The sequence below is a fragment of the Oreochromis aureus genome, linkage group 13 (genome assembly GCF_013358895.1).
Source record: "Oreochromis aureus strain Israel breed Guangdong linkage group 13, ZZ_aureus, whole genome shotgun sequence".
NCBI lineage: Eukaryota > Metazoa > Chordata > Actinopteri > Cichliformes > Cichlidae > Oreochromis > Oreochromis aureus.
The window spans coordinates 18,447,818-18,736,175 of record NC_052954.1 but is presented as its reverse complement, the minus strand read 5'-3'; the positions used below and the strand labels follow the sequence as shown (position 1 = coordinate 18,736,175).

The 288,358-nt window shown below is 39.7% G+C and overlaps 16 protein-coding genes across 31 annotated transcripts in view; 8 read left to right on the top strand and 8 right to left on the bottom strand.

The window, feature by feature from the left end:
• Nucleotides 1-67,319: 67,319 nt before the first annotated feature.
• On the bottom strand, nt 67,320-75,536 carry chst3a (carbohydrate (chondroitin 6) sulfotransferase 3a). 4 transcript variants are annotated; one of them, XM_031735239.2, is made up of 5 exons: nt 74,757-75,016; nt 74,383-74,544; nt 72,232-72,388; nt 69,835-70,371; nt 67,320-69,578 (listed from the first exon to the last, which is right to left on the bottom strand). In XM_031735239.2, the coding sequence occupies exons 3-5, from the start codon at nt 72,372-72,374 to the stop codon at nt 68,882-68,884; spliced, it is 1,377 nt and encodes a 458-aa protein (XP_031591099.2). In that variant the 5' UTR covers nt 72,375-72,388; nt 74,383-74,544; nt 74,757-75,016; the 3' UTR covers nt 67,320-68,881. The 4 variants fall into 4 exon arrangements, with proteins under 4 accessions (XP_031591099.2, XP_039477986.1, XP_039477987.1 ...); XM_039622052.1 differs by lacking the exons at nt 74,383-74,544; nt 74,757-75,016 and adding an exon at nt 75,114-75,536; XM_039622053.1 differs by lacking the exon at nt 74,383-74,544 and having other exon boundaries at nt 74,757-75,017.
• A 5,212-nt stretch (nt 75,537-80,748) lies between these two features.
• cdhr1a (cadherin-related family member 1a) lies at nt 80,749-92,145 on the top strand. Its single transcript, XM_039622059.1, has 17 exons — nt 80,749-80,867; nt 81,522-81,617; nt 82,050-82,195; nt 82,285-82,335; nt 82,427-82,516; nt 82,615-82,701; nt 83,351-83,467; nt 83,610-83,753; nt 84,274-84,352; nt 84,445-84,545; nt 84,936-85,139; nt 85,843-85,995; nt 86,099-86,263; nt 87,604-87,671; nt 89,690-89,918; nt 89,990-90,247; nt 91,397-92,145. The coding sequence occupies exons 1-17, from the start codon at nt 80,789-80,791 to the stop codon at nt 91,940-91,942; spliced, it is 2,613 nt and encodes an 870-aa protein (XP_039477993.1). The 5' UTR covers nt 80,749-80,788; the 3' UTR covers nt 91,943-92,145.
• Nucleotides 92,146-98,394: 6,249 nt separating this feature from the next.
• lrit2 (leucine-rich repeat, immunoglobulin-like and transmembrane domains 2) lies at nt 98,395-101,270 on the bottom strand. The gene is made up of 3 exons (XM_031735197.2): nt 101,136-101,270; nt 100,124-100,914; nt 98,395-99,209 (listed from the first exon to the last, which is right to left on the bottom strand). The coding sequence occupies exons 1-3, from the start codon at nt 101,243-101,245 to the stop codon at nt 98,395-98,397; spliced, it is 1,716 nt and encodes a 571-aa protein (XP_031591057.2). The 5' UTR covers nt 101,246-101,270.
• A 391-nt stretch (nt 101,271-101,661) lies between these two features.
• Nucleotides 101,662-106,256, bottom strand: lrit1a (leucine-rich repeat, immunoglobulin-like and transmembrane domains 1a). The gene is made up of 4 exons (XM_031735153.2): nt 106,135-106,256; nt 105,237-105,697; nt 104,069-104,374; nt 101,662-103,749 (listed from the first exon to the last, which is right to left on the bottom strand). The coding sequence occupies exons 1-4, from the start codon at nt 106,254-106,256 to the stop codon at nt 102,683-102,685; spliced, it is 1,956 nt and encodes a 651-aa protein (XP_031591013.1). The 3' UTR covers nt 101,662-102,682.
• A 2,874-nt stretch (nt 106,257-109,130) lies between these two features.
• On the top strand, nt 109,131-114,782 carry rgra (retinal G protein coupled receptor a). Its single transcript, XM_031735253.2, has 7 exons — nt 109,131-109,209; nt 109,503-109,659; nt 110,024-110,145; nt 110,666-110,819; nt 110,917-111,034; nt 114,218-114,331; nt 114,620-114,782. Exons 1-7 carry the CDS (start codon nt 109,131-109,133, stop codon nt 114,761-114,763), a joined length of 888 nt encoding a protein of 295 aa, XP_031591113.1. The 3' UTR covers nt 114,764-114,782.
• A 10,364-nt stretch (nt 114,783-125,146) lies between these two features.
• slc18a3a (solute carrier family 18 member 3a) lies at nt 125,147-127,277 on the top strand. Its single transcript, XM_031735196.2, has one exon. The coding sequence runs from the start codon at nt 125,419-125,421 to the stop codon at nt 126,967-126,969; it is 1,551 nt and encodes a 516-aa protein (XP_031591056.2). The 5' UTR covers nt 125,147-125,418; the 3' UTR covers nt 126,970-127,277.
• Nucleotides 127,278-128,294: 1,017 nt separating this feature from the next.
• Nucleotides 128,295-136,327, top strand: chata (choline O-acetyltransferase a). The gene is made up of 15 exons (XM_039622106.1): nt 128,295-128,420; nt 128,753-128,851; nt 129,235-129,426; nt 129,700-129,818; nt 130,338-130,391; nt 130,493-130,673; nt 131,912-132,089; nt 132,180-132,349; nt 133,173-133,273; nt 133,381-133,509; nt 133,599-133,721; nt 133,814-133,955; nt 134,188-134,250; nt 134,330-134,467; nt 134,976-136,327. Exons 2-15 carry the CDS (start codon nt 128,804-128,806, stop codon nt 135,405-135,407), a joined length of 2,070 nt encoding a protein of 689 aa, XP_039478040.1. The 5' UTR covers nt 128,295-128,420; nt 128,753-128,803; the 3' UTR covers nt 135,408-136,327.
• Nucleotides 136,328-139,240: 2,913 nt separating this feature from the next.
• Nucleotides 139,241-140,195, top strand: c13h10orf53 (chromosome 13 C10orf53 homolog). 2 transcript variants are annotated; one of them, XM_039621339.1, is made up of 4 exons: nt 139,241-139,334; nt 139,536-139,690; nt 139,806-139,925; nt 140,055-140,195. In XM_039621339.1, exons 2-4 carry the CDS (start codon nt 139,597-139,599, stop codon nt 140,117-140,119), a joined length of 279 nt encoding a protein of 92 aa, XP_039477273.1. In that variant the 5' UTR covers nt 139,241-139,334; nt 139,536-139,596; the 3' UTR covers nt 140,120-140,195. The 2 variants fall into 2 exon arrangements, with proteins under 2 accessions (XP_039477273.1, XP_031591029.2); XM_031735169.2 differs by having other exon boundaries at nt 139,249-139,690.
• Nucleotides 140,196-142,481: 2,286 nt separating this feature from the next.
• Nucleotides 142,482-159,075, bottom strand: ogdhl (oxoglutarate dehydrogenase L). Its single transcript, XM_031735258.2, has 23 exons — nt 158,549-159,075; nt 157,749-157,961; nt 157,196-157,366; nt 156,256-156,358; nt 153,369-153,484; nt 153,120-153,274; nt 152,487-152,633; nt 152,302-152,392; nt 152,038-152,217; nt 151,581-151,709; nt 151,248-151,427; nt 151,012-151,164; nt 150,295-150,397; nt 150,033-150,161; nt 148,806-148,956; nt 145,192-145,319; nt 144,942-145,120; nt 144,774-144,845; nt 144,126-144,251; nt 143,225-143,297; nt 142,965-143,128; nt 142,721-142,875; nt 142,482-142,623 (listed from the first exon to the last, which is right to left on the bottom strand). Exons 2-23 carry the CDS (start codon nt 157,959-157,961, stop codon nt 142,509-142,511), a joined length of 3,033 nt encoding a protein of 1,010 aa, XP_031591118.2. The 5' UTR covers nt 158,549-159,075; the 3' UTR covers nt 142,482-142,508.
• Nucleotides 159,076-160,533: 1,458 nt separating this feature from the next.
• parga (poly (ADP-ribose) glycohydrolase a) lies at nt 160,534-188,409 on the bottom strand. 2 transcript variants are annotated; one of them, XM_031735211.2, is made up of 18 exons: nt 188,214-188,409; nt 187,022-187,084; nt 186,209-186,880; nt 185,957-186,089; nt 183,563-183,685; nt 183,359-183,439; nt 182,922-182,996; nt 178,339-178,431; nt 176,935-177,089; nt 171,603-171,682; nt 171,447-171,507; nt 170,840-170,915; nt 168,394-168,541; nt 164,449-164,527; nt 164,245-164,353; nt 163,602-163,707; nt 162,334-162,462; nt 160,534-161,732 (listed from the first exon to the last, which is right to left on the bottom strand). In XM_031735211.2, the coding sequence occupies exons 2-18, from the start codon at nt 187,036-187,038 to the stop codon at nt 161,551-161,553; spliced, it is 2,319 nt and encodes a 772-aa protein (XP_031591071.2). In that variant the 5' UTR covers nt 187,039-187,084; nt 188,214-188,409; the 3' UTR covers nt 160,534-161,550. The 2 variants fall into 2 exon arrangements, with proteins under 2 accessions (XP_031591071.2, XP_039477729.1); XM_039621795.1 differs by having other exon boundaries at nt 186,209-186,877.
• A 1,234-nt stretch (nt 188,410-189,643) lies between these two features.
• Nucleotides 189,644-213,948, bottom strand: myofl (myoferlin like). Its single transcript, XM_039621651.1, has 54 exons — nt 213,720-213,948; nt 213,229-213,284; nt 213,057-213,148; nt 210,087-210,195; nt 209,869-209,965; nt 205,879-206,042; nt 205,423-205,551; nt 204,938-205,000; nt 204,746-204,796; nt 204,613-204,643; nt 203,758-203,873; nt 203,531-203,657; nt 203,338-203,441; nt 203,181-203,249; nt 203,050-203,093; nt 202,889-202,971; nt 202,751-202,786; nt 202,455-202,579; nt 202,248-202,361; nt 201,846-202,023; nt 201,483-201,607; nt 201,288-201,397; nt 200,938-201,130; nt 200,658-200,813; nt 200,432-200,563; nt 200,143-200,306; nt 198,353-198,467; nt 197,729-197,831; nt 196,576-196,715; nt 196,322-196,486; nt 196,055-196,142; nt 195,766-195,843; nt 195,462-195,643; nt 195,167-195,325; nt 194,977-195,078; nt 194,721-194,882; nt 194,457-194,622; nt 194,287-194,357; nt 194,181-194,195; nt 193,987-194,085; nt 193,603-193,731; nt 192,952-193,107; nt 192,727-192,818; nt 192,461-192,631; nt 192,177-192,325; nt 191,873-192,015; nt 191,703-191,791; nt 191,527-191,622; nt 191,283-191,424; nt 191,079-191,178; nt 190,784-190,959; nt 190,578-190,687; nt 190,338-190,485; nt 189,644-190,207 (listed from the first exon to the last, which is right to left on the bottom strand). The coding sequence occupies exons 1-54, from the start codon at nt 213,805-213,807 to the stop codon at nt 190,169-190,171; spliced, it is 6,141 nt and encodes a 2,046-aa protein (XP_039477585.1). The 5' UTR covers nt 213,808-213,948; the 3' UTR covers nt 189,644-190,168.
• Nucleotides 213,949-214,103: 155 nt separating this feature from the next.
• LOC116316640 (centrosomal protein of 55 kDa-like) lies at nt 214,104-220,307 on the top strand. Of its 8 annotated transcripts, none has more exons than XM_031735257.2 (10): nt 214,104-214,319; nt 215,057-215,218; nt 215,319-215,438; nt 216,864-216,935; nt 217,152-217,302; nt 217,535-217,661; nt 218,069-218,255; nt 218,336-218,410; nt 218,697-218,819; nt 219,597-220,307. In XM_031735257.2, exons 2-10 carry the CDS (start codon nt 215,066-215,068, stop codon nt 219,786-219,788), a joined length of 1,200 nt encoding a protein of 399 aa, XP_031591117.2. In that variant the 5' UTR covers nt 214,104-214,319; nt 215,057-215,065; the 3' UTR covers nt 219,789-220,307. The 8 variants fall into 8 exon arrangements, with proteins under 8 accessions (XP_031591117.2, XP_031591116.2, XP_031591115.2 ...); XM_031735256.2 differs by having other exon boundaries at nt 215,319-215,546; nt 218,351-218,410; XM_031735255.2 differs by having other exon boundaries at nt 215,319-215,546.
• Nucleotides 220,308-221,314: 1,007 nt separating this feature from the next.
• LOC116316598 (free fatty acid receptor 4) lies at nt 221,315-222,953 on the top strand. Its single transcript, XM_031735193.2, has 3 exons — nt 221,315-221,752; nt 221,833-221,964; nt 222,591-222,953. Exons 1-3 carry the CDS (start codon nt 221,315-221,317, stop codon nt 222,951-222,953), a joined length of 933 nt encoding a protein of 310 aa, XP_031591053.2.
• A 9,035-nt stretch (nt 222,954-231,988) lies between these two features.
• On the top strand, nt 231,989-237,552 carry LOC116316570 (leucine-rich glioma-inactivated protein 1-like). Its single transcript, XM_031735150.2, has 8 exons — nt 231,989-232,900; nt 233,115-233,186; nt 233,731-233,802; nt 233,919-233,990; nt 234,758-234,829; nt 235,265-235,434; nt 235,529-235,693; nt 235,824-237,552. Exons 1-8 carry the CDS (start codon nt 232,704-232,706, stop codon nt 236,639-236,641), a joined length of 1,638 nt encoding a protein of 545 aa, XP_031591010.1. The 5' UTR covers nt 231,989-232,703; the 3' UTR covers nt 236,642-237,552.
• A 771-nt stretch (nt 237,553-238,323) lies between these two features.
• Nucleotides 238,324-273,817, bottom strand: mark1 (MAP/microtubule affinity-regulating kinase 1). 4 transcript variants are annotated; one of them, XM_031735249.2, is made up of 18 exons: nt 273,379-273,817; nt 270,631-270,831; nt 262,207-262,260; nt 252,732-252,780; nt 251,700-251,765; nt 251,381-251,451; nt 249,694-249,750; nt 249,351-249,587; nt 248,070-248,189; nt 247,432-247,531; nt 247,230-247,342; nt 246,940-247,144; nt 246,060-246,241; nt 245,836-245,927; nt 244,623-244,763; nt 242,701-242,952; nt 240,174-240,218; nt 238,324-240,070 (listed from the first exon to the last, which is right to left on the bottom strand). In XM_031735249.2, exons 1-18 carry the CDS (start codon nt 273,427-273,429, stop codon nt 239,725-239,727), a joined length of 2,382 nt encoding a protein of 793 aa, XP_031591109.1. In that variant the 5' UTR covers nt 273,430-273,817; the 3' UTR covers nt 238,324-239,724. The 4 variants fall into 4 exon arrangements, with proteins under 4 accessions (XP_031591109.1, XP_031591110.1, XP_039477972.1 ...); XM_031735250.2 differs by having other exon boundaries at nt 246,991-247,144; nt 273,379-273,816; XM_039622038.1 differs by lacking the exons at nt 251,381-251,451; nt 251,700-251,765; nt 252,732-252,780; ... (1 more) ...; nt 270,631-270,831; nt 273,379-273,817 and adding an exon at nt 251,057-251,365.
• A 9,124-nt stretch (nt 273,818-282,941) lies between these two features.
• Nucleotides 282,942-288,358, bottom strand: part of efemp1 (EGF containing fibulin extracellular matrix protein 1) — a 20,050-nt gene continuing 14,633 nt past the window's right edge. The window contains exons 7-11 of the mRNA XM_031735187.2: nt 287,809-287,928; nt 287,557-287,676; nt 286,652-286,778; nt 286,368-286,560; nt 282,942-284,832 (exon numbers count right to left, since the gene is read on the bottom strand). Of these exons, the coding sequence (XP_031591047.2) occupies nt 284,671-284,832; nt 286,368-286,560; nt 286,652-286,778; nt 287,557-287,676; nt 287,809-287,928 (722 nt within the window). The 3' untranslated portion in view covers nt 282,942-284,670. The remainder of the gene's footprint in view (nt 284,833-286,367; nt 286,561-286,651; nt 286,779-287,556; nt 287,677-287,808; nt 287,929-288,358) is intronic.

The following is a 288,358-nucleotide window of genomic DNA, read 5'->3' as shown; positions in this document are numbered from 1 at the left end:
ATGGCTGAAGCTCGGTGCTGCAGGAAAACTCCATGTGTCCCCCCACTCTTTAGTCTCCTTTTGATCAAGAGCCCATAGCTTGCTTTAGATGAGGGACACTTGATACTCCATATAGGAGGTAACCTAAAACACTGCTCCCTCCATGGAAGCATGGATGGCAGTCCTATGGTACAGGCCACCCTGGTCAGGGATGAGATTAGGAACAGAAGCAGTGAATGACAGTACTAATAATCAAGAGAGGGGAGTGAAGACAGTTTTTTATTTGTTACTGTCAAAGATTTCTTCAAGGAATAAAAGATCATCTTTAATTTGCCCACAGCTTTGTTGCATTACTCAAAGCAACCTGCCAAGTCTTTGAAGGGTTCACGTCTTCCCAAAGTCACATTCTTATTATCGTCTCGATCAATCCAGGTGGCGCCTTGATGCATTATTTAGTGACCAAGGTTTTTAAAGGGTTTGATGCCATAACTCAGAATTTTGCTTATTAATTTAGAAATTAATTACAAACACAAAGTGACATTTTACAAGAAATGTTTAGCATAGCATGAATTATCGCTGCTGTAAATTGGATGCAAGCGACGGAGTGCAAAGCCTTGACTTGAGCTCTTTGTGATTAATAAAAGAAGCTTTCACTTCAGTTCTAAAGTCAGTCATGATGAACGATATGAAAGGATGAAACAAAACTCCTCCTCCTGCTGAAGGACAAGCTATTTTAAGCGTGGATGTACATTTAAAAGATGTATTAGATTAAGAGGAATCAGGGCTATCATTTATTGTATTTGTTGTTCCGTCAGACAGTTCAGTGACTAATAGCCATTGAAGGACATAACTTAAGATGGAGGTCACATATTTTCAGCAGATTGTGATTTCTCCCTTTTAATATGCTAAACAAGTCAATGTATGTCAGTAAGTTTTCTTTTCTTTTGCTGATGATCACATTATTGCGTGACATTTTGTCATAGATGAAATGCCTGCATTAGCAACTGCACAGGCAGGCAATGACTTGGACACCCTCACTCTGTTCTGTGGAACACAAACAGGAGGTCCAGCTTCACCTCCCGTGGAGCAGAGGATCTGGATTCTACATGAGTGACTGAGACACAGCATCCTCCATCCTGCCTCTCATAGCCCCCTCATAGAGCCCCACAAGGCCCACCACGTGGCTCTCAGCACTGAGGTCCAGATTGTGCCACTGGGCTGGTACCGGACTGGAGGTGGGCGATGGAGCCCCAATCCATCTCCCGCAGGAGCCCAGTGACGGGAGCATCGGTTGCCCACTCCTCTGCTCTGAGCACAGTCACTAAGATGGATTGGTTGGCCAACTCACCAAAGGAGGCAAAGCATGCCGTTAAGAGCTTGTGCATCACTTGGCTGCTCATATGCAAAGTTTGATGAAAGAGGTTTTTCTGGGAGCGATGAATTAGGGCTCCACTGTGAAATTAGATTTCTGGTGAAAACCTTGCAAGGTTTACAAGTAGCATTGTTTCTTTACCACCACACAGCCCAATGGTAGATTGAAAGTGGGTATTCAGTGATGAATGGTAAAGATTAATGTCAGAATAGCTTCATGGATATTTTAATGATTCATGTAAAATGTGATATAAAGATGATGCGGAAAAATAAGCTATATCTGTGTAGCATGTAGTTGTGACATCAAAGAAGGCAGCAGCGCACTATTAATGACTTTTTATTTACTATCTACTTTATATATCCATCTCAATTAATGAGGTGAAATAAATGACTTACAACTGTCCATTACTTTTGAGCTACACTGTGCCAACCTTGTGCAGTATATAAGAGGGAAAACAATAGCAAACACAAACAAGTGGAGGGAATATGAAATATTCTCCTCTGATGAAGTAAATCTTGTGGAAAAATTGTCTCATCTTCAGAAAGAGTCCAAATTGGTCGGCACTTTAACCCGATACACTAAGGATCCCGCCTCCTCCTCTCGGTGACCCAAACCCACAACGGCAGCATGAACACTGACAAATTTGACAAAGGGAATTTGCTCAAAAAACATAGCCTCTATTTGATCAGCCAAGCGGCAAATATGTTGGATGATATGGTTTATTAGGCAATCCATTTCTCCACAATAGTGGGGCCATCTGCAAAGGTTAGCGTGCATAAGGTTCGTATGGCAAATTCTATCTAATCTGCCTTCGAAGGGCCGCCGCAAAAACTCAGTGGCAGATTTTTCATGTACGTACGATTTGGAATGCAAATAGAATAGCTGATGAAAGAGGTGACCTTCTAAGTGCAGAGCAGCAGGGGCTTTGCGGAATATGCAGAGACAGAATAGAATAGAAAAGAATGAGTTACTGCCACTGCCACCTCAGCTGCATTGTAATATACGACTGTGGCTCGGATACAAGTGAACCTGGCCTCAAGAACATCTAGGTTAATCTCAGGGGATGGCACATCATGTACTCAGTACAAAAAAAATAGCTGGCTCGGAGAACTGTGTGCCTTTATGCATTCCATAAGGCTTCCAATGTCAAATAAAATACCTCAAAAAGAGTGTATTGCATAATGTGTATTCAAGTATTACATATGAAAATTTCCACATATTATTTTGTAAGTTTTTGCACAGCTCAACTGATGGCAAATATTGCATGCACTTCTCACTAGATTTATTGTTTGACTTTTGAGAAAAAGTTGACTGACATTAAGTTAGATTTATGTCCTCGTAGCACATTTTGCGTAATAAATAGCGGCCTGTAAGGAACATTAAGTGGCCAATCCAGTTGATGGATGCTCTAACATGTTCAGAATCTAACTCAAAATGAAAGTTGTTACAGGATATTCCAAGATATAAAGGTGAGACTATATGTCAATAGTGTAGTGTACGGACTCCTTTGTCATAGGTAGTGCAAAGCTTGAACACATAGACAAATGGGTGAGGTGTACCATGTTCATTCAGCCGTGCATGTCTCATCTGTAGCCAGCTTTGGCAGAGTAGTCATCTTCATTCCCTTTGTCCTTACCGCAGTAGGTAATCTATCAGTCTCGAGACATGCTGGAGAGTCCGGCTGGCCTACTCGCTCTCCCATTTGAATTGAGAACCCAGTTTCTGTTATACCCATGGTCCCAGTTAGACTGTGCTGCAATTGAGAGTGAGTGAGCTGTCCTTGATTCATATTACTGTCCCAATATGATTGAGCTTCTTTGGTATTGCCAAAGAATGGAGGGAAAATTGAGCACTTGACTTTGCAGGGTTGAAATCCCAGTACTGCATGTATGCATTTTCTCAGGGTTTTTCATGGGACACGCATGAGGTGCATTCTTTAAGTTGTGCTCAATGAGACAGAAGCAGGGCGAGTTTAGGCTTTCGTTTTTGAACACAGCATAAAGCAGCTTTTAAAAAACATTTAACTAAGAAATATGAAAAGGTAAGGAAACCAATTTTACCTCAAACTTAAAGCTAACATTAGTCCAGAAAACAGAAGAAAGAGAGAAAGAAAACAGAAAAGTGTGTGAGTTTCTCATGTTTTCACTCATTTCTTTCATCTTTATGCTGATTCATACCGAAAGCTAAGCATCCTAAAAAATATATGATGTGTGATTTAAAGAAAACATTTTACTGAAAGAACCCAGCGTAAAGTTGTGATTAACTCTAACCTTTGCTATGCATGGATATTAAAGTCGTTGATAAAAACATAAAAAAGTTATGCAGTGATTATCTTTAAATCAGATAAAATCAGATAAAAACTGCCCTTTTCTGAAATGAATGCATGCCATTCGGCATGTGGATTATCAGTACAAATGATCTGATTGTAGATGCACGTGTGACTTGGTTGTCATGTAGCAAGAAAACAACAATCCAGAGGTCTCAAGGTTAAAATGTTAGCCATTGCAGTGCATCAGGTGACTCAACCTTTCTGTTGATGAATAAATCAATACAAGTTTAAAGCAGACTTGTGGGAACACGGCTGTCTTATTTCCAGCAGCACCTCTTTCTGCGGCTGGCTGTTGGATGCGTCTCTGTCACCTGATGGAGAAGGGCCTTCGTACGGGTTTAGACTGAGCGAGTCGATTATGATGCATGTCGATAGCTCCAGCAAATATTGACATGGAAACAGTGAAAGAACAACCCCACGGCTCATAGCCTTTCTTCCAATATTGGCTTCTTCACTGGCCAAGTATCATACAGATGTACGCTCTCAAAACACGAGGCACCAGCACATACACCTTACAGATATTTTCACAATTATACAGTTGCTTACACTGTGTGCACACAAACCTATCATTCCAGTCAGTGGTGTTAGCCTTATTACCCTGGTGTTTGTGTGGGAGGCTTATTGTTTATTTATGTTTATTTACTTAGAGGGAGGAGGAAGAGACCATTTCCTCTGCCACACTGCGCTAATACTGTCTCTTAACCACCTTGCTGTCTCTCTTTTATCTCCACAGAATCACAGTGCTTCTGCACCTGTCCCTGGGATCCAAGAGGGTTAATGATGAAACACAAACAGTGTTTGCTGTGGGAAAAAAAGCAAAGGCGGTCTGTCAGGACTGTGAAGACAGTGCAGAGAAAGACTGGAGGAGTGAGAATGAAAAGACAGGATGGAGGCTGTGTGGAGGAAAGGAGGGGGGGGGTGCTAATGATAGGTGTGTCTGTAAATTCTTCATCCTGCATAGACTGCTAGGGAAACTGCTTGGCAGGGCACTCAACCTTGACTTTACAACTAATCCTGTTTGTAAGTTATTATTTATCTTCGGCAAAGTTTGTCAAACTCAGGCTTTGATTTCTCCCCCTGAGTTCCCTCTTGTGGCCCGCTCCTGCACATGCTCCCCACATAATTTATGACTGCCTCTGGTCCTGATGACAGATTATTAAAAGTAGAATTAGTTTTTTGCTGGGGATTTTTCCTGTGGGAATTGGGAAGGCAGGGCTCTCGGAGGAAGGTCTCTGACGAGGTCTCCATTACTAATAGGCGGATTTTTTTCTTTCCCTGTGTGATGGCAGAGTGAGAAGACTAATGATTTGAATTTACTGTGGCAGCAATCACGTGGTCTGGAAGCCAGCATCGGAGGAGTGGAGAGGTTAAGTTCTTCCCTGTGGAGAGGTTTATTGGATTGTTTAGCACCAGAAGGATAATGTTTTTGTCATAGACTGCTGGTGCTTCTGCTGTCAGACTAGAGGGAGGCCCGGAGCAAATCTTCTATTTGTGTGGATGCTTGTGTGTGAACTGAGATCAAAAGTATGACTAGATCAGAGAAAAGAAAGGCGGATGCACCGGGTTTTTTTTTCTTTTAACTTAGAGACATAAGAGAAAGGAGGAGGGCGCATTTTATGATTATCACTGCAGTAGTTACTACGTGTTGACAGAATTGCAGATATTCACTTTGACTACATCCAGCAAACTGATACAAAAACCACTTCATTCTTTTTCTCTGAAGTTGCTGCCAACTCTCTGATCCTCCCCTATCAGCATCTCTTTTGCACCAACTGCACACTTTTCCTCCTCTGCTGACACACAAAGAGGATGCAGGCTTTCCCTTTTCCCCTGTTCACCTGATGGCCGTTTGGAGCCTGTTCCCCCAGCGTGTGTCTGCAGCCTGGGAAGCAGAGGGGAGTCTCAGCACAGCTGAGAGGCTCGGCTTAATCTTATGCATCATTAAGCACTCAGCGGCACGCCGCAGCTCCTCATATACATCATCCACGCTTAATAAACATAATGATGACATAAGATGTAATTCCAGATGAATTTTCATTTTATAGGGAAATGGAGAATTCCTGTAGAAAGGAAAGTAAAAAGAAAAGAGGCACGAAAGAGGGAGAGAAAAAGTAAATTATCTGGGAAGTACAGAATAAATGATGTTTTTTCTCCACAAGATGGATTGTGGGGTTCTGGGGGCAGTTGAAGTGGGAGAGGAGCGTTGGAAGAAGGGAGGGTTAGAAAGGTGAGGGGCCAGAGGGCTGCAGTGGTGGTGGCCTGAGAGTAAAGGGGTGGCATGGGGGACAAGGGGATGTGGAGTGGGGTAAGGGTGAGGAGAGGGGAATGTTGGTCATTCCAAGTGTTTTAATCGCAGGGCTTGATGGACAGGCTGAGAGGACCTGAGGAGCGGCCATCCATCATATACAGGCGAGAATGGAAGAGTGAGGGGTAGAGTTTCAGAGGGGGGGGGGGGCTTCTGGGCTGTGGGGGGAAATGGGATTCTGATGAAAGTGTAAGAGAAAGGCGGCTGTACACAGTAAAGGCCAATGAGGGCAAGAGGACCGAAGATTAGCGCTGTTCTTCTGCAGTATGTCGGGAAAGGCAGGCAGGAGGGAGATTTTAATAGCACTGCACACATGTGAAAGTATCCCCGTCCATGTTTTTGTGTTCATTTAGGTTCTGAACAGATTTTTACTGATGATGGCTCATGAACCAAACCTCATTCACACTTTCAAAAATGTCTGTGCCAATATAAATATACCAAAAGAATTAACAAACGAAAGGAAAGGGAGGCACACGTTGTGTTTGCTGCACAAACATCTGTGTTTGTCTATAATTACTGCAGTTTTTCATCTTTATCATTCATGTTTATTCTAGTTCTGTATTACATGTGACCCGAAACAGTCATGGCAAAGTTGGCTGTCTGCCAAGTTAAACTTTAACATAACCCCGACCTTATCCTAAACTTAAAACACATATTCCCCTTAAAATTCAGTGGGGAAGACACATTCCCATAATGCGCCTGTCTAAACAGATTTAGGTCCCCGCAACATGAATAATACCTTGACCACACACTCACACACACCCTCTGATGCACTTTTCCTGAACTCAGCCCTCACCCAGACATTTACTCCTGCAGACAACACAGGCCAGACACCCATCCAACAAACTAACCAGCCAACCAGGCTGAAAAAAAAACTCAGGAGGGAGGAGAAGATGAATAGTGAAGAATAGTGAGGTAAGATTGGGAAGTGATCATGCCTCTTACATTCCAGTGAGATATACTCCTCCCATCTTATCAGTGACTTCTGGCACAGGTGAGATAAGATGTTAAAAAGCCAGTCTACAAATCACAGCATAAATATGAACATTTGAGTCGGAGGTTATGGTTTGATTTTGCCCCCCTCCCCTTTTTTTTTCCAGTGATTTGGAAATGAGGAACTATTTAGCTATTGCCTGTGAAGCCAGTTTTGTCACGGGAAAGCAACATCCCATGCATGCTTCCAGCTGGACCCTGTCCCAGGCTGCCATGCCTGGTTAATGTGGCCACTCTGGGCTGCCAGAATTAGAATTCATGGATTATATTAAACAAACAAATGCACAAACAAGAAAACAATGACACAAATTGACCTTGTATGACCTGAAATACAGTAAGTGATTCTCTAAATTGCTAAAATTACAAATAAATTGAACATTAAGCAAAATATGGATGTTTAACATTATGTCCTCGTACTTCCAGATGATAAATCACATTGTCAGATATAAGCTTTTATATATGTTTGTAGATATACTAGACATTTGATCTGTGGGTTTAGCTGGGGAGTCATGACGGATGTGATACAGTTCGGGATATTAATGGGGCCTCCCACCTCTCCACTGTTGGCCTATGCTGCACAAAGGCATTTCTAGATTCAAACCTCAGCATGTTCAGAACCAGTGGAGCATACCCAGCTGTGTGCCAAGGTTAGATGAGTGCCAAGGGTGCCACTAAACGGAATCTCATCTTCTGTTCTCTCCTCTCATCTCTCCCAGCACAAAACGCTACAATATAACACAATGCCATTTAAAAACTAAAACTATGCAGCAGACACAGTGGAAGCACAAAGCACCCAAACAAAAAGAACTGCACAATGTATCGATTCTGCTTTTTTATTAATCTAACTCAAAGAATTAGTGCTATTGAAAGACTGATAATGCACACATCAGTGGCTAGCCTTGGTAACAGCAAATGCCCACTTCATCTGTCACTTTGTCTTGTGGTTCCTATGCACTCCTCACTTCCATTTTCTGAGCGAATATAACTCATGTGTAATGTCTTCATCAGTGATGTACTTGCAGTGCTATGTTTGCATTGACTTACAGGCCGCACTCCCTCTCTCTCCCACATGCATGCAGCCTCAGTCCGCTCCTGGCACCAAAAGCAGATTACATCTTGTTTCCCAAACTACTAAAAGTGTCAGATGCTGTCTGGCTTATCTTTTATATAGTGTTATTAATGGCAATGAGCACCCACCGCCCCAGTCTTTGTATATGAATGCTTGTGTCTAATTAAAGGACCCCTGCTTACAGAAGCAGAGAATGGGTTTGCAAGATAGGAAATAATAATTGCAAATATTATCATTATTATTTTCATGGCTTATAGAGAACTGACACGAGATCAGAAGGCTGTATTTAAACTGAATTGTGAACTTGCGCAGCAATCATAATAGGTTGCCAAGGTTAGGTTGTAATAGCTGACCAAAGCCTTATGTGTGAAAAAGAAGAAAAGGGCAGTTCATTTCCTTGGTAAGACTTTTTGCACTGGGTGCTTTAGTATTGTGGCAGTTCTTATGAAATTGGTCAACAGAACTTCTCCGATAGGTGAAAACAAAGGCTAGTTATTTCTACCACTTTAATATATCAACTGATTTGTCTGGGATGTTTGGAGCTGAAACTAAGACACAGTTTATGACACCAAGACCAACAACTTATTTGTAGTGTTTTGTGTTTCACTGAACATGATATATCAGACAGTTTGGTGCACGCAGATGAATTCCTACCCATTTTAGCTAAGCCGAGTTGCATTCATATGTGTTTCTATTTGGAATTATTCTTGACCAGGGTCTGCGACCTTAGGCCAGTTGTATACCGGAGCTTTTTCTCAGACAGCTGTGGCTTGGCTGGCTTTCAGCTCCCCCTGTCTTAACCTGAAGAATTATGTGCTCAGATAATTAGCTCTTATAGGTACACTCTCCATTTCTCCACTCCACTGGGCACATCATCTTCCTCGCCTCTTTATTGTTTGGTTTGCTTTGTCAGATCGATGTCTTGCTACTGCGTAACCAGCACTCATATCTCAGGCTGCATAAATCACAACAAGGTTTCTGTCGCTCGGGAGAGTGGTGTGGCTTTGCTGCACACATGCACGCTCATAAACACACACACATAAACAAGTGGGTGGACCACTTTATGCTTCCCATCCAGCAAATCCTCTCCTCTCCTCTCCTCTCCTCTCCTTGTTTCCTCCTTCTATCCTTACTACTGCTGAGCGACCACTGAAGAGGAACCCATCAGATTATCCTTTACCCGGTAGCGATGGGTAGGGTGGGTGTAGCAGAATGGAGGGAGGGTAGGGGTCTGTATTACGGCTTATGATTGCAGCACCACCCATGTAATGAATTCAAAAAATGCAAATGGCTCTCCCCATGTAAAAGTTGACATTGTCTCCTGTGATAAATTTTCTGCTGAGGTAAGAGACAATTTAGATGCGAATTACAAACAGGCTCTTTGTCACTCTTCAGTTCCATTTACATCCTTAATTAGCCAATTCTCTCCCGCTTTCAGTAGAGGATGGACAAAAAAACAGACAATAAGACAGAGTGACACTGACATATACTGATAATACTGGCATCTGTGCTGAGCTCATGTTGCACAAAAGGAATTTTTCATGTCTAAACACTCACACGTCTATCCAACTTCACATAAAGGTGCATAAGCCTTGATTATGGTGCAGGAAATGAGCCAGAAACACCATCACATGTGTTAGGACCTCAGGGTTGATCACCATCCTTGGGTCTGTGCCTCTGTTAATGCCATCCTTAACAGCAAAATAAACATTGCAGGTTTGTAGACACTGGCTACGACTGTTAAAATATTCATTTACGAAGCCTACTTATCACACAACGCTCCTTTGCTGTGAATGACAGGCCTAAACATGGCATTCTATTAGGTTTGCTCAACAGAGAAATGTTCAGTCATTCGTGTCCCTCCCAAGTGCATGGTATGTCTGCAAGACCCCACAAAGAATGTATGCAACGCGAGGTCATATATTACAGTTTACAATAAGTGCTTGGTCTCCATAACAGTGGAGATTCACTCAAAGCATGACATCAAAGCGCAGATTGGCACGCATGCTACGGCTCCTAACGATGTAAACCGAAGCATGGGGTGAATGCGCATGTTTAGACCAAAGGGTGATGATGTCCTGATTTCATGGCGCAGAGTAGGCCTTGCTGTCTGATTTTGTTCTGCTAACTTTAATGTATACATTTGAACAGTGGGGACTAATAGAGCATGTGGCAGCTTTACAATGCAAGGGATCTGTGGGTGGCCAATTCATTCTGCAAGCTGACTATCTCTAAATATAGTCTGCCAAACACAGTCTGGTTTGTGTGAATAAAGTGACAGTGTAACTTATACTTAGTTCATTCATATATGCACTTTGCTACTGTAAAAAAAGGGGTTTTTTTTAAAGGTTTTGAAATGTGAAAACAGTCTCTGACCTTTTGAATGTTAAAATCTAACAACAGGTTTTTCTGGTAGTTGCAGTGACCGATGGATCATAAATACCCAATCACAGGTGTGTCCAGAAGGGGTGCATGGGGTGGCAATCCCCCCCCCCCCAAAAAAACCCCACCTCCCCTGGTGCTCTCCCCACCATTGGACTAGAATAAATGAGGTCATGGCTAGAGTACATGGAGTACATTTACTCAAGTTTTTTACTGAAGTTTAATGTAACTGTATGTACTTCGCTATATATTCAATGTAGCTGCTGTACTTCGGTTTTCAACACAGATTTTATTTTTGTTTAAATAACCTGATTTCCTGCTGTGTTCTTGGTCCTGCCCACTCCCATCCCACCCCATTCATAAAATTCTGGAAACACCCCTGGACCCAGGAGAGTAAGCTATATCTTCTCTTGGAAAGTGAAAGCTGGTTAGTCTTCATTATGAAACCACTGATTTTCTTTCTAAATTTTTGTTTTTGTGTTTTAATCAACTCAGTTCAGTTTTATTTAAATAGTGCCAAATCACAACAACAGTCACCTGAAGGTACTTTATACCATGAGGTAAAGACCCAGGAATAGAGATAAACCCAACAATCATGAGCGAGCTTATGAGCGAGCGTTAGGCAAGGCAATAGTGGGAACGAAATACTCTGTTTTCCTTTTAATAGGAAAAAACCTCCAGCAGAACCAGGCCACCCATATGTATATATAAAAACCCCACCCCACAGGTCGTTTCTTTGAGTAGTTTATTATAACCAATAGCTATGTTTCATTGTGACAGCACCCTTTCATGGCTTTATTTATTATAGTGGGAACTAAGGAAAGTGAGTGTCATATAGAAGGAGGAGGTCAGGGTAGAGGAAGGGTTTACACTGAGATCACTATTCTTTTTATCTATTTTAAACTAAAATAGAAACATGCCTTTGTCTACTCATTCATTATTGTCACCATAATGACAAAATGCTTCTATTTTAACCCAAACCCATTCCTCACACCCAACCAAGTTTTGTCTTTTTAATTAATTTTTTTAACCTCGACCTAACCAAACAAAGTTAGCACATACCTGTGTTATAATTTTGTATAATTATAACAATTATAATGTTATATAAAAAAACTTTTGTACTTCTGTTGAACATCCACCTGGACATTTAAAGCAATGAACTTTCCTTAGCGTGTTATCATGATGAGAAATTAGATGAAATGTAATATATTACAATGGCAACCATGGTGAACATACAAATTATAGCAAACAATACAGATATATAGTATACCGACTTCTTAAAATAACTACAGTTACCCAGTTTTTGAATAAAAACTGAACTTCTCTGTTCTTCCTGATTGTTTGCCTCTGCCACTCTTTGCAAGACTCCTTCCAAAGTAAAGTACCATAACTGGAGGAGAAAATATGGCTACGTGAGCCACTTTCAGATCCATAGCTTGCCAAAGTTTTAGTCAGAGTTCATTGGTTTTGTCTGGAATGCAGCTTCCCCCTGTAAGCTGCTAAATGAAAAGCAACTTGTTTGCTATTTACTGTACACACAATCGACCAGAGAGACAATGCCATAATTGACCACCCACTTGACCTGGCTTCATAGATGTAGCAAATCAAGTGGGCCTATTTTTTGAGACTCATATGTAAGTGGTTTATAATTGTGGTTTTCTCACTAATAGGGCTGGGGATGCTTTTGGAGCAAAGACTTTGTTTATGCTAGTGCCTCATTGTGTGGTGCTCCTAATTGATTCGGAAGACCAGCACGTCAAAATAATTAATATGATTCATTGTCTCTGATAGCTTGTCTCCCATCAAGATGTTCTGAGAATTTAACTACATGTTTCAAATACTTCACAGCTGACATCATTGTTATCCCTCTGTTTTGTTTCTTTGTCATCTTTTGTTCATGTTAGGGATCTGATATTTTCTTTTCTCGGGGGCTTTAAATGTGGAGAAAAACCACATAGACAACTAACATGGTGAAAAAACACTGTCATTACCAACATCAATCATCTGTAATATTTTCAGACATATTGCTTTAATGTACCATTTTAAATGCAAAGTCTGAGGGGCATGCCGCTGCTGTCCTATCATGGTGTAGGTATATGTTTTTTAGCCAATGTAAAATGTGTATGAACAGAGAGAAGCACGGAAGAGAAAGGATGCATTGTCTGTCTTTTGCTGTCATTAGGCGGCGTCTGGAGGATGATGTGGAAGCAGCATGGGGTCTGGGGGAAGTATTTATGACCCCGCAGGAAACTCGTTGGACTGCGGTGATCGCGGAGAGATAATGGGAGGGAATGGGATGCAGCGAGGTGTTCTGAAGGCACCAACCAGACAAGAGAACAGCCAGGATAAATCAATGTTGGTCATTTTCTCTCCTCCGCCCCCTGGCTCAGTGCACCCACCCAGAGTCATTTACACAATTTATCATTAAGGTCCATCCAGGAATTTTTAATGAAACTGCAAAACAACAAGGAAAAAAAGGGGGGAAAAAAGCAAATTTTAAGTAAAATTGACTGAATCAAACTGTTTTTACTTGAACGGTTTGATGTAAAATGGCAGCATAATAAAGTATAATAATGTTAATTTGATTTAATTCTGACACAGACGCATGAATGACTTTTCCAGTGACATTGGGAGGCATACAAACAAGACTTCACCTCATTAAACAGGAACAAACTGAGGGGAAATTGCACTTAGTTATGGAAATGGATTTTAAGCATGCAAAGCATTACTTGCATTGACTTTAAGCTGAAATATGAAAAACATCAGTGTTGATGCGAGCTTGGCTGTTATGCCAGCACCATTAAAGGGAGTCAGGATCAAGGTGCAATCTAACCTTTGATGATCAAAAGAGACAACTCATTACAGAAGTATATTGACCTTAAAGATGGCTTAATTTAATAAAGTACTACCTCCAAAGGTAGGAGTGCATTTATGGTTGCTCGAGTACAATGCACACACTGTCATACAAGCGCAGCTAAAACAGATAGATGAACTACTGTAGTGAATTTAGAGAGGTGCTTTTTTATCAGTGGAGCTGAGATAGTTTGCCGTCTAAATACAGCCTAGAGAACATGAGTGTGGGCTATCAGAATAAAAAATAAATAAATGTGGCATACAGTACATTAACTTTATGGCCAAGTGACAACATTAAATGCTGATGTCTGCTGTACTGCTGAATTGTTTAAATTGGGTAAACAAACTGTAATGTACTACCAAAATACATATCAAACAATGGTATACAATTTAGGTTCTAGAAATGGCTTAATGGGTGACTGTGTCAAATTATAAAGCAAAAAGAGCTAATTCTTTTTACACTGATAAGACCAGAAGATAGATCTCATTATTAAACTTAAGATAAATGTACTACGTAGCGTCACTGTGTTTGTTCTCTAACCTTGTGGCTCTTCTTTACTTCTGCTGTTGCCTAGTGGGAGGCAACCTGTCTCCAAACAATAGCAGTAAAACTCAGACTGAGTGCAATCACTCTCAGATTGCACAGACTGGCAAAGATTTGCAAATAACTGCTGTCTTATTTATAAACACAGACAGCTTGCCAACACTTTGCAATCAATCTGAGTCAGTCTGGGCCAATGAGTGCAGCTCATCTGTGACACGTCTTTGTGAGAGGGGATACGACTTAACCAGTTGCCATCCTGCAGCCACTACATGCTGCAAGTTGTAGTTGTAGTTGAAGATAGCAAATGATTGTGGGTCTGGGCTGTTCTCCGTCTTCAAAGTGAATTTGAATTGTAATTTGACCGTTCTGTGGTCTCCAACCATTGTTTTCCCAAGTGTGACCGCAGTACTAAAATCACAAAGTCAAACCATCACCAAAAGTCAGTGCAGAGTATTGATATCTGATTTCACTGCCTTCTTTTATGACTTTCCTTTATCTGATTTATATGCGTAGGCTTTGTAGAACAAGATAATTTGCATTCGCAAAGAACCAAAATTATTATTTTGATTTTATTTAGGTCAAAAATATTAGAGTGACAGTATACCTTTAAAACGCCTATTGCCATGAAGACAAGCTGTGTTTTTCTCTTTTTGTCCTTGAGCTTGCTTTTGTTTTCCAAGGTACTTAAAGGTGACATTGAACAGGACGGGTGTTTATCTGTTGTCTTCAAACTAATCTGTTTGCATTACCGCTTGTATTCCAATGGCCCCATTATGTATTAGAAAAGCAATTAGCAGTTCATTAAACTTCGAAGGTGTTAATACAAGTCATAAGACTAAGCCATCTGTTGGATTCTCTCCCAAGCCCGACTTTGATACCATCCACTAAACAACGTTTCAGACCAATTAAGGTTAGACTTGGTAATTTAAATTTGAAAACAGAACATCTTCTGCTGGTTGTCTAATAATAGGGATACATATGGTGTGGGTTTGGAGAGTGATAATGAGAGAAATAGCCTCCTTAATTTGTCTGATAAATATTAGGGATGGAGGCAGATTGAGGCCTCAGGACATAACATATGTCTGCCTTCAACCTCCATCCTACGTTTCAAGTAAGACAAGGAGGATAAAAGAGAGTAAATCAGTGCTATAGTATCCTCAATTTAATATGATATTTTAAAAAAAAACAGACAATGCATGAACAATGAGGGATCCACCTACTCATTTGCTATTTGTTGACTAGATAAATGTTGCATTTTGTCTAATCTGTGAACACGACAAATGAACAGGGTGAACATGATTCAATTCATCACGTTTCTTGAGGATTTTGTGAGATTTGCTCTCATTAGCGGCTCATCTGTCAGGGAGACACTCTGATCCTGGGGAGGAAAAAAAACTGCCTCTCCTCACTTAATTGGAAGCCACACACACAGTGAAAGAGACACAGCAGCTATGTCAACCTTTTACATCCCAAATTTATCTTCCAAAATCAATCCGTCAACATCCTAATTGGCCCTCATTTTATGATTGCTGTGTTGGCTCACTCTCTGAGGATCTAAAACTAAATGGAGTCATAAGCTCAAAGATAAAATGTTGAAATATGCGATGCTTAGCCATCATCTGTTTATATAAATCTTAAACTGAAAGATCGGGCTTAGATGAGTGTGTCTGTTGATGTTCAAGGAAGAGGAGGAGGAGGAGGCAGCTTTAAAGCCCTTCAGAGTTTATCAAATGTTGCCGCTGAGCTTCTACATTACAGGAATTTTGAATTATTATTGCAATATTAGTTTCCTGGACAGTTTGTCAACTGCTGGAAATATGCCTCAAAGAAAGAATCTGTAACACATCAAATGACAGTAAAGCAGGTAGCGTTCAACATAGCCTGAACGAGTATTGACATATTATTCTTGGTGCTGGAAAAAGAATGAGTCTCATTAGTCTTCTGTGAGTCAGTAATGGCAGATCACCTTTTAGGGTCACGGGATTGACAGGCTGTGGTCTCCCTCTGTAGATATCTGAGAGCTTTTTATTGGCTTCCCCTCCTAACTCGCTCCCACTAATGCTGCCCGATGGCCTGGTTAACCTTGGTGATGGCTCGGAAGCTGGAAAGGTTTCACACAAAGTTCACTCAGTCATTAGTAAAGCAGAGGGGTTCAATTCTGCATGCTCTGAAGTTTATTGATATTTGAATCTGGATTAACGTGGAGCTAGAAAGTTTTTTGGAAGCCTGCAATTCTTTACTGTAGGATAAATTCATACTGTTTGTCTTGTGAGTGCAGGAAAGCCATTGAATCTGCTATTTTGTATAAAATACACTGCAGTGAGAAAAGTTTCTTTCTCCTACTTAATGAACAGGTGTCTACATAACACAGCCCACCCCACAGATGGCAGCATAATTAGCAGTCATTATGGTGGTCTTCAAGAAGGCTGGGATCTGTGCGGCCGCACAGAGCGCCTAACCTCTTCACCCCCTGACAGGGCCCACAGGAGGCCGCTGACACGTGTTCTTCTCCAAGTGAAGCCAAAGGTGGAGTTCCCTTTTTATGAGGTGTCATCCTGATGTGCTGGAAACTCGGAGACATGCGTTAAAGGATCAGAATGTCAAGGGCCTCTGTCTGGTCACGGCACCATAGGAACAATGAGCAGAAAAGTCCAGGGCCTTCAATAAAAGGCATTAGCGTTGTCTGGAAGGCTGCTTTATGGAGAGGTCTTCATTCTGAATGATTTAACGTTTACATGTGTATTGTCCTCTGGTTTGATGTTTTGGCATTAAGCAAATCAGAAATGCTTTTCTTTTTTTTAAAAAGTCCATTATTTTAATTCAGCTGCAGTGTGGCGGTGTATCCAAGCAGCAGACATATGCTTCTGCACCTCACACCGATCTGACCTTTAAAACAACACAGCCTTCTCCTGCCGTACTGAAGGTGGCTACAGATGTGGTTTGCGGGGTCATTCCCTGTTCATGTCACTGTTCATGCCCGACTACCCCTCTGTTGTTGGGCCACTAGTGGGGTTGAGCAGAGGCTGCTGTCATGAGGGTTTGGGGGGAGGCATGGTTGCCAATAGGCTTGTAATTTCCCCTCACTTAGAAATGAATTCCATCTAATCTCATTCCACCATGTCAAATAGTAGCGCGACATGCTGTTTTATACTGTAACATTTGGTTAAACTGAAGCAGCTGAGTGCTTCTCGCTTCAGCCCGACACCCTCTGGATATTAAAACTCTGTATAATATTTCACAGAGATCTGATGTGGCTTAAACACTGTATTTAGCGTGCCCCTGATAAATACCTCCAAATTTGCTGCCTTACATCTCATCTCTCCAATAAACTTGTCTGACTCTGCCTCGATTTACAGCTATCTCCAGACATTACGAATCAAGGATGAACTTATAGAAGACATGACCTCTTGCTTTATTTATTTATTTATTTTTGCTTTTTCCAAAGCAATCTTATTTTAATTAATAAAATTATTCATATTAGTAAATATGGCGGGAAAAAAATCTTAGGAAAAAGAATATAAAAAATAACTATAAAGATATACTCAAGTCCACTAAATCTAATCGTCTGCTAGTATTCTTTGAAAAGAATAGTAAACATTTACAGCATTTAGTGCAGATGCACATTTGCAAAAGCATAGGTGCATATATGTATGTCCTTTATATCAGTCATCCCAATCATCAGTAAATTAAGATTACAAAATAAGCTAAATATTATGTTTGCAGTTACTGCATTACTTTTTCCCTTACCTTGAAAAGAGATCTATTTTTTTTTCTTTTGAGCAAAATGAAGCCCTGCAGGGATTTAAGATTCTGAGGTTGTTTGCAGCAATAATTTATTCCTTTAAAGTCATAATCAGGCAGCATCAGAGGAATGTAAGAAGTTCAGCTCCATTGCTACCCTCCCATCAGTGAGTCATTATTACAATATTGCTGCTCTTAAGTAGCTCACTGACTGGCTGACCAGCTTTGAAATACACACTAAACCACTTGCAAGTCTGAACAAAATGGCCAGTCGGCTCATTGCTTTCAGGAATAAAATGAAGAAACTCACAACAAGGAGAACACTGACACCTGCTAACACAAAGTTGTTTGTAAGCTCAGACCCGAGGCATTTTGAAATAAACCCTTTAAAATGTGCTACTATGTAAATTGCAGAACAGTAGAGCTTGTATTTTGTTTGGACAGTAGTGCAGGGTGGTATGCATATTCACATATTTGTATGTAGAAAGGGTTATTTAGTATTAGTCATCATAGTATTAACACATCAGCACAGTTCACATCTTGGGTGAAGATCCTAATTTTCTCCAAACAAAACTGTTGGGACAATATTGCTCAGTTAAATTCAATTTGTGCACAATAAAGACTTCTTTTAGTTAGCATAATTGCTGCAGGATCTTATTTTGTAAATTTACACGCTTTTTTACCAACAGTAAAATTGTTAATAAACCGGAGCAGCATTTGTTGATATAATTCTTCTATTTACACAGCACAGATCACCAAAAGTAAAGGAAGCAACTAAAATGAATTCATTTGTCCTACGTTAAGCTTATTTCCACAAGATGAGGAAACGGAGTGGATTTTTCTTTTTCTTCCTTTTAATCTTTCGATAGGATTTAGGAACCATGTAAGTGAGGTTTTTCTTTGTTATTTATACCAGGGCCAGGGCCCCTAAGTTTATCCTGCCTCATATGGAGACAGCTTAAAGGAGGCGGTGAGCCCTGGGAACAATGGTTCTTAGTGGAAGCAAAATGACTCCTGTGTTTCATCTGTTGTTATGGTAAAAAGTGGTGGCTCTAAATGACCACTTCTATGCATATGTGGATTGGTGTTTGCCTTTGCTCTGGCAGGGAGCCAGTGGCTGATCCTTCTGTTCCCCATATGGCAGCATTGTGGTGAAAATGCTGGACAATCGTCCCCTTCCTGGGGGAAGCCTCTGGGTCTCGCTGCTGGAAAAGAAACTGTTGGTTTCACTTTCTATCAAAACCCCCATAGTGTTGAGACAGCCTGCAGGCATACACACACACACACACACACACACACATAATCATGCTCACAATCGCAAACAATCATTGGCAGATATGCATTCGTCATAAAGACAAATAATTTGCATTAAAGGAGAGAAAAGTTATGAAGGTGACAGAACAGTGCCGCGAACGTGAGCGTTAAATGTTTTCACTCCATATTAAAAGAATTAAAAGAAATCAAATATACATACGAATGGTGTTTCCTAAAAGAAATCAAATCTATTTCTATTTGTAGTAATCCAATAAGGAGATATTCGAGCTTAATTCAATCAGTTCATAGGCTTACAAATTTGATCTGAGACTTTCCCTTCCTCTGATGAACATCTAAATAAACATCATTACACCACTTCTGTCTTCATGTAATAAATCACTTTGTTTCATTTGCTCCATAGTTGATTAAAAAGGGGGAAAAAAGAAAAAACAAAAGGGAAAAACAGAAACTGTAAAACTTACAAGTGAGTGAGGCCCCTGGTGGAAATACCCACAGGCTCTAATAGCTCACTTGACTAATTTGGAATGAATTTTAAAAAGTTCATTACTATATGTAAATGCATAGCCACGATGAAATCTGCCAGATCTGCAAATATGCTGATGACGCCGCGACAGACAATGTAGCCCGTGTTGTTTTCTTTTAATGAACAATGCTTTCCCTGCAGACGGATAATGTGATTACCCGTTGCTCCTCCTCGGCAGTTGGGTTGTCTCAGTTTGTTGAAGTTATTGTGTCCTCCCTGTCACTGCGCTCTGTTTGCATGGCTGTCACATCGGCCACCCTTAATGGAGAAATTAATTACCACTGGTGTCATCTCTCATGACACAGGAGTCAATTTGATCATGTTAACCAAATGAAAGGACCACTTGATAAACCCGTCCGTTGTAATCATGATTTGATGGAAAGGATTAAAATGCATTTAGGCTATTTAACAATATTCATTAGATACAACTGCCATTATGTGATGTGAACTATTAATTGATTAAAGAGGTCACATTCTCACTCTTTAACCTTGATAAAGGTGCAGGATTGAGACATCAGAATCAAAAAGAGACCAATTTGGAAGGCGTCAACATTGGAATACAACTTCAATTAAAACACTCAAAGTTTAGAAAATCTTTTAAAAGTTGTTGCTAAACTGATGCCTTATGGCAGATAAGATTTACTAAAAAACCCTATGTAGTTCAATTTTAAATTACTTTAGTACTTGCTGTACCTACTGCATATTACATTATGCAACCTCCCTGCAATGTACTTGAAAGCTATAATTAATAGTTGCTTTACAAAATAAGATCTATATAAGCAATAGGTTTATAAAACACCACACAATTTTAATATTATCAGTAGTGCTCATTCCTTAGGGTTTGCGATAACTAAAAAAGCAGAGCAAATCTTTTTCACCTTGGACAAACAAAAGTCTAATATTTCTTAAAGAATAATGTTAATAATCAATAAAGTTTAATAAAAACATTAAAAATAAGCCATCTTTAATTTTTTCTCTTTTTCCACTAAATTATGACCACCAAGACTTACCTGATGAACCCATAGTGAAGGTTTGACAGCTGGATCATATACGGCTTTAAAATGCTGCTTATATAAATACTTATGCAATTATAATGTAAATCTAGTAAGGATATAATATGTAACAAAATATCAGCAATGGGAGAGATTTAAAAATGTAAGTTGTTGCTTTAAGTTCATTTTTCCTACAATAATTTTGTACTTTTATTTGAGTGGTTGTTTTAATGCAGGACTTTTACTTTGCTTTTGTTGTATTTTTACTTGAGTAAAGCATCTGAATACTTCTTTCCAGACTGTTTGCAGTCCTAATGTATCTTGTTAACCTACTTCTCACTTAAATGGGAATCCCCTGCCTGCTTCATGAAAACAACCAGTACACACACATGGGAAAGGCACACACACACACATTAAACCTGTCAAAGGACTCCTTTGTTTATCATTCATTTCTTTTTCTGCCAAAGTTCACCTCTAAGCCTACGCTGGACTTCTCTGACTAGAGCCATCTGAATGTTGCTTTGTCGCTCCTCACAGGATCTTCATAGAACTCAGGCGAAGCTTAACTAATCACTCATAAATGTCGCTGAGCGGACGGCCGCTGCACACGGCAAAACAAATCACTCGCCAGGAACACGCTAATTGGCCTCAAGGTCAGAGGCGAGTTTAAAGAGAAAAACACATTACTGTTTCTGGAGAAAGAGATGTATCATTTTCCTTTCTTTATTCCAAACAACCCCAAATGCTAATGCAAACCAACTTGCAGTATGTGCACACTTCTAACCAACTCTCTCCACAGCCGTACAGCCGTGTGAATTGTTAAAGAGTAACAAAGCTGTTTTGTGGCCGGCAGATAAAAGACCTGTGTACCAGCGAGGTCGGCCACTCCATAAATATGTTGGCTCTTCTTATTACAAGCTGTGTCCATGACAAAGGACAAACAGCTGGGGAAAGAAATGCTACATGGCAGGAATGGACAAGGGCCATTTTCAGCCTGGCTGGTCAGACACCAACCCCTGAGCTGTCCCCGCAAAGGCTGTTTACTTGACCCACAGGAGAGAGAGAAAGAGAGAGGGAGAGCGAGAGAAAGTTGACACGGTAAGCCTTTAGCTCTCCTTCCTCCATCTCACATGCACAATCTCTCTGTCTTTCTCTGATGACAAAGATTAAGCCTTGGAACGATATTCCCAGTGCTGAAGATGGGTCATCAATTACCCTATGATACTCTTCATTACCTTCCACCTGTTTCATCCACCACATCCTCTCAATGATTCACCTGGCTATGCAATGTTAGCCACACCATGAAGAAATGTTTAAAACAACATGCAGCATCAGGGAATTACAATTTATATTAAAATAGTTTACACTGTGTTTGGGAATTTGGATCTGTAAAAGAGTTTAGAGTCTACACTGATACATATGTCGTACATGGCCTTTGAAATTAGGTAGGAATTTTTGAAACTTTACATGTAACTGAGTAGTTAAATAGATTAATACTTGGCCACCAGCTAGCATTTTTTTATTGTTAAAAATCATTTCTCCGGGGCTTTCTTTTGATAGGATGTGTCTAAGATCAGAATTGTCTTAAATCCTAAATAAGGCCTCAAAGCTCCATGGATGAACACATTAGTGACTTCCTTTTCATTAATAGTTATATGTTTTTATTTGTAATATGATAGCAGTTAAGCAAAAATGATGAAGTGGCACAAATAAAAAAATGCGAGCATGTAGGAAACATTATTATTTTTGATGAACTGTTTTGATCTGTTTATGCTGCAAATCAAATCAGATTATTTATTTTCCCCGAGTGGTTTTTCATTTTACTGTGAGATTCTTGCTGTGATTTATTTATATACTTGTTTGTCTTCTGAGTTAGAGTCTAATTTTAACGCGCACGTAAGTAATAGTTGAGGAACCCCTTTAATAAAAAGAAATTATTTCTGCAAGAAAACAAACTAATTGGGGGAGCGTGAGGTATGGATTCAGAAAATGTCAAATGCTAAGCAACTTGTACATAATGTAAGGCTTGAAAACAGAGAGATTGGTGAAACTAGTCAATAAATATACCTCGAAAAATCCACGTTTAACCAGTTTATTAACACACTGCTTTTCATCTGCTATACTTTCCTTGAGAAAATCCAAAGGATTAGCTAGAGCGAAGATTATTTATTGTCTCCTTGCTACAATTTTTTAAAACTTTCTCGTCATATTTATTTGTTGTGGTTTGCATAAATTGAACAACCAACAGATGAACTTACCATAAGCAGATTTTTGGTTTTAGCAGCTGTCAGAAAGTCAAGAAGAAATTCTGTTTTTTGGCATAAGGCATCCTGCACAAGGGAGAACCCCTGCTGGAGACTGCCAAATCTTCCCCTATTATATATTCATGTAAAGTATGATCTTCCTTATCTGCGCTGACCCTCTGTGCTTGCTCTGTCTCATTCTGGGTATGACAGCGGGGATTTGTTTATTCAGTTGATTTTGGCTGCAGTGTTTCTCATTTTGTTTCGGATGATGTTCATCAGTGCGGTGCTCTCTTGGGAACTGTGCTCCTGCTTCTCTCTCTCTGAGATAAATAATATTTAAAAAGAGTTTGAAACCCATACTTATAAATGCTAATTAGCTGTTCAGATACTGCTTTTAAATCACATGAAGTAGCACTCTCTCAGATACGCAAACGTCAGAATTACATATATGTCTCAATTTATGGTGGATATTTCAAATATTTCTCCTTTTTGTCAGCTGGCGGATTAATGGCAACCCAGCTTATATTATTTTCAAGTGATTTTTTATTGCATATGTCAGTTATTAAATAGCTTACATGAGCTAATGGCTGCTCATACTTTTTTTTAAATTTTTGCAGCCTCAATGCTATCTGTTATCTTCAAAGGCCGAATGCAAAATAAGGGGTATGGAGGACACTTAGTTCCTAAGGGAGGGGGATTTGTCAAGGAGTATTTAAAAAGCAATTCTTGTAATTTATTAGGTTATGTTTTTTTTGTAATTAAATACCACCTGAATAGTTGTGGCTCTGCAGCAAAATGAGTGCAATGCTGTTTGGACTAAGTGTCTCACAAAATGAGATATTAACTGAATTGAAAACCATCCCCTGTCGCATTTGATAATTTATTTGCATAATTAGGTCTTAATTTTAATTCACTATGCAAATATATGCCCCTTTTAAATTGCATTTAAATGTGAACTGGATCCACTGTCAGGCCTAATGTGAATGTATTTAATTTTATTATCTGGAAAGCATGAGAAATGGTTCAAGGCATAATAATGGAAAAAAGAAGACTACTGATGATTTACCAGTATTTGAAATGAAATAGAAAAATGTTTCAGAACATTTGAGTATTTTAATTGTTATGCCTCAGAAACAAATAATGTTTTCTCCTGCAATAATCTTGTTTTCACATGTCCCACAAGAAGTCTGTGTTTGAAACTGGAGAGAATTATACTGTATCTGTTTCTGTTTGGATGTCCTTTCCTTTCAAGGGAGTGTTATCTCTTGTTTCACGTTTTAAAAAGGAGTTGTGCTTAGGAAGCATGTATTGCCATCTATTATTCTGTGAATCAAATGAGGGCAGCAACAGGGCAGCTGAGAGAGAGTGAGCCTCCGGTTCAGTCCAATGGTGGCCTTTGTGGACTGAGGGAATACAAACTCTAAGACAGGACAAAGTCAGAGGAAATTGACCTGCTTGATCCTTTCCTTGAGAGGGAGGCGGCTCTCCTCCTTTCATCTTTTCCCAAGGGCCCAGATCTTTGTGCTACACTTAACAAACAAAATACTGTCTGGACCTAACTCTTGGTTGTGGATGTCTTTGGAGCTGGGAGATGCTGATACCCAGGGTGGCAGTGGGCTGGTAAGGAGGAGGAGGGGGTAACTTGAGACAGACAGGCCTCTGGGGTAGGGAAGTAGCCAAAAGGGACAAATTAGCTTTAGACAATAGGGGACCTTTTCCATCACAGGATAATCAAACGTTTCTTCATCAAAGCTGAGACAATTTGCAAGCTGCTCATTTTGTAATTCTATCATGTTTGCCCCTGAGATATTCTTTCTGTATTTTGTCTACCCCCACCACTTAAACCCCATTTTTCAATTCATCACCATTAATTCAGATTCTGTTTGATTACACTGTTGGGCTTGTTAATTATACAGAGTTAACAGTGGTCTAATTGAGCTCAGAGGAAACAGAGGGTCTATTGGAGTGGCAACATATATGCTCCCTCTTAGCATACTGCAAAAAAGACCTTTGTTAGAACAGCTCCTCAGCCCATACTTGTGATGTTGTATTTTCCTGTTGTTACAGGGCATGCTCAGAAGGTAAATGGTCAATGGTAATGGGCCACTGAAGATAAGTCAGATTCAAGTAAGTTACAGTAGATTGAATAAACACTGTGAGTTAATTTATCACATATCATTAGAAAAAAAAGAGAAATACACCAAAGTTATAAAACAGAAACCTACTTTTTCTTTAGTATGTGTGCATCTGTGCTGTGTAGTACATGCCCGAACGGGGGTGATGCATAATGTGCGTGCCTCTGAATGTGCATATGGGTAAAAGACAATGTGTGACGGGTCTTTTTCCTTGGCCACTGAGCTGTGGACCACAGGGTTTGTTGTGTGCCTTGAATCACACGAAGGAAGCTGAATGATGTTGCCCCAGCTCTCTGAAGGAAGGCCATGCTTGGCTGGCTCCAGAACAGCCTTAACAGGATATCACAGAAGAAATTGTGGCTTTTGTCCAGCTCTCCTTTAAAAAAGGCTGTGTCAAAGGGACTTGGGAGGGTGTTTCTTTTTCAGCAGATGCTAGAACAGTGTGTAGTGGTTCTCTGGAAGCCCATATCTACAATAGCGCCTATCTAACCCTGTGACATCATCAAAGAGCGTGCTGCGTGGGGCTGCCGGGCTGCAGTGTAGGATTCATGCATTACAACAGCAGCAACATGTCTCTTAAGGCACCAGTGAACAAAGTTGAGCCCCAGTGCTTTTAGCCCCACTGGAGGCTTTTCTTACATAGTCCTACAACAAGGTAACACAGAGTTCGGATTATGACTCAGACTCTAAAACAGCTGCTTTTTATGTGCGGCTGCGGAAAAATATTATTTTGCATAATCACCCCCCACAATATTTATTCAATCACCATATACAGCAAAAACCAACATGGTTTTATGTGCCTGCGTGTACAGTAAAGTACAGTGTGCTAACAATATACATGCATTTACATGGGGAGCATTACAGTTTCAGACAGAGTGTTTGTCAGGGAATAGCCATGCTGTGAGCAGCCCATCCCTATGAAAGCCTTAGCCTCGGGGCTATAGACAGACCCCTGGGACCAGCCGGCACTCAAGGGTCTATTTGTTCAACAGAATATGTTATTCTATCACAGCAAGCCTGTCACAGCAGCAATCATTCAAATACCCATTCATTTCTGGAATTCCAAATCCTCAGGCTTCTAAAGACCATCAAGGCGCTATTTATTTGTTTAGTTTCTGTGCAGCCTTGTGTTTTTGATTCTTAGACACGAAGGGCAATATCAGAAGTTCACACCTTAAGCAAGTTTTTAAGGGTTTAAATGCAATTTCTTTTCAGAAAACAATATTAGTTAGGATTAAAATTACTATTTTTGCTTGCAAAAAACCCAGACTAGCAGCCTGGCGGACCTACTGTTAGTTGCTGCCGTCACTTCAAAATTGCCCGCATCCCTGTCCTTGAATGTTTCTCTAATTGAAAGTGATATCTTGGTGCGAATTGTTGGTCACAGCTTTTGAAGGGTGCTGGTACAATAGACCTGTCAGGGTTGATAGATCTCCAACACAGCTGGGACATAGATCCCCACACCGAAACCAATAAGAGCAGCACCGGTATGTAAAAACACCAGCTTGGAGCTGTCCGTCTGCAACTCACAGTGTTATATACACACATGTGTGTCTAATCTGTGACATACACACACACAGAGGCCGGATCAATAGCATATTTTTGTGAGGGAGGGCAGGGTGTGCTGTAATTCATAACGAGGATTAGAGAGAATGACAATGGATAGAAGTGAAGGAGGCTGAGAGGATAGTTTCTGATAATCAGTATTTTGTGTTGGACCCCTGGAATTATTTTTTCTGTTTGAGTATAATCAATGAAACAGCCCATTTTAGCTCGGCCGGTTGATGATAGCCAGTCATTACAGATTAGCCCCAGTGAGTAATGGGAGTCCCACAGAGCAATATAATGCAATTCAATAACTGCACTTGTGGGAGGGGGTGTGGTTGGTACAGCAGTGATGATGTTTTTGATCCGGGGAAAACATGTTAACCTGGACAGAATTCAAAGAAACATAACAAAAGCTTAATTTTATAGGGTGGGGTTTTTTTTGTTTGTTTGTTTGTTTTGGTTTGGTTTTTGTTTTCATCCATGCTTATCTGTAAAATCCCAAATAGAAATGAATATATAAAGATGTTTATTTCTATTCTATAACTTCATTTAAAAATCCCATCACCTGCTGCTTATTTTTCTGTTGTACTACTTGAAAAACAAAACAAGGCACCCCTCTGATGCCAATTAATTAGGAGGATATGAATATTTCAGTGCTCTATGATACACTGGTGGCTGCACCGAGATAGAATTCACAACAGCTCCTAATGGAATATTAATAATGTGGTGACGTTATGCTCTTCTTTTTCTCAGCTTTCAGTGAAGGTGCGTGAGTGGAAAGGGTTCATACACTGGTCACTCCTTGGTAGAGAGTCATCAGCCAAATACAGAAAAAGACTTCAAGTGCAGAAAAAGTTAAAACAGTTAAAACCACTGAACATTTTCTGCATGAGCAGGAATAATGTTTAAACAAACAAAAGAAGCTTTTATTTTTAAGCAAATTTGGCAGCAGTATAGTTGACTTTAGTAAGTTGATAAGTCAGTGTCATAAACTGTGTATAAAAGATAGATGTAGCCACTATACTGTAACTTTTGTTTTTCATCTGAGCCACATATGACCACATTTTATCAGCTAGCAGTAGATATTTATGCATCATTCGCCATTTTCCTTACTTTTCGATGTTCATTGTAAATTGCAATCTATCCCAATACAAGACCATGGTGTATCATTAATAACAATGGCAACTTGTACAGGGTGATATGCTCCATCATTCCTGCAACATTTAAAAAGAAGAGAATACATGGATGGATGTATATACTAGCACATGCCCATGCTACATTACTGTTTGGTCATTTAGTCTGTTGTTGGGTGGTTGCTAGGAAACATGATGGTTTTGTAATATGCAAAACTGAACTTTTTGGGATATAAATGTGATTTTTGTGAAATGAAAATGACGCAATGATTTTATAAAGTATTATAGGCACATAAATACTGTAAATGCCTCATTTTAGCCAGTTGATACCAGAACCTGATGACAGCATAAGATCTGATTTAGATAACCTTTAAATTGTAACGCATCACTTTGAAGCTTGCTGTACTAATTTAGGTTGCTCAACTCTTCATGCAGGAGGCAAACAAACAGACAGAGGTTTGTGTATTATAGAATAGCTATTACTATTATTACAAATAATAAATATAGAACTATATTTAACTGAATGCTTTGAATGTTCTGTCATACTGATGATGATCCTTTTTTAGTTCTTTAATTTCTCTCTTTTTAATCTTTTCTCTTTTTGCCATGTGTTGTATCATGTGATTCTACAGGGAACAGTTTACATAGCTGGCTGCTAGGACATTTCTTAAGTTTTTAAGGTGCAAATAAGTTTAGATAATCACTAGTTTAAAACAAGCTCATGGGTGCTCATAATTTATAAAAGATGGCCGCTTTTCCCTAAGCCTGGTTCTGCTGGAAGTTTTTTCCTGTTAAAAGGGAGTTTTTCCTTCCCACTATCGCCAAAGCCCTTGATCATGGGTTTTCTCTGTTTTTTATTGATTATTGTATTTACATTACCTTACAATATAAAGAGCCTTGAGGCAACTGCCGTAAATAAAATTGAATTGAACTCAATTTAATTAAATACCAATGCTACAGAAGTGTACAAAAATTACTGAGATGAATCCCATAGTACTTTAAGTATCATTAAGTAAAAACTACTTTAGCAATATTTTCATCTGTAGTCATCTCAGATACCTTTTATGTAGTTCAACTTAATTTTCTTAATACTGACTAAGATTCGCATGAAGGTGTTCACAGATACCACAGGGGAAATTTTTGGGACACAAAAATCGTTTCTGTGCCAACAAAACATTTCAAAGCTGTTGTTTTACATTTATTCATTTAATTATTCCTCACTTTCTTGCCAAACCCCTAATTATTTTCACATTAACACCTGCTGCATTGCCCATGTGTGTATGCTCTATCTCTTTAATCTTCATCATTAGGTGGGTTAGCTTTGGCTATGCACTGATATTTAATAAGCTAGAAAGTCAGATACATATACTTTATGCTGGAAACTGCTCTGCAAAGGATAAACTTGTACTTATGATATGAAAGAGATGCAGATTATATTTCCCTTACTCCTCTCTGGAAAAGAAGACACTGCCAGAGCTTGTGTTATTCATGGACAGACTCATTTCCTGCAGCAGCAGCAGCACGGTTCAATAGTAAAGCTGTAAAACAGTTTCAGCTAGCCATAAACACATTTGATGAAAACAAATTAGGAGCGAGAAATATAACTGACGGAAAACATAACAGCCGGCAATGGAATCACATTAGAGGGGACTCTAGATGCCGCTGCAAATAAATGTACATTTAATAAATGGATAAATACAACACATAAAGCCCTATGTTGCCAAAACTCATTCATCATTTAAATATCTCCTTCTTTTTCCATTAAATCCTATATTAAAACACCTTGCAAATAAATGTGAGGCTTTAACAACTTGACATTTCACCAGTAAAGTAACCTGTTGACACTCAGGTCCTGAAATATCGCTTGAGGAGAATTTAACGCCTTTCAGATGAAATCACTAATGGCAATAATCTTTTGACAACATGAGATGAAAGTCTCACTGATTTGTTGCTGTGACGCAGTACTATTCTTGTTAATGAATTTTTAATATCCTTAATGACAGGAGAGGAACGATGTAATTAAAAGAGCAAGTTAGGAAAAACGCTGACTCCAACTCTGTATGGGGACCATTTTAATGTTAGTTTAATTGGAACTAACACATTATCTTAATGAACAGATTGCCTTCAAGGAGACCATTTCCCCTCCCCTATAGCAAGCTCAAACTAGCCCCTACGCATATAAAGACATTTCTTTTGCAATCTATGACACAAGGAAGAAGAGGATTTTGGGGAAAAAATACAGAGAAACTTTTCCCTCCCTCTAGCATAATTTACCTTTTGAAAACCTAAACCTTCACAAATTCTTCATGCAGAGCCTGGAATAAATGGATTGGGGTGGTGGTGCAGGGATTGTGGGCAGGCCCGGCTGCAGGAGAAACTTTGTGGCATGAAATAAATGCATAAAGCAAGCCAACAAGCAGACAAATTGACCATTCCACAACCTTGACACTGTTGACACCTGGACACCTATCGGGGCTCTGTCTGTCCATTTACACCCCGTGGAGCTGAGAGGAAGACATGGGGAGGTGGGATTGAGGTAAGGGTGTTTTTATGCTGTGAAGCTTTGGGCAGTTGAGTTTAATTTGGGATTTACAAGTGACATTGTGCCCCCATGGCTGTCTTCTTACTGGGCCTGGTTTATGGAGTGAGACAGCTGGGTCTTTTCCTTGTGATTAGCAGGCCTGCGACCAGCCATGCACAAAGTATTATAGCTCACAGCATTATGTATCAGAGTTTACAGACCCCCTCCATCTCTACAGACCCCCTTCATCAACCAGTGATCAAACCCCCACCTTCACTCACACCTTTGGAAGGTCAAGGCTTTCAAACAAGTCAATAACTAATGAAGATGTGCAATGTCTATAATACATGGCGAGAAATGGCAAAAAAAGAAAAAAAAATTGAAACAAAAAAATTACAGGCACATGGGAAAGGCACGCACAAGCCCTCACATAGACACGCACACACACACACACACACACACACACACACACACATACATATTAAAAAACAGATTAATATTATTAAATGATTTGGAGTTTCCAACTAAGGGGGGAAAGTGGAGTATGAACTGTGAACAGCCACATGACGACCCGGAGGCTTATCTCACAGAGGCTGTTTGGCTTAAGCCATGGCATTAATACACTGATAGCCTACGGAATAGCCAAGCATAAAATGAATGTGAAAGGATGAAGAAACAACAAGAAAAGGCAGGAAGAAAGAGGATGAAAGTGGTTAGGCCTCCAGCTTAACAGACCAGAAATATAGAACTACCAGAAGCATTACAGGGAGGCCCTTATTGATATGAGTGTTATTTCTGAGACATGCTTTTGTCGCTGCTTTACAAACAATACCAAGAAACACTAATAGAAATAACTTTTTGGGAAAGTTCTCCAGGGGCCAAAAGATTTAGAAATATGTAATATTGAAAAGGAAAAAGAGATAATGAACTTAGAAACATTCATCAACAAGATGGAACAGTAAAGTGTGCTAAGACTGGTAATTCAATTTAAACAAATATAAAGATCTTTTAAAACACAAGCGATTGAAACAAGTCCTCTACACAGCCTTTGTAACCTAGCTCAGTGCTGAGGCTCTTATTCCTTTATTTTATTGATTAAAAAAAATCCCAGAGGCACTAAAACGTACAGTCAATGATTAATGTCCCTCTCAGAAAAAGAAATTATATGGAATAAATTAAACTACTGCAGCAGCAAATTGAAAAATAAGAATGTAAATGAGCTTTGAATACTTAATATCATAGAGAAAAATAGGCAATGAGGCCCAAAAATGATGAGGGATTAGCACAGAAACATGACATTAGCTCTAATGGCAAAGAGTAGATTTTCTCTACTGTCAAAATTTAACTGTCGCATCTGATTTTCTGCCAGGTAAATGAAAAATGGGAGACAGTGTGTCACAATCAAAAGCTGTAACCTTGTTCACTAGGTGAAAAATTTGGACTCAGAGCTCCATATCACTACTTCGAGTCTGAAATAAGATAATAGAAAAATAATATGATTTGAAATACAATTATAGGGACTAAGTGGCACTTACCCATTCTACAATATTGCTGTGTAGTGTACTGTGTGTTTTACAGCTGTAGCATTTGCAGGAATACCAGGAAAAAACTAACTAATAAATAAGAACAGATCGCATTTAGAAACTAAGTGATATTAACCTCTTGCAGCTTTATCCTTTTTTTTCCTTTCAATGTTATATTCATATTGGCACAGGAAGAAACAACCTCTGCTTCAATCCTGCATTTCACATTACTCGTTTAGTTATCCTGCAGAAGAGAGGAAAGGTGTGAACTGCATCAAGCCAGGGTCTCTCAGTTGGAACCTTTAATTATAACCTCACAGTATCAGTTACAGCAACTTGCGCAGATGCTAAAACCGTCAGAGGCTTGGCTACTCTACCTCACTTAATCTGAGCGAGACGCAACGAGACAGTGCTGTACCATCAGCCAGTTCAATCAGAAGCTAGGAGTGCATCAGGGACCAATCATAGCACAAAGCATTTCAAGTCACGTGACCTATAGCTACTTAGCATCCTCCACGAGCACCCATTTTCTTTTTTTGCACTGGCAATATTGTTATTTGCCTCTTTCACCCTGCCTCTTGCAGCCTCTCTCTTTCCGGAGAATATAGTGAGGTCTGTGCGTGCAGAGCTAAAGATGCTATAAAAATTGCTGAGGTATAAAATCGAAAGTGCTCAAGCTGTCTGCGACTGGAATTGCTGGCTGGCTAAGGCCTGTTGGAGGTGGTAAAGGATTCCCAGCCAAGACCCGCTAATGTTGTAAATCAGAGAAAGTTTGGGCTTGTTTGTTTACATATTTCAGGCTTTACAGTGGGCCCACTACAGTACACAAGGAGCTATGCTTGGCCCAGGCTATTGTATGGGCCATAAAACTAAAGAACATAATGGCAGTTTAAACCACCCACTCCTGCACTTGTTCACTTGTGTTTTGTTCAGATTGGGAAAAACTTGTGTTACAAGAATAAACAACAAAAAATAGTAACAAGGGATTCTATTAGCTGCCTGGGTAGGATTTTTTCTTCCACAAATGCTCAGATTGATTAGTTGCAAATTGGAACAAAACAACACAACTATTCCAAAAACACATAAATGAACTAAACATAGCTGATATTTTGCTAACAAGTCATCTTTGTTTTTTTAGTGCTGCTAATAATTAATCATTATTTAAATAATAACAACAAAATCCTTCTTTTTTCTAATTTTGGCTACACAAAAATGCATAATTTGTCAAAACTTTTCAAGCACTTTCTTTAGACAATTTCTTAGAAGTCAGGAAAAATCTCTCAAAAACCATACAGAGCAGGGGAAAGTATTATAAATGTGTGTGTGAAAGGGGGTGTAATCCCTAGTTGGTTCACTGATATATATACGGCTGTACCATGGTATACAGTACGTTTTAAAAACATCCACTCAGGTGTTACCATGTCTTTCCAGGTGCACTGTGAGCCAAAGCACTTATCCTTAAGAGAGATCAAGCTTGCACGCTATCTTATCAGTGCTTACAGTGGTACAAGTACAGTAGAAGTACACTCAGCTGCTCATGCAGACCCTGCTTACAGAAGATCAAACGCAGGTCAGAGACTCCCAACATACTCCTGCTTATAATCCACACTGGTGTGTCGTCTTATGTATGTGTATAATTGTATGTGTTTGTGTGACAGAGGAAGAGAAAGCGAGAGAAGAGGAAAAAAAAGGGAGTAAGAGAGCTCGAGCACTTTTTTTTCGTGTGTGTCAACAGCAGCGGTCTGGTTGTTTTGTGACAGTCATAGGCAGAGCACAGGAAATGTACCACGATGTGGCCAGTCACAGTTGAATTTCTTCAGTGATAAGGACAGATTTTTTTTTTCCCCTCAGAGGCCTGACAGTTCATCCTTACAGTACCATAATGCATTTTTCTGAGGTTTGATCAGCAAAGCAAAATACACCAGAAAATGTTACACATATTCTAAAGTTACTAAAGTCAGGAGTGGCTTCTTTTTTTGTTACAAATTTAAATTTTTATTTTTATTTCATCTGGTCTAATTTAAGAGAATGTCAAGCCTGACCTCACTCAAAGTCATACACACACAAAAATGTGTGTGGGGGGGGGGGGATGAAGGATGGAGGAAGGTGACAGGTAAACAAATTCAATGTCATATTCTCCTGCTGTCTTCACTGTGCCACTTGGCATTTTAATGGAAGGGAATCTGATGTAACATATAGTGGTAACTACAACAGCAGCCTCGTACCAGAGGGGAAAACTTAACTCTTCAGACCTATGCATTAAACATATTGTAGAATAGAGTGTAACATTTATCACTGTCATTCCTAGAGAGTTTGTGTAAATTTAAATGCGCTCAAGCGTGCTGATTCCCCCCCCCGCCACAATGTATGCGTACAATGCCACCCCAAAGCCCATTTTCCTGAAATCCCTCTCATTGTTCTGCACGACCATACCACCAAACAGCTATTCATCTTTGGGGAATATGCTGTACAGAAATGTCTTTGTATGTGGGCTTTTTTTCTGTTTCTCCGTTCCATGTTTTATAATGCAGAATCTGTCCACCTAGATTTCATGGTTTAATATAACAAAAAAAACTTAAATAAGAAACAAAATAAAATATATCTAACAAGATTATACTTTTATTTCTCCGCAAAGCACATTTGAGAGGTGATTTCAGCAAGATAAGTATAAATGACTACCTGAAAATGAGTTTCTGTTATAAGAAATATTTTATAGAGGTTATGCATTTAGCCATTTTATAAAAATATATATTATATTGATTTAGTATATCACTGGATTTCAGTTTTTAAAAAATGCCTATAGACAATTAAATGAGGCTGAGGTTTATTCATGACAAGTACTTTTCCAGGATTGTGAGCTGGAGTAAAATGGAACAATAATGCTTTTAAGTGTGGAATATATCGGGACAGCAGTGCATGGAAACACCAGATGACACATTAAACATTAAAATAAATTACCTAACCTTTACAATTTGCAGTGCCAATAACAGGAAAAATGACAGATCATGGGTTATTATTCACTGAGAGATCTTATACATAGTAATGATGTCATCAATAATGGCCACGATATCATGGCTCTTGCAGCTTTTAAAAAACATTTAAGGGAATTACTTTATTTAAAATCATCGGCCCAAGCCCAGGCCTCAACCAGTCAGCTGGAAAAAAAGGACAGAGTCTTTAAAGGTTGCAAGAGAGACAGAAAGAGAGCCACAAAGAGCGAATAAAGAGTGCTGAGAGAGGACAAAAGAAAGAAAAATGTGTCACGTTAACTTTCTGGTACCAAAAGGAAGGCATGAGTCAATTGCCCACATCATACATCTAGAACGTTACCTTAACACGTAAGGTTGTGAGAGATCAGCAAACTACAAGCATATTTCATCAGACTAACAGAATTAAAAGAGTTTACAGTCATTTGTGGCCTTTCAGTTTGGGCTAAATGGAATACAGAGCCTGTTAATGTGTATATATGTCTACATTATTATGCTTGTTACAGTTTACTCTCCTTTTCTGAACACAACACATGCAGTTATTCATGTGCTGCATAGCTGACTGCATGTATATACTTAACAAAGGATTGTTGGAATAGATGTGTGAGGTTGCAGTCACAAAATAAAAGCATAAATAAGCCAAAAAAGGTGCCTAAAATGTTTGCATTAAATCTTAAATCAAGGTCTACTCATTACCTTTTTTCAAACTTTAAACCACATTAATAGTTAATAGTTTGCTTTCACAGAAATTAGATAGCAATGTACATTTATCTCTCTTGTCCTTTTTTTTAAAATGGACTTTTTCTTTTATTCCATCATTTAAAAAGCTAAAATTTCTTCTCTACTTTCCAATGACGCCCTACTGATTGATGCCTTCTGTTCACACTGATCACACATTATAGAACACATTACAGCATATTGTGCATTTCAGGAAGGGTCATTTTCAGAAAGCCGTTTACTCTGCCTCTGCAGAAAATCTTTAAATAAATTTAATTGTCTGCATCCACCATCAGAAATGGCTTTATGCATTTTGCTTCATAATTAAGAGCTTTCACATCCATAAACTTAAATCACTGTGCACAGCTGTTGAGGTGTAATTAAAGCATTAAATATGTGAACGATCGACTCCCACTAAACAAGATGACACCCCCGACACAGAACTTAGAGGTGAACCATAAGCTAGCTGGGCTTTTTCTAAAACTAAGACCCAAGCTCCCGGAGTGTTTATCCTGTTTTCCAATTCTCAGATGTCATTCCCATAAATCTTAGTGGTTCGCCTCAGCATTAGTAGCTGAACTGATGCTAACACCATTAGCTGATGATTTAATGACACTGTAGATGAGGACAGTCATCCTCTTTCTATCATTCTTTTTTTCCACCCCTGCCTGCTGGCTGAAGATACAGTGAATCTGTGTGTTTTTGAGGATGTGGGTGGTGGCAGTCGTATGTCATCTACCTCCATAACGCCAAGGTCACTCCGTTGCATTTCTTAATGTGATCAAGGAAAGTGTCACTTTTGCAGTTCTGTGGCAGTAAATAAGATCTGGCTCTAATTTGAATGTAGTGTACCAGAGGCCCTTTATGGGTTGTTAATTTAGTGTTTAAATACATTTAACAGTTGAGAGAAAGTACTGATTAGACTGGCTCTCCAAAGTGAAGGCTATTTTTCTCTCTGACTTGCTGTAGATTATTATTGTTATGATGTGACAGATGAATGCCAAGACTATTTTGAATTAAGAGGAACTCCAAAGGCAAAGAGAACATTGAAACCTGTCCTTTTATTAGGTAATTTTCATTAATTTCACCTTTAAATTCCTTATTTATTTTTGTTTTAACTAAAAGGTACAAGCTTTTTGCATATACTATTGCTGGGTGTCTCGGTGACCTGTCATAATGTCAATTGATAAAAAAAAAAAAACATAATAGCTCTGGTTCATTTCATTATTGTGTTAATGTATGTATTAATTTATGCACACACATGTATTTTTTTTACTATGTAACTGCCCATATCAAATATTGTATGATAAACTTTAGTAATGTTCAAGCACTCGAAACAATTAATAAATAAAATTTAGGAAAAGTGGTAGTTGTGCTTAAACACCGAAAAAGTTAATGACTTTTAAATGTAATCTTTTTTTTTTTCTAAGCCTAAAAGCCCAGTGATTGATGTTATAGTATTAAACCTTTGTGACCCCGGGTCAATTGAACCAAAATAATTTAAAGCAAATCTACAGTGTTGGATTTGGTAAAACCACCGAATGTATTGGATACACCCCTAATATCTCATAGGGTTGCCACGATACTAGAATTTTAAACTAGACACCAATACCCAGAAAAATACTCAACAGTAAAACATTAGGAGGCTTTTTAAAAAAATGAAAAACATCAATCACAATCGTCTGATGAAGTGCAAAAAATAGAGCGACATACAGTTACTGTAAGAGTGCAAAAACACAAAAAATACAACAAGAATTTTAAACCATTTGAAGTAGCGCCATGTCTCTGTTGACTTGGTACCGTCTTTTCATTGCTAATCAAACAGAGTTGCTTAAATAGGTAGCCACTGTTTGTGTCTAGTTGCTAGCAGACTTTTCTCTCTGTGTCAGTATGGGACTTTAGCAAAAACATGACAAGTTTTAGACACAAATAATTTTGTTATCCTGTTAAAGTTACACTCTCTATTAATGTTACAGAAGGGAATGAGTGCTAACGTTAGCTGTTTAGCTCTCACATGACATTGTTTCATTATTAGCCATAGCTACTAACTTAATAATATAAGCCAGCTATTGGGTAATTACTAATAGTTAAATGGCTAATGTTAATGGCCAGGTTAACATTTTTGAAAACTGCATAATATCTAAAAATTGCTGAAATGGGAGCTTTACTGACCTTTAGAAAGTCCTCCTAAAGTGTTGTTTAGGGTTGTGAACATCAACTACTTTGGCTGCAAATGAGGGGAGGGACTGTGTAAAGTCACAGATGGCACTGTCGGTACTGATTCTGTTGTATATAGCGTTGTTTATCGGGAGTATTAGTTTTTCTGACAGTCCTAAAGTCTTCTAATTTTACATTAGTAATGATCAATAATGAATTTGTAGATATTTCTCAACAGACTCATCAACACACTAACATGGCAAAATATACATTTTATATACAATATATATATGTCTATAGAGAGATAGATAATTGACAAGCTATAAGCCGAAAGAACAGTCAGCACTGTTTGTTGCTCCCTAAGAACCAACCAGCAGCAGCATGATGAAGTCCTTGAGATTCCATTGTCTTTTATTATTTTTCTGTAACACTCCACTTTCAACCACTTCTTCCACCAGCTGACAACACACATTGGCCATGAAAGCCAATAAGGCCCGGCCAGCCACCTCCACAACACAGATTTCTCCTGACACCTAATGCCAGTTATGAAATTGGGGGATAAGTTAATGTGTCACAGTACCATTGATTTTTCATTTACTACTCGCTGCCCTCAGTCCCAGAGCCAACCCGGGCCTTTCCTCCCAGCTTCAGAATGGATTACTGTGGCCCCCATCAAAACAGAGGATCGTGGGGTGACACAAGAGCCAGTGTGGGTGTTCATGAAAGGTGCCATACCTGATTACAGATGACATCATACCATTGTCATGTGGCATACCAGGACTTCAGATACCATGATCAGTTTACCCTGTATCAGCATAGACCAACAAAATGGTCTGCAAAATGATGAATATAGTATATGATACAATATATAATGCACACTTTAAACTTTTAAAATTTAAACTTTGATGTAAGTTATTTTCCCTGTCCAATCTATAAAGTGTGAGAAATTTGAATACTGTCTATGATATATAGAATAATAAAGGGGGCTGCTACAGTAGGGATAAAATGAGTGGTAGAAAAAAATCTGTGGCTGGTCCCTATGAAAGGAAAAATACGCTCACGTAACAACAACATGGTGCTCAATGAGCTATGTCCTCAGTTCCATATGAGATTGGTTAATACAAAAGCTTGGTGGTGAAAAACATTGTCCTGCTCCCAGTGACAAAGACAAAGTGCCTGTGTTTGGCGTATGCGAGTCAAAGGGACAGGTGACGACAAGAAGGGAGACCAGGGAGGGAATTTGAATTTCACATCTAGGAGGAGGCAGCATGTCATTAAAAACCCTAATTTCAGTGTCAGGTAGACTTACAGGTGATCCATCATCTTGTCAGTATAATTTTATTTTATTTCAAAGGAGTTCAAAGCAGGCTTTCCAGACTTTTTAGTTCAGTTTCAATTAGATTTAAACCCAATTAACAGAAAAGTCCCATGTGTACATTCGACAGATACCTGTTTACTCAAGCAGATCCGGGGGGAAACAACTTATAGTACAACTGAGTGCCAAACATTCAGCATAAACAAGAACAAAAAAAACAAACATTTTAAATAAATTATCCACCAGCACAATGAAACTATAATATAATTAATAGATTATTACTACCTTCAAGTTAGATCTGACAGTTTTGCACAGGAAGCTACTGCACTACTCTTCATGTACTACCAGCAAACTGCATATCAGCACCCATGAATGCCATTTATTGGTACATTTCTAAATGTTAACGCCTGTCAACTCCAATCTCTCCGAAGGAGGCACTCGGGGAAATAAAATGCATCGGAGGGGACCTGAGAGTAGGACACACGTTAACCCAGATAAGCTGTGACAAAACACCATTAGCCTCTCCTGTTCACACAGCAACATACAGGACAGCTAGTAGTCCCCTGTCCCTGAGAGGAATCCATCTAAATGAGAGACAACACACACAATCACACACACATGTCCATGTATATCTTACCATATTCTAAAAAAAAGATCCATCCTGTGTATATATATGTAAAGTTTCCTGTTTCTCTAAAGAATAAATCACTAAAGAACATATACAATAGTATCTGTAACTACTTCTCAATATCTTTTCAGTTGGGTTTTTGTTTCTTTTTGTATTGTTTTTAATTTGGGATTTCCACTCATATGTAAGCCTCATGCTGTGTAGGCTGTGGTGGAAGTACAGTAGTATTCAGATTTTGCACCAAAACTAAAATGGGAAAAGTGCCATTAAAAAGTACTGAAGATATATTAAAAAAAAGTACATGCAATAGAGAAATTGTGTTGTGTTGCGTATTTATATGCACTTTTATAATTTGCCACTTTAGATTTTGAACTTTCAGAAGAGGTTTTGGGTAATTTACTTGAGCGGAATACACTACCATAGCAACAAGACATTACAGATATAGTTTTAAATTCCAAAGTTTCTCTAAACAGATTTATTAGAATTAAAATGTTCTTAAAGTAAACACACTTATGCAGAATGGGCTCAGTTGATGCACATTATTGTAGCTTGTTAGGGTGAAGCTAATTTATATGTTGTGTGAAGTTTGAAGAGATGTGATAAAATGCAAGGTGTTAAAATTGTATAAACGTATAGGTGTGGACTAATATCACCCACCGGGCTTATTCCAATGCATTATGTTTTCGAACTTTATTTTTGGCTTTAAATGTAAAAAATTATTCAGAATAAATGCTATATGCTAAAGACTACAAATTTCAAATGTAATGTAGAGGAGTAGATGCAAAATTAATAGAGTACAAGAGACAAACAGGTTCTTAGTTGTAATACTTAGTTTTTAAATTTAAGTAAGTAAGTAGTAATATTAAGTTATTTTATCTGGAATGTGCAAAAAGAGCTTATTCACTCTGTAGTTTCTTTGTTAAAAAGAAGAAGCACAGTTTAATATACAGTCTCAGATCCCCTGAGTGCTGAATGGTGACAGACCTCAGATGGATGTGACACCAGCAGTCCAACCACACTGTGCTACTGCTAGTGTCGTAACACTGGATATATAACCACTCCCGTCCGTACATCAGGCTGGCTAAATGGACAAAAATGCCAGGGCAGCAAAAAATGGCGAACAAACGCGAGGCTTCATTAGCAGAACCTTCCCGGCATGCTTTGCGATGACAAATGATTGACTTGGAACAATATCTAAGGCGATCAGGATAAAGTACCAGCCATTTCAAGGCTCAGCAAAATTCAAATTCTAATTAGACCTTGCACCACATTCCAAATAAAAATGGGTCCCTAGGTGGTTTACCCAATCAGGTGTCTCTCCCAGACCACTGAAACAAAACGAATAAAGAAAATGATTAAAGCGATAACAAAGGCATAAAATTCAAATTATGGCAGCATCACATCTGGGATCTGTATGTCACTGCACTACCATTTCTGCTCTCTACTTCTTTTTCTCGGACTCTCTTTAACCTGTTCACACACACACATACACAGTGCATTCCTTTCTTTCTGCATGAGGGCAACCAAAGAACAGAAAAAAGACAGAGGGTGTGAAAAAGCAGGGAAATTAAAAGGTAGAGAGCGAGATCGCAAATAGGCTCTCAGCTTTAAGGTTATTAATGACTCCTCAAAAATGTGCGACTTTTCCAATCTCTCTGAGAAGCGCTTGAAGGAGCCTGCAGATGAAGCTGACCTTCACAATGTTCTTTGGTCTTTAGTTAAGAAATTCACTCACCATTATGGCATCATTAGGGAAACAAGGATAAAATTACTCCATGGTTAATGACCTATAGGATCCCCACCAAAATTTGTTTCAGATCTAATAAAACTGAGCTTAACACACTTGAATGAATTATGAGGAGTGCTACGCGGGGGTATTAAAATGTGGGGAAATAGATTTTCTGAAGCTAGGAGGACTGGACTTTTCAAATCAGATAGTAGAATGGAATTTTCTGGGCAATAAATTCTACCATGTCTCAATTTCATTTTTTTTTTTACCTCACAGAATTTTTCAGGCTGTGATGGAATCTGTGAGTGGGATGGCCGCTAAAAATTCATTGCCAATTGCCGTCTCCTCCTCTATCCCCTTAAGGTAGATAGATTGATGGATGAATGGCTAAATGGGCAAATAAGTGGAGAAAAGTATAACCGAATGAAAACTCAATGTATGATGGAAATAAATGATTAGATACACATATAGATACTTAAAAAAATCCCAGAAGGTGCAAAAAAGAAGATGCGATAAGCTAAAGAAAAATCTCTCTAAAATGGTATCAAAATCTGCATTGGTGCTTATTATTTTATGTGTTTACATTTTCTCTAGCTTGCCGCTATATTTAGTACATGCCAGGCTAGTCATTAACATAACGCAGGGGCAGTTGAGAGGACACACGGAAACTCATTAAAGAGGACAACATAAAGCTTCAGGCGACTTTGCCTGTGCAACACGCAGCACATACATGCTTTAAAGAGCACACGCTACTACACCCACGAAACTTTGCATGTAATATGGTGAATACTTTTTTTTTTTTAATAAAAAGGCCATTTTAAAATCAGAATTGGTTTAGCATGGTTTGGTTGCAGCCCCGGAGAAGGGGTTTGTGAGCTAATGGCATTTGCTCTCTTTAAACTTTAATCTTTCCTATTAATTCCCTGCAACTGGAGAATGTGCGAGAGTTAATGTTCCATGAACGTGTTTCTCACTCTGCAATCTCTTCAAGCTAATTACCTTCAGGTGCTAAATGGGGGGAAATTGCAATCCATTTGGAAGGGAGAAATTTCACCTCCCCTTTGCCTATGTAACACTGTGGGTGCAGTTAAAAAGAAAGAAAATCAAACATAAGAAGCCAGGTCTAGAGCACATTTAATCAAAAAATGGACACTCAGGCAGAGCCCTGATTGGCTCTGCCATTCCAAGGTAGCTTTGGGAGAGTAAATTGCTTCCTGTAGCTTCCCGCCTCACTGCTTATTTTGCAGGTCACCTAGAGGTCAGCAGGTGCAGCAGTGGACAAAACACTGAACAGATGTTTGATTGACAAAGATCACACAGATTGGCAATCAAAGTTTTCAGATGAGAAAGGAGAGGCTCACTGAATGGCCATTTCATGAAGGAGATACACAAGAAGTCAAAATCCAAATTAAAAGCAGAGTAAGTCAGTGTGACAGAGTCACAGATGCATGTGCAAAACAGTAAATCTCACAGAGCGACATGGTATTTGTTAACGACAGAATCAAATACATACTAATGGCTCCGGAGTCAATCACTAATCAGTAACGCAGGATGAACAGGCTCGTTGCAGACAAATAGCTTTGATAAGTTTTATCTTTTCAGGTCTAGCTTGGAGAGAAGTGAAGAGGAAGTGGAGAGAGATATGGTCAGGCTGAGTGAACAGTGGGGGCTCTTCAGTCTACCCAGAGGAGTCTAGAGCGTGGAGGGTCTCTTTGTCCCCCGTTTGATCTTTGTCTTCTGATGACACAGCAGGAAACTGAAGAAGAAAGGAGGTTTGGACTACTGTCTAATAAACACACAGACAGAATACCCTTATTTTCTGCCACATATCCGGTCTTTATAACTGGATCCATGGGTGATTCAACCATAGACCTGTATTAGCCAAGCTGTCCTGAACACAGTGTTCTCAAGAGAGCAAACTCTTTCCACAGTATCAACTTTAAAAATGTAACCTTATCATTACCACTTTGTTTTTGCATTCAGTAAAAAGTTACAAATGAAAACTGTCCATGCCAACATTTATTGTTTTTCTGACTCATTGCGACAGTCTTTTCATAGCAAGGCACACTAAATGGTCTTTTTCAGTCATTAGATACAGTGGCTGTGTTTAATTCATCACTGAAAATATTTTATGAGCATATTTAAGAGATACAATGATTTGTATCAAAAACGGTCACATCTAATTTATGTTACTGACTCCAATAGTTAAAGGGAGGTGATGCCCTGATGTATAACAAAAACAGAAACACATATATATTTTTTTACCCTGCCATATCTCTTGTGTGTAATAATAAATGAATTAGTTGTGGGGAGTACTACAAATAGTCCGTGTCTTAGACAAACAGTCATACTGACGGCCCTGAGCTCCCACTGTGTTGAGGAATCTCCCACTAACAGCACTCCCTCCCATTTATCTCAGTGGCTGAGAGAAGGAAAAAAGAGCGTGGGCTGGGAGCTGAGGAAACATCAAAAGAAGAGCATCCCTGATAACTGTAGCTCTGTTTTTCTAGCACCTAATGAAAAACACTTCCATGCTGGTAACTAAAACCCAAGAAGCTAGATAGCTTATTCGTTTGCACTCTGTGTGGCCTTTTGCTTGATGATTTCATGCAGATTGCTCGAAGGCAAAAGTAAACCCTGAACGGCCGCAGATGTTTTCTTGCGTTTTTATTATATTTTTTTTTTCTGAATCTCTGTTACTGTTCATTTTATCTACCTAAAATGCCAAAGCTATTTGGTAAAATCATTAGAGGTGTTATGGTCGCAGAATGGCTCAGTCGAGCAGCATCCTTGTGTAGTGCTGAAAGGTTATTTTCTTCATGAACACTTGAGGGTCCACTGATCCCTTGTAAGTGTCTGTTGGAAAATGCATTGACATTTTACATGAATGGAAAAACCCTCCTCAATAGACTCTCTTTCATTGCTCTTCAGGTTTCAGGTCATTATACCCGCAATAGGGGACCACTCAACCTAGTTTGGTATTACCTCTGAGAAAACCCTTATGCTACTTCACTTACTCTATTCACAAATTTAGTTTGGAAGTGAGAGATGTAAACCTTTGACCCGAACATGTAAAGGTGTTTGTTTAGTGTAAGCATCAGTGGATATTTCGCAAGATGATAAAAGATGGCCATCACCTACTGTAAAACAAAAAAGAAAAAAAACTTTCCATCATATTTTTCAGTGGCTTTAGGCAACTATATATGTGCAAATACTGGGAAAGAATTCATGTGTTAAGAAGAGTGGGGAAAACAGCAAAAATAATAAAAGACAGACACTTTTAAATAAGGTTGGAAAACAACAAAAATATAAAAAAATATATGTATAAAAATAATAAAAATTATAAATGTCAAAATATATTTGATTATTAGTAGATTAAAGTAGATTAAAATTTTACTGGAGGCTGAGTGACAAGTAATAATGTAAATGTAAAAGTGCATGTTATGTGGACAGACCTCCTAGAACAGGCTTTATATTAATATATTAGTAATACTGGTAATGACTAAGAAGCAATATACTACTACTAAATACATTAATATTACAGTAATAAATCTTGATAAACCATATCATGCTGTATCAAATTTGGGGAACCCATCATATGCTTTATGCAAAATCTTACTGTCCTGCTAATTTATTGTACCTGCTCAATATATGTAGTGGTGCAAAAGTTAGAATAGTTACATCTAAAGATAACGAGAAATGGGCTTAGCTGTACCAGAATATTAAATCTAGTTTTTTTTTTATCTTGTATTTATTCAGCATCATAACGTATTGATTTGACAAATTTATCATAAAAAGTAAAAATTAGAAACAGCTACACAAGTCTTTTTTAAAAATGTAGTTACTGTGTTATAGTACATTTTATAGGTGTCAATGTCCTCACCCTTTATAGCTGAATTTGGCAGGTGTGTAAAAAAGAAAAGTTAAGGCAAAGTTTAATCAAGCAGGGTTTAGATATAGTCACAGGCACCAATCTGAATAGACAAGTCCATTCAATGCAAATGCTGCACCTGCCATGAGTTGGTAAAGCTTTTGCGATTTCAGTGAAAACAGGGTTCTCATCATTTGGAAAGGTAGACTTGCCATTTCACGCACCAGTATCCCAGAAATCCGTAAATACCTGGAGACATTCCTCGACAGGATTAAAATTTTACGATCGCCAGGAAAATGACTTCAGAGCCAAAAAGTCATCCTTTCCCTATCTGCTTTTCTTACTTTGTCCTCCAAATTTTGATTTTAACTGCCTATATGCTATTTCTAGCACATAATGCTTTATCAGTATATACCATACTCAGGAGTGTGAGCATCCTTTCTCCTTTACCGAACTCCTTTCAGTAAAAATGCCACGTATCTTCTGCAAATCCAGTAAATAACTACCAGCTCAATTAAGCAAACTATACTTCAGCAGTGAAGAGAGCTACAATACTGAGATGGTCAGAAAGTGTATGGATAGCAGTTGGCCAAGCTTCCCAGTCCAGTCAGGCTGAGTCGGCTCACACTGATAACGTAGGTAATGGTGTTTCTGGAAGAGTGAGGCCAGATGAAACACACCACACGGACAGATACCACAGGCATACTGGCCCCTTCTGTTGTAAAATTTCATTTTTTCCGGCAGGAAGCCATGAATGCTGAGGCTGAATCCAAATCCGGTTTTCCGCACTTTATCAGCGTGTGGCCCACCAAGTGGTGAGATGGCGGGGGAAGTGAAGGACTGAGGGGGGAGCGAGTGAGGTGCGGGGGTGATCCGCTCAGCCGAGACCCTCCACTTTAATCCAATTTACAGCCTCCCCCAGCAAAAGATAATTACAACCCTTAAACCAGCTAGGAGAGGGGTAGAAGAAAAGGCCTCACTCACCAAAACTGTGCCTCTGGCCCCTGAAGTCTCCACCTAGAGACAGAGAAGAGGGGGGGCACTGTTAGCAGGACTCAAGCAAAGGCATTGTGACAAACTAAGAGTGTGTGTAGCTAATGAGGCAAAGTGATTTTTGTTGCAGCAAATGGATGCCTGCTGGGCAGCAGTAGAATGTACCCCAGGACTTCTTTGCTAGCTGATGTTCACCATAGACATAGGGGAGGTATATTTTAGGTTGTTATTTCAGTAAGTGGGCGTGTATCAGTGTATTTCAATAATGCATATTAGTAAATCTCTCTGAAGTCTGTGGTTATCTATGTTTTTAAGTCATGCTTGTCTATTTACATGTTATTTTTATGTGTACTTTGCCAAAAGATTCAGTTATTCTCCTTTATTTTGCCGTTGCTTTCAGTGAACATCATTACTTTGGAATGAAATAGTTTTTTAAATGCTTTCAAATTTAATCATTAATTTCCTGCTTTTTTCTGGACTTTGTATTTGCCACCGGTCTTTGAAGTGAGATGAAGGAATGGGGTTAATTTTTGCAAAAGAATGCGAAGAAAAAATAATGGAGGGGCACACAGGGGAGCGGAAACGCTGGCCAGTCCTAATTAACAGAAGGAGAGACACTCCCAAAGTCTCCCATTCACAGACTCACAATGGACTTCTCCACCAAGCAGAACCTGGAATGAAATATGGGAGGAGTGAATCGAAACAGGGCAGAAAAAAAGAGAAAGAGACTAAAGCACTCGTCTCTCTTATTGTATTTCTATTTTATAGCATTAGCCCCAGGCCTAAGGTCCTATAGTCCAAGTTCTATTCACTGAAACTGTGTCCAGAGATTCCCACTGGTCAGTTTTGTAAATATGGGTCCTGGCAGTGTGTACAAAAAGATGGCACATATGCAGAACCAATCCAGTGTAGGCCTCTTCCCCTGCTCTTTCAAATACTGCTCCATCCCCTCCTCACCCTTTCTCACCCTCTCTCTGTCAGGTGCATTAACCGCGGTTACAGTTAAGAGCAACGTAGCCTATGCAGAGGACAGGCTTATTTTACCACAAGTCAAGAGGGGAGGGGAGGAAAATAGGAGAAGTGTGGACCCACCTGCCACTGATTATCCTCCGAGTTAGAGGGTTTAGTCTTGACCTCTGAACTTCAGAGCTGCCCCACACCACTAATCTGTTAATTAACCGAGAAATACCCTGGAAAAACTTTGAACAGCCATTGTGCATATGCGCGCATGTGTGTATTTAAGTGTGTAAAAAAGGAAGAGAGAACAACAGAGAAGGAGCCGAGCACAGTGTGGCATGTGCTAACTGTGGGCATAGCTGGCAAATTCTCTCATTGCTGTTTTACTGGATAAGTAGGACACATCAGTCTTTTTTCTTTCTTTCTTTCTTTCTTTCTTTCTTTCTTTCTTTCTTTCTTTCTTTCTTTCTTTCTTTCTTTCTTTCTTTCTTTTTGTTGTCTGTATCTGTGTGTGTTGCCAGGTTATGGACACCTCCATCCCTTCAGCTTGAAAGCACTTCATTTGATTGTACGCAATACCTCAAGAAGTATGTAGAGGGCATTTATAGACTGCATTTTTTTCTGTGACTTACTTACAACTATACAACTGTTATCTTTACATTTTGTAATACATTTGTTACTATGTTTTTTATGCATATATACCAAGCTTGAATTTATGTAGGTTGGGATCACATGAAGGTCTTAATGATAAATCTGAGCAGCTACAAGACAAAACGAAAAAAAAAAAAAAAATCACCATGTGATATTTTCTAATGTTTGATATAATATTGTGATAATCTCTTTGGGTGCTTAAATTATTCAAACTACACACAACATAAGATTAAGTGTTCATTGAGCAATTGAGCATAAACTGACAGGTAGTGTACTGACTTGCATAAAACAGTGATAAACCCAGAAAAGTGAAAAGGTTAGTTTATCCTTCATCCCTCCAAATAGGATGAAGGGTAAACTAGCCTTTTCACTTTTCTGGGTTTATACATATATATACACATATATGTTGTATGTTACAAGGTAAGGTCTGACACATTTTCCAACACTGCAACAGCATATTTCTTATGAGTCCCAGTGGGTCTGTCATTCGACTGTGCATGACACAATAAAAAACATCACTAACTAGCTATAAAGTGCAGCAGGACCTAAATAAAACAGCATCTATTAATTCATTTGCATATCTGAACCAAAATCTGAACCTTCCAGCTGTGTTCCTTTTCACCTGTCCTCATAAAAAAGCCAATATTTAACTGAATTTTACACAATAATGCATTTTATTTATATATATATCTATATATATAGATATATATATATATAATGCAATAAACCTAGTAGTCCTGCTGTAAACAGTCAAAGGTGGCTTTGACTGGTGTGGATGTTTATAAGTAGGGCAACAAAGTCAATTAGTTCTGTGTTTATTAGTATGTGACAGGTGCTGGGTCATGCAGATTAACTCACAACCCTTGGAGGGATGGGACAACAATAATGGTGAAACATGCCCGTCCGACCAGAAAGTAAAGGTAGCAAAAGGAACATAGCAAAGCCTGCTCAATTAATTATGGGGATTAATGAAGTTCTGCTTGATTAAATGTCAATGGCATAAAAAACGCCTATTTTGTCTCCCCAATGTGACATAATGGACACTCTTACATAAATAATGGAATCCTTCATGGTTATGGAAACTAACCCATTATATGTTATAAACCACTCCTCCTCCTGAACACTCAATCGATTAATTAAAGCTATTGCCCTTGATTATCCAATCACAGGATTCATAAAGGTTTGACCTCTAACCTTCAACCTTCCCTGACTGGAAGACTATTGATTGAGGCGAATGGTTTATTTTCAGCTACTGGAACTAGAATGACTTTAAAAAGAATAGCTGACAGAGTTTCTTTTCATTGACTCCAGAGAACTGTTGTGGCTATTGTTTTTGTACTAAGGTTGAATGAATGGCCGAAACATCAACTACACCCATTTAGACAACTATTACATTAAATTATTGTCAAAACGAAGTGAGGGATCAATAACAGGCACTCTTTTTTAAAAGTCACTGATGCAAAAAGTCCCAATCCTGTGTTTCCAACAAAATAATACCTGGTGTATTAATTTAATAAATAAGTTTGGTTTATTTTACTCTGTGTTTTGCATTGCTTTTATAGTATGTCCACTGTATTGCTTTGTGCACATCTGATGTTTGCAACTGCAATTACAATTTTATACACATAAAAAAAATCTGTTCTTCACATCATCCTGACATGAGGCCGCTCGCAACTCAGTGAGGCATAATAAGCTTGGTCAAGATATGGTCAGCCTCAGATTGTCAGTTTCATGGAAACACTGAGATTGAATCAGTAACCTGATCTGGGTTTGTTCACACATCCTTTAAATCAAAATGTGATACACAAGCATTAAACGAGCTCAGCAGGAGTGTATAATTCAAATAAACCTCATATGTGATGAACTTCCATTTATATTAGTCACATGCATGTTTCTCTGAACTAAGTATCCTGTGTAATTATTCATTATCATCACCATGAGATCCAACTGTAAACAGCACGAACATGTTAATATTTAAACAACCAAAGTCATGACACAAACTCAAAACGTAACTAGATTTGGCCGTCCAAACATCAACTGTTGGGTAGATGGTTAACTAAAGGTCACATGTATCTGCTTTTTTAAAATTTTATTTTAGATCATATCCACCAGGGTGACTAAAATATTAGTTCTACTGCACCAACCCCAAATGGTTTAGAACAGCACGGATTTGTGTGAACAGAAATCCCCCTGGCAGAATTCGAAACACCACTGATGTGTCAACATATCAAATAACCATTGTGAAATGCCATGGCTGTATTCATTCCTTGTTTTGGTGCTTGTTGAACAAGGTGGCGTGGGATTGCTCTCCCTCACCCTGTGGTCTGTCCTCTAGGGCGCAAGGAATATAAGTCACTCACTGCACATCAGGCTTTTCCCCCAGGGGCCCTAGCACTGGCAGAGGCAGGTTAACAAACTGTAAAAGCTTCAACTGAGCAGCACACAAACTGTTTTCTCTCCACAAAGGGATTGGCTCCAACAAATGTCATAAGCCTATAATGAGATAGCTGATCTCGGTAGTAAAGAAGAAAAGAAAAGAAAAATGTTTCCCCTCTCCAGTCAGTGGCTATTAGAGTCAGTGAGAGTAAAAAAGGGGAAGCTTCCCCATTTTCTTGGAAGCCCTTGGAGGTTGGCCAACATGACAATGCTGGTCAATTAATTGGTGAAAAAGTGAAAATCCAATTAATGTGTATCAAGCTGGCAGTTTTGCATGATGATGGCTCATTAGGAGTCCAAGCTGAGGGTGGAGGAGCAGAGGGGTGGAGGGGCTTAAACCCCACTCATTAAAGCTCTGTCTTTCTCAGTGGGGTTTTAGGGACTGACTTATTTATGCAACAGGTTCTAAACAAAACCCCAATGTAACGCTCATTTACTAGATTTGAAAGTGATGAATTCCTAAATGGCATGGGTGGGGATTCTTTGCTTGTTGACATAGCTTCTGTACTTACACGGCCTATATTCATACAGGTGGCAACCCACAATAAACAATTTAAATGCACACACAACGTAATGGTTTAAACAACAACAACAAAAATTGCAAATATTGCATAATTTTTTCAATTCATCCACTTTTCCCATGCAGTAGTTATACAGAAACCAGTGTATATAGCAAATGTACTAAACACACTTTAGACTCTCATTATAATTGGTGTTTTTTCTGAGCCTGTTTTTTAGTTTTTGTTTGTTTAGCAATATCTATCCTAAATTTAGAAGCCGTTTACACTGTGGCCTGAAGCCGTTCATATATTTTCTATGCCAGCCCAGCTTTCAGCTCTCTCTAAAATCTGTCCTGTGTTAACAAGAATAGTAAATTAAATATGTAACATCAGTAACATCCACTGCAATTCAATTCCATAACATTTACACACAAGGGGTGGTGCTGAAATACTCTAAAGTAGGTTTTGGCCTCATCAGTGCATCGTAAAATAAGATGATGGTGCTCTCACTGCTACTTCTGAACTTCACTATATACTGACAAAATAAAGAATGTGCTCCCATACCGCTGCAGCCAACCCGTGTTTGTCTAGCCTCGGCCTCTATGTGTAAGATTAATACTCTTGCCACACTCTCATAGAATAATGTCACTTTAATCTTGTTTGGGGCGAAATTCGAAGTGGAGTGTGTCTACTTGTTTCCTGAGATTACTTCATCTTTCTTTCGGCAGCGGTGTGTGACTCTGCCGCCTGCTGTCCCCTGGCGTTGGATGTCCCATTACCCTTCACACGCTGCAACTTTCTGCTGTTTGCACAACACTGGCCACAGGACCCAACAGGAGGCCAGTATACTATTGATGTTTTTAGTTTTTCTTTACTAGTGCCAAGCTCTTTTTTTAGTTGGGCTGCTATAGAGGACGATCGCCAGTAGCTGAGACACTGTAAAAATTTCAGCTGCTTTAAAGTGTTTCACATGTCAAATAATATTATGTACCTGCCGTTTCTCCTAAAAATTGCATTCCCATCCAAATAAACTGCACTTCTAATAATAGTTAAAGGGATATGATTTCAATTTCTATTTAATGTCAATTTTCTAATCAAGCTTCTAACATGCAGAAGATTGGGAAAGAGTGTAATTTAGACGCAAGTCCTCTTTTTCTAAACCTAACCAAACAACAACTAAAAAATTTAAATAGTGAATAAAAAAAAAAAATCTTTCACTTTTCGAGGTCAAGGTTGGGAGAGGGATTGGAGCCTATCCCAGTGGTCAAAGGGCAAAAGGCAAAATACAAAATGGCCCTTCGATACAGGCCAGTGAATCGAAGGGCCAAAACCAAAAAGTATGTGGAAAAATTCAGGAAAGTCAAAGTCTAGTCTTCTGAGTTAAAGTGTTGTAGCATTTGCCTTTCCTGCCACAGCAACCACCTTAGGTGAAGCACGTCTGTGTTTTTAATCAGAATGTCTTTGTGTGTTGAAAAAATAAGTAAGCTACCCTCAAAACTTAATGGAGAATGGAATTTAGTTGGGATGTATTTTCATGGGGACAGGGCTGCATGTGCTGCTCTTGTTGTCTGTAACAGGAAACATGTTTACCAGGCACAATAGTGAAGCTGTTAAGCGGTGATTAAACTCTGTTGCAGACACGGACAGCTAGAGACACCACGGCCAAGTAGTCATTCCTGTTATACGTCTTTGAAGCACACCTGAAGGGCTCGTGTGTAGCTGGTGCATTGTAATATAGAGCCTCTGTGGATGAGTCTGCACAGTCCCACACACACACACACACAACAAAGGGTAGGCATGCAAATGTCTGCTCAGTGCCCTGCACCCGCCGTCTGATGATGAACTTTACGTCACTTAGACTCGAGTGGACCCAGCTGATCACAGAACTACAACACTGGCGTTACTGTTTTCATTTTGTGAGTGTATATGTTTGTTATCATGGCAGAAAGTGAGAGACATCCACCATAGAGGGAAGTTTGGCAGGTTTATATTTTTGGATTATACCAACATAGGTTATAGAAACACTGTGGACTACAGACTTTACACAGATTTTACAAGTAACTACATCGGTACAAAATCACACAAATGGCACTTTTTTATTTTTAAAGTAAATACAGGTGTATGGTTGCAGCTGGTGTGACGGCATTGCAAGATGGTCGTGACTCTACTTGCTTTCTGTTTCATACACTAGTAACATTAAACTGAAATTGTCCTAAATATAAAGAAAAGTCTTGTGTAACTTTCAGACTGTACACTTTAAATAACATTTTCTAAACTTATTTTTCCAGTGACTGAAGAACAAACATCTTTGAAACTTATACCTTTAATTTTTTAAGGCAACCCAGGAAAACAGTGAAAAAGCGAGTGTACAGGTATTAGGAGCCACAAGGTTTCTTTTTCTGATTCTGAGCCCATTTGCCATTCAGTAACATGTATTTGTGTACTCTTCATCAGTAACTTACAATAAATATGTTCATTCCTTCCTATTATGTTGACCCCGCATTCTGAATGAATGAGCTACACTGAGTCAGCTATAAATCTCTAATGAGACTCAATGTAAACAAGACAATACAAACCCCATAAATTCTTTACGCTACAATCGAGCATTTCCACCTTTTACAAACAGACACAAAACAACCTCTGGTCCAATGGTTACAATTAAGATGTTTATTGAATGTTTATGGTCTCCCATGTAATTACCGTGTTTTCAACCTGCTCTTTAAAAACTGTAAATAATTAATTTGTCTTGACTAATACACAGTAGGTCCAAATGTATTTAGATAATTAAACGTTTAATATTCTTGTTAGTGAATATGAGTTACGATTTATGCCAGCAAATGGACAATGCTGGTATCGCCACAGCTTCTTTATGTCTGAGGCAAAGAAACACACTTTGTATGGTAAGCATTGTGCTGTTTGGAGAAGCAGTGTGTTTTTCCCCTCACTTCCTAATAATCTATTCTGTTCAGCCAGCTGCATACATTGACAAATGTTTCCAGCATTAGGTATTTACCCGGTGAAAGGTAATAGATGCAAGGGTTTAAAAATGCCTGATGCAAGAAACAGCAGGCACAATGGCAAAAAATATAACAACAGGAAGCATTCGTCTTTTCTTTGCAACAGTCTATTTGCAAAAGACGACTTTAAAAAAAATATATTACAAAAGCAAAGAAGAACATCATATAAAATACTTGCACAAAGCTTTGTTTTGCTTTCCCCCCCTCTAATTTCAATCGATTTAAATTTTTTCGCATTTTATGGCAAGGTAACTGTAAAAGTGTGCACTGTTTTATTTAAATTCTGTATCTGACAACTATTGTGTCCTATAAGAGAAAAAAAAAACTCTACATAGAGAAATGGTCAGTGCTTTTTTTTTATCACAAGCTGCTCTGTGGTTCGATTTGAGAAACAAGCTAATACACTGCCACTCGTAAAGTGAAACACACCATCTTAGTAGCTAAGTTTTTCCTAATCTGTTGATTGTGATTTGGTTGGTTTGTTGTAATTTTTTTTTCTTTTACATCTCTTTCTTTCTGGTTTATATTTGTGCACCTTGTTCCTGGGAGTTAATGAAAGCTGTGACGGTGCATTAATGAGGCTGCTTATTTCAACTGTATTCCACTTCCTCCATTTACCTCCTTCACCTCATTCTCCCAGTCCACATTTCCTTTGCAGCTCATGCATACTCTGTGTCATGCTGTTGCCACTCCTTTACATTTTTATTTCATATCTTCCTGAATAATCTCCACATTTACTGCCTCTGACTCATGTTGCATTCTATAACATGAAACAATCTCACTAATAGTGTTAGCAACATAAATAAATATGATGTCGAATAATGTAATGAAAATAGCTGTCAGTGTTTAAGATGCTCACAATGAGATCTCTGATCATCTATGTGTCTTCTGGCTTACCGTTTATATAATGTGCACTATGTGCTATATTAATATATCATTGACCATTACAAAGGGAGGATTGCCATTGTTCCATCTTTCTCAGTATACTGTGTACACACACTAGTGGAGAAACAAAAGGTGTGTATCATACATTTTTGTTAACATTATATTTAGAGTGTTTGATTAGATGTTGTCTAAATGCTGCCTTAAAACACTTGAAACAACTACATTTAGTTTCACATGCTTTTACTATCTATCAATGTCAATGTCATATGTTTTAAAGGTTGTAATAACCAAGAAGTTAAAAGTAAAAAACATTCAAAATAAATATCTGAACAATAGGGATTTCTTTAAATGCACAAACTCTGCTAACAAGGATAAACACAGTTACTGAATTAAGAATGAAAGAATCTGTTGGTGTCGTGTGCTCGTACTCTCAGCCTGCTGGGATTAATGAATAACCTCAGTAAGAAACGCCTCTGTTCTTAGGCAAGGCAAAATGACCACAGGCAGCCAAAGAATTTGGCGGTCAGTAACTGTAGCTGTTTCCCATACATATATTATTATAGCAATAGCAGCAGTGGTGATTGAATTTCTGACCTTTTGTTGAAATGGAAAGGGGGAGAGAGGGAGCGCATTTCAATTTTTGTTGTGTCATTCATGTCTTAAAATAACTACAGGGATGAAAGATCGTGGCTTGATTCAATTACAGTGCTTTGTAAAGGCTAAAGATTACTGTATTCTACATGGAACCTCACTTGTATCTGAGATAAATATAGATGCCGATTTCACACACATGCAGTGGAGTAAAATAGGTTAAGTGAACACTCTTGCTCTTTGGAGCTACTTTGAAGTCTAGAAGTTTTAAATTACAGTATATAGTCCCACTCCACAGCTAGGGGGGAAAAAAAATGAAACAAGACAGTTTTTTCACCCATAAATAAATCCAACACATGGCTCAGCCACTGCTATTAAAGCGTGATGATACAATGGGCCATAAGTCCGAACATTTTGACGATGACAAACCTGACACTCTTCATACCATACAATCCACCCAACACTGGAGAAAACAGAAGCCCCAAACCAGAAAAGTTTGGTATTAGAACCTGGCTGGACAACTTTGCCAATCAATAGCAAAGTTCACATTAAAAACTGCTGACAGCTGTGGGAGAGAGTTCCCACTTTCATCTAGCGCTGGCCCTCTAGCTAACCTCACCGTCACCCTCTCCCTTTGCAGACCTCTTTATTAATCTTTGTCGCATCCCACAGCCTGACCCAAAATACTGCCACATTCTGTTTATCAACAAAGCTTTGTATATATAGAGAGAGACTATATATATATATATATATAGACTATATATAGTCTATAAAACAAAAGACTTCACAGAGATGCTTAATTTGATAGCCTTGAACCGAGGACCCTCCAGTTCTACAGGAGAGAGCCCACCCAGCAGCTGTGTCACCATATCAACCCGTTTACTGAAAGGACAACGAGCCCTCTGAATGAAGCTTGTGTGTGTATGACAGGAAAAAGAAGATTTGTTTTCCCTTTAAACTTACCTTACTTGTTCTTCCTGTAAACCTCAGTTTTGTGGAGTAAAAACTAATCAGCTGGAGACCAGAATATAGAGATAAATATATATAAATAAACTCGCTAAGACGACTAATGAATAAATACTTTGACTTTAATAGTTGAGCCGATTGAACTTTGGTCCTTTGTTCCTTTTTGTTGTATTCCTGCTCATGAAAAAAAAAACAGGGCCCTACTTGACAGTCTTTGCTCAAAGATGAGCTACCTTGAGTTAACGCAGGTCTCTGCTGCCCCTTAGGGGTGGAAGGCAAAAAGAGAATTTAAGGACTTCCATTAACAATCAGGAAAGCGCAGAACCAAAACTGTTTTTATGTTGCTACGCTGATTAAATTTGACTTTGAGTAAACTTCAGATCTTTTCGCTCAGGTGGGTGAGGTGTTGGGTGTGAGCATGGCAGGTCTAATCACGTTGATGCTGCTAAACCTCGGCTTTAGGTTGCTGTCTCTCTACCAAACCTTCTCTGTGCTGTCAGCTGTTGAAATTCAAACTGTCTCATGTGGCAGCATGTTACACATAAACATATTAAAGCGTTGCAACTGCACTGTAGGTCTCTTATTATTAAAATGAATGAGAAAAGTTACAACTAAATAAATGAGCTTGAGGTAACTGTAGAATGAGCTTGTTAATACAAATAAAATGTGTCTTAGATTTAATGTTATTGTTGATGTACTAAATTTTATTTATTATATGTTTGAAAGTAGAAAAGGATATGTTTAAGTGGAGACAAGTTGCGGAGGTATATGTCAGGGCTAGGGGCAAAGTGGTGAGTAAACAGGAGCATTTCTAACATAATCCACTAAAATGAGATGTCTGACATAGGAAGTGCTGTAATTGTTGCAATTTCCCTTAGTGGACAAAGTAGTCTCTGATGTACAACAACAAAATTATTATATTTCTCATCCTGTATATGCACACACTGATTTTGGTAACAACTGAGAGGCCCTGGAGATCAGACTCAAATGGTGCATCGTCACAACTGTGCATATCAAACCAAACACATAATAGAAGAGTCTGCGATCATAGACTGAATTAATGGCTGCTCATCAGAAATAGTTCTTGGCAGGACTGAAAGGAGCTCATGTAGTTCTAATTTTAACTATGAAAAGATGACAGTGCTGAATGCCTGAATGTCACAGAACACCCGACTGGATTTCAGATACTCAGGCAAACACAAGGGTTTTGCTTTCTGTGTTTTGTGGCTCTGGATGAGATCTGCAACAAAGTGGAAGTATCTTTTTGGAGAGAACGGATTGGTGAAACCAGTACTGCACACACTTTGCTTGTATGTTAGCAACAGCAGCCCTCTGAGTATTAGCATGTGAGTCTCCTAAACCTGGGTCCAATATGCCAGTGTTTAGACAATGTCTGTGCTGTTTGGGATCTCACATGTGTTCTCATGCACAGTGTGCCGACAGGACCAAAGAAAAGGTTTACAGCTGAAAGCCTGGAGCTATGGTGTGATTATTTCCTGAAGAAAAGGTGGTTTGTCCAAGTAAAATGAAGGTTGGGCTACTAGTGTGACTTTGGATTTCTGACGGAATAATTTATGAGAGAGCTTAAAAGACATTAACCTCCAATTAGGTGCTGTAGTTACAGTATTATGAATGACATAATAGACATAGGTGATCAATGGCCCTTTCATTTTGCCTTCCCACATTATGTAAGATGATAACATGGTAGTTGTGCTATTTAAGGCCAGGGATGGTGACCAAATGGAAGGTCAAGAGGAAGTATATGCAGGGTCATTATATTCTGGTTTTAAGTTGCTTTTTGTGAGTATTAGTACATGCACTTAACCTTCAATCCCTGGGTATAGCCCCTTTGGGCTTGTTACCTAAGAAATATGTCTCCTCTTTTCTCTCCTCAGAGAGGTTCCCATGAAACTTGTCAAGAAGACAATGTAGAGGGAAGTAAGAGATAAAGTTGCAAGGCTTTCTTTCTGTGCAGTGTTTATTTGCTGTGTCAAAAATTGAGAGATTACACCATTTCTATGCAGCAAGGGAAGAATCTGGTCAAGCATTTCCTCGGGCTAAAACCTTCATTTGGAAAGGCAGAGGAGGATTACTGACACCTGCATTTAGAACAAAAATTTGGCCCATTGGCTTTGAATAGGGAGTCATCATCAATCATTTATTTTAAGTGTGGAGAGGCCATTTCCACTGTAGAGGCTTTATTTTGGGCTGGGATGGTGGAGTCTGCACAGAAATTAATAAATCTTTTTAAAGAGTTTTTGCAAGATTCCTTTTACTATCAAAACACTGTGCAATAAACATGTTACTGAAGATTATTTAAAATCTCAAGTTTATTGTAAGCATTTATTCAAAGTAGATTAATTCATAGGTTAAAATTCAAATATAATAAAGCAGATTTTTGTTGACAGATGCCAGGTAGTGTCAAGTTTGTATGTCATTTACCACACTGGCTCATACACTGCAGCTTTCAAACACATATCGGCATATATTTGATTAACACATGTAGACTGATTCTTATTAGTTGTTACCTGTCCTGTGTATTGAATCTAAATGCCCACTCTGAGGCAGCAGAGATGGTAACACTAACCCTCATGCTGTCAGCAGTGTGATTGATCACCAGCAGATAAACATCAGATCACTGAGAGAACAGGACAGACATTGATCCTCAGAGGAAGAGAGGACTTGTCACACATCGGCATACACAAACCTCTGTGAAACATCTGTCAAAATACCACAACGAGGATGACAGAGAACTGTACCTGTGTGACAAACATGAGAACCCATGGACGCTGTCAGCTGTTTGGGATGCTGGTTGATGACCAAAAAGTATAACTCCTCACTATACCCCAAACATTATTCTTATTAGAGAGTTGTATTTTTTAATACCTCACATGCAGAATTAGACAAATAGAGAGTGAAGATACGTTCTAATTTTATCCTGCAGAATAATGGGGGAAACCTCTTCTTGCCCTTAGGCACACCAAACAACAGAAGAGCATGACACATTCCCTGTGTTGTTCATTTCAGCTGCCATAAAGAATCCCCTGTGGCAGTACTGTCCCAAACAGGACACAAAACAAAGCAGGAAATGTGTGTTTTCACTAAATGTCAGTCCCGACTGGTCACATGAAGGTCTTTCACCTGGCTGGGCCCTGAATATGTTTTTCCCGTCATTAGCAACAGACCTCATGCAATGCCATACTTAAGAACAGAAGAAAGAGGGAAAGAAAATCAATGAGAAGTGAATGGTCAGTGCGACAAAAGGGGGCCAGCCTTGCGTTGACAGGAAGAAAAGCATTAGCGCCCTTTATGTGCATGGTGGCGGATTTCCGTGTGCTACACTGTCAGTGTACTTTCCCCTTAATTAAAACAGTCACAAGTTTCATTGAGCGGTGAATCAAAGGGTGGCTACGCCATAAAGCAGATTCAACTCTGTAACCCTGTGTGCGTGTGTGTCTGTGTGTGTGTGAGTGTGTGTGTAGAGTTTGGGAATCAAACTAAAGCACACAGAGTGACCAGGATGAAGGGGATTTAAGCTGTGCTCATTCCCATGGTCAGTCACTCAGAATTGGTCATTACTGTCCTGCTTGGAGATGAAAACGCAGCGATTAAGAATTACCTACCCATTTCTAAACATGCCCCTCAAAGACAAGAACAATGTTAGGTTCCTTTGACCTGTTTTCTTGGCAGTTCTTTAGTCAAATAATATAGTTGGGTGTATAAGCTGCACGCGAAAGCAAACATATATATATATATATATATATATATATATATATATATATATACATATATATATAATATTTGAATCAACCAAAGCCAATAACTCATTAGAAGTAGTAAGTGTGGTTACCCAGGTAGGACATTTCTCTTAAACCAACCCCGGAAAGGTCAGGTTAATGCTAATGTTCAACAGTGAACTAGGGTAAAACAACCTGACTGAATGACTCAATTGAGGGAAGGGAAAATGCTGGCTCTGTTTTAGCCAGTGACGGTGAATTGTCATACCCAACTGACCCACACCATTTCATTTCCTTGACAGTGGAGGGGCAAACCTGCAAGCCCCCAATAATACCCTCATCAATTATAAATCATCTAGTAGTTGGATAATTAAAAATGCAACATTATTTTTTTCACTCAAGACAAGGCCTCTGGGATTGTTAAAGAAGGGTGGGATTCCCCTCTCATGTTCTCTCCGTCCCACAGTTGGAAAAACCAAGAGCATGAATTATGTAGGAAGGATACATAATGGTAGAAATTGCTAATCATAATGTATGCAACTCGAGAAGGTTGGACTGGCAGGCTGATTGACAGAGGGGTGCAAAGGAGATGGTACAGGATAAGGTAACAGCGAGAATCTCCAGAATGGATTGGCTTTGGGCTAGCCTTGATGGGGTAGACCCATCACTCAGGGTGTGCTGAGTAGTACTAAACAATGATGGTACTTGGAGTTTGGACAAATGGGAGACTTGAGACTTAAAATGATTGATGGGATAGAAAAATATCATATATTTAATTTTAAATTTCTTCAGGTTTATGATTTGATGTCATGTTTCATTAAACCCTTGTCTTGCAGAATAGTTGTAATAACTGAAAATGACAAAATTATCACCTGGATCTGCTTTGCTGAGCTTTATGATAGTTTTCAAATATGCCTAGTTTGTTAGCTGTCCTGCCAGTAACTCCATGCCTTTGCATCTTATTCAGCCTCGATAAGTTAATAAATACAATATAGCCTACTTTATTTGCTAAGTATCAAATAACAGGGAAGCATGCTTAACAACCAAGCTGGTGAACACTGCGGAGCTTTCAGCAATTAAAGAGCCAGAGATTTCCCCTTGGGAGGTCATAAAGAGACCAGAAGAAAGGCTAAAACAGTAAACATTGTACTTCAAGATGTGGCAAATGAGAGCCACATGAACGTCAGCGTTGCTCTGTCACGTCTCCTTGTGTAAATTACCAAATCTCTGAAAAGAATTTATTATATCAGTTTAAAAGGCGATGATTTGTCAATGTTTTGTTTACAACTTGTTTCCCTGCCCCCAAGTGGCTGGACTTATTTCTTAATTTATTTGTTTTTGGCTTAATTAGAAACATTACCAGCTGTTACCAAAACCCCGAAAAACCTGTACTGGGGATTTAAAATCGTAAATATGGCGCTGACAACTTATAATCCAATTATTTTGTGCTGTTACAGGTTTGCCTCTGTACAACACAAAGACAGGATAAAAACAGGGTGGTTTGTTAAGCTGCAAAACTGAAAACGTGTACTGAAAAGAATGAGACAAGTGCAAAATATGAATGAAACTTACTCTGCTAATCAAGGTTCTATATACATTTTTGCTCTCTAATGGAAGAAAATGGGGTTATTCGGTCGTGAGCATTTGTGCCATTTGTTACCAGTCCTCCCTGTCACAATGATGGAGTGTCTGTCTGACAGGTGCTGTGATTTCCCTGACCCCATTGTATTCAAACAACACAGACTCCTCACACAGGAAGAGCGGAAGAAACAATACAGGTGAGTCTGGAAGAATTCCCCCTAAGGGCCTGTCCACCTGACAGTTAAAAGGTAGATGTGTGTGTGTGTGTGTGAGAGAGTGAGAGAGAGAGAGAGAGAGAGAGCCTTCACACTCAGCAGCCTCAACAAAATAACAAAACATAAGACCCGACTTTTTAAAGGTGTCTTGAAATCCGTTTCTCTTCTGTGACTCCCGTGACGGTTCCAACTCGTCTTTATCAGAAGTAGAAGTGTTGTACAACGACAACCTCATGAGGGACTGCTCTATACCGTCCCAGATTATAAGGGGACATGTGTGTTAAACTCAACCCTGCCTGCCCGTCATTATTTGCGGATTAGTGCTGGCCTGCACCCTCTTTGATGTGGACATGTTTCACACTTCCATGCCACTGAGCTCCAGGGATAAGATGAAGGGAACAGAAAGCCCAACAATGGATTGAGAAAGAGAAGCAGGCATAAGCAGGAGCCTTCTTCTGCTTGTTTCAAAGCTGCAGGAAAACTTCCGTCTAATGAGGAAGATAATGTGTCACAACAATTACAGCTGTACGGATGAGCAGTCACCAGAAAGAGGCCCCACAGACATGCAAATGCAAATATGCCCACATGCATAATAACGCATACATATATGCATTTCCACACTGCTCACACATATGATCTATTTACACATACACACACACACACACACACACAGAGTCCCATACAGGAGATGCACATTGATCCTTTGGGGTCTACTGCCCTCTGCAGGACTAAAGTAAAACAGCAGAATTTTATAATATGTAGCCAACATAGATATATCACAGCTTTTATTCAACATTACATATCCAAAATTATTATTGCATATAGCTAAAACAGGAGAATATATTTTAAAACAGGCCGAGTTTATGTTTAGACTGAAATCATATTTACAAAGACTCTATTTCTATTTAGAGGTGGTCCAACAGAGCACCATTTCTGTTCGTGGGCAGGGAATGGTTGAGTGAATCTACCTTGCAGAATCAAACACAAGGCTTCTTTCAGGCACAGTACCTCCAGAGCCATATGAGGGCACTCAGTGTTCCACCCCAACCACAGGATTTATTTACCTTCCAACGACAGGCAGCCAGAAAGAGGAGCCTGGGTGTGCTTAAAGAAAAGTAGGGGTGAAGAAACTGTGTGTGTGTCTGCATGAGGAGTGGAGGGGCTGAGCGAAGCATGAGAATTGTGTGACAAAGAATTACTTCAGCTAAAAAGTATGTGTCATAATTCATGAGAAAAAGAAAGGTCAACGTAGGAACAGAAAAAAAAGCATGTGGTTTCAATTGCGATATGAATCAAGTAAACTCCACTATCTGTTAAAAGAAGAAAAATTCTCAAAGGAGATGTCTGAAAGAGGAGGAACATGGAAAAGAGCCTGAAAAAGTTGATAAGGTGGGGGTGGGTTTCCTGTTGCATTAGCTCGCTCTCCACCCTTTCATTCTCGAGCACAAGCTGACTCATTGAATCTGTGTGTGCATAAAAGCCACTGTGTGAAATGCTGGTACAGTAATGGCATGACAGTCTGAAGCCAGTGTCACGCTTGAAATGTCAAATGTTAGCAATTAAGTGTGGTACTGATTAGGTGAACATTCACGTTGTTATGAATTACAAAGATCTAAAAAGTAAAAAATAAGTGCATCTTTACAAGCTACCAAAACATAGAAACTCAGTAATGATTCAATTGTGGTGTATACAGCTATACCTGAATTACCTCATATTATCACAATTGTATGTTATATTGTGAGGTAGACCCTACAATAATACATACAGAGAAAACCCCAACAATCATATGCCCCCTCTATGAGGAAGCGATTTGGCGATAGTGGGAAGGGGAAAATCCCTTTTAACAGGAAGAAACCTCCGGCAGAACCGGGCTCAGAGGTGAGGGGAGGAAGAGAGAGAAGAGAGTCAGGTCATTAAGATAAGATGGGGCCTGATTATTCAAGACCTTGTATGTGAGCAGCATTTTGAATTCAACTCTGGATTTAACAGGGAGCCAATGAAGGGAAGCCAATATAGGAGAAAAAGGCTCTCTTTCTAGTACCTGTCAGTACTCTTGCTGCAGCATTTTGGATTAACTGAAGGCTTTTCAGGACGTTTTTAGGACATCCTGATAATAATGAATTACAGTAGTCCACACTAGAAGTAATAAATGCATGAGCTAGTTTTACAGCGTCACTCTGAGACAGGATATTTCTAATTTTAAAGATGTTGCGCAAATGGAAGAAAGCTGTCTTACATATTTGTTTAATATGTGCATTAAAGGACATATCCTGATCAAAAATGACTCCAAGGTTCCTCACAGTGTTACTGGAGGCCAAGGTAATGCCAAGTATCTGGTTAGATGACATATTTCCAAGATTTCTAGGGCCAATAACTTCAGTTTTATCTGAATTTAGAAGCAGGAAGTTAGATGTCATCCAGGTCTTTGTATCTTTAAGACATTCCTGCAGTTATTGGTGTGTGTTATCTGGCTTCATGGATAGATAGCAGTGAAAATGTATGCTATGCTTTCTAATGATACATGTATAATGCAAACAGAACTGGTCATAGCACAGAACCCTGTGGAAGTCCATAAATAACCTTAGTGTATGAAGATTACTTTCCATTTACATGAACAAATTGGAGTCTATTAGATAGATATGGAACAAACCATTGCAGTGCAGTACCTGTAATACCTGCAGCATGCTCTAATTTTTCCCTTATAGAATATTATAGTCAACAGTATCGATTACACAACAGAAAATGCTTATATTTTTACATTAAAAACATATTTATGATTGTATTTAATGAGCAATATGATTGAATGCATTGCAAATTACAGTTAAGAGAACGTAATTGTGTAATTTCACAAACAGATCTGCCCAGATCATCAGCAATAATAATAACCCAAAATACAACCTTGTAGTATGAGTTACTTGCTCCTCCTCAAATCTGTGTTAGTCTCCGGTTGTGGCACCAACAAAAAACGAGTAAATTTTCCGGGGTAGGTGGACAAAACCAACCAAACAAATTGCTTTTGGAAACAATCCATTTATTTTCAAAACTTGCATTCAGTTATAGTCAATAACTTAAATCACTCAATTATTTATTTTGGTCATTTCACCGAGTGAGTGAGTGAGTGAGTGAGTGAGTGAGTGAGTGAGTGCAACCATGTGAATGAACATGATTCGAGTGGGTGATTCATGGTGAAATCTGCGAGATGAAAAAATGGGTGGCTGAAGACTGTCTCACATCCTGTGAGGGAATTGTGCATGTTCAGTGATTCATCCTCTGAACATAATACTCAGTGAATCTAAGACCTGAGTGATAGCCAGGGGCTTAAACTGCCACAACCAGGCCCAACAAGTCGAGTATGTCGGTTAAAAACACTTGAAACCAAAGTCAGGAAAACTTTCAAAATATTAGCAATTATAAACACCTGGCAAAGTGAAAAGACAAGGTTGTATTTCAGCTCAGTGAGTGTAACTAAGTTGATCTGAGTTCTGGTGAAAAACACTGGATACCTTGAGAAAACTTGACACATGGCCAGGTTCAACTCTTCAATGACTCATTGTGGAAACCTTTTCTCATTTGCAGGAAAGAAACAGCTGCTGCTCTGCTGTGGAAATAACATCAGGGAAATGATCTGGGAGAAAATCAGCTTGACCAACAGCTGTGTACTCTATAGTGCTCTCTCTCAGCTGAGATGTGAGGCAGATAGACGGAATGCAGGCCTGAATGAGTTCCCTGTTTCTGCTTTACTCACACTAAGCCTTTAGAGGATCACAGGCAGCAGCAGTGTGTATTTTAATATGCAGCTGAACTACATCAACAATTCCACATGAATTTGCATTTTGGCCATTTCATTCTCAAACTATTTGCATTTCAAGCAAAATAAGCTGATCGGATAGCTGGATATCAAAGCAATGACTGTAGTAAACATAGTGCCAGTGTTTGCTTACCAATTACATTCTGTACAACTTACTGCTCTATCGTTCTGTGAAGTCAAGTCTTGTTAAGTTTTCCCACTGTTCGGTTAATTCATTAAAATGTATCTAAATACAAAGCAGAAGTTATTTTTACTTTGTTACATTGCTGATAACCAGAGGTGTGCTTTGTGCTTAAGTCAGATGTAATTTACAAAAATGCCAACTTAATACCTGATTCCCCTGAGCACCAAATCATTTCTTGAAATTCAAATATTACTATGCCTGCTTAAATTAGCACTTCAATGGCAGACTGTGCATTTGAAAGAACTACATCTGAGCTGTAAAAAAGACAAATTTTAGTCAGTATTCAAAGAACTAAAATGTGCAACTAATTAAATTAGCCAAAGTAAGACTTAAGAACAGATTTCCTTTGGTGAATTGACTCAAACTTTTTCTGATTTTCTTTGTTTTTTTGCCACAATAAAAACTTTGAAGTTATGTTGGCAATAGCCTCTGTTCTTTATGACAACACTAACCTTTTTGCAATCATCCATAAACAGGGATAAACTGCACATCTGTATTCCTCCTCACCAAAAAAAGGAGCTGCATGTATTCCCACTCTGCATTAGTTAAATGCATACTATGTTGCACTGTGACTACACCCACTGTTTGAGCTGCAAAATTGGTTGTTCTGGCTTCAGTATGTCACACATATATATGAATTCATATGTATGTTTTTAAAATGAAGGTAAGTGAAGCTCCATGAAATTCTGAAACATGTCTTTCACAGCTGCTTCAATAGAGCCACAGCCAAACTGAGCACAATGCTGCCATTTATCTGAAGTCACAGTGCTTAACTTCATATTTTATCAAGACTGACAGTAAAGCCAGCACCACCTGGGTTTCACTTAAAGTCATAGGCTGTATACACTCATCAGCCACTTCATTAGGTATATCTTGCTAGTACTTGAAACTGCCTCTTCAGACATTATGATTCATATTGCATTGATAGCATCTCATAGTTGTTGCAGATTTCACATCTGTGATGTGACTCTCACATTCCACAGCATACCAAAAGGAGTGGATTGAAATCTGGTGGCTTTAGAGGCCATTTGAGGACAGTGACACGTTAAAGAAACAAGTTTTAAGACGATTTGAACTGTTACATGGTCCTTCAGTGCTGGAAACAGCCATCAGAAGATGGACACATGGAAGATGGTTATCAATAATGCTCGTGAGCAGCAACAATATTCAAGGAAGCCTGTGGTGTTTAAACAATACTCAGCTGGCACTAACGGGTCTAAAGCATGCTAAAACACTATCCCCCACACCATTAAAGCACCACCACCAGGCTGACCCACTGACACGAGGCAGGATGAATTTATGCTTTCAGGTTGTTTATGCCAAATTCTGACCCTACCATCCAAATGTCACAGCAGAAATTTAGATTTATCAGATCAGATAACACAATTTTAAACTCTTTTTTTGCCCCATAGCCTGAGTTTCCTGTTTGTAGCTGACAGGATTGGCATCAGATGTGGTTTTCCGCTGTTGTGACCCATCTGCTTAAAGATTCGATGGGTTTTCCACTTAAAGACGCTCTTCTGCTTGGCTGCAATGAGTGTTTGTCATGAGTTTATTTTTAATAAGACATTCTTCAGGTTGAATAAAGACACTCAGACAGTTAGAATATAATAACAGCGACGTGCACGGGTGAGGCCTCTGGCGAGACCCCGCGCACGGGTGAGGACTCTGGCGAGACCCACCCTGAGTGCAGGCAACAGTTCTTTTTATAGGTTACATCGCGTATGCAAGCACATCACATTTCCTCTTTTACAAGTTCCTCTAAACCAGGGGTGGGCAATTCCAGGCCCCGAGGGCCGGTGTCCCTGCAGGTTTTAGATCTCACCTTGGGTCAACACACCTGAATCACATGATTAGTTCGTTACCAGGCCTCTGGAGAACATCAGGACATGTTGAGGAGATAATTTAGCCATTTAAATCAGCTGTGTTGGTTCAAGGACACATGTAAAACCTGCAGGGACACCGGCCCTCGGTGCCCACCCCTGCTCTAAACCAACGGTTGTGTGTGGGTGTGTGTGTGTCACATGTGTGTCTGGCTGCTTCTTCTAGGAAACGTGGTGCACTTTTCAACTCTTGTGGTTTGGGTGCTGCATCTGTTTCCTGTTTAACTTACTTGTGTTGTAGGTTAACTGTCAGCTTGCACAACAGTGGAAAAGTTCAGCAACCTTGTGAAATATATGAACACTTCATGATATGCTTGTTAATGAAAGATAATAAAACAATGAATAAAAACACATAAAACATAAAATCTTTCAACAGTGTTTGAGTTACTGCTGCTTTCCTATCTGCTCAAACCTGTCTTGCCATTCCCCTCTGGCCTCAGCATGGCATTTTCTTCCAGAGAACTGCAGCTTACTGGATATTTTCTCTTTTTCAGATCATTTCCCCTAAATCCTAGAAATGGTTATGGGGAAAATCCCAGCAGATCAGTTTCTGATCAGCCTATCTGGCACCAACAGCATGAAAGTCACTTAAATCACTGCTCTTCCCCATTCGGATGCTCAATTTTAACTTCAGCATACATAACTAAATGCATCAAGTTGCTGCCATGTGAATGGCTGATTAGATATTTGTGTTAACAAACAGCTGAACAAGTGTACCAAATGAACTGGCCAGTGAGTGCACCTACACAGGTCATATCAAAACAACGCATCTTTACAGGGTAGATCCTGCAGGTCTTAATATTTTTGGGTGATTTTATTACTTTGAGCTGTTGTGTGATTTAAAAGAAAACAAAAAACTTACATTTAATGTAGATACTTCATATAGATATATGAGTGTTACTACTTCTCATATCATCTTTAAATTGATAAATAAATCTTATTTCATCTTCTCTAATCTCAGAGTTTTCAAAAGAAAAACCTATTCTCTTACACAGCACACTGTTGAGAAAATATCAATGCTTGTCATCGAGACACAACATACTTTTCCTGAGTAAGATTTGTTCAACTCTATCACAGCACATCATGTCTACTCAAACATAACTCTAGCAAATGCCTAGAAATGCTGATGTATGAAAACATGAAACCAGCAAAACTGGGTGTTATTAAGAAAAGGTCTTAAGGTCCTCTAAGAAAAAAGTTCCCTTAGACAACATATGCACATAACTTTCACTTTAAGTTTGTCACTTAAAATTCAACCATGACAAAGATTTTTTTAAAAAAAAATCCTACATAATAATCTGTCACATTTGGCCTTGATATCTGTGCTTGTTTCATTTTTAAATGAAATACAGAGCATGAAACAAAGTTTAATCTTCAGGCTACTCAGTGAACAGAGTATGCAAATAAATACTTCCCTTTATCAAGTAGCTTTTCATTATTTCAATGAGGCACATCATTGGCGATCATCTTACTGTATGGCCTACATGTGAGGCACCTTTATTTGTATTTTTATGGCACCTTTGTTTCGATCTGAACAGTAATGGCTTCTGCTGGCTCTCATGCACTGCATGCCCTGTAGTATTTTGCAGATTCACATGTTCACCTCCTGTTTAATTAAATAATCTATCCTCAAGCAAACTAATGGACTTGTTGGTCAGTGTCATTTCATCATTCACAAATCTGTACCCGAACAGCTTCATGGTGGGTCCACACACTCTCTGCACTACCTGAGCCAATGTAAAGGGAATTGTAAATCTCCATTTCTCTGCCTGCTCTGATGAGTTCTTCTGAGTGGAGTAAATCCCGCTGGCTTTCTGTGTGGTCTGGGTGTTCCTCAGTATCCACTCCCTGGCCAGGGAACTAAATGGTATCCCTGCAAACTTGTACATCTCCTCTGCCTTTTGCATAGGGTAGAGGGCGATATCCTCATAGCGGACCAGCATGTAGCGGTTCCTGAGCCAGTGAGGTTGGCTCAGTCCAACCTCTGCGGACATCCTAATGTGATCACAGTTTCCTTTGAGCCTCTTCACCTCCTCGTCATCTTCGGGCACCTGGCCGTTCTGCGCCCAAGCCTTCCACGTGTGATATTTTGAAGAGAATGCCACCATGCGCGATGCTAAGATAGCTCTTGGATCTCGAACTAGCTGGATAACTTTGATATCTAAGCGAGGGTCCTCTACCAAAGGCTGTAGTGTGTCCAACTGATGCACACGAACAGTCTTAATGGCATGATGTTGTTTGGAAAGGCAGGATTCAGATGCAAGAGTTAGGTTCAGTGGCCCACAGCGACGACTCTTACAGCGATACCTAAAAAAAGACGATAATGTTTTTAAATGATAAAAAGCATTTTACAAAACTGAATAGTGGAAATATTAATATTTCATGCATATACTAAATTAATATTTTTTTCTTTGTTTTCATGCAGAAGAACATTGGGAATATTATTATTAAGACACACAGATGATAGCTTAGTGTTAAAGTAGTGTCATAACCATCAGGCCCTTCCTTTTGCAGCTGCATAAATAAAGATTACAGGCTTGATTAGCAGCACTGGATACAATACCTCTCAAAAACATCTCTGATTACAGGACTGCAGACCCGTTCTTCACAGAGTGATAAACTAGACTCTCTGCGGAAAAGAGATGGGGTGACATGGTCCTGAGGTGGGGGAGAGATGAACTTCTCAAGAGGTGAGAAATCACACAGGAAAAGCCCCTGGAGTACATCTCGGTAAATTCCCGACAACAACGTCCCATTGTTTGCCTCTGCAGCCGGGGTCAGCATGCGCTCGACGTGCCACAGTGGCTCAAACAGATAGAACATGTTCTCCCCGTGCTGGTTAAAAAATTCCCCCACAAATGAGGAACCTGTCCGTGTGGTGGCCAAGAGTAATACATGCTTACGGCCACCGGCGTAGCTGTATGTCCCCGAATCATCCAGTTCTTCCTCCTCTTCTTCCTCTGAGAAATTTGAGCTATCCCTTCTTGTACCAGAGAGTCGCGACAGCAGCATTTTGAGTGCCATCAAGGAGCCCTTTTGTGTTATGTTGCTGAAATCCTGCTGCTGCGGCATCTGCCTCTGGATCAATCTGTCAGAGACCCTGACAAGATAAATAGACTTCATTATAAAATATCCATTGGCAAACCATAATGTGTTACATTTTATTCTTTTTTTTATATTTTATTTAGCTGATAGTTGCATTTATGTCTGAGTTATAACTGAAATAACCAGCAAGGGTGAGAGCACTTTTGAGGCACAGAGGATTTTTATAAGGTAAAAAGATATATATATATCTGTATATAGCCTACAGGAAGGCGGAACCCCAATCAGTTATCAGTGACACTGACACATGAGGCTACCGTCCAAAGCATGGTACAACTACAACCCAGTCCTTTCAAAATAACAGTACATAACAAATTAAAACAAAAGAAATTAGAAATTTCCTTCACAAAAACATGACTAAAACACACAACAGTACAAAAACACAAAAGTATTTACAACTGCTGAACCAACTAAACCTACCTAAAGATCTACCCTTTGGCCCCCAACTTGATTCATAAATGACCGATTCAGAGAAGTCCATCTCTGAATCGAGGAGGGGGCCTAAGGGTACATCTTTCACCATCTTACAATGCTGTGATTGCAGCCATTCCCCAACTATCTGTGAATGGTACTCGTGGCCATTGATCAATGGCCACTGATCAGTGGGGCTGTTGATCAATGGTCATGACAGTTTGCATATTAATGATCAATGAATTAACCTCACAGCCCATTGTCCGTCAGTGGTGCTAGTTTCAGTCATTGTGCAAATGTATTGTTTATAAGGTTGGGGAAACCTGCAGTCCACTGAGACTAAAGAAGTCACTTGGTTGAGTGCCAAAACGTTTCTCCCACTGAAAACACTACGTCCAGATGAACAGAATCAACCTTTTGGGATTTACTTACCTGGATAATTGAGCATGCATCAAGATATTCAATCTGAGTTAATTATGTTCAGCAGTGTCTTCTCCTCAAGTCTGTCTCCTCTGGCCTACCAGCGCTTATGGTGTATATTTTTATATTTCTGTCTATTTGTCCTTCTTTTATGTGTGTGTCTTCACAGTGAAGTGGCTAATACATTTTCTTGGCAAGCCTCAGATCACTGGTTTGATTCCAGCTGAAAGTTCCTTTGTTTTTGTACTTGGTTTAAGTGTCCCTGCATCTCCTCTGGCGTGATCCCTGTTTGAATTCAGTTTTCTTCCCTTTGACCTAAAAAACATTTAATTTTTTTTTTATTTTGACAACCTTGAGTCCTGCTTTTGGCTCCTTACTCTCTAGACATCTTGACACTATACCATTTTATCTGTTTTAGATAGGGTTTCTTATCTATAAGAAGCATTTTCTCATTTCAAAATCTGTTGTAGGGTAGTTGAGCTTCTCTACTATTTAAATAATAGCTAAGAATCAATAGACCTGTGCTTGTGTTATGCCAGTATTTAGAGCTTCTGTGTCCTTAGTGAAGAACACAGTCATCTACCGTCAAAGGTCAAAGGTTTTCATAATTATCTTAACACAGTTTTTCTCAAAAAAAAACTTCAGCATGGAAACAAAAGCTTAATATGATAAAGGCTTGAAACGTTCCCTGTGAGACAACTCACACCTGTGAATTATATTCTGCCTGGCTTTATGCTGCTTTAGGGTTAAGATTATTGTTCTTACGATTGTTAAATCAAGAAGGTGCATACATCTGAAGCATGGAAACATGCTGGCAAGCACATCTGGGCAGGGCAATGCCACATCTAAAGTCTTACAGGCTAAGCTAAGGTAGACTGCTGGGTCTTAATATGTATTTTTATTGGTAAGAAAGGAAACACACCTTCCAAAAAGTGCAAGATCCTTCAGCTTTCCTCTGTTTTGCACAAATATAATACAAAATTTAAAGTAAATGCAGATTCTTACAGACTCTTCTCCATACCCTTACCTAGAGAGGATGTTGCTTTCCTTTTCAATGATGACCAGGGCCACAATACAGATAAAGACGATTGCATACTTGGTCTTCATTCTTAAGTCTTCCCTTTGCAATGTGAGCTCTACAGTGCTTTTCTGTTGGTCATAGCTTGTCATGCAGAGGCTTCATTCTAAAAAAAAAAAAAAAAAAAAAGACAAATAAAATAAGATGTTAGTTCTTGTGCTATTTGTGTAAACACAGAGCTTCCTCACTGCTTAAAGAAAAACCGAAACGTGACCAGTCTATTTTTAATCTCTAACCAATATGTGGTTGCATTTGTGCTGCTCTGACATTTCAACTATATTGAGGTGCTTGTGCAACAGCAACAGCTTTTACAAATGTGTTTGTCTTATTTCTTAGAGCTACAGAAAATGACACTATTGCTTTTCACCAGGATTGGAGAATGGCATAAATTAAAAGACAAATGTTGGAACAGGCAACAGAGGCCTACAGCCGAGGCCTGAGTTCAAATCTGTCTTTCACTCTGCATGTGTCAAATAAAGGATAAAAAAAGGGGGGGGGGGGGTCCAACAAAAACAGGAGTGTTTTTATCAAATGAGTGAGGTACAGGGGCTAAAACAGTCTGACTGCAAAGTATTTCTTCAACACTCCCAGTTATTCAGCATCAAGCCAAATCTAAAAGATCGTGGGAAACTGAGTAGAGCTTTACACATATTATAACTGTCTCTGTTGATGAACTGAGTCATCTTATCATCATCTTATCACCAGCATGTCCTTCTTAGAAACCAAAAGCTTTCCCATGCTGTGGAGTAACCTTTAAGGCACAAGCCTCGGCAGGTTTTCAGTTCAGTAATCTTCAATTCTAACTCTCAATTTTTTTATTTTTTTTTAATTTATCAGCATAGACAGCTGGGCAAGTCGAAGCATGATATTTCCAATTCTATTCAGTGTCGTTAGCTAAAGTAGTAACCCTCCCACTCTTTGGCAATATTGAGCTGCACTGGCATGGATAACAAGGAAAACCAGTTAGGAAGACATCCCACACTGGTGTCAAAGTGCTCCTCTGAAAACAAGTTAACCATATTGACAATGAATTTTAATTGAAATCATTCAGCACAACAAATTTCTTAACTCTGAATAATGCCATTTCCATGTTGCTGAGAAAGAAATGTAGACACGCACACACATGCCATTTGGTCCTGTCAGGAGAGTGAATAATTTCTACAAAGCATATAATTAAAGGAAAAAATGCCGTTTTCAAGTAGTTTGTGAAATGATTGTGTGCTCCATGAGTAAATATCCCCCAATTATCTTAGTTTAATACGGCAAAGCCGTCAAACTGTCAGGCTGAAGCGCTTGAGATGAGCACTTTTACATATTCAAGAGTCACTGGAGCGTTTGGCAAATCTGACTATCTGCTCAGGCAGAAACACACATCACTCTGTTTATCATCTCACTACAAATTACATTAATGGCTGCCTTCAAAGCCTCCGAGCAGCATCTCATGGAGATGTTAAAAGCCAAAAAGTCTCACTGAAAGATTTGCTGTTCCTGCAGGAGTGCAAGTGTAAACAATAAGGTGCTATAGGCAAATACTGACAGTGATTATAGTTTGCACAGGTGTTATTATTTCTATGCAACTGACTGACTTTAATTTCACTGTTTACCACTGTTTCACACTTGCACTCCTCTATGTGTGGTGTGTGGTGTGCTCAATACTATGGCACCGGCAGTCGTTCATGGGGGGAGGGGGATTTTAATTCAGTGTAATTTGTACCATCTACTGATCCAGAATAAATACAGACTACTGAATACTTCTGCACAGTATTAATGCAGTATGTAATGAGCAGGAATCAAAGCATTATTCTTTCATATATTCGATTTATTTAAATAAGAAATTGATATGTGTAATGGAAAGTGGGCTAAACGGAAATGCAGCTTATTGCAGCATATTTCTGCTGTTATCACAGAAAACAAACCGCGCATTTGAGGTTGAAACAATAGGTTAGCAAACACCATTCAACATCCTTTTCAACAAAAGGAAGAGGATGTTTACAAGCCCCTGCGAGTCGACGGCTCTGCATATTGCGCTGTTTAACCATTTCACGATTTGCAGCCACTAAAATGAGGTGCAGGGATGTTCAGATGGTGTGTCTTACAAACCTTTGTTTGGCCTCTCGGTGAGTTCAAGTGAAATGTCCCTGATTTGTGAGAAATACCGTCCTTTCGTAGCATCCTGCTGCTTTGTCTCGGAGATGGACGCACGGCTTCATTGTACTATCCCCGGATTCGGGCTGCTCTCCTCCACCAGATGTAGCACGGAGGCTTCGTACAGAAACATTGATATTACGAAGACTAAAAAGAGTAACCAGTGCGAATGCATATGTATATATACACACTTTTTTAAATTAAATCTGACTGATTTAAAAAGTAAAGCAAAAAAAAGAGGAAACGATAAACCCCATGAAAGTAATTAAACAACAGACAAAAGCACCGGTGTTGCCTAAATCTAGTTAAAGCGTAGTATTTCCTCTTACAAAACTTTTTCTCCAACTTTTCTCTCGTTCTGGACACCACGACACGAGGAGCGAGGTGGCCACTCTTCACAGCACCCCTAACTCTCGCTGGGACAGCCTGTGTTGGTTGGTCACGTGATTCCAGCGAACCTTTTCGATTAAAATAACCTCCTGTCAGAGGTAAAGCCTCGTCGCGCTGCGTGAATCATTAATGCTAAAGTGGGCTATAGTAAAGATTATTGTGTACTGAAATAACTCCTAAAAAATTTGAATGTATAAATAAATTTACATTGTTGATGTTTGTCTTTAAGTTGCAGTGAATGTGGTCATGACATGTCTAAGCTGCTCACCACACCGGATCATCTGCCTCCATCTCACCCTATCTTATCCTCCTCTGTGACACCAGTCGCCTTCATGTCCTCCTTCAGTATGCATGAATCTTCTCTGTGGTCTTCCTCATTTCCTCCTGCCTGGCAGCTCCATTTTTAACATCCTTTGTCCAGCATATCCTTTATCCCTCCTCTGTACATGTCCAAACCATCACAGCATTCCTTCTCTTTGTCTTCATACCACTCAACCTGAACTGTCCCTTTGATATATTCATTTCTAATCTTGTCCTTGTCCTGGTAACTCCCAGTGAATGAGCTGAGCCTATTCTTCTGTTGTAGACCACAAGAAAATAATTCAAACAAAGAAAAACAAGAAAGCAGTCTTTGCTTTCGATTGTTGCAGTGTAAAATAATTCATTTCTTACAGGTGAGACTTTGCAGATGTACTCCTGTTTATATCCTGCTGCACTGGTTTGATTTCTGTATAGCTATATTTGTTAGGGGTAGGTTAAGCAGCTCGTTTTATCAGCATCCTATCTTGCTACTTTGAAGAGCAGTGCTGACCTTTACACTGCAAGAAACAGCAGAGCACAGCAAAAAAGGCTTGCTTGTTGCAGAAGCTGTAGCTTTCATAAGCTATTTCTTTCCTGTCATTCAAGCATGTCACAAAAGCAGGTGTGTGTATTTAGTTAGCAATGCCTCAATTTCACAGAGCCGGTCAATTTTCAAAGAACTTGCATGGAATCATAATGCAGTACTATGTACAATGTACTTTCACATTGTTTGTGGGGTGCTGGTAAACATTGCTATTCTTATTAGTGTTGCATGTATGCTTATAATTGTTACAGTTATGCTGGCAAAAAGGTCCAGAACACATCTACAGATGTGGTTGTAAAGGTATATAGCAGCTAGATACTCACTACTACAGTTGACCCGCTGTTTAAGATAAATGCTTGTTTTTTGTTTTGTTTTGTTTTGTCTTGTCTTTAAACTGTATCCAAGCAAACGCACGCCAAATAAACAGACCTGTTTATTTTTACATTCAGTGTTTACCATCTGATTTTTACCACTTGGGGGCAGCAAAGTAAAAGATTGCAGAGTATGGAGCAGTGCATCAGAGAGCAAATGCTTGGTTTGAAATCCTCCATAGGCTCCTGTCAGGGCTTAAAGTGTTTAATTCATTGTGAATTTTTTGTCAGATTGCATTGTCATCCTCACTAATCATTTTGGGTTTGAAAGAATCTCAAGCATACCAAAGAATCATATATTTTCATTCCCTGAAAACAACAGACTATGTAAGCACACCATACCCATTGTGCATTTTTCTGCATATTTTAACATTACTTTAGGCTTTAGTTTAATACTGTTGTGAATATTGCATTTTTTTTATTTTACTGATGCTGTTTTCCTAGATATTTTTCACTGCTAAACCCTCATTTTATTTTTAAATTTTCTTTCATTTATTTATTTTTAAGGACCTATCCATAATATGGAAATAAAATGTTAATAGATTATATATAAACTTCTTATTGTACAGCTGCTAATGATCATTTTAGTCCACAGTTACTCTAGCAGAAGAAATGTGCCACATGATTCATGGCTGCTAACCTACAGTATACTGTAGATGGAGAGATTAAAGGCATGACCCAGTTTTAGAGTGGACCAGGACTGAAAGCAAACCTTTGGCCTTGGCAAACCACACTAGAGATTATCAATAATAATCCAAAGGGGCAAAGCTGAAGTGGGGAGCTTGAGAACAGGTGCTCTTGTGGTGATACAAGTACTGTTCAATTTATTCAAAATTTCCCTTTCTATTTTTGGTAAATCTCTTTTTCCGCCCAGGTAAATACATGACTTTCCTTTCATTTATTTTTTTTAAGCAGGGGGAAAAAGGCAGTTTGTTTTAACTGGAATTTTATCAATTTATGTTAAACATATCAAGCTCTCCAGATACTGTATAAACCCACAAGTCTGTTGTTTTCAGGGAATTAAAATATATGATTTGAGTGTATCTTTGGTATTCTTGAGATTCTTTCAACCCCAACAAGATTAATCCAAAATATTCTTCGTCTTAGTGATAAACATATCTACATGTTCACTAGTCCTTTTTTCAGACCCTCACGTTTCAGAGACATGTACAGAAACAGAGCCAAACTAATTCTACATGTAGCTCTCTCTGTCAACATCGCATCTTGATAAATGGCCAAAAACGTGTTCTAAATATGAGCTATGTACTCTAATCCTGTACAACAAGCTGAAATGTTCATGGCAGAAACATTCAGTCATATGATCATCATTACATGGAATCTGAAATAAAATGTATTTAAATGCTTCAGCTATCATTTTAATTTTGTAAAATAGCTGGCTACAGTTTTAGTTTGCTTGCTTTATTTTGTATAAATAAATAATCGGTGTTTTTGTTTGGCATTTTATAATTTAGGGTTTATTTTTTGGTCACTAGACAATAGCTGCAATATGTGAAAGGAAAAATCCAGTGTAACTGTAAGACTTTATGGATAAATAATGAAACTTGAAGAGCTTCTCCTTTTTTATACTTGGTTTGAAGGATTCTTCATGCAGGTGTTTTAAACATATTTAGAAGCTATAAGTGATTGAATCCATGTTTGACCTTTATTTTGGAAAGAACTTCCTTGCCGTGTTTGCTTCCCTGATTGTTTTGTGATACAACATGTTCGTCTTCTGCTGCTCTTTATTCCTTAAATGTATCTTTTTTATGTTTTCATCTTGATGCAAAATCTTTTATGTTAACATAAACTCATTCAAAAATGTGATATGACAAATGTGACCCATCTAGAAGCTTATCAATGCGTGTCATTTGTTGGCGACTAGTACAAATGGTTCACGTTACACTGAGGCATGTTTAGTCTTAGTGATTAGGCATGGCCCTAAAATTCCTTTGGGCATCCTTGTGGCCTGTCACCAACAATCAGAAGCTTATCACATATGTTATAATAATTGAAATCACAATACTAGAAACTATAAAACAGTGAACTTTTAGCCATACTTTTTACACTCATCATTGGGAAGATATAAAAAAAAACCTTCATAGCATTCATATGATTATTATTAAGGACAAGCACACATATAAAGTACTTGTTTTTGAACCTACATAATGTTACGTGCCATAACATGGGCTTTTTTACAACCGCAATGTAAGTGCTAACTGTGCTTTATATTTACATCTGATGTAGTTTATATTACCAGAGTTAGGCTCCATGCATTACATGTGTACAGATTAGAGAACAGTGGTTTAATGCATGCCATCTGTCAGTATTACAAAAATTAAAGCTGGAGGCATGACCCTAACTACCAACACAGAAGTAACTTGACATGTGACCATTTTCAGTGAGTATATTGTGTAAGAGTTTCAAAAGGCATGAAAATGATTGATCTCTTTGAATTCTGGATATTTACATGCCCAGTCTGAAAGCTTTCATCATATATGCTGGGAATTTAACTGCAGTCAGAGGTCAGCGATATCAAACTGTACTGATGCTCCTGATGTTCTGTGTGTTGTGTTTTTCTGTGTGCATTAAGCACACACTTAGAACATGCTATCCACTATAAGTTCTAGGACAAAAGCTCAGATTATGTATAGTAGATTTAATATCAGCACGAGACTGGATGTTGAAATGCTTTATTCACGTGTGTAAATCCTCTTGCATGCAAAGTGTTTTAATGGTATGCATAGAAACTAAACAATGCATTTGTATACTTGACCTATTTTTCCAAGTGGGGAAGAAAAATATAACATCTGCCAATGAAAAACAAATAGGATTTGTTTCCCTTCTTGTTTTTTGGTCTGCACTTTGAGCTTATAAAGTAGATAGTAGATAGCTATGCAATAAAAATGTGGATATAAAAGGCTATCTATAAACACACATCAAGCACCACACTGACTATCTCTACACTTGTTAGTGAGTGGGATACTGTTCCCACAGGAGCAACAGAACATTTTGTCCTAAAAGTTGATGTGCTCGAAGCAGGAAAAATCAGCAAATGTAATGATTTGAGTTTGACTAGGTCCAAATTGTGATGGCTGGATGATTGGGTCCAAGCATGTTGAAAACTGCATCTCTTGCAGGGTGTTCCTAGTCTGCAGTGGTCAGTACCTATTAAAAACTGTAAGAAAAGAACAGTGGTGAAAGAGTAACAGGGTCATGGGCAGCCATGTGAAGGCTGGGCCGTGTGGTCCGATCCAACAGATGAGCTACTGTAGTTCAAATTGCTAAAAAAGTTCATGCTGGTTCTGATAGAAAGGTGTCAGAATACACAGTGCATCACAGTTTTTTGTGTATATATACCTGCAGACTAGTGAGGCTCCCCATGCTGGCCCGTCCAGAACCAAAAGCATCAACAATGGACACTTCACCATGAGAACTTGCCACGATAATGGAAGAAGGCGGCCTGGTTTGAGAAATCATGTTTTCTTTTACATCACGTGGATTGCCTGCTGTCTGTAAATCATTTACCTGGGGAACACCTGGCACTAGGAATAAGGTAAACTGGCGAAGACAATGTGATGATTTGGGCTCCTGCCATCTATGTTGACATTACGTTCACATGTACGACCTACTTAAGTCCTGTTGCAGACCATGTACACCCTTGTACATTATATTAGGCCTCTTTCAGCAGGATAGAGACAGCGAGTTTGAGGTGTTTACTTGGATTTTTAAATGTCACTGCACTCTAGAGAGTTGAGAATGAATTATTAGATTATTTGAGTCACTTTAAGTGATGTTGACTGACTATTTGGATTAGTGAAAAAATGCATTTAAAACTATCAAACTTGAAAACATTTATGTGTTGTTTGTAAATGTTTGTAAAAAAAAAAAAAAAAAAAAAAAGAGGACCTCTTGTCACACCTCTGGATAAGTATTATATAACATTTGTTTACAGGAGATTTCCACCTGCTGGAAAATGAGATTATCAATCAAGAAGATTAGCCCGCTTAAGTACGTACTACATGTGATGTTTTTTAGTCATAAAAGTTCAACATAAAAGCTACTTGCATAGGTACTGAGGGTTTTCTATGTTATTGAAACATATGGTTGTAAAGTCTGCATGGCAGATGGTACCCTTGTCCAATATAAACAAATCACTGACTACTGTTACAGTATACAATTTACATCAAACATAGTTGGTCACAATATTTTATGTAAAATGGTCATAATTCAATGCCAGGAGTTATATTTAGTACAAAGGGGGTGGGGGTATGTGTTTACATAGCTGAGACTGCGGTCATTCAGAGCAGATCATAAATCAAAGCTTTAAAACTAAAAAACAAAATTAACATCCTGATCGTTATGTTTCACTGTAACCAGTGATTGTAAAAAGTGCAATAATAACTTTACATTTATGAATTATCATTTAGACAACATCAGAATAAAACAGAGTTTCTGTAGCATTTATGACATACAATAACACAAGTTACATTAAAAGCTGAAAATGTGAAGAATATAGCTGTACATCTACTGCAAAGTTGTAGATGTACAGCTTTTGCAGACAGAGTCATCTCCTTTGGCCTTTTGTTTGCTAAGGCCCAGTCGGAGACTACGGGGGCCCTGAAGCAGCTCTTAAGATGTGTCATTGGATTAGTATGTGAGCATCTGCGTTTAGCCTTCTCCAGTTGCCAGAGAACACCTTGAGAAGTGTAGCTCATGTAGAGGTCTCTTGACGAAGCCGTCTTCATGGTGCGATTTCATGACTTTATTCTTTAGAATGAAGCATGTAAGGATACTACATTTGCTACTACTTTTTGTGTTTGTGCATGCCTGCTTTGGTAAGTTTACCTTATTGTTTGTCTGCTTACTGTTTACTAATCCTGATGTGATCAGATTGTGAGTGATATTCAGACTCTGGGCTATTTTATCTATTAATTTTGTAATTCTGTCACTATTATAATTAACCTTCACTGAGTTTTCAGTTTATTTATGCCCTCGGTTTTCCAAATGGAAATATAAGTATTTTTTTGAAGCTACACAAAATTATTTGCTTGTTTAAATTAGTTTTAAAGCTGATATGCAATAGTAGGTTAAAACTGTTTTAAAAAACTGTAATTGTATTACAGGTAAAAGCAGCAGAGATCTCAGGTCTATGTATAGAAAGAGTATCTTAAGAGGTTGATGTAATGCACCTTTAATCCCAGTCAAAGTGAAAAGAAAGAGGAGATTGTGTATACAGTTTACATAGCATTTTTTCTGCCATTTTAGCATTTACAGAGAGAGAACCAGTTAAAATTACAAATTCATATCAGTAGTCTGTGTACAAAACACTCAGTAGATTAACTAACTGATTCAGTCATAGATTAAGGTTGTGCTTTATCACCTCCACTCACCGATAGTTCAGGGAGCACAATTTCTTCTTTCAAAGATTATGCCAAATAAACCTGTGACATTCAAATATTCTTTTCCCTGATTTATGTGTCTGCCCACAGCACAAGCAGATTTTGCTCCATATTTCTACGACAATGGGCCCTACAGTTACAATGGAAACCTGGCCTTGTTCAGCCTCTCAGAGGACACTGCTGTTGGTGAGCTTGACCTCTGGACTGGGGAACATTTAGTGTGAACAGCTAATAGGACTGTAGAACAACCAATCAACAAAATGGTGTGTTGTGGTGGCCAATATGTGAGAGTCCAGGATGTTAAGTAGTCTTTGATAGATGAACAGATGTTGTGTGGCGTGTACGCACTCACACTAACATGCTCATCTGCTGCTGCCACCTGTTGATGTCAGGGACAGTTTGCTGGCTGCGAATGCAGTGCAGCTGTCCCTCTACACCTTGCATCAGTCTGGATACTCCAAATGGTACTTAGTGTTTCAGCCTGGTTTGTTCCACAGCAGTTGTTACCAAAAGAAACGTACACCTTATAGTAAATGGTTAGAAACTGTTTACCTTTACATGTCCACAATTTGTTTCTGTGAGGGGATATTTACTCTTAATAATGATACCTCTCTATAGGTACACAAATTTATCGTCTTAATGGCACAGATCCTGAAGGCCAGGAGGTGAGGTACGGCCTTTCCTTTGATCCAGGGTCCAAAGAGTACTTCAGGGTCGACCCCAAATCTGGAAATATTACATTAGTAGAAAAGCTGGACAGAGAGGTAAACTTTACAAAGATGTACAGATCGACAATTCAGTGTTTTTATAACAACTTGGTTGCTGTATTAACCTACTACTATTATTTACTTAGAAACAAGACTCTATTGATGTTCTTGTCAGCATCACTGATGGGCAAAGCAAGGTATCAACTTTTAGCTCCTTTTAAAAAAAAGTCAAATACTAAACTTCAACATGCTGTGTGGTTTTATCCTCCTGTCGGTTCTTGCTTTTAGGTTGTGGAAAGAGTGACAATATTTGTAATGGATGCAAATGATGAAAAGCCCGAATTCCAAAACATGCCTGCGATCATTGATGTACTGGAAGTAAGTTAAGCCGAGACAACAGTATCTGTCTCTCCAAGTAAAAAAAAGTCTTGTTAAGCTCTAAATGTTGCCTTTCTTTTCTTTCTTGGACATTGTAGACAACAGAGTCTGGAAGCAGTATCTACAAAGTTGAGGCAGTGGACAGAGACACAGGCTCAGGGGGCTCGGTCACCTACTACCTGCAGGTATCACTTTGCAGTAGGAAAATATTGCCCACTCACACGCCCTTCCTTACACAACCCCTAAGGGACTTGTGTCACCTCCCGGGGTCAAACCAGGGCTCTTTTACTTGTTAGGTAAAATTGTAAACCGCTAAGTTTTTTCAATAATCTGCTTTCAACACTGATGATGTATAGTTGTACTAATAGCAGGGGTTACATATATTTTCCTGTGTTACTGTGTATTTGTGCCTGAATATGTTGGTGTAGTTATGAAGATGGGGATTAAATGACAGTTACATTTGTGTCGGTGAGGGGTGGCTCAGCGGCACAAATGTTACTTTGCACTTTGGACTATTAAGACCAAAGAACAGCTGGCTTGGAAGTAGGAGTTACGAGACAGGCAGTCCACATCTGGACACAACAGCTTTCACCTGCCTGCTATGTCCTTGAGCATATGGGTACTTTACATCCAGATGGGCAAAGACTGGATATTGGAATTGGCTTATTTCAAGGAGCTTCTGTGGGGTTTTATTCTGCCACCTGACCACTTTTCATGTGAGTGTTTGTTAAAGGGTTTTAAGAGTGCCAGTGACAGGCTTTTACTCATGTAACCCCTTATTTGTGTTTCTGCATGTGCTTTTAAAATCATGCATTTATTCCATTTTCTTTGCAGAGTGCTCAGTCCACTCTGTTTGCCATCGACAGACACAGTGGAGTCCTTCGTATCAAATCTGGAGAAATGCTGGACTATGAGAAAGCAAAGACACACTTTGTCATTGTTATCGCAAAGGTACTTGGTGTATTATACTCAAAGATGAACATAAAATCATTAAACATGATTATAGCAGAGGAACATGTAAATGAGCAATTTCTTGATCTAGGAGACTTACATTTAAAAATGCAGATGTAAACTGTCATTACCTTTGTTCTAGGATGGTGGTGGTAGCTTTAATGGGAAGGAGCAGTTTATGTCCTCCTCAGCTACCCTGACGATTAATGTGATTGATGCTCAAGACACTCTGCCATCTTTCATTGGGACACCCTACTTTGGCTATGTTTATGAAATCTCAGTGCCAGTGAGTATGAAAACACTCCCCCGGTGATTTTGTGCACTGATTTTAGTCTAGAATTGAAATACGTGGCAGTTAGCGCAATGGCTAAATTTTTGTTATTTTCTTTTTCGTTTAGGACAACATAGTTACACTGCTGTCATAAAGCAGCATCATATGGAATGATTAAGTTTTATGTTGGCAGTATAAGTAATAACTAACAAAAGAGCCCAAAACCCAAGGCCCCACACATCACTTTAATTACTGGCATTTCACTGCTTTATCATTATTGCAAAATGTCACAGCAGAAGCTCATCACAGCAAGTTTACACAGTCTGACTTTCATCCAAATGAGAATAATTAGGAGTGTGACATTTAAATGAGCCTTTGAAAACAGGGAGAAGGTTAGATTTTGGCGATTTGTTGTGACTAACTGCACCAGACACATGGTGGTTCAAAAAGAGGCTTTTGAAGATCTATTTTTTTTATAGATGCATGCCACCACCAATCTATTAAATGCAAAATCTTTCCGCCTTACTCTCTCTAGGGATCTGAAATATTCACTGTTGAGGCCCGAGATGGTGATGTGGGGAACCCAAATCCAATCCGCTATTCATTCGATGATGGTAAGCCATTTTGTCAAAGAAAGCTACAATCATCTTAAAATGAAGGGATACATATTTATATAAAGGTTCATCCATCTAATATTTTTCACCAGGTGATGACGGTGTTTTTAGTATCAATAAAACAAGTGGTTGCATCACCCTGTTGACTCTCCCCATTTATCTGAAGAGAGAAATCTTCAACATTAAAGTCAGGGTAAGTTGCTGTTCAGTCACCAACTCTGTTTTACATACATTCTCTCCTACATTATTTTAATATAATAACTGCTTTATAAATCAAAGCCTGATCTTCTCAGACAGCTATTTTCTGATAACTTGGAAATAAACAAACACTTTGGGATTTTTTTGTACCTTGATTTTATTTACAAGTGCTTGAGTCCACGCAAAAATGTTTATAGACCTAATCAAAGTACATTGATTAGCTGAACAGTGGCTCAATGAATCTACAAGGAAAATAAGGGGGGAAAAAACATGGTAGCCTAGTGATGGGTAGATAGTAAAATTGGTAGATAAAATACCAAATCGGCCCATGTTTACTGATTCTAAGAGTGATAAATATACCTTGACTTTTACTCCTTCTGTTCAGGCTTCAGAAGTAAGTCCTGAAGGCAGACTCATGGACTATGAGGTCACGACAGTGGTGATCCGTGTTGTGGACCTAAATAACAATCCGCCTACTTTCTATGGAGAGAACGGCCCACAGAGCACGTTTGAGTTGACCATGTATGAGCATCCACCCGAGGGAGAGATCCTCCGGGGGCTGAAAATCACCGTCAATGACTCTGATCAGGTGAACACCCTTGTTGTCTTATTTTCTCTACACTGACTATGACAAGCTTCAACTTTTCTTTTTGTGCAGGTATTTTTCAACACTCGTACCACTCATGGTTGTCTTTCAAAGGTGCCTTAGCCGGCCAAGAGTAACAGTGACTGGTTTTTATGTAATAACATTTGTTTTCTGTAATAATTATATTATTATCTAATGAGTAACTGATTTAGTCAACATCAGTCATAGCACAGCATAGTGTTCAGGACAGAGTCTGTGTTTCTGTCCTCAGAATGACTTTAATCCTGCCATTATCACAGTCAATCCTTCTAAAATTGCATGAGTTTGAAAGTAAGCCAACACAATTAAAAGGTGCTTTCTGTGCCATTTGCCAGCTTACGCAAGTGTCTTTGTGTTTCCAGCTCTGTGTACTTTATGAGCCACATGACTGATTTTCACTAAATATATTTTCTGATAATAATGTTGCAGCGTCAGACAGTATCTTTCTGTGTGAGCCAGAATATTATTGCTGCTACTCATCACTCTTAATAAGAGAAGGACACAGCGATGCTATATTGATTTAACGGGCTAATTACCAAATGGACTTTACTACATGTCTGCTTTTTTAGCTCTGCAACAAATGCAGATTATTACGTATTAACAGATCCATGCATATAAAGCACACTTGACTTTTGAATATGATAATTATGTGTTTGTGCTTTTGCAGGGTGCAAATGCTAAATTCAATCTGAGACTGATTGGACCAGGAAGAATGCTGCGAGTTGTCCCTCAGACTGTACTCAACGAGGCCCAGGTCACAATCTTAGTAGAAGACTCTGCTGCTATGGACTATGAGAAATACCATTTTCTAACATACAAGGTGAATTATTTACACTAGCATGCCAAAATATACATGCACTACAGTAGATTAAAATTAAGTTTGAAAAATGCATATATATTTCTAATATTTTTTTCTTCCTCAGCTCCTTGCGGTTGAGATTGACACACCAGAGAAATTCAGCGCTACAGCAGACATCGTCATTCATCTCCTGGACACCAATGACAACGCTCCCAAATTCTCTTCAGATTACTACATTGCCAGAATTCCAGAAAATTCACCCGGTGGCTCCAACGTGGTCACAGTCACGGTGAGCCTGTCTCTTCATCCTGTCTAAAAATACATGCCATCACCAATGTACGTCAGTCAGAGCTAAAGAGGACTGCTGATTTTAACAAAATGCCCAAGAGGGCTATTAATCCCCTAAATGTAGACTTTTTGAGCAGGGAGGGTTGGGATAACATGTGAAAACATGTAGATAAAAGCTAGGCGAGGTAAGCTGCCAGATGGCTATCACTTTCATTTTGTTGTGTAACACCAAATTCACAGACATTTTTTTTTCTCTAATGCTTAGCAGCACATGCCTCTACAGCATCAAAATATGTGCTGAAGTAAAATGAACACTTAAGGACATGACGATTTGATTGATACTTGGATCACATCGTCTTTTGCCCTTGTCTGTTCCTATCAGCCCCACAGGGGCTCAAAGCAACAGGGAGGCTCATTATTAAATCCTGACCTTGCGTGAACACCACAGGAGTTTGTTGCCTTGATCGCAGGCAATTTCAATCAGATAGAAGAGCAGCCAACAACTGACCTTGGACACATAGAGACAGTGAACAGGCATCCCAGCAGCTACAGAAACAAAGATTAGCTGATGATGATGATGATGATGTTCCTATGACATCAAAAATCTGTCTTTTTATAGCTAACCCCTGAAACATCATGTTCCAGTTGAGCACATTTTCATTCAGTTTACTGAGTCCATGCTGGCAGACAACATGAAAGTGCAGGTTTTTCTTCATTCACGACGAAAACAGATGCAAACTAAAAAGAAAGAGGAAAGAGAAAAGGCAAGTCAACACAGTACTGGTCATTGGCCATGCTTGAATGACAGTTTAATGTAGGATAGATACTGCAACACATTAAACTCACTGCTGTAAAACTTGTGTTGAACTCAGGTGTTTAATCTACAACCAAGCATGGCATTTTATTCTCTATGATCTATCATAGCTCTGTCATTCACTTTAAAAAATTATATTAAAAAAACACTTACACAGCACTATATGGATGAGGCAGCGTGCTAAATGTCTATTAGGTTGTACATTAAATATTGATAATTGCATAGACCCTCCTTCTCGCCCTGTGGTTGCTCGGATAGATGGATGGATAGATATTTGTATCTAATGGCATATTAAAAAACAATACTGTTACAATACTAGAGTAGTTAAATAATTATTAAATAATTACTAATAATTAATGAAAGCATAATTACTCAGTGCATAAACATATTACAATAACATTAGTCTGTATGAATGTGAATTTTGTTTTTGTTTTTTCCATGTGAATATGATGACTGTTACTGATTTCGTCTTTATGTTCAAAATAAATATTTTATTGACTGATTGATTCATTGATACCTGTCTACAGGCATTTGACCCAGACTCAGGACCTTGGGGAGAAGTGAAGTACTCTATCTATGGATCAGGGGCTGAGCTGTAAGTGCAATAAATGAGCTTTATGTTTTGCCAGTAGGACACAACAAAAATTAGTCCTTTTAAATGCTGTTGTTCCATTCACATATTCAGATGTAACATCTCTGCAACATCTCCACATATTCACATGCAATGGTGTAGAAACAGCATTAATTTGATTTTAGAATATATGTTTTAAATGTTCTGAGAATAACTAAATAACTTTGTCGCCTTCACTGTGTCTATTCATCAGTCTTTGGATAGTGATCACAGAAGATCATTTTCAATGTTTATAGTCCAAAGAAAAAAGAATATATTTTACTATACTACAGTAAAGTATAGTAATTCAACACCTGACATGTGGGTTTTTTCCAGTAGTGAAACCAAATTTTATAGAATAAACATTATATCTAATGTACAATTGTTTCAAGAAGCTCAAATAAATTAAATCTCTTCAAATAATGCACCACACTGTAAGCGACCAGCGATAGCAAAAACACATCTGCCTGAAAGCTGGACAGAAATGTAAGAGCACACTAGTTTTTCATATCACGACTTGATTCTTTTTTATTTCCCCTAAGCACTGTAGCCCAGAGGATTTACTGGTGTTTTTCACTTTTTATTAGTTTCCCAGCAGAAATCCATTCTCCAGATCCAAGACTGCACAGTTCTTTCTGATAATACAGAGTACTGTATACCCACAGCTTGCATTTTCTCGCACTTCAAATACAAACACATCTTGCCATTGTGATCTTTTGTTGCTCTTAAAAAAATCTTTTATTTTTTGGGTTTATATTTATGTTCACTGTCTGTTCAGCTGCAACACAAACCCACAGGCACATGCTGGTGGGAATGAGTTTACCATCTGCTTTAGTTGTTCAAATGCAAGGGGAAAGCATTTTTACACCCCTCTGTAGCAATAAATTAAAAGAGATATGTGATGTCACATCAAGGCATCAAGGACAAGGATTTCCAAAATAAGCAGAGGAGAGAGATTTAGCTTAGTGCGTGCTTGTCTAGTCAAACTGATTTTGAAACTGTGTCACCTCAGATTATTCTCGAAATTGCTGCTTTGATTTTAAAATGGTTATGAAGCAATGCATGACCACATGCTTTGGCTCTGCATCTGAAAGAATAAAGCACTTCATATTGCAGACTTTACACTGTTTTACACTCTGTGGTTGAGCGCTTAAGTGTACCCAAGAGTAGACAGTCCTTTTGCCTGCCTGCCCTCGGTCTGCGATAATCCTTTAATGGGATTGGAGGAGAAAATAGACTGCTCTTTGCTTCTGACTACCTTGTGCTGGAACCTTGTAGGACACATAAACAAGTCAGTTTGTGAAACAATCTGTATCTTTTACTGTATCTTGTCTCTCCAGCAGTTGAGCCTACCCCGAGAGTTTGACCTTGCTCACTAACACCTCTGAAGTCAACTTTCAAACTTGTTTTATCTTGTTCATTCAATTTAATGAAAATTTCTGGATTTACGAGAAGTTAAGGCAACCTTTCAGTGAGACAAGACTCTTAAAAGCATCTGCACCACTTCAACTAGTTCAAGTCTTTATACTACGTTAAGCTAGCCATGCTAAGACTTGCTGTTGCTGCATATTCTATAAAAGATCTTAATCACAAAATCATTCCATTGAATAACAATCACTTCATAATGCACCAAAAAACAGGACCAGCTGATGAAAACAATATGGCTTCTAGAAGTAATAAAATTTATTTTGTATTAGCATGTTTAAAAATGAGCTAGTTTTTTCTGGACCTAAATATCGCTCTAAGAATTTGAGGTTAGGGGTATTAGCAGCCTTTAAATTTAAAAGCTCCAAAACTCACAGTCTCTGTGACAAAATCAGTGCAAAGATTTAGCAAGAAGTGCAATCCAAGTGCTCAAAACAGATTATTAATTATATACTGAGAAAAAAAAAGTATCATATAATCTACAATAATAAATATGTATAAAATGTTCATGGTGCATGGTGTCTTGATATCCATTGTCCAAAGAAGTCAGTTTACAGAAGACTCATCACTGTACACAGGTTCCTGATCAAACCTGACTCTGGGATCATCTACACACAGCCATGGGCAAGCCTGGATGCTGAGGTGAGGTCCAAGTATAACTTCTATGTGAAGGCAGAGGACACAGAGGGGAAATACAACCTGGCTGAAGTCTTTGTGACTGTGTTGGACTTGAATGACCACTCACCTGCTTTCTATGATAACTTCCTTGAGAAGACCATGGTCATTGGAGCTCCAGTGAAAATAGAGGTATACGGCTCTCTTTAAACAAAATGAAACTTGATAAAAGTGAATATTTTCAGCACCTTTGCTGTCTGCAGGCTGTGGATGATGATGCAGAGGTCCCCAACAACGTTATCGAGTATGCCATCATGAAAGCTGAGCCAGAAAACAATATCTTTGACATTAACGCTGACACAGGCGAGATCATGCTGAAGTCCTACATCAAGTCAATGGCCATCATTCAGAACATCACCAAGAAGAGAGACTGCACCTGGTCGCTGGTGGTGCAGGCCCGTGACCGAGGCCATCCATCCCTCACCACCACCGCCGTCGTCAAGATTGACATCACTGAAGCTGTAAGTTGAAACAAAGCAAAAGACCAGCAATATGACAATGAAATCTATGTGAGGCATTCATGATAAATCCACTAAGATACCAGTTTTTTATGCTACATTGTATCATCCTCCACAGTTGCAATGTTAACAGCATGATATCAAACAGAAGGTCCACAGTTTATTATTATTATTATGCACATTCATCAAATTTGAAACACTATACAAAGTACTATACCATAATATTCTAATTTGAGAATGTATGGTGATATACAAAACTGAATCTCACACAAATGCAATTGTCATGTTTACAGATCAAATCCAGATTTTTCTCATACTTCTTGGGCCTAAGGAAACGTCCAGGGACAGTGTTTGGGATTTGTTTGACCATTGTCAGCTTTGCCGTTTCACTGACGGTCTTCATTTCAACTCTTATGTACTGCAGCTCTCTGAAAAAGTCACGTGTGCAACCTCAGGGCAAGATCAGAAAGATTATAAGGAGGCCTGTGCCATAAAGGAAGCTCGCCTTGAGCTCATCAGCACAGCAGTACTATTGTTATTAGTATGTGGTACCAAGAATTTGTAGCAATCCATGTCCAGAGGATTTTATTGTAGAACAAGGCTGTGTCTGTAAAAGAGTACAGGAGCACAATATAAATGATCCTATATAATTTGTTTTACCTGTATTTTTGGTTTAATATGACGCTACGACCAAATTAAACACATTATTTACGTTTGTGTTCGACTCATACATAAATTCTCATTTTCATTCTCACACTCTCAGAAAGAAATAGCCGGAGCCCAATTCGTTGTATGTGTGCACATACTTGGTCAATAAAGCTGATTCTGATTCTGATGCTGAATGGTCTCCGCTAGTTTCCCAGACAACCTCTCTGATCTTGTCTTGACAAAATATAAAAAGAGCAGAATACTAATTTAATAAAAATTAGAGAAGCAGGCAACAAAATCAATCGTCAATCAAGGAAACTACATTTAATAAATAAGCAAATTTGTTTTTCTTTATGTCTGTATAAATTATAATGGCACTAAAGACTTATTTAACATATATTTTACCAAATGATGAAAGCACAAAGTGCAACAAAACATACACTGGACATATTTTTGTGTGACTTCACTCCCATGGATGTGAATTCTCCCTGTGCTCTTTTACAGACTCAACTCAAAGGGGGGCCTTTGGGATCATTTTTAATGCAGAATAGAAACAAGCCTTTGCAAATCCTAGGTATGCTTGCTGGTATCATTAGTCTCATGATCATAGTGACGGTCCTCATCTCCACCGCAACATTCATGCGCAACAAAAAGTCCAACCGGATCCTGCCCAATCGCCGCGTGAAGAGAAGGCCGAAGACACAGCACACCTGGCTTTTTAAAAACCCCTTAAAGAGACCCGAAACGAACGAACAGAAATTTAAGGTTAAAGAGGAAGAGCGGGAACCAGAGGTAATCGTGGAGAATGTCAACCACAACAACAACGCTGGCAGGATTTTGAGACGGTGGCCACCGCCCCCTCCACCCTGTGCACCTCCACCACCTTTTTGCCTCCCGGTGGAGAGGCAGTGGGTCGTCCCCACAGTCTCAGCAACCGTGGCACCCAAACCTCTAAAGAAGGCAGTGGTGACCAGGCAGGACTCTGTGAACAAAGCGCTGGTTTCAGAGCTCAAGATGAAGCTGGAGCAGAAGAGAAAGTCAGGTCATTAATACTATTTCATCAATCTCAGCACAAGGTTCTATTTTTACCCTCAGAACTGAGGCCATCCCAAGAACTTAGAAGGGACAGACAATCAGACAGAGTTTCATTAAGTCCTGTGTGATGATAAAAAGCTTCAGAGCAGCCAGCAAATGAACCTGAAGGTGGGATTGTTGTGTAGACTGATGCTTTCATAAGCTACATTAACAGTGCTTTGTGTGTGTGTGTGTGTGTGTGTGTGTGTGTGTGTGTGTGTGTGTGTGTGTGTGTGTGTGTGTGTGTGTGTGAGTGTGAATGTTGAAATATACTGAAACAACAAAGAGCTTCACTCCTTGTAAATCAATAACACAATTTTTATTAAAAAAGAAAAACATTCCTGGCGTGTTTGTCATTATTCAAACCATGTTCTCAGTTCACACCCTCTGGCTTTTGTATGACTCTGAAACAGTTAGATCCCCCTTATTTATGTGGTGACACACCAAATTTAAAATTCCTGAACGCAAACCTGGTTTTGGAAATGAAGTCATTCAGAATTCAACAAATGAGACTGTTTGTTTAGGATCTATCCAAGCTCCTTACAAGAGATTTCATGACACTTGAACTCTATGACAAGATCAGCCCAGGGGAAGGAGACCAAGTGATCACATAAGAAGGGCCTTTAATCCGACTCTGCAGGTGTGCTGTACTGTTTGGATCACTGTTTTGTAGCAACTGCCATATGTTTATTTTCTGAGTGTTTCTTTCTTCTGTTTTCTATGAGCCAGATTTTTGGAATTTACTACTAATAAAAGCACATTGTTTTTCCAAATAAAGGCAGTTTTACTTAAAGTAACAACACAAGCAGCAACGTTTAGAGTTCTCCCTAAATTATCAAATTATAAGCTGTATGTTATAGATACAGATCTATTAACTTGTTAGTTTGCAAGATGAGGCTGATTTGATTACTTTATTTAGATTACTTTAGAGTAGTTGAAACTATTTAATTGAAACTGTGTTATCATCGAAGTGAATATTCAAATCTGTAGAGTAATTTAAAAAAGGACTAGGACTTTGCATAAATTGTAAACAGTGAAGTACAGAAACGTCCAGTCTGCAGCCGAATGCAGTATTTCCACTTCTCCACCAGCAAATCTAACTTTTCAATGAACTGTAAAACTTGAAAAGGTACTTATTGAAGTATTTATAAACGTACTGATTTAACTGTTCAGGCATCCAGACTGCAACATAGTTAATGTGACATGTATCATCACGCCCGGGTGTGCCTGTCCAAAGTAGCCTTGAAGGCACTGAAACAAACTTAAACACAGCTTTGATGTCATTAATTTAAGACTCACGCCCTCTTAATGAGCTTGCAAACCGTACTCTACTGCCACTTTCTGGTAACAGTAGAAGCTGCTTAAACTACTGTCCCTGAGGTGAAACACAAAGAGGGTGTTTAAAAATACTTCAAACTGCTATTCTCAACTTTGCAAATGTTCATGTTGCAGCATGTGTTGCGATATTGCCATAGTTTGAGCACTAATAGTCTTGGAGCACGATGAAAATATGAACAACAGGAATTAAAATGAGATGCTTGAAGAAGGCCTTACACAACAATATTACACATGTGCTGTTTTTTTTTCATTAAACCTCACCAGATGTTCTGCAAATATGCAGAGGTGGCAAAAGTACAGACATTCTGTGCCGAGTAGAAGTACAGACACTAGTGTTGAAAAATACTCCAGTAAAAGTTGAAGTGCTGATTCAACTTCTATACTCAAGTAAAAGTAAAAAAGTACCGCCTCAGAAATACACTCAAAGTTAGAAAGTAACTCCTAGAGCTGTTTTTATGGAAAGCTAACTGGACCTTGTGCTATATTCATGTAATAATTAAATTAAATTAGTAGATATGAATACAAACTTTATTTCAGTCTAAATATTAATTCTAATAAACATACTCTGCTTGAATCTGTTAAGCTGAACATGAGCAGAAAAAAAAGAAGGAAAATAATAAAAAAATAGCTCTATTTTCTGTTAATCACATGATGATCAAATGAACACAGTCAGGGTTTAAAGTGGGATTCAGCAGGTGGAGGGACCCTAAAATCAGCTGTAATGGCTCAGTGTGGGGAAAAAGAATCACAGCTCACAATAATTTCTGTTGAGTGCTTCATTAGATTTTCTCAATGTACAGGCTGTGATTAGCTGACCTGCTGCTCTTTGAGGATGTGCACAACTGAATTCAACCAGATGTGAGCAGGTGTTTCATGAGTTGTCCTGGCTCATTTCCATCCTCTACACTGACAGTATTTACGCTGTCTTTATATTACACCCTCTGCAGCTGGTATGCAGCTAGCTAGAATTGGATGAATGAATCTAAGCATTATCAGCTAAAGTTCATATTAATCTCTAATACGCTTTATGTAACTTAACTTGACCATGAGCACCACACTCACTGTACACCAGTCACACACACTTTAAATCCATCACAGTACAGGAAACTAACCAGTTTATCCTGCACTAAACTGCAGACTATTTTCATGCAACCTTTAAATACCACAGTCAGCCCGCCTCATTTTATTTTGCATAAACGGCGCCCCATATTGCTGATGTTTGTTAAGCTGATAGAAATGCTGCATTTGAAATTACCTGCCACAAAATATTACTCCCTTTATGGTCGCTCTTCTTCTGTAGGGCTAGCTAGATGCTGAAGTACCGCTACAACAGCTTACCTATGGACACCTGCAGTCGTTCCGGTGCCAAAAACCCCCAGAAAACAAACAATTTTTAAAAAAATCACTGGCTCACTTTAACCCCAGACTGTGGCACACAGGTTTTTTTTGCATCTTTCAGCTCTTGTTACCCAACATCCCCTAGTGATTAATACACAGGATTGCCTTTAATGTGTTACTGCTTAGGCTCAAATCAGTTTGATGTTTGAAGGCCTGCAATGACATGAAATTATAACTCCCCTCAAATGTTAAACCAAATGTAACAAGTTAAAATGTAAGAAGTATAAAGTGCAGATATTTGTTTAAAAATGTAGGGCTAAAAGTAAAAAAGTTTCCATTAAAAAAAATACTCAGATAAATTCTACTTAAGTCCAGTAACAAAGTATTTGTACTCATTACTTCCCAGCTCTGCAAATATGTAATATATTGTATTATGCTGATACAAGCCCTTTTGCTCTGCTCAGATTCAATGTCAATGTCAGCACTACTAATTATGAAGTTACACTAAACCAATCTCTGGGTATTTGTGTAGACATCAGCCAAACATGCACACTATTTCAAAGTTACATAAAACATGAAATTTGCAGATTACCCTCTCTAATCCAAAAAACCAACTTGTTCATCTTTGCACAATATTGCATAGCGGCCTAAAACGCAAAGTCCATCTGCCCTGATCTAGTTTGAACCGACAAGATGTGTGTGACTGAAACTGAACTTTTTGCAACCTCAGCTGACACATTTGACGTGCTTATGCCTCCAGTACGATGGAGACAAAACTATAATAAAAGAAAATCCACATATAGACAGGGTTTCACTGTAAAACTGTGATGCGCTTTTTTTGCAGGTCAGCACACTCTTAAAGTTTTTTGAGGATCCAAACTCACATTTTTGCCCATTTTTTTCCCAATGTTGCAAGCTGTTAATGCTCTGGAGTGAAATGAGGGAATATGAGGAGAAGCCCAAATGATCATGCATTATGACATGTAAGAGGCAGCCAGGATTACTGGGCTATTTGACAGAGGATTACAGAGTGGAAAGTTGCAAAGAGCATTGATGCTTTAGAGTGAAAGAAAGCATGAAAGGTTCAAAGCACCCACAATATGTTTGAAGCAACAGAAGTTTTAAAAGGTAAATAAAATGTTAGTTTTCCTTACTAAAAAGAAAAGTAAATGCTTTTGTGTAGAGGGTTAATGTTTCTTTTATTTATGTTGCTACTGTTGAGGTCAGTAAAAATAATGCACTGCTTTAGGCAACATTAGGGCAAGTGGGGAAAAAATAAGATAAAATCTTGTGCTGTTCTGTGCTGAAGTAGCTGAAATTGTGTGTTTATAGAATTCTACATTGCATTGTGTCATGGGCAGTGGAAAAGGATTACAACAAAAAGCAGCATCAATCCCCCACCCACAAATCATATAAACACATCGGAACAAGAAAGAAAGCAGATGTATCTGTGCTCCAGAAAATGAGAGCTGCCAATCTCAGCCAGTCATTTAAAACCCCGATCTTAAGTGAATACATGCAAGCCCCGTCAGAGATGAACTGATCTTCTTGCGTCACAGGGGACAACACATGGAGTTGGAGGAGAGGGTTTGTGTGATCTGATCATAAAGTGACGGCAGGAGGGGATATTGGAGAGGATGCCAGTGTTTGGGTATTATGTCAAATGAACAATGCCATTGGCCAAAGGATATCTGATGTGCCATCTGTGCGGGTTGGTCAGTGCAGATCATGTGTGATACGTCGTTGCTGTGTGGCGTGTTTACACAGAACAGAGACGGGTACTGTGACGTACATGTACGGTGACTGAGATAGGATTTAAAGAAATAAATGAATAAAACCAAATTCAATGCTTTTCAGTACATTATCCATAAAAAGGAAACTTCCTATGTGCATAAACTTATACTATGAATGAATTTCACTCAGATGCAATCAAGTGCAATTTTTGCAATTTGATCTTTAAGGCTATGCTTATCTTCAAATATTGAACATACAACTTAAATAATAAAACAATTTGATTCCAATAAAGTTGTGTTTTCTGGTAGCCGCAAACTACATAAAACCAGACTCAAAGGTGAGGTTTTCTCCCTACTTTGAGATTTTCCCCTTATAATCCTGCTTTAGCAGAACTATGAAAAGGGATAAAAAGACAATGACAACACACAGTATGTTTTAAAGCAAAATATATTTTCTGCTGGGTATTTATAAGAATCTATAGTAACTGACACTAATTCTGCATATGTGCTTGCTTGATGTAAAACCTTTGTAGAATTTATAGAAAATGTAGTAAAACAACCACTTTAGTCTGCACACATGAAACATGTTGAGGTATATATGCACTACCACACAAAAAATTTAACTAGAACATTTTCTATTTACAAGGTGTGCAGTTTTTTCACATAATAACCATCTGTTTTTTCTAATTAAAGATCCATCCTAACTTACACTTTTGACATGACAAGAAGAAAATGAGGTAAAATTAACACGCATGTAAATCCAAAGAATAATGCTTAAGTGCTAACACATAATAGTTGATAAAGAAGCTAATATCCATCATTGGAAGAGCTGGGAAAAAGTCTTCTTTAGAAAGTCATTTGATATTCTGATTAAAATCAATGGCAAAAGCTTTTTCTTTTCTGTTATTGTTTTTAAGTACAAATACTTATAAAATGAATTATTACTGATAGTTAAAAATGCTGCATTGTGATGACAAGAGAGATGTATTATACTTCAGACCGAGAAAAATCAACTTCAGCACAGTCTCTACCCTGGTGCAAATCCTTGACATAACGGCCATCATTCACATCTTTGCAACAACCTCCTCGGCCTAGAACAGAGGAAGAGATGAGATTAAAAGCAAGGCAGAAAATATAATCATTCCCCTGAATATTGTAGTAATATAAGCCTAACAGCACTGGATCTTGAGCCACTCCTCATTTCTGCATGTTTTGCTAGGATAAAGGGAAAAAAGTGCAACAATTTTTTTAAAACATGCCAAATTTTTTAGAATTATAGTATATAAGACAAAAACAGAGTTTGTAGAGTTCTAATGAGCTTTAAAGTCAATATCCGGTATGAAAACCTATACTTTTCAACGCATCCTTAACTCTATGAGACAGGCTTTCTTGTAATTTAATTTAGTAGTCTTCTTTGGATGTTGGCTGCCTTTTGTTCTGTTCTCTGTTCTCTTCAAAAAGGTTGAGGTCTGGGCTCTAGATCTGTTGATCCATCTACTCTAGCTGAAGGGCCCAATGCATCGCTCAGGGCATGTGTCAGGTCTTTTCTTTTCTTTTAAAGCATATTCTGCACACCATGCCTAGACGTTTTCAACTAATAGCACTTTGAAACTCACCTTGTTGAAGCAAACATATTTTTTATGTCTATCCAACTGTGTTAGCTTTGGCTTTTTCATAGACTAAAGAAATGGGGAAATGATCTGTTGCAACAGGCTGTTTGAAACAAAGTGCCTAAAGATAGAATTTAAAATAGGTTTGTTACTAAGTTGTTTGTTATGTGTAGGCACAAGTGTTTTTATTATGCATGAATGATTCTCGTCAATGTTAAGTGGCTTAACACACAAAAAAAATTTTTTTCAAAAAAACAGCAAAATATCAAGAAATAAGGGGTGGCTCAAGATTTTTTCACAGTATTGTAGATCTATTATTTCTATTATTTATTCCAAAAATAGAAAATAAGACATTGTTCTATAACAAGGTCACTGTCATGTTTTCTGTTGTTGTTTTAACTGATGGTTTTTAATATAGTTCAGCTGTGAGTCTGCTGTGGTCAGCTTTGGCCTTATTCAGTCTGTCATCTGACCTCCTCCTCACCTTCCTGTCTTCACTGGAATCTTTATTAACCAGGCCCTCATCACTGGCGGCCTGCAGACTGTCGAAGGTACCCTGCCTCTCCCTTTCCATGCCTCCTGCTGAGCCTCTGTCTCTCCTTCGGTTCTTCCAGCTCTCCATTATACCGTCCAAACAGGCCAACCTGGTGTCAGTGGTGCATGCATACATACCTATAGGCACTGCCAGCACCATGGCTAAAACTATCACCACTATATGTATCAGCTTCTCCCTCTGTTCCATCTCAGTGATGTCACTTCCTGTTACAAAAATGACGCACTGTTCTGGGCGTGGTGCGTGATTCTTGAGGGTTACACAGATTTCATATTTAGTTGCAGGCATCAGGTCAGAGATGGAGTAAGAATTAATCCCAGGTCCAATGTAGATTATTTCTTTTTTATCAGCATCTGCACGACCAAAGTGGATCGTGAACCAGGTTTCAGTGGGACGTTCTAGGGCAGCAAACCACTCAATGGAGATACCCCGTATTGTTTGCTTGGCGATGCGGATGTCGATGTAGACATTTTCATCACCAGCCCGCGGTACAGCTGGGAGGAGTGAAGACTGGGAGCTTCCTCCAGACCGCACCTCTAGAAAGATGCTGACAGAGGAGTTTCCAATGAAGTTGACAGCGGTGCAGGTGTAGACACCATGATCAGCTGCATGGAGAGAGGGGATCACCAGGAGGGAACTGATGGTGTCATCATCAGCTCTTTCTTGAGATTCTGGGATGACATTAGGGCTGTTATTTTACGGGAACAGCAAACTTACAGAGTAAAATATTTTAAAAAAAATTATAACATTAAATAAAATTAAATAAAAAGACTAAACAAAAGTGTCCTGCAACTGATCTTCCACAAACATACATAGAAGTAAAGAGTCCTGTACTGTATTTGACAGCCATAGATACACATTGTCTGTTTTTTGTTTTAAACAGTTAATTGTTCAGTCCACAACATCTCATAAAATAACAACTAATGCTTATTATATATTGTGCAAACCTAAGCTGAAGTGATCATTACCCTGATAGGAGCTAAAAAGTTCAATTTACAGTAACTTATGACAAAGATGCCTGCACTATATTTCCATCTATAACAATTCCCTAGAATTTTGCCACTTGAACAATTTGTTGTTCTTAAGTCAAAATAGAGGATGGTTTGTTTTGCTTCGCCCACAAAATCAAAGGTTTAAACCAATAATTATTCTCCTGTGATCTCACATTGTAGACTGTAATTATTATACTTGAATGGCTCAGTATTGTTATAATGTTTGAGAATATTTCTTATGAGCTAAGACAGATGAATGTCAGCAACAGAAATAGTGGTGGGATAGCAATGGGGGCAGTAGTGTGGTTATTATGAGTTTGCATGTTGTTTGATTGATCTGCAGTAAACATCCTCTCAGCAAGTTAAGTCTAATTACAAGGTGGCCAAACAAGGTGGACAGCAATGTACACTCTTAATCAACACTGACAGTGTTGTGCAGATTGGGAGATTGGTGGTGCTTACATCACCATGTGCATATATCGAGTTTTAATCCTCTTAATCTTAATAAAGGTTTGCTCCTCCGCCATTGAAATGTGTGTTTAAGTATCAGATGTGCTGTAGTTTATTACACGCTATGGTCACCACACTCTTACCATGAAATCCTCTGATTATCTTCAGACCATATGTCCACCACACTGAAGGGTCTGGCCTTGCTTTGGCGATACATCGCAGGGTGACGTTGGCGCCCTGTGGCAGGCTGATGTTGGCTGATGGGGTGCTGACTTCGGGTTTCATGCATGCCTGTAGCTCTATCTCATGGAAGAACTTGCCCGCCCTAAAGTCCGGCCCTGAGCAGGTCAAGTAGGAGTTCATCAATATAATCGGAGGGCTCAGAGACCTGATGAACTCCACAAATCCCTTTAGGCGACAATCGCAGAGCCAGGCGTTGTCGTGGAGTGCCAGGACGACGTTCGGCCCAGATATTGTCGCCTCCCGCTCCTCCATGTTCTGTAATTTTTGGTAGAGAGGCCAGTTTTGGAAGACCTCCTTCGATATCACCGTAAGACGATTGAAGGATAAGTCTAAGTAAGTCAGACCTGGCAAAAACCTTAACGCATGCTCCGGTAAGACGTCCAGCTGGTTGTGCTTCAGATCCAGGATCTTGAGAGCCGGCGTGTCCTCGAATGCTGTCCATGGTACTGAACGTAGCTTATTGCCTTGCAAACGGAGCTCGGTTAAGTTCCTCAAACCCTCCAGACCCTTTGAGTTTATCAGTGTGATTTCATTAAAGTTCAACCACAAGTTCTCCAATGTCAATGTTTTTGAGAAAGCCCCTCTGGGTATTTCAGTAAACTGAGACTTTTCAATTCGTATTTTTGTCAACTCATGTGGAAGGTCCTGTGGTATAGCCCCAAATGCGCTCTCCTCCATACATATTAATGACCTAAGATTAAAAGAAAGAGTTTATATGATGATGTTATTATTTATTGTAATATCTGACTGACTGCTAGGATCCGTCAAAAAACAAATGTCACCTTCTGGAGGCATAACTATATAACTATATATTATAACTATATTCTGTATCACTGACTCGTATACGCCCACTGACATATAAATAAAGCAGAAATCCCCAGGAGGACTGAACTGCTTGTAACCAGTTCTTACCTTCCATGTCGGTCTTCTACACAGCTGCACCCGCGTAAACACTGAGAAAAAGTTTCACAAGCCTGAATGTTTATTAAAACTATAACAAGCAGGTAACAAATTATGTCCATAGTCCGCAAAAAAAAAGATCCTGAATTTGAGGGCTACATTCGTGCTCCAGACATGCCGAGTGCGGCAGACCAGAGAAGCCTATTAAGCTTAATCCCTGACGTACAGTGCAGGAAGAAGTGACATTTAAATCTTGGGCAAGACACGCATGATTAACACTTAGTGTCGCTAGGTCTGACCCACTGTGCCTTTTAGATAGCTCTATATTCTGATTAGTCAACTATAAATAGTTATAAGTTTGATATTGTCCAAGAGATTAAATATGCAGATACATAAATGTAATAATTTTTTAATGAAGTTTGTAAGTGAAGATTACAGAGACCCATAGTATCTCGGAGCCAAAGTTTGGAAACTGATTATTATTGTGAGGTGAAGTAAAGTTATAAGAACACACAATATCACTCAAGTACATGCAGTATAAAAGTTTATTTAACTATATTCAAATAGGTAAGTATCATTGGAACGAACAGATCTACTTTTAAGGGGGTAATGATGCCTCTAGGTGGCACAAAATAGTCACGTGGAGGGATTTTAAGTATGTGTCTCATTGGGGGAATATAAATGATTTGACGTTTCCTTTTTGCACCATCTCCACCCTATTTACATTGTGTCATAGTTCAGTCCTTCAGTACTTCTCTCCAGCTCCAGCTTCTCTCCATTCACCAGAGAAATGAACCATGCCTATGTGTATATCTTCTCTCAGAACATATGACAGATATATACAGAGGCACAGAATTAACTGTATATGTAAGTGTACATAATCTGATAAACTATTTACAAATCATACACATACATATATGATATAAACAATGGATTGTCTACCATTGAGTTCCCTTTTAATCAGATTGGGTTGGAGAGGTTTCTTCGCTGGGCCGCGCACGTGAGGTGGAATAAAACTTTACAGAGTCTGCTATGCTCTTTCACTTCATGCATCATGTTTTCTTCTTACAGGCTTAGTGATAAAAAACATTCTTTTAGGCATAAAAGCATGAGCGCTTGGAGTTTAATATTAATGGATGAATATGTGTGTAACAGTCCAGTGAGTTTCACTACATCTGCAAGAAACATGAAATTTTCTAGATCTACCCAGTTGCCCAAATTCTTTAAACTGATATTTCCATTATTGTGCAGCGTGCAAAAGTCCGTTGATAGAAGTTGGCTCTCTGTGGCGGTGGAGTTGGTGGCATTATCCAGCGAGGAGGGACGGGAGGGGGGGAATCCCATGGCGTGGGTGTATGGGAGCGCGTTGGAGGGGGACTGACGTCAGGATGCTGCTGAGGGGGAGAATATGGGTAATGCTGGGGATACGGATGTGGGTGGAGATGGGGATGAGGGTGCTGGTGGACATGTGAACGAGTTTTGGGGTTTGGACTGTGACGTGAGTGTGGGTGAGTGCGGGGAAGATGACGTGGAGCAGGAGCCGGAGCTGGAGCATGACGTCAGCAGAAGTACTCATTAGGCTGTCCCTCTATCTTAGCTGTGGCCTCCGAGTCCAGGCTGGAGCGGGCTGACAGCAGCCGGTTGGACTCCTCGGGATTCAGTCTGTTCAAATACTCACCCTCGAGCCCTTTGGCCTTTGTGCCGGGTGAGAGTGTTTCAAATGTAACATATGAATCTTGGATGTCTTTTGATTTCTTTCCCCAGTACTTCTGAATGCGTCTCTTCAGTGCCCCGCAGCATACAATAACAGTGAGCGGGACTGCAATGATACAGGCCACTGTGATCACAATAACATTAATCAGCTTCTGGGTACCAGTAGCACTAGCTGCTTCATCAGTGGAAAATATGACACACTGCTCCTTCTTGGGGATCAGACCCTTCACACACACACAAGCAATGTACTTGGTCCTGGGCACCAAACCATCGATGGTTACGCGGTTCTGCCCAGCTCCAACATTGATCTTTCTCATGTCCCTCTCTCCAAACACCGCATAGAGCACACTAAATGCTGTTGTGTTTTTGGCTTTCGGGGCTCTCCAGTTTAGAGAAATTGTATTGTCTGTGTCCCCTACAACTTTTACTGAGCGGACCACTCTGTCCGGGTCCTGCTGTAACGATGAGGCATTAGCTGCCAAGTTACTTAGATTTGTCTTTTCCAGATCCAGCAGTGCATCTGAGTTGGGGGAGGTGGCAGACCCTGGGGTGGCTCCTTCAGCCAGGCTGTAACTGGATAGTCCAGGATCAGGCCCAACACCAGGCAGAAGGCCAGGATCCAGGGCTGGCAAGGATGATGGGGCAGAGGTTGGAGCCACATATCTGGCCACCAGTTTCTCCTGGTAGGCAGCTTTGCCCATTTGGTTTGGTTTTTTGATTTTGGGCTTCCTGTCATTGTTGGTTTGGTTCCCCTCTGGTTTTGGCGAGTTGGAGACAACGAGGGAAATGACAGCCTCTGCATTCCCTGCGTAGTTAGTGGCCTTGCAGATGAATTTCCCTGAATCACGGTAGGACACTGCTGGTACACTGAGGATTGACCAGGTGATTCCTTCTTTTGAGGTTTCCTGCTGGACTGTAGTGGTAGAGATGGAATAACACAGTTATAAAATAACTACAGAAGAAAGATTTTTAAAAAAAAATGTAATTTGACACCCGAGACATGTCCCCTTTGACAAATGTGAAAAGAGACAACAAGCTGGTGATTACGCAATGTTGCATTGATGATCAGTGTTGCGTAACTCACTGTGTTGGCAATAGATGTCACTCAGACTTACTAACTCCACTCATGGCTCTCTATTTAATTAACAGCAGCACTACAGAGCACACAAAATCATCTTATCTCGGGCACAACCCAGCGAAAGACTCTGGCATCCAAATAGCTGCTGACTCACCTGTTCCATTGAGGGCTCGTCCGTCTGCCCTGCGCCATGTCAAGTCTGGGATGGGGACGCCAATGGTCCCACACCGGAGCAGCACATTGTTTCCAACAGCGCTCCTTACTCGTGCCACAGCTGTGTGGATACGTGGAAGCTGACAGCGGCGAAGCTCTGCGTCGCTGAACAGGACCCCTGACACACTCTCCGGAGCTGAACATCGTAGTCTCGTGTCGATGAAAGCCACTGAAAGAGTCGGAGACTTCTGGAACTGCACCAGGTCATAGAGCCGGCAGTCACACACCCAGGGGTTGTCATGGAGACCTAAGGGCAAGGGTACAAGTGAGGCTACAGGAGGAAGACAAGTATCCAGCTGTGGACAACGTGATAGACCAGCCTACAGATGGTTGGTGTGGATGTTGGGATGTTAATCCTGTAAGAGGATTAATATTTAATTCATAAACTACATCATGGCCATGACTATGGCAATGATTGTGATGATGACGATGATGATGATGATGACGGTGGTGAAAGTTGAAAGTTGACTAGAGATCAAGGTCAAACTTTGCTGTCATTTCACACTCTCTACAATTGTCATGCTTCTTATAGATAGAAAGAAACTCCTTGATGATCACAACACCTCCACCAACAGAGTGCATAGAGTTGTGTGTATTTTTGTATATATACAATTGGAACTGTGCTTTTCTTTTTTCTTTTCTTTAATAAAATGTAACTTAAATCCACCCATTATAAGAGATAATGTTTTAAACAAAAACATCTTAAATCTGCTATGTTACACTCTAAAAAGCATGGAGTAGATGTCAATATACAGCCTGTTAATATTAGTTATTAAATATGGGATATAAAGATGAAATAATAATATTATAAGAGCTTCAAAAATTATTATTGAAATTGTTACCTTCATATTAAAGACAAAATGTTACTTTTTTCCAATGTTACTTTTTATAGGACGTTTTTACCCACCAGAAACAGCTGTTGTTATCAAATTATATATTGCTTATGTAATCTTAAGCTGCTTTTTAAAAAAAAAAAAAAAAAAAAAAAAAAAGTTGCTTTACAAAAAATTAGCACACTTTCATTAAGCACAGAGGAAAACAATGCACCTAAAATGCACTTTAAAGGATTTAAAGGGAGACTTGATGTCAGGATGAGCACTGCCTCTCACCGAGTATCATCTTGGAGCTGTCTGGCCCTTGTGCAGGCTTTGCAGCCAGCCAATTGGACAGCACTTCTGCAGGTAGGGTCACCAGGCTGTTGCTGGACAGATCCAAGTAGGTGAGGTTCTTGATGTAAGTGGTGGCCTCTGCGGGCAGGGAGGTGAGCTGGTTGTTGTGCAAATCGAGAAGTCTGAGGCTGGGCATATCCATGAGAGATTCCCAAGGAAAGGCGGTAAGGGCATTCCCGTCCAGCCGAAGCTCTTCCAGGTTATAAAGCCCCCGGAAACTGTCCGGGTTCAAGGCGGACAGCGTGTTAAAAGACATCCACAAGAATTCCAAATTGGAGAGGTAGTTGAAGGCTTCGCTGGGTATCCGCTGGATGGATGTCTTCTCAATCCGCAGCTTGGAGGTGTCAACAGGAAACCCGACAGGCACGAGAGATATATCGGGATCATTGCAAATCACGCTCCTAAAAGTCGGACATATTTGTGTTAACTTCACAAATGACATTTGAGCATAGTTTACGAATCACTAAAACCTGATTGTTGTCAATTAATGACAACAAATGTGTATTCAAAAGTTCACAAGCAGCAAAACTCATGCGGATAATGATTTTAAAAAATACTTATTCCCCGTCCCACCAAAACACAAAAAAGCATAGATGAAAGCCTGAAAGTGCCTTTGAAAGATAATCCTGCATTAAATAAAATTGGAGCGGCATGCACTCCCTGAATTATCTTTTGTACACGTGTTCACCTCTGTGCAAACATCTGTCCTCATATGATGACAAAATGCATCACTGTGCAAAAAGAACAAACAAACAAAACAAAACAAAACAAACACACACACACACAAGAAAAAATACCACACAAGATACATTAATTTCACTGTGGGCATCCAACTTACCTCGCCTTTGATCCATCACTCAGGTTGTGGTAAAAGCAGCTGCACTGCGAAGGGCAGGCGCTCACTGGGGGAAAAAGTTGACCCGTGGCCACGTAGAGCCCCAGCAGCAGGACGAGGAACATTTTGGCCAACTTTTATGCATACGCAATTTGCCTACATGCGCCCACTTTGCGCCCACTGAAGTCAATCAGACTATTTTTTTCTCTTTCATTTACTGGAATGTCATCCGTACGGCGCTGTCCCACCGCTTCGCTGCCCCATAGTGATCAGACTACTATGAGTCCCGAGATAAAAAAGGATAGACAAGGATTAGCGAAAAGGCTGGCGTTCGTTTCATCTGGATGCGTATTGCATCCCGGAATCGGATAGGCTGCGCAGAGACGTCCCTATTTATTAACACAGAAAAACACTTCCGAAATGGTCATAATCCACTGTGATGTTTGCTTTTTTTTCTTTGCCTCAAATGTAGCATGTTTATTTGAGCCCTGCCGTGACTGTTAATCTGGAAGTGGAGTGGACCGTGTTTTGCCACAAGGTGGCCCCTATATCATACCCTGTGGCTCCCACGTCGGGACCTATGCGCAAGGAAAGTCCTATTCAAAGTTCTATTATTTATGCATCTTTTTCACCTGGAGAATTAAAATTAATTAATAATTTTAGCACAAAGATCTTTTATTGCTTGTATTTACAAGCGAATTGAAGCAAAAACGGGGGTTTTCAAATGCATGTTTAGGTAAATAAATCCCTACAAAATCACATCAGAATATATCACTTCCCTCACATCAGTGATGTCATCAATGTAGCTACATTTATACATATAAACTAACTATCAACAGGGATCCAAGTAGTGCCAACATAATTTGACATAATAAAAGAATGGAAGAAAAAAACTGTGTTACCAAGGAAATTATGTTTCCAAGGAAGTTTGAGTGAAAGAGACTCCTCCTGGCCTTTAGATTTCACCTCAGTGACCTATTTGGACACATTCCCACACTAGTAGGTAAATACCTCCAATTGTTTTCCATTGTAGGTAAATACTACACATTGGTTGGCACCTGCCCTGCATTCCCTAAGCTTTCATCACACTGGAAACTAAGCATTACAAGTCTTTAGAGTGTTTGGCAACAATCCTTTTCAAATTTAATCCACATTTTATGTCATAGCCAGGTCAGAGCAGACAGATTTTAAAGGTTTGATAGAGTAACAAACCCTATAGATTGAAAATAGATAGACAGAGAGGGCGTGCATAAAATCAAATAAAAAATCATTTTTCATTGGGGGAGACACAAAATACATAAAAACACTCGAAATAGATGGAAACAAATCAGGCAAAAGCATATGGGTGAGAATTTAGAGTATTTGTGAATCCATCCATGAGTATAGTGTTTTTCTTTGTTCATTGTCCTCTGAGACCTTTTGAATTAAAATCCCTTGAACTCGCAGGTTACATATGGTTTAAGAATTGCGGAGCTCTGTTCTGTGGCTGTGAAAGAGTTGAGCAACCAGAGCAATCACGTTCCCCTGTGCTGAAAGGAGAAATATTCCATATTGTATGGCAAGCAGGTAATCTCATTTACAGAAGCCAGTAAAGCCGTCTTTACATGTTGTATGAACCAGAGACATTCTTTAAGATGCACTGGCATACTTAGTGTGCAAAAACCATTTGCTTTATTATACACTATTATCAACGGGGGTCAAAAAAGTAGTGTATAAACACCCTCAGTTGTGAAAGGATTAAAAAGAAATCTATATATCTAATACATTACATAGCTACACAGACTTTGTTTTTAGAAAGTGCCATTGGCAAATAACACTTCTTGCACATTTGGACTTCATTATGAAAGAGTTTTTCTCAGTAAGTAGCACTTTTTTTTTTTTTACATTACCATCTAAATTTATCCAGATTCTTGATCCTGATGAGACTTGGAGAGACCTCTGTCCCCTCTCCCTATATTGAAACCTGAGGAATCCACAGAAGTCTAGGGACAATAGTATGATTTCATATAATTTCCACAGATGTTGATCAATAAAAAAAAATCTGAGCTTGACTGTTAGTGTTCACAAGATTTTTGTCTTGAAGCACAAAAATCCACTGTGTGCTACTGCTCTATCCAGTATATTGGGGGGTTTTTAATGCAGCTCCAAAAGTGTCCAGTTTTTGTTTTTATCTTCTATCATTTCAGGCACCTTGCCGTCACAGCTGATTTAACCACTTGATGTCAGTCTGTCGGTCAAAATCTTTGATTCTTTGTACACAAGAACAAAAAAGGATAAGCAGAGACACAGAACAGCAGCACTGGCATGGCTCTGCTGTAGAGTGCTTCCAATAAATAATTGGTTAAGATAGCTTTACTGAATTGTAACACATTACACACACAGGTTGCAAAGCACTGGTGTGCAAATGGTAGGTTTGAATCTTCATTTTGAATAATGTGTATGAATGCAGACAACAGCAAATGCCCACAGACATTTATCAACTGTGTATTTTTAGTATTGTGGCTTCAGTTGTACTTTTTAGGCTTTTCATTTTTAAGTCTAAACACTGATGGGAGCATTACTGTAGAGCATGGGGAATGTAAGTGTGGTTCTGATTGGCAGGGGGACATTGGTTTGCAAACACCTGTTGTGCCTCCATAAAGCAAACCTGTGTATATACAGGGCTGTGGACTCGGTCAAACCCGAGTCTCGTCGTTTAACTTCAGCAGCCGCTGCATCCTCACCGGGACACCGCAACACAAAGGCTTGTTGTGCAATTAATAGAAGGCTTTATTGTTGCGGCGCGTAAATGCGCATTAAGGGTTACGTTCCGCGTTCATTAAGACATTCCTGCGCGGATTGGGGCGACAGAGAGGCTTTACATAATAAACTGCAAGCATTCACGTGAAATGCCCCTTTAAAAGCCGGCTCTCTTCGGTCACACCGAGGGGCATCGTAAACAAGCGGACCGAGAGGAGTCTGTGACAGCTGCACTTTGGTGTGTCAAATCAGGCTTCAGGATGGTTTCTTCGTACCCTTTACCGGAGGGCTTCTCCGAGTTTGATGTGTTTTCCCTCGGATCTTGTCTGCTTGTGGAGGGTAAGTTATGTCTTGGAATTCAGCCAAATACTACGAGGACTTTGCCTGCTGTGTTTGCCATTAACCTACGCCAGGACATGTCTCCACCCGGTCACTGACACGGACCCGTTTCTCAGTAAACTTGCAAAATAATGCTTATTTATGGTCTAAACACAAAATTTAAAAAAAAAAATGAATGCGATGCATGACTAGAGCGTGTTCTCTTTCGCCTTGAGGTGTGAGCTATTTCGCAGTAAGCATCGATGTGCGCGCTGATTTGCATTGTGTGTGTTTTTTGTTCCCCTTCCCCAAAGGTCTGCTGGGCTTCTTTCTAAATGCGGTCACAATGCTTGCTTTCCTCAAAGTGAGAGAACTGAGGACTCCCAGCAATTTCCTAGTATTCAGTTTAGCGATGGCTGATATTGGCATCTCCATGAACGCCACGATCGCCGCTTTCTCCAGCTTTCTGAGGTGAGTGATGTAACCACCCCTTTCATAATGGACATCGAGGTCCATCCGCATGTGGGTGGGATGAAATGTAATGAGAAAATAATGCCGGTGACAATAGGCTACTGCTGGCCACCTGTTGTGACGAATCATCTGTACAGAGCTCTATAATCGATGCAGAGTGGTGCAATTAAGGCTGTACAGTGAAGAGGGTCAGTACAGAGCATATTCAAACTGCAATCAGGAAATGAGACACGTTGCTCTCACTGTTCGCCAGTTCATGGATTAAATGTTATACTAGAGATTTGTTTATGTATTGTTCTGGCTAAAATTGGTGCTTAAGGGGTTTCTTGAGTCAGTCAACTTTGAATACATCCTCTGTCTTTAGGTATTGGCCTTATGGCTCTGATGGATGCCAGACTCATGGCTTCCAGGGCTTCATGACAGCTCTTGCCAGCATCCACTTTGTTGCTGCCGTCGCCTGGGACAGATATCACCAGTACTGTACCAGTAAGTCAATATCTGGCTGATGAAACCAAATGCAGTCAACCTTTCCTCTCCTATGTTGCACAAATGTGTGCATTAATCAGCCAAGTACGCTGCTGTCTTTAAATTTTCTACAGACAAAATAATGAGGGAATATGCAAATAAATAGCAACCTGAACAGTTGTTATAACACAGGCTGACACCTCTAACTGCAACCTGGAAGGCTTGAGTGTTAACAATAAGTCCCACACCCTATTTTTAAACATCATTAGTACCAGGGTACATGGGCAAGAGGAAATGACTCAACTCAAATGTCCCTTGATTTGAACAGTTAGTGCAGGGGTTATTACACTGTTGTTAACTCTGTTATAACTGTTTCAAACAAGCAGCTCTAGTTAAGATATTAGTTTTGCTAAGAATGCACATTTGTTTCTTAGCAGCAGTGTGACATTTAAAACAGAAATAAAATCAGTAGCCTACTTGAGTATGCATTCATTGTGTTGCTGGTGTTTAAACTAGTCATGAAGAATATTGTTCTTCCCAGGGACAAAGCTGCAGTGGAGCAGTGCCATCACTCTGGCTGTGTTTGTGTGGCTGTTCACTGCCTTCTGGTCCGCCATGCCCCTCATTGGCTGGGGAGAGTACGACTATGAGCCCCTCAGGACTTGCTGCACACTGGACTACAGCAAAGGAGACAGGTGCCATATACACACATAAATTCTGCACAGTGCTTGCAAGATAAATATATGCTATTTTCACTTTTTTTTAACCTGCTGTGTGTGTCTCTGTCCATAGAAACTACGTGTCCTACTTGATTCCAATGAGCATCTTCAACATGGGCATCCAGGTGTTTGTCGTCATGTCTTCTTACCAGTCCATTGCACAGAAATTCAAGAAGACAGGAAACCCCAGAGTAAGTACTGTAAATTAAATTATGCACAAACTTTAGCAACATAAGATTAGAAGAAGATGTCTTTTGCTGGGGGAAAAAAGTGTTGTAGATTGCACTGATATCCAGATTCACTTTGGAGTAGCAAGAAACGCATACAGAACAAATCCTGGGAATTAGTCTGAAATCCAAGAATCTGACATTTATAAGAACAGATGCATAAATCCTCTAAAATATGTAGTCCTTGTAAAGGCTCTCTATGCTTTGAAGTTGCCCACTGAAAGAAATCAGGGGGATTCTCCTCAACCTAGCGTAAGCACAATAGCCTCATGTGGCCTTTATTCAGAGAAACAAAACAGAGTGTGAATGAGGAGCATTTACGCTGCAATATATGTAGGTCATTACCACAGGGCGAAGATCAGTGGCTTGAGCTGGGAATGTGGGCAGTAGCTGGTGTGCAGTGAGAAGAACAATGTTCAATAGTGGAGTTCTGGAGGGGTTGAATCAGGTGGCCCGCTTTGTGTTGCATAAGCTCATTACTTACAGTCATCCGAGCTAGCTGGAGAGACACTTTGATTACAAACACAAACTGCCAAGTAGAGACACCCAGTACTCCACCAGAGAACAGCAATTATGTAATAATCAAACAGTTTACAGTCAAATTATTAGAAAAGGGGGAAAGTATGCATTAAAACTTGGAAGCAGAACAACGCCTAGGAGTGTGACACGACCTAAATTAAGGAGAGAAAATAGACCTAGAATGGTCACAAATAATTTGGGGTTATCTAAAAGAAAACTCCATCTTGTAAATGTGTAATCAGTTTTACAGAGCTGATCATTATCACTTCTGGAAAGGTTCAAGCATAAGCAAATGTCAGTGTTTCTTTTCAGTTACTTACAGATGATTAAATATAAGTATGTAGGGAATCCCTGCTATATGTGGATGGAGTTCGGAGACTCTTTTCACAGTCTCAGCACCACACAGATTCACCATGGTGCTAGAACACTTGGACATCTTGACTTTAAGTGTACTCGTATGTCATTGAGGGTTTTTTGGTTTGTTTGTTTGTTTTAGAAAAAGACAGAACACAGTAGTTTGTGAGCCAGAGATTTATCTGCCAGGCACAACAGCAGTAAGTGCCTGATCAGGATTTAACAGCCAGTGACTTTGTGTACTCTTCCACACCTCAGACAGATCAGAGTTTATTAGCTATAGTTCCATTATAGCTGTTGGGACAATTTTATTTAGTTTTTTGTAAGCCTAGTATATTTACTGTTATTTAAAGTACAGCCTGTTTTAGTCAACAATATTTTTTCTGTCCTTTTAGCTTTAATAATAGAGACTTTGTGGTACTGTGCAGTGTTTACATGTTCTCCCTGTGCTTTTGTGGGTTTTCTTTGGGTACACTGATTTCCTCCCACAGGCCAAAGAGACAAATGTTAGGTTAATTGTTAAGTCTAAATTTGATGTAAGTGTGGATGTGAGCATGAATGGCTGGCTCTGTGCTAGCCCTGTAATTGACTGGGAGCCTGCCTAGTGTGTATTCTGTATGTCACCCACTGTCAGTGGCGATACAGAAAATAGATGGACGGATGGGATTTTTCCATTTTATAAGCTTAAATCAGGCTAATGTCCAGCAAAAGCACTACAGTGCATATGGCTTTATTTGGCTTTATTTTGATGACGGATCCTTAAACAAAGAGAATGTTGTCTGTTCTTGTCTGACTTGGTCTGATTGTTATCACTTGTTTATTTGGAGCATTTTGGAGTCGTCATCTTTCTCTGGGGATAAATTAAACAATCCTCTATAAACAAATCTATTTTATTTACCATATGAACCTAGAAACGAGCTCATTTTACTGAGCTAACATTAACACTCAGTGTAGGACAGTCTTTCACAAACACACATTTGATGAAAATGGCCTTAAAAACTAATTGTTTATAGAGGTTTAGCTAATGTAATGTTCCCATTTGAAAGTCAGTTCATTCAGTTCTACTAAAATTGGTAGCAGTTCACCTAGACTGCACTGCCAACATCGTCCTCAATGAAGAGAGCCTAAAGTTTAAACCTGCTTTGATACAAAGAAGGAAAGCCCACAAAATATTTGAAAATCACCAATGTACTCTGACTGGTTGGCACCTGTTTTCAATAGATTACTATATCACAAATCAGGAGCATTGTTAAATCAGAACAAGAACTTATATGTCTTTATAAGAGGCAGCTGGTTATGGTGGTAGTCCAGTTAGGTGGGTGTTGCTTGAAATGTGTGAAGTCATTATGGAGAATGTTTTAAAGCTGCTTTGGTGCATACAGAAATGTGTTTTACTGAAATTTAACACTTTTTTTTATCTCGACCCCGGCTATCAAATGAAAATTTTTAGACAAAAAAGTGTTCTGACTTTCCTTTTACAATGGGTCTTTAAGCACTCACTGTCTGGTTTACCTATGGATGGTCTGTTTCCCAGGCAGTGCAAACCGAGCATGTAACAGTAGCCTATTAAATAAGTAAGTAAATATTTATTTATAAAGCATCCTTCAAGATAAATATCACAAACTGCTTCACAAAAACATCATATGTTTTTCATCCCACTTTTAAATCAAACATAAACCCCAGTTTTTCATCATTTCTTATGTGTAGCATACATTTGTGGAGCTCTGTGAGCAGAGTAAATCTAAACTCAATCTGTGGACACAGTAACCCAAAAAGTTACTATACAATTAAATGACCAAAAGGTGACAAATAGACATTTGCATGCACAGTAAGCAAAAGTGTTCAGTTCTGTGAGGTCAAAAATCTTTTTTTTTTTAAGGTAATAAGTTGTCCAGTGAAACAATGTTAAGAAAACTAAAGCTACTTATAGGTAGGAATTGTGAAAACTATATGTTAATGTGTCAGTGCTGCTTTGTATGTGTGAACTATGGTGCAGAATAATGTCTGCTTTCAGCCTTGGATTACACCGACCTGCCCTCTCACTCACTCACTGTTTTTGTTTTGTAGCTTAGCATTAATGATCTTAGTGCAAACTCGTTTTCACCCGGGCATGTGACTTGCCTCCAAGCAGAAAACCTCATGACACAAAGCCTTTTTCTCCCCTTCAGTCTTTGTGGTTTGCTAATCATTTTTGTTCTTATCCTCTCTTTTCCCCACTTTTCATTCCTTTGCACATTTATCCTCCCTCCACTACCCATTGTTTCCCCTCCGCAGTTCAACCCCAACACTCCTCTGAAGACTATGCTGTTCTGCTGGGGGCCCTATGGGATCCTGGCTTTCTATGCTGCTGTGGAGAATGCAAACCTCGTCTCACCTAAGCTCAGAATGGTAACGACTATCATTACATACTTTGGCACAAAGTTTTTCTGACTCCACTTAGTAATGCATTAAAAAAATACAGCTTAGCTTAGCTGCTTGTTTTTACATGTGGTTCAAATGTACATATTTAATATAAAACATTTGTTCCTTGAATTTAAAGAATTCTGCCCTTTGTTACAGAAGACATGCAAAGCGCCATGTGGAGTCCAAAACATGAACAAACAACACAAATGATTTCCTAATATTTCTACTAAGAAAAATCTAATTGACCATGATATTTGGGTCCTGTCTCTGCAGATCGCGCCTATCCTGGCTAAGACTGCTCCCACCTTCAATGCCCTCCTGTACGCACTGGGAAATGAGAACTACAGAGGAGGCATTTGGCAGTTAATCACCGGGGAAAAGATTGATGTGCCTCAAATTGAGAACAAGTCCAAATAAACTGAGCATACAATAATTACATGCATACTGTCCTTGTGGTTTCTCGCAGGTACATAGATGTTTGTGAGTGTCTGTGCATGTGGTGTGTCTTGAGCAGTCGTAGCCATTGCACCTGTTCTGGATCTGCTCCCCGTTGTGTCTGCAGTTGTATTTCTAAAATGATTGTCACATTACAAAACAAACATATGAAATAACGTGTACCTCCTAATGGACTTTGGGAGAGTAGCATTAGTTTATTATGCTGTTTAATATACAGTTCCATACAGAACAGCAGAAACTTTGGGCTTGGCTACTTCTGTAACCACATAAATTTCTCTGTCTCTCAATTCAAATGTGATTTGTTTTAATTTTGAGTTCATCTTAAGAATTAATCATATCCATGTGTTCATGTTAATCCAGTTAGTTTCAATGCAAACACACCTGCAGAGCAAGTGATGCACAGAGCTTAAAACCATATTATGCAAATTATAGCAAATATGACTATTTATTTTTTTAAGGACTCTGCTACAGCAGCTTGGGATATTTTAATCATTTTCACTTTGCTTATAGTGCAAATGTCCTTGCAGACAGCAATCAGAACATTTTCTCCTCACTAGTTGCCTATTTTGCCATCTGGTTGAAGATGAAAGGCTCTTAAATAGATTAATTCAGCTAAAAAAAGAGACATCACAGTCTGACATTCAAAAGGCGTTTCTTAATCCTTATGGCGCCTGTTAATGAAATATGAAAGTGCATTCAGGCCACTGATATTCCATCATGTGTTGCAGGGTTGTGAGTGATCTCTCTCACCAGGATAGAAGTGCATTAATCCTTTAAACAAGAGGACCATTCTTGAATTCACAGTCCCCACAACAGTCTCTGCCTGTAGATCGACTGAACATGCTTCTCTCCTCCACGCCAGCATCCAAACTTTGCTATAACAATACAATATCACCAAGAACTCTGAATAAATCAGTGTTATTTACTGAGGCGAATTCATGTCTGGTCCAGAGTGCTCTATGAATATAGGTTCAAGGAACATTTCACTTCATCCATTTGACTTCTGCATATCATGAAATGTATTTTTACTTTGATGTTTATGTAAAATACACTATTGTTTAAGCACAACATTGAACAATACACAGTAACATAGTGGTTATTATAAAATGACTATTTTTTAAGTAGGTTTCAAAGACCACATTCCACATTTTTATGGTTTTCTTTTACCAAATGTTGATACTTCAGAATTTAATATAAAAGCTGTTTTAAAAAGGATATGTTTTTAAAGATGAGGGCTACTTTAACAAATCATTTTTCTGTTTTATGTTACAACATAAAATACATTTGTGGTCAGAAATCATTCACACTCATCATGGACATGAATGTCATGGTAATTCTGAGCTTTTTATGATTTCTTTGAACTGTTCATTTTCCCGGATGGAGTCATTGGAGTCAGAAAACAAGAATTTGGTGCCCAAGTTTCAATGTACTTTTATTTTTCTCCAATCCGCATACATACACCCCCACTAATAGTTGGTTCTTTAGCAAGTTGCACCTCAACGAGATGCTTTTAGCAGCCATAAACAAGCTTCTGCATAATTGTGGTTGAATATTTGATCACTCTTCTTGGCAGAATTGGTAGAGTTCATTTTAATTAGCTGGGTTCCTGGCACAGATGTGCCAGAAGTTTATTGTTAGCCTAATTTATCAATTCCAAAATTACTTTTGATGTGTATTTGTGACTGTGGCAAAATAGCTCAATCTTTGTCTCGTCTGACCATACAATTAAACTTTTCTCCTGAAGTCATTTGACGTATTAATTGGGCAGATCCAAATTTTAGTCAAGATTGAAGGTGTTGAGTTTGGAGCAAGGGCTTTATTCTTGTTGGTACCCTCAGTCTTGTGTTGTTTCTGAGCATCATTATCAGATTGCTCTCATCTGAGGGTGACAGTTTGGGTCTTTTTCCAGTACTTGGCAAAGTGGTGCCAAATTCAAATAACTTATACTTATGTACAGCTGATTAAACCGATTACTGTGGACTGGCAGTTGTTTAGAAATGTCTCCAAGAGACTTTCCTGGGAAAATGCAATGAATGAAATAAATGAAGTCCTTTCAAATCTTAAATATTAGTTGGAGGAATTTGAAAGACAACACTTCTACTTTACAATATATACAGTAGATTTTGTATAGTGACCGGTCCCTATAAAATCCTGTAAATACTGGGAAACATTGTTTTTGTGTGGTTGATGTAATGTTTATAATTTGCAGTCATCCTGATTAATCTAAAACAGTGACAACTTGCACTAAATATCCATTCAATAATCAAATAATTAATAAAGAATTGCAGATAAACTCTCTTGTCTTTTCTTATCATTTTATTCATGTTCAAAAAGATTATGATGCTTATCTAACAAATGTAAATTACCATTAATGACTGACAGTTCTTGTGAGGCTTAAATAGCAACTATGTGTGCAGTGCTGGAAACAAATTACATCTATATCATCTTACTTTAACTCTTTTTATATTTCAGTACTTAGATTACTAAAATAAAATGTAATAATAAATTAACAATCTGTATCTAAATCCATTGTGTATAATGAGAACTTTGACTATAGAACTAAGCCCATACTTTAAGTAAAGCTTTCCCTTCTCTCGCTGGCGGCTTTCTGGCTTACAGCCTGATGATGGCCTCTTTCTCTTGAACCTTAACTTGAGAATTCAAATGAAAAGATGCACAGAGCAAGTTCAACACTTGGAATCAGCTAAACAAGGAAAAAGGATTCGCCTGATCATGAAACTGCTTGTCCATGAATTATCCAATTATCTTTGAGCCTCTGAAAATGGGGAATGATGTGTAAAGGGGGTTGTAATTCCTTGAAGCTTGAATTAATGCTGAAACACTGCAGGTCAATCACACGTTGATTGTTTGCTTTAAAATCCACTGTAGTTGTCTACAGGCGGTAAACTATCAAATAAAATTCACCATTATCAAAAATAAACATCAAGATCTAACTGCATAAAGATCTGATGTATACAGTGTGTACTGTTGTGTGTATTTCTACTCTTCAGTATTGCTATTTGTACTTGAGTTTTAGCTCTGGGTATTTCTTCCTCCACCGGATGTGTGTCAGGGTGATTACACTGTAGTATTCATTCAACCAGCATTGTGGACCTAACACTCAGTGGATGTAACATACAGTAGAAGCCCCCAGTTGGTGTTTTTAAGCAGATTAACTGATGACAGTCTGTCAGTTGAGTGTGTTGTTGCATAATTAAGAATTGCTGACACATGTGTCATCAGCAACTTTCTCATTTATTACAGGTAAGTCAAACATTTTCCATTAAAAATTAGACATTTATGGTTCCCTGATCTGTACTTGAAAAAAGGACTATTTCTGCTAGATGCAAGAGTCCTCTGGAGATTACTTTAGTAATTATCAACATAAAATAACCACCAGAGCCTTGATGACATGTACATTCAAGTCCCCCGGACACTGGTGGGCATATGGAGCTGTCATCTGGTAGGAAGGGTTACTCTGACCCCACTTCCTAAACCGCTGCAGGCCATTATTAACTGCCAACATGAAAGGATCCGTTGTTTTAAAGACCATTATGCAAGAAATAATTAGAAAGTCAATTCACCACCAGAGTAAAATAGTAGTAAGCTCACCCAGCTGTCATCATTTCAGCTCCTTCCTGGTATCACCATAATTTCTCCAGGAATCAAAATAGTAGAACATCTTCAACTCAACAATTTGAAGTAAAATGAGAAGTACAGGAAGTAAGCTTATATTTTCTACATTATAAAATATTAAACAAGAAAAAAAAGAAGAAAATACTTGTTTCTGTGCAGTATGTTATCCCTGACTATGAAGAATTGCTGTGAAATACTTAAGGATAGAGATAAAATCTCTTTAAAGGGTTTATTAATAGCTAATCATGAAGTGTCATCATAGATGATGTCTGCAGATTAATTATTTAAGCCACGCTGGCCAGAGATTTACTTCAAATAGCTGCTGGATTATGTTATACTCTGAATCCAAATGTCTGGCAGCAGAGCACGGGTAGCTTTTTTTTTCATCGGCTTTCCTTCTCTTACAATCAAACATATTCAGGTACTTAGAGTTCACCAAGGATTATGTCTGGTCAACCAATGAAGTTTTCATATGGGCTTTTTGAGAGGATTACACAGGAACATGACTACAAGTGCTGGAGAAAAAGGCGGGGCGGATCAAGGAGAGTCTGGACTGTTCGAGAAAGAAAGAAGTCATGAATCAGTGTTATAAAAAATAATATGGAAGATTGGAAGGAATACGATTGCGGTGTGTGTGTGTGTGTGTGTGTGTGTGTGTGTGTGTGTGTGTGTGTGTGTGTGTATAAAAACCAGGTATCCTTCTGTGTGATATGGAAAATTTAGGAGTATATGAAAATACAGCACTCCACCTTCTTGTCTAAATATGTTTACTACTTTATCTCAAAAACCCAAATGCAAAAGATCAGACTTCAAAACGGGACTTCACAAACCAATAGGAGACTTAGCTCTATTTCATATACAGTTTTAGTCAGTATTAAATCTTACAGCAGTACATCTTTATAAAGCTGGACCTACAAACTGAAAAATTGCTTACAAAAAAAAGTAAACAACACAAAATTAGCTTGATAATGGGTAATACTTTCTATTAATATAATATTAATATGTTTATGCTAGCATTTTATCACTAGCTTCTACCTACTACCTTAATAATAGACAGCTAATGTGGCTACCAGGAAATTGCTAATAGTCAAACGGCTGAGTTACACTGAACCTTAAAGCAGATTCGAGCACAGCTTCTTAGTTTGTAGAGAATGCTTTGTTTAACAATGCTTTCACAAAGGTCAAAGCGCTGTAAAGAGAACTTCACAGGAAACCGAGCAAGTGCAACAGAGGCAGAGGTGTGTTATTACATGGCTTTGGATGACGGTGATTAACAGAGCATATTGGAAAAACAAAAATATCTAAAATCATTCATAACGATAATTTATAATAAATTTATAATCAGTCTTTTGAAAAACATACAGGTAGTAATTGCTGCATGTGTGACAATGCCCCACATTCAGATTGGACTGCCCATTATTGAAAAGATAATCACAATCTGAATGGATTAAAATGTGTATACAAATAAAAATAAGAGTTTAATAATGTTTGTTATATAAATGATTAAATTATACATTTCAGCAGGTTTAGTTCAAAATATTAATAAAGTAAAAATGTGCAACGGGGCCCAATTGGTCTTGTGTTAAATCCTTTGTTGAGGAGGAAAGAAAAGAGAGACCCAACCTGGAGTGCTAATTCCTCTGCCACCCTTTTTAATAGAATCAGAGAGGGATTTCAGCTCCTCATGACTGACCCCAGGCCAGCCAGGCACAAACACAAGATAAAACATCAGTCGGCTGCCTCAGGTCGACTAAACTCTCTTGACTGTCAGTGATCTTGACTGTCAGATGTGAAGCCGATTATATAACCCTGACAACATGAGACTGCACACGCACACACACAATACACAGCAACACAAATGCTCTTGTTGAGCAGCCACAGGACAATAAATGGTAACGCTGAACACAGCTGCTCCTCCAATCAGTTCATTGAATTTTAGAAATCCCACTATTTGCACACAGTGTGATTTACAGAAAATAAATGGACATGTGAACACTATATTCACATTCACCTTACCAATAACAATGTACACATAGCACATTGCATATTAGCAAAAACATATTTGTTTTGAAGAAACCACATTTTTACAGGATTAGTGTTTCACTATAATCTGGATTAAAGGGGGGCTGTGCATCACTGCTCTTTAGAAATCGCTGTTTTAAATCATTAAACCGCACACTTTGACCAGAATAGGATGTACAGTTTTGAGGCCACTTCATACTTCACATGATTTACATTCACACAGACATATTAAATATTTAATTTTATCAAACAGATTCAAATATTAGACAAAGAAAAAACAAGACAAAAAGCAGCTTCTAAATGAAGGTAATTATTATTGCTGCTAAGAGTGGCAGCAGTTATTAGGTTTAGGGGTGAAATCACTTTTTCACACAAGTTTTGGGGGGGGGGGTTACCTTAATAATAGACCGCTTCTTTTTTGTATGCTGGAGCTTTAGCCTGTATTTGCGGATGGCACAGTGTTCACAAACAGTGTTTTCTGGAAGTGTTCTTGAACTCAGCCCAGATATCACACAGACATCCAATTTTGAGTTTTGGCCTAGTCACTTGCACACAGAGATTTCTCCAGATTCTCTAAATCTTCTGATGTTGTGTATGGCAGATGACAAAGACACATTTTTACATTGAAGAAAATTATTCTGAAAGTGCTACACAGTTTTTTGCAGATTGATGAACCTTCACCCATCTTTACTTCTAAGAAACTGTACCTCTCCAAGATGCTCTTTTTTTAAATCTTTTTGGCACAAGTTGCTGTAACCAAATTGAAAATCAGCTATATACTATACATGAAATAATAAAATGTCTTAGTTTAAATATTTGATATGTTTTTTATGTTCTATTGTGAAGTGTGTCTTATGAGATTTGCATTTTGTTTTTATATACATTTTGCACAGTGACCCAACTTATTTTGAAATCACTGTTGTACAGTATACTTACTTTCTTTTTTTAAAGCTCTCACTCTTGATTGGTGCACAGTGTCTTCTACAGCAGCCACATTGATGAGTCACACTCTACTACATAGACCAACAGTTCTTACTATTAATTTGGCCTCAGTTGTATTTTACACATAAACATTGATTTTGGCCTAAAGCAGCAGCCCAGTTTATGCACAACATCCAGTCATCAATTTTTCTAACCACACAGGGCCTGGACGCCATCGCAGTTGACACTGGGCAAGAAGGTGAACACACTGCACAGGTTCCCAGTCTATCACAGAAACAATCCATTCACACACAGAATCACCAATTAGCCTAACATGAATCTCTTTGGATATCTGCATGGACTGAAGGAGGTTTTAGCACCCCAAAGATAGGCAGCTGGAGATTTGGACCCAGTGCTAACATCTGCACCACTATGCCAACCCTAGTAGATGATGCTGCTGGTTTCAATGGAGTCAAGTTTCTACTCTGCATCACTGAAAGTAGTATACCCTGCTTTAAACACAAATTAAACTTTGCATTTAGCATTTGCTGATCAAAAAAGGCCCTTATCTGTAGTTATGTGTTTTTGTAGAAAAGAAAGGACTTTAATACATCTCCCATTTTTGCACACTACAGCTGGAATGCAAGGTATGTGCGGCCCATCTATATTATCTATATACAAGTTTCAGTCTATTAAAAAGAAACTAATGTTATAACCATTTAGCTCCACAGGGGTTATTTTTGACCTTTCATAATGTGTGCGTTTGACCTCAGCGGCTTTGGATTTTGTGTGGCTGCTAGAAATTAATGCTTTGATAACTGCTCGAGATTACATGGTGATCTTGAATCTCCTGAACAAATCAGAGCAGAGCAGAGTCACTGGGAAAACAACAACAAACAAAAAAAAATGTTGATCCCCTAACACAGCCAATCCAGTTATGAGGTCTGTGCTGGCCCTGAGAGGACATTGCACTTAAAACAGATAAAGATGGGGGTGATTGACAAAATAAGTAAACACAGTTAACTAAGTTTGGAATCTGTATAAACGTTTTGTGTTTATTTATCTGCGACTTCTGTGTGTAACTGTGTCTTCACATGTTTGTGTTTATGCGTGAACGCTAACAGACGGAGTGAGCGAGAGGACGTCAAGGTCAAGAGCCTCTTGGGAAAACCAAAAGCCAACCCGCAGTTTGGCCTTCATGACTGTGCGTAAGCTTTTCCGCTACAGTGTGTTTACCGAGGGAAATAAATGTGATTATCGAGGCTGTTCTCTCACTAATGTAGCATAACATGTGGTCTAAAAATAAAACTAATTTTGAGCTGCCTTTTTGTCAGATTTGTAACAATTATTAGTCGGATTTAACATGCCTACGTCAAATCGCTCGGGGAAAACAACGGGATTTAATTCAAAGATGCTGGGATGAAGTAGAGTGTAAATTAAAGCTAAATTTATTCTAACTTCAGCTCGTCCACTTGATCATATTCATTGTTTCCTTTATGTCTGACGGTCTCACAAGTGTTTAGATTTTACACCGTTGCCCTGCAATAGTCATAAGAAAATTAGGTCTTTGGGGTCTTTTTATAACAACAGAAAATTAGGGAACACGTATCAACTGGCAGTTAAACTTCATCAAGAACAAAAGATTTTTTCTTCTTACAGATTTTTTCTTCTTACAGATGTTCACCCACAGCGATTCGTTTAATTCTTTCAAGGCTCATGAATCAACCACATTTAGTCTGCATGCTTTCTAGTTTAAGCATATTTCATTTCAAAGCTGTTCAAAGAGAGGACACGAGTGTTGATGGCTTCTACCTTTTTCTGACGTTTTAGGTTTGCTGTGGTTTTCCTGTGCGTTTGGCGATTAATGTTTGTCTTTGTTAAACCTCTGCTCGGAACAACTTAACAATAAAGACCTTAAAAATGTAAAAGTGCACATAGTGAAATATGAGTTTACATATATGATGAAAATTATAAAGAGCGGGAATGAGAGAAAACATTGAAATAATAATAGCAGTGCTGCAGGGATATGAGGACATCTACCGGCTGAGCAAATGCACAAAGGGTAAAACACAGTAATCACAGTAAAGATACAAATAACTGGTTGATAAACTTATCAAAACAGAATCTAGCTAAACGCTCCTCATTGATTTTATAAATATAACTCACAATCAAACCATAATGTAGCAAAATCATTAAAAAACAAAAACAAAAACAGATTTTGCTGTGCAGTTATAGGTTGGTCAAGATTCACATCTCAGGTTTTATTTTTTTCCTTCATCAATTCAATCTTCCTCCACTAGATGTCGGCACAACTCTGTCTCATATCCAAGGTCTGTAGCTTACTACAAGAGCTGACAAATCAAGTTGTATTTTACATGAGAAGACATGAACACTGCAATTGCCTCTCATTGAGTGAAAAAACAAAAACAAAAAAAAACCCGTAAATGAGTTTGAATCTGCTTCTACTTCTTTAAATCCCATTTTACCTGCTTTCAGTTTCTGAAAAAGAATAGTAATAAAAGTATTAATAATAATGAAATTGTGTATCATGACAAAACAAAACGACATGTGACTCCTATAACAGATTCATGACAATTCTCTGAAAGGTTGACATCTGTTGAAATTGAATTATTTTTCTCTCTTCATTAGAAAAATTTGCTGTCACTGGAAAGTCCTGCGGTTAATGTTTATTTCAGCCTCACCACTGGATGGCAGTATCTACTTTATAAACTTCTGTTCACGCATTTCATTCAGCTTTTCTGTTTACTGTCGTTTCATGACGTACTGAGGTTTTACTGATGTTTTTTAAAGTTTGTTTTTATAATATTACACATATACTCTTCATGTATATATATATATATATATATATATATATATATATATATATATATATATATATATATATATATATATATATATATATATATATATATATATATATATATATATATATATATATATATACATATATATACACACACACACAATATATTTTATCATAAGAAACTACTGGGAAATAGAACTACTCCACTGGTTAAAAAACCGCATTGTTTTACTGTTAAAACGCATTGTTTTAGTGTCGTGTTCTGTGGAGCTGTCCACTTGATTGTGGTGCTGAATGGAGGGGGGGTCCTTTTAAAAACTAAAACTCTGCATGTTTCTTTGTATGGGTACTGCTGCTCGCGATCGTACATGTAATAACTGTATTCCTTGTGTTACTGACTTCAGAATCAACCAGAGAACTGAATATGTGCTCCTCTGTATGTCCGATTAGAAAAGTATTCTACTTTTAGCTTTGAATCAATTACAACCGCTGAAAATCTGGTAAAAACTGTTTAACATTGAGAAGGTTAAACTGAGCCATGAATCTTCGACTCTCTTTTCAAGCAACTCAGTGGACAGCAGTGCGCGCTCGGGATTTTATGTTTAATTAGCATAAAAGATCTGCTGGAGAGCAGCAGGACTGTGCGTCACAGCCATTGGCGAAGGTGGGAGGGGGAAGGGGGATACCTATGGGAGCCAACAAACTGCAGTGTGTACTCCTTCCTTGGCCGACAAAAACCATCTTGCCTGATGCGAAATGATGACTTAGCTCACAGCGTTACAGGTGACCGGAGACAGCTGGGAGTGTCTGGGTGCCGGAGGGGCGCAGCAAACGGACCTAAAACAGCCAGAGCACTGATGGAGCAGGCACTGTGAGGAGTGGGTGAATCCCCAATCTAGGAGTGCTTCCCGGGGCAAGCGCGTCACCTGAATGACGGGATATGAGACAATGAAGCAACTAGGGACGGCGGGGATAAAACGAGTGCAAGTCACGCAAGTGGAAACGCGTGTGCGATGACGAACAGCGCAAGGGACAGAGAAGAGGTAAAGCAGAGAAAAGTTATTTAGTTAATTGGAGTGCTGGAAAAGAAAACACAATTTTTTAAAAGAACACACACACATGTGCCAAGTGTGCGTAATTCTGTGAAAAGCAAACTGAGGAAGCAGAATTTCTTTTTCAAAAGTCAAGACTTGAGTCAGAAAAGGATAAAATCATGGAGCCGGAGGTGACCACAGAGGGCCAGAGCGCTAATATGGCACAGTCTGCCGCCTCTAAATTGTCCCAGATGGGTGAAAGAACTAAACAACTGGGCAATGTAATCCAAGACCCAGAACGACAGAAACGGATTATTCTAGTAATAGTCTGCATAGCACTTTTATTAGACAACATGCTGTACATGGTAATTGTGCCAATTATACCCGATTACCTTGAAGACCTACAGAATGCAGCGGATCAAAGCCAAGCTGTTGCAACCAACTCCACTAACAGCACCCACAAGATCACCAAGGGGAACTTCGATCTGCAGATAGGCGTTCTTTTTGCCTCTAAGGCCATCCTGCAGCTCCTGGTCAACCCGCTAAGCGGCACATTTATAGACAGGGTCGGGTATGATATCCCGCTCTTCATCGGACTAAATGTCATGTTTCTCTCCACTGTTATTTTTGCCTTTGCTGAAAACTACGCGACTCTCTTCCTGGCGCGCAGCATGCAAGGCCTGGGCTCTGCTTTCGCCGACACATCCGGGATCGCTCTGATCGCAGACAGGTACACAGAGGAGGCAGAAAGGAGCAAAGCGCTGGGCATTGCCTTGGCTTTCATCTCTTTTGGGAGTCTTGTGGCGCCCCCGTTTGGAGGGGTCCTCTATGAATTCGCAGGGAAGCCGGTGCCCTTCGTGATTCTGGCCTGCATCTGTCTCATTGATGGCATATTATGTCTGACTGTGCTGAAGCCCTTCTCTAATCGTGAGAGAGAAAACATGCCAGTGGGTACCCCCATATACAAACTCATGATTGATCCTTACATAGCTGTTGTGGCCGGTGCTCTGATCATTTGTAACATCCCCCTCGCTTTCCTCGAGCCCACTATAGCCAACTGGATGGAGGACACCATGCATGCCAGCCAGTGGGAGATCGGCATGACATGGTTCCCCGCATTCTTTCCTCATGTCCTAGGTGTGTATCTCACTGTGAAATTAGCAGCCAAGTACCCCCATCTGCAGTGGTTTTACGGGGCTATAGGTATGGTGTTTATAGGCGCAAGCTCGTGCACAGTGCCAGCCTGCAAAAACTTTGGACAGCTGATGATTCCGCTGTGTGGCATCTGCTTTGGAATCGCCTTCGTGGACACGGCACTCCTACCAACTTTGGGTTTCTTAGTGGATGTGCGCTACGTTTCAGTGTATGGCAGTGTGTACGCGATTGCAGACATCTCCTACTGCGTGGCGTATGCCCTGGGGCCCGTGGTGGCCGGACAGATAGTGCACGACCTGGGCTTCGTTCAGCTCAACTTGGGCATGGGGCTCGCCAACGTACTTTACGCACCGGCGCTGCTCCTGCTGAAGAACGTGACAGAAATGAAGCCTTCTTTCTCCGAGCGAAACATGCTCCTAGAAGACGGTCCAACGGGACTGTATGATACGATTAAGATGGAGCAACGGGAGAAAAAGAGAAAGGGTTTGTGTACAACGATTGACGAGAATGGCATTGAGACCTTTGCTCAGCGCTCTTATTCAGAGGAGGAATCCTCTGGGGGAGAGTATGCGTAAAAGACCATTAGCTGGGTGTTAAACTATCCAAGTGCCGATGTAGAGTTGTCTGTATCATGTCCGATTCAATCAATTGCATAACACAAGTATGACTGTGTAACAATATCAATTACTTACCGCTTCTGGTGACAAGTTCTCTGGGTTTTGTCAAATCGAGTAGGTTAAAGCTTTAGCAGAAAGGTGTTAGCTTGCGTTTCTTTATTTAAAGGTGAGATTCCTGTGAAAGATTTTGTTGAGATAAATGTATATTAATTAAGAGTATTTATCATTGTATCAAAAACTGACTCATATCGTGTTCAGGGATTGTGCAAATGTGTTTGAACAAAAGAAGAAATGTGATGCGTCTTTCATTGTAATCTGTATTGTATGTCACACGGCAGATTGAGAAAGGTGGGGGGGAAAGGAGAAATCTGCTTTTACGTTTTATTAATTTTGGGGGTTTTTTCTGGAATGCATAGGAATGTATAGCCTCACTGTATGATGATCTGCGACTGTACATAAATGTATATTCATGTACATAATTAAATCAACATCATGTGAATGATATTGTTTATTGAAATGGTTTATTTAGGGTACAAATTGTAATTTTTATTCTGCAATGTTATTTTCCTCTATAAATGGAGATATATATACTTAGAAAGTTATCGCAACTGAAGAATGATATTTAAATGTGTTGTTAAAACACGAAAGTGTCTCATTTAAAGATTCTGACATGTTTTGCCTGTGGAAACAAATTGGTTTGGAAAAAAAATCTGAAATTAAAGTTTTTAAGGCCAACATATTTGTGGTGCGCTGATCATTGACCGTGAATTTCAAATAAAGAGAAGCATTTGATTTTACAGTGAAAGTGTGAAACTGAAAATTTCTGGGGAAAATGTTATTGGTTCAAAATATTACTAATTTCAGAGGGTTTTATGGTTTATATGAATAATAGGGTCCATTGAAGCATCTTGTTGGTCACACAAATATCTGCTCATAATGTTAAATGGCGTCATCTGAATCGGTCAGGTGCAGTCAAGTGAAAGAAGTCGTGCGCCTAAACTGTTCTGCGTGTAGTGTTTGTAAATTCTGAAAGCCAAAGGGGGAAAAAATCCACGAAAAAATGCGTCCTAATTGTTTTCCTGCAAAGTGTTTCAGCATCTGAGGAGCTCAGACGGCGTCTAAATAAGGTGGGGTGAGCATGTGAAGTGCCAAATAAACTTCCCGGCGAATAGCAGGACTTCTGGGAGGAGCCTGGCTGTCAGGAGGCTGAGGTACCCTCTTTTAGCATCTCTCCTGAGCCAGCCAGGGAGTTGTGCTCATGCCATGTAGGGGATTGAAAGATGCTTAAAATGAAGGATCGAAGCAGTGACATTTTAAAGAAATTCTGTTATAAACGGATTCAAGTAAAGATGGACCAACTAAAACTACCTTGTTGAGCTCCAGGAGGAGAGGGTGTTTTTCCCTCGCTGGTGAGTAAAAAATTCAGTTGCACACTATTTTTTGTTGTTTTTGTTGTTAGTTCCCCTTAGTACTGGGAACATGTTTTCATCAAATGTGCAGTTTTGCAAGGCAATTTTCTCTCTCTTCATGCATGTTATAATCTCACAAAGTGCGCATTTGTGTATTTCTGGCAGACAGAAGCAGTTTGATCTTGTATTTTTATCAACTTTCTGCATGTATCATAATATTTTTCATCTGAGCGAGGATTAAGCTCGATTGGTTTCCGATTGTCACTGTGACTGACCTTTACAATAATAACCGTCGACTTTAAATAATGACTGTAGATTTTGTTTGTGGACAGAGAGTTCCTCTTGTGAATCCACCTGCTTGATTGCCCTTCTACGCCGCCAACATGCCAGTTCTCGACCGAGACGCCTCCAAAGATTCAGGGGGCCGAGATGTAATTACATCTTCCATCTGCCTTATAAGTACACCGTATATGTTTTTTCTGAATTCTGCACGAGATAAATTTACATTTTACGATTAAAGATTGCAAAATCAAATAAAGTCTAGCAACATTTCAGGAAATAAAAGTGGCTTTCAAAGGATTACGCTGGAATTCATGGGCGATTTAATTAGAATGTGGTATTCTTACAAAAACTTAGAAATGACAGAAATTTAGAGATTAAATATTTAAGGAATCTTATCGATTCCTTAAATATTTGCTTAATAGCATTGCGCAATCCCTGCATGGGGAGACTTACGTCATGTTTAGTCAAGAATTTGGAAAAAGGAAAACTGGTGATGAGAACTGAAAGCTTTTCATCCCGCCATGTTCTCCAGGCTCTGCCAAAGCTGCCGGTTCCCAACCTGAAAGACACACTGGACAGGTACCTGAGCTGCATGAAACACCTGCTCACAGAAGAACAATTCAACAAGACGCAAAACATAGTGACGCAGTTTGGAGCCCCTGGAGGAGTGGGGGAGCTACTACAGAGCAAACTCACGGACAGGAGCGAAAACATGGCAAACTGGGTAAATAAAAGTTAAAAACATAATGTTAATGTTACAAGGCGTTATTTAATAAATCAAATATATGTATTTAAGAAACAAAACTCTGGGTTTTGGATGCTTATAAGTTTAAAAATGTTAAAGTTTTAAACCAAATCTTGAAGACATTACTGATGTCAATAAACCTTTTAGAAAGGTTGTGAAGCATGATTCTGTTTTATCTGCTTTTAATGGTCCAGTCCCTTTGTTTACCTTCAATCTTGTTGCTGGTTTTTGCTTTTTGTTTTTCCACCATAGGTTTATGACTACTGGCTGAATGATATGTACCTGAACAACAGACTTGCTCTACCTGTCAACTCAAGTCCTGCAATGGTCTTCCCACAGCAGAACTTCAAGGCTCCCATTGACTCTTTAAGGTATTCACACCTGAGACGAGTGAACCACGAAAAAAATCTCATAGTTTGATACAACGGGACAGACGAAGCTCTGCAATCCACTAGTAGACAGAATCCTTTCTTCACTGGTGTAGAAACAGTCTCTGAAAGAAAAAAAAGATCCAATTGCTCGTGTTACAAGTTGTAGGTGATTTTGGTTATTCCAGCACAAAGACTGACAAATTATAGTGAACTGTGAGAATTGCTTTTCTACCAGATTTTATTGATCATACAAATTTGAACACTTCCCTCTTGGCTGCACACTTTCAGAAAGGGTCATTACTCAGAATGCCTCGAGTTCCGAAAACTGTGGTTTGGTTAACATGGTATTGATCTGTTACCGACTCCTTAACCACATGATGTACATGAAGCATTTATGTTGTTAGGTGTAATGAAGCTACACAATTAATCAAGAAAAAAGAGTGTGGTGGCAAAAGAGTGACCAAGTACAATGTGTGTGTTTTGTGAAGCATTAAAACTGAGCAAAGATATTCTTTCTAGATTTGCTGCACACTTAATATCTGGAGTTTTGGAGTACAAGACTCACCTTGATGAGTGAGTTAACATTTAATTCAAATTGTCACAAAAGAATGTTCTTCACTTTCAGTTCTTGTGTAAAGAAAAAGCCTGACAAAGTTGTGTATGTCTGCGTGTAGCCGTAACCTGCCTGCGGACTATGCCCGGGGCCAGCTGGCAGGAACGCGTCTGTGTATGGAGCAGTATTATCGTCTCTTCACCTCCTACCGTCTGCCAGGACCTGAGAGGGACACTCTCGTAGCACAGGAGAGTAGCGTGATGCCAGAACCTGAACATATCATCGTGGCGTGCAAAAACCAGGTCAGACTTGGAGAAAACAGACCCAGGGCAAGAGCCATTTTTTAGTTCTCCACCATATTACATGGTCTTCATCCAACGAGGGATCGGTTAGCATGTAACACAGCACATTTCAGATTTCTCATAGATATGCATTACAAGTTTGTTCTTTATGTTGGAATGCAAACTTGGCACACAGTCTGGGTGTAACCCCTCAATGCCCAGTGTTTCAGATTTGATACATGAAGCTTTTTGTGAGTTTTCAGTGTGATCTTCTTTACCCCTGAAAAACCGAAATAAATTGTACAATACATTTTTAAGCATTTTTTAAATTGATGTAGTAAATAAAAAGTCATATGTGGAAATTTAAATCAAATTATTTTTTTTAAACAAATGTGTTAGGTTGTTTAATAAATTCTCAATTTTCAAAAAAATTGAATTTTCTGGTAATTGTTTCACGGTTCACAATTCCAAGGGTTGAGGGAAACCAAATCTGTTGGCTTTTATCATGGAGGTGAGACCTACGAAGATCAAGCATTATATTCAGAATTTATTTAGAAGCCTAACACAGAAGAAATGTCATCATGCTATGAATGAAAACAGAACAGATCACTTCACAATAGGGGTGGCACAGTGGTGCAGTGGTTAGCATTGTCACCTCACAGTAAGACTGTTACTAGTTTGAACCTACTGTAGTAACAAGAAATTCCTTTTGATGTAACTAGGTCGGGCTCTTCTGTGTGAAGTCTGCCTGTTCTCCTCATGTCTGTGCAGATTTCCTCCCACAGCCCACAAACAGACTTGTTAGGTTTGGTTGTTCTAAATTGGCTGTCCTGTGATGGAAACTTGATGTTTACTCGAATTAAGATCATCACATCCACCTAGATTTAATAAAGGGTGTAAATAAACTGAGACTTTATTATCAGTTAAGCTAATTCAAACAGCAGTTAGAGAATAAAGAAAGAAAGAAAGAAAACTGATTTTATATTATGTGACCCACTATTTGTTACACTTGCACAGTTTTTCTGTGGCTTTAAACTGCTTCTGTGGGAGTCATACCATCTGTGCAGGTACTCCTTGTTCTTCTTGTTCTTTGTGGCTCTGGCTACGTTTTGGGGCTCAATGCTGCTAAAAGAATCACTTGGATGTTATTTCACAATGGCAGGAAATTCAGAAGCAATGCATATGTCCACATCATTAGGAAAGTTAGTCAGTACCAAAGATTCCTAAAAGTTTGTGGCTAACCTGAACCCTTTGTCCAGTTCTTTGTGCTGGATGTGATGATCAACTTCCGGCAACTGAATCAAAGAGATTTGCTGACTCAGCTGGAGAAGATTGTCAAGATGGCTGACAACGAAGAAGAGCAGCTCCCTCCTATAGGGCTTCTCACTTCAGATGGACGGACAGAGTGGGCTGAGTCTCGTAGTGTACTAATGAGAGGTACATTTCAAAAGGGATTTTATGTGGACTGCCAATAAAAACTCTCTTTTATATGAGGTGCCTCTCAGATTGACTTTTGTTTTCCTGTAGAGTCTACCAACAGGGACTCGCTGGACATGATTGAGCGCTGTCTGTGTCTCGTCTGTCTGGACGACGCAAGTGGACCTGAACTTAGTGACACCACACGAGCCATGTTGATGCTGCACGGAGGTGGATTGACAAAGAATGGAGGCAACCGCTGGTATGATAAGCCAATGCAGGTAAGTGAACACATTTATCAACAAAAAAGGTTAATTTAATGTTTGTTTTATTAACTTTTTGTACATCGTGTGTGGAGACCAAAATTCTGAGTGATATTAGTTATTAAGGGAAAGAAAAGTGGATAACACAAGGCTGAAAAGGATTTAAAATCCATCAAAGCCATCTTCTTCCATTTATCTATCCTACTCTGAAGAAAACGGGGGAACTATCTAAAATAACAAAACACATGTAATGATACTGAAAGATAAGATAAGATACGATAAGATATCTAATGTCCAAAGTGAACAATACTTTTGGAGATAATTTATTTGAATTTCAGGAGCAGGACCACACCTCTGCGCACACCCCTTTCAGTTCTCTGTCAGCCCAGGAGCCACCACCAGTCCCCACTGAGGCCCCAAACCACAGCCTCAACTCATGATCAAAGCCATCTGCCATTATCTAATAGAAACACTGTCAAACCTTAATGAGGAAGTTTTTTTGTGCCTTCTTAATGAGGAAAATTAAAAGAACAAATTTATGTTGATTTCTCAAAGCAATAAAGGATATAATTAACCAGTTCCATGCCCAATTAAGGAAATGCAAACTAAAAGTGGACGTTCCACTGGATTTAAAGCCGTCATCTCACAAAATGGCAAAAGAATTTAGTTTACTCAGGATTTCTTCACTTTAGGGGGTAATGTGTGGATGTAGGAACATGTAGTTGGAGTAAACAGTAGAGTGCAGAGGTGCAGCAATCAAACTGCAATCATAAATTAATATTATTAAACATTTCAGTCCAACTCAAGAAAACAACCCCTGAAAACAACCTGTCTGTAACAGTTTATTGTAGGAGCTGATGGCTGCTGTGGAGTCGTGTGTGAACACTCTGCATTTGAAGGAATTGTCCTTGTGCAGTGCACAGAGTATCTCCTCAAATGCATGTGAGAAATGACGCACATCTGATTTTGGAAGTGTGCAGTATATATGAGTTACATGTTTTAAAATAAGACTATTATAAATAAATGCTGCATTTATTTCTACTCATAAGGATTGGGAGTCCATCAAAGCTGGTCAGAGCTGCAAGTGTGAGCGAGCTGCCCGCGCCACGCAGACTCCGCTGGAAATGCACTCCTGAAATTCACAAGCTCATCACGTCTGCTGCTGATAAACTCCAGAGGTTTGGTTTTCTTTAGTTTCTTGTCATTTGAAGAGATTAATTAATGTGAGAAGCGCATGATTTAAAAAAACATATTCTTATTTTGTCAGAATGGTAAAAAATCTGGATATGAATGTCCACAAGTTCCATGATTACGGAAAAGAGTTTATCAAGAAGCAGAAGATGAGTCCAGATGCCTACATCCAGGTTGCTCTTCAGTTAGGCTTCTACAGGTAAAAAAAAAAAAAAATAGTCATCTTACAGATCTGATTAAACTTACCTGGGGCTCTGAGCCACATTTTGTTCTCCCTGTACATCACTGCAGGTGTCATGGCAGACCAGTGTCCACCTATGAGAGTGCTTCTCTACGTCGTTTTCAGCAAGGCAGAGTAGACAACATTCGCTCAGCAACACCTGAAGCCTTTGCCTTTGTCAAAGCAATGACTGAAGGGAAAAACAGCACAAGTGTAGGTTGTTTTTATGCAGAAACTAAAGTTATACTGTGACTCAAGTAAAAGCTGCTACAGGTTTAAATTCAATTTGAGTGGCTTAATCAGTTTGAGTTTTTTGGGTTTTTCAGTAATGCTATTCAGTCTTCTATTGGATTTTGTCTTGATGTATTCAAGCATGAAAATCTACTTACTGTAAATTAATGACCTTAAAGACTAAGCACTGACTGTCAGTTGTTTACTTCTCCAGGACACAGAAAAGATGGAACTGTTGAAAGGAGCCATAACTGCACAGACCAGTTATACACGTCTGGTAACTATTCTCTTCTTCCAGATTTCTATGACAGAGACTCATATTAAATAAATGCAGTAACATACTTTCTGTTTTTCAGGCTATTACAGGGATGGCAATAGACAATCACCTACTAGGGCTGCGTGAACTTGCACATGAAATGAAGATGGGGAAGCTCGAAATGTTCAAAGACGAAGCCTATCTCATCAGTAATCAGTTCATTCTCTCTACAAGTCAGGTATGCCCATGTAATTTTGAAATAAAACTATTCATATTTTAAAATTCTGTTCAATTCAATTATATTTATACGGTGCCAATTCACAACAACAGCCACCTCAAGGTACTTCATATAAAAAAAACCCAAACCATGACATGATCCTCTGTGAGCATGCACTTGGTGACAGTGGGAAGGAAAAACTCCCTTTTAACAGGAAGAAACTAAAAGAAAGTGGGACAGCCATCTACCCTGATATTTGATCTGTGTTAATACATCGTAACACTGCAGTTACTACAATGGTTATGCCCTTCTTGTTTATTCTTTATAAAATTTCTATATTGTAACACAAAAATGGTAACTGGTTGTTTGAACTAAAACTACAGTTTAGGGTTTCCTTGTAGTGAATGAGGAAAAACATAATAACACAAATCAGTCTCACTACCTACCTAAACCTTTCCTAGAGCAGTGTTGTCATCACACCAGTAAAGCTTCTAGTAGTTTAGGACTGAAGCATTTACTCTTCCCTCAGGTTCCCACTACTGTTGAAATGTTCTGCTGCTACGGACCTGTGGTTCCAAACGGATACGGCGCGTGCTACAACCCTCAGTCAGACCATATTATCTTCTCTGTGTCCAGTTTCCACAACAGCCAACAGACATGTTCAGCAGAATTTGTAAAGTGCTTGGTGCAGGGACTTCGGGACATAAGGGATCTGTGCAATAAATGCAACGCTGACTGCGCTGCCACAGAGGAAAGAAAGGGCCAGACACAGGAGGCACACACACAGACTGAAACAAAGTGGGAGGAAAAATCCCCCCAGAGACCATCTGATTTGACTAAAAACAAGCAAACAGTCCCACAGGTTCTGGTGAAGACAACAGACCAGAGTAGCGTGGAGGCCCAAACTCAGACGCTACCACACGGAGAGGCACGACCTCTGAGAAAAATGAGTAAATCATAGGAAACTGTGAGTGCCTGTTGTAATAGTGGTGGTGTGATATTAAATGTGTTTTTCTGTGCTGCAATAATGTATTAGTAAGTCAATTTTAAAATATACACTCTACAAGCTGTGATACAAAATGCCATGTATATATTTATTGTTGTAATAGAGGATGCTTTTTCCAGGAATTGAAATGTGGCTACTACAGGATACATGGAGCTGAGAGTTAGTGCCAGACGAATGGGTAAACCTGACATGAATCAGCCAAAGAAAGAAGTCCGTTTATTGCTGGCCAACAGGCCTTAGAGTAAGGTTAGTGGGAAATATTTAAAAGAAGGAAAACAAGAGATGCAAACACTGGAGGTTCATTTGTATTATTAAATGTCTGCATCATCTTTGCTGTCAGTCGGTTTGACAAAGCAAAAGCAGGCTGTGAGTTATGCCAAACGGCTGATTGTCTCACAGTGTCAACCTGCAAATTGCATGCTGCTATCTAATGATTTTCTGAAGACCAGAAAACAGCAATCTTCTCCTTGTGTTGTCTTCATCAATTCTTGTGTCTGTTGTACCAGTACTGTGTGCCAATACATCTGCTCAAAAAACAAAGTATCCTTTTATAAAATCCTCTTCATACTGTTCTGTACTCCTTATACTGGGACTCACACTGTGCTTGTGTACATAATATATCCAATGTAGCTGTCCAAGATTTTATAAGGATACTTTATAGTTAGCCTAAAGAATGTTAAGTTGAACCAAATGTGTAAAGTTTTGAGCAGAATATTTCAATTAAGTTATTTATTTTTGTATCATATATAAATATATCTATATATATAATGTTATAGAGAAGTACTCTGAAAAGTCAATATATAAAGGTTACTAACCAAAGGTGTTCACTGTATTGATGACTGTCAAAGTACTGTAATTAAAAGGTGCTGCTAATGAATAAAAGGAACAATTTGAAATGGTATCTTGCTACTAAGAGTTGATGCATAATTCATGTTTAGTTGTTTTTTTAACCTCATATGTTTTATTATCACATGCACTACACTGCACGAGACATTTCTCACATGAAGATGGCAATGATTTTGACCATAAACAATAATCAACATACAGTCAGGTCCATAATTCATTGGATAAGATACATTTTTGCCTCAAACAATCAAGACGTGATTGAAGTGCAGAGTTTCAGCTTTAGTTCACAGGGGTTTACAAAAGATTTGAAATAACTGTTTAGGAATTACACACATTTTCATACACAGTCACCCATTTCCAGAGACTTCAAATTAATTGGACAGTCGTTTGTCTGCTGATTCCAAGTGTTAAACATGCATTGAGTAGCTTTACACTGGAATTCACAATTCAAGTTTCAAAGGGGTGTCAATGTAAGTGAAAGAGTCCATCATCAGGCTGAAAAACAAGAAAAAACAATTGGAGATACCTGAAAAACTTTAGGATTGACCAAATCAACAATCTGATATAGTCTTTAAAAAAAGGAATGCACTGGCCAACAACACAAAAAGGCCTGAAAAACCAGAGACAATAACACGTATTTCATTGGTTAAAAAAAACCCAACAACTTCACAACATCTAACAAAGTTAAGAACATTTTCAAGGAGGTAGTCATTATCAAAGTCTGCAATAAAGAGATGCCTTCACAAACATAACTATAAAGGGTTTGCATCTAGTGGCAAACCACTAATAGTTCAAATGATGACTTCAAATGATTTCCATCCAAGTGCTGAAACATTCTTGATATTTTGTTATTTTGTCCAATCCCTTTTGAGACCTTGAAAATGGGACTGTGCATAAAAGTATCTGTTATTCCAAAATAGCTAATACAATATTTTTTTTAAACTTTAATTTAACAAATTAAATTTAAAGCAGAAAGTCTGCAATTGAATTACATATTGATTGTATTGATAGTGTGATGTAAATTTACTGTTGTGGTGTGCACAGGCAGAATTTGAAAAACTGTGTCTTTGTCCAATAAATGTTGGATATAACTGTAACCATAAATGTCCGCTGTTAGACCAAAAACTCAATCTTCTGATTTAATAAATTACATTTGTATAGCAGATTTTTTACAGCAAATTTTACAGCAATATTTCTTTTGGAATCATAACCTCTTTTAGAAAGTAGAACTAGCTTCTTAACAAAATCATTTATTGAAATACAGGGTGGGCCATTTATATGGATACACCATAATAAAATGGGAATGGTTGGTGATATTAAAGTCCTGTTTGTGGCACATTAGTATATGTGAGGGGGCAAACTCCTCAAGATGGGTGGTGACCATGGTGGCCATTTAGAAGTCGGCCATCTTGGATACAACTTTTGTTTTTTCAATAGGAAGAGGGCCATGTGACACATCAAACTTATTGGTAATGTCACAAGAAAAACAATGGTGTGCTTGGTTTCAATGTAACTTTATTCTTTCACGAGTTATTTACAAGTTTCTGACCACTTATAAAATGTGTTCAATGTGCTGCCCATTGTGTTGGATTGTCAATGCAACCTTCTTCTCCCACTCTTCACACACTGATAGCAACACCGCAGGAGAAATGCCAGCACAGGCATCCAGTATCACCCATCTTGAGGAGTTTGCCCCCTCACATATACTAACGTGCCACAAACAGGACTTTAATATCACCAACCATTCCCATGTTATTACAGTGTATCCATATAAATGGCCCACCCTGTACATACTGACCATAAGAGGTTCCTGCAGGCAACCAGTTGATTTGAGCCGAGTTTATGTAGTGATCAGTTGCTCCAGACCATTGTATGGTTGGGCCATCCTGGAGGAGCTGGACTGCCTGTGCAACCTGATTGGGTTATAGGTAGGGATGGGTATCGTTTAGGTTTTATCCGATACCGGTGCCAAACCGGTACTTTTGAAACGGTGCCGGTGCTTAAACGGTGCTCAAACCGGTGCTTAAAGAATGGAGAACACAAAATTGGTCCAAAACCTCTCATGTTCAGCTTTTTTTTTGTAAAAAGATAACAATGTTAGCCTTTTCTGCAGCTATTGGGCATATATGGTATCACTCTTGGCTGGAAGCAGTGCTTAAACAATGGGAAAAAACACAAACTTTGTCCAAAAACCTCTCATGTTTAACTGTTTTCCACTTTTTCTTTGGGCTACCTTTTTGGCCAGGGTGAAGGAGTATCTGCCATCAAACAAGAAGACAGCTGCATGTAACTACGACGGTGTTTGCTAGTTCACCTTACATGCATTAATGTAATAATGTGGTTAGCCTACTCAACGTTAATTACACACGAACAACATGAAGCTACTCACGCAGAGAAGAACGGCTGCTGCTGCCATCATCATCCTCATCATTTCTGCTACGCTGACAGGGCTAGGGGCCAGGACTCTCTATTGGGGGGATGTTGCTAACTCCGGGTCCGATAACAGGCACCACACCCGCAGTAGATGTGCTCGGTGTGAGGTCTCGCAGCAAGCTATCAAACACGGCTTATTTCTCGGCTTTAAAAAAACCGCTATGCGTCGCCAGGTGTTTCATCAGATTTGAGGTGTTACCTCCTTTGACAGTATCACAATATCAGCTTAAAGCACTTGTTGCAGGCTGCTGAGTTTGCATCTTTTGCTGTGAAGTACAGCCAGACTTTTGATCGCTTCGCCTTGGGCATTTTTAATCTGTAGCTCTGCTCTAAAAGAACGTACGTACCTGGCCCCGCCTACTATCCTCGGAAACGTAAAATGATTGGCTAGAATTGGCTCAGGGGAAAAAAAAGCACCGAAATAAAGCACCGAAATGTGCGCTGCTTTTCGGTCTGGTTACTACCGTTTATGTCAGCACCGGTACCCATCCCTAGTTATAGGTCATGTCTCTTGATATCAGCAATGACAAGGACAGGAGCAAAAAGCAAAACTAAAGAAAAATCAGTCCAGATCAATAACGAGAGGGCAAATTTCTTTGTAAAGTATGTATGTCTTGGTGTGGACTTTTTTTTTTAAACCTTTTCATTTTCTAACTTGAGCAGCAGGCAGTGGGCAGAAAGTTAGGGCCACATTCTTAAATATGCAGCGAACATTTTTAATAAACACTGATCAGCAGTGAGTCTGCAGTGGCGCAGAAACCGATGGTTATAGATTGCTTCTCTTTCTTTGATCTGCCCACATAGGCTAACCATGTCAGCAACCGATGCATATTGAATCAATTACCCAGGTGACACACAACAAACAATGCCAGCAAATGCGCGGGTCACACTTTGCTACGGACCTTATGAATCCAGCGGAGTAATACAACACAGGACCTTCCGCCTCCAGGGTCTCCAGGGTCTGTCTCATATCCAGCTGTATTGAGATTCATGCATGTCATCTGCCTTCGTCAGTGTTATAAAACTTTTCTTTTGTTTTGTGATTTTTTAATGACCGATCCAATATGTCTGCAGCCGCTCTGAGAGCGCGCGGGCACCTGTGCGTTTTGGAAGAAACACGCGAGTGGAATATTGTGGAGCTCGTGGTCAGCGAGGAGGTCGTTTTCACCTGTAACATAAAGGATCTGGAGTTTGGTAAGTTTGGTTGACTGGGATACATGTAAGGTTTGTAGGATTAACGTGCAGCTACAAATCAACTTAAAGTGATACGTCGTGATGACGTCACTCAGTCTGAAACCTTTCTGGTTTTTGTTTTTCCCAAAGGCGGAGATGGAAAACTGGATCCTGTTTGCAGAGAAGCTGTTGCTGCAGTGGAGTGTGCTTACTGAAAATAACTTATAAATGTCACAAACCCAAATTTAAAAAATACAATTAAAAACTCTACATATTTGGCAATTACACCACTGTATGGATCCATTTATAAACGCCGGTCAGTTTATTAGGTTCACATGTTTAACTTCTTGTTATGTGGGATTTTCCTGCACAACTATCTTTACATTTACAGAGAGTGCTCTGGAAAAGACGTAATATTCAGTGACTAATATTTATCTGGATGAAAATGTTTTATCAATTCTAGAGGTCTGAGGAGAATGGCCAGACTGCTTCAATTTGATAGGAAGATTACTCTAACTCAAATAACCAGCCATTACAACTGAGGTATGCAGAAAAGCGCCTCTGAATGAACAACATGTAAAGCATTAAAGCTGTAGATGGGCTACAGCTGCATAAGAACGTACCAGGTGCCACTTCTTTCAGCTAGGAACAGGAAAATGAGGCTACAGTTCAAACGGGCTCACCAACATTGATCAACACAAGACTGGAAAAAAAGTTGCCTGGTTTTATGAGTCTCAATTTCTAATGGTAAGGTCAGAATATGAAAGCATGAGTCTGTACCTTGTTGCAGTGTAATGGTGGGGGATATTTTCTTGAGTTCTACACTTTGGGCCCATGAGATAACCTGCATGAGTGTTGTTGCTGATCATGTTCATCACTTTATGACCACACTGCACTCGGTGAGTGTAGATTGTCCTGCTGTTGATGGGTTTAACCATTAACAGACTGACAATTATCAACTGGCCGAACTGGTCAGTCCAACAACTCTCCCCAAACTGTCCACATTCATTCTACTGCAGTGATTCTAAAATTATGGCGTGAGTATAAAGCAAAAATTATGGCATAAAGCCATATTTTTGACAAATATGATTTGTCAAAAAAAAAAAAGGTCACCCGACATGTTCCTCCTGACCTTTACCTCACTAACAATCTCTTTGGACTCTTCCTTAGATTTGGGTATAGACAAAACATTTTGGGTTTATGGCCATAATCCATTATAATTTTGTGGCTTCAATAGAAATTCCATTGTAATTTCTTTAATTACAGATTTGCATAAGAATTTAAATCACTAAGATAGGCTGAATTTCAGTGATATAAAGCCTACATTTTAATTAAAACCTCCATGCCACTGCTTGATATTGCGTTCATCTATATTTGGTTCACATGACAGGACAGCCCACATATTTTTAAAGTCACATTTATGGAATTAATAAAAAATGAAGGACACACAAAACCTGAAAACAATTACAAAATAGCTCCAGGATCATTAAATCATTTGTGTCAATGAGCAAAATCCTATTTTAACCCAACATAGATTAACAGATGACCTGTAGCTTTACTCATCAGTTCAAACTGTTGTATGTATGCATTTGTTCCATTAAACATTTTTTACTCATTAACAAATTGTCAAGCAGGTTCATTCATTTATTAACACATGTTTATTGCATATTTAAATTATTCCCTGTAGGTGCAGTTATATCATGTTGAGCAAATATTTCAGCCCCCACATGAATATGTGGCTCTTTCCCTAATTACTAAATAGCCATGTATAAACCTCTTTTAAATCACTAAATATGCAAAACTATGTTTCTGCATTACTGGTTAAATCTCCCAGCTCTACGTTGGAAAGGTAAACTACAGCGCAGCTAGACAAGAAGCATAATTTTAAGGAGCTTTTCTAATATCACTTGTGTTTGATATCTGGGGATTTTAATGTGACAACCAAGCGTCAATATTGCTCTCTGAGCATCCAAGGCTGTTCTTTGTTTATGTGTGTGCGTGTCCCAGCGCTTCAGAAGAAAAAGCTGAGCCTTATGTCCTAAGTAGAAAACATGGCTGCAAGTCTCTGTGCCAGCTGGCTCATGTCTCCTGGTGAAGTGATGTGTGACAATAAATACACACTCCCTCACTAACAGCTAAGGTAGCCAAACAGTAACAGGCTATAAAATCTACTGATGTGTTAAGTTTCAGCACAGTTTTCATACCTGTGACATGTGATTCATAGTTATTGCTAAAGTGCACCTCTGGGGTGTTTTGGGTGTGTTTCATAGCTACAATCAAAATAAATATCAAAATATTTATTTAGTAGTATTCAGCATAACAGCAAAAGAATATTTGAAGTAGTAAAACCACTCCAATAATGATTGTCACAGTTCTGTGTGTTTGTGTGAACAATATTGCTGTACTAAACTCTACAGAAGGTGCAGGATTGACCATTGTGTGGCTCAGTGCTTATGCTTAATGTTCATAAGGAACTTTTTATTCTTAAACAATTGTGTAGTACTTGAGAGATGGTAGAGGGTCATTAAAAACCAGAGACTAAGCCACATCAAAACAATGGGTTAGGAGATGAAATGCCCTTCTTTCAAATCTCCTTTACAAGTTTCAGTCTTGGAAGGAGCTCATGTTGAAAGCAGTGTCCATAAACTTCCTCAGCTCATTGAGGTGAGTAGATTTGTTTCCTGTCGCCGGTGCAGCTGCAGGATCTCGTCCCACATACCTGAAACAAACACATAAGGTTTATCACCTGCAACAAGAGCTCAAATGCTTTGGCTAGTTCTCTAACTAGAAGTGAGAAGATAAATAAACATTCTTACCAAATGGGTTTCTTGTTGGCAACCACTGTGAGGAAGCGTGGTCGGACATAATCATAGTAACCCATGTTCTTGTGCTCCTCCTGACACCAGACGAGCTCAGCGTTGGTGTATTTCTCCACCTCTTCACTGACCAGGTCAAACGGGAAAGGAGAGATCTGAGAGTTGGAGACCAAAAGATGACCGATGAAGAAATGACCACACGGTGTCAGTCTCATTTTAAAATCAGGGAAGAAGAACTAAAAACCTGTTCAAGCCTGATTATGGCAACATCTCTGTACAAATTTTGCTGCTTCCTCTCCTTAGCTAGTTCATAGTAGACTTTGCCTGTGCAGAAGATAACCCTCTTCACTTGGCCTGGGCTTTGACCTGCAGGGCCCTCATCAGGAATCAGTCTCTTAAATTTAGTGCCTGTAAACATAGTGCATATTGAACATTAGTAATAATGCAAATAAATACACACATAAAACATTAAAAGTCATGTCACGCTTAAAGGTAAAGCTCTACCTTTGGCAAGGTCATCAAAACCTGACCTTGCATCCGGATGCCTCAGCAGAGATTTAGGAGTGAAAATGATCAGCTGTTTGAAGGGGAGAAGAAAAGGGAAAAAGTTTCCGTCACTGACAAACAACAGATTGATTCTGTCAGCCGTATCTTCATTGTGTGCGCTGAAAAAACTCCAGAGGAAAAAGTTTTTATCTCTTTTTTCACGCTAATTTATTACCAACATATAGCACGCAACATCAGCACTGGGAAAACAAAACAATTCTTTAACAATCAAATAAATAAAACCCTTTGTGCTCGGTCGACCAAGTCCAGAACTTCGAAGTTTTTCCATAAAAAACCAACAATATTATCCCCTGTAGGCTTCCTCCCTAATTTGCTCTGGAACTAATTTTCTCACGCTTCGCAAAGCATCGCATTTATGTACAACAGGGGATCAGTTAAGACATTCACTGTGCCTGAAAACTGTGAGACAAAAAAGAGCATATAGAAAAAAAGAAAAGAGAAATGCTTCACACTTTGAAACTTTAGAGCTGAACTAATTCTTTCTTTTTTTTTTTTAAGTGCAGGAACATATAGACCGAATTTGCACCTAAATTGTGAATGTCGTCAAACTGAGCCTCTTCTAATAGAAACATAACATCTCACACTTTCCCAACTAAGATTTTGATTTCAGTCACGTGACAAAAATGACCCGAAGATAACAAAATATTCTGCAGGAAATATCAGGTGTGCTCTCGATTTATCATCAGAGACAAAAGTGGTTTATACGTGATGTGTGATTTAAGAGATCTGATCTAGATTAAAAAAAAAAAAAAATTTAAGTACTATATGACAAGCGAAAATGCAGTCTAAGTGAGACATAAAGAAACCATACTGTAGTAATGATGATGTCACACTTTACCGGTTTTCTGAATGGCAGCAGAATCTGTCGCCTGAGCACGTGACAGTAGTTAGCAGGAGTGGAGCAGTTGACCACAATCCAGTTACAGTCATACAGCTGGTGGACTTCAAAGTCTCCAGTGAATTCCTTCATGAAAATTAAATAAATTATATTAACTCTAAAGGTAATGACTTTGAAAAAAGAAATTGTAGTTCTATCTTGTGGCGACAATGCCACTTCTCATAATTGGGCAGAAGTGCAAGATGCACACACACGCACACACACATAATACAGCAAGGAGGACAGTGAATGCAATAGTTCAATCAATAACCCCATCTGAAGATGAATCTGGTAAGCTTCTGCTGATACAGCCTCCGCTACGTTCCCTCTTTTATGTTCCCTCACAGCAACTGGTCACTGGGGACCTGAACTGCTGCTGAATACCAACAGAGGCCATGAAGAGACTTTTCAGCTCTACAGAAATGGTCAATCATCACTTAAGCAATCACCTAAGTAGCTATGATGTCAGCACAGCCAGTAAAGCAGGAAGATAAAGAATGCTAACTGCAGTGCAATGTGCAGAGAAATAAATGATAGACTAGAAATGATCTGAAATAAATCATGGCATTAAGAAGAGGAAAACACTTGAACCACTGCATGCCAACATACAGGGATGTGATCTGGATCATCTTTGGTCATTTGCAGGAAGCGTTCAGGCCGAGCTGACGAATGCTCTGGACCCTAAGGACAAATCAAGACAAACAATAAATACGGACAAAATACACAATGAATTGTGACAAATAATCCAGCAATGTCCAAATTCTAACATGATCTCACCATTCCTTCCATTCCATGTGGCAGCAGTAGGACAATGCCATTGTTGCGAACCCACTTGGCCTGTCCTGAGCTAATAAACTGGTCAATGATACACTGGGCTGTATTGTGAAAGTCTCCAAACTGGGCCTCCCAGAGGATCAAAGCATTTGGGCTAGCCATGGCAAAGCCAAGCTCAAAACCTGAAGTCATACACATGATTATTCAACCAAATATCCTCAGCATGATATTGAGCTGCTGAGTCCAGTCTTACCTAGAACTCCATACTCTGATAAGGAGCTGTTGCAGACAGTGTAAGATGCCTGGTTCTCCCACAGGTGGTTCATGGGAACACAGATACGTTTGTCAACCTCTTGGTCATGTAGAACATGATGACGGTGACTACAAAACAGAAGAAGTGAAACTGAGCCAGGACGGTAAGGACTCAAACAGAAAACAAGATTAGAAGATGCCCTTTGAAGCAGTCCATTCACCAGCTGTGCTTTCAGTTAAAGACTGAAATCAACATGCTAACAAGCTGGGCTAGTTTTTAGAATTATAGCATTACAGTGTTCACCTTGTTTCCCTTAGTTTAGCATGCTAACATTCACGTCATGCTAACAAGTCACCCATTTAACAGTTGTGGGGATTTTTACTCAGGACCAAAGTGAGTGAGAGATGAACAAAAAAGTAAATAAATACAGAAAACAGATCCATGCTGCCAGCTTGACTAAAAACACCACTGCTGTACAGAGTTAGGCACGTCTGTGTGAAAAATAAAAACATTTAAATTTAAATAATAAATTAATGAAACAATATTTTTTCTAATAGAGTATCTCACACAGCTAAAATGAATGTATCAATTTAAGAGGCTTTGGCCCATATATTTTTAAAAAAAAGTAACAGTAACATATTTTTCATTGCTGAATAATATTGCTTTTATCTTTAAAGCAAAATTATTAACTTGTTTAGTATCTACAAAAGGAAGAATTAAAATTAAATAACAATTTGCAAGAGCATATAGAAAGGTGATTTAAATGACCTTGAACAGGGTTTTTGGTACCAGATAGGCTAACCTGAGTATTTCAAATCAATGCTGATCTGCTGGGATTTTCCCACAAATCACCCCTTGGTTTTACAGAGAATGACACAAAAGAGAGAAAATATCCAGTGAGAGGAAAAGACGTTCTCAGGGTGAAAATGTCTTGTTGATGCCAGAGGTCAGAGGAGGATGGCCAGGCTCCTTCAAGATGATAGGGAGATAAGGGCAACTTATCAAATAACCACTTGGTACAATCTATGGTATGCAGAAGAGCATCTCTGAATTAAAAACACACACAGCAGCAGAAGACCACACCAAGTGGCACTCCCGCCAGCTAAGAACAGGAAACTGAGGTTCTCTCCTACACGGACTCACCAACATTGGACAATAGAAGACTGGAAAAATGTTGCTGGGTCCGATGAGTTATAATTTCTACTGTAACATTTGGAGGGCAGGGTCAGAAACTGCCATAAAGAAGCATGGTTCCACCCTGCCTTGTATCAACAGTTCAGGCTGCTGCTGCTGATGGTGGTGGTGGTGTAATGGTGTGGGGGATATTTTATTGGTACACTTTTAAGGCCCTTAGAACCAACTGAGAATTACTCCACGGTCACCACATCTGCAGTAAATGTGTGACTCCATCATGTCAATATGGCTCAAAATCTGCAAGGAATATTTCCAGCACTCTGTTGAACCTATAACATGAAGAATTAAGGCTGTTCTGAAGACCAAAAGAGGTTCAAGGGAGCCCAACCGCTAATAGCAGGTAGTGCCAGTGAGTGTATGCTGTCTTTAGCGATCGTGGTGAAAACAGCACTCTTTCAAAGGAATTTTTCAAAGGTCTTTAATCCAGGAGATGCACTGCAAGCACTGAAGCCTGTGTTCCTAGCTCATAAAGGCACTTTCCTCTCTAGCGATCTTCAGTCAGAATGAAGCTCAACAAGAGTGGATGTGAGCAAAGACCCAAACCTTAACAAGTTCTGCCAGTCCGCTCAGTCCCACTAAGGAATCATCCTTCAAATCCAGCACACTCAGACAGTCACTTAAACCCCTTTAAGATCACTTTCATGACATCTACACACATGAATATACTCTCTCTCTCTCTCTCTCACACACACACACACACACACACACACAGTGATGGATGTTATGTAATATTGAGGCAGAATAACTGCAGGAAATAACCCAAATCATTGTCTTGAATGCAATATAGTTCCTCCATGAAGACTAGATTATCATGATAGCAATCTTTTAAATAGTATTGTCCATAATTATGGGCTAATGAGGGCTCCAATGTACTGCATAATTGTCTTGCTTGATCCTTAATCTACATTTGGAGAAGATACATTTTCTCTTCAAGAAATATGCTTGTGAAATAACAACAGCATCTATTGTATTAATTAAGATAGCACACATAATTTCACATTTCATTTTTCACAATTTGTTTGCATCCAATCCACAAAGGGAAAAAAAAAACTTAAGAGAGCCCTCTCTTTAATTGCCTCATAAACAGCATGCCTACATTTATTCACTTTATTTTCACACACGCTCACAAAAACACACACACAGTTCCTCTGCCAGGGGGCCCCATTAGTCAGGGAAAGGGGCGCACGCTGAAGCGCATGCAACCTATCCAAACACAACGACTGAATCTATTAGTCCACGCTGTTACGTACATCACAGAAACGCAAGCAGGCCCACTCAACTGTAACATGCCAATATGCTCAGCTCCTAAGCACTATGAAAGGAACCAGACTAGTGGGGGATAAAAAAACAAAAAAAAAAAAAAAAAAACAGTGTAGGTAAGAGGAAGAAAAAAAGCTGTGAGGTAAATTACAGCCAGAAGAGCAAATACAAAAAACTGATCGTGGATTAACAGGTGATACAGAGCTAAGAGTGGATCCAACATTTGACTGGGGTAATTTTTTTCCCAACTAGGCAAACTGCATTGCTGAAGGGGACATCGGGGTGGGAGAAGTAGATGTCATTGGTAAATGCGAAGCAAAAAGAAAAAGCCCTGTAGCCTCTGGTTAGTTAGCGTGATGTATGTCGCTGTAAACTGAGATGGGGGGTGTCAGTGAAGATGAGCTGGTAGAGAAATGATAGGGGACAGACGAGACAGGCACAGTAAAAGGGAGGCTGGTTTTGTTCATGTGTCACTCGTTCCCTCTATACCATGACAACACCATGTGGGCTTCAGCGTTCCCAGGAGACTGCACTGACGTCTTTTGTCTGGCAAACTCGCTATGCCACTCTTCCCACACCCCTGCTTACTTAATTTACTATCTGTCAGAGAGTGCCATTTACCCTTTAACACTGCTTAGAAATGTTGACAATGAAATATGGTGGATCTTTATAGATATGTAGTACACTTTAACAAATCAAGAACTATATTTAAAAATGAAGATGTTCAAAATAATGAACGGTGATCCATAGTCTTCTTAATTAAGCATGCAAGCTAATTTAGTTAGAGGACAGTTGTGTTTATGAGGCCTACCCATCTACAAAAATCTATATAGCAAAAGTCAATATACCTAAACGTCTTTCGCACCCTTGCACAGAGCTCTGTAACAGACCATCGCAGCATGGTGAGCTCCTCGCAAGACAAACGTGACAATTAAAAAAAATGAAAACAGTGACTTTTCACATCTTGATGCATGCTCAATCAACCAGGTAAGGAAATCCCAGAAAGTTGATTCTGTTCATCCTGACGTAGCATTTTCAGTCGCTCCCTCAGCAGTGAGTTTTTCAAAGTACTTTTTCAGCACGTGTTTTTCCTCCCACTGAAAATGCTACGTTCAGATGAACAGAATCAACTTTCTGGGAGTGACTTCTCACAGGCTCACCTAAAGGTTCCTCGTTCAACATCTTGCCCGCTCAGTCGTACATGTATGCCATCTTTCAGAAGGGAGCCAAAGGCTATGTACTCTCCTAGAGCCCAGTCCATCTGACGACTCTTCACCAGGTCAGCTCGACCACGCAGGATACGGGACACACCTGGAGAACCGAACACACAAACACACAGGCAAAAGACATGTTAAAAACATTGTGTTGTGGATGGAAGAGCGGTGTGATGCTTAGCACTGTCACCTCGCAGCAGAAAGGTCCTGAATTTGAGGTTAACTGGGGCTTTTTTTGTGTGGGGTTTACATGTTAATCACACATGTTTGGCTCTTTGTGTTAGCCCTACAACAGACGGGTGACGTGTCCATAGCGTATGTCGGCTCTCACCTTATGGCAGGTAGGAGAGGCTCCGGCCTGCCAGCCACTAACTTGGATATAATGAATATGAATGGTATTAAATGGATGGACTGTGCTGTAAACAGAATTTTGAAAATGTTGTTACAGTCTCAATAATTTTTTTGCTTTTTGTTAAATGAGCTTTCTAGTTCTGATTTTTGGAAAGGTTGTGTTATGTAGATTTGTGTCATTTAAAAACATTACACTCATAAGTATGTATGACCACCTGTGTAAATGTAAATAACAAAAGGGTGTAAGGCTTTACAAATTATTTAAATCCCTTTATTAATTTAAATAAACAGTACAAAAACAAGCTGATTTTTTTTTTTAAACCATTAAACTGTATCACCGCTTTTCTTTTAACAACAATTTTAAAACCAATGCTTTACTAGGTTTACCTCAACCATGCAGGACATGGCACAGTGGCTTACAGAGGTTTCAAAACTTGACACTGCTGACGGTAATGACCCACACGTTTTTTCACACCTTGGCTCATGTGATGACGCACATTAATAGTGGGTCAGTGACCCTCAGGACCAGCTCCAAGGGGACAACCTCGAAGGCGCCCAGGCGCTTTCTTTTAAAGCACTAAATATTTTTCCAAGTTTTCTAAATGTTATAAATTCTTGCAGTTTTTCATTGAGAAATATAGAAATATTTAATCGTACAATCTGTCAGTTTGAACAGAAACTAGACTTTACATTCAAATTAATATCACTGTCACTCTGCATATATATTCCACAGTATATCAATATTACTGCTACCACCACTATTACCATGACTGATCCTCTGTCTCACTGCTTTGTTCTCTGGCATAAAGCAACCAGACTCACCAGGGTGGATCTTAAAATCTTCCAGCGGCACTGAGCTGGCTATCTGCCCAATGTGCTGCAGAACCTCCTCGTCCAGTCCTGTAGGGAGGCAGCTCATGCTCTTGGGCTCTCCCTGCGCTGTGAAAAAATCTGCAGAAAGCAACACAATCACTCCAGTGGGGAAACAGAAATCACTCACAAAAACAGTAAATAAAATATTAACTTAAAAACTAACTGTAATTTTCATGGTTAACTCACTTTTTTTTCTAAGTGGATAATTTACCTGGCCAAGGGGAGTCCAGCCAGTGCCGAATGTGTAAGATCTTTTCATCTTTAGAGCTGGTGTATGCCTCCTCACATATTTTGTCATATTTGGCAACTTCTTCCTGCAAATACATTTTGTAATAATAAATGCCACAATTTCCCTAATGCTAACTAAAGTTTGCTTTAATCACAGACCTTCAGCTGACTACCCTAAACAGTGTGTAGCAGTGATATAGTGATATAGAGGGGAAAAGCCTCCAGAAGCATTTGTGCCTTTGCTATATATTATAAATGGAGGTTTGAGTGTGAGTCCAAATAGCAGGCCACACAATAGAAAGCAGTGTCCATCAAAAGCCAGAAGGAAGGAGCTGTAGTATTACTCTGCCATGTGATATAAAAAAAATTCAGAATGGATGTTATAGTCAAAGTTTGTGTTGTGGATGAAAAACCTCTGCAATTGCATTGAATGGCGACAGAACCGCATACTTTAACTTCACTGGGCAATATATACTCTATGTGAGGGATTGTGAGGCTAGATGACTGAAGTGAGGCAGTAAATTGAAACTCAAATACAGCTGTGCTGGCATAACATATTTAGTTGAAGGCTAGGGTAATATCTAAGTGTGATTTAATGCACATAGCCCAGCAGATGGTGATATACCAAATAAAACTGCATACAGTAGCAGCAGCAATATACAGTATATTTAACAAGAGAAAACACTACTAGATCACAAACCTCAAATTCCTGCAGTGTCACCACTCCCTCAGCAATGAGTTTTTCAGAGTACTTTTTCAGCACATGCTCCTGCCGATGGATCTGTTTGTACATCAGCGGCTGGGTGAACATGGGCTCATCCATTTCATTATGGCCAAAACGTCTGTAACAAACCTGCAAAAACAGACACTTTAAAAACAAAACTGCTACACATACGTAAGAAGCTGTTAATCTACTTAGACTCGGCTGCAGCTGACCAGGTCAATGACGACATCCTTGTTGAATGTGGCCCTCCACTCTGCAGCTACGCGGCACACATACATGACAGCCTCGGGATCGTCTGCATTCACATGGAAGATGGGCGCATTGACAACCCGAGCCACGTCAGTGGGGTAAGGAGATGAGCGGGCCACTCGAGGATCTGTAGTGAAGCCAATCTGACAACAACCACATGCCAAAATTGGTACACTAATTTTGCTTCATTTAATGTAATACAATATAACACACAGACAACAGGAGACAGACAAATTATTTTCCAGATTTTTTTTAATAAGTGGGATTGTACTTAAGTGACGCCAATGCTCCAATACCTGGTTGTTGACCACCACATGGATTGTACCATTTGTGGTATAAGAGGGGAGTTCACTCAAGTGGAAGGTCTCATAAACAACTCCTTGTCCCGCAAAAGCAGCATCGCCGTGCATCAAAATAGACATCACCTTAAAAATCACATTATAGGCTTAAAGGAAGCATTTTGCTATCATTTTTTTCAAACAGTTACAGTATTGTGCAAAAGTCTTGAGCCACCCTCTCATTTCTTTATACTAAAAAACCTCTGTGCTATGCGGGGGTCTTCGTTTGATGCTCAATTGAACGTTCAAATATACAGATATATGAGACTACGAAATATTTGTATATATATTGTAGAGATGTCACTCATGAGCTCAAATGAAGACCCACACATAGCACAGGGGTTTACTAGTATAAAGAAATAAAGGGTGGCTGAACACTGTTGCACAATGCTGTATCTGGTACAATAAGGGTTACCTTCTTTCCTTGAGTGTCTCCTCTGTAGAACTGCTCTGCTTTGGTCTTTCCCTGAACCACTGGATCCACTGCCTCGAGGTGCGAGGGGTTTGCCACGAGTGACAGCGTGATGTTCTTGTCAGTCTCACGGTTAATCCTCTCGTGGTACATCCCCAGGTGGTATTTGACATCACCCGAACCCTGCGTGCATAAAAAAATGGAGACTGAATAAAGCATCGGCTGTAAGTCCAGACTTATTTTCTCTGAGAGTTGTCCACATATTACCTCATCAGCAGCCTCTAATTTGGGGTCAAACTGACAAAAGATCTGATCCAGGTCCTTACGGATCACATTAGCCAAGACGTTCAGTCGACCCCTGAAAGTATAGTTCATATATATATATAAAAAACAGAAGGAAAAGACTTAGCTTTACCAAAAGACTGATGTAAGAAATGAGAAATGTACATTACCGATGTGGCATCCCCATGATCACGCTGTCAATCCCTGATGCGCTTGACTTGTCAATGATGGTTTTAAGAGCAGGAATGAGAACTTCGCAGCCTTCCAGACCAAAACGTTTCTCCGATGACCACTTTCTCGCCAGGAAGTCCTCAAACCTAGACACAATAACAGATCTTAACAGATTCCATATATGGACCACAGATGCTTGTGCTACTAACAGGTAGCTGTGAACAGCTGGTTATACAAAATATACTGGTTCTGACTGATGATAGCATATGTTCCATTACAGTAATTTATTTTTAGAATAATAATATGATGCCTTAAATAACTTATACTCAAGCATTTAGAAAATGCATCTCACTACCAGTGTGTGTGTGTGTGTGTGTTTGTCATCAGAACAGGATACAGAATAGAACAAGCAGTGATACAGTAAGACATATATTCACCCTAGCGAGATCATTTTAAGGACCCTGCAGTGACTTCTGAGCTAATTTATTAAAGATAAAAATGAGCTCACATGAAGAATAGGGTGTGTTAATTTCCAATTTTGTTTATGTTATGTGAGTCAGTGTTGTGAGCTATAACTAAAGGTGAGGTATTGCGCTGTCACCACAGTGTGAATTTGTTTATTCACTGCTGACCGTGTGGATCTGATCAGGCGCGCTAGCAGGGTTCTCTTCTCAGCATTAGTGAACTGCATGATTCCCGGAGTCTCGAACTTCTGACGAATCCACTGACACTGGTTCACATTATTAATGAACATAAATTCAACCCCTATGTGACCGCAGTAGGATGCCTGAAAGCAAAAAGTTGCAAAGTAAAAGAAATGCACAGAAAGGGTACAGCGTGACAGCTTCTCCTGTTCAACGGAGACACGTTTGTACAAATACCTCTAGTCTGCGTATGATTTCTCTAAGTGGAAGGGTAGTCTCTTGTCCACCGATGAAGGTGGTGTGGGGCAGCTGGAAGCTTCTATCCAAGTCAGACTCATTAAGACCATATAAACCTAAAACAAAACCGCATGAAACAATAATTTGATTAAGACTCTTAAGAAAGGCACAAGATATAATCTACTGACTGACCTTGAGCACATACTCCAAGCTTAAACAAAATATTTTCCACCCAAAATTAAGATTTAAGTTGGTCTCATTTAATGAAATGCATCTATTGGACTTTGTGTCCCATGTCACTGCAGACAAAGGCCTATACCCTATAGTGGTTTTCAACAGGGATTAAGAAAGGAATAATTAATGACCTGGCAACTGAGTATTGATCAATTTTCAGATCAATTTTCAGTTTGTTGGAAGACTTAAAGTCTTCCCACTTTTTTAATGCAAGAAGAAATCATAGTAAAGAGAGAGACCAAAAAATTATACAAATACATATTTCAAGTGTCTGATTCCATTAATTTCTCTTGTTGCTGCAGTGAGACTAGTTGAATAACAAAACAATCTTTTTTTCTTTGTTTTTAAATGTGAGAAAAAAATGATTATATTTAAGTCTTAATATTTAGTAGGTATCCTTATACTAAAGTTAAAGGTTGAATGTATATGTGTGAGAAGTTGCATGTAGATATGTGAAAGCTGTAAATACAGAAACAACTCAGAAGACAAAGAAAGAAACAGAAAAGAAGATCTTGGTGTGAGCAATGTGAGCTACTTTCAGCTATCACTTATTCACAAGGGGTTGCCACAGCAGGTAGCTCTGCATGTATTATTTGGCAGATTCTTATGCTGTATGTGCAACACCCAAAGGTTTTGTGTCTCACAGTGTGAGTAAGGTAAAGAGCAAAAAACCATCCATCCATCTGTTTTCCACCTATCCAATTCAGGGCGTGTGTATGTTGTGGGGGGGGGGGCTGAAGCCTATTATCCCAATCGTTATGGGTACACCCTGGACAGATTTCTAATCTGTTGCAGGGATAACACATAGAGACAGAAAAACATCCATGCTGGAAGAAGCTGCAGTGCCCAGAGAAAGTCCACACATACATGGGGGAGAAGATGCAAACACAGAAAGGCTTACCTTATTCTTGTGTATTTTTTCTTTTTTAAATCTCTCTCTTTTCAGGTGCATATTTATCTTACATATTAATGTGTCACTACTCAGCTGGTGTAGTGCATTAAAAGAAGCAAGACGGGCACTGGTTTCAGTTCAGGGCAGAAGTTTCAAAGGGTTAAGGTGAAGGGGAACGAGATCTCCACCGTAACTGAAAAAAAATAATTGCAACGATGGTTGATACATTAAAGGAAGAAACTACTACTCCTCTAAAATATTGTAACTGTGATTGAAAAGAGGCAAACAAAGCATTTTAGATGGAACGACTGAGCAAGAAGGTATGTGGCGGTATATCTCAGGTAGGTGTATATATAGCAGCTTATGACGTAGTCATGGTAATGAATTATTCAACAATTAAAACAAACTGAAAAACTATGCAATCATTTATTGTTAAAGCCAATTATCAACCATTCAAGCACATTAATGCATTAGTAATGATTTGCTAATTTTATCTAAGTCATGCTAATGCTAATTAAATATGCTTGGGTTTAGGACTGCTAGTCAGTCAAAACAAGCAATCTAAAGATATCCCATCAGCCTATGGGGAATTGTAGCGCCCATTTTTCACATTTTATAAATGAAATAATTAATTGATCTATCAAAATATAACAAGCAAATGATTAATTGCTAATGAAAATAATGATTAGCTGGTCTAAATGAGATTGTAGAGCCCCCTCCAGCATGGCTTGCTAAGAATTAACTGACAAACTTCAGAAGTTTCATCTGAGATGATTGGTTTGATGGCAAAGACTTCAAAAAATTGAGTAGAAAATAAACAATAATACACTATAAATTTATAGATAGTAATGTAGAAGGGCCTGTGGATGTAGTGCCCCCACATACAGGTACAATAAGGTTCTGTGGTAACAAAACCCACCTGAGAGAGCTGGTCAAGCTCAAGATTACTGGCAAACATAAGAGGAGACAGGTGCAAATCATATTAGGAACACAGCAAAGACAAAGGGGGCCAAGAATAGACTTGTGTACAATCAGCTGACCAAATAAGGGGCCATGGAGGCTGTCATTAGCTTTCATTAGGGAACTATAGCCCTGGTGACCATACATAATGCGATGCTATGTCATGACACTCACTGATCACTGATAACACCACCCAACAGAAACAACGTCTCTCTTTTCCTCCCTCTCACGCGCTCTCTCTCCTCCTTACTATCTATTCCTGTAGACTTCGATCGCTTTCTGTGGCCATCGCACATCCTCTGACCCTCAGTCCGCTAAATGAAATGGAGAATGACAAGAGCTCAGCCTGAGATTAATGACAGCATCAGGCTGACCAACCAGTATACAGACTTGATAGAGGACGTGATAGGTGCTTTGTACTGAAAAACCACATCCACTCATCAGCGTGACCAGTTATATAACCCTTGATCTTTAATGTAAGTGAAGCTGAACATGTATCTACTGTAAAAAATACAAAAATGCAAAAATGTTGAAATATGGTCAAACAAACTGACAAATACAATATTGTCACCATAAGCAAGGCAAGATTAAGCTTTCGAGACTGAAATCCTAAAACATGATCTTTAGAGTTAAATACAAGGGAAGATTTCTATAGTAGGATACTCATCAGCATATATACTGCCTCAGGGTTAAATCCATATATATTTCATCAGATGGGGTCTAAAACAAGGATTCCCATACCACTTCCTCTTCAAAGCCTACATCAGACATGACTCAAATGACTAAAAGAAAGCATCTCACCTAATTTATCGATAGTGGTGATCAGGTCGGACGGAACGAAAGAGTCGAGGTCAGCATCCAGGATTCCTAAAGGGTCTAACTGAGCAACATGGTGACCACGGATCTAAACAGAGAGACAGAAATGTGCAGCGGGGGTGAAGAAAAGATAGAGAATCAGACAAAAAAAATAAATGAGAGAATCTGACAGGCAGAAAAAAATAATAAGCAATTTGGTTTCCATCATCAAACTGAGTATGAACAGCTGGAGAATAAGCTAACACTCAGTTATAGGTCAACCTTTCAGAGAAACGATACTCCTGGGAGAGCTTTTATGCCTATGTACACACACAGACACAGACATTTCCACTAGGACTGCAACAAGCTGGGAATAAAAATGACGCCTTTGCCAAAAGACTGAATTTAATAAATCCCTTGGATAGTTCCTTGAATTAATTCGAGGGCGAGCGGAAATGTTACCACCTGCTTTGTTTAAGTAGTCTCTTTGATTTTTCCATTTTCAAAAAGCAGTCAGAGTAAGTAGGCTGGAGTTAATCTTGCAATTTGCATAACCTCGTGCAGTGACAAACAAGTTGTATATTCCTTTTAATACAAGGACACGCAGCATAAACAGCTTTCTTTGCCAATTGCATCTGCTTCTCCAAGTCCAAGTGGAGTCTGTTTGATGTATTTTTCACATACTCGTCAGAGATGCAAATAGTCAGTTGCAGCTCGAGATGGATGACATCTTAATTCCATACACAGACACTGCCTTAAGATTTAAATGGATGGCTATGAGATGTGACTTAATTATAGCATAAATCAGCATCACATCAAAATTAAATGTATTTATATCTATGTGTGTGTGTGTGTGTGTGTGTGTGTGTGTGTGTGTGTGTGTGTGTGTGTGTGTGTGTGTGTGTGTGTGTTATCCTCACAGCTGTGCCAGGTGAGTGTGGCCTACCTGGTAAGCTCTAATGAGGGTGTGCACAGCCAGGTGGTCCTCCACCACTTTCTCTGCCACGTCTAGTGAGTGGGACAACACTCGGCCCTGCAGCAGAGCAGAGGGCCGTCTCTCACCCGCCTCGCCAGACGGACCGGAGGCCTGGATGTTACGGAAGAAACTGTCCCAAGACTACAGCGGAGAGAAAGACAGATCCATCAAAGGAACGCTGGTATATGTAACATGAATATTCAGTGACTAGTGAATGCTTGGACACGCGCGACAGAATAGGGAAAAGTTGGATGAGAATCCAGGACAACGCAACTACACCAGATGTCCCAGGCAGCTGAACTAAGAATAACATAATTTAACAAGAAAAACCTTATTAAGGTCAGGGATATTCAGCTGTATTTCAAGACCTGCACTGGCACCAGCTTGCAATTTGAGTAACTTCTGCACAAATTCTCCAGGTGACATAGTTTTCTCTTTAAATTTTCATTTATGGACAAAAGGTATGTTCAACTGACCTTTTTTCTTTGTAACTTATGCTGCAGCTTATGCTACACATTGTTACCTTGTGGACGTTTTTATGGTCATCCAGCCATGCCAAATACATCTCCTCCACATAGCTGGAGTTGCTGACCACTGCTGGAAGAGGATCAGTCCTAGAGGAGCAGCCTCTCTTTGGATGAGCCCAGCAACGCCAGGTCAGCCCTCCCGCACGCAATCGAAGCAAGGGGCTCCCTCCACCTTTCAGCACACCAGCTAATACCCGAAACTGACTCATCTAAAAGAAAAAATTTAAGATACCACTTAAGGTTAAGACAGACATATCATGCAGGAATGTGAACATTGCACAGCTAGAGCTGAAATTTTACCGCAAACGGAATGGGACATTTTTGTAAAAATCCCAGATAGACTGATACTCATCTGTGTTTGGGAAAAGCGCAAATCACACCTAAAGGGACTATGTTTGTAACACAGGGTGGCTTTAACAGTTTGCACTAAGATTCACTGAGATCAGCCTGAAGGAACAGTCCGTTTCTGGGTAAAACGTGTGCAGCTGCAAAAACGCGAACAGCCCGTATGACGCTCCACTAAGTGCTGCAGTATGTGACCGACTGCTACATTCTTCCTCACCTTTTTCCTGCATGATTTTTTTTTTTAGTCTCCTTCACTCAACATCGCAGGCATCAGTATCAAAACATTTTATATTTCATTCTGCGACTGTTCCCCTTTCGGACCTCTAATCCCTCACCAAAATAAATCCTCATAATCTCCGCTCGTCCCTGACACTGCTCAAGCGCAACACGGAACAAAAAATATGCTGGGTTAAAATGTCACCTGCTTTTTATTTCTATAAAGTACCTTTACCTTAGACTGCACTGTTCTTTGGCTTTACTGTCATCGCCGAGAGGTGCAAGTGGGACAGGTATCAGTGAAGGTGACACAGATCCGAGGACAAGAGCAGCTGCTCGGCACGCCCCCTCGGTGTCAGGTGACGCTTCTTCGCACAGAGACCAACTTGCTGCACCCAAAGGTGCCTAGGTAGCGACCTAAAACACCTGCTCATACAGAGGATTTAAAAAAGATAATTAAAAACAAATAGATGTAATTATATAAACATAAAAAATATATAGCAAACCAATTAGTTCTTGTGTTTGTGCTGTGAACTCAATTTTGTAATCAGATAACTTGCTTCAATCCTGTCACTTCAGGCACACGGTTAACATCCAGCCAAGTAATTTTTCTTTCTAAGATGCATCACACATATGTCAGTGTTAATTACATAAACCAATTAAACTTTTATAAAGGCTGAACACGAGTCATTTGAACAAGGGCTTTCAGATTGATGGGCTTCTACCTTGAGTGGGTTAAACAATAAAATAATTGGCCCTCCTTCCCACCCCCTCTCCCTCCCTCCAGCCTCTTTCCTTCCCCATTTCTAACCCCGCTCTCCTCCTCATCTGGATTTTCATCTTACTTGCTGCCACAGAAGGAACAGTATTATCAATCATGACAAACACACCACTGAAAGGGGGGATAATGGAGTGAGCACTAGTCGCAAGAGCTGTCTGCTTGATCTGCAAGATCAAGCAGACAGAACAGGGTAGGTCTAAATATCAGAGCATCGCTAATCACAGCATCCCCGTTTTGTTGTTTTAAGCTCCTTTTAATGACACGAAAATGTCTGTTTCTTAACACACTTCATATAACAATATATCAATAATTCTCAACCAGCAAAAAGGCTCAGTGTCTCCTTAGAGTTTTTTCCTTTTTTCTATTATTTGCATTTGCTTAACATTTGTGTTTGCTGCTGCTCTGCAGGTGACCCGGACTTTGCAGGGTCAGGCAATTATGAACTGAAATGCCATTTTGTTGCAGTGACTTTGCCGCATGACGGAGATGGAGTGAAGACCAGCTGCTTTTTGGCATGTTATTATTAATGTTCGTTGATGAAACGACCTGTGCCGCTGGGTAACATTACAAGCTCGATGTTAAATAACTTCCTGTTTAGAATGATTACATCACTACACGGGGCAAAACCGGAGCGGCTGTCTGTGTCTGCAGTGGGGAAAATCAGAAAGGAGTGAATATTCCATAAATTCCCATTTCTAGTGACATATAAAGATTAATTAAAAAAGGGAAAAGAGAAGAAAACAAAACAGTCTTAATATATCATCATTTCTGTTGACTAAGGTTATTCAGTTGCAGGATCAGCCTGCCAAATTCAGTCAATGTTTAGTGTTATTTGATTAAATCCAGCAGGCACCAGCAACCTGAATCAAGTTCACATCCAGGTAACCCACGCTCACATCGACAGTTAGATCTGCTTAACCAAATTAACTTTATGCGTGAGTCCGCAGCTTATTTGGTCAATGCAGGGCTCAGTACAAAGAGCAGAAGAAGCAGATAATGTGTAATCCACTTACCCCAGCCAAGCCTACACACCATTTATGGAAGTCCACGTCATGAGGTTATTTAGGAGCCCTAATTCATCTAATACAGCATGTTTGAAGGCGGAATTTAATTTTTCTGAAAGCCCTAGGTACACGTGCTATCACAAAAATCAATCAGATGATTAAATAATGTATGATTTCATGAAATTAAGTGACAAATTTGCAGCGCCAAGACACTGTTCCAAACTGGACGAAGCCCAGAGATTGCAGCAAAATCTGTTATTTTTGATGGATAATTACATTACCCTGATGTATAGAAACTACATAATGTTACACTACAGAACGACCTCTTTAAAGAATTTTCGGTTCAATCATTGCAGCTAAATTTCACATTGTGCCGATCACTTTAGTCAGTGAACCGTGTTTATTTGAGCAGGGAAACAACGCAGAGCAGAGAAATACATGTCATACTTTTATTAAGAAATTATAATAAAACGTACAACCTAAAAGCCTAAATTACAGTTCTATGCAATACTCACAGGCTTTAATGTAACCACAAACCCATTAAATAGAATCCACACTGCCAATCAGAAAACACAGTAAATAATAGAAAACGTGATCCCCAAAATAAATGTTGTGTAAAAACATTAACAAAAATATTGTTCGTGCCATTTTAACTTTAATTAATCCCCCTGTAGGTAGCAAATGAAGGTGTTCAGAGTAAAATGAAATGTCTAGACTGTGAGCTTAAATTTCCTGTATGTTTAATTTGAGATGATTTACATTACTAGTGATTATTTGATTGTTGTGATCCATAGTAAAATATGCCTTAAGGACAATATGTATGTTACACTTCGGTATCAGACAGGATATAAAAGAGCAGCATATATTTGTAGAATATTTGATAAATAAATGTTACCCATGCATAGACTACAGTATGGCATCTCATTCAGGCACCTCACCATAGCCTGGGTATAGTGAGTAGAGAACACAACTCATCCATAAAGTGTAGCAAACACAATACAAGACACGATAACCAGGGAGGATTATCATGTCCTGGATTATCAATGGTGAAATTTGTTCACAACCATGCATATGATGAATATTTGGGCATATTTGTATTTAGTGTGTAAAAAAACAAACAAAAAAAACCCCTCCACATTACATCTGGACTAAAGAAAGGCCTAACAGCAACCAGGATTTACTATTGCTATAAGTCTCAGAAAAAAGTCACCACATTTGGTGCCGTACTATGAGATTCCTATAATACCACCAGTGAGAAAGGCAGAACTGTGTTTTGATAGTTTGCATGTTGGGATCACAAACTTAGAGGGTGCGTGTGTGTGTGTGTGTGTGTGTGCGTGTGAGAGAGGGGGGGAAACAAGTGACCGTAACCACAATACTAAGGGCACACTGACTCTTTTACAAAGTGTGACTGGAGAAGGGAGGTAAGATTAGGTTACAGTTGTTTTCCTGTTAATGAGAGTCTGAAGTCACAGGAGACATCCCAGAATCCTTAGCACTGTTCAAGGTGTCGGAGGCTGCTGGGGAAGAGACTGTCTCATAGATGAATCTGTAGAGGCTGACGTCAGGTCGTGTCGTGTGACAATTCTTGCACACCTCGTTGAAGTACTGGTTTAAAAGGTCGTACAGCTGCCCTGTGAGGGTAAAAACGGTGGTGAAGAGAGGGGAAGAGAGGTGGAGGAGAGACAAAAGGGACGGGGTCAAGAAACATGTAAGGAAGACGGGATTTAAGAGAATAGGACCAAAAGCACAAACGGATCGTGAACGAGAGAAACACAGACACTCAAGCAGGTAAGAAAAAAAATGAAGGTGTACTCGGGCTCATTTATAAATCAAGCGCACATACGCACTCACATACTGCAATCTTTTTTTTTTCCCCCTCTGTAGCTCCACTTTAGGAAATGGATGGCTAGAGGGGAATTTCTCTGAAAGGCTTCAATAAATGTCAACAGAAGAAAAATGAAAAGAGGGGGAGGGAAGAGGCCGGGGCCAGTTTAGGCAGTAATCCACTCTGCGGCTCAGGCTGAATGGATGAGCTGAGGAGCGGGGAGATGGCCCATATGGTAGAGTACCTTAACATACCCATGGAGTGTGTGCTGTTATTTATACACACATTCCTGTAATGACACCAAGAAGGAAAACCTCCTTGAGCTGCAAAAGCAAAAAGTTCCTGTTTCTAATAATTCTACTGAGTGACCACAGCTTAGCCACAAACTTCTTGTGTGCGAATCTTACCAACGGTGACCCGTCTCTCGGTGAGGAAAGCGTGCATGTCATGAACATCTTTCATCAGCTGAGCATCTCCAAATGTGAAATACGCCACATCTCGCCCAGCCTCTGCTGCTGCCATGAACTGAATCAGCGCTGAAAAAGAGAGAAGGTGAATTTCAAGACGAAAATTCAGGCGACAACATTCACTCTATTTGCACCATTGGTTTCAGAATAAAACTATAAAGGTGTAACTGAGTGTTGAAAAGCATGACAGACTAAATAATTGGTCAATAAGCCAGATAACGTACAGCCTGTGGCACAAAAGAACAGGAGTGGCAATTTGTATTAGTAGGGTAAATAATCCAGTGTTGGTAGAATAGCCTCGTAAACAGCATTCATTCTCTGAGCTCTTGCAAATTAGGTTTCATGAGTTTTAAATATTTAACAGAATGGTTATACATTTCAGATTAATGAACACACAAAACGTGACATCATTTGCAAAAGCTCTGTAATCTTTACTTCAAAATACCCGCCTATCGTTATGTAAATACCACATCTCAAGTCAGCTCCTGGACTTTCATGTAAAATACAGTTATTAGCTTCCAAAAATACCAACTATGCTAACACTGGAGCTAATGGGCGGGGCCCCCCGGAAGCTAATATCATCCTCGGGGACTATGTGAAGTCCAGGGGATCTATTCATAGCATGCTGCAGAGGAAATTAGCAGCTTCAGTTTTAAATCCAACTGTGCAGAAGCACAACCTTAAAGCACTAATGTGCACTGCAAAAACAGGGTACATGCGCCATGAATTTAGGCATAAAGGAAACTCTGCACATCCAACACACAATTGGCCAAAAAACAACAGTAAGGGTCTCCCTGCTTATGAAGACTGATGTTGTGTAAGCCAACGGAGACCAGCATCAGCTGGATTTATGGTCTTCTTTCTCTGTAATCAATCGCCCATTTAATGGAAAACATAAATGTGTCAGATGATCTATAAAAGACTGAAAAGGGACAGTAGATTGACACCCTGGGAGAGCTTCTAATTGACTAGAGAGGCTTGAGAGAAAACAGCATCTTGGAAATTGTCGTACACTACATGCTACATAAATGCTGAAAGTCCTTCAGCAGGGGCTCTACTGACTGGGAGATGCCGTGATCAAGTCTGAGCTACTGATATTCACTGCAGTCTTGGGAATCCAGACTTAAAATTTTAATGTAAGAAATGCGACACAGATGCTAGCCTAGTTTATTTTGTAGATTTTGTTGCCATAAATCATCCAATTATACCTTTGAGCCGTGTGTCTCCACCAAAAGCTCCGCAGCCCCAGTTGCCTGTGGCCACTGCAGAGAGGTGCTTCCTGTTGGCGTTATTTCGATGGAAGCCGCAGTACGCCTGGAATGAAAACAAAAGAGGGAGAAGGATGTAAGAGTGGGGAAGACAAACAAACAGTACAGTCTTTTCTATTAAAATTAATTAAAATCACATTAATGTATAATGTGGGGGAAAGTGTTAACCCTCAGGCTGAACCATACGCAAATATAAAAATAAAGCATTTACTTGACCGAGAAGAGAAACAAGTCTGTTAAAAAAGTGCATAATATGTATTTTTATTTTTCTTAGTCATGTGGAGAAAAAAACTGCAGTAAATTGAGAGTAATACTATTGAGAGTTATGTAGTATTTAGCAGTTGAGTGGTTTTACAGATCACTTAGATTTTAACTGACATTTTTTGCAGCTGTACCAGACAAAATGTCAAAGCTCATGGTAGTGAACTTTTTATCAAAAACACTACAACATCGGCCGTGTTCTGCACCATCGCACTGACACCTTTTAAAAGGTACTACAAATTAGAGCAGTACTTTATAGGTTTCTTGCCACCTTTCACAAACACGTTTGGAAAAAGAACCGCTGAACTAAATCTTCCCTCACCTTGTTGAGTTCTCTGGTCATCTTCTCGGGGAGAAACTGTTCCAGGAAGTGCCTGTATTTAAGAGCATCAATGGCCACAATCTCTGTACATCTTCTCTGCCAGTCATCCCTGAAAATGAAAGAAAGATTTTACATTTAAAACATCAGCACAAGTACCAACAAACACACAAAAATAATCCTATGAAGGGGAGGAAAAAAGATTACCTGGGTGTCTCGTCTTCGTGGCTGCCCACCCATTTGTAACTCTCAGCATAGCCAGAGTACTTACTGTATTGTTCAGCTCCTGCAGTATATGACGAGGGATATACAATATTACTCATTGCTCAGCAGTCAGAGCACACAGCAGGTTCTAAAATCAAATTTAGCGCTTTCTATGCTCCACATGAGCATACAGAGTATCAGCTTATATTGAATTGTCATAAATAAAGCCCACTGATTTAATAAGTAATCTGCTATGAGGTTTTAAATGAAAAGCTTTGAGCTACAACTGGAGAAAATGTAAGAACAGAACAAGCAAAAATTAATTACTGACACACCCGTGTTTTTAAGAGATTAAGTCCTTTATAACACTTAAGGTTATGTCCTAAGGGTTAGAATAATACACCTGTGCTCCTTTCTGAAAAGGCTGCCCATTAAAGGCTCCATACATTATACATTAGGAATGATGTGGTTATATAACACTTTGTTGAAGAGTAGGAGTTAAACATGTGATTAACATAGAAGATTAAAGTTGTATGAGCAGAGTACGAGAAAGTGTTTCTTAAGTTAAAGGGTAGAAGCCACTAGAACAAAAACCAGCAATTATGGATAATTTTGCAAATATTTAATAAAAATATTTTAATGTACATTTTTTTCCGCATTACATATAAAACTTTTTTTGGCTTCCACTGGGGAACACATTAGAAATGGTGTTTTCTTAACCAGTAATATGCGGAGTAAGGCACTGGCTGTGCAAACAAAAGGAGCAGTTGCTTTATTTTAAGCGTACTGTGCCACTGCAGGTCCAGCCCTGCAATTAAAGTGCTTTCCACAACACCAGCGATTCCTAACGTCAAAGAACAGGCTGCCCATATCACTGTGCCCATCAAAATTCTTCCTTCTCTCTATTCACCTTGAGCCACTTCAGTCTGGCAACCGCCCATAATGGCATCCCGCTATACTGACGTCCATCAGGAGATTGCATCGCAGACCTTGCCGTCCGGTGTAAGACGCCAGTGGGCATTCAAACTTAGACTTGAGTTTTGTTTTACAAGTACTCTGACATTTAAGTTCCAGATGCACTTGAAGACTTGTGCTAGGGCATCACTAAAGATGAAGAAATATGATCAACTTGACAAAAGAGAAAAGAGTCTAGCAAGAGAAATGGGACTTTAAGAGGAAACACAGCATTCGTGCAAGGAATACTGAAGGTTTTAATGAATCTATGGCATAACTGGCCCATTCCATTAGTGCAGCAATGACCTTAGTTGGGCTATAAATTCTTTTCTGTCCAAATGTAATAAAGTTAAGTGGAGAGGAGGAGGATGGAAGAAGGAGGGGAAGCACTATGAGGGGAGGGAAAGAGGGGGACAGTGACTAACCACCTGAAGGTCACTGGGGAGAGATAGGAATTTCAAGGAAGACAACATGGCGCCACATAAAAACAGACAACGATTGGCTTGCTGACAGAGTTCGTTTTTTTTTCATTGTGTGTGTTTCTTTGGTGAAGTGGTCCAGCAGCGTGAACGTCATCCTAACTGTTTGTTTTCTCTACTTTTCAACCCCCCATAATAACAAGCATATAAAGTATGCCGAGGGACATCAGACAATGTAAATTTATTTTAATTTTTTTCAGATTTGTGTCATGTTAAAAAAATAAACCCAGAATCAATCAATAGCAGGCATTTTTGAGCGATTTAAGTTAAGTCAAAAAGATATATTCTCATGTCAAAAAGATGAATTTATCAAACAGCATAATGTCTCAAAATGATCATTTTATCAAAATAAAAGCATCAAAACAGTAAAACAAAGTAAGTGTTTATGTTATGTTTAGTTTTTTCCACACGTCTGCATATCTTAATCTGCACATACTTCTTTCTGTTGACACTGTCGAGATGTGAGGCATGGAAAAAACACAGAAAAGGTAGGATGACCATAATTGCAGGGAGGGAGGCAAATGAGAGGGAAGAATAACCCAAACAGTGAGTTGGAGGTTGAAAAATAGAGCAATTCTGCTTGGGAGAAATGAAGGATAACCAAGCAGTCCCATCTGAATCAATGCAATGGATTTACCTTCGGACTGGAAGGAAGTATGAGGGCAAAAATAAATGGAGCCCAATAAACACAAAGAGCTCAATGAACAGGAGAAAATAACTCAGTGATGGACGAAACACCGGTTTGAACCAAAATGTAATACTAGAAAGGCATGGGAGATACATAGATGTGTCTACTTTCTATTGGAGAAAGAGGAAAGCCAACACAATACCAAGGAATAATTGCCAAATAATAGCCTATATACCCCATGGCATGAAGATAAATTAAATGTAGAGTATTAATAGTCTGGTTACACCATATATCAGTGTCTAGTGGTTCTATATGTTTTGTAATAGTGTTTACTTTCTACTTGAAATAATCCAGTACATGTACATTACATAAGGGGACAGCTTGCCTTGATACTCAAGTATTATTACACAATCAATAAATCTATCTATCGATCTATCTATCTAGCCATCCATTTCATGACAATGTTTCTATGTTGCGGGCTCAGTACTCTAGATTTTCCTCTCCACAACCACCTCCTCAAGCTCTGAAAGGCGGTATAGAAGCGGGACACCAGCACATTCCAAAGCCATTAACAGATGTAAGCTCTCAAGCACGTCCTGACTCCGCCACATCTTCTCCTGGTAGGCCATACCTGTAGAAGGTGCCCGTAAGCATGTTAGTCAGATGTCTAAACCACCTCGACCATCTCCTTTGATATGTAAAGGTACTATAGCAGCTCAATACTGAGCCCCTTCTAAATGACTCCTCATCCTATCTTTAAAGGAGAGCCCTTTCGGAGGAAGCTCACTTCCCCCACTTATGTCCACAAAATTACTCTTTCAGTCACTACCTAAAGCTACTGACTTATTAGAGTAGGAATGTAGATCAACCAGTAAATTGATAGCTTTGCTGTTTCTTCACCACCACCACAGATCACACTGTACCCCACACTGCACAGCTCCTCTACTCGAGGCAGCAAGTGGACAAGTTATCTCCTTCTCAGCACTGAGTGAGCGCTCCACCCATTTCCAGCCAACAACTACTATCTCAAAATTGACTTGCCAATTATCATTCACACCATATCACATTCAGTTGCAAACCACCCCAGTATGACCAGGAGGTCATTAGTCACTGAAGCAAAAAAAACAAAACAAAACAAAAAAACCCCACCTCATCCACGAAAAGCAAAGAGGTGATTCTGAGGCCGTCAAGCTAGAGACAAGCCGCTATTTGCCTATGCCTCAAAATTCTACCCATGAAAGTTATGAAGACAACCAGTGACAAAGGGCAGCCCTGGCAGAGCCCAAACCCCACCAGAATCAAGTCCAACTAAGTGCCAGCAATGCATAGCATGCTTTCACTTAGCTATAGCCCAAAACAAGAGGCCAGAAACATCATACTCCTGAAGCACATCCCACAGGACATCCCAGGGGACACAGTCAGTCAAACTCCCATAAATAACCTTTTCAAGTGTTTCACAACCAGGTTGAAACCACACTGTTCCTCCTGAATCAGAGGTTCTAACTAATAAATGGACTCTCCGGAGGATCATGCTCATCAGGCTCTCATTATTGTTGCCCAGGTGAGCATTGAGATCCCCCGAAGGACAACAAAGTCCCCACATGGTGACTCTTACAGTGCCCTGCTCAGTGACTCCAAGAAAGCTGTTCAGCACATAAGCACAAACAAAAGTCAGGACCCATTCCCCAGGCAGAAAGAGCAGGGAGACAATCTTCTTATCCACCTGAAAACAACCCCAACACATTAAATCACTTTTTCTTTAACTTAAAAAAAAAAAAAAAAAAAATTGATTGCAGTGATCAAGTTCCCAGTAAAAATGTCATACAAATCAAAGCTTCAAGGCTTAAAAATACACATTTGCGTGAGAAAAACAAAGAAACTACACACCTGTGATGATGAGGCATTCATTGTATTCAAGAGCTTCAGTAAAGAGGCGAGAGATAATGAGTTCAGGGTTGATAAGGAACCTGATTTCTTCTTGGACCAGTCCATGTCCTGTGACTCCACCACCTACAAATCTGTTGGCAAAGTCCACCTAGTGAAATTTAAAAAAAAAAAAAAGAAAGAAAGAAGAAGGACATTTGTTGGTGGCCTCAAACTTGAAATGAACATTTATTTAAAAAATACAGATTTCTATTTGGTCTGTTGCATGACATGACATGTACGGTATGACATACTGCCCTTTGACCTATCAGTGCAAATGAGAGAATTTGTGAAATTCTGTCACTGTCACTCCTATTATTTAAACAAATACTTCAATTAGTGTCTCATTATCTATCCTTTTGTCCACTGTGGCCATTTATATCAGATAAATCTATAAAGATCATTGCAATGATCCTTCCTGCATGGAAATAATCCAATCAGGAAATTCTAACAGAACACAACCCATGAAGTCTAAACATGTACTTCAAATCTACAGTGCATGAATGTGTGCAGATTTTGCACATGTCTGAGTTTTGCATTTTCTAGGAGGCCTCACTATTCATTATCTATTCAGTGTTTATTCAACAAAGAGAAAAAGGAACGGGGCAATAAAAGGTCATTGATTTCCCTTTGCATCTTTTATAACTTACTAAAAGTACAGGACTTGTCCACCCGAAATTTTTAAGACTGAACAATATATTTGAGTTATGTCAAAAACTGCAACCAAACCGACTCGACACCAACTCCTAGTGTCACAATCTAAAGTCACAAACCCAGAGAATCAATATACAGTCAGGTAAGGAAAACAAAAGTGCCACAGCTCTGATTCTACAGGCCTCAGCTACCATGTTAAAAATTAAAGTTCATGACAATACAATTAGAAAAAGACAATAGTATGGAAGGGTTGCCAAGGGAAATCTTCTTCTCTCTCTCTAAAAAGAACATGGAAGCACAGCGTAGGTTTGCCAATTTGGATCTGAACAAACACCAAGACTTCTTGAACAATGTCTTCTGGAGATGTTTGATGAAACCAACACAGCTTCTCAGCACAAACACCTCAAACCATGTCAAGCACGGTGGTGGAGTGGTGATGAGTCGGGCTTGTTTTGTAGTCACATGACCTAAATATGTTTTTCAGCCTTAAAAAACTTCAACCAGTGTGTGAATGTGTGTGTGAATGGGTGGATGACAGGATGTGTAAAGCGCTTTGGGGTCCTTAGGGACTAGTAAAGCGCTATATAAATACAGGCCATTTACCATTTAACCCAATCCAACTAAAAAAAATACACATAAATAATGATATAAATGATATAAAATGACCGAAATAACAGTCTGGACTGATATTAATGACATTTTCCACATTTCAAAATTCTCTCTGTTACTCACAAAGTTCAAGATCTACACTGAATATAGTCCAAGAAATTACGTTTTAAAAAACAGCCCAGGGATTTGTTGAAATAAGATAAATCCATTCCAATAACCAATATGTTTTTGCTCATCTCTAGGACTTCTGTTTCTTTGGGGAAGTATTTTCAGTGTGGTGCTTGAGCTTCATGCCATGAAAGACCAGATCTTGTTTTTGTGGCACGCATAAGAGAACATCCCATTCAAATCACAATGCGGATATTTAAACAGCTTGTCAGGGGTGAAGGTTCTGCTCAGTGGCCCACAGCTACGTCAATCTGTGTGACAGTGGGTTTGTGTATGTTTTCTAACCAGCCACTCAACTCCTCACCTTCACTGGTTTACCCCTAACCTCACCCCCCCACCCTTCAATCTCACCTCCTGACAGGATGACAGCTCGCTCTGCCCTATCGAAACTCAACACACAACCAATGTCCAGCCTGCTGAGGTAGCCATCAATCCGCCTACAGGACTCCAAGCTCACTGGGTCACCCCAGTGAGATGGCTCCCCGACGTCATCTTTGTCTCTGTGTGCCTCCTTCTCCCTCATCCCCCACCCCAGGGTCCTCTCCTCCACCCTTGCCACTCGGAGCTACTCATGTGTATACATCAGCTGTCAACTAGAGTAAAATAAATGCGCCAGCTACACAGAAACAACAAGGGGGGTGAGGAGATGGGGTGACTCACTGCAGACAGAGATTCAATAACTTGCATTGATATGCACAAAAATCATACAACTGGTTTAAAGCTGAAGGTTATGTTTTTACTTTTTAAAGCAAGAAAAATGGACTGATCGACAGAATCATGCTCATTACGTGTAACGACAGTAAAAACTGCAGAATACTATTTGTATTGAAAATTGAAAATTTCAGCTCACATTAAAAAAGAAAGATGCTGTTAAGAAATGCTTTTGATATTTTTAACAAGACATGGATGACATGGAAGTATTTAATTACTGAAGTCAGAGGTAAAACTGTGTGCTTAGTGTGTGGTAAAACATTCCTACCTGGAGCATTCCATATCCATGTTCCTCAATTGTCCCTTCACAAGTGATATGCAGGCGTGTCAGCTGAGTCTGAGAACTGGACCAAAAAAAAGGGGGAGAAAAAACAAAACAACGATTACAAACATTTCAACATTCATGTGCTTGTTTAAGAAATAGTCATCCAGTTAACATGTTTAAGTGGAATACACTACACTGATGTATAAAATTAATATAAACTACCAGCTTAACCTGAAGACTTCTCATCCATATTGGGGCCCTTTACTCTTTCCTACTACTACTTTCATTGTAGGAATTTAGATAATGGCAATTAGCTGTGCACATGAGCACCAAAGAAGCTATGAGGAGTTGATGGTCACTATCCCACTCAGACAACATCAACACACTTCAGAGTTATTCAGGGAAGATTTAGTGAAACTTTGATAGAATTTCTTGGTTTTACTTCCTGTTAAAATAACAATTACTCCCCTACAACAATTACATGCCTTCATAGAATGCAGAATATGTTATTTGTTATGGACAGAGTATGCTATGAATCGCAATATAATTTATTTTAAATGCAGTTCATTAGTTCATTATGTTCATAAGGAACCAGAGAAGTAATTATTACCTTTCCCAGTCTGGTGGATTGTTTAGTGTTTGTCTTGTAAATGTAACAAGACCCTTGGGCGCTTAAAAATAAAACAGACAAAAGGTTATTTAACTGAAAGACACAGAAAAGCGCAACAACTTCTACAACATTATGTTAGTTATTTTCATTCCTTACTATTCTGTGTAACTCTCCTGAAGTAACACAGCAGAGTTTTCAATTTCTCAATTTTTCTTGGTGAAGAACCTTCAAACAACCTGAAACCAAAAGAAAATTTATGTCTGAGTTAAAAACCACTTAATTTAAAACACTACATGAAAAGGTTTATACAACTTCTGAAAAAAGGAGGAGTAAATAGGCAAATAAACAGTCAAACAAATTGAATGGTGGCACTTGGCATTGTGCTATCTATCCAACTATCCAGTAGACCAACGGGAGTGGACCTAGGATGCATGTAGAAGTGCAAGTCATCAGAGCAACACTTCCAAAGCAATGCTGAAAGCACGACTTTCCCAGAATATCTACGATGGAATATGGAGCCAAATTTAATTCAGGTCTAATTTTAGATTTTTATGGGGCAAGTTCCAGAACTTTATAATAGCACCTGTTTTTTTGACATTAAATAATGTGTTACATTTAAGAAGATGAGAGGCATTAATGTTTAACTCATTTATTATCTAAAGCTCACTGCACAACAGGAACATGAGTGAAGTCACGCTTTCAAACTGGCATGATGTCTCTCCCATCTACCCTCATCCTTCATACAACGGCACTGCCTGAGGCCCCGTTTCAGTTTTTCAGTTACTATTAAACTAGGGTGGAGGGATGGAGAGAGCATTGGATGGAAAGCTTAAATCACCCCCATTCTAGTACACTCCCTCCATTAAAAGCGACCTAAGCTGATGACTAACCATAGTTCAGGATCCATCTCTCCCTCCCACCACTTTCTGCTCAGACCGGTAAAGAAATAAAAACAGAGGGAACAAATTAAATGAAAAGGTCATTTGCTAAAAGCCTTACTCTGAGTAAGAAAAAAAGCAATTTATTTAAGATAATTTTTCCATGTCAATTTTGGTTTTCTCTACACTATTCCTTACACAGCACCTTACTCATCCTCTGTGAACCCCTTCACCCCATCAATTCCTTTAGTCAGTGTTAATTTGGCATAATGTATCCTAGAGGACAACATGACTATGAGAAAGTGTAAGTGAAACACAAGTAAATTACAGTGGGATTTACAGTATAGCCACAAATTATACCGCACTGAAGAAAGAAGGACTACTAATTATGAAGGATTTTGTTACAAAATATACTGAAGCAATTTTCATTTAAGGACAGTAATTAGTTGGTTCTTGTCCTCTATAACTGTACCTACTGCATAAAGTGCATATGGAGGCAATATTTCTGACAGTTTTGCCATTACCTGTTCAGCTATTTTCTTGCAAATAAGGTAGACCATCTCACAATGACTTAAAAACAAAAGTGGGTATTTATTTCTTACTAATGAGCCTTCATTGTTGACCAAACTGTTATTGGAATTCCCCATGTCATTTTCTTCTCAAACCTAGGAAAAGACAAGCCATAAAGAGACAAGTCCTCTGCTTTCTATCCTCTCCCTTGAATCTATCCATCACTTAACAGAGGACAAATCTCGACAGTTCTGCCAAAACAGCAATCAGCAGATTGCTTGCTGCTGTTTGCCCAAGACAGAGCGTTAGTGTAACTGATAAGCAAAGTGACGGACACTCCCTCAATTACTGCAAGAAGGGGAGGGCCCGTAACGATCCAGGACCCATTTTAGACTGCAGTGGTTGTCTCGTCTCATCTCCTCAGAAACACAAAGACTTTTTTCCCCCTCTCTTGGTGTTTCCTGTATTTTGCTCTAGGCAGAAATACTGACAGTGAAGGCAGACCCAAGTGGTTCTGAAACAGCCAACGCTGCAACTGAAATCAATACTTACATCATTACAGACACAGATATCGTGCCCTCAAACAGATGACACACAGATGACACTGAAAGTGCAATTATGGTTTAGATAAAATAAGGCAGCTGAAGGTTATATGGACCAAATCAAAGATAATTAGTAGGATGACAGGATTTGTAAAATAATTCCATTGAACCTTAAAGACAGAGCAGATGCATATTACTCTGAACTAGAGGAGGGAGTTCCTTGCAGTATAATACTATAACAACTAGAAACATTTAGGAATTCAGGCAGATAGCAGGAGACTATGTAAAGCTACAGAGTGGGATCGCCAAGTGCTGGGGCGCAAAGTGGTTCCTAACACTCTGCTGACTCAGTAACTACAGAGTTGCAAACCTCTGCTGGCATTGACATTAGCAGTTTTTTTAATGACATAGGTTTCCACTGTCAAGCAGCTCCTGTAGATGTGATGTGGCGACCAGTACTTTGTCTATATAGTCTAAGATGCATAAATCAAGTTATATTGATATGAATGAGATGTTATTGCTGTGAATTAAAATCATATTGTGCTTTTATAAGATGATAAGGGGCATAAATATATAGACAGTATAAAAGGTGAATTCAGCCCATGGTTGCTGAAGTCCGGTTTTGAAGATCTCTGGCTCTCTTCCACATTTTCTCTTCATTCACCCTCAACCGGTCGAACCACATGGCTGTTTTTTTCCCCACTGTCGCCAAGTGCTTGCTCATAGGGGATGGTCTGATTGTTTGCAGTTTTCCCTGTATTATTGTAGGGGTTTACCTGGCAATATAAAGCACCTTCAGGTGACTGTTGTTGTAGTTTAGCCTTATATAAATAAAACCAAATGGAATTCGACTGAAAGATGAAATTGAGTGTTTCTGCTATTGCCTTGGGTCCGACTGTGAAACCGCACACTCATTTGATAATGACTTGTGATCAACAGTTTACAAGCCAGTAAACATGTGGTTTCATAGCACAGATAAGCCTCCACTTTTGAAACATAATACAATGAAGATTTACAAATTCAAATCAATTTTTATTCAATATGATTAAAAAATGAGTGACTGGGGCCATAAACTCAGATCAAAAGTGTTTACAAAGGTCAGATCAGAAAGCCGCTCTTCCACAGACTTCTACAGGACCAGAAGTATTTTTTTCAACTACAGCTATTGCCATCTGGTGGCTTTCAGATAGAATGAAGGCTTTTAGGCACTTCTGCATTGGCCACATGTTTCACACAGTCTACACATAAATGTTGCCAACGGGTCATCTTAGCCTGTTAGTAGGTGGTTGCTAGGCAATGTCATGGCATCATAGTATCAGATACAGATAAGAACCATCAGAGGTCAAATATGTACCCGTGTGCCCATTTTGATTGCTCAAAATGTTGTTTGTGGGCAGATTTTGTGTGTTATGCTAAGATGATTCTGTTTTAATAATATCCATTTTCCACCTTTGAATTTCTTTTTCTCCACAGCAAGTTAATTTATTTTCCAATTTATTTTGACAAACACCACCATGACGAGTCATGAAGTAGTCACTCTGGTGAGTCAAACTGGCGCGGGAATCCATTAAGCGCCTAAAATGAATACAAATGTTGATATTTGGCAGCAGTGTATCAATAAAGCAAGAGGCAGCCTATACAATAAACTGAGAAATGTATTTTGTTCCATCTGAAAATGACCAGCAATTAGAGCCCATGTAGATAGCAAGGAATGTCAAAATTCATAGCACTAAATGTTCATGTTCTGCAAAGAATATGGGAACTCATTATAAGGTATTACCGAACCTACGCCTTCAGTGTGTCAGGCAACAACCCAAAGGTATTGCAAATGTCACTAATGAGGAGAAGGGGCCTCATGGAAATAGGGGAAAATTGAGTTGAGGTATTGTCTGGACAGTGTTCAGGATATACAGAGGCACTTACTGTCCAAACATGAAGTTGCAAAGCATGTAACAACATCTAATTATAACTCTGTTACCAGCCCATCTCACCTATAAACAATATGTCAACTTTCTAGCCACAACTGGGGGAAAAACACTTGCCTATCCAAATGCCTATCCAATTCAATTAGCTACCTGTTCATAGTCATCGTGTCATAACTTTTCACACTCAGACAAGTTTTGTTTTCTGTAATAATTTCTTTTGTTCTGTTATACACAAAACTTTGTTTTGTGTCAAAATGCATTCCAATATATGTCTGAAGCTCCACATGTTATCCAAATTAAGATACCATCATCCACAGTTCTAGTCCTGTTTCACGTAAATTCTTCTTTTTTGTTACCAATACTCAACAAAACAAAACACTGACCAGGAAAACACAACGGTAAAAATAATTTTCCATCCAGATAAACTTCTAAATACACTTACAGGAAAAAAACCAACAGCCACTATAAACAGAAGAACTGACTTAGATAAATGTAACCACATCTGTAAGAAGAGAAACCAGATCAGTGACGTAGTGGCTCATCCAGGTCACCATCCATCACAATTCACAGGTTACTGCTCATAAAACGAGAAACAAAATTTGGTTGAAAGCCTATTAGGCGATCATTGAGTGCAATAGGAAGGAATAGAGATTCTTGTGAATTATGGATGAGGGATGCTTCACTGTGACATAAGCTCATCGGTCATTCAGCCGAATTAGTTTAAAAAGAAAAAGGTTTTATTCTTTTAAGGTGGAAAATTATGTTCTCTCCTTTTAGGTAGATCTTAAAAAGATCTGCTATATCTGCTATATCTTTACCATGTCAACTGCCAGCTATACTTCACACCTGTTATGCAACAGCAGAAGAGCTATCATTGTTACAAGTTTTAGCTATATACTTGCATCACTTACTTTTTTTTTTTTTTTTTTTACAAATAAAGTGACACTTCAAGTTATGAGAAGCCAGTGACACTCAGACAAGCAGACAAGTGTTCGCTTTAAAACAGTCTATTATAACAATTTGTTTCCATTAGCTAACCCAGGCTTTCTTAACACACCACTGGTTCTGAGTAGGTAGTAAGAAAGAACTCCAATTTAACACTCCTACTGGGATCTCCCTCCCACACATGGGGTATAACATAGAGAAAGATCCTCAGCCCACAGCCCCAGCCTCAAATCTATAACATGATGTTTGCAGTTACACCACAAACTGCAATTTAACAACTAAAAAAAAATGACAAACTGTGGCTTCATTCAAACAGAAAACAAGAAATAATTCATCTATTAAGGGTTTTCAAGGCAGTAGTGCCCCCTGATGGATATAAGTTTATTTTGAATGGTAGGATCATTAAAAACAGAGTCACTCAAAACAATCATACTGAGGCAGATAGCTGAAATTTATAAGAAAAAAACTCTATTACTGATATGTATTACAGATACTGAGGGATGGATTTGATCCTCAGTTATAGGGTAGAACAGCAAGAGGCTCCAATTACCTTGGATGTCCTCTGTCCTGCTCTAAATAAAGGTTTACAAAGCAACATTGTGGGCACTGAAGGGGAAAACTTTTTTTATGAACAAAATACTAATAACAGCAGGCTGCTGGTGATTTATTTTGTTTTGTGTGCTTTCACCTGTAGAAGTTGATCTCAGGATAATTGCCATACTCGGATTTGCGGGAGTTGCGTCGAGGGAATGTGCAGAAGAAGGCGTTGGCCAAAAGACAGGCTATTTGCCCCTGAGAAAGGGTCAGAGACTGATTCATCCTTGACTTAAGTAAAGGAATTGGCTGTAAATAGAGAAAAAAAACAGAAAAATCAAAAAATCCAATGAGTGATTTGATGCTACAACGCCAATGCTACAGTGACAAAGCAAAAAGTGAGATAAGGGATTACAGTAATAAAGAGTGATGCAGAAAAAACAGACAAAGTAATATGGGTTTAGTGGTGTAGGCTGAAGAGCTAATGAGGGTAGATAATTAGTTTAGCAATCTAGCAAACAGAGGAGACACAGAGAGTTCCATTAGGTAAATGGGTGGTAGTAATTAAGGTCCCAGTTCTCTTGCTCTCCCCCAGGTTTGTTCAGTCAGGCACACAGGGCCCATCCATCTTTACTGATTAAGGCTAAAGAGCCTCCCAAGGCTGCCCAGTTAGCAGATCAATACCAGCTCTAATAACGCACATATAAATATTAGGCTTGACGCTTAATACTGCCAAACAAAGCTGAGAGAGTCAGAAAGCTTCATTATTCAATATCTGCAAATAATGCCCTTTTAAAATGGAATCTGTAACAGAAATTCCCTCCTCTAGTTAAAGTGGATAATACTTAAACTTCTGCCCCTGGCTCTCAACATAAACAGGAACTAGAGGGATTCCCCTATCCTGCAGTGCAAAGTGGGAGCTGAATTCTCTTTATTAAATTATACTGAAGACTGAAATGGATAACGTGATTACAAAAATACCAATCCTGTAATTCTCATATAGCTAAAATTGATGACAGAAGAGGGAAACAAGGATAAATGGACATGACATTTAAAAAGACTCTGACATGGATCTCCGTGTAATGTGAACTGCAAAAAGGCCTTCTGGGGTTCAAAGCGTCTGATTTCAAACCCGCACTACCAATGTGTCTTGCTCGGAACAGGAATACTTGTGGAAATCTAAAGCGATAGACTGCATTTTAAAATTCAGAAGTCCCAACTTAGTGCACCAAATTCACAAAAAGTAAGTGGAGTTTCGTAAGTGCACAAGCATAGCACATGAAATGGATGGCAGAACATGGGCCTCTCCTCTCCCAGTCCTCTTTTCTAATGAAGCAGTTCCTGATATGGACCAAAGAGTTGGATTTATTAGCTGCAAGTTGTAACTCATAAGTTGATGCACCATCTAACCCTTCCTGCTAACTTACCACACTTATATTCGTCTTCCTGCATACCTCAAACACTGCTACTTTCACTAGTAATGCCTCACCTTTACACATTTCCAAAGCCCTTAAAAATAGATAATTTGGTATAAATACAGACAACAATCAATACCTACCATTGTGCACAGCCGAGGAGCTGTAAGTGCAAGATTAACCATAGCAGGTAGTATGGTATCAAACAGTTGCTGTACCTCACAATGCTCAAGACACTGAAAAGACAAAAAAAAAAATACATGTAAGCTTAAGTATTGTTAAATGAGATATGTGTCGAGCTGACTGCCTACTTAGGCAGTCAGTTACTCGGAGCCAGCAGTCAGAGTGACTGATTATATGTAAGTTGACATATTGTTTTGTCACACCACAGATTTCTCTTACCAAATGGAGAGAAAAAAAAAAAAAAACGTAACTTTTTTGTTATTCATTTAAGAATCAAACCAGTGCTTGTTTTTGTGCTTTACATTTTATGCTCATTGACTCAGAGCGTGATTTTGACTTGTTTTTGTCTAATAAAAAACAAAATCATTCTTATTTATGTATAAGTACAAGCCAAGAACCTACGTCTTCATTTCTTGCACTTTGAAAACTTTCAACAAATATACTGGAACAAATCATTCAATGTAATAAATATGAGTTTTAACATCAATCCATCTATTTTCTTGCACTTATCTAGTTTATCACAACTGCCAAAGTGTGAGAGACAGGATACATCGTAGCCTGGTCGCCAGTCTGTCACAGAGCTAACAAGGATGACCCTGACGAAGGCCACAAGCCGAAACGCGTTGGTCAATTATTAAAGCTGTTCTTCGTTTCTCAAGTGTTGCTGGAGTTCCTGCTTTTTTAATTCTTTCATCTTCTCCATGCACCTTGGAAGCAGGTGAAGTTGTGCCAGGATTTTTTGCTGTGATTTACAGAGCTAACAAGGACAGACAACCATTCACATGCACATTCATGCATAGGGCCAATTAAGGCTCAAATTAACCTAAACCCAAGTATTTTACACATGTTGATGTGTGTTGAATTTTATAAATAAAATAAAAGAAATTTTCCACGCATTGCTTTCCTCATTGAATATTAACAAAACAAATGATGCATGGGTTTCATGCAATTAAAAAAGAGCCATAAATTATTCCTTGTTTTGTGCATTTGTTGTTAATTTTCCTTCAATTTTAAACGTGCCATTTTTTAAGGTTTAGTATTGTTTTCTTAAGCCAAGGACACAGGATGGAACTGAAAATCTGAGGATGAGCCAACTGTTTGATTAACTTTACATGGTCTAAAAACAGCTTTACAGTGAGTCAGAGGTCATAAAACTACACCAGTAAGCAATATCTACGCAATTTTTTCCTCATATCCAACAATAAAAACTCTAGTTTCAGTTTATTGTTGTTATAGGATGAACTCCCACTACTCAGATATCAATAATCCCAACACTTCAACAGTGCAAAAAACAAAAAAGAAACAGAAATGCTGCAGAGGTGTTCACTACACAGAACCCTTTTCCAAAGAAACTACCATCAATCTAGGAATGAGCTCGCCACAGCTGAGGCATCCATACTTCAGCCTGAAGCTTACCTCAGCATCCATCTGCAATTCCCTCTAAAATAAACACCCAGTTATTCCATCATACGCCCCAGATTTACAACGCAATCATTTATGAGTGTATTGGCTTCGAATGTCACTGTCATCAATCACATGCCTTATTCTATCAAGGTAAGCAGGGGAGCTTGTGCTGATTAAATGGACCTTCTGGGAGCAAATGCAAATGACCAATTGTGGAGAGAGTGGCAGGGTGGCTTGATTTTCCACAGGAAGTCTTTGGTGGTTGATTTGGCCAGGGGCATTTATATGGCTGCAGAGCAGGTCTGACTAAATGCTGTCAGGAGTAATGAGCTGGCAGACATCATAAAGCGCTCCTGTGGGACTAATAGATGGTAGCTGGTGATGCGGCAGGATGAGGGCAGAAAGACAACCCACCCCCCTTTCCACAGCTAGAGCAGCTCACCACAAGGTTAGGGTGGACACACAAACTATACATTTCACATCCATAAATATGACAGACCGAGTTTCATCAGGGCAGTCTGGATTTAGTGATTCATAGCATAGTGATTGATTAGACATTGATCTTCCATACATTCTAGTCTTTATAAGTCATTTTAATTTTCTGGCAGCTCAACCTTCACAACTCCTGATTTGACTATTTAATTTAGAGGTCTTCTAAGGGTGTTTTCCCCAATACATTTAGTGTCAAACCCTGACATTTCAAGGCATTTTTAACAGTGAGAGAGACAGAAGCAAACAAGCAAGCAACAGGGCACAAAAATGAGAGGAACAGCCTTGTTGTCTTGCTGCTATATATATGTTTGTGTACTGAAACATCAGCTGCACTGTACTCCTGGACTGGTTTTGTGCTTAGCCCTCAGACATTCATCAGAAAATGACACAGTGACAGTTTCATTCGGCAGAGGAGAAACACTAAGACAATTTACAGACAAGCCCTAATTTGGAAACCTCTTCTTTTTTACCTTATGGGTATTACATGCCGAGCGGACTGTCAGTCACAGGCCCAGGGGCAACGTATCCCGTCACTATTTTACCCCAGTGATACAAGATGTTGCACCACATTTAATTAGGTTGTATTGGCTTAGAAGTTCAATGGTTAGCATTCATAATGACCACAAAGAATAAATATGACACTGAAAACTGTTATATCAATCAGCTGGTTTGGCCACTGTTATACAGGGTGGGCCATTTATATGGACACACCGTAATAAAATGGGAATGGTTGGTGATATTAAAGTCCTGTTTGTGGCACATTAGTATATGTGAGGGGGCAAACTCCTCAAGATGGGTGGTGACCATGGTGGCCATTTAGAAGTCGGCCATCTTGGATACAACTTTTGTTTTTTCAATAGGAAGAGGGCCATGTGACACATCAAACTTATTGGTAATGTCACAAGAAAAACAATGGTGTGCTTCTATTCAAGAATATTCAGTGGGTGGATTCATCACTTGGCCAACTGTTGCTTATGTCAGCGGTCCCCAACAACCAGCCCACGGACCGGAGTCATTTGGTATTGGGCTGGTACCGGTCCATGAGTCGTTTGGTGTGAAATTTATGGCTTTCAGGGTTTTTATTGTTATTTTTTAAACGTTTTTATCGTTAACTCTGTTTCCCTGGGTCTTTTCCTGTATGTTATGAATAAGAATTTCCCTTTTTTTGGATACCAGTACTGGTTTTATTTTGTTGTATTTATCCGCGACACCTTAAAGGCCGGTCTGTGAAAATATTGTCGGACATAAACCGGTCCGTGGCGCAAAAAGGGTTGGGGACCTCTGGCTTATGTAATCAAATTCTGGTTTCTACTGTGTCATTTAAACACTGGTTTGTCCTTCTCCAGTGAGCGCCGCTTGCCTTTATAAAATGTCTTTGGAACATAAAAATGACAAAAGTGGGGGAATTGCTGTGGTCACGACAGCGAGCAGGCAGTTGGAGTCGCTGATGAAATTGCTTCCGGGAAGAGCAACTTACTGCCTGGCCTTACTTAGCATCCTTACAGACTTAATGGGGCCTTTTAATTAAATTGGATTAAGCTATAAAAAGGCTTAGACCGCTATTGATCTGCCAAGCTTTCTGGCTTACTAAGAAATTATTTCACAGAGAAGGAAAAAAAAAACAATTCTGAATGGGCTAAATTTAGCTGAGTAATCCACGATGAGAGGGAACAAGCATTAGGTTTAAATAACAATTTGGCTGGACTGTGCTGGATATCTCAAGCACTCACTTAATTCTGAACATTGCATTGTTATAACAATTTTGTTCCTAATTGATATACCCAAGAAGAGGAATAAAACAAATGCTTCTCTAAATGTAGCTATAAAATTAGTCTTCAAATTGAATTTGCTTTGCCATCTATCTTTAGGCTCTTTTGGGTGGTGGTGTAGTTAAAATATAAAGTTTCAGCCTGTGCAGTAGACATAATAAGTAATAAAAATCATACTTTATCTACAATCTCTAAGGAGAGAAACTCTGTAAAAGGGCTGACACTTTAAAAAGTTATCTTGTAAAATTGAATGACAAGAAATCATTGTCCCATGTCTAAAAATGTTATCCTCATAACATGTGTGCAATTATAGCCCCTAACTGTCTGAAAAGAGGATAAGAAGTATTTAAAAAGATAAAGAGGAAGGCAATAAAAAAGAAGACATTCCCCTGGTTCACCTGAAACAGCTGGTGCTGCTATGCTCTGTGCTCATCTGTCCTAAACGTGCTCCCGGGAGACTCCCAGGTACCGTGAGGGGATGACACACACTAATGGGCTTACAGTCAAACAAAGACAAGCAGATTCCCTTTGTGATAACAACTTTAGTTTACTATCAGCTTTGGATTCATTCTTTATTAGACTAACATTTAACCAGATAATCATGGTGACTTAAATTTTGCTGGGACTTGCAAGTCTACAAGGTTCAATCAGATTCAAATAAATGGCTTCATTTCTTTATGAGTTTGTTTTCATGGTAAAGATCTCATAAAAGGGTTCTTAGGTCTGCCACGTTCAGCAAACATGTCTGTAAAGGACAAGTTGTTGGAATTATAACATTTTCAGTAGTCCATTAGGAAGTTGTGCTAATATTATGCCTTTCCTTTTGTACAAGACAAGCCCATAAACATCAGGTAACGGTCGGATACTGAACATCGTACCTCTGTACAAAGAAGGTTCAGGGCAGTGAAGTCCCATTTCTTTGCATGGGCTGTGTTATACCTCAGGATTGCATCCTGAAGAGAAGAATGAGAAGTTAGAAGTGAAATTGAAAATGTAGCATTTGCGCACAAAAGTACAAATCTAGTTTTATACATGGTGTAAAATACAACTGTTGCAAACTCTGCCACCATGTGGTTGCTTATGGAATATGATTTGTATCAACAATATAATTGGAAACAAATGTGCCCAGAAATTCTTCAATATTTTGTAAAACACTTAAAAGCCTACTGTGGTCATTTGTTTGGCAACTCTGGCAACACAAATTTTTCCGCTTTTTGAAACAGTCTACTGGAGTGTAAGCGTTTACCGAATCAGGGATTCAACTGCTTGGTTTCCATATTTTAGGTTTGACTAACCAGTCTCTCTGATCTCTTACCCTCACATCCAGACAACTTTTGAACCCCCTCTGCAAAGCAGTGCAGATTAGGTCCCATCGACTTTGGACGCCATTTCCATCCTACACAACATCAAAAAAAATTAATAAATACAAACTTTTCTTACATCAGTGTTCTTGCAGTAACTAACTTTATTGTACTGAAATGGCATGTCTGGATGGAGGGATGCTATACAACTATTATACCTCGGTCTCCATAGGAAACAGATTCTTCTCAGAGCAGGGCATCTTCACTGACGAATCATCCCATGCATCCTTGAACTTGGTAGGGTATGGGACAGGGACTTTTCCCTCCCTGAGGAGATCTGTCTGTAACAGGGAAATAAGGGAAGCAAGGGGGAAACATGTTCTTTACAGGTTACTGTTGTTTTTAGAGAAATTATGACGAAATTAACTGTTTTCCCTTTGCTCATTAAAACAATGGCTTTTGGTTTAGCTTTAAAAGCCCCTGAATGTTAGAGCACAGCTTGGTAGATAGTGTAAAAAATTAAAGAATAAACTAAAATTTCTATATAGGCTTATCTTATATAAGGCATTTTTATTGCCTCACACTAAAGGTAAACGCATAGAAAATAAAAATACAAGCATTACATATTTTCAAGTCATACATTTCTTTGATGCGTAATGAACTAAAAGACAACCAGTTTTCAGTGTACACATTAGATCTAATTAAAACATTAATTACAAATAGATTTTCATTCTTGGAATTTAGTGATTGGCAGCATCTAGTTTGTGTGGCAATGTTTGGTGATGGTAAGAGCAAGTTGTAGCAGTAAAGCAGCACTGACTATGTCCCTGTGGGACGAGCAGTGGAGGATAGTCTGATAGGACTGCTACTGACAAGAGCCCCTCAGGGGATCATGGAGGACGGCTTCACTCGGCCCAGCACTGTCTCTCTCATTCTCATTCACCCTGTCTGCATCTCAAGAGCCATTCTTTACGTCATCTTTGCCAATCTTCCCAGTCTTATTTTCTCTTATATAAACACATTTCATCAAGCAAGTGATAATACACACTCACCAGACACTTTATTAGGTACACCTTGCTAGTACTGAGTTGGACCTCCTTTTGCCTTCCGAATTGCTTTAATTACTATAGCATTGATTCAACAAGGTGCTGGAAATATTTTGGTCCATGTTGATATAGCATCACACAGTTGCTGCAGATTTGTCGGCTGTACAGCCATGATCCAAATCTCCTGTTCCACCACATCCCAAAGGTGCTCTGTCGAACTGAGATCTGGTGACTGTGGAGGTCATTTGAGTACAATGAACTCATTGTGATGTTCAAGAAATCAGTTTGAGATTATCTGAGCTTTATGACATGATGCATTATCCTGCTGGAAACAGAAAGATGATAACCTGTGCACTGTGATCATTCAGAGATGAAAAGATAAACTTAGTCAGCAACAATACTCGGGTAGGCTGTCATGTTGAAACAATCCTCAGTTGGTACCAAAGTGTACCTAGAAAATATCCCATAGACTATTACAACCACCACCAGCCTGGACAGTTAATACAAGGAAGGATGGAGCCAGGTTTTCATGTAGTTTAATTCAACTTCTGAATCTGCCATCCGAATGTCACAGTACAAATCAACACACGTCGGACCAGGCAACGTCTTTCCAATCTTCTATTGGATCATTTTAGTGAGCCCATGTTAACTGTAGCCTCAGTTTCTTGTTCTTAGCTGACAGGAGTTGCACTTAGTGTGGTCTGTTACTGCCGTAGCCCGTCTGCTTCATGGTTAGACATGTTGTGCATTCAGAGATGCTCTTCTGCATACCTTGCCTGTAACAACCGGTTATTTGAGTTACTGTTGACTTCCTATGAGACTGAAGAACTCTGGGCATTTATCTCTGACATGCCATTAGTAGCCAGAGAACTGCCACTCACTAAATATTTTCGCTTTTTCACATTATTCTCTGTAAACCCCAGAGATGGCTGTGTAGGAAAATCCCAGTAGATAAGCATAAGTATTAAAAGACTGAAAGAGTGAGACAGTAACAAAGGAAGACATTCCCCTGGTTCACCTGAAACAGCTGGTGCTGCTATGCTCTGTGCTCATCTGTCCTAAACGTGCTCTCGAGAGACTCCCAGGTATCGGTGAGGGGATGACACACACTAATGGGCTTACAGCCAAACAAAGAAATGCAGATTCCTTTTGCAATAACAACCTTAGTTTACTATCAGCTTCAGCATCATCCTTTATTAGAATAACATTTGAACAGATAATTATGGTGAGTTAAACAAAATCTGCCTCACAGGTTAACAAGGCTCGGTTGTCAGCAATGTGATTTAAATGAGTGGCTTTATTTCTTTAGGAGTCTTTTTTTTTTTTTCAAAGTAATACTTTTGAATTACAAATATTAAAGCATGTTGGGCGGAAAACATCTTTTTTTAAATTCCCCATAACCTGAAATACACAGAGCAGCGATCAACATTCATGCCACCTTCAAATTCACTTAAATAACCTTTCTTCCCATTCTGATGCTTAGTTTGAACTTCAGCAGGCCATCGTGAACATATCTGTATTAGCAAATACAAACATCCACAAAGGAAGAAGTGGCTGTTGACTCACCCTGACTGTGACAGTGTGATGAGGTGCTGATTTCAGGTGAGACAGAGGAGGGGCACACTGGGGTAGTCTGTTCAGCTCATCTATGGGCGTCCCCTGCCATCTTGTCTCAATGTTATGCGATGGGCATGAAACACTATACAGAAAAAAAGCAGAACAGGTAAGCAGACAGCAGATTAACTAAAGAAAATTCTGAATATAATGGCACTAGGGCACAAAAAAAAAAAGTTGTATAGTGAAAATCTTTCCAAGGACCTTTGCAAAATTGCATCTGGCTGGCTTTCAATTAAGTCCTGGCTCATATTAGATGACCCACTGTGCTCTGCTATCTCAGCATCCTCGGATCCCATTGCAGGAAGATGGTCTCTTTCTTTGGTTGAACTTCCTGGATCAGAGTCTTTGATAGTCTGCTGAGATTCCATTACCTGAGCCTTTGCAAAGGCAGAGTGCTCTGCACAAAAACCTCCATCACAATCCTGGTCTGCAGAGTTGTTGAACAGGGTTTTACAGACTGGACTATCAGGACTGAGCATCTCCACATCAATGGAGTTACACACTGGGTTTTTGGAATTAATACTAAGACAGAGATTGAGTTTTGTATTGGTAGTGTGTGGAGCAACACAGGTTGTCTTAGAGGGGTGAGGGCCTGGTGAACTGGGCCTCTTAGATTTCTGCCCATTAGAACACTGTGTTGGAGCTGTGTTACTTTTGCTGCATGTGAGCACAGCTTCATCCGTGTCACCTGCAGACCCACAGTCCATCAAATTCTGGGAAGACACATCATCATGTGTGTTCTCTGTTTGTGCACTGTATCCTGTAGCATCAGACGTTTGTGGTTCAAAACAGAGTTCATCTCTTTCATCTGTGAGGTTAGTTTTTGGAGGATCATTCTTTACATCTTCTTGATTAACCTCAGCGTTAAAACTGCTGCAAAAAAGAAAGAAAATAAAACATATAAAATATACTTTTATCATAATCACACATTTTCCATCAATATGTTCTTTAATTAGCAGTACATTGGAAATTAATCATGCAAGGCCAAGCAAAATGTTAACTTGGATACTTTACCTCGTTTGAGAATCCATAACTTCATCCACGTTTAACACGTCACAGAAGACTAATCAGAACCAGCTGTATTAGAGAGAAAGAAAGTAAATATACTGGCACAGTAAGAAACTGCAGTTTATATACACTCATCATTGGCATGTCAGGGTAATTTGAGGCTTTTAATGGTTTCTTTGAACTTTTCCAGGGTGGCATGATTATGCAGCAAGATAATCACTTCAAACAACTGTACATAAGTACAAGTTATGCGGCTGTGTCTTTTCCAACGTCTGGAAATATACCCAAAGTGTTAGAGAGGAACTGGTAAGGATGTTCAGTGATAACCCTGGAACTACATAGGCTAAGCCTCCCGTTAAGTGGCAACTACTGGAATGCCAGCATCAATGTCCACACTGACAATGCCATGGACTGGAGGAGTATCTCCATGTACTTCAACTTCATCTCAAATCAATAGCTAACCAAAAATTAATATGGGTGCTTATATATTTGAGCTTGTATATATACTTTTGACCAGGTGTGGATTAGAAAAAAAAAACCCAAATTCACTTCATTTTTTGCACCCAATTCTTGTATTTTAAAGTGATTACAGATTTATGTTGTACAGTCATTAAAAGAACTGTTCAAAGAAATCCTTACAAACCAGAAATAAACATGACATTCAGCCTTTGTAAGCAACAACATAGAAACAATAGAAATGCACTGGTCTTGGTATGTATAACTGGACTTTAATACAGTGAAATACAAACTTTGTTTATTCCTAGTACCGGGTAGAAGCTACAGTAAGACCTAAATAGGTGTTTTAGTCCACTTATTACATTCTGTGACTTCAGCGAAGATGTTCGTAGGTAGATGTTCACAGTAAGTTACAGATTTTAGTTAATTTTACCTGTATATATGTGCATTAATTACAGACAAAGACGGCACACCGCGAAAAAAACGCACAGCTGAAAGCCCCAACAAAGCTACGACGAGCTGGCCAAGCATATTTTCTTCATTTGACATGTCACTTTCACGCTAAAACGACAGATTTTTCTTTATCTTACTACCCTGAGCGCACTGCAACAACACAGCATCTTTAGCTAACTTAGCTTTGATTGGCTATAAATTCTGAACGTTAGCCTCGATTACTGTAGCTCGGATTAACCTATACAAGCTAACAGTGCAGTCGTCATTCAAATAAAGAAACGGAACTTACAAGCTTGTTCCTTGTTCAAGGCTTTTAAATATAAACTATTTTTCTCCACATTATTCACTTTCACTTCGAGATGCTTATTCTTCTTCTTGTGGCTTTTAAGGGCGGATAGCACACCAACTTACAAGTGCATTGCCGCCACCTGCTGGACCGGTGTAAATACACGTAAATAAATGCTAAGATGGTAAGTGAAAAAAATCTGTCAACGTGACTCTTGAGGATTTAAATATAAGAAATAAATGTGTAAAATTACATTGCATAGGCTGTCCTGTATTATAAAACAAAGTTTTTGTTAATTTGCAGATTTTTTAAATCTTTATTTCTATAGTAGATATAGCAGAAAAAAAAGATGTTGCATGGATGGCCACAGAGGAAGTCTTTATCAGTTGGATAAGCTGAAACATACACAAAAAATATAATAAAATATGCACTAACTATGCTCAAATTTATGCCCTGCTTCACATTTTCCAAAGCTGTCTAATGGGTCCAACTGGAGTCTTTACTGGGGCAATTCTTGACCCTGGGCCCTAAGGGTTTTAAACCCTTCAGGTTAGTATCAAAGTAGTAGTAACTCTGTTTTGACCTAGAATAAAAAGTTGCCTGTTTATCCATCTGTCAGTTTGTGCTTTCAAAGAACATGATTTGTGCTGTCGTTGTGATATCTGAACCCAAACATGAGTAAAAAGTCAGAGAGCAATGCAGAAGCTGCAGAACTTTTCCTAACTGAAAAGAAGCATGCACAATGCTGTTTCTTCAAGCTGAGACTTAAAGTTTTGGAGCTAGAAGTTTGATGAAGTATATTTTTTCATTATTTTACCAGAGTAAATGTTATTAAGGCTGTTAAATGGCTCTCTGAATGGCTCTCTGCTGCCACAGTTTTGTGAAACATAAACTTTTGCTGAAGACAGAGAAAACTGAGGTTAAATCTGCAGGGAGGATGAGGAACTAATAAACAGTCTACAACTCCACCTGAAGACCAGGAAAATCCCCATTGAGACTCCATCAGAGCAGGGAGGAGTATAGGGCGCAAACATAAGTTTTCTACAACTCCACTTTTCAGGAGGAGAGACAGAAAAAAGGAAATGTTCAATATATTGCTGAAATGGACAAATAAATGAAATGAATGAATGAAGCCTCTCTGATCAGATTATTCGGGCAGCTGGTGCCAACAGCTCTCTTGCTCAACCAACAGACCACAGCAAAGTACTCTCAGGGTGATTCCAGCTTTTGGGGGGGGTTTTTAGCTCCAACAACCAGCCTGTGGGGGCTCATGGGAAATTATAAAATCAAAAATATAAAAAACAAACAAAAGCCCTTGAAAACCTACATACTGTATTTATGAATTTTACTGCTGCAAACAAAATATTATTTTATTAATAAAAAAAATTATATATTTATTTAGGCATCTCACTTAAAATTTAAACACTCAGGTGTTGTCTGAAAATTATGAACCTAAATTTAATGCATGATCATGACATTTTACATTTATGCTGTAAAAAAATCCACAAAAAACTGTTATGCTAATATTGACTGACGTTCAAACATGTTTACACAGAATACTTGATGTTATCATGATTTTCATACAAACTACGTATGAAGATATTGATATCTGACTATGTATCTATCGATCTAACATCTATCTATCTATCGATAGATAGATCGATAAATCAATAGATAAATAGATAGATCCCTATGATTTATTGAAATCTCATTTCTGTTGCTCTTTTTTCATTTAACAGTTAGTGAAACAAATTTGATTTAATATACATGAAGTACAAAATAATACTGAGAGTGAAAAAATACAAAATTAATAGCAGTCATTGTGACAGGGAAATGCTTAGTCTCAGATTTCTAAGGCATCAGCAGAGACAGTTATTGCTTATTTCCATGGGATGGTAACAGCAAGCAGGTCTGTAGGTTGTGCTGCAGGTAGGTACAGAGCTTCTCTACAGTGCTTCTTAAGAGAAAGGCTTGACGATCTTCATGGAGATATAATTCTGCAGAGAGAAAAAATGGGCTTCTTAAATACTGAATTAAATTCAGTATCCAAATATCCAAAGTGTTTTAGACAAAATACTTTGGACACAACAAACTTGACCTCATTATCAGCAAAATGAGTGAACTTACAGGGAGGGAGTAGAAAAGGATCCCAAGGAACAAGAGTACAAGCAGGAGAAGAACTCCTAAAATGAAAATCCACTTGAATTTGCGCCACACTATGAACTTCATGGTCTTGCAAGGATTTGTAAACCAGAAGAACGAAGTGTCAGGGCGGCTGTTAGAGAATAGAGACACACAGTTATTTTTAAATCAAGTATATTAATGTAAAACAGTTATTAATTTTTCTTTAGAGAGACATATTTTTACTTGGGTGGGTCCAGTCTGGGATTCATGTTGGGCTCTTCTCTGCCTTTCCCAGCCGGCCTTTCCTCCATCTCCTTCTCTTCCACTATTTCCAGTGTCATCTCGACTTTTCCCTGCAATTTTTTTAAAAACGCAGCCTTAAACAGGATCCCACAAAAAAACACACATTAAAAAAATGACAAATAAGTGTGCTGGAGACATGAACATACACCAAGTATAGGTTTTCCACCCTGCTCAATTGCACATGGCCACCAGCCTCGCACAGACTTCTGGGAGAACAGTGAGGTGGGCTGTGATGCCATCATTCCTTGCAACATCTTCAGGCTGCACTTTTCTGGGGTCTTTGCAGGAGGGATGAGATTCAGTAAGTCCAGCTCAATTGAACCTGCAACATAAAATATGTACACGTCTTTCTGTGACAAAGCAGCAGAGCATATGTTATAGCAGTTGGCTCTTTTTAAGGCATTTGCTTCAGAATTTTAAGAAAACACAATACTGTTTCACCTAAGTAGTCATCCAGGGAGAATTTGTCATTATCCCATATCTGGATGATCAATTTAGGAGGAATCCTAAATTCAGTTTTGTCCAGATTCCAAAAATGCTCCTGTATAAAGATAAAAATTCATTTTATTTATTCAAATTATAACTGGTTACATTATTAGCAAGTAATAAGTTGGGGTTTTGTTGCTCATCCATGGCTTTACACACCTTTCTAGAGACAACACACAGCTGCTCTGCAGGTAGGTAGTCAAAGCCAAAGATGAACCTCCAGTTGAAATTTCCATCTCCATCCAGAGATCTGTAGTGGACATCAGTCTTCTGCTTGTTGTCCTCCATTCCTGGCATCCATCTAAAGAACAAACAAAAGCAATATGTCGCCTTCTTGTTGAACATAGTACAAGTGCAGAGTACAAATAAAGGATTAAAGTGAGAGACGGGACATTTAATATACCCTTTAACGTAGATGTCGCTCATGTTTTCCCCAGTGATGCTTCGTTCATCCAGAGTGACATCACTTGTGTTCCAAATGACAGCTCGCAAGAAGTACCTGTTTCAAGTATGCAATTATATTTCACCCCTTGGTGCATTACGTTAAGATATATGATTATTTTGTAAAGAGTTTCTTACTTCTTAGCTTTGCGTGGAGTGATATCACACGGAGGCCCGGGCAAACCGAGCCTCTTGGGGAAAATGTCTACCCACATCTGAATTCGTCCCTGCATTTTTGAGAACAGGGTTAAACAAAGCACAGCACATAACTAAGTTGCTCAAATCAAAATGCATGAATGAGTGTTAACCTGTGATAGATTTGGTTGGTGGGAGCTGAATAGGGTCCTGGTCTCTACATGCTCTTGTACCAATCCCTGGTCTCTGAGGACATGCAGCGCAAGCCTTTCTCTGGCCGGGCCCAAATGCTGGTGTTGTTGTACAGTGTTGCCCTCTGCAAAGAATGCAGTCAGTGTTAATATCACTGACATAAACAGTAAGAAAGCCTCCAAAGTAGCAAGGCAAAAAAACCCAAACAGGACACAATTAACACAACAATAGAGACAGCACATTGAGTATGTGCTATGATAACAGGACTTTCAAGAATAGCTATACCAAATTCCTGCAGGTGGTATTCTCTTCCTGCGAAAGACAATGAGCTTCCATCACCCTCTATGCGTGGATTAGGGACGCCCCGCACTTTAGCCAGATTTTGGAGTATCTGAGAAGGCTTCAGCTGATCTCTCCACTGATTGATCCCAGATCTGCAAGACGTTAGAACCAATGTTGATGTGTAACATCTCTTTTGATCAAAATGAGTGGATACAAACAAAGCAGAGCTACAAAATTGTAGACTTAAGAAAATAAACAGCTGAAGTGCACTTAAAGTACATACTTACACACAGTAAGTCTGTGGCAGGCCACAGCTAGGCCTGAAACGAGAGAGAAGCCTGTTTTCCAAATCGATGACTGTCTCACCCACTTTTTCATCTCTGCTCAGGAGGTCATAGTCATACACAGAAATCTTCAGATCCTTGTCTTGAGGCAGGAAGCAGGATAGCTCAAACATCCTGGAGAAAAGCATGTGAAATGCTTGAGTTTTCACTGTAAAATAATTAAATATCAAAAATGATTTAAAAAGAAAACCATCTCAACAACATCTCACCTTCCAAACACAGGATTGAGGGTGTTAGGTTTGTAGTTATCTCTATCATCCACTGTTTTCCTCCCCAGTGTAATCTTAATGTATGGGTCGCACTGAACGGAGAATGGATAAATAAATAATGTTGAAAGTATTCATCTTTTTCACAATTGTGATAAGTTGTGAGGTAAAATCTGCACAGGGTTAAAGGAAGATGACTTTAGCTGCAGCTTCATGTATGAGACGCACCATGCCGTTTGTATCCTTAGGCTGCAGGTCAGTACAGGACACCACATATATTCTGATCAGGCACTCCTGTGGTCCACTCTCAGGAAGCTCTCTGAACTGGCGAGGTGGAGCTGGCACGCCTGGGTCATCAGGCAGTGGGTAAATCTTGAATGAACCCTGTAGACCACCAAAGAGAAAAGCATTGTTATTTAAATTAAAATTGCAGGTTTCCCCAATGGCATCACAAAGATATCAGGGTTGTTGAAGACATGAATTTGGGAAGCACACTTTAAGCAGGTCAAAGGCAATTTTTTTATTGTATTTAATTTTTACTTTTCTACAGCTTTAAAGGATAAACCCTTCCAACTCTATCTTGGCTACCTAGGCACCACTGAAGAAGAATCGGGCTGGGACTTATGGACTTACTTATTTCCTCACTAGTATAGTTATAGCCTCTCTACGCCTCTTTGGCCAGGGATCACATAATGTTTCAGGCAAACCTGTTAATCTTATTATTATTAACAATTAATTATTAACTTAATTATTAAATTATTAACTTATTATTATTTATTTAGTTTAACTGCAATTCCTAAATTGTCCACTAGAGGTTACAAAAGGAGTATTGAAAATGGCTGTGTACTTAAAAGTTTACAAAATTTCACACTTCTTTACCTTGAACTCTCCCACCACTGAGGGATCATCTTCTTCATCTTCATTCTTTCCTCTCTGAAGTTTGAAAGTGCTGCAGAAATCAGTCAGCCTGTGGAACTCTTTAACCTCTTCTAATTCACAATTGTATACCTAAAAAAAACACAAAAAGCATTACAATTCACTGTTTGTTACAGCAAGTGAATTAAAAACTGGTCTATCACTTAGCTGTGGGGCTTCACAGAACACTCATGCTGGTTTTATTTAACAGAAAATGATTGCAAAATCTTAAGTGTTTTCAGATCACAAGCCTGTCTGTCACAGTAATTTAGATGCAGGTTGTAAAACCATCACAAATTAGATCAGATTAGATCTTTTCTTTTTTCCACCGTGTGTAAAACACATCACCTGCAATTTGTCGTATCCCTTTTTCAGGTAAGGTCCACACTTTTCCTGCTCCCCAGTGGAGGCATAAAACTTACTCCACCAGTCTACTGCCTCCTCCTCCTACACAACACAAAAACAAATATCAATACATTTGGCATTTTTAAAATAGATGATGATATCCATTGGTAGACAACGTGTGACAAGAGAATTCTGACCTTTTCTTCTTGAAGCTATAAAGATGGGAGCAAAGAATGATTTTCATTAAAAAAATATTATTTTTTAGATTTTTTTGTTGTTTTGTTTATGTGACATTTTATCTACCTCTGTTTTTACGATGGGTCTCCCCTCCATGTCTATGACAACATCTCCTTGGGCAGCAGCTATCATTGCCACTGCAAAGGTAATGCAAAATACATATATATATATATATATAACAGACACTTATCTTATGAAGCTAAATATGCATGTGTGACTTCTGTGTCTGTGGATACCTCTAGCAGACATGCAGATTTCATTGTTAAGACGATACGGGTCACAGCGGAACTCCTCCAGACAGTCAATTGTGCACTGTCCCACGACAGGCTTCCTACCGAAAGGTCTGTGGTCGATCACCTTGAGCACGATGGGAGGGGCGTACATCTCATCTTTGGGAAGAAGCTAAGTGAACAGTGAGAGGACAGGCCAAATAAGGAAATATCTAAAGTTTATATATGTGAAGGTGTGTTATTCCCTCCAGGAAGACTTGGGGTTATTACCACTTTGAGTAGCAGCACTGATCCAGGAAAGTTGGGGTTCTTTTTGAAGTTCTTAATCACGGCAGTTTGAACGGTCTCACCACCACATTCAACTATCAAACTTGGGGACGATACTGTGGCCAACTGATATGTCTTCATGTTCCTCAACCCCCAAGTCAAGACCTACAAGCAAAAACAAATATTCATATTACAAAAACTAGCAGGGGCAGATAAGGAGAGCAGCACACCAGAGGGCTTGAACGATTTAAAGATATACCTCAATTGCAGTGAGCTGCACAACTGGCCTGATTCCCTGAGGAACCATGTAGAGATTCTCCCCCCGCCGAGGAGGCACCAATGGAAAATCTCCATCATTAACCTGGAAGACAAGAACAGAGGGACCTCATTTATAAAACTTCCTAATGTTAAATTACAATTTAATCACTTAATTTTGGTGCTTTCTGTACCTTGTCCTTCAATATGAGCTCAGCAGCTAGCAATGCCTCTCCAGCACTGCGACCTTTTTTGGTGACTGGGAACCACAGCAGTTTAGGACTGACAGCCCCACTGGGGTTCAGTTTAACCACAGGGGGGCATGTGCAGCGGCCCATGGCCTCATCTTTACCCTAATGAATATAGTACAGACTTAATAAACCCGTATTATGTCGATTAGGGCCCAAAATGTGCTTTTCTAGGACACAGTTGTGTGTGTACGATTATGTAATTTGATCAGAAGTTGATCAGATTAAACACTGAACCTACCACTTGATCCTTGTCATATAGCTCCAAGACTACATCGGGAGGGTTGCAGGCGATGGTCTGTGGGTCTCCGTAGATTTCAATGTCATCAAAAATGAGAGTCTGGTCCCATGTGGGATTCAGCGTGGTCTTTATGACTTCTGTGGTCTTGCTCACATGCAGAAATGACACATGAGCATAGGGATCTAGAGAATCCAGAATACTCTTATTACCATACTTTCCAAAATTGTACCTCAGGAGTTGATTTTATTTATTGCTCGTTAATGGGCTTACACTGTGTGTGCCTATCACAAGGCTTAGCTCTTACCCGAGAAGCTGTCTTTGTCCATGGCACAGAGATTTCTTCCCTGATAGACATAGACTCTCAGGTGGTAGATGTAAGATCCTGGGGGGAAATTATTTTCATTAAAACTGGATGACTCCTGAAATGGTAAAACCCTTATGGAACATCTGATAAGGCAGTGTATATGTATTTGGATTTGGGATATCAGTGTAGTCTCACACTAAGAGCAGTCAGTCGGGATGTAGTTCAAAGAAAACCTCTGCCTTTAATCAGCAACAAACAGGAATTTATTTTATCTGATTCAGCTACTTACGGTTAAAGTGGCAGGAAACAGTGGGTGTGTTGGCACCAAACACTTTGGCTGCACCCGTTTTACTGGCCTTCTCATCAACATCGACCCCCTGTTAACAAAACAAAGGAGCTTAACAGGAGAGTTTTCTAAATATTGGAGCAAACTTTAAGAAAATTTAAAGCAACACAGCACAACCCAAATAAAGTTGATGTTACATCTGACAGAAATGGGTACAGAATAGAGATTTATATTAAGCAGTTTTACTCAGGGTGCTTAACCTAGACCTACTAAAGCTCCTTCCAGTCTGAAGATGGCAGAGGCCCCAATGCAGTCTGATGGGACCATCTTTTTCCTCCAACGTCGGCGGCGGAACGTGTCAGAGGAGCGCTCTTTCCTGTGGAACTTCCAGCCAATCAGGGAAGAGTATTCCCAACCTTCCCCCGATCCTCGTCTCTAAAGAAGGAACAAAAGCCAAAAAATCCCGCAATGAGATTATACCTGTGTGCTGAATCTAGTCTTTTCCTAATCTATGTCTTCCTCACCTCAGCAATAGCCGTTTTCTCAGATATCTTCCTTCTTTTTCTCATGATTCTCTTCCTGCGGTGGACATGGTACATCTTCTCTGCTGGAGCCCAGGACTTCGGTTTATCATCAGGGGGAATGGTAACCCCATATTCCCAACCTAGTGTCAAAAAAGACATATATAGTTAAGATTCTTCATTATTTGTAAGATGACAGCAGTAGCAAGAGAAGATGTACATTATTAGGCCCATAACTTGTTGAACAAAGACAAACTATTCAATTTTGCCCATATATACCACAGAAGAGTTTAGAAAAACAGTCAATATGCAATTAAAGTGCAGGCTTTAAGTCAAGAGATTAAAAAAAGTAGTATTAACTTTTTAGGAATTATAGACATTTTCAAACAGTCCCCCATATTTACAGGCTGAAAGTGATTGCACAAACTAACATCATTTTAAATATAAGGATTGCTTCTGGTGGATTGTCTGAAATCTAGAATCCATGAACATCACAAAATGACGTTTCCTCTTTGAGATGCTTTGCCAGGCAGCTGCTGCTTGTTTGTGGGTCTCTCTGTCTTCAGTTTTGTGTATAATACCTGAAAGGAGTGCTCTGCTGGGCTGAGATCAGGTGATTGACTTGGTCATTGAAGACTATCCCAGTTCCACCAGGCAGCCATACATACCCATGTCATAACATTGCGCCACCATGGTTAAAAAAAAAAGTGAAACGCTTAGGACCATGAACCTCCATGCTTTTCTATTCCCACCATACTGATCCAAGTTAGTCTTGGTTTCATCTGTGGATATAATTTTTAGATGTTTTCTGGCAAAGTCTAGCCAGACCTTCTTGCTCTTGATTGTAACCAACCATTTGCACCTTGTAGTAAATCCTCTAAGTAGAAATTCATGACGGCATCTCTTAATTGTAGACACAAAGGTGTGCCTGCCTCCTCAGAGTGTTCTTGACTTAGAGATTGTGAAATTGCTTTTCTTAACCATGTAAAGAATTCCCACACTTCAGTTGTCTTTGGTGGTCTGTGCTGGCCGGTGCGTTTCTGTCCACTCCTATTGTTTTTGATGTCTCTTCTATAAGTTTTTTTTAATTTATATACTTATTTATTTATTTTCTGTTTACTGATGGCTTGTGTTTCAGTTTTAATGTTAATGTTACCTCTCTCATCGACAGCTCTGTTGCTATCAAAGCTCCAGTCATCCTCCCAGGTCCATCCAGGCGGACACTCAAAGTCCCCTGGGCTCTGAACCTTTTCACCATTCTACACAAAATAAAAAGTTGGTGATTCATATTAAATGATACAAATACTTAAAAAGCCCAACCGATTTTATTAATGCTCACATTATATACCAGTCAGTCTCTAATTTTATAAAGTTTTTAACAGCTCTGTGTTGCATTTGGAAGGAATAAAAGAGTTGAAACATGTTTGGATACTCATGGGAACTACTCAAAAACTCAGACTTGGGTGATAGATGTCTGCAGCAGCTTTGAGGTTTTTGGGCTCTTATGCAGCCCAAACACTCAATGTGGTGTCATTATCATTACTAGCAGGCCTACTAAAAACTACAAATGGTGTCAGAAAGACAGCAAAAATCATGTCAATAGAACCACAAAGAAATCAACCTGTCACAAGTACACAGTAGTAAAGTAGAAACTGATAACATTGAAAACAAGTATGCATAAACGGGCTTTGTCGTGCCATCTTCACCCACATATTTCAGATAGGGTTTTAAAAGCTAAATGTGTTTTTATATGTCTGTGAGTAAGACCAGTATAGCATACCACATCTGTGTAGGGCTCTGCAGCAGGCTTCCACTCACCACCAGGAAACCGTGTTTCATTCTCAAAAACCTCATCTGTGAACTCTGTGTGGCCTGCATCTGCTTCTGTCAACAGACTTTAGAAAACACCACCATAGCACAAAGGTTAATAAGAGGCTCTCTGACTCAGGCAAAAGTTATGTAGGTCCACGATAAACAGATCAGAAGAGATCAGGAAAGCAGGCTTCAGATAGCTAAGGCTATTTACTCAAACTTCAGTATGAGGCTGTAAGCACTTTAGAGTCCGAAGGCACAAGGGAGGGAAGGAGAAGAAACCAAAATGTTAGCTGATGCCAAATTCCTGTTCATTTCCTGTAATTGTGATGATAATTCGGTTCCTAGCTGTGGCTGGTACCCTCAGTCATTTGAGAGCACACAAGGGATTATACCTGACAATTTGACCCACCAACAACAACAATCAAAAAGCAGGAATAAACAGCTTCTCAAAGGAAACTGTGCAAAAATAACATTAGCCATGCAAAAAAACTGGTAATCTGATTCTGAGGAAAAGCAGAAGAGAAGACCAGACGGAAAATGAAGAAATATACAAAAAAATAGTTGATAAAGAAACAGAGAGAAAGAGAGAGTTTGTATATGTAAGTGAAAATGTGGTATTTAAACTATTTAAAAAGAAACACTGGGCAGAGATTTTTTCTAATAATTTGTCTTGGTCACATATCACTATTTTCTGCTGTGCAAAGACTGAGAGCAATTCTTGGAAATTCTTTCTCCTTTAATTAAGTAAGTAAGTAAAATTTTATTTATATAGCACCTCTTAAGATAGATATCACAAAGAGCTTCACAACAAAAAGTGCAAGAACATTAAAGTTTTAATAGATGACTTTTTTATCTTCTTTTTAAAGAGACCACTGAGTCCACAGAGCTCAGGTTCAGTGGGAGAGAGATACAGAGTCTGGGGCCACTCCTACAAAAGCTCTGTAGCTTCTATGACAGACAGTCATCAGGCCCTGATCACATGACCTCAGGAACCTGCTGGGGAGATTTGAATGCAGAGGTCTAAAAGCGGACCGAAACTACCAGCGGTATGACATGTGAGTACTTAGAAGACTTGGTTAGAAAGAGGTTCTGGGTTTTGGTTAAGACAACTGAACAGCAAGTTAAAAGTTGGATTGCAACTTAGAAAGCCCATATCTGTAGACAGAAAAACATAAATACACTTGGCCCAATGTGGCCCACATCTAAAGTTCACATCTGGGTGTGACTGCAAGTGTCTAGCACCATGTGGCCCACTTTTAGCCACAACTGCCAAAATGAGTCCAGTCCAGGCCCAAACTTATCTGCTTTCTGATTGAAACAGGAAATTAAGATCAAACAAACAAGTGATGCTTTCACTTTGATTACATGCAGTTTTAGCTCTATGGTGTGGCTCAGCCATTCAAATATCAAGTGAAAGCTCTCTAGTTTTGATCCTAGAAGTAGAAACAAATCCCTTTTGGAGTTGCTTCAGCAAGGGCAACTGGTGCAAAAATAAGGGAGTAGCTGGAAATTCCTTTTTTCGACTTATTTTGTTTTTGTTATAGACAGGATAACACCCTAAACAGTGTGTGGTTCTTAGCCTCGATGACATCCCTTACATTCTAGAACACACAGCTTGCTGAGTCTTAACCTTTCCATAAAAGATGCTGAAGTATAAACAGGATAGTAAGATAGCATGTCCAAGTGCACAGCAACAGGATGTACGCAGTTGATTGAAAGGGCTGTGAGTGTCTGCGTGCTTGTATGATTACTCACCATCGCTCAGGATCAACAAACCAGTCTCCCTCCCATTCCCATCCACGTGGTGGCAGAAAGCGTTCCTGTTTGAGCTTCACCTTTCCAGTTACATCGGAGAACTTATGACGTCCAACCAAGCCAGTGGTACCCCATTTGCCAAACACCTGAGCCTGGTTCTCATACTACAGAGGGGAAAAAAAGCAACCGTGTATTCAAGCGATAGTTTATACAATCCTCTCTAAAGGAAGCAGTCACAAATGTTTGTATTTATTTCTTCAGAAACAAATGTTTTGCATAGATACTGTACCATTTCAGCGTACACACTGAAGTTTCCCTCTGAGAAAGTATTGAACTTTTTCTCTTGGGCAGAGAGACCGAGCCACATGTTGATCCTCAGCTGAACCGGGATCTTCAGACCTTTTTCTTTGTCCATGGGATACTGAATACAAAAATTAAATGGCATACAAAATATAATGTAAAACCTGCTGAATTATTGCAAGTTGTTAAAGAAACATTTATGACTTTTGCTTTACCTGCATGAAGACAGTCTGAGTCTTTCCACAATGTTTGCCACAGGCCTCATCACTGAAGTTAGAGTACAGGATCTGGTTGGCTGGGACTCGGGCATAAGCCACACGCTTCTCTCCTCTCAACATCCATATGATCACATCTGGCATGCTGTTCTGAGGCTGAAGGAGACATGAAACATTTCAATTACACAAAGTTTCGATCCTGTTTTTGAGCTGCACTATATTGTACTTTTGATAACGACGGCACCCTGGACATTCTTTAGTAGAGGAAATATTTTCTCACCTCCTCTGCCAGCTGCTTGAGTCTGTCCAACCAGTCTTCAATTTCACCAACAGTGGCCTTGACGTCTGTGGCTTCTTCTCTCACCCGAGTGGCCATCTGCCTGATACTTTCCACAGCGGCATCACGCAGGCTTTTTATTTGGAGATCCAGTTCTGTAATGTTCTGCTGTTCCTCCAGAACTGGAAGCTGAAAACTGTCACACACATCAGATTATTTAGCTTTAACAGCCACCTACAAATGTATCTGTCCTGACAGAAAAAAACATACAACTGTCTAACAATAATCTACATCAAACCACTACTTCATGCAACTGAAAGGACTAGTGTAGGATCTGCCTGGTCTCGTCTTACTTGTTAATGTCCTCAATCAGGCAGTTGATGAGCTTAAGCCAAATTTCAGCTAGGCGTGTCTCAGGAATTTTAGCTAAGATGGCTGTTTTAAAAGAAATAAGGTGAGACTCCTGAAACAAATCACAAAGCGTAAAGGGGAGACATTAATGAGCAGCAGAAATATTATGAAATATTATGTCTGTGCGCTATTCTCACCAGCCTCTCAGCAATGAAGAGGAGAATATTAACAGAGTACAGGCGGTAGCTGATGTCCTCCCAGTACGAAGTGAGAATCACAACAGGCTTAGTGTCAGCCCAGGGTAGGTAATAGTAGTGATTACCTGCACCATACACAGTAAATGTGCTGTTTTATTATTTATTTTACACACACATTAGGAGTTTATGACTCTGTATTCCAAACACTTACAGTGAGGTTAACAGTTTAAGTAATTTAGTAATATATATTTGACTTAAATAACAATAAAAAAAAAACACATGCCTACCCAAATTGCCTTAATGTCATGAAAATATCAGAACTAGGTCATAGTCCATAATCAAGCTAAAAAAACAACTCAGTACCATCAAAAACAGCAAAGCTGTACTGGGTGGTGGACGCCAGGGGCTTGCAGGTGGAATCCAGCTTGTTCCCATAATTACCGATGCTGACCTCAAACTGGATTGGTTCACCGGGCTCTTGAAGCATGCATGCGCTGTGGAAAACTGCGCACAGGGAGTACTTCCTCCTCCGCTGGTATTTCTGCAACCAATTAAAAAAAGATGTGGGAGTGTTATAATTTAATTCCACACCGTTGATTAGAGGTATTCTATCCCTGTTCAGGACCACATTTAGATTAAGTAAACGAAACCAAGCTGCTGGTTTTTGTTTCTGCTTTGGGACGCTCAGACCATCAGTTTAAAAGCACCTTGCAGTTTACTGAAGTGAATACAGCCCGACAGGCTTACAATGTGCGGAGTGAGTACCTGTGCGACCAAGATGTCATCACTTGAGATGTCATCCACATTTTTATCAGTCTTTCCATCCAGCTGAGTGGACAGTTGAACAAGGACCCTCCCCCTGTATGCGACCCCTTCTCCCTGAAAGAGTTGAAAATGCAAAAAAACCGAATATGAAATGAAATGAATAGTAATGAGGGTGAAATACCATGCAGAACTTCTGGTTGGTGCTACCTTTCCATGGTTGAGTTCCTCGTATGGGTCAGGCAGACCTGAGTATTCTCTCGGACTGCCATACAGGTTGACGTAGCAAGGCCCAAAAGCTGGGAGAAAACCAACTTCTGATGCAGCTGTGCTCACTGTAACACACAGAAAAAACAAAAATCCACCAGGAGGATTTGCAGGTAAGGTTAGATACATAAAGAGAAGGAGCGAGTTAAGCAGTCCCTTCATAAGTTTTATGATTCAACCTTAGAGTCTTTTTTAACATAAAAGAAGATACATCAAGCCAGTAACTGTTTAGTACATACATTCAGTGACTGTGTTGGAATTTTCAGTCTGTGTTTCTGTTTTGGATGAATAAAAAAAAAAAGCGGTATTACATTTCGTATCACAACATGGACTTACACCAGTGAGTGACAAAAATATAAACAATACTGTATGATTACCTTCAATCTCTCCCCCAGAGGAAGATATCTTGCTTAGATTCAAAAATGCTGTTCCTATGGCATCATCCTTGGTTAGACGATCCCTGCAAAGAATATATATACATGTCAGATAGTGGTCATGTTATTGTTACCCATGTCTGTGAATAAATGTCAGTGCTTACCAGTCATACATAGTCAACTTGACGCATTCGCACATGGAGGGAAACTACAGAGGCAGAGATTATTTATGACGGAGATTAAAGTCTCATTTAATTTTGAATCAAAGCTTCTTTTTAATATGCATCTTTATTACCTTTACTTGAAGACTGATGAATTGATTAAACTCTGGATTGGCATTTTTCTCAATTATTTTGGTAGAAGCCTAAAAAGACAAAATAATAATGTTAAATCAACTATAATTACATTGAGGGAAATTTTCAAAAATGGTGTTTTAATCTAACATGAAATACCTTCTTCCCAGCAAAGCTGACTTCCAAATATGGATCCACCAAGTTTTTCCTATCTCCATCCCCTCCAAATACCTGTTTTACTGTCTGAACAAAGGCATCATCCACTGCAACACAAAACAGAAGCTTCTTAAACGGATTTCAATGCATCAGCCCATGAGAGCTGCAGAAATGTATTCACCGGTATACCACTTACTCTGTGGCATATCCTCGGCACGATAGACTTTAAGGTTCAGAGTGGCTGATCGCATCGTGACTCCAGCTGGCACCAAAAGATTGTTCTCTATGTCATCTTGCTCCTCATTTGACTCTCTCTTCTCAGTCTGTACACAGGAAGCAAGAGCAGAGCAGAAGAGATGTTTATTTTATTAACACTGCATTAAGAGAAAGGTGTTTTGATTTTGAGGAAGAAGGTACTCTTACCGGTGGTTCTTCTCCAGTAGCCACAACAATTATGCTGACTTTCAGGTAGCCTCTAGGCCCCAAGCTCGAATCATCAAGATCACTGAGGAGGAGCCATTTCCTCATTATGGCGTGACCTGTGTGGGGATTATATCATTTCTGTATCATGTTTATTTTTATATCCTTTTATTAAGCTTTGAGCAGTGACATTTGATTAAACATTTATTCCATTTATTAAACATACAGTTTCAATTATGTTATTACACACGTTGCATTTGTGCTCATGATAGAGTTAAGCATACAGTCGAATGAGGGTTATAAGCGTCGTTCAGCGCTATGTCTGAACTGATATATTGATGAAATGACTTGAATGCTGTGAATGAATGCCTAACATGCTTACACACACACACAGACGTTAAGTACAATTTTTAGGGTAAAGGTAAAATATAAATTTCTTTGTCTTTGCTTAGCAACTAGTGATTTGGGGTCTACAGGAAGCATCTGGAGGAGCCAGACAACCATATAAGGAAAAATGCTGTTGAACACGGAAACTTGTTGAACTGTCATTAATTATAACCTATGCATGTGATGTTTTGTCTAACGCGAGAAGGTGCGTTAACCCTGACATAATAAAACTCTGCTGAAAGTATGTTTTGACGGGAGATCTGCCGTGACAATATTGGGCTGTGTATCTTTCCACACATGTGTTTAATAAAATCATTGTTTTGACGCACTTGGACCAGAAGTCGTTTGTCTCTCACCTCAATCACGAATTCGGGACACATGGTTATGGTGTCATATTAAACATGTTCAAGCATCTACCTGCAGTGTATAGAAAGGGAACTTTCCCAAAACGTGCATGCAATAAATACTCACTAGGTTCGTCATAGATGTAGCCAACATCAAGCTGGATAGGAAAGAAAATGAAAAATGTCAGACTACTAATTCATCCTTGAATGGTGAAACAATGAACACAAAGTTTAGTATATAAAAGCATTTTTTGACACACCTTGAACTCTCCAATTAGACTGTCAGATCTGAGGGAGAAGGAGTCATAGACCTTTGGAGAAAAGATATGAGATGTAGAAATGATTTGATTGTAAAATCGCATAACAGATGGTACAATATACTAATTTTCTGTAAAAACAAAACAAACAAACAAAAAAAACAGCATTAAATTAAATATAACTTATCTGCATACCCGAATGTTGATGCTCTCATCAAACAGTTCTGAGGGGAGCATGTTAAGATTGTAGAAAAACATCTGGAGAAGAGAGAGAGACAACTGTGTGTGCACAGTATATTTTTTTGCCAGAAGCATGCTAATATAACTTTTTGTGGCAAATTACACAACTTACATTTGCTTTTAGCTGAGATTCTTACTGTACATTCTGGCAAAAGCTGAGATGAGGTAAATGCAAATGCAAATGAGAGGGATTAGTTATACTGCAAGAGAAAGCTGAAAGGACTCCTTCAGTATCTACAGAAGGTGACTCTCAAGCTGCCGATAGAGAGAGAAATGTGACAGGAGGTTATTAAAGCTCATAGAAGTGTCAAAGGAAGTAGACAAAGGAAGGTTAAAATAGACAAGCAAGGTCAAAAGCAAAAGTACGCAATCAGTAACAAATTTCTAAAGAGTCATTTCTGGACGAGCTGAGTATCTTTGCGTGGCCATAGATTCATTACCTCATCAAAGAACGGGTTGTTCCCTCTCCTAATTCTCGTCCTGTGGGTTTGTCCACATACACTCACTTTAACCACAGGCTTGATGTTGTTGCCAGGCAGCTGTCTACCCTCGATAACCCGAACACGGATCTGTTTGAAAAGGTAACATTTTTTTTATTTATTTGGGTTACTTTACTTTTTCTGCTAACTTTTAAAGTACAATCCAGCTCAATTAAATATTGGAAAACTGTGGATCAACAATATTGTCCCAGAGAAACTGAAGCAGAACCAGAAAAGTTGTTGACATGTCTGTTTCCTGTTTGTCTATTCCCTGGCACAGGCTTACGTGTTAAGCAGTACTGGTGAAACTTTCTGTCATTTATGTGATTAACAATAACATTTCCTTCTTAGAGTGATATTTATCATTATCTAGGCATAGATTAAAAATACCAAACACCAAACAATACCAAACAATACCTGGAAGTCCTGAGGCTTATTGGCCAGGGCTCTGTGCCTCTTACGCCTCAGACGGATAGATTGTCTAGATTTCCCAGGGTGGCCTGGTAAAGTGGGAGCTCCTGAGCCTCCACCCTGACCTCCCCCATCTGTGTCTGCTTCTCCCTCATCACCCTCATCACTCCCTTTTTGGTGGAAAATCAGAAAGAAAAACACAAAAAAAACCATGAAATTCATAGCCATTCATATTCATAATTATTCTACTCATGCTAAGCTTCAGTCCTGTGGTGACTAATATGTCTCGGCGTGCAACTGGTGATTTAACCCGATGCAGTGAACAGCTCCTTATTTTTCTTAAACAACCATGTTTTAAGACATATCCCATAACTGTGGAAAAGATGTTGCTCATTTTCAGATAGGTCAAATTATTGGCATCAAGTAGATAAAAGAACTAAGGAGATTGCTGAAACAACTAAAACTGGGTTACACACTGTCCAACATGTCATTAAAACCTACAAGGATCAAGGTGAACTAGAAAAATTTGCATTTCCTGCGAAAATGCAGTGTGGATGCTTTAAAGCTGAAGCTGTATGCAAAAACTAGCTGAAAAAGCTGAAAAGTTGCAGAAATTGTAAAAACTTTGCAGAAGCAAAGGAACTTTGCTAAAATGTAGTAACTTAGCAGAACTGCAATATCTTAGAGGAAACATAATACTTGGCAGAAATACAATAGCATAGCAGAACTTAGCAGAAATATTGTAACTTACCAGAAACATGATAACTTCTCAAAAATACAAGAATTTAGGAGAAATAGTATAAGATAACAGAAAGAATATATTTAGCCAAAAATACTTAAGCATTACAGAAACACTATGATTTAGAAAAATAGTTCAACAGAGCAGAAATACTGTGATTTACCAGAGACACTGTGATGAACTATGAATATTGTAATTTTAAATCAATACTATGTTTTAGCACAAATACTATAATTTGACAGAAATACTATCATTTGGCAGAAATACTATGTTTCAGCACAAATACTCTGGTTTAGCACAAATATTAAAACAGCAGAAATACAATTATATAGCAGAAGTGCTATATTTAGAAAGAAAAATATAATATAGTAGAAATAGTATGATTTAGCAGAAATACTACAATATAGCATAATAACAATGATTTAGAACAAATACTATGATTGAGCAGAATAGTAATAACTTAAGTGAAAATACCGGAAAAGTAAGATGACAAGCTGAAAAAAAAAACGGAACATGGTTAAGTTCCCTCAAAACTAATTGTTGTTCACCTGTGAAAAAAAATAAAGAAATAAAAATAAATTTAAAAAACAAGAAGGAACAGCCAACAGATACACACAAAATCAAATATGTATACACAAATGCACAGAGAGAGAGACACACGGAGGGTCTATGCCAGTCAACCAGTCTGAATATATTATATTTTTTTCCAACAATGAGATGCTGCCCTAAAGAGGGTCTCTCTTTCTCTGTGCACTTTTCCCGCCAAAACAGGTGCACGCAGCACAGAGAGACACAGGATTTTTGCAGTCTATTTCTCATAATGACGACTCCCCTCAAACAAATGGCCATAATTTCCTAACCGAGGGGCTAGAACGGTCATTCTTACACCGCTTTTGTTCAGAAGAGATGGGGATCTTCAAGTGTTGACAATTTATCATTAAAATATGAATTATTAAAGATATTTGACTTCTAATGCACCATAACTGAGTAGAGCAAAGCAAAAACTGCCTTGACTTGCCCTCAAACAACACTTTCTAACTCTAAATCTATTTGGAGTATCAATATCATTCTTTCACCGAGAAGAGACAGCAGGCTTTGGTGAACAATCATGGAAATTTTCAGGTCTCTGTGGAAATCCATTAAAAGATATGACAAGAGAAAAAGTGGTTCATTTCCAGAGTTTGAAATCTGAAGAAATCTGAGCGAAGGACTAATTTCCTACCCTCAAACAAGTCTAACTCATTTCAGAACGGTAATAGGTGAGAAAATAATTCTTGAATTGTGAGCGTCAGGAGTGTCTGAAGATATACTGGGACAAGCCTTATGTCTTAACTTTGCTTCGTTAAGGAGATATGACGATCGAATATGCCTCTCATTACAGAAATCAAGCGGTGATTTTGAACAAGCTCTCCATTGACTTTCTATGGAGTTTTTTGCGACTTTGTGTTGGTCTGAGGAGATTTGCCAAAATTCTATAAATCCCACAACAATGATAGTGACATTTCAGAAAGCCAGCAAAAATACCTACGTTTTGATGTATAATTTGTGGAAGTTGAGTGAAAATTGAGCAAGTAGCAAGAAGTTGTTCGGACATGAAGAGAAGACTGCAAAACCTTCAGTGGCACACTGGAAGCCAAGTGCATAGCAACCATAACAACGCATGTATTTTGTGAAAAATCACAATTTTGCAACTGAAAACTTTAAGAGGCATAAAAGTAAAACGGTAAAAGATTTGAAAAAGCTGATTTATACCTGAATAGCCCAATAATTTGAGAACATTTTAAAGTTTGAATGGTTGTTCTATGTGAAAATATGAGGAAGTAGTTAAGTTTCAGAAACAAGCAAATTTTAGCAGAATTGCAGAAGTTTCCCATTCATTTCAATGGGACAAATTAAGCTTAATATTTTAAAAAGTATAGTAGTGAAAAATACCAAAAGACATAGCACACATTAGCAGAAATAGCAGAATAGTTTAAAATTTGAACGGTGAAAATCGGCTGAAAATTGTGGAAGTAGTTAAGTGCCAAAAAGTGTACGGAAGTCCCAAGAGGAACTCAATAGTGTGGATGCTTAACCAGCATCCACACAATTATCATTTTTGAGGAAGAAATGTGGTCAGAAATAAATCTTGAATGATTGTGACCATAGATCACTTAAATGTTTAGTGATATCAGAGTGCAAAAAATCATCAGTAGAACGCACGGCTGTTTTTAACAGTGATAGCTGGAGCATTTCCACGCATTCAATGCAACGAGAACTCGAGGGATTGGGACTAAACTTCTGTGCAAGAAAACCATGCATCACTGAGCTCTAAGGAGCTTGAAAAGAAGGCGACTGGATTTTTAAAAAGTTTTTAAAGATGTTTCACCTCTTATCTAAGAAGTTTCTTCAGTTCTAAAACCACATGGTGGAGAGTTCCAGTTATTTAAACCCTAGTGGGAGTTGTCCCTTAAGAGGGTTGCTGACCCACTATTAATCATCTCATGAGCCAAGGTATGAAGAAAAATGTTGCATCATTACCACCAGCGGTTTTGGGTGACGCCATTGCGCACCCTTGCCTCACCGTATCATGTGACCTACTGATGTCATCGAATGCAAGATATCAGTGGGAGTTGAGGCGCCAGGAAAGGGATCTCAAGACTACATTGTTGGTGGGTAATCTTTGGCGTCATAAGCCACCCTCTCTGTGTGTCAGTTGACATCGATGGCCTAAAACTTTTCAAGCTCCTTTGACTACCATAACCTTGATGACTGAGAACCTACAAAGACATGCATCATCAAGACTAATCGGAGTGGGACGTTTTTCAGTTTCCTAGGGAACATGAACTTTGTAGCAATGATAAACAGTCATGTGGTATGATGAATCCAGATTTAGCATTTTCCAGAGTGATGGGTGGTGAAGGTGAAGCCATTCACGCACCATACCTAGGAAGCATGTTCAGGAAGCATGAGACATCATTTTCACACTTGGTTTTGGCTACCACAGAGTCCAGACCGTAGCCCCACTTAGAATCTCTGGGATGTTCTGGAGAAGACTCAATGATCCAGCTTTCCCATCATCAATATAACATCTTGGTGTACAATTAATGCAACTATACATGGAAATGAATGTAACTTTGCATATCTCACAGAGTGAGATAGATAGATAGATAGATAGATAGATAGATAGATAGATAGATAGATAGATAGATAGATAGATAGATAGATAGATAGATAGATAGATAGATAGATAGATAGATAGATTTTAGTCTTCTTACCAGCATCCAAATGAGATATGTCTCCATCAGTTTGATCATTTAGGTTTGAAGTGGCATTGATAGGTGACTCATACCCAATGAGCAAATTAATGACTGCCTAAAAAAAGAATACATTCTTAATTACCACCCATTACAATGTAAATCTGACCAGCTATATTGCATTTCATAAAAACAACTGCACAATAAATAGGATCACGCTATTAATTAAAGGTATTCACCCCAAAAGACTGCTGCTTCTCATTGACAAGTGGTATATTCTTGGATGGGAGGGATTTCGCATGACCACTGGCCAAGTCTTTCAGTGAGATTCTTGCAGAACCAATAAATCTGAAAAGCAATCACATTCATTTACATTCACATTCACTCGAGTCATACGCCAATCAAGGAAACCATCAACCTCTTTCGAATCGGTAAAACTAAGGATGCTAGGGATGCTTTGCTTCCACAATTTGTGCTGAAGAATTACCACAGGCAGGAACTGGACTCAGTGTTTGTGACTGTAATTGCTCGTTGCTGTGGATATCTAAAAGTTTCCACTTCCCAGTTTCACTTCTTCATATAAATATAACAAATCAAACAACAACACCGACATTGTTACTTTATTAAAAGGAAATTATGTAATATATGTAATAATGACAATAGCTTGCAACACACTGGGCATTTTTATAAATGATAGCATGGGCGCATGGGCACATGGGTACAGCTGTGGCTCAGAAGGTTGAGCGGTTTGTCTACCAGTGGAAAGGTTTGTAGTTCAATCCCTGTAGTTTGCATGTCAAAGCAATCTTGGGCAAGACTGAGATGCCCTCAACTGGTCCATTGGAGGGTGAGCATGTCTGCGCTTGTGACATCAGGGTGTTGTGTTTATCTTGTCAACCCCATTAACCTGTTCTCTCACTTATCTGATCTTTTCCTAATGCTGATTGGTTGTTGACGGCTTGCTGCACAAATATAAACCCAGAGAAGGTGGGATTAGGATTAAACTTTATTATCATTACACATGTATAAATACAGGGTAACGAAATACAGTACCATAAGTACAGCATGATGGTTGGCAACTGGTGTCTTGGACCTTTTCCCTAGCTTTATCTTTCTATTGTTTTCTTAGCTTTGATTATTAAGTATAGTTAAAGTTGGGAGTTATCAACCCTAGTGTTTTTAGCTTTGGTATACGTTAGTCTAGTTTTCCAGACCTAGTTTAGGGGAGAAGCCTGAATCCGATGCCCCATTGTGTGGTTGGCTCATGGTCTTCTTCCTCTTTTGTTTGTTTTTAGTTGGGAATTCTGTGTCTTTTTGTTTCTGTTTGTCCTTTGGGAGTAACTATATTTCCGTTATTAGTAGCTTGTTGAATGGCAGCAGTGTTGTTGCATCTGATGTGCTGGTTTCCTTTGAGCCATAAACTTAAGGACTATAACAGGGCGAATGTGGCTTTTATAGTACAAAGAGCTGAATGCTCAGAGTAGAATCCACTATTTAGGTTCATTTACCAAATGACTGTAACTCAATTTGAACTCAAAGATTCCACAGCAAGTTTTCCTCTGATGTCACTTTACCCATTTTGTAAAAAGGGAGATTTGAATAAAGCAGTTGAACTAGTGTATGAGGAAAACCTAAAAAGATGGAAACCATTAACATGTACCACAGGCATGTGCTCTATGCCCAGTTTAACAATGAGCCAAATGCAGAGCCAAAGAGGTGGGAGAACAGTCTTACTCTAGTAAGTAAAGAACATGAGAACAGTCGCTTTCATGAGTCGCTTTCACAATTTTCTCTGCGGTTCTCAACAGATGTGGGATTAGTTGAGACTGCACAGATCTTAGAAAACTTGTTCTTGGCAGAAAGTGTCATCTGTGGAAAGAATCTGGGATGGTAAATTACTGCCTCTGGCAGACTGTGCAAGGAACACTCAGTATAAGGGTAATGATTATACATAACTTCTACTGTGAAAGAAAACTTTAAATTCTAGTGTCAAAATATTTGTAGCTGCACTACTAAAGAAAGGATTTTTACTTTAAAACGTCTAACCATTTTTTTGGCATACTCGGGTATTTTCCACTACTAATGTATGACTTTTAAAGACAGCTGAGGAAATACCAAAATAAAATTTCCCAAAGGAAACTAGGTCTCAAAACTGCAAGTTGAGCAGCTGGATTTGCCTTCTTTTAACTGCAGTACAGATTAGACATCCCTCTTCGGTTCCCTGAATCGCATTCCTTCTCTTACCTATTATGGATTTTAGTTGGGGGTAACGGTTGGTTAAAAACCAAAAAACCAAAAAACCACGTTTCCTGATTTTTGGCATTACTGTCTGTTAACAATGACAAACGTGCCGATGACAAGCCAGCACAAGCTTCCCCTCTCATGCAGCTTTGGAAAAACATAAAGTGTGTGCGTAGCTAAGGCAGACAGTCTCCACCAACTACCCCCACCCAACTCCACACCCCTTTTGCCTGCCTCAGAAGAATTTATACTGTGTACAATCAGTCACTGCAGTGACTCAATGGAAATTTTATTACTTGGTCTCCTTTCTTGTCTCCACTTTTATAAACAAAAGAACCCAGACTCTCTATGTTATGTGTGTATCTGTCAAACACATTAATGAGGATTATTAAAGTGACTAATAAGCAACAGTTTGAGTTTGAGGAAAGAAAAGTGAAAAGGAACATTTTTTTTCCCTTTTAAGGTAACATTTTTTTAAATGGTGGAGCACCATTGTTTTTTATTTGCATAGCAAGTCTTAACATGGACGCAGTATCTCCTGGAGTTACACATGTCAGTGAAGTTTCAACATGCTGCTTTGCTCCTCAGGAAAAGATCATAATAACTATTTTCAGCCACACGCTGGGAGTTATAATGTTGGTCATCGGTGCTCAGCTACCATGAAACTCTGCTTCACTTATTATAATTACATGTCAAAAGGAAAAACCACTGAGCTGGGATGAGGTTTTCCCTTTAAGTTATTACCTGAGCCATAAAATGCATGTATATCTGTAATGACTAGCTGCACTCAAATGAACTTGCTGACTCAGAGACATTTGTCATGATGGGTTAAATACTGATTCAGTGCCACACGCCAGTCTAGTTTAAGACAACTAAGGCTGCCATCACTTTAAAACAGACAGACATTCATGACTAAATCAACATGCAAATGTGATCATTTTTCCACCCATTGCTCTCCGTGCACATACTTGTCTTTTCCGATTGTTTCGTAGTCTTTTACAACCACGTTGAGGAATGAAGATGCATCCAAAGGGCTGCCTTTCAAATCAAATTCAAGCACCTGTAATTACAAATAAGGGGCATACACATCAACATACTATCACGCCCAAACATTAAAGCTAACTTTCAGTTTACACTTACTTCATTCCAAACTGGATTGAGCTCATTATCAACTGCTTTGGTTTTCTTCTTTTCACCTGTAAGAAAACATGACAAAGTAATGATTTATATTCCTTTTTTAAAATATGTTTCCTCCAAGCACTTTGAAGTTTAACAGTGAATAGGAGCGACCCATAAAACTCTCAAACCAACCCCAAACTTATTTTTCAACTAAAAATAATTGCTGCACGAACAATTTTACAATCCTGAGGGAGTTTTTATTACAATGACAATGCAAGCCTTCTCCTTTGGGAGCCGTGGGTTATTCTGACCTTATAAGGATGCATTTTTGTTTTGTGAGTCACAGCCAAAATATTCAGCTGCAATAAATGTTTAAGTGATCACAACTAAAAGATGTTAACCTGACAGAAAGGGAAACACTGTATGCATGCTCAGTTTCACCTAGAAAAGAAAGTGACACAGCATACAGCATGAAAAGTTAATGTAATAGTTAACTTGAAGACTTTTCTCACCTCTAAAGATCACTGAAGCTATTGGATCTGGGTTGCCAAGTTTCTTTTTGGGTATCCCGCTGGCGGATTCAACTATGACCCGCAGCATGTTGATAGAAGTCCAAAAAAGAAAAAACCCACTCAAAGAAAAGCTTTATATTCCGCTGAGAGAGAAGGTGCCATCATAGGAGGAACTGAGACAAAGTTTAAAGCGGAGGAGGAAAGGGGTGGATACCGATCACCTTATGAGTCACAGCAGCCACCAGCAGCCTGAAGCGGCTTTACTGTACGGAGCACCAAAAAGACACCCTCATCCTGTGCTGCAGCGCCACTCTGTGGTGATGCCTAAGTGCTGCCATCTTCCCCTGCAGTCAATTTTTTTAAATACTTGCTTAAAGTAACGCTTCTTCTATTAAGTAAAGCCACGCACTTTTATGTTAAAACTAAAAGTTAATAAGCTGCAAAAACATTCATATAGAAAGGCAATATTGTTATTATTTAACACCAGTTTTTTCCGCTGAGCTCCTCCTCTTCTCTGTTTTCACGCTGGTGGGCGATGAAGAAGTAAAGGGTTGGCTTATTCATTCCACTTCACAATTTGACAGTCACCACCATCTTTAGGTAACAAAATATAAACCCAGTAGGTGTTTCAGCAGATTTGGTAAAACAATACCTTGAGAAAATAAGATTTATTTTAAAATGAGCAGTCATATTTCAATACCGTTATAATAACGTTAGCTAAATGGTAACACTAGCTATTTAACATTGGCTATCTAGCTAAAGTAGCTTTAATTCTGTCAAACAAAAACCTTATAGATTATGGCGATTATAAGCGGGTTGTTTTGTTTTTTTTTACATGATTAATGATTACAGTAATGTTACTTTATAGATATGAAATACCAATATTCAGTATCCAATTTAACTCTTAAGTAAGAGCGATTTTGTTAGCATGTCAACTGTTAGCTTGTTAACTAGCGATAGACGCAAAAATATACTTTAACATGTAGGGGGTGTTAGCACTTTGCTCATGCCGAATTTATTTAATTCAATTTTTCTTACATGTAGTGGGGATGTAGGTGCGTTTCTAATAAAATTAGAGACACCTTTAAATAAAATAAAGAATAAGTAAATATATATATATATATATATATTTAAAAAAATACACTAAGTTTCAAAGTCAAAAGCAACTAGCTGCAATGCAATACATTACAAACAAATTATAAAATTACTGCTTAGAAAGCAAACTTTGGTGAAGTTGTCTTTGCTCATGAATATTAGGTACTGTAATCCTGCTCGTATTGTTGATGTTTTATATGTTATATTCTAAGAAGCATTGCTCCTGTGATACTTGTGAGCAGGTAACAGGGATGGCAGCATCTAAATACAAGCGCTCTCTCAAGAAAAAGCTCAACTCAGAGCTTGCCATGGTTGTCAGCAGCCTCAGGAAAGAGAACGCCTACCTGAAAAGGACCCTGGCTGAGCTGACCCATCAGCAGTCACAGCATAATAAGCTTGTGGAGGTAATCTGCTCACACTGCTTAGTCTAAGTACTTCTACTATTTTTTTGTATCAATACATCCTGCCAATATTTAAAAGATGTTTTGTTGTGTCTCCATGCAGAGATTCCTCTCTCTTGAAGCCATAAGGCTCGAGTGTACCCGGGAATTTAGGACGAAACATGAGAAAACTGCTTCACCCTCTGAGCAGCTGTGTAAAAAAGAAAAGAGACCAGTGGATGCAGTGAGTAGCATATCCCGTTACTCCAGAGAGATTGAGGAAATCGAGGAGAAGCTTGAGGTCATCTCAACAAGGTGTCAGTATGTGGAGAACAAAGTTACAGGGAAGCAGGTATAGCGGATTTTCAAATTAGAGATTATAATGTCGGAAGCGGTAAAAACAAACAGTTCTGTTTAACCCAGTACATCTTTTTCTTCAAAAAAGTGCATGTTAGGCATGCTTAATTGCTTGCCAAGTTTGTTGCCCTGCTGCTGCAGGGGACAGCTGGTGATGTCAATGCAAATAATTCCTTTGCCACAAGGGGTCACTGCTGAGCTTTCCAACACATCTCCCCTTAAACGTCAGTCATGACTTTTGTATTCATTTGGAAAGGCAGGCATCAATGTCTGTCTCTTCCTATGAAGCTTTGTATTTGGGAAGTTGTATTAGCTGAGTAAGTTTTATCTCAGACCTTTAGTTTAGCAGTCTGGATGCTCAACAGCTTCTCCTACCTCTATGAATGCTTCACTGCCATTAAAAAAATAAATCTTCAAATGTCCTCCTCCTTTATCCTGACAAAACTGAGTATCTTGTGTTTGCATGTCTGTCACTAAATTGTCCCCCTCGCCAACAACATCAAATCATCTTCTAAGCACCTTGGTATCATCCAGGGGGCCTGAAACATTTTTGCCCAACTGGTCAACACAATGATGCTTAGTGGGTCATACTCGCCAGCTTCTTATAGAGATGCCTGAGAGTAGGAATTCTGGGTCAGTGGAGCGTTGTTTATAGACCAGTGTGTCATTGAGACAGTTCCACTGCATGTCACTGGCTGGTGACTGTTGTGGACAGACGTGTCCACTGTAGGTGCAATGGGAGCGTTTACTGGTGGAAGAAAGCTGTCTGAAAATAGTGGAAGCAGAGTGGTTAGTACCATCGCCTTAGACTAAGAAGGTCCTGGATTTGAATCCAGTAGCTGGGCCTTGATTGGCTATTCTAAATTGACAATAGGTGTGAATGTGAGCATGAATGTTTGTCAGTCTCTCTGTTATAATCCAGCAAACAAGAAAAGGTCTCGTAAATGTTGAGCATTTTTAATTGCTTGTTAAATTTGCATCTGTGCTGCTACAGATGCAGCAGTCATGTGAATGTGATTATTTCCTTCACACTGCTCACACTACTCTTAGACTTTCCAACATCTGTTTAGCTAATTAAGCCCTTCTTGCCCCAGTTATATCACTAGATAGCAGCAGTTATTTTTCAGTCTCACTAGCATTAGGATGCTGAGAGCCATGATAGTCATCATAGTGATGTTATGGATCTTTTTTGAACTGTCCTGCCTGCCAGCTAACTTTTGCTTTTTATCGTAGCAACTAAGAGACTGTTAATATGAATTTCTCATTTTCAAATGTGCAGTATTATTTTGTGTCTTTCTGATCTCTCTGGTAGGACTCCACAGCTGATGAACAGGTTTCCACGAGTAATGAAGCTGTGGCAGAGGTCCAAATTCATCTCAGAGATGTAAGTGTTTTCTTGGCACAGCTGGAAAACACCCCCTGTGTTTTTCTATCCACTCCTAGTTCCCCTTAATCTTCTTTTAGTCCGTTTTTACTTACAAGTCAGGCTACAGTATACATGTCGTACTAAGTGTTTGTGCTTTGGAGACATCTTTCTGGCACAGATCTGTTTCTGTCTTTTCTTTTATGTGCTTGTCATTCTTTCATTCAATGCCCTGAGGCCTTGGAAAAAAACAAGCAGTGGCTGGAGTATGACCAGCAGAGAGAGGCCTATGTGAGGGCAATTCTGGCCAGAATGTTATGGCTGGAGAAGCAGCTGAATGAAGCCAATCAGGCCCGTTCACAGCAGCACAATGAGGACCATTCAGACGGTGAGCCAAGAGGATAGTGGGCAGCAGACACTCACCACTGGGGCGACAAGGGGCAGCGGTCTGTCACAACAAGTTTTAAGATATCATGATTGTCCAATAGTAGCCCACTGTAACAGAATGTGTCCTCATGTGCTTCATTTATTTTTTTAATACCACATGGCACACATCTGAGTAGACATCCTTTTGTTTCCCACTTCTGCTTTTAATTTTTGATTTCTTTTTTTTATTGTAGAGAAAGAGAAAATAAGCCAGATGCAGGAGCATTATGAAAGACTCCTCCAGAAAGCCAAGGATGAACTGGAGGTACTGAGGGAACGAGTTGAAGTGACCCACCAAAATCTGATGATCACCCAAAATTGGTATGTTTGAAAAATCGAGGCATAAAAAATAGATCAGTAATTGACAAAGTGTGGACTGCAGCCCTCTGGTGGACTGTAGCGGTATTGCAGGTGGGCTACCAGGCGTTACTTGTTACATTTTGAAAATATATTTTATAATTGTCAGTAGTTTTACTTATTCTATAATTCCAGTTAAACAATCCATTAAAAGTGGATTAACTTTAAGAACTACTTGACGAAAGCCATGCGATTTAAAACTGACAAATTCTTTATTTTCTGGCTTTTTTTGATACCAAAAACAAAAACAGACAGGTTATCTTTATACTTTAAAATGGTCAGCAGTCTGAAGTTTGAGAATGGCTGTAATGGATTATATGTTTCCATTTAAGTTGGTGGTTAGCTATTTGACAGGCAAAACTGATCTGTAGGTACAAGGAAAGAGAAAGGGAAGTGGAGGAGCTCGAACAGCAGCTGCAAGCTGAAAGGTTGAGCAGAAGCACACAGGAAGTGCAGAATTGCCCTGAGCATGAAGAGCAACAACAGAGAGATGAGAGCGAAGTCCTCCAGGGCGTGCTGGATGATGAGAGAAGAAGGTCGGAAAACGCTGAGCTGCAGGTAAAAAGTAAAAATCTTAATGTGCTCACATGAGGGAAGAAAGAGCCAATGAAATCACAGAAAAATTACTCTCCAATCAGGCGAATCTCTTTCAGAGGTTTATGTTAAATCGTCACCATGCAGACCAGGAAAAGATTGCAGACCTAGAGCGACAGGTATGACAGGCACATTTACTTTCTGTTTGTTTTCGCAGTTTCGTGTTGCTGATTTACCCATGGTTAATGATGGCCCAGATTAATGACAATGCACAGAGGATGACCAGTTTGTGTTTTTTAATAAGTCTTTTGGAGATTAAAAGCTTGACTCATGTAGGAATCAGAGCAGTATGCAAACACACTGTGCTCTGTTTTGTCTGTGCCTGCCTTCTAAAGCCACACATTATCTCTTTTATTATAGTGTTATTCATTCAGTTTATCGCAGTGACAATTTTTTACATTTTAGATCCAGATTTCTTCACAAGACCTTGAGGATGAGAGGCAGAATTGCTCTTATTTAAAGAAGCAAATGGTCAAAGTTCTGAAGGCATTGCAAAAAGGAAAAGGCCATGTGGCAAAGCAGTTAAAGGTTGGCGTCAGTATCTTATCAGAGGATGATGAGATTGATCTGTGATCAAACTTAAAGCTGCATTAATAGAGTTTTTACCCCTCAGCCTTTAATGGATAAAGAGTGCCCACCCCATCATGCATGGTGTGGACGCCAACGTTTCTGAACGTGATAACTCAAGAACAAGGCAACGCAGGATTTTGACATTTTTACCTTAGGTGCATCTACTAAATATTGTGGAGTGGAGTAAAAATCTCAGTAATCTCGACCTCAAGATCAGAGGTCAAGTTTTCTTAAAATCTTGTAATAACTTAAGAAGGTAATCACCTAGGAGTTTCAAATTGATACCATAGGTTTGTCTATTAGGAGGCTGAGGGGTAGCACTGGCAGCCGCCAGTATTTTGTTTTCTGTTTTTTTAACCAATTCAGTGTTGCAGGCAACACTAATTTTCATTAGGAGTTGTGTTTTTATTTGCCTTCTTCCATTGATAATTTTGTTCACCTGAGCACACCAGGTGTTTCCTCACTTTGTATGTCTGCTGCTGTAATTTCTTCCATTGATAATTTTCTGCATGAACAACAGTTAAAGCAGACAGATTCAAAACAAATTCAAGTTGTAAAATCAAGTGAAAGGCAGCACCTTTCATACTCAGCCTACTCTGTTATTGTAAAAAAAAATAGTTATTAGTGTAGTTTTAAAATTTACTTTGGAATAAATTTAGCAGTTTTCATTTTTTTGTTAGTTTTTTTTAATCCCAGGACTATAGTCTAACTGATGGATGATGTTGTTTATGTTAGAGAGAGGAGCCGGATCAGAGCTCAGGTGAAACGAACCCTCCCCTGTCCCAGTTCTCCAGACCCAGCCTGACGTCCTTGCCTCACAGCAACTTGATGAATGAAAGCTTCCTGGAGTGTCCCGTCTGCCAGGCCGAGTATCCAGTCAGTCACCACCGAGAACTGATGAACCATCTAGAAATCTGTCTAAACTGAGCCTGGAAGCTCTTTAATTCTGCATCTTCTTTAAGATGGATTGGTTGTTAAATTCAAGTTATTTTGATAAATTAAAGTGACAAGTTGCTTAAGCTGTGTTTGAAACGAATCCTCAAAGCTTTGATTAAACATAACAGCAAAGATTTCCCCAGAAATGTAACTGAGCTTGGACCAATCTCTGCTTCATCCAGCACAGCCAAGCAGCTGCAGCTGCTTATAGCTCTTGGCAGCATACTGTTGCAGCCGCTTGAAATCTGTAATTAGCAATAAATGCACTATGTAAAGGGCTACATCTCGCCTTCATTCTATAGTATTTACAGATTGTCTCCCTAAACTGGCCTTGTATCATCTGGACTGGACTAGCACACCAGCTGTGCTGGATGTGGAGGGATTGCAGGGGAATAACACCTTGCATGTTTTTGTACAAAATAAACAACTATTAGATGGAAAATTGTTCGAAGTTTGGTTTAAATACTCTGTAGAGACTGTGCTCCATGTAATAAATCTACTGATATTGATCTTTTTTTGATACACGCAAATTATTTTTGGTTTCAACTGATATATACAAATATACAAGCAACTATTTGATGTTTTGAGTGTTGCTGCTTTTTAGCAGGAAGTGTTTTAGCAAATGTCAGTGGTAGGTTTATTTCTATGGCACATTTTATTACATGTAAACTCTATGTGCTTATCCCAGAAGGCAGTGAAAAGAGCAAAATAAAATCAATTTAGAAAGAAATATTTCCAAAGTGCAGCACTTAACAAATTTCTCAGACCACTTGTCATTAAAAACAAGAAAACACACATATTTTAGAAATTTGTCAAAAAATATTTTAAAGCTAAAAAAGATATGTTGTTATTTATTAGGTAAACAACAAACCAAATTCGTGTTTTTATGTCCAAATTTGAGTAAGCAGATCATCACGTCATCACTTAAAGACCGGATAGGAATGAATGTCTCTACTGAGAAAGTCTGCACTACCTCATACATTATCCTGGAGTAAGTGAAAGTGGCGTGTAGTAAGATCAGAACAGATCGTTTATGACTGAAGGTATTCCTGAGCATCTCCTGCTGATTGTACTACAGATACTGAATCAAAACACATTAAAAAAAACAACCTCAAATTATCTTTAATGTGTTGAAGGTCGAAATCTCTGAGGAGGTGAGCCAATGTGTATATTAATTTTGAAAAAGTGCAGAAAGAGTTTTGCAAGATAAAGTTACAGCAGAGAATTGGTTGAAAATGCAAATGCAAAGACTTCCTTTTAAGCATTGCAGAGCAAACGGCATCAGAAAGTCTAGTCTCCACCCACCCTTTCTCCTCCCTTTTACTACTTATCAGCATCTGTCGACATTCATTTTTCTGTTTGTCTGCAGGAGTGAGCAGTGTGTGCATTTCACATTTAGTACCTTTTCAGCCTGCATGGATACAGACCTTCACATTCATTCCCTTCACTTGAGAAACTTGACTTATTTTTCTTTCTTCTCTGAGCTGCACCACTCAAATCAGGTTGCTACCACTATAATGGAGACCGCAACTATCAGTGCAGTCTTTCTGGTCTCTGTAGCTGCAAATGCAGGAGCTGCTGTCCTGGTAACCTGTGAACGCAGGCTGCTGGCCAATAAGACCATCCTGACTCTCAACTTGTTCGTGGCTGATCTGCTGTTCGTCAGCATGATCCCGCTGATTGTGACAGTGCGTTGGACCGTGTCCTGGGAGCTGGGATATGCAGCCTGCCACACATTGCTCTATGTCATCTGTATGAGTGGTTGTGTCGCCATCACAACCTTGGCCTCGATCAGTGTGGAGAGAGTCCAGGCTATTCTCCGGCTGCAGACTGTGCCAAGTCTGGCTCCCAGGATGGTGACTGTGACCCTCGTCTTCATCTGGGCTTTCTCTGCACTCACCTCCCTCCCCCTCAGTCTGTTCTTCACTGTGATGGAAGTGGATTTCCCAAAGCTGGTATGGATGAATTTAAAAAAGAGGAAATATTTCTACAATAAAGCCATGCCTATGTTTGTGTTTTAATATTTTCTCCGCAGGAACACGGTCACATCTGTACTCTCAAGTGGCCTGACCCAGCAGGGGAGATTGTGTGGAACGTAGTCTTCACTGCCCTGTGCTTCCTTTTCCCAGGACTCATCATTGTGGTTAGTTACAGCAAAATATTGCAGGTGGGTTAATGCTGTCTTTGCTAAAGATGGCAGGCAGTGAGGAGAAAGATCAGTTGTCTGTTTTTATGCTTCTAACGCAAATTGTAAAAATCCAGCTCTGAATTTACTATTTTCTCAATTTACAGGTTTCTTACAGGAAGACATAGAAATATACATGAGTTAGCTTAATTTTTAAACTAAAAATGGTTTTTGGCCACTTCAATTTCTTTTTCCAGCTGTTATTATACTTATATTATTAATTTAATAAGCATTCTTCCTTGAATTAATGCATGGATATCCTGATTTCTTAGACATTTCTCTGTCACCATGGGGAAAAAAATGTGCGCTCACTAATTATTACCCTTGTGTGTACGTTCAGTACTCTCCACTATCAACTGTAAACACTAAACTGGGCAACCAGTTCTGCCAATGTGTCCATGAGTGTTACACCGAGAACAGAAGAACATGGTGACCAGCTGCAAATTGATTTTAGCGCTCAGTAGACTTTATGGATGAGACAAATAAAACTGTTTCCATGCTCCATGTGTAAATCCATATGCAGATCAATCAGGGTGTGTAAATGGTTTCATCATGTCTCTGTAACCACAGGTGTTGGCATTGTATCAAATATTGTATTTCTGTTCCAGATTGCTAAAAATAGCAGATTAAGGCTCCGACCCAGAGACTGTCAGCACCCCAATGGAGACTCTCCTCACTATTACGTCTCCCGCCAGGATATGAAGCTCTTCCGTACTATGCTGGTCTTGGTGCTTTCTTTCTTAGTCATGTGGAGCCCTATTTTCATTATCACCTTCGTCATACTGGCCCACAACATACAGGGTCACATATATGTCTCTTCCACCATGTTCTTCTGGGTGGTGACGTTCACTCTGGCAAATTCAGCGCTCAATCCCATCCTCTACTCAGTCTGCCAGTTCAAGAACAGCTGGCGCAAGCGCTGCTGTGGCTCAGTTGTGTTTCCAGTGAGAAAAAGGGCCACCAGTGGGTGAACACTGGGAATATATCCATAATCATGTCAAACAGAGCAGGGATCTCAAACTCATTTTACATTGCGGGGCCACATACAGCCCACTTTCATCTTTAGTGGGCCACACCAGTGAAACTCCTCTTTCTCTCTGTGTAAAGAAGTCTAAATACACATTTGAGATATCTTAATATAAGAAAAAGAAGTTCAATTTCAACCGTATGTCTTATTTTCCTACATGACTAAGAAATGCTGCTGTATTAAATTGAAGGAATCTGTCAGCATGACTCTGGTCATGGTAAGAAATTCTAAGAAATAAATGTAAAAAAATTACAGAAAACGTTCTAGTAGCTTGTCAGATTGTCTTGTAAATATAAAACAGAACATGTTTTTTTCTATAGTAGTGAAAAAACAGGGATTTTCTCGGTTCCAAAATTGTTCATATATTTGTTCATTACTTTACTGTAGTATGAACGGCTGTGGTGGAGGTCTTTTTCATTAGGCTATAAAGCTTGATAACACAGTTCACATTTTTTAAAGCCTCGCAGTGGGCCAGATTAGAGTCTTTGCCAGGCTGAATTTGGACGCCAGACATTAAGTTTGACATCCCTGAAATAGTGCAAATGGTGGCTTTTGATGTACAACATACCGTGCACGTCACATATAAGACAAAGAGTGTGAATGCAACACCTACAGGATTCCGCATTACTGTCAAAAGCAGTGTTTCCAAAAGGTTCTTGAGGGCTAAAGAAGGAAAACTGTGAAAACTGAAAATGTTATTTTGAAAACATCTTTTGTGTTTTTGTATTTTTCGGTCTACAAACATGTATCTTACAAAAATACATGCAGGGGTCATTATTAACTTTATAACAATATTATTGCAGCTATCTATCTATCTATCTATTATTATTATCTTTATATCTACATCTATCTATTATCTATATCTATCTAATATCTATCTATCTATCTATCTATGTATGTGGGGATTTTTTTTGTCTTGTTTGAATTGAATTTTGTCTCTCAGACCCAGATCATGTTAACAAAGGTCTGTTTGTCTCCCTACAAGAGTTTTCTGACTCCACTCTGCAGGTCTTGAGGTGCCACTCAAGAACGTGGTCACACACTGGACTTGGTTTTATCACATGGTTTATCTGTCCGTAATGTCCCCGTCGAGGATGCGGTGTTCTCTGACCATATGCCTATTTTATGTGACATTGTTCTTTTTAACCCTGTTGTTAAACAGGCTGTACCTGCTCGATGTTATCGTGCTTTTGGCTCAGATACTGCCGAGCGGTTTTCCATGTTGTTTGACCAACTTATTTCTTACCCTCCTGAGTTTTCCACCTCAGATGGATTAGTTTCTTATTTGGATTCTGCTTGTAAATCTGTCCTCGACGTTGTCGCTCCTTTAAGATTCAGACAGTGTAAGCCAGAGGCTAGTCCTTGGCTAACTGATTTTACCAGAGCCGCTAGAAAAGAATGTAGAAGATGTGAAAGACGGTGGAAAAAAGATAGGCTGTATGTCTCTCTGGAAGCTCTGAAGACTAGCTGGAAAGTCTATCAGAGAGCAGTAAAGGCTGCCAAGCACTCCTATTTTTCCCAACTTATTGCTGCCAGCTCGCATAACCCTCGTGTTCTATATAACACTATAAATTCTGTACTTAATACAGAAGGCTATGTTCTTTTGCACTCTTCTGCAGTTATGTGCAATAAGTTTCTTAATTATTTTGTGGACAAGGTTGCTAGTTTGAGACCTCCGACTCTATCTATTGCTGACCCAGCCACGCATGGTTTTTGTTCAAGTTTGTTCTCTGCTTTTCTACCAATTGTTTTATCTGATTTAGAGAAACTTGTGTTGAATGCTAAACCGTGTGGCTCTCCAAATGACATTGTTCCTCCCCGTTTTCTCAAAAAGGTATTTCCTACCATCAGACCACACATTCTGAACATTATTAATACTAGTCTTTTGTCTGGTCAAGTACCTAGGGAGTTTAAGCATGCAGTCATACATCCTTTACTTAAGAAACCAGGCTTAGACAGTTCAGTCATATCAGATTTTAGACCCATCTCTAAGCTTCCCTTTCTTAATAAGATTCTGGAAAGGATTGGTTATACTCAGTTGATGGACTACTTGAATGACTCTCAATTGTCGGAAATCTTTCAGTCTGGCTTTAAGCCATTTCACAGTACGGAGACAGCCCTCGTAAAAGTTATGAATGACATTCTGATAGCGACAGACCGTAGTAAATATGCAGTGCTGGTCTTGTTGGGCATGACCGCTGCATTCGACACAGTGGATCACGATTTGCTGATCTCCCGCTTACAGCACTGTGTGGGAATTTCTGGTTCGGCACTTTTGTGGTTAAAGTCCTATCTCTCAAATAGGACCTTTTGTGTTAAGTTGGGGTCGGCTTCATCCTCTGTGGCCCCTCTGCTTTGGGGTGTGCCACAGGGATCTATTCTTGGGCCATTATTGTTTTCACTGTACCTTTTGCCTCTTGGCGCGATTTTCCGGAAACATAAAGTGTCATTCCATCTATATGCAGATGACTGCCAGCTTTATTTACCTTTTAGTCATTCTGATAGTCTCCCAAGTCGACCTTTGCTTGACTGCCTTAGTGATGTTAAAGCATGGATGGCAAAAAACTTTTTAAATTTTAATGATCGGAAGATAGAAACGATCTTATTTGGCCCAAATTGTTTTTCTCACGCTCCAGATGTTGATCTTGCGGCTTTAACTTCCCAACTAAAGAGTTCGATCACAAATCTCAGAGTAAAAACTGATTCTGCACTTACCTTTGATGACCATGTAAATGGGGTGGTAAAATCAGCATTCTATCACCTCAGACGTTTAACGAAGGTTAAGCCCTTTCTTTCCAAGCGTGACTTGGAAGCGTCACTTTGTGACTTGGAAAGTGTTATTCATGCCTTTATTACTTCACGTTTAGATTATTGCAATTCTCTTTTAATAGGAGTTGGGCACGATTTTTAACTGGCAGAAGGAAATTTGACCACATCACTCCAATTTTGGCCTCTCTACATTGGCTTCCAGTTGAATTTAGGATCTGTTTTAAAGTCCTTTTATTGGTTTTTAAATCTCTAAATGGTCTGGCACCTGTTTATTTGTCTGACTTGTTGAAGCCCCATGTCCCCATTCGCTCCCTTCGGTCAGCTGAGCAATTGTTTCAGCCAAAGTCATGGCTGAAACTTAGAGGAGACTGAGCATTCTCTGTTGCTGCGCCGATGCTTTGGAATAACCTTCCTCTCCATATTAGACAGGCTACATCAGTGCCAGTTTTTAAGTCCTTATTAAAAACCTATTTTAATTCCCTGGCTTTTAACTCTGTGGGTAACTGACATTTTTATTAATTTTATTGCTATGTCTGGTTTGTGCTGTCTTATTACTATATTTATATTTGTATTGTACAGCACTTTGGTCTACCAGGTGTGTTTTTAAAGTGCTATATAAATAAATGATGATGATGATGATGATGATGATGATGATGATGATGATGAAAATCCCATTTTATCCTGTCAGTGACTAAGTGTAGTACTCAGAGTCCTGGGCAGTCTCACTAATACGGTCATTTTTTTCTATGGAAGTGCCTGTGCATGAATTAGGAAACAAACCCACTGTTATGATCCTGGGTCATTTGACCCAGCAGTTTGAGTTTTCCTGTATTTTTGTCATTTTGTATTATGTTTTATGTTTAAGTCGTCTTTGGTAGTCTTAAGTTGATTTTATAGTACCTAGGTTATTCTTTTTAGTTTTTTGATTATTAGATTCCCTCTTGTAACTTTGCCCTCTGTCTCGCCCTCTGTGTGGCTGTGATTATCTTGGTTGTGAGTGCGTGTCTTGCTTCCCTCGTGTTTTAATATGGTTCTCCCTGCCTATCATGTTATCCATGTTTCAAGGGTCATGTCTCTGTGTGTCTGTCTGAGCCTCTGTGCGTGTGTTCCCGTTACTCCTATGTTTTGCTTTGCTTCTCTTACTTTGAAGGTACCTTGTCTCATGTGTTATGTTTAGCTTTATGTCCTCTGTCTTGTGTGTTATTTGCCCCAGCTGTCTTCCCCATGAGTTTCCTGTTCCCTCGTCATTCCCTGTGTATTTAAGCCTTTTGTTGTCTTCTGTAAAGCGTCACAATCTCTCTCATACACACCTGTGTGTTCTGGTCATAGTTTTTTCCAGTTTGGTTTTGTGCCAGCAATAAAGCTGAGTTTTTTTAGTTTAAGTTTCGCATCCTGGAGTCTGCATTTGGGTCCTCCCTTCCTGCCTGCCACACACAGATCATGACACCCACAGTACAGCTGTATTGAAGCTCACCTTGATTGTTTTTTTTAAAAACAGACATGTTTCTATAGTGTGAATCACTGCATGGGATAAAGCTAAGTGGAAAACTGTACCATGGAACAACTTTTAAAGATCAGATCTTTTTTTTTTCTTTTTTTTTAACCTGTCCCGTTTGGTTCTTTTGCCATCAGAATTATTGTCTAAAGGCGAAGAAAGATGCCCAGCAGATTTACTTTACCAGATGGACCATCCCAGCCTTGCCATAATGGTCCATTTGATTCACCTTTTATTGTTTAATTTATTTTCACTTGCTGAATACGGGACAGACTTGACTGGGGGAAGGAAAGGGAGAAAGAAAGAGGGAAAGAAAAACAGCGGGGAAGAGGGACGGGGAAAAAGGGCAAAAACCAAAACCAACAGAATAAGCAGACAAAAAAATACATATATCGATCACCTGGATCACCTGTTGAGAAAGAAAAAAGAAAGCAAGCAGAAGAAAACGAGAGTAATAAACAACATCACAATGATCTATGGGAATATGACAGTAAATACTAAATATTAAACATTATTGTGCAGCACGTAAGATCGACAGCGCACAGTGTGCTTTGAGGTAAGAGCCAAAAAGGGTGTAGTTTGTGTGTGATCACCTGTGTGTACACCTGTGAGCATGGACGCGCTTGTTTTCCTTCATGTAATGATCTGCTAGAGGGTGTGGGGGGCCACTGCCCCGTCCTCCAGGGCATGACGCAGGTATGGAGGAGATCAAAACTCCAGACGTCCAGAGGCCCCCAGAACACGAGACCAAGGAAGACCAACAGAGGGGCAGCTGCGTCACTATCCCAGAAGGAGCTGAGGAGAGTCCCAGATGAGGGGTCACTCAGCAGCCACGGAGCAGAAGCCAGGGAGGTTGCAGTGACGTGCCCATGAGCTCCGCCGGCAGCCAGCTGTGCCTGAGTGACCGAGCCCCGGGCCGAGAGGCCGAGGGCACCCCGCCTCCGAAGTGGCCCGAGCGAGCCGGAGATCAGATCTGATCTGATCCTCTAGGCTAAAGAGGACAGAGGTATTTGACACAGTTCAAAAACTCAGCCTCTCTGATGGAATGGGAGTGCACTGATGCTCATAACATTTATAACATGGATATCTTTGAAGGCAACAGTAATGCTGGATAAAACAGATTTTGGATAAAGATGGTGCATTTAAGATGTCTCTAGGGTTTCATGTTTTTCTGTTTTGGCTTCTTTTATTTGAGGCTGAGTATGTTTGGTGTTTATCTCTGTTTTAATGTTTTGTTTGTTGTAATTTCAGGTTTCTGATTTAATTTCTTTATTATTCTAGTATATTATGAGTCTTGTTTCAAGTGTTCCTGAAGTAAGACTCCTGAATTTCCAGTTTTCTTCTTCTTGTGAGAACTTTTAGTTTCATGATACTGAATCTCTTGCTGTCTTTGCATTAGTTTCACTTCATTCCTTTCAATTTTTTCTGTCTTTATAGCACTGTCTTTCGACATTCCCCCCAAAAAGTTCATATATGTTTACGTTCATGCATGTTCCTTCATGTTTCAGTGACTCCTTATTTCAGTTATGGTTGCTGTTCATTTCCTGTTTCATTCTGATTGTTTTCTCTTGTGTCTTTGTTTTGTTTCCTGTCTGATTGTCTTGATCACTTTCACCCGTGTTTCAGTCCTCTCCTGTTTTCGGTGTCCCGATCAGTCCTATTGGGAAATGCAGTCCTGCTCTCCCCGTTATTGTTTTTGTTGTGTCATCTGTTATGCTCCTGATGGAGCCAGACAGATGTGAACACTGCTACTTTAAGCAGCCACATCCAGGTCAAAGCATCTGTACAGTTATGGTGCTGTTTCACTGCATTTCTGACTTTTTTATGTTGTCTCGAAGGTTGTAGCAGCATCATAACCCTTTAGCTGTTTCCCAAATGATTGATTCACTTGTTCTGTCTGAAAGACTGGAACTTTTCTTTGAACTGCACAGTATGAAATCAATTCTTTTAAACTTTAATGACCATCTTTTACACCACATGCCCTTCCTGATGCAACCACAAAAGAATTTGTGCCTCCTTCCCAGGATTAAACTGAGGAATCTTTCTCTTGTTAGACAAATGTTTAAACCATTACACACATATTTCAAGTAGTGGAATTTTTATTAACTGCACAAATTTATAATTTCAAAAATACATAATTAATATACTGTAAAATAGTAAAAAAACCCCAAAACTGAATAGTATAGGGTGGAGGAAAGATGTTTGTTAAGGAAATGCTCATGTGCTAGACAGAGTCCAAATCAAATGACATGCAAACTGTTCTGGTAAGCTGATGCACCACGTAGATGATGTTGTTAAAGCCAGACTGAAACAGATCAGGATGTCAAGCTTCATTTCAGCTGTGATTTGTCCACAAAACATTTGTTTGGTTTCTGCATCCAAGGCTGAGCAAACTGCTGGAGACAGCTATGGTTTGACTGTTCTGTCTAAAAGAAGGGGAATAACCCCAGTTTACTGTTATGCCACAGTGACTGTTTGGGTATTTGCACTTGAGTGACAGAAAGACACTGATAAAGGATGAGGTGTATTTTTAGGTTTTTAAAAGTGTGTATGTTTTGAAATAAACAGTTATATTTATCTAGCTTTTTTCTAGGGAATCAAATTTTATTTATTCCTCTGCTTTTGTTTACTGAATATAAATATTTTTGCAGATTTCATAAATCGTGATTTTAATTGTCTTTCCACGCTCTTATGGTGGCAGCATAAGTTTAACAGCAGGGAGGCCTTGGATGGGCAGTTCTTGAGCAGCAGCTGCTTGTAAAAGCTTTACGGGGTGTTTTTGGCACAGCGTACACTTTCATAATCATATCATCATAACAATAATTAGCATCTTCTACTTCTTCATCATTCAATCACTGATGGACAGGAAAGGATCCTAAGATGTAATTTCATCGTTCATCAAAACATAATTTTGAGCATTATTTGTTTACATTTTTCATATAATTTAAGTTTTATCTATCAATATTTCTCTTCTTCTGTTCTGTTGTAATTACACATCATCAGAACTCCTTGTAAAGCTTTCACAAATGTCCATGAAGCCAAGATGAAAGCTAACACATTAAAGGAGGTATGCCTACTCTGTGGGCTGACAAGATGGCAGACCTGCAAAACAAGTGCATTCAGTCAGTTTGCTCAAGATCAGAGCGGGAGAGCCTCTAGCAATTTAAAATCTTGATAGTCGTGTAGAAAAGCTCCCTGTGGATGACGCTCTCTTCTCCTTAAGGTGTAAATCTTAGAGAAAGAATTTTATGAAGCTAGTGAGTCCACCTGACAACTAAACATATCTACCTTGCTCGGCATTTCCCTCTAGTGGGGAGTTCAGCTCATTTCTGTAGACTGCCAGACAGAATGGCTCTATTTTACCCACAGCCAGTGGGTGAAGACTGAACGTCTCCACAAATAATATAATTACATTAATGCATCTTTAGGTAAAGGGGCAGATAAGTCAGGTCAGAAGCTAATACAGACCCAAACAATGATCAAAAAGCACTGAAAGGTGAAGTTAGTAACACTGAATAATTTGTTACACGGGCATTATTCTGCTCGAGAACCTTTAGTCCTTGGATTCATCATGCTACAGTGACACTTACCACCCATGTAAACATTGTTCCAGCCCTTCATACCAGTGCCCAAAGGAACAGCATCTCCCATCGGCATGATGTCACACTGCTAAAACTGTTATGGCATGGCTCAAATAACACAACAAAGGCCACCCCAGCTTCCAAACTCCTCAGCTCTCAATGCAAGAGCATCTGGGGGATGTGCCAGAACAGGGCTGATCCACTGAGACTCCACCCCTAAACCACACAACACCCACAGAGGTCACGTGTCAATGCCCTGACTTAGGAGAGGGGCTGTTTGGGTGAAAAAGGGGAAATCTACAAAATATTACACAGTAGTCTAATGCAGTCAGTGATCAGTGTTTATTACAGGAAACTCCAAATACATATTAAAAAGTGAGAAACACTAGACTCACTGTGGTCATATTGTTACTGGAAAGTCTGTGTCCTACTCTGGTGATGAATGGTGACATTTATGAAGCACAGACACTACACAACATCTTGCAGCACACACAATATTATCTACTGTTCTCTCCCTGGTCCAGCAGCTGCTGATACTTCTTAGAAGCAGCCTAATAGCTTCATTCTTCCCAACTTCCTTTTTCAAACCTCCCAGAGGAGGATCACGGTCCTCTAATTCTCCTGCATTAGTAATATCACTGTAAACATGCGCAGGATATCAAGTATTGTAATCATGTCAGTATTTGTGCACTTTTCAAAAGCCCTGCGCATATTTGTACCAAGATGGGTCAGAAGCATGCAGGCCTGACAGCCACAGTGAGTAAACATATTAATCAGAAGTAAGAAATGAGATGATGACAGCCTTATAGGGCTCCAAGAGCACCCTCCTGAACAAGCAAGTGTCTGGCACAGAAGATTAAGAGAAAACTGCGATAAAACTGTCAAGGTGGTGGCTTGCAGCAGTATTAAAGCATAAAAAGAGACGAGTGGATTTTAGGGACCGTTTAACCTGCCCTTTGTTTTAGAGGATGAGGGGGATGGTACTGAGGCAGAACAGATGTCAGAGTGACAGGAGGGTTTCCCCACACCCCTCCACCACAGGTCAGAAATACTTTGCATCCTCCAGTCGTCATGGAAACCGAGTGCAAACCAGGAAATATACCCACAACATTTTACAAATATGGGAATATTTAAGAAAGCACAAAGTTTCGGTGACTTTATCGGCACTAAAGAACGCGTGATTTGTAACGGCAGGGTTTTGACAGTCAACATCTGGTTTTGAGCCAAATGTTGCAGCTTCCATAATCACAATTAATTGTCAGCGGGTTTCTCATCCGCTTCCCGCATAGAAAGCTTGTGTGCGTCTGCGCCACAGACGACAGTCCGCTGGCTCATGTCAGAGCTTCTTCTTCTCCCGCTGATTCACGAAAAAAATTGCACAATTCCGTTGCCCATTGGGCGGAATCCTCCAAGACCCTGACACGAAGACAGTGGCGTTTGCTGAAATCATAGGCGTGGTTTTGGATGAAGATGCTCCGTCTGCTCCCGCTGGGATCCCCACCTGCCCTCACACCGCGTTTGTCACCGAGCCAGCTGGAATATTCCTGAGCTTCAAGACTCCACAGCAAGCGTCACATTATATATTTATTATTATTGCTTTTGTCTCGGAGGGTTTAGATTTCTTTTCGTCTGGAGGTTCGGTGTAATTACGGCGCTGTGGGCGCACGGGTCGCCCGATTTTATCACCTCCAGAGCGGCGGTGGCGCACGGAGATAAACAAGAGCGGACATTCGCGTGGCCTCCAGGCAGAAGCGGCTGCAGCAGCGGTGGGAGAGGAACCACAGCAGAGACCCTGGTTCATGTGTAGGGCTGTTCGACTCGCAAGTTGTGCCCGCTGCGGATCTCAAGGATGGAACATACACACAAGATACCCAGCAGATCGCTGTGGCTCGGCTTACTTGTGGTGGCGTCTGTTTTACTTCTAGTGGACAGCAGGAGACCCAAGCCGCCTCGCTGTCCCTTAGTGTGTACATGTTCCAAAGATAACGCGCTGTGCGAAAGCGCAGGACTCATCCCTCGCAGCTTTCCCCGAGATATCACATCTTTGTAAGTTCTATTTATCATTGTTTTGAAATAAAAACCCGGCCCACTGCAGCGATGAACGCAACATGCTTAGCTCTACCTGCTGGTTAAGACGTGGATTTTTCCGCCAGTGCTGCATAATAATTGCATATCCAAGGAACAGACTGCAATAAGTGCTCGTCAGTCTGTGCTGTAAGCCTAAACAGTATGCGTGTGTGTCGTGTTTTTCCCCCCACAGATCATTTGTCAAGTCTGAATTCACTGAAATTCCGAAAGAGAGCTTCATCCTCACGCCTGCTCTGCATCTCCTGTGAGAAATCTCTTAGGAGTTTTTACTTTTTTCTTGCTTTCTTGCACTCTGTCAGTCCACAGTGAGCTGATCAACGCCATGTTTAATGTTCAAGACATTTCCCCCATAATGTTAGAATGGGTGTTGCTGTGGCTATTGATTATGTTGGAGAAGCCTTAAACCCAAAAAATCATTTGCTTAAAACGTGGTTTTCCTGCATCCCTTTTCATGGCATGGTGATTTTAAATCTCTCTGCTAGGCTTTCTTCCAAGCCCTGCATTAAAATGTCTCTGTGTATAATAATGTGAATCCAGTAATTTACGGGTAATTCCTTCTTTTGATGAGGGAATTCATTTCCTCTTTGGGTGGAGTACTGACAGAGACACTGTGTGTCTAAAAACAGACATGCAGGCCTGCAGGAATCCTCAGAGAGCACAGATCCGTGTCTTAAAAGTATGTGGTTTACAGTTAGCAACAATGGTTTTCTATTAGGCAAGATGTATTTTTATTATCCACTCGCTGACCCTGAATAGTAAAAATATTAATTTGAGATTTCTCCATGCAGCCTCTTCACAGCCAACAACCTGGAATCTATAAATGAGGATGCATTCATTGGTCTTCCTCACCTAGAATATCTGTGAGTAGTTGGTACAAAATTATCCTTGAAGTTGTTTTTTTTAATTTTGTGATTGTTTTGTTGCATTTCCCTGACATTATCTCCCGTCTCCTGCATTTTATCCAACAACTTTTCAGATTCATTGAAAACAACCAAATCAATTCGATATCACCGCATGCTTTTCGTGGACTGAAAACCTTAGTGCACCTGTAAGTACTTTTTCTGTTTTTTTTACTAGAGGTAGTAAAGAAACAAACACTACAGTTGCACGGGGATTTAATTTTGTGACCTATTTCATTTAAAAATCTAATCACTGATGACCTGCTTTGAGAGGGAGAACAAGAAAAGCTTTCTCTCATTTGCATCAGACATTGTAATCTATGTGCAGGTGCAGACAAGCACTGTTCCAGTAAAACCCTGACAGTTTTTATTGCGCAACTTATATTGCCACATAGACACTTCTCCCAACATTGTGCAGCTGTTATGAATATGATTACGAAGCAAATCCTGCCACCGTCAATGTCCACTGTAAATGAAAGTATAATATTCTTTCGTTACAGATTTGTGAAAGTACATTATAAGTAAAAACGCTCTGAGATTTTCTTTTATTGATGCAATAATATTTAAGATAAGCCTCTAAAGAAACTTATAAAATACTACACAAGTCCTCTCAACAGGAAAAAGTCTTTTTTCCACCGTCTTCATTGTAGCAGAGAAAGCCATAAAATGGCTGAGGAGGCAGTGCTAAAAATAGCTTAATGTTTCCTCAAACCCACAATAAGCAATTCCTGCTGTACTCTCCAGGGTGGCAATATGTGCCCCAAGCTTCTTAACAGATATCTGTGTACATACAGAAATACTGCATAAACAGATTGTAATTTAATAGTTTGAGGTGGCGTGGCTATGGGGAGGGGGGGATGCACATATAATCAATGTGGAAACCAGAAACTAAGCACAATTTTTTATCTATTTTCAGGAGTCTGGCGTACAATAATCTTGAAACACTGCCCAAAGATTTGTTCAAGGGTCTCGAGGCCTTGACAAAAGTGTAAGTATGAATTTTACCTTTGCCTAACAAAGAGATTCATTGCATTTCAATTTACATGCGTGCTACTGAGATAAATGAGATTTCTGTGGAGCCTTCTATATATAGAACATTGTATCATTATTCCACTTCAGCCGAGGCTCGAAAAATGTGTGGGTAGCTGGTGCTTTTAACGCTATTAAAATTGCATGCAGAACTGAGGAAAGAGATAAGTTTGCAATCTATCACCCACTGAAGATGTCCGGTTCTCCTTTATAGTCCCCCTTGATGATAATGAGGGCAAAGACTGAAGCTGTGAGGGCCACAGAGCAAAGCTAACAGCAGTCACACCTCAGTAACTCCAGCTTTTGGGAATTAGATGCATTCATAAAGCAGAGGCCTTTATGAATGCATTTAATACAGCATGTGGAGTTTAGTTTGGTGGTCTTTTCCCTTTAGAGACTTGAGGGGGAACCAGTTCACCTGTGACTGCAAGCTCAAATGGCTGGTGGAGTGGATATACAGCACCAATGCCACCGTGGATCAGATTTACTGTAAAGGCCCGGCCTCGCAGCTCGACAAAAAGATCAACGACCTCCTGCCACAGTCATTCGACTGCATCACCACAGGTGGAGTACAAGAAATACAGTTGTTTTCTCTCAAAGTTTCACTGGATTAAAAAAAAAAGTTATTTCAAGTGGGTGTTTTTTGTTTCACTTGCAGAGTTTGAATCCTACCAGTCCATGGATTTTAACTCCATATCAGTGGAAGCATTTTCTTTTGGGAATGACCAGTACGTTGTGTTCGCTCAGCCCTTCAGCGGGAAGTGCAGCTTTCTAGAGTGGGATCACGTGGAGATGGTCTTCAGAAACTTTGATTTTATTGAGAGTAAGTGAAAGATGCATTTTTTGTGAATGGGCTGTGCAAGTTTGAAAGGAGGGGTCAGTCAAACCTCTCAATGGAGATAATTATTGGAGGTGAAGATATTTATTTTTCATCCTTTCTTCTGCTTCACCAGGTACATCCACGGTGGTCTGCAAACCCCTGGTCATTGACAATCAGCTTTTTATCATTGTGGCTCAGCTGTTTGGTGGCTCGCACATCTACAAGCGTGACACGTCCGCTAACAAATTCATCAAGCTCCAAGGCATCGACATCCTGCAAATCCGCAAACCAAACGACGTTGAGACGTTCCGCATCGATAGCGAATTCTTCTTCGTCATAGCAGACAGCTCCAAGGCCGGGTCCACCACCATTTACAAGTGGAACGGCAATGGCTTCTACTCGCATCAGTCCCTACATAAGTGGTATCGGGACACCGATGTGGAGTACATGGAGATCTCCTCCAAGCCTCACCTGATCCTGTCCAGCAGCTCCCAGAGGCCCATCATCTACCAGTGGAACAAAAGCACCAAGAAGTTTGACAGGCGCAACGACATCCCAGAGATGGAGGATGTTTACGCTGTGAAGCATTTCCAGTTCAAAAACGATCTGTACATCTGCCTGACGCGCTTCATTGGTGACTCCAAAGTGATGCGCTGGGACGGGGCCCTCTTTAGAGAATTGCAGACCATGCCTTCTCGTGGCTCCATGGTATTCCAGCCCTTCGCTGTGGGAAACTGGCAATACGCCATCCTTGGCAGCGATTACTCTTTCACCCAGGTTTACCGCTGGGATGCCAAGAAGGGCGAATTTGTTCGATTTCAGGAGCTGAACATACAGGCACCGAGGGCCTTCTCTCCAGTTTCCATAGACAACCGTCAATTCCTGCTGGCCTCCAGTTTCAAAGGGAAAACTCAGATCTATGAGCACCGGATCATCGATCTGAGCAACTGAGCTAAGTTTTCTTCTGTTGCAGATTGGTTGGTGGGTGAATTTTGTGATTTTTTTTTGTCTAGACAGCAGGCTGTTGCAGCAGATGCAGTGCTGAACAACTCAGAAAGCGTTGATCCTAACTTGAGAACAGCAGGCATTACTCCTACTGATTTTAAAACTCTTCTAGTTAAATTAGTGCGCAGTAGATTAAAGGATAAATGTATGCATCTCAACCAAGCATATGTCCGAGATGCATTTTGAGTCCAGTGCATGCACCTCAAGTTAGGATTAGACCGCATATGTTGTCAAGTCATTAATGCATGACCAGGGCCTTACACGGGCCGTCCCATCCCAATAAATGCAGATCCATGTTCACTAATACATCTAACACTGGCCAGTAACTTTTTAATTTTTAATGTGTGTTCAGCCTTTTGTGTCACTCAATGTTTATACATTTCTAATGTCATATATTTATCTACAGAAACAAATGAAATTGTACTTTTTAACCTATTAACATGTTTAACTGAAGAAATCTGCCAAAATGAAATGTTTACATTTTTTCCGTCTTTCCATTTGTAAATTAAGCTTTTAAGAGTTTTTAAGAGTTTACCAACGACCGCGACAGATTATTATTAGATAATTGTTGGAGAATGATTTGAAATGATGACTTTGATTTGGAAAATATCAAAGGGTAGAGTCTACCTGTATATCCTTGCAGCTTATGCTTTTATTGTAATAGTTTGTATAATGTATTGAAAATACAGCTGTTCACAACTGGGAACTATTGAAGGTATTTTCAACCATTTTTGGGCACTGAAATGAAGGAGGACATTTGTCATAATGCTTTACCTTTGCCTAATGTGACTAATTGTGTCATAATTAGGATTGATATCATGCAATTTAGAGTCAATAAAGCTTAACATTTCATCGGAGCTCGCTGCTGGTGCTGTGTAGCATGATATGTCTTCAGTGTGACAAACTTAAAGCCAAAAACACAACAGCATATCTAAAGTACTGTGCAAAAGTCTCGAGCCAGCCCTCATTTCTTTATATTTTGATAAGAAAGGGCGATTTATTCAAACATACATGGAACTGATTATACCTCAAACATGGTTAAGATTTTCAGTCCAGTTCTTGTATAATTTGGCACACTTCACCTTTCCCTAAGAATGGTTTTCCTCACAGCTGTCCTTCCACTGAGACCATCTCTGATGAAGCTTCAGTTAGGAGCAAATGGATCAACTGAAGGGCCTTTTGAATCTCTTTGGTCCTGTGTCAGGTCTTTGCTGGATTTCTTTTTCTGTTTCTTAATGACATCACACTCAGATACTGTTAATTGGTTATAAAAAAAATTTATGCCTTCCATTTCTTTTGTCCTCCACATGTCTTAGAATTTTCTAAGGCCTTTTTAAAGTCAATTTTTCAGGCAATAACTGTTTGGGAAACATCTTATTTGTACACAAATACTATTTTATGCCTGTCAAACTGATCTTTGCCATCGTTCATAGGTTCTATGGTTTCAGTGTTCAAATAAGGATGGTGAAAAAAATTTGAAGAACATCTGGCTCCTTGGATGTAAAGAAATCAGTAGTGACTCGAGACTGTTGCACAGCACTGTACTTCCTAAGGCTAAATGAGGCAAACTGTCCTGAACCCTAGGTGTGTAATTATGTCAGACATGAAAAAAATAGAAGTAAAATAAATACAAACAAATAAAATCCTTTTTATTTTCTCCAACAAAGTGCACGCCTCAAATCTACAAAGCAGCACATTACAATGTAATGGAATAAATACAATAAAATCCGCTGAAATTTAAAAAAAAAAAAAATGAAAGAAAGAAAATTAACACACAAGCAAGGAGATACACAAGTACCTGCACAATCACACCGGTGGCAGGACTAAATCAGGCTCTTTAGAAAGGCTCCATCAAAGAAAAAATAAAATGCCTCGTCGTGGCGATCAACACGTCATGTATCATCCTGTCAGGTGCTTTCTAAAGTAAACCAATTTAAACCCTGCTGTTTTTTTTTCTTTGCCATTGAGGACTACCAAACTAACATCAAAGAAATACAGGTGCATACTCTCATGTTCATACACATCACCCTGGAAAAGTTGTGCAATTGCAGCAGGACCTCCAAATCACCAACCTACTGCCGAGAGAAAATAAAGTGAACACAATTTCAGTTTTAACTGAACTTACTACTCAAGTCTATGTGGTGCAACTTAGTGTTTTTTTCCATAGGCAAAAAAATATAACATAAAAGGCAAGGGAACATATCCCTCAATTTTCCACAAAATAATTTAGTGCTTTTTAAATAAAATTGAAAACACTATTTTCATATGGTGGCTCTTAAAAAAAAGAAAAAAAAAAGAGAAGAGAAAAAAAAAAATACAGAGTGAAAGATTAATGCTCCAAGAGACATCAATTATATTAGGAAAGAACTCAAATCCCATGAAAAAAAAGACAGTATTAACAATAAAAGTCTGTACAGAACGCAAAATTAATATACAGTACAATACAGTACCTGCAGATGTTATGCATACAGTACAATTCTCTTTTTACATATGGGCTCCAGCCTGATCTATATACTGACTTAACACAGGTGGAAAAGCGTCTAGTTTAGCATACGGTAAGTTTAATGGTTATTCAGCGAGGAGAGTAGATCTTGTAGTAGGCGTTTAGAAAAAGAAGACTGAAAACATTATTGCAGGATGGTCATCTTCAGTTGCATACTGCATGTGTTACATAAATGTGTCTTCTGACGTGGAGCAGCGGGCCGATGAGAGAGAGAAAGAGAGAGACAGAGGGCCGGACGGAAGGAGAAAAAAAAAGCTGGGTTAGCTGTTTGTTTTTTTTTTATGTTTTCTTTTTTGCTATCTCTCCGTCACAGACGTTAAACTTTGCAATATCTCTCTGATCCACTACCCTGTACAGTACATTCGTGGCCAGTATTGCACGTTTACCAGCCGAGTCCACCCTGATACTGCATGGCGAGGACCGTCAGTGCTGAATTTTGTCCTGCGAGTCGACACTAATCCAGTGATGAGATGAGACTGCGACCAGAGCTCACCAGAGAAAAGACTGACTGGGACTCCATCTGCCGTCACAGTTTGAGCTCGTTGGCAATTTTGCAGGCGATGTTCTTAAAGGCGATGGACGTGCCCGATATCCTCTTGAAGCGCACGCCATTGAGCGAAAGGCGGGGCAGCTTGCACACCTCCATCTCCCACTGGACCAGATTGTCCTGGCGAGCGTCGCCGTGGACACAGAAAAGGAGGAAGCGCTCGCGCTGCTCGTAGTCGCAGCTGTTGGCGTCCAGGACTTTTCTGATCTCCCTCATCATCTCGGAGGGCTCCATGGAGGAGGTGGTCTTCATGCTCCAGGTGAAACGCAGGGAGCGTGGCTTTGAATCCCGACCGCCGTCCTCCTTAGTGTCGCCAGACGCACTCCTGAGGAAGAAAACATCAGGGAGAGAGTGAGAGCAGGGACAGGGGAAGTAGGCTGAGGTGGGTTTCACGTTCTCTGTGAACTTGACATCTCACAAATTCTTACCTTGGTGTTTCTGTCCTGGCACTGGCCTCGCCCTCACTAGGCACCCTGAAATAAACCAGGAATAGACTTGTTATTCCCTTGGGATCATATCAACACATGCAGCCCCACCCCGACTCACTACTAAACACCACCCCCATCATTACTGGACACAGAGGGGGTGTCAGGCATCATGCCAGGAAAGAATCCACACTCCTGGGTATCAGGGTTCAGCACACAATGATTGTGACGGTCTTTGTTTTGAGGGTCATTCTATTATAGCTCACATTAACCAAATGCATCATCCCATCTACAATACGCTACCTTTCCTTAATCCCCACTGATCTGCAAAGAGCGGAAAAGCGTTTCTAGATAGTCGATTCGGCCTCTGGATTTTTGCCTGGTCTTTTCTGTTAAGCTCAGCCAAAGGATGGGGGAGAATAAGGAGAGGAAAGCTAGCAACTTGAGAAGCAGATATCTGGTGGCTTAGTAAAGAAGAAGCTGGTGAGCCGTGAGGTTTGTTTAAGAGGCGGTGGACACAAGGGAAGGAAATACAACTGCATAACAAAGGGTGTCAGTAGGCAAGGACGTGGTGTAGTGGGCAAGTACGCAAGGGGTTAAGGAAACACGGGCCAAGGTCATAGTGGGCACAAAGAGGTTTGGTTTATTTCGGACGGGGGTGACAAGTGCAGCAAGCGTTATGTTCTCCTACCTCCGGGTCGACCTGAAAGACAGAGCTCTAGGCGGGGAGAAAAGGAGAGAAAGCTGTGAGCCTCCACCAGATGGACCAGCGTGAAGGTGCTAACGGCTGTATGGATGACGAGGGGTGGCAGTGTGGATGTGTGATATTCACAGAGGACTGGGGGAAACTATGCAGCATTTATAGTAAACAGGCAGAGAGCGTGACGCTTCCTTCATTTTTATAACTGGAAAGTTCACATAAAGGAATCCGAACATACGTCGCAACTCCTTTAATCACTTCAGTAACTTTTACACTGAATCAGAGACACACAGTATGTCCAGGGAGGATTTTTATGCCTTACATACACGAAAATAACAGAAATTCATTGACTGGGAAATCTTTGGCTCATACCAATATTTGAAATAATGGATTTAAAAATGTTACAAAACAGATCCCATAGCAGTTTCATTTCCCCCCCCCCCCACACTATCCAAGATAGTGAAGGCGAGCATCCTCTGATACAAATGTTCAGCTGCTAGGTCTGTGTATCCCTGGTAAACAGACAAGCTTGGTGTAGTTTTGTTGTAGTACATTTTGCAGACCGACAACAACATAAGACTTTGTGCTTGTCAGCCAGTGTTAGCCATCAGTTGTGTATCGAGATTTGAATGCATCTAATAATTTGTCCAATGACTGATACCTGCAACATAATTCACCTCACCTCAGCTTTACTTTTTATTTTGTTAAACTTATACAGTGACCATGATAAAGCTAACACCTGGTATTGTTAATGTGAGCCTGTTAGCAGGTTTTTACCAAGTATAGCCTTACAGAGCTGATAGCATGGAAGGAGACTCAAGTCTTTTTCTGAACTGCTTTGTAATCTATTTAAAAAATGACTGTATATTAATTTGGTGTCAGACTAGAAAGAAAAGTGACTTTCTGATTTAGATAATGTACAGTACTATGCAAAAATCTTGAGTCACTGCTCATTTCTTTATAATTTGTTTCCAAGGAGCATTTTGGTATAAATTGCCATCTATAAGTATAAAGGATGGCAGGAGAGAGTGTCTACAGTCTTCTGTAAAACATGCTGGAGTCTCCTGTCATGGTTTGGGGCTGCATTTCAGCCAGTGGGGTTTGGGATCCGGTCAAAAATGGAATCATTTGCATGCAACAGCATCTGAAAAATGTCTGTTTGGCAGCAACTTCATTTTTCAGTGGTACAATGATCCCAAACACACAGCTAAAGAATACTTGAATAGAAAAACAAAACAGTTATTCAGTTGTGGATTTACCACCTCAGAGCTTCAAACCCAACATTATTTCTACATAGCAGAAAAAAGCAGCTAACACCCAAAGAAGAGCTCTGAATGTCCTTCAGGAAGCCTGGAGAAATATTCCTCAAGACTACTTAAGGAAATTACAAGAAAGAGGTTGTGTTGAAAAAAGAAAAGTGGTCAAACCAGATGTTATTTCCATGTATGTTTGCACATTTAAGTAAATCACTGCACTTGTTTCCCATTATCCAAGCAAAATAAGAAGAAACAAGCTGTGGCTCATGACTTTTGCACAGTACTGTAAGTTTGAACACAACAAAGCAGGAAGAACGACTTCCTGATCTGGAAATGGGACTACACCAGGAGCACATGAATGTTTCTCCCAGTAGAACCTGCATTTCCCTTCAATAATAAAAGCACCTTAGCACAAAGGAAGTATAAATTTGTAAAGTATGGCTTTACTTCCTGTAGTTTTGAAAACATTGAGCTGTTCTCAGTCAAATATTTGTTTAACATGTAGCTCTGACTCTGAGACCACGGTGGTACAATAACTGTTGGGTGCAACGACTCTAAGGTACAAAGCACTGACCTGCGGACAAACTTGGAGGTGATCTTGCTAATGATCCCTGTAGAGGTGCCCCTGCGTTGTTGAGCAAGAGCCCCCGTATCATGAGACAATGTGGGTGAAGCTGGAGGTCCGTTGTAGGTGGCGCTGCGGCGGTCTCTGAGCTGGGCTCCGTGAAAAGTGCTGCGACTGGTGGTACCACGGGGGAAACGGTTCTTCTCTGGGGTGCTAATACTGTGTGCAGACGGAGAGGTGGAGGGGCCGCGTGGAGACGAGCTGCAGAATAAGAAAAACGCATTGGAGGAGATGAACATCTGGCACATTTCAGTTTGTATTTTAGAATGAAGTTATGGTACTTCTCGATGAAAAGTACATTTTTAATGCCATTGCTGAATCCGAATGACTGTGTGAGCGTGCAGGGTGAAACAGCAGTTTGTGACCATCAGACTGTTTTTAAAGACACAGACCGTAGATTTAATTGTTCCATTTGCTGAGTGAAATTAAAGCAATGAATACAAAAAAAATTAACTAAGGTGCAAAAATATATCTGTTCCAACAGATGTTTGTAATTTGTTTCTGAAGTGATGACCCAAGGACATTTGCTTACCATTTTTTGGACATACTTACAGCTATTGATTATTATTCTAGTAATCAAGTACTATCAATTATTCCATTGATTAGAAATTGCAACGTTTTGCATGTGTTTAAGAAAAAAGAATCATTTATGTGCCATATTAAATACAATTTTTAAAAGAAAACATTATGTCAAATGCAAAATTAAGTAACCACAGTAGAATAATACTAAAAAAAAAGTTGCAAACACCTGAAACTAAGGCATAAAATAAATACCCTTTCCTCCGGAAAGAATTCTTCTTACAATATTGAGTCAAAAGGGTTTGATAGTACCAAATCTCCTGAATGAGGCAGATCTGGTGTGTGTTCATGATGTGCATGTGTTTTGTGCGTGTATCTGTGTGTGTTATATTCTATATCAGGCTTGGCCAACTCCAGGCCTCGAGGGCTGGTGTCCTACAGGTTTAAGATCTCACCCTGGGTTACACACCTGAATCAAATGATTAGTTCATTACCAGGCCTCTGGAGAACTTCAAGACATGTTGAGGAGGTCATTTAACCATATAAATAAGCTGTGATGATCAAGGACACGTCTAAAACCTGCAGGACACCGGCCCTCGAGGCCTGGGTTTGGATACCACTGTTCTATATTAAGTAGACCTGGAAAATTATGTTCCTAAAGCCTTAAACTAAATATGGTCTTTGCCCCCTTTAGAGTCACTCCTGCTTGCTATAGGCATCTCTCGAATGAAAAGTAGGACGACTGCCGTCATCCTTCAGCAAGCTGCCTAAGTTAAACATCGCGCCAGACTAAGTTAAAAGTTCATCTGTTCATCTCACTTTCTACACATGCGCTTTTATTATAACCTCTGTAGCTTTATTGTAGAATTTACGCTGTGCAAAACAAACGGTGGTGGATGGGAGCAAAGTTCTCTTTTCTTCACAATGGCGCTTGATGAACAGGTAGTTTGGTTAACGAGTGCTATCAGCTTTTCCCAGTAAAGGTTTTAAAGTTGATTACAAGAACGAGCGGTGTCGTTTTGGATGCTAGAAAAACATTTTATTTCACTCCACCTGAGCTCACCATCATGATAACAGCTGTGTGTGTAGACCGATTCCGGCCCCACGTTAAACTGGTTAGATGGTGACGACTGAGCGCCAAAGAGTCATGGATTAAACAAAGCACTGAAAGTTTCTTTTATGATTGAGTTATTTAAGTTACTTGAATCTTTGCAGCCCTACTATGGATATTTATTTTCTTCCATATTAATTGTAAAATTTCAAAAGAAACCTGAGATTTTAAATCACCATCTGGACATTTAACTTAAAATAAATACACCATTGTAATCTCCATCACCTACTCGGCTGCTCACCTGGCTTTAAGCTCAGTGTTGTCATCGATGGGGGGCAGTGTGCTCTTTGAAGGATGCCCTGATGATGACATAGACTTGGTGTGACGAGGTCGTGTGGAGCTCATTGCAGTCGACGGGGTACTCCCTGACACCTCGGTTAAACTGGAGACCGAAGCAGAGTACGGATAAAGATAAAATGTTCAATTCACATTATTTATACAGCATATTCACAAATGTGAAACCACAAGTTTCTCATTTGTGGCTTTCAAAAAAACCAAAAACAAACAAACAAACAAAGAAACAGGCATGGAAAAACATGCATACACACACACACAAAAAAAACTGAGGTGTTTTCACACCTGCCCCGCTTAAAATCAAACTCTGGTTTGTTTTGCCACTTGTCGCAGTTTATTTGTACAGATGAGAACATGGGAATCACGCTCATACCGGCAGGAGGCCCTGACTTACACCCAGAACACGCTGGAGACATCATGTCTCTCAGTGGCCTTGGAACATGTTGGTTTCCCCCAGATGAGCTAGAGGAGGTGGTTGGGGAGAGGAAGCTCTGCCCCAGTGACCCAGTGCCAAATATGTTGTATAAAATGGATGGATGGATAAAAGAAGGGACCAGTTCAGCCCGCTTTGAATAGGGTTACCACGGCCCCCAGCCAGGCCTGGGGAGGGAGCTCGAGGGAGGGCGGCTGGTGCCCGAGCCTTAGCCCTAGCCCATGGACCCCAGTCAGGTGACACCCAAAGAGAAGACATTGGCGTGCCTTCCTGTAGACGCACCGCCTGCAGGAGGTGCTGTAGGGGTCATGTGCAGTGCGTGTCAGATGGATAAATAGAGAAAGAAAACCTTTAAGCTGAGCTAGCTACCAGGTGTACAATGCAACTTTGAGCTACACGCCTTCCTGTAGCTAGGTATGCCTTGCATTCTGGGATGCAGCAGAGTACCATAGACATGCAGAGTGCACAAACTGTAGCATTTAACCATAAAATAAACCGACTGCTCACCAGCCCAGAACACAACTCTTCCATCCTGTTATGAGTTTTGTTGCTGTGCCCCAGGCACTTCTAACCAATAAGCAAACTCGGCATTCTCATGTGGTTTCTAGTGATGCATTTTAGTTCACTTGTAGCTTTAAGTGTATGTGAAGAAACCAACACAAAACAGAGCAAAAGTACTGTAGGTGTGAAAACTGATCTATAGATTAATCTAAATGCTAGCACGTACCTGCTGTCTTTGCCATTGGGAATAGCTGAATAGCGGTCAGTGGAGGATCGTTCACACACGTATGTGTTCCTGCGAGTCATAGACCCGTTGGTCTGTTTGTGCGGAGAGACAACAAAAAAAATTACTGTGAGTTATATAAAAAGGACAAAACGTTTTCTTGAGTATTAAAGTTGAGTGCAGTTGTTTATTCAGGAGTACGCAGTGTACAGTGCCCACTTCCTCACCCCCACAGCACTTGTGGTTTTCTTCCTCTCCTGCACCCCCAGGGGCGAGGCGGGTACATCTCCTTTTGAAGTGCTGAGCTCTAGCCGGCGCGCTCCGTCCCACTCCTCCCTGTGGTCACTTTCCACGCTCAAAGCCTGGCCACGCTTTGTATACGATACCGCCGGCGGCACAGATGGACCCACTAGGAGAGACGCACACACAAACACACGGGATTGGAATTACTAATGTTTGACCAAGCGCGTCGTTATTTCTACACCTCCAACATTTAAGCTTTCAGGAGAAAAAGAACAGACGAGGACAGTGTCAAGCAAAGCCAATCAAAGCCAGGATTTATACATCATCGAATCTGTCAGAGGCAGCATCAACACTTTGTTTCTCGAGTTATACAGATACAGAAGCCAAGGTGAGCACATATCGAGCAGAGCTGTTCCCTCCACATGCTTTGAGGTGCTGCTCCTGAGGGAGCTGCAGGAAAGCAGCAAGCCAGAAGATGGCGCCAAACACAATGGCCCCACAAGACTTAGGAGGAAGCTGCTACACAACCAGTGCAGTGTGCAGGTTGCGTCACTGATTTTGAAATTTAAGTGTTGGTTCACTGTTTAGGAAAATTAGACCACATTAAGCAAACAAGTTAGTCAGCCGAGGTTTTACAGACTTTTTTTTTCTCCACCATAAATAAATCTGAGAGCACAAGGAATGGAAAGTTCCTAAATTAGTGTCAACGGTGGGAAAATGTTTCTGTTGTAAAGCTTATTGAGGTCTATTCAGCAGTGCGCACACTGGAGTCTCATCATTCGGCCAATCATCAGTGACTGAGAGTAACTTCCCTCTACACAACACGCAGCACTCTCAGAGCCGGGAAGGATGAGGTTACTTTACTTGGCTTCTCTACGACACCACCACCACCACCACCATCATCATCATCCCCACCATGATCACTGTAGCGGCGCTGCTTCTGATTGGTCGAGATGCTGCGCGTGACCTTGGGATGGGCGGGAGAAATGCTGGAGCTGTTGTTGATGTCACTGGTCGGCCGCTGTCGCTGACCCAGGATGCTGTTAGCCAGAGGCTCGCTCCCTTCGAACTGCAACGTGAAGGCAGATGTGGTCACATGACTCACTGCAGCGGTGATGTAGGCGATCAATGAGACGCAAGTCAGACAAACTCACCTCCGGGGCTTTTCTTCCCAGGAGCAGGTAAGTGGCCATGACTTCGTCATATTTTTGACTCTGCAGGGAATCGGTGATCTCATCTTTAGGGAAACCCATCGTCACCATGAGCTCTGAGTGATGGAGTCAGTTAACATTAGAGGCGAGAATCCCAGAATTTTAAATGACAAAGAATGAGATCAACACAAACACAAACACACACCTATTCTGGATGAATCACTGAAGTCCGCCTCAGGCTCGATGTAAGGTTTAAGCTCCTCCTCCTCGTGACCTACATTCATCCAGTGGTCTTTCATGATTTGCTGACAAAGAAAGAAGGCAATTAAAAATCATGTATGTCTTCTTTAACGGCTCGTAATTAATCAGCTATACAACACGCAACGGGAATTTGACGAAAGGCTGACAACATGGCGATCAATTGTTATTATTACTGGAGAAATCTTTACTATTGAGCCTGGGTCTGAGTGCAGGGATGGTATTGACCTGTAAACAATGAGTGTCCAAACACTATTTGCAAAGGAGAAAAACTCATAATGATGAATGCGCATCGTATAAGGATTTTGTACACAAAATTAAGGATTATTTCCATTCCATTTAGTTTTTCCTGTTGATGAACGCTTTAGTGAAATCAAATTTTAAGTCCACTCTTTGAAGAATATCATTCCTCTGACAGGCTATAAAATTAAAACCACTCTCTTGCTTTCCACCCACCACCAGTGGCAATTACCTGCTTCCATGACGTAAAAACAATATTACTCCAAATGGTTACGACTATCTTTTTGACTACTTGCCGAAGAGGAAATAACTGTTAAGCTGCATCAATGCAAACACAGGTATTACCTCCAAACTGCCTCGTTTCACGGGGTTGAGCACGAGCAGTTTCTTTAGCAGGTTTTCACAGTCTGTGGACATGTAGAAGGGAATACGGTACTTTCCTCGCAGGACTCTCTCTCTCAGCTCCTGCACACCAAAGTCGCAGACAGACAGGAGGAGAATTTAGCAACAAAGTTTAGCAATAAAAGGAGCAGCATCATTTTTCCCCATGTAAGCCATTTGAAAGGAGCAGACCCCAGCGTAAACAACACAATCGCTGCATAATGTTGCTTATTTACTCATCAAGTGTGCACTCAGCAGCTATTTAGAGTCAAGTGGTGAATGCCAGTCAAATATTTATTCTCCTATGGCTCCGTTTTGGCTGGCTGTGTTCACATGATGTACTTGTGGCTATAAAGATATTGATCAATGCACCTATAATACTGCAGGTCATTCAGCCCGCTGTGAACATTAGTATATCTGACTAAATTTAGTCCAAACTGTTGCTTTATTAAAGGGACATGAATTCACGCGCATGTCTCATTACACACAATACACAGTAAATTCCACCTTTAATTTTTTATGGTCGAAGTAACCACCTCTTGAGCATGTGAACATCGTAAGTCTGTCAGAATGGCTCAGATTTTCTTTTTGGCCCAACTTCATTTAATCGGGCTTTTTGGAGTTCAAGCTATTTCATACTCAAACAGAATTATTCAAACTGATAAATAAAAGATGTAATTACTGAAACTGTTACAGTTCAGCTATAATTATTTGGACAATAAATATTTTTAATAAAATGTGCTGAAGCTCAGAGGAAGGAAAAGATTTGGATTTGTAGTTTTACTGTTAGTTTCTGTTTTTTTCTTCTTTCTATACGACTTGTCTCTCAAAAAGCTTTTCTTCAATCTCAACTGTGATGTGGACAATTAATAAAGAAATTTGTAACTCATTTCGAGGGCAACACCACAGTTGTACTAACCACGGCGAAACCTGGTAGAAAAATAACTCCTCCCTTTACGTACTTTACTTTACTTTACTTTTCTATTGTCTGAATGCACACAACTGACAATATCTGCAAGACCCAAGTGCAATATGATGTTAACATCAGATGATTACATAAGCATTTTATCTGAAACACACAGAGCACTTTATCGACATGTGGACAGTCAGAGGTGGAAAGTGCTCACATAGAAAAAACTTTCCCAAGCTTATCACCAGTTGCAACATTAAAATTTCCAAGTAGTTCCTGAGTCAATATGAACTACTTAAAAAACAAAAACAAAAAAAAACAAAACAGCTGCCCACCTTTAGGTTCTGCCCATCAAAGGGCAGTGAGCCGCTGACCAGTGTGTAGAGGATAACCCCTAGACTCCAGACATCCACCTCTGGACCATCGTACTTCTTCCCCTGGAAGAGTTCGGGAGCAGCGTATGGCGGAGAGCCACAGAAAGTATCCAGTTTGCTGCCCACAGTGAACTCATTGCTGAAGCCAAAATCAGCTATCTTGATGTTCATATCTGCATCTAACAACAGGTTCTCTGCCTGCAGTGAGGAGAAAAAGAGGCAAAGCACACCATGGACTGTCAACACCGACAGGAAGTGACTGATGTGGATAATCGTGAGGAGAAATTGTCTCACAAACTTTCACCTTTAGATCTCTGTGTACTATCCTCCTCTGGTGACAATACTGCACTGCAGACACAATCTGAAATATTAAAAAATAAAAAACAGGCATTAACAGTAATTAAATACATGTACAATATCATGTATATTACATAGAAATGCACACAAAAACTGCAGCCAACAGCTATTTTCTTCATTGATTACTCTACCGGTTTTTGTTCACAAACTGTTTTCGTTGGGCTAGCTGGTGATTGTAAGGGCGCTTTCACACCGATAGCTTGTTTACTCTGGTGCGAATCAGTTGATGAGTTTGTAAACTAGCAGCTTCATCCCAGGGTTTGGTTTGGGTTCACACAGACAAAAATCCAAGTGAAATCCAAGTGAACCAAAACGCATCACAACAAAGCACGTGAGAACGTTCAGTGCACTCATTGGCTGGGGCGGGAGCAACAAAAGGTATATACAGGAAGAAGGTGTTGGGTGAGAAAACTGAATTTACGTTCATTTCAGTTAGTTGCTAGCCCATACACACCTTTGCACATCTATAGTATCTTCCTGCAGTTAGAATAAAAAAAACAAAACGTACGTTTCTACGGGATTTTTTTTTTTTTAAACTTAAACTTGTAACATACACCAGGGTAGTTGGTTCAGATCGGGGTCAGATTACGTTCACACCATAAATGAACCATTCTGGAGTTTGTTTGGAACCGTTCCAGACCACCTCCCCCCAATTGTCACGGTGCGGTTGTTTTGTCTGATCACACCTGCACAAACTAACTGCACCAAAGGGGAAAATTAACCAGAATCAGAGTTTGGTTTCCACAGGTGTGGAAACCCCCTAAATTAGCCACAGATGTGAATATAACTTAAACGGCTGTCTATCTCTTTGGGCTAGCCCTGCAAAAGACTAGCTACCTGATCAGGTGCACCTCGCCTCTCATGCTATGCCACCTGGAAAAGGCTTCAGACCCCCCAGTGAAATTTATATTTGAATTAGCGGTTAAGAAAAATAGAAGGCTGGATATTGTATAAGATTTTTGCAGTGACATTGTTTATCTCAAACCGTGAGACAAACAAACAAAGAGAGCTTTCATGCAAGCAAAACATTTTATTAGTAGTTTGCACATGATCTTTAATTTGGCGCTTTTTTTTTTACTTGAGTATCACTGGGCTGTTTTGAGCTTTACTTCAGGTTTATGACTTGTATTTGTGAAGTTTTTGAAAATCCTAATGTCTCTCATGCAGAGACCGCTGTTACTGTGTGACAACACAGGCTTACAGGCTACACGCAGGCTAGCATGTCTAAGCCTTACAGATTTAGACACGCTAGAATAGAAACGACATCAATCAAACAGAAAACCTGCTGTTATTTAAAAGAGGCCACAAACCTGCATGCACTCAGACACACGTGAACACATCTGGATTTTGACCCTGTTGACGTTACACCGAAGAAAAAAAAACAAAAATAAAATTGAATTCTGTTCACTTTCAGGCCAAGCATGAAAGGAAACTAGTAAATCCACAAACTACTGTAGATGCCTTATTGCTCCTGCAGCACCACTAGATGTCAGAGCAGCATCTAAAAGGAAGTTGTTCCCTCTTTCCTCTGCAGTCGGTGATAAAGCTTGATCTTGGTGCATGCAGTCTTCTCTCAAAAAACAGAGTAAGGGAATGACGACAGAGGCGTGAGCGCTGCGATACTGATGACTCACCTGTCTGAACTTGGCTCTGGCCTCCTTCTCCTTCATTCTGCCATGAGCCACTAGATAGTCAAACACTTCACCTGTATAAAGAAGAATTATGTAATTATCAATAGGTTTCATAAAAATCACATCATAATAACCATGTACTAATGCTTGCTTTGAGGTAACAAATAACATGTTTAATATTTAATTTGAAATGGTGACTAGCTGGAGTGACAGATTTGTAAATAAGCATTTTTGCAATGAATATTAGAGTTAGACTAACACAGAGTGACACTCAGAACAAAATGTCACCTGTTTGGTGGACATGAATTAATGCTTCACTTACCACCACTGGCATACTCCATCACCAAATAAAGAGTCTTCTCCGTTTCAATCACCTCAAACAATTTCACTGCAGGAGAAAGTGGGGAAAATGAGGCAGAGATGAAGTAAATCAAAAGCTAATTGAAGGTTGTGATTTGGTGTAAGCTGAGCTTGCTGGTCTGGTCTATCCTAATGCAATAAAACTCTTAACAGAGTCTGAATGGTGCCAGCATGGTACAAAGTGGCATTAAACCATTTGCTAACTATGCTTGTACTTTTGCACAGTCAGATCAAGATGTGATAATTTCTTTATATTTTTTTAGGAAAATGGGAAGCAGGTGCTGCGATTTATTTAAACAAGTTCAAACATACAGTAGATAAGACAAAACAGAGTTTCTGCAACTCTAAGGAGCCTAAAAGTTAATATTTGGTATGACTACCTTCATTCTTTAACACAGCAGTCGTCAGGAATAGTTCTCAAGACATCTTTATGGACATTTAAAGCTCTTCTTTGGATGTTGGCTGCCTTTTGTTCTTTTTACTCTCAAGTTGATCCCACTCAACATGACTGATAGTTCAGTCATGTTGGCCTTTGTGTGTTTTTCTATTCCAGGTATGCTTTTACTGTATTTGGCAGTGTTTTGGGGATCACTGTCATGCTGACAAATGAGGACCTTTGCTTCAATCAGACACTTCCAGGTGATATTGCATGGAGGAGATTTCCCTGCAGCCAATGTTCAAAGAACAACTTTAAAAGACCTTAAGAAAGCCTGGAGAACTATTGCTCAAGACCAGGTAGAAGAAAAGAAAAAACAAAACATTCTGGCTCCTTAAAAGCAAAATATAAAAAAATGAGGTGTGGATCGTGAGTTTTGCACAGTATTCTAAGTAAAAGAATAATTTGCAGAAGGAAAGTACAATCTTATCAAAGTGTGAGATGTTTTCATGGATAAAGGAGTAACTTAACCGGGATCGTTTGTTACACAGTGTGTGTTTACAGGGAAATACTAATCCAAACTCACTGAGGGTCTTGCAGGTTGCTGTTTGGGCTTACCTATATTTGGATGATTCAGAATCTTCATTATTCTGACTTCCCTGAAGAGCTGTAGAGACACACAGGAACATTTAATGCACCCACAAACATGTCAAATGAAATTACAATCAATGAGCACTTAGTGTCAGCTCAGGCTCTGCTGGGAAAGCACTTATTAAGCACTGATTAGAGGAGTTAAGTGAAGGGAACTCAGCCACAATAAATTACATGCATCTACGAAACCATAAGAGAACCTGAGGATGACAGGACAACTGCACTGTGTGAAGCAACATGGCGTAGTGAAAACATTGTGCTAAACCCTGCCCTACACAGACAGGGTAGAGAATTACATCTCCACTGACACGCTGCAGTCCAGCAAGCCGGCCAATCGGTTGTCCAAACAGCCAGTCAGCAGCATCACACGCACAGCCAGCCACTGCAGAGAGGCAGTACACAGGCTCAGAGCCAGTCAGACATCTGCTGCCTAATGTAATCATCTTAGCATGCAAAAAAGATGCAGAAATGATGCTGATGCCTTAGTCACATAACTGTAGAAAACAAAATGTAGAAGAAGGTCCGTCTACTGCAGAGGGAGAAAGTTTCTATCCAGCCACAGAAGGATAGAGGAAAATCTAATTTCTCTGAGCCCCCCTGTGCAACATCTGAGTGATGAGTCAGAAAGCAGAATCATTTAAAACTCAGTCTTGGCATGGCTGTTTATGTCAGACGAGCTTCTGCAGCCACTTAGAGGTGCTGTTGAATCGTCTACATTCTGCCGATTCTCAGCAGAGCTCTGCTGAGGTTGTGTTTGAGTGTTAAATTTCAACACGACTGGGATTTCACACCTGAGGCAGAGCGCAGATTTTTGCCATTTGCTGGCTTCGACTCAGTGAAAACTGAGCGACGCTTTGATCCACAGTCTGTTCTAAAAACGAGGAAAAATATGTCGTTATCGAATGTGTCAAATTAAACGAAGAGAATGGATACTGTAGTGTGGCGTGTGTGTCTATACGAGCGTGTTTGTTCGACTTCTTTCAGTGGCCTTTTAGGTCTTACATAAGTGCCGGGATAGTCTATGTTTCTAGGTCATCAAACACAGCTATTACACCAGTGTGAGCAGGCCTGACTCTGTGGGACCTCTGAGCCACAGTCTGGTTCAACAACATGCAGGTACTCACTCTCACTAATTCTTTCTTTGGGTCCCTGTCTCTACTTGCTCACCTGCCTCACTTTTTCTTTTCTTCCTCTTATTACATCCAAAAAAAACACACCCACGCCCACACAAGAATAATGCAAGAAAAAGTCTGAAGTTTTCTTAAACCTAAACAACATATTTTCCCCCCAAACAACAAGTGTGGTTTGAAGACTTGCATAGATTATTGCCCAGTGCCACAGAGCTCCGTTGTTGTCCGGAAACTATTAAAACCACATCAGTAAGGCACACTCGGTGACATTTTCCCTCATTACAATGTAGATGGGCACTGTAGTTTATTCAGAGGCAAGCCCACACTCCTCCCACTGCTCTAAATGTTCTCATCAGTACAAAATAAGCAGTTCAAGACAATTTTTTTTGTAAAGAAATCTTCATCATAAAGTTTCAAAAATGTCCTTTTCATTGTCATGTTAATGACATTTATTGACAATAGCAAAAAAAAATGTAATTATATTCCATCTCTATTAAGTAAGCTAGCTTCTTTGGCGTTTCATGACAAATGACAGTAATACAGACGTAACTGAATTTCATTTTATAGCTTTTCACCATTTTAAATATCAGGCCCAAAAGAGATGCACTGGCCAGCTGAGCAGCACCAAAAGGCCTGAAAGACCACAGAAGACAACTAAAACGCATGCTAAAAGAATGATTTCCATTATTAAGAATAACAACTTCTCAGCAACTAACCAAATCAAGAACACTCCTGAGAAGGCAGATGTATAACTGTCAAAGTCTACAATGAAGAGACGCCTTCATGAATGCAAATATAGAAGATTTACAAGTGCAAACGACTGGCTACACTCAAGAACAAGAAGGTCAGATTAGACTTAGGCAGGTCATACCATATGACCCATCTAACATGGTGGCGGCGGTGTTATGCCGTGAACATGTATGGCTGCTAGTGGAAGAAGGTCACTGTTGGGTCGCCGGTGTTTATTGATGATGTGACAGCTGATAGAAGTAGCAGGATGAATTCTGTACAAGTGCACAAGGCGATACTCTGTGTGCTCATTTCTGCTCATTTCGCCAAATGCTGCAAAACTGAATTAACAGCACTTCGCAGTGGGAATGGGTAATGACCCGAAGGACACTGCAAAAGCAACCTAAGAGTTTCTCAAGGCAAAGAAATAGGATATTCTTCAATGCTCAAGTCAGTCACATGATCTCAACTCGACAGAGCATGGTTTTCAGGTACTGAAGGCAAAACTGAATGCAGATCGACCCACAAACAAGCAGCATCTGAACGTGGCTGCAGTGAAGGGCCCTCACAGAGGATCTCATGGGAGGAAACAGCATTTGGTGATCTCCGTGGTTCTAGACTTTAGTGACTGACTGCAAAGGATTTTCTTCCAACTATCAAAAACAACCCTTATATTTAAAATTATGTTAGTTTGTCCAAATACTTGTGAGCAACTATGTATGAAAATTAAATGGTTAATAGGAAATTTTTGTTAAACATCTTTGCATTAAAGCTGAAAGTCTACACTTCCAACACATGTTGACTGATTTGAAATTCACTGTGCAAAAACCTTTAGCATCCCTCTCATGGCTTTGTACCCAATCTGTGTGATCCATTTCTGTACTATTATGAAAACACACCAACAGTTTGCAGCATATTAACAGGCACAAATATAGAGTTCCTACAGACCGAGCGTATGGTGTTCACTTGTACATTATATACACTCACGTTTATACATTAATGCAACTACTTTGAGATTGACATTTTAAAGGAATGTGTGCATGCAGATTTTACAGCCTGAATTTGTTATGGGACAAAAATCTTCCAGATCCAAGTGGCTCAGAATAGCAGGCTTCTGCATGGCAAACTTTGCTCCATATTCATCAGCTGCCATGTTGGCCTGAGAGGTTCCCCCATGGTAACAAAGTCAATTAGAGTGGAAACACACTAACACAATAACCAGAAGATCTACCGCACTACACAAGAATAAAAAACAAAACAACCCCGCCCCCCCAAAAAAAAGTTACAACCTCCGATACACATCCATCCATGCACGTGCTTTAATATCTGATGCATCAGTCAAGACAGAAAATCTGTAATATTCTGGATGAGTGATGAATTACAGAGGCAGTGCTTTATCTCAGTCTCTTATCTCTTCCCGTCTCTGCCTTGTTCCGCCTCTCTTTTTCTCTCTCGTTTGCGTCATTGCCCTAAAGCCCCTCACATGGGAAGCACGCGTGCAGCCACTTGGAAACAAAAATTAGAACAAATCTGAGAAGGGCAGTGGAAAACGACAACAACAAACACGGTGTCTGTCGATATAAGCTCAATAAGGATGTAGCCACCATGCAGGCTGACAGGAGATAATGAGTTAGCGGTCTTTGATCCAGTCTACTATTAATATCAATAATATCTACAGATGCAGGAAGGTGGGGGGGGTCACGGCGTGGCATAAAGCAGATTTTCAGGTAGACAAGGATTACAGAAAGCGCTACAAAAATAAAACATTTGCATCGCACACATCATTTGCAATGCGGTTGAATCTCAGTAGTCTGTGCCAGTGACCTACTTCCAGCCACCCAGAGGCACCCAGTCTCCCAAACTAGCCTTAATTACAGCAGTCCCCATACAGAAGGAGCCGATATCAGACTGGGAACACTTACAAGAACTGGCTGGACTATTTCAGTCACAGCAGCACAGCTGCTCATTCAACATGGAGATTATTGATAGGATGAGTAGTCTGGAAGCCCTCATCCCTCTAATGGGTACGTGCGTGCATGTTTAAAGTGCTCAAATATTAGTTCAAACCACATATCAGTAAATAACCACAGCTTTCTGTTTTTCCAAGAAAGACAGTGAGAGACAGACAAACAGGCAGGCAGCGTCACTGATATTCAGGAAACCGTCCCACCCTCGACTCCCAAGGTGCTGAAACCCAACAAAAAAAAGGCACATCTCTTTTTCAATCACTCTGCAACTATGTGCCACTCGTTATTCATAATCCACAAAACCAAACTACACTTGACTTACACCAAACTCATTTTAACGCTTTTCAAATACATCTTATGGAACAGAAGATATTCACAAACACGTAAATCTGTGCATATCTTAGCCAACGTTTCAGTTGTGTTATGATTCACCTCAAACACAAGTGCTGCCCGTCCAATCACCTTCCGCTCATCTGAACAAGACCAAAGCTCCGCTAGCCCATAGGCTCAACAGCGTTTCATTGGCTAATGCAGAATGGCAGGCACAAGACAGACATCAACAACACCCATTTACAAGAGCTTGACCCCATAGTGAGCTTTTTGTAGAATACACAGAGTCACCGTGTATTGTTCGGAGCAGTTTCTCACACAGTCACACTCGGATATAAGAGTGAGGGTAAAGGTTGGTACTGCAGCTTTGAGCAATGTTAAAAATAATAACTAGAGAAGCTGCCAGTGTTTCTGGGGTTTCATTTACCCTCTTCATGCTCTTCAGTCTTTTACATGTCATGTGTAACAGAGGAGAACCACTTGCCAATCATGCAACCTTCCATATTTCACAGACGTCTTTTAAGCGATGAAAAAGAAAACACTCTTATTTACAGATTACAAAGAGAAAGCGCTGGGATGATGGGATGAGCGCAGCGTTTGGTCGGAGGGGATTAGCGGAGAGGCCTATTTTAGGGCTAAAATGCCTAAAACCATGACAACGTCAACAACCCTGACCACAGATGACATGTGATGCATTTCCTGTGGCGAATCTCAGGAGGTGCTTTGGATGCTCAGCTGACCTCATTTCCTGTTGGGGCTGAAACCACCTCAAAGTCACATCAGGGCCAATGGGCCATAAAGAAAAAGAGTGGAGGTTCGCTGTAACCTCATGACTCATTTTGGCCTCTGCTAACCCCTCTTTAAAATCAAATGATCGGGACACTGTGGGCTCACACAGATATGCTTAAGAAAATAAGTGTTAAAGTGCTGTATGTTCGATGTGAAATAAAGTTTATTCTACTCAGAGAGGACGAAGAGGATGCTAGCTACACTAATGCATGCCCGACTCCGCCTTCCTACCTGGACAACGCGGGAGGCTTGCCTCCAGAGATGTGTGTGTATAATGTTGCCAAAAATGACAAAAAAAAAAAAATCTCCAGAGATTCTGCCAGCTAGAGTCTTCCACATAAACCAAATATCTTCTGCTTATGTCTCTGTGTGTCATGCAGGTTTGCGTGTATGTGCATGCGTGTGGCAGTAAAAGATCTGACAGGGCGATGGTTGTGCCTACAGTGCCAGATGGTGAGCCCACAGCCCGGCTCCTCTGAGACCATAAAAAGAAATATTAGTGGCATTTTGACAGGCTAACATGAAAGAGTGGCTGTTGACAGGGAGTGTAGGAATGATGTGGCCCAATCAGGCATCTCAAACCTCAGTCACCCACACTGAAACGGAGTCAGCATGAATGGCTCAAATCTTCTCCATGTTTGCCCTGCGTACAAAATGTCTAATCAACTCCAGATCAGATTTTTATTTTTTTTTTTATTTTATTTTTTTAAATGCAGTGGACAATCCTTCTCGATCCACTTAGCTGTGTAATAAAAATACAAAAACTACTATGTTACCGATGTCAAAAGGGGGGAATTTGTATATAGCTGCTTAAATTTTGCATCTACTCGTTGGTGAAGGGTCATAGAGCAGCCCAAACAGCCTCAGGCATTACAGTGAAATTCAGTCTAGACTTCTAATTTGAAGAATGCCTCCAACAAAATCGCGTATTTTAATATACTCACTGCTCAGTTTATTAGGTACACAAATTCCATTGCTCGCTAATGCAAATATCACATTATTAAATCAAATGGCAGCAACTCCGAACATTTAGGAATGCACACATTCAAACCCAGCATAAGGATGAGGAAGAAAGGTGATTTAAATTACTTTAAATGGCCAGAAGACAGAGGAAAAGGGACATTCTGTCTTGAGCTGAATGTAACAGTAACTCAAATAATCACTCGTTACAACCAAGGTGTGCAGAAGAGCATCTCTGAACGCACATGTCAGACCTTGAAGGAACTGGCTACAGCAGTAGAAGACCACACAAGATTCCACTCCTGTCAGCTAAGAACAGGAACCTGAGGGTACAATTTGTACAGGCTCACCAAAATTGGACATTAGGAGATTGGAAAAATGTTTCCTGGTCTGATGAATCTTGATTTCTGCTGCAGTGTTCAGATCCTAGGGTCCGAATTTAGAATGAACAAAAAAGCATGCCACGTATCAGTGGTGGTGTAGTGGTGTGGGGGATATTTTGTTGGCACACTAATACCAAATGAGCATCATTTAAACACCACAGCATAGCTGAGTATTGTTGCTGACAATGTTAATCCCTTTATGACCACAGTGTACCCATGGTCTGATGGTTGCTTCCAGTGGGATAACGCACCATGTCACAAAGCTCAGATTTCTTGAACATGACAGTGAGTTCACAGTACTCAAAAGGTCTCCACAGTCACCAGATCTCAATCCAATAGAGCACCTTTGGGATGTGGTGGAACAGGAGATTCATGGATGTAAATGGATGTGTGCTATCATGTCAATACGCTTGCGCCCCCTCCCGTGGTGCTGCGAGCCGTTGCCATGTTACGGTTGCAGTTCCGAGACAAGCACCGCCTCGACTAAATCTCTGAGGAATGTTTCCAGCAGCAGAATGAATGGTTCTGAAGACAAAAGAGGGTCCAACCAAGTGCTAGTAATGTGTACTCAACAAAGTGACCAGGATGAATATTTTGTATACCCAGGAAACACTTTAAGAGTGAGCTGTAGGACAGCTTGAATGAAAAAACAAATTATCATGATTGACTTTGGTAAGATCATGGTTTGTTTTGTTTTATTTTAATCTTAAATACTGTACGGGTTTTCTTCTTTTTTTAACCTTAACTGTGTTTTCTTGAATTTTAATTATAACTGGACTGAAAAATAAATAAACAAACAAATGTGAGCCTAACTGAACATGCGTCAGCCTGCCAGGGTGTGACTTGCGGGATTTTAATGGAGTGGCAAATAGAACAGAAACATTAAGGGAAATGTTAGATTTATTAGACGACACAATAGAAACGCATCATCGAAAAAAAGAATGCTTTACAATAATCATTTGATCTCCATAATCTTGTTTTCATAATCATTAGAAGCAAAAACCATGGCTGAAAATAAAATCAGATCTATGAAAAGCTCTGACAAAATGTGAGATTAAATTATCCACACTACATATTATAGTACAGTGGTGATTTCTCATTTTTGCACTCTCGATGCCCACTTTTTATTATTTTTCCAGCCTTTCACTTGATAATCAGCAGCAATACAAACCTCCAACAGAGCAAATGACTGCAATGTTGCTTCTCTTTGGTTTTTCCAAGGCATTATTTGATCAGTCCAAGGTCGGAAGAGTGCCCAAGCAGAAAACTGTATATAAAAAGCGCATGTTCCCTTTAATGTATTCGTGATGGAGCTTTTACAAGGGTAGCATAGGACACTCTGGGTCAATGAGACGATCGATTCAGTCCAGGAGACGACTGCTGCATTACAAGACGAGCTTCTGCATTGCAGATGGCATATCTGTATACTATTACGGGAATCTATAGTATGGAGCAGAGGACGTGAAAATATATAACTGTGAGTATGCTCCAAATAAGGATACAAAACAAGACTCTACAGTTGATACAAATACAGAACATTTGACATCATCTGCCAATGTGAATGCAAACACCAATGTACTGTATGATGTAATATTAAAAACACCTTATCCCCTATATATAAAAAAAGCTGTATAAGTGATGCAGCTCACATATTAAAGCCCACTGAATAATTGATCAGCTGGGCTGCCAGGTCACGTGATATATCTGTCCTGCTACATTCAACACTACACAGCGGACAACCCAACCCATCCGGTATGAAACTCCTCATGACCCAGTCTGGCAATGTCCCAGTCAGTTTCTATGCAGAATATTAATCCACCACATACGCACAAAACAAAATGTTCATTACCCTCACTTTGTGCACAGATTAGAAACCACACAATAGGCTGCGACACAAAAGAGCTCAAACAACGAGAATTATCTCGGTCAAATTAGATGAGCGTGGAACTGAGAGCTTGAAACTCTCACAGCAACTACACACTGATTGGCTAAAGAATTGCAGTCGGATCCCATTAAGATCCAAGACAATTGCAGGAATATAATCGTGTTAGAAATGCCCTGATAGGCGAAAAACCACCGTGTTTTACAGATGCCAAAGAAGGACTTCGGCAGTGAACCAGATTTGGTCTCACAATAGCCCTTTATGATTACACTCTGCTTGATTAGGCCAGCCTTCACTGACTCACCGAGTTCACTCATCTCATCTCCATTCAGACCAACATAAGGTGGAAGCACTATTTAGAAGCTAATCGCAATTATTTTGTCATTAAGAAGCTTGCAGGGGGCAACATTATCCCACCCTGGTGGCCTAACAAAGACACCATCAAGTGCCATTTATGTAGGTGTGGTTGTTATAATTGTCCATTATCATAATGAGTCAGTCAGTTGCTAGGCGATTTTTTCATCTTTTACAAAAACCGGAAAGTAAAAGAGCAGCAGCGCTGGTGAGCCGCGCTACGATAATGTCATGATCATGAAAAGAATTCCTGTCAGTCAGCTGCACACCTGATTTATTTTTAGACTCGCAGTAGGTGATGTTGGCAGCTCTTGCTTTCCTTCCACATAGTCTAATCTGCGATGATGACTGTATGTGTACAGGTCTGTGCATTTACTTGGATAGCTATCTTTGTGAGGACTGGCTTAAGTTTAAAACCACTGGAGTGGGGACATTTAGGGAAAGTGAGGACCTTTTGAGCACTCCTTACCTTTTCACATATATTCAAAGATCTATTTGAAGATTAACCTGGATTAGTTTGGTTTGAGAGCTAATAATGCAATATATGGACAAAGAGCACAAAGATAACCACGTGTGTGTTTAATGGGAGTCAGTAATCAGGAAACAGTCCCACAGCCTTTGTTCTAATTGGTTATGACTGCTAGACAAGGGTAAGTGACAAACAGGCCAGCAAGTGTATTTTTAGATGCCCATAACCACGACCAACAGAGCCAGGAGTGAAGGAGGTTGTGGCTGGAGATTAAACAAGCCCTGTGGTCTCTCCTGAGTACATCTGATTACATTATGTAAAATAGCACATCCTGAGTTCAAAGAGCAAAGAACAGAGTGGGAAGAACTCGGGAAAGACTATCGGAAAAGCCCACGAACACTGTAACCAAGACATCAATGTTACCATGTGGCCATAAAACATAAACTCACCTTCTGTAGGCTGGTTGGATTCAGCTGGGTTTTGTCTATTATCTTCACCGCCACCTAGAGAGAGAAAAGACAGGAAGACATGGACAGAAAAAGAAGGAAAGGGAAGGGGGAGAGAGAGTGGGATGTAGACAGGAGGAGATAAAACATAACCAAGATGTCAAAGCTAATTCTAGTTTTGTATTTGTGCAGTTAAAACTTGCATTGAAATGAACTCTTATTATTTCACTATTGTGCGGTGAGGTGGCTTTGTCAAAACATGTCACAGCTGAATCATGCATTCTGCCTGAACACACCTAAAATCTTCTCTATTCAGTAATTCATTAAGACGTGAAGCATTGATTTGCAGAGATCAACGCAGAAATACTTATTCCCTCTTGACTATGACTATACTGTGAATCAAGAGCCTTTACACACTGAGCAAGGCAACTTAAAGCAGGGAGCAAGAAAAGTTTGGGTAAATATTCTCTAATTGGCAAACATGTCAGCAGTCATTTCCATCCATCTCAATAATCACCCCAAAGTGCTTGAGGAAACGGACGTAGTCTCCTCACTTTGAGAGCTCAGCAGCTTTCACTGACTATCTGTGCCATACTGCAGAGTCAAAAGCAAGCCACTATATTATCTTGAGAAGTTTTAGTTTTTGGTGCTACATGGGGGGGTAAGGGGACATATCAGTTCCCCCCCACCCCTTACCCCCCCATGTAGCACACAGAAAGTCATCCTGTACTACTAAACTCTCAGGTTAAACACTATTTAATGTCTGAGCTGATTGCTCACACACACAAGTCTAGAAAAGTTCACGCCTGCATGTGTGAAAAAAGTGCTATGGTAAGCTTTTTTCTCGTTTTTTTATATGTGTAAATAAATAAGAATGACAGTTTTTATAGTCTAACCACAGGTAATTACCATAAAATCTTTTCTTAGCCTAACTACAGAGAGCAAAGGGGTCTAAGGATCAAACTAGTAGCTGTTTGCTGACTTGATATTTCAAATCCTTCACGAGTTTTACAGCCTCCATATGCCTCTTGAGACTCTTCAACTAACTGACAGTATCAAAGCTCTTAAACATGTGTTTGTTCCTTATTTTGCATTGTACTTTGTACCGAATGGATGCTGCTTTCTCAATTCAGAACTGGAAAGGAGACGCTGCTGTTGGCCTTGGTGCTACGATAATATATTAATAAAATGCATTAATAAAGCAAACAGAGAAATATTGAACTAACATCTGTGCGGTTAAAAATTAACCTAATAGTCTGTCAAACTTCCACTTTCCTGATCAAATAAACCAGTAGGTTACAGAGCGCTATGTTGTTTGCCCAACTTTATTGCACCAAATGGTGCATGTAAATGTACATACTTTTTATTACATTGCACAAAGTTAGCATATCACATGTATGGGGACAGAGCATGAGTCCAGCTATAACTGTGAATGCTGTCCATGGCTGCAGTTTTGGCTTAAACAAAAAAATGCATAAAGATGCATAAACGTATTTGCTCATCTGCCATTCTTATAGGGTTTAGGAAGTTTAGGAGTGTTTATGGGAATTTTTGACCTTTCTTCCATAAGTGCTTTTTTGAGATCAAACACTGAAGTTGGACGAGAAGGCTTGCCTTGCAGTCTCTGCTTTGATTCATCTCAGCGGTGCTCTATCGGGTTTTTTATTAGGACTCTGTGCAGGCCAGTTAAATTCTTCCACACCAAACTAGCTCATCCACATCTTTATGGACCTTGCATTGTGCACTTGTTTGCACTCATACTGGAACAGGAAGGGGCCTAAAAACAACCCCACATCATAATTCCATCTCCACCAAAACTTTACACTTGGCACAACGCAGTCAGAAAAGTACCATTCTCCTGGCAATCCCCAAACCCAGACTCGTCCATTTGATTGCCATATGAACAAGCATGATTTGTCACTCAAGAGAAAAGGTTTCCAATGCTCTAGAGTCCAGTGATGGCGTGTTACACACCACACCAAAACTTTGCATTGTGATGGAAAGCTTGGCTGCAGCTGCTTGACAATTGAAAATCTCCATGTGTAGTTCTTAAACTACTTTATCTTTAATAGCAAGGAAATCTCATGGCTGGACTTCTTGCACAGATGGCATCGTATCACGCTACCACGCTGGAATTTACTGAGCTCCTGAGAGCAATTCATTCTTTCACAAATGTTTGCAGAAGCAGTCGGCATGCATAGTTGTTTGATTTTATACACCTGTGGCTATGGAAGTGAATAACAAAGCCCCAGGTTTAAAATTTTGTTGGGTATAGGAGTTGCATGATTCATCACACATCTATTTTCTATCAACCACCCCAGAAAATTAAGCGTGCCAGTGACTTGATTTTTAGCTAAGACCTCATGGTTATTAAAATGTTAAAAAAAAAAAAAAAAAAAAAATCATGTCTATTCTTGCTTCAACACTCCAAATCTAAAGCGATTTACACAACATTATCGTAGGATGTACCCCCACCCCCACCCCACCCCCAGGGAGCTGTGCCTTAACCACCATCTCCAATCATAACCATGTCTAACATCAGAAGTATTATATGAGCGGATCCTGAAGAAATTTTGTCATCAACTATGTTCATCTGCTGAATTACATTCTAGCACAAAGATTGTAACCTCTGTAGAAGACACACTGATAACATTAAAGATGAATAATATCACAAAAACATACATTTTTTTCTGAAGTATTACTGTGCCTCTGGCCTTATAAGAGCTTAATAAGCATGCTTCAGTGGATGCAGTCTCCTGCTGTAATCCCAAGCAGCCTGGTAAGGGGGAAAACCAGCAAGCAAATGCTGAGTCATGGTGATGAGAATGCAGGTTATTCATCTAAAACCACTTTCCCTAAGACCTATGGTACAAATTGTTCTGTAATTTAATTTGATACAACCCCAGAAGCCAAACTTGATAATAACACCAAGAAACAGTCTAACAGGGAGAGGATGGAGCAAAGTGAAAGACTGCAGAAAGGCCTACTATGTGTAGAAAAACACAGTATGCAGGTGGTGTCTATTTGTAGCCCTTCTTAGGTGGGCAGGTGCACAGACAGACTCCCTTCCTCTCTGCTTCCTCCTGTCACGGACGAAGCTCAGGTTTAGGCACGTATTTGCGGGTCTGTTGATGTACAGTACGCCTACAGGTGTTGGAACGGTCCTCATGTGTCACTCTGCTGCTTCAACTTCCACTATTCCCTTTGCATGAGTCAGTGAGATTCATTTAATTTCCTCGACACGATGCCGGGCAAATATTTTCATTTTTGTTAGCAGACAGAGATTTGATGAATGAGTGGACGGCATAAAAATCATACACAAGGGCTCTGTGTGCATGTGGGTGCGTGCGTGTTCACGCTAATGGATTTGAGGGTAAATAATTCAGTTTCACAGTGACAGAAGGGCACTGTGCATCAGTGTTAATTATTCAGCCCAGTCGTAACACAGGGGCCATATGCTCTTCACAGTATGCAGGACTTGTGATCGTGTGTGAATATTTAGACACCGAGGACATAAAGGGGAAACTTTGCATCGCTCGTGTGCTCGAGTGCTTTACGCGTTTCCTCTACACTCTGATTTCCCTCTAGGGTCTCTTATCAAAACCACAGAATCATGATATCTGTGTGCTAAAGGGAAGTATTTTAGCATAGTATAAGGTCATATGCGGTGAAAAGAAAGGCATGACTGTAATACAGGGAGCAGGGCTGGTGGGTGTGTTTGATGTATGAAATGTACGACAACATAAATTTTTTTCGCGTCACATCTATGCAAATAAGTGCTCTGAATGTTGTATGTATATTTGCTTCTTCACACTTCTATGCACTCTAAAACAAGAAGTACAGTTTATACCATACTTGCCATATAAGTGCTAATGAGTATGTTCATATTTGCAGTGCTTTGTTTTCCTCGTTTCTATATTTAGCTCTCCAAGTAAATTTGCTCTCTGCGGAGACTAAGAGGATACTGAGAGCTTCTAAGAACAAGGGTCAAATTCCTTCCATGTGTCAGCAAGAAAGCTGCAACATAAACTGAAAAAGATAAACAGATCAACAGATAATTTGATTGATTTGTTATTTACGTTAAAACAATTTGTAAACATAATTCAGAATTAATGGAAAGTGACCATTTACTCTAAACCTAATGCCTTAAAAGCATTAAATTACCATGGCATTCATGCTCATATATAAACTTGATGGATGTAACCTCCAGGTGTGTGAAGCAGTCCTAATGGCCAGATGGTGACTCTTCGTGGTAGAAAAAGTAATCTACGGTATATAAGAGTCTGAGAAAACAATGCTGCTTCTCACTTAAGTTTTTGCCTCAGTCAAGCAGTTTATAGCCTCAACAGATAGTTCAAATATTCTTTATTGCAGAAAAATTTGGTCATTTTGTAACTTACTGTCCTGTTTACTGTAAAATGGGCGTGTCTACCTTGTGAGTGTGCATTACAGTTATCAGAATGAGTTAACCATGCTAGCTAATGCTAACATTCGCTAACAAGTTCTGCTCTCTCATCAAGTTTTCAAACACTGCAGCAGAGAAAGCGACAAACCCAAGGCTTCAAACCTGGACAATAAAAGACAGGGTTCAACACTGGCTGCAAGTATATTTTATATACAATCTATATCTGATTTGTCTAACCAATTATTGCCACCATATATATGATAAAAATTGTCACATGTAAGCAAAGCTTCAGATAATCCACTAATAATAAAATATATTAGTCCCAGGTCACCAATAGGTGGACTGCGAATTTTGATGGACAGTTTCTATTTTACTCTCTCGTACAGTAAAGTTATTTTTCATCTGTGCGGTCTTTTCCTTTGTGATAGTGAATGTATGCACACAGGAAGCACACAGAAAGAAAAGGAGGGTTAAAGCTGAGGTGGGTTTAAAGATAAAATGCAGTTAAAGAAAACGAAGCAAAGAAGAAAGTCAAACTACACCTTTTAACACTTTACTGAGCACTTTATTTGAAGACATTTGAATTCAAAACTTATTTTACTTGAAATGAGAAAATGACATTCTGTCATTATTATATTATTAGACTGCAAACCAGTTTATTTATCTTTGTTGAAATACTACCGAACGTTTTTAAGCTACTTAAAAATATAAAGCACTGGACTGTAATGTTTGTTTGAGGAAGTTTTAACTGGACCTCCTTAAATTTTAATTAAATACCCCTGATATAGAAAAGTCTGCAAAATTATGACATTATATTACCACGTCTTAATTTCACTAAAAAATGATCAGTTAAGTTTACAAATAATGTTGTCTGCTGAGTAAGTTCATAGGGGCATATGGTAGAGGCAAATGTTACCATTAGCATAGCTCAGCATGCATGTGAATTGACGTGCGTGTTCGTTTTGGCAGACAGAGGACACTCTGTCATGTGGAAGTGAGTCTGTGCAACCTCCTTTTTGGTTCACAGGACCTTTTGTTGTTTTTCTACACAGTTAAACCTCTGTTCATCACATCTGGAAAATCTATGTCAGTAAGCGTCTTTCTAGGTTCCTGCTACGATAGCATTAGTTTTAGTGGGTCATGTTCTTTCCACCTGTTTTCTCCCTTACTCTGATCCATGTCTTTGCATTCTGATGAGCCAGCAAAGGCTCTCAGGCACACAAAGCGGCGCCTGACCTTCTCGGCAAACAGCGGGGAGCACACTCAATGTGTCTGTTTTACACTTGCATTAAAGGACACAGAACAGATCAAACTGTTACCGGTTAGACCTGAGAGAATATTTATTCCCTGGGCACTCAATACCGATATGACCTGATGCTTTTTAAAACTCAGAGGATTAAAAGATGCAGGTGGCTAAGACAGACATGAGAAGGACCTCTGAGGTGGATCGGGCCTGTCAGTGAGCACTGCGGGTCCTGCTGAGTGAAAGACACTGAGCAGATCGCAGGTCATTGTTTTCTCCTTAGAGAAACAGGAGCTTTAATTACAACACATCAAAGCGGGGCATCTATCACTCTGACAAGGCAGCAGTGTATGACTGTGTGTGGGTGAAAGGGAGCGAGAGGTTGTCCTCACTGGGAAAGCTAACGTGGTCAAGCACAACATTGTCATGACAGGATATAATTCATTCATCTGACAGCCAGAACACACCCGAGAACTGGGTCTGACTGCAAGTAGATCAATGCCTTATCAACTAATTCATGTATAGTCATTTTGAGTTAATAAATAAATAGCGATACCATCATTTCGTCACATTCTGGTATCTATGCGATGAGGCATAACTTGAAAAAGATGCAAGTAATTCAGCCGTGAAGCTGAAATATTTTTCTTTTAAGTGAGCCTTCTTGCATTGTTACCAGAACTGAAACTATAAATGAAAAGGTCACTCGGAGTATTTAGTACAGTATGGCTTTGTCGGTTTCCTGTGAGGGTGAATTAAATATATTCATGTTTTAAATAGGTCCAATAAAACAAGAACACTCTTAAATAGAACTTAGATTAACCATTAATGAAAGAACAGCAAACTGCAGTCTTAATTGTTAACATGCAGCAATGAAAGAGTCGTATTGACATGAAGAATGTATTATATGAGGATGAACTGAAGCAAATTTGTCAATTCCCATATCAAAAAACAGATCTTGGCTTCAGATGCCTGCCAACTCTGAGTATCAATCCAATATCACCCCTCTATCTCAGGAAGAGCCTGGGAATCATTCTGATATCTGCAAGGCATCGTCAGGCTCTACTTATAGATTGTTTCAATACTTTGCCATGCAAAAGGTAACAAATAAATGAACACGCTATATGGACAAAAGTACCGGGGCACAGAGTTTCTTAATCTTTGAATTCAGGTGTTTTCCCATCGCCGCAGGTGCCTTTACAAGCATTTATGAAAGAATGGGTTGTTCCAAAGAGCTCACTGAATTTGTTCGTAATATTGTAATAGGATACCACTGTTGGAACAAGTCAGTTCATGAACCTTCTTACCTCCAAGATATTCAACATTTAACTCAGAGTGGTATTACTGCAAGGGGTTGAGGAACCGCTCATCTAAAGTTACAGAGCGTGGTTGCCGAGTGCTGATGCACATGGTGTGTTAAAGTTGCCAAGGCTTTGCTGAGTCAGTGACTGCAGAGCTTCAAACCTCCTGTGACATTAATATCAGCACAAACAGTTTGTGCTAGGAGCTAATGCTGACTCCTTAATCCTAATTTTTGATTTTGTTCAACATTTTTTATGCACAAAATTTAAAAGTGTTAGAGGGGGTCGAGTTTGGTGGCATCTGGGTCTCGTTTCTGCATTTTGCAGATAGGTTGGGTTCATCATACAACGACCTCCAGCTTGCCCTGGGTTCCAAGTTATAGTTCAAGTGTAAGACAATGAGTCACAGTCAGAAAAGGGTGACCACTCTAGATTGGGAATGAGTTGCTGGCCAAAAGTGGAGGATTTTAAGTATCTTGGGGTCTTGTTCAATAATAAGGGTGAGCAGAGCGGGAGATTAACAGGTGGATTGGTACTGTGCCCACTTGGATGTGCACGCTATACTGGTGTGTCATGGTGAAGAGAGAGCTGAATGTGAAAGTGGAGCCGCTGATCTACGTTCCTGCCTTCACCTGTGGGAATGAGCTCTGGGTGGTGATGGAACAAATGAGACTGTGAATAGAAGTGCCGGAAATGGGCCTCCTCCATGAAGGGTGGCTGGGCTCACCTTAGAGACAGGGTGAGGAGCTCGGTCATTTGGAAGGAACTCAAAGTAGAGTCGCTCTGAGAAAAAAGTAGCAGGTTGAAGAGCTTCAGGCTTCTGACCAGGATCGGCATATCCTACTGGGAGGATTCCCTGGTGCAGAGTCAGGACATGCTGGAGAGATTACACATTTTGGCTGTCTTGGGAACACCTTGGGACCTTGGTGTCCCCCCAGAAGAGCTGGAGAAGGTGGCCTGAGAGAGGGAAGTCTGGGTGTCCCTGCTTAGACTGCAGCTCAAATGACCCAGCAGTAGCAGAAAATTTTATTCCAGCTTAGCATGGGAGCTTAGCGTATTGGTGTGATTTATTGTTGTGGTAGTCACCTTTACCGTTCACGCACCGCCACATAGAAGACAAAAGGCAGGTGGAGGTCATGATAACAAAAATCTGAGTCGATGACAACTCATGAACTAAAAACCTACTGGACAGAGTCTCGCAGAGAAAGAATCACCGACTGAGCTTTTCAGCTATGTCAACTTAGTGAGCACAGTTTGCGTTTAAGTCACAAACTACTTAAAACAGAGAAGTTGTTGGTGCAGCAGACTTAAAATACCTTAAACTGCTGATCCTTTGCTGTTAGCTGTCCTTTTAGCAAATAATGCACTGCTGCTGATCAATATCCCATATAAATATTGGATCAGTGCATCACTATATTATATAGCACAAATAAAACACACAGAATAAACGTTTTAAAGCAAGGATTAAAAACTTGTCGCACCTCTCGTCCAGTCAGGACATGTCGTGCCAGCTTCACTTTGGCAAAATTCCCCTTCCCAATGGTCTTGAGGAGGCGGTAATTGCCAATGTGAGGGTGCTCCTCTGTGGAGGTGAAAGAGTTGCGGCATCGTGGCAGGCTGTGACGACTCGCGGACTTTGTTGGGGGGGCTTGGGGTTCAACAAAGCCGTCCACCGAAGAGTGCTGCAGGGAAAAAAGTGGAGATCAGCAACATCCTTTGATTTACACAGACACCAATAATATTTAAGTAGTTTTGTGGCACATTTCCAAACTGATCATTTTGCTACACAGGCAGAACATACAGAAGCAATGCAGTACTGTTGAAGCTGAACTTTGAAAGAGATGAAACCAGTAACTTTGCCCCAATTCCAGAGTTGGTTTCACATACATAAAAAGTACTTTTCCCAGTGAGGATCTATACAGAAGTGTTTGGAGGAGAATCAAAATCTCTGTGATTTAACGCCCTAACCTAATGACCCTATCATTTACAGTGTAAGAGTCAATATCAGAAGAAACTGAACTTTAGACTGTGTGTCTTTGACAAAACCTGCAAAAAAGTGTAATACACAGGCACATTTTGTGATAACAATGTTGCTGGCTCCACAGTCAAAACCGATAACAAGCGTCTCTGTGATACAGCATGTGAAGGTGAATTAGGAACAGCTTGCTATAAGTACTATGCTGGCACAGGCTATATGCAGTCTCCTCTGGTCCTCTCCTCTACAACAGCTGCTAATGTCAGTCCAGGTCAGAGATCCCATGATCCTCTGCTCCTGAGCACCACACCCAGCCAGAGAATAAAGCCTTGGTCTGGTTACCCGGGCTCCCCTGCTCCCATTTCACTGGGGAAACGCTACACCCTGCTGTGTGCGCAACACCTCAGCTAGCCTGACTGAGAGAGGGCTATGCTGCATGCGTACAGTTCACAGCATAAATTTATATTAAATCCCGACAAAGTCAGATGGTTTTGTTTGTAATGCCTCTTTTAGATCAGAGAAATGTGCATGTGTTGTTTTTGCAGCGGGTAAATGCCACACTAGTGCCTTTCAAGTCAACTTTAGATCGCACCTGTAACGAGGCCAGTTTGACCTTCAGCCACACAACTGTGTACACACACACACTTGGCTTAGGTTCTCTAAATCGGCAGTGGAAAATTTGGACAGGCAAATGGCTCTGGGCTCTTGTGATTGATTAATGCACAAAATTTGTTTCACTTGTCCATCCATTGATCCCAGACACTGAGATGATGTCTTCAGGGGGGCAAACATGAGGCATAACACACCTGTGCACATACACACACATTAATAAAAGAAGAAGACGAAGAAGAAAGCCAGAAGAGAGCTACTTCTGTTTTGCTGCACTTAAAGCCACTCGTCTTTCTGAGTAATAAGCTGTTATGCAATGCAGTTCAGCTGCAAGTGGGCCCTGGGGCTGCGTGCTGGAGTCGAACAGAGGGAGCCTGGGCTGGCTGGCTACTGCCAGTGATGCTGAGGCAGTGCTTTAATAGCCACCCAGAAGTCTGTGTCTGTGTCTGAGAGTGCAGCATTAGACAGACAGTTACATTAGCACTCCTATAAGCTGATGCATTACTGAACACTGGCAGATCATTGTTCAGTAATGTATCGGACAATGAGAGCGAGAGAGGACTGATATCTTCATGTAAAAGTTAACAATAGGGTTTGTTAAGTCATGCAACTTTGCTGGAGAGGAAATGCATTTTCTCACTTGAATTTTAACCACCTCAACATGACAATCCGGGTAAACACGTGCTCAGAAATGTAGAGGCAAAATAAAAGCCCTCTCTGTAAGTCTATGAATAGGTCAACCATTAAAAAAAAGACTGCCTGCAGCCTTAAAGGAGGCTTCTGTTTCCAGGAAGAAAAAAAAAAAAAAAATCAGACGAACCCAGATATGTCACAGCCTGTCAGCACACTCACACACAGACACACACACAGAGGAGCAGCCCTCATCTGTTCTGATCTCTGAAGAGCTACATTATTGTGGATGTGCGCGCCACAATTGGGAGTGGGTGGTCGTTCATAAACATTCCTCCACACGGCGCATGAGAAATCTCCTGTGATTAATTCAAGTCGTTCTTCGCCCTGTTGTCTGCGTGTTGGTTCGCTGAACAACAACACGCTGCCTCCTCCTCCTCAGCAGCACCGAGCGTGCTCCTACAGGAGGGCCCGATAGGTGATGGATGTCACATTGCGATGCTACCGAGCCTTGCAATTGAAAAGTAGGGCAACATCCCCCCTCTCACACACACACCCTCCCTATATATTGACGTCGTGGACTAGAAAATACCCCCCAGCTGCACGAGTGGAGCAACACCATTTTCTCACAGGCCACACAGACAGTGTTCTCATTCTCAGTGTTAACATTCAAGCCTCGCTTGTGCCATTAAAAGCGGCATAATACTGACGCAGTGCGTTGTTCAGGCTAGCCTTATTGTGTAGAGAGAGCGGGGCAGACACAACCGGGCCGCATTTTTATTCTAAGCTATTTCTACGCTCCATGCTTTCATTCCCATCAGAAAGGAGGGGGGGGGGGTGAAAAAAAAAAAAGCTGCTGTGCTCATTGGTCGAGTCACTCTGCAACACTGTAGCCTCACGAAGAGCTGCCATTAACCTGCACCGGCCAGTGCGCAAAATAACCACATCCCCGGGTCGTTACCACTCCGTCCCCACGCCCGGTATCGCTCAGGTGTCTCCGGACAGCTGCACTTACGTTCTCGGTGTCACGCTCGTTCACTGTGGGCAATGGCGTTCTGGTCGACATCTTGTGTGCTTCATAGGCCGCTCAGCGATGCGGCGGGCTGGGCAGAGCAAAAGCAGACACGGCGCGGTCCGTGAGGGAGAGCGGCGCCTCTGTCCCTCTCTACATCCCCTGTGAACACCGCAAATAGCGGCCCTTTTACCGCTGCATAGCGCACACAGGGCCCCGCCGGCACGCCAGATTTTCTTATCGGCTTTGTACACTTCCCTTCAGGTAGGCTAGTGGCAGACAGAAAAGGAGGAAAGAGAGAGACTGAGAGAGGGAACGAGCGGGAGGGAGGGAGCGAGAGAGAGCGAGCGAGCGAGAGAGGGGGGCAGGCCAGGAAGATGCGTCGGTAGCGGACGGGTCTGCGCAGCTCATCTCAAACCTCCCACCAGGAAGGATGATGGGATCTCTCGCCCTCTCTCTCTCTCTCTCTTTCGTGCACATACACTCTCTTTGTCCGCTCCAGAGCTCATCATTCAAGTCACCAGAAAGCAGTTAAGCGCACAGTTGGAACAGTCACCGGCAGATTTAGACCAAATCCAGCTACAGGGAGTGTGCTGCCTGCCAAACAGGTCTACACTGCTACTGAACAATGCCCCGAAGCCTGACAGTGGCTGTACAGACGTATTTTATCACGCAGTATCGTAGACATGTTGAGGTAGACTCACTAAATAAATGGCTCAAATGTGGCCCGAACTATATAAATTAAATGGCTTATTTCTGTTATTTTATGCTATGGGTTTTAGATAGATGAGTGAACGAAGCCTTTTAATTTAGTGCTTACTCCATGATGGGTTTGAAGAAGACAATGAGTTGGAGAGGCCTAGTTTAGGGATAAGGCCCGTGTCACGGTATGAACTGGGCAGACTTTGCCATCTGTCGGACAGTTACAGCACTACACCCGTCATTGTTCTTCTACTTAATCCTAAAATTGCAACAGCTACTTTTTTGAGTGATCAGAGAGCAAAAATATGAACAACCTTTAGATTCCTAGAGACATATTTTGTATTTTTCATGCTAAAAACCATTACCTGTTATTTTTATTATCATTATCATTTTTTATTTTTTTTTAGGGGTGTGGTGGTGACAGTGCGCACGCAGATGTGCGTGCGGAGTTTGTCCACTAGGGGTCATTATGCGCCTGCAGTATCCTGCATATTTCCTTCGTGCAGCCCCAAACAAATGCCATGCCGTTGCTCGTTTATTTGCTCAGCTTTCATCCTCTGAGTACATTAACATGTCATAATGTGATTGGGGAATAAGCAGGGCGGCAGGCGTTAAAGTCCATTAATGAGTCTCTTGTATGAGATGTCGTGGCTTCTTTGTCTCTGCTGTAATATTGTGGAATTCAGGCAGACAGTTGCACCTCACTGGCTGTTACATGATTGATGATTTGTCTCACACAGCAGAGAGGCCAGGCCATAACAATGGACACAGCATGACACACGTGTCACAATAACTGATGGATACAGGACATGAAAGCCGTCGAGAACATTAAGCCTGTTTTTGTAGTTTTGAGGAATCTGTAGGTTGTTAGTTTTAGTTATTGCCACTTCCATAACAGTTCAAAACTCCTTCCTCTGCAGTCAAATTAGAGTGTTCAGATAAATGTCACTGAAACATGTTTTGCCTTTAATATATTTATGTATATGTTTTGTTAGCAGTATCCAAATAATATGCAAAGAGATAAGGCGGTTCAGTGTAACCAAATGGGTCTAACACAGAATCTTGGCATGTAGATGGGCATTTTTGGAATTCTGCATCTTATCCCAGCATGGATCCAATCCCAGCATAGCAGATCTTATCCCCTCTGAGCCTTAACAACTTGGACCAGCTCAATTATTTCAGCCAAACACATCCTCTTACTACTGATAGTGAGATTTTTGGCAGGGTTATTCTGGGATCTATTTTAGATACAATTATTGAATTTTATTTGTGTTGAATTCAATTTGTGTTTATGTTCATCAGAATGACTGAACAGTTCCCCTGGAGAGTTAAAACAGGAAAACACCCAAACCGATAATAATTCATGGTTTTCTTTTTGATCTGAGCTCCAAAGTGTTTTTCTTCTCGGCGCTGAAACATCCTGGGAGCACGCTCCGTTCCTGTCTGGGATTTGCATTCTACCTGAGTTGCACTCCTGAGGAATGTAATGGGCACTGACACCGGTTTAATGAGTGCATGTACACCCAAGGCCAAATGCAATTACATGCTCTCACAGGCAACTATCAAAAAAGAGGCAGCTGTTAACAGCCATTCATCGCGGATGGTCATGCAGCTAACTGTATTTGCAGGACAGGGGGTGAGAGGAAAGAGTAGGAAGACAGAGAAAGAGGGGGAGAGAGGCTAAACTCATTATAAGAGCGATAGTGGAGTAGCATCTGTCATCACTGGCAGTTTACCATATCTCCTTTTCCCTGACTCAGTCTCACCAGTGAGAGTCAAGCCATGCACCCTCTCCAGTCAGTAAAAATGTTTGCCACACATCCTGCAGAAGTGTGGGAAATAACAGGAACTGCTTTTCAAAAAGGAAGATGTTTTATAAAGTTTTGCATGCGCCCCAGTATGTGCCTCTCATGCACTGCTACTATGTTCAAGTCACACACTAAATACCTGGTGATGTAAAAACAAAAAAAACAACAGCATTTTTTAAAAATCCTCAAAGACCTTCCAAATATCTAGGTTACTGAAACTGGTAGACTTGACACGGTTCAACCTGTGTCAGGTCTTGTCCTGTGTCAACAACAAGAGGTTTTAATAAATTTTTTTCCTTCAGTATATGCAGTTCTATTCCGCAAGATTTTCATGTGTAACAGAGTTATCCATTTAAATAAAGATGTGACGTGAGCATCTAGTAAACAATGGTAACAAAGTTGGAATCTTCCTGCTTGCTGTAAAGAGAAACAGTCTGAAGAGTTGTGCTGGATTCAGGATCTTAAGAATCACTAGATTGTTTGGAGAAATAGCTAATTGTTCTTGGTGACACTGGCTAACTCATCCGAGTCCTATGGTCAAAATTGTCTTATATGAACATATACCAAGTCTCTAAACTCTAAACAGTCCTGTTAAAAACTACGTACACCATTACTGCTTCTATAGGAATTAAGACAATAAGTAGGAGTCATATCCTGCTCGTCAAATGCACTTGATTAACTGATCATCAGCAAGTGTGACTGCGTCCACAAAAGCAAAAGTTTTGGCAGTTAAACACGATGCCACATTCTTACCAGGAATGGACATCCCAGGAAATTCTCCTCAAGGTCAGAGTGTGCAACAATCCAAGAAACTGCAAAAAACCCAAGAGCTACATTTTAGACTCTACAGACCTCGCCTAGCATGTTAAATGTTAACAAGTAGACAAATACTGAACAAGTATGGGTTGTTTGGAAAAGTTGTCAAGAGAAAGCTTCTTCTCTCTAAAAGGAAAATAGCAGCATAGCTTATGTTTGCAAATTTGCATCTGAACAAACCATTAGGTGTCTGTAACAAAGTCCTTTGGACAGACGAGACCAAAGTGGAGATGTTTGACCATAATGCACAACGCCACTGCTGGTGAAAACCAAACATGGCATGTGAGTTATAAAGCACCTGGCCACCTTGCAGTCACTGAGTCGACTGTGAACTTCTCTGTATTCTAGAATTAAGTGTGAGGCCACCTGTCTAACAGCTTGGCCAAAACTGGCTCAGGCAAAAGGACAATGATCTCAAGCATAAGAACAGATAAGATAATGTTTAGAATCAAGGTGCTGCGGTGACCCGAAGTCCTCAGCTCAACTGAAATGCTTAAAAGAGCTGTGCATAACAAATGCCCGCAAACCTCAATGAACTGAAGCAATGTTGTAAAGAAGAGTGAGTCAAAATTCCTCCACATTGTGGAGGAATTTTGGCTCAGTCTTTATCTGTGTGAAAGCCATACAGAAAACAGTTTACTTCAAGTTACTCCTGCTAAAGGTGGTTCTACAAGCTACTGAATCATGCGGTGTACTAAGTTTTTCACAGGAATGCATAGAGTCCTGTAAAAACTTTACATAATAACTTTATCTTCTAAATTGCTTTTCTCCCAGCGTATGCTCTACAGTAGCTCTAATCACTGCGTTTACCTTAAACACACAAACGTATTACAAATGAAAAAAAGTGATCTGCAGACATTCCTGCTTTAAAACCTGTTAACTGCACACCTTACAAGGCAGAGCTTGCACTCTTGCTGTCTGCTCTGACAAGTCAATAAAACCCACTGGTATGCTGAACATTTTTGGAAGGCAACAAAGATATGGGGCTGCAGTGGAATTTGATCAGGCAGGGATCCATCCTTCTGTTCATTATAGAGATTTCCAGCAGTAACACACCCTCCCGGTGAGTACACCTCAACCTGAGGAAAAGTATTACTGACTGGAACACCAAGAGCTCATGCCCACCCTTGGCCTCCCCTCACCTGCCTGTCTTTGTGGCTGTCACACAAGCATGTGTTCACACCCGCATGTGCTACGTACAGCTTGAGTTCTTCCATGTTGCCCTGGGAAGGCTGGCAGGGAAGTAGAAATTATGAAAACAGTTGAAAATCCAGGGCAGATGTCAAGCAACACAGTAGAATAGATGAAATTGGGTGTAAGTGAGTGCAAGCTCAAGACATAAATGCAAAGTTGTGAATTTTCACAATCATGGTCAGCTGTTTTCTATAAATTTTCCTGCACGTGTCAAAGGTCTGTTTTACAGGCTCATTTGTACAGTTATACTTTAGATAATTACACTTGTGCTCAGGTTAGTGTAAATAATAATATGTGGTCACCAGTACACATCACTAGCCACTTTATTAAGTATACCTGTTCAACTGCTCTACGTTGAACAGGTGTACCTAATATTCAGCCAATCACATGGCAGCAGCTCCATGCATTTCGGCATGTAGACAAGGACAGATAACCTGCTTAAGTTCAAACTGAGCATCAAAAGGGGGAAGAAAGGGTGATTAAAGTTGCTTTGGTTGTTGCTGGTCTGACTGTTTCAGAAAAAGAGAATTTTTCTGGGTGCCTTGTTGATTCCAGTGGTCAGAGGAGAATGGCCAGACTGTTTTGAGCTGATAGGAAAGCTGAAAGTGATGCAGAAAAGCAACATGTTTAACTGTAAGCAGATGAGCCACAGCAGCAGAAGACCAAACTGGGTGCTCCTCCTGGTAAGAACAAGAAATCAAGGCATAAACAACATGAAAGCATGGATGCATCCTGCTTTTTGTCTAAAGTTCAGACTGTTGGTGGTGTTGTAATGGTGTGATGTATATTTTCTATGAATGCTTTGGGCCCCTTAGTACCAATAGAGTTTCATTTAAACACCACAGCCTTCTATTTTTGCTGATCATGCCAATCCATTTATGATCACATCTTCTGATGGCTGCTTCGAGCATAATAATGTGCCATGTCATAAAGCTCAAATCATCTCAAACTAGTTTCTTGAACATGACAGTGTGTTTGCTGTACTTAAATGACCTCCACAATCATCAGATCTTAGTGCAGTAGAGCACCTTTGGGATGTGGTGGAACAGGGTATTTATATGTGGATGTGCAGCCTACAAATCTGCAGCAACTGTGTGATGCTATAATGTCAGTATGGACCAAAATCTCTGAGGAATGTTTCCAGCATTTTGTTGAATCAGCGCCACAAAGAATTAAGGCAGTACTGAAGACAAAAAGTGGGACCAACCCAGTACTAGCAAGGCATACCTAATGAAGTGGGTGTTAATGTGCTGCTTATTGTGATAGAGATAGGTGTAAAATGATGTGCTGTCCTAAAGATTGCAACAGCACTTGCAGGGAAATGAGAGACATGCCAATCAAGGATAGTCTGAACATGCCCACACAGTCTGCAGAAGTCTGTTAAGGCAGTGGAAGTGAAAACACTGGTGTAGATGGAGAACAGGGAGTTTATTTGAGCATTTGTACCCTACAGAACAAATATCAGGGAAGCTACTCCTTCTCCACAGTGTGGTAAGGGCTGCGGAATGACAGAGTGTACATCTTCCTCCAGAAAACGTCTTCAGTTTCTCCGCACATTCTCAGAAAACATAACAAGTCATATATTTTATTGCGGCATGTCATTTTTCAAATGTTTGTCTCTTAATCTTTCTATTTGCGTGCATGATCTGTGAGCCTTTTTAGCTTTTTCTCTCCTGCCAGCAATTTAAATATGGTTGCTTGGCCAGTGTGCGTGTATACTCAGAGCATTAGCAACATATCAAAACTCCTCCGGATAAAGAAACATTTTCATGAAATTATCTGTGGCCACAAATGATGCATTCCAGGTCCAAGATATTTCCTCTTTTGGCCCAGCAGCTAATGTTAAACACTGTGCCGAGGAGAAATCTAAACTTTTCCCCTGTTATGAACTCGTATTCTAAAAGGTAGTGCCATTTACTGTTACTGTACTTGGGGATAATTATCATCCTTGTATATCATGTTTTCCCTTGTAATTATGTCATAATTCAAAGGCTTCCCTGGCGAGCTAAAAACGGTCAGGTGCGTCATCATATAACAAACTCTTCTCTGAGGACTGGGCCTATTAATTGTCAGGATATAATTACATTCACAACACCCCGAGGGCCCGTTTCATTCAGTCATCTCGGAGTTACTGCTCCAAACTATAATTAGAGAATGTAATCACACAGGTATGGACCTCCAGGATTTATTTTTCAGCCCGACTGAAGGCTTATTGAAACGACATCTGTGGTTGGGTACCAGGCAAGGAGTGTTTATGGCCTGGCACGTTTTCAACAGCCACATGCAGTGGCACTAAGCAGCATACCACACCAGCAGAAATCACAATTTACATAAACAGATATGCACACATTGGATGGGTGGTTCTGCTAATTAGTTTGAGTGTGTACATTCTTGTTGGATGAGTGGTTTCTTGAGTGGCATGCGTCTATATTATATGAATGCCCTTGTGTGGTTGTGCCACTCTCCCGTGGCACCTTTTGCCAGTGTTAACAAGTGACCTCATCCTATTATGTGTTTCCAATCTCAAAGCCATCCAATAAACTACTCATTTCTCACCTCTTCATGCACTCGCTTTCACCATCAAAACACCTCTTACCTCTCTCCCTGACACCCAAAACAGGCCGGGGAGAACATAAAGTGACAGCACCATATGGAGTGATTTTGAGTGATTTCCCAGTAATATGCAATAAATCACTGAATTTGAACAGCATTTTTTTCCGTTGTGAGGCTAGGGAATACCAAAATTTGTGTAGCGATGCTTCACACCCACCATTTGTGCAGTTAGGGGTTTAGTAGTACTTGTTTCTTTATGCTTGAGCCTCACTAGTGCCATGGCTTCAGTCACTTGGACTGAAATATTTGTTAACGACAGAATACCTGCAAAACGAGAGACAATACAGTCAGCCTCAGCTGTACTTTCTTTTCTTTTTCTTTTAATGGACATAAAAAAATTGGCATTCACACAAAGTAAAGTCCTTCTCTAAAGCACTGATTTTAGCAGTTTGTCCATTGCTGTCTTTGCTTTTTGGAATTATATTTTAATGAGAAAGTGGATGTATGAATGCAACACTGAGAAATAGATGCATAATTATTAGTGCCTACTAACATGAACATCAGTCCATTAAAATGTAAAAAAAAAAAGACCACCAAGACCACAAGTGCTGATGCACACAACGCTGTAATTATTTTTGGATGAAATTTGGTATTGTAACCATAGAGTGTATATAAAAGAAAACTCCATATTTTGAAGCCTCAGTTTGGGCATTTTAGAAATTATTTGTTTATTTATTCATTTTGGAGCCAAAAATGAATTTATTTAGGTACTAAATTACCAAAGCAAGCATGGTCAGAAAACTGCATTCATAAACTGTACCGGTGCAACACATGTCTGCTAATTTATGCTAAGTAACAGACCAGTAGGTGGCTAGAATCAGTAAAGGTGAATCCTAGCAGATTGACAGAAACTGACTTCAGCAGCCGGTGTCAGCCCACCTGTCATTCAAAACAGCCACATCCCTAGCTTAATACCACACATATCCATATTAGTTACTATACAACATCACCCACAAAACACTACTGAGGAGTCCAGTTTAGTCTGATTTCAAAACATCAAGATGGCAGTGACCATGTGGCTGTATCCATCTATTATATAAAGTCTATAATATGGGGTTTTATTTTTATCCATGATGGGCTTTTAAAGGCTGGAAGTTTCTGCTTGTTGTGCCATCGAAGACAAAACAAAGAAACAAAAAAACATGTATTATGAACATAGCGGACTTACAGCTGCTAACACATTATTGTTGCTACATGTCTGGAAGCCAATGTACACTCTCTTGCCTTTAAAACACCTTTAGTTCGTTGTGTTACAGATATCACAAAATCACATGATATGGAACCAACCGTATATATATTTATCATTTTTGTCAGCTGTCCATTTGTGCTCAGAGGCTTTCTGATGGAGACTGGGAAGACAACTGAACTCACTGTCATGAAACCATTTCAAGAGCGCTTCTGCTTTGCATTATCATGCTGGAAGTAAGACATTAAGGGATAGTAAATCAAGGCCATGAAGTGATGCATAAGGTTAGCAACAGTTCTCAAATAAAACTATTCAAACCCTGACTTATTGGTATTAAGGAGACCAAAGTGTGGCAAACAAGTTATGAATTATAAAAACAGTAAGAAAGAGGGGGAAGCTATTGCATCACTGGAATATTGTACGGAGGAGATGACAGAGGATAACAAACTTGGTGAACTTTCATGACTTTTTTCCTTTTGTGTGATCTTCAGCCAGTGGCTTTGGCTTTGATCTGTTCAATAAATCTAACAGTGATTAATGAAATGTCTAGCTATATGCAAGGAGATTAAGTTAATTATCTTCACTGTTACCCTGAGTGGAATATTAATCAAGAACAAGAACCTGAACATGTTGCTATTCTGATGAGGTTCAGCTCTGGTTGAGTCACAGAAAAAGTGGGTGAGCAATGTTTTCTCTTGGGGGTTGAATCATGCATGTACAGCAAAAACACAATTCCAATGAGTGGGGAGCTAAAGATGGGGTTTGGGGAACAATGACACATCATGTATCATCTTACACGTCCCATTGCTGCTCTGACTAAAGCTCTAGACAGCAGCGTGATTGAGTAACAACTTACCATAAAACCCCTCCCAACCAATTTCACATCTAAATATGATGTGTGTGTGTGTTTGTGTGTGCCGGCTTCACAGTCGTCCCTGAGCACACGTTTACTCAACACAGTATATTACCGTATCCCCTCTGGATCCCCTTAAATAAGATAGATATGATGGCTATGGCATCATGTTCACTGCATTTATCATTGTTAAATTCAGATGAAATCATCCTCACGTTTTCCCTAAAGCACGAGAGGAGCAGCAGAGCATTTCATCCAGCCGCTGCTTTTTCCATTACAATATATGTGAAGTCAGAAAATGTTTACTTTGGTGCGTGACTCTTGCGATTAGTTTTCACACATCTTAAAGCCGTTCCTCTGTGCTGTTGGGCAAAAAAAGAGAGAACAACCTGACCCAATTTATACATCATATTTTATTCAACAATATAACTTTTAAACTCCAGAGTACAATCAATATAAGGTACATATGACAAAATATATATTTAAATAGAAAAGAAAAAAACATTAAGGCATCTCATGGAAGAAAGTTAAAGTTTTTCTTGTTTTTTTTTGACAGCATAAATGATAAGATTAGTGTTACATTTTCATGTTTATACCTCTAAGGCACTACGGTATGATCACTGCTGAAACCACATTAAAGGGTTTTAGGAAAAGCTGGATAACTTTCTACACCTACAGAGTGGTGACAACATGGTGATTGTCCATGTGGTTTTCAGTGCTGTATATCAACAGTTTATAGTGTTTCAGCAATAAGCCAGAGTGGACACGTGGAATCATAAAAGGCAAAGCAGGTAGTGAAAGATTTCTCATTCTGCCAAAAGTCTGGTGGCATTGTATTAACACTTTAATAATCCCCCTGTGTCGCACATGAACCAGCTACAGGGCAAAACACTGTAATTATCTTTATCACGCAAGCCAGCCTGGTGCCAGCCTGACTTCTTTGACTGGGACTGACATTAGAAAGTCCAGCTGTTCCTCTGGAGGATCACTGTGGCACCAACGAGTGGTCAATTCGCCAAGGTGTATTATGAAAACTGTCATTTCCTGTACGTGTTCTCGAGTTCAAAAACCTCTGTTATTGCCTCTGTGACCGAAAGCTGTTAGGATGGTATCACAGAAACGCATAAACAGCTCGACCACATCCACCAAACCCGGGGGCAGAGAACAAGCTCTTTCTCACTCTTTCCCTTTCTATCCCCTCTGCGTTTCACACTTACATTTGCTTGCATGCATAAACAAAGGCAATCGCACACACAAACATACACACACACACACACTCACACCCTCTCACACGTCAGCACACTGATTTGTTACCTAGGTATGTACATGACTTAACTCCTGGGAGTAAATTGTACGAGTAGGCCTGCTGTAACATAAAGTTAAGTATTCTCTCAACTTACAGGCTAATTCCCTCCCTTTACACTTTTGAACTGTTCCTGGACTCCTCTGGAAATTATTACTCATGAGGCAAACTATACAGAAACTTGCACAAATAGCGGGGCGCAGCAGTACTAACCCCTAACAATTAACAGAACAGAGGATGTGATTTACAAGGTCAAAAGCTGCTCATACTGGATACGTGTACATGTACATTTCTATAGATTTTTCTCTCTTACTTACAAATGAGGCACACACAGGTTATTGTAAGCAATTCTCATTTGAATAAAGGGATATATGAAGGTGCAGCTCCATCAAAAACCCATCAGGTTTAGGTTGTGTGTCCTATAGGCCTCGTTTCCTTAGTGCCACTGCTCTGTTCCTGATTTCTCAGGAAGGTGAGACAATCACGATATGGGGAAGACACTGCATTTATTCTTCAAGCACTCCAAAACTATGTCAAAATGATTAATCTTTCAAAATACTAAAGAAAAAGTACTACGTTTTAAGATTGGTGCTTTCTTAATCAACACCTTGATAGAAAAAGATGCCCAGTGGTCACGTTATAGCAGAAGGTGGTCTGACTTGAGCAACTGGAACTGCTGTGCTGCTGTTTGAGACTGAGGCAGCCTATATTATATACTGAATGTATATGAAAATGTAAAGTATGTTATGCTGATACAGGCATCTGCTGTGTTACATTGCCATGTTTACAGACTTGTGTGCGCTGTTGGGAACTGAGCCGCTCAGAAGGCGTAGGGCCCTACGATGATGGTGAGCCGCAGCAGTGAGCTGGAGCGGTAGTTCATGGTCAGATGGTGAGTGATCATCTCCAGGTCCACGACGTACTCTCTGGGGCCCGTCAACGGCTTGGTAAGCACCAGCATGGCACTCACATTGGTGGAACGCTGCAGAAAGTACAATCAATCTGTGTGTTAGCATGTAGTGCAGATTTTATCTTTTTTTGACACAGTTTTACATTAGTAATATAGACTCACCAGTCACTTTATTACGTACACCTGCTTAACTGCTTGTTAGTGCAACTATCTAATCAGCCAATCACATGGCAGAAACACAATGCATGTAGGCACATAGCCTAGCCGGACCATTTCTGGCTGAGAGGAAGGCAACAGTAACTCAAATAACTACTTATAGCAGAAGAGTATCTCTGAGTGCACAACATGTCGAACCTTGAAGAAAGTCGGCTTTTTAACTTTTTTAAGATCACACTGAGTGCCTCTCCTATCAGCTGAGAACAGGAAATTGAAGCTACAGTTTTCACAGACTCGCTAAAAGTAGAAAAAAGAAGACAGGAATATTGCCTTGTATAACGGGTCCTGATTTCTACTGCAACCTTTAGATCAGGGGTAGGGAACTCCAGGCCTCAAGAGCCGGTGTCCTGCAGGTTTTAGATTTGTCCTTGATCCAACACAGCTGATTTAAATGGCTAAATTACCTGCTCAACATGTCTTGAAGTTCTCCAGAGGCCTGGTAATGAACTAATCATTTGATTTAGGTGTGTTGACCCAGGGTGATATCTAAAACCTGCAGGACACCGGCTTTCAAGGCCTGGAGTTCCCTACCTCTGCTTTAGATGGTAGGGCCAGAATTTGGTGTTAACAACATGAATGCAATGATCCATCATGCCCTGTGCCAGTTGGTGGTGTATTGGTGTGAGGATTATTTTCTTGGCACAAACTAATAAAGTTGCCAGTGAGTGTACAGTAGGTTCTACAGACTAAAACAAACCACCATATGTCTTCTAATACTGACTACTTATCTAAATGAATTACAGAAGGTAACCGGGTATAGGAATATAAAAAATGCTGTTAATACTTCAAAGCACAGTGATAGATATCAGCAAACAAACAGTTTTAAGTACTTTGCTTAACTTAAATCAAAAATGCTATCCTCTGACTACAGGCACATCAAACTAACTACCCACTGCACCCATGGTGTCACAGTTAATAAAGCACAATATGAACAACTGGTAACAAAACATATGGCATGCTCGGCGTGCCCTCTCAATATGCTACTATAAATTTCTAATAGGTCTTTTTTATTGTGAAATACTTGCAGGTATATGCAACACAGCGAGACAATTTTTTGGTAGTATTTAAGACATGTTGACCTCGACCCCGGACCACTATGAGAACTCTGGCTTTTAATTAGACATATAGAGGCTGACTTTGTTAGTTGTTGATTAAATATCTTGACATCTACCACATAGACAGACTGCCATTTAACTTTTTGAGGGGGTACCTGAAAAATGGAGCTAATTTCTACCGGCTTTAGTTACTATGATGACTGATGGTTACAATCAATGTGAAAACTGCTAAGCATCAGGAAGGCTGTAGGTTCTCCAGTTTGTCCCCTTTGCCAATAGGCATCATGACAATTATTTTACCCAGTTTTTGTTTTGTTTTTTTCCCCATCAACATACCCGAAGGAAAAATTCCCCTCCATCATTCCCAGATTTAATCCTGAAAGTGTTGTGTGTGTTGGCATATATGCTTGTGGCTTGAATTTGGAATATTTCCGCTGGCACAGTCCGCTCTGCCTGGATGCTCATGTATTTGTAGACAATTGATGGTGGGAGACCCTGGCAATCAGTCTGAGCCCGGCAGATACAGCGACTGCAAGCAGACACACAAAAATTAAGACCAACGGTTTGAAACTTCTTGTGCAAATGAGAAACAATCAAAAGAGCCTGTGACGTTTACTGACTTTTCAGCTGTTTGGGTGTAAGGTGGCTCGCAGGGGTTTCTGGGGTAGCAGCGGAAGCCTCCATAATAGTTCCAGCACACTTCATCATCTTGGCAGTTATGAGTTCCCGTCTCGCACTCATTTATGTCTGGTGATGATTGGAAGAGAGACAGAGAGAAAAGTAAGTGAAAAGTCAAACAGTTGGATAACAATTCAAAGCTTTTTGAAACAGAACTGTGAAAGCACAGTCAAAGTTCAGGTTATGTACAAGAGGTTTGGGTTTTTCTTTTGCTGCAGCAGCATTTGTTTTGGCAGTGGAGACACAGAAGAAGGAACCCGCAGATCCGTAAGGGAGGGAAGCCCCTTGTGCAACCCCACAGAGCTCTAACTAAAGCTCTTTCCGTTCAGTACCATGAAAATAGAGCCATCAAGTGTGCCCCAAACCGCAGGGCTATTTCTGGCACAGCAACCTGGATTCATCACCAAAACGTCCCTCTGACACAACAGGCTGGATTCATGGCTCCATCTATAAAGCTTGCACCTGACTGAGGGGGGAAAGGAAAAAATAACAGCTCTCCCTTTGAGAACATGCCGGACCTTCAAATAAATCCACTTCAAGAAACCAACATCATGCATATAAATTCACAGAGGTGGCTTAGCAAGGCAACACCAAGTTTGTGTGTTTGCTTTGCCTAACTTCGGCATTCTTTCCATGACAGTACTGGTGGCTTTAAGGTCTGCTTTAGAGGTTAAACAGATGATGACAGGAAGAATAACCAGCAGTTATCCTCAAAGAGTTTATGCAGAGGAAGTTTGTTGTGTTGGAAAACAGAGACCGGGGTATGAGATAGATAATAAACGAATGAACGCAAAAAGTAAATAAAAAACTGATTTATGGGAGAAAGGAAAGGGGGGGACTGCCATACCTTGACACAACCGGTTTGCCTGGAGTTGATATCCTTGTGGACACTCACAAGAGTAACTTCCTGGATTGTTAACACACTGGTACTGACACATGTAGCTGGACAAACCGCACTCATCGATATCTGCGCAGAAAACGTGCACACACAAAAACAGACAATGAGTACAGCAAGTCAGTGTGAGTTAACAACCGGGAACGTGTTTGCATGTGGACGGTTACATTTATGCCAATGCATGTAGTGTGCATGTGTGTCCACCTTGACAGGAGACCGTGTCTTGAGCCAGCTCGTAGCCTTGGTCACACTGGCAAAGGAAGGAGCCAATCAGGTTGTAGCAGTGGTGATGACAGGGGCTTTCTGCATCACATTCATTCACATCTAAAACAAAAAAAGGGGTTTTACAAAGAGTACAGTATATGGACACAATCTTATCTTCACCTTCTAGTTGTTACCCTCCAGCGTCCAGGTTCCTGGTTTTCCTTTTGTTTGAAAATACTGCTTTCTTCCCACCCGACCTTGTCTCAGTCTGTGAACTATCCTTCTGTGTTGACTGCATTTGGGTCCACAATCCTACACTTCATGACACTTTTTACCAAATCAAGTAATTTTCATAACCTGTCTAAAAATCTGACCATTTTTTTCTTTGCAGAGTTGGAAATTTCCCAGAAGATAGCAGATCTGAACTGTCATAAACTTTTAATCACTGAATCAGTTCAGTTCAAAAGAGGCAGAAAGACTGATACAGTCTGCACCGTTGCACACACTCAACAGAAACAGACTTACACATGTTTCAGCTTGCGTATGTGTG

Coding starts and splice junctions, on each gene's coding strand:
- parga (XM_031735211.2), bottom strand. Junction 171,683..176,934: donor CCTGAGATCAACTTCTACAG/GTGAAAGCACAC, acceptor TTTTGGTTTCAG/GTTGTTTGAAGGTTCTTCAC. Junction 170,916..171,446: donor AATCCACCAGACTGGGAAAG/GTAATAATTACT, acceptor TTTTTGGTCCAG/TTCTCAGACTCAGCTGACAC.
- cdhr1a (XM_039622059.1), top strand. CDS start 80,789: ATGACTTTATTCTTTAGAATGAAGCATGTAAGGATACTACATTTGCTA. Junction 82,196..82,284: donor TAGAAAAGCTGGACAGAGAG/GTAAACTTTACA, acceptor TTATTTACTTAG/AAACAAGACTCTATTGATGT. Junction 90,248..91,396: donor AGATTGACATCACTGAAGCT/GTAAGTTGAAAC, acceptor GCTCTTTTACAG/ACTCAACTCAAAGGGGGGCC.
- LOC116316598 (XM_031735193.2), top strand. CDS start 221,315: ATGGAGACCGCAACTATCAGTGCAGTCTTTCTGGTCTCTGTAGCTGCA. Junction 221,753..221,832: donor AAGTGGATTTCCCAAAGCTG/GTATGGATGAAT, acceptor TTTTCTCCGCAG/GAACACGGTCACATCTGTAC. Junction 221,965..222,590: donor GTTACAGCAAAATATTGCAG/GTGGGTTAATGC, acceptor TTTCTGTTCCAG/ATTGCTAAAAATAGCAGATT.
- myofl (XM_039621651.1), bottom strand. CDS start 213,807: ATGCTGCGGGTCATAGTTGAATCCGCCAGCGGGATACCCAAAAAGAAA. Junction 203,442..203,530: donor TGCCGAGGATATGCCACAGA/GTAAGTGGTATA, acceptor TTTGTGTTGCAG/TGGATGATGCCTTTGTTCAG. Junction 193,108..193,602: donor CAGTGGTGGGAGAGTTCAAG/GTAAAGAAGTGT, acceptor GGTGGTCTACAG/GGTTCATTCAAGATTTACCC.
- lrit2 (XM_031735197.2), bottom strand. CDS start 101,245: ATGGACATAATTTGTTACCTGCTTGTTATAGTTTTAATAAACATTCAG. Junction 100,915..101,135: donor GTAGAAGACCGACATGGAAG/GTAAGAACTGGT, acceptor TTTTAATCTTAG/GTCATTAATATGTATGGAGG. Junction 99,210..100,123: donor GATAATCAGAGGATTTCATG/GTAAGAGTGTGG, acceptor ATGTCATCCCAG/AATCTCAAGAAAGAGCTGAT.
- LOC116316570 (XM_031735150.2), top strand. CDS start 232,704: ATGGAACATACACACAAGATACCCAGCAGATCGCTGTGGCTCGGCTTA. Junction 233,803..233,918: donor CTTCCTCACCTAGAATATCT/GTGAGTAGTTGG, acceptor ACAACTTTTCAG/ATTCATTGAAAACAACCAAA. Junction 233,991..234,757: donor CTGAAAACCTTAGTGCACCT/GTAAGTACTTTT, acceptor ATCTATTTTCAG/GAGTCTGGCGTACAATAATC.
- chst3a (XM_039622052.1), bottom strand. CDS start 72,374: ATGACAAGCTATGACCAACAGAAAAGCACTGTAGAGCTCACATTGCAA. Junction 70,372..72,231: donor GAAAGCAACATCCTCTCTAG/GTAAGGGTATGG, acceptor TTATCTTGTCAG/GGTCTCTGACAGATTGATCC. Junction 69,579..69,834: donor ATCAGAGATGTTTTTGAGAG/GTATTGTATCCA, acceptor GTCTTTTTTTAG/GTATCGCTGTAAGAGTCGTC.
- mark1 (XM_031735249.2), bottom strand. CDS start 273,429: ATGTCGACCAGAACGCCATTGCCCACAGTGAACGAGCGTGACACCGAG. Junction 248,190..249,350: donor TTGATGGGCAGAACCTAAAG/GTGGGCAGCTGT, acceptor TTTGGTGTGCAG/GAGCTGAGAGAGAGAGTCCT. Junction 240,071..240,173: donor GCCAGGACAGAAACACCAAG/GTAAGAATTTGT, acceptor TTTCTTCCTCAG/GAGTGCGTCTGGCGACACTA.
- slc18a3a (XM_031735196.2), top strand. CDS start 125,419: ATGGAGCCGGAGGTGACCACAGAGGGCCAGAGCGCTAATATGGCACAG.
- rgra (XM_031735253.2), top strand. CDS start 109,131: ATGGTTTCTTCGTACCCTTTACCGGAGGGCTTCTCCGAGTTTGATGTG. Junction 109,660..110,023: donor GCTTTCTCCAGCTTTCTGAG/GTGAGTGATGTA, acceptor CTCTGTCTTTAG/GTATTGGCCTTATGGCTCTG. Junction 110,146..110,665: donor ATATCACCAGTACTGTACCA/GTAAGTCAATAT, acceptor TGTTCTTCCCAG/GGACAAAGCTGCAGTGGAGC.
- c13h10orf53 (XM_039621339.1), top strand. CDS start 139,597: ATGCCAGCAAATGCGCGGGTCACACTTTGCTACGGACCTTATGAATCC. Junction 139,691..139,805: donor CCGCCTCCAGGGTCTCCAGG/GTCTGTCTCATA, acceptor ATATGTCTGCAG/CCGCTCTGAGAGCGCGCGGG. Junction 139,926..140,054: donor CATAAAGGATCTGGAGTTTG/GTAAGTTTGGTT, acceptor TTTTTCCCAAAG/GCGGAGATGGAAAACTGGAT.
- chata (XM_039622106.1), top strand. CDS start 128,804: ATGCCAGTTCTCGACCGAGACGCCTCCAAAGATTCAGGGGGCCGAGAT. Junction 128,852..129,234: donor AAGATTCAGGGGGCCGAGAT/GTAATTACATCT, acceptor CATGTTCTCCAG/GCTCTGCCAAAGCTGCCGGT. Junction 134,251..134,329: donor AGACCAGTTATACACGTCTG/GTAACTATTCTC, acceptor TCTGTTTTTCAG/GCTATTACAGGGATGGCAAT.
- lrit1a (XM_031735153.2), bottom strand. CDS start 106,256: ATGTTCCTCGTCCTGCTGCTGGGGCTCTACGTGGCCACGGGTCAACTT. Junction 105,698..106,134: donor AGTGATGGATCAAAGGCGAG/GTAAGTTGGATG, acceptor TCCGACTTTTAG/GAGCGTGATTTGCAATGATC. Junction 104,375..105,236: donor CAGCTCCAAGATGATACTCG/GTGAGAGGCAGT, acceptor CCTTGCCCTTAG/GTCTCCATGACAACCCCTGG.
- LOC116316640 (XM_031735255.2), top strand. CDS start 215,066: ATGGCAGCATCTAAATACAAGCGCTCTCTCAAGAAAAAGCTCAACTCA. Junction 215,547..216,863: donor ACAAAGTTACAGGGAAGCAG/GTATAGCGGATT, acceptor TCTCTCTGGTAG/GACTCCACAGCTGATGAACA. Junction 217,662..218,068: donor CTGATGATCACCCAAAATTG/GTATGTTTGAAA, acceptor ACTGATCTGTAG/GTACAAGGAAAGAGAAAGGG.
- ogdhl (XM_031735258.2), bottom strand. CDS start 157,961: ATGAGTCAGTTTCGGGTATTAGCTGGTGTGCTGAAAGGTGGAGGGAGC. Junction 153,275..153,368: donor AAATCATACGCAGACTAGAG/GTATTTGTACAA, acceptor TTTTGCTTTCAG/GCATCCTACTGCGGTCACAT. Junction 143,129..143,224: donor TTTTGATGACCTTGCCAAAG/GTAGAGCTTTAC, acceptor CTATGTTTACAG/GCACTAAATTTAAGAGACTG.